Source organism: Microtus oregoni, unplaced genomic scaffold, assembly GCF_018167655.1.
Source record: "Microtus oregoni isolate MIOR12 unplaced genomic scaffold, Mior012 000003F_ref0000135, whole genome shotgun sequence".
NCBI classification, from domain to species: domain Eukaryota; kingdom Metazoa; phylum Chordata; class Mammalia; order Rodentia; family Cricetidae; genus Microtus; species Microtus oregoni.
Genome location: NW_024543062.1, coordinates 33,468,417 through 33,701,502, shown reverse-complemented (window position 1 = coordinate 33,701,502; position 233,086 = coordinate 33,468,417). Strand labels below are relative to the sequence as shown.

The following is a 233,086-nucleotide window of genomic DNA, read 5'->3' as shown; positions in this document are numbered from 1 at the left end:
TCCCAGAACCCCTTGGCCCTTCACCCAGGCTTGCACTGTTGGTGGCTGAGAACCCACTTACTTCACCCAGACCTCCTGCTTCCTGGCTCAGAACCCACTCCTTCATTTCCTGGAGTCCCCACCTCTGTCACTTAAGCCCCCGTCACAACTCCAGAAGTAGACGAACATTTTTTTCCGCTTTTTATTTTGATACAATAACCCAAAGTACATTCATTAATTTACTAGGTTCTTTCACATGGCTGCTACCAAAACATCTGACAGAAAATGCTTGAGGAGGAAAGGCTTATCTGGGTTTTAGTCCGTCATGGCAGAAAAGGCATGGAGGAATGGTGGACATGGAAGTGTGAGATAGAAGCTCAGGAAACTGGGGCAGAACAGTCTATTGTCAGTCAAAGCCCTGCTTCCTGCCTGCCACTACCTGCTTCCTGCAGCCAGACCCACCTCCTGTCAGCTCCAGGATCTCCCCAAACGGTGAGGTAGACTGAGGAACAATGGGTCAAACCACCGAGTATGATTTCAATTGGAATACTCACAATTGAGAGTTTGTAAAATGCACTTAGGGTGGGTGCTGATACAAGCGTGTGACAGAGAGCTGCACACCCAGCCCTCCTGCTCCCGCTAGTAACTGGACCGAGTGGCCAGAGAAAGAACAGGGCTGTGCCCTGCTTCACGTTTAGAAAGTTGCCCAAATTTAGCCATATCCAAGGCACTTACGCATAAAGAACGCTATTTTTCATGTGGATGTCCGTATGTGCTCCATTCCTGGACTACACCATCTGCAGGGCATTAGGAATTAATATTGTCTATGAATCTTGTAATTATCTGTGACCAGAGTGATTATAGGGCTCCGTGCTTGTTTAGAGTGTTTACTTGTTCGGTGACCAGATTCCAGACACGGTTTCTGCTAACCTTTCTGGCCATTTAATTTTTTTAATTTGCTGAGAGTTTCAGAAAATGAAAACGACTCCAATCTCGGTCAAGCTCCAATGGCCTTAGTAGGTGAGTTCTGCCAGAAAAGGGTACCCAGGATTTGTCAAGGGGCCTCTGGGGGTGAGAACTGTGGCCACACCACCACTGTGCTGGCGGAAGGGCTGAGAGCAGGACTAAATGGGTCTAAATTGCCTGCCTTCAGCACTGCCGCATGGCGTTCTCCTCCCTCCTGTCTTGTTGAGGGAAGTCATTGCAGCCCACTCTAGAATCCACAGCCCATCATTACACCACCAGCGCAGCTTGGGGCCACCCATCTCCCTGCTCCTGCAGAGGGAGTGTGTGTGTGTGTGTGTGTGTGTGTGTGTGTGTGTTGTGCTGGGGTGGGGGGTTGGGAGGACACAGCTCAATCAAGGTCACAGTAAAACAACAAAACAACAGGAAGTGTTAAGAGATGGGTGTGGCTACTCTGGAATGGGATCCTGAGTGTCTGTTAAAATGACAGATGTTCATAGGTTAAGAACCAATAGCTTTAGCTGGGCGGTGGTGGTGCATTTGGGAGGCAGAGGAAGGTGAGTTTGAAGCCAGCCTGGTCTACAAAGTGAGTTTCAGGACAGCTAGGGCTGTTACACAGAAAACCCTGTTTTTTAAAAAAAACAAACAACCACAAACAAGAACCAACAGCTTACTTGCCTGAATCCTAAAACTGAAAGGGCCAAGGCAGGAGGATGGGAGTTCTACACCAGCCTGGGCTCTATTGCTAGGCCCTGTCTTAAACACCGTACAAAAGAAACCCAACAGCCATTAACTGACTTCACTGTACGACACACAGCCATTAACTGACTTCACTGTAGGACACACAGCCATTAACTGACTTCACTGTAGGACACACAGCCATTAACTGACTTCACTGTAGGACACACAGCCATTACCTGACTTCACTGTAGGACACACAGCCATTAACTGACTTCACTGTACGACACTTGCCCTTTCACGATGTAATACAATAACATTTTTGAGAAGGAAAGGATGGATTCATGGGTGATCTCAAAGTTTAAGTTTCTAGGTAAATTATACAGCAAAGAAAATGCAATTACATTATGGTATCATTTTACTCTCTGGGGAGTTTGTACAAGAATGCCCCTCTACCCTCACTCATCTGTTTGAATGCTAGTTCCTGTTTAAGAAGGAACCTGGAACTGTTGCTGGAACTGTTTAGGAAGGATTGGGAGGCGTGGCCTTGTTGGAGGAGGTGTGTCACTGGGAGCAGGCTTTAAGGTTTCAGAAACCCAGGCCCAGTTAGCTCTCTCTCTCTCTCTTTCTCTCTTTCTCCTACTTACAGAAAAGGGTGTAGGTGCCCAGTTATCATTCCAGTGTGATGCCTGCCTCCCTGCTCCCAGCCATGACTCACCCTCTGGAACTATAAGTTACCTTGGTTGTGGTGTCTTTACAGAAACAAGGAAGCAACTAAGACACCTGCTTAATGTGCATGTGCAGGTCTGTGTGTATATTCCTGTGGCAGCAGAAGAGGAACACATGTGTGCTCTCTTACATAATGCTCTGTGTTCATACATGCAAAAGATATCCCTTGGAGGAGGAATGCCGAAATCATAGGATTTTTAGGGTCGTGGAAAGCTAAGGGGAAAAGGACTTGGAATGGAGGGCAGGAGGAAACCCCGAATGTTCTATGGTGTCTACCTCCTTTTCACACACACTTTTTCTATGCAGCCCAGGCTACCACTCAGGCTATTAGGCATGGTGACACACACCCTTACCCACTGAGTCCTACTGACACTTGGTGACACACACCCTTACCCACTGAGTCACCTCACTGTCCTACTGACGGAATTATTTTTATTGATTTTATTGAGCTATATATTTTTCTCTGCTCCCCTCCCTTCCTCTCCCCTCCACTTCTACCCTCTTCCATGGTCCCTATGCTCCCATTTACTCAGGAGATCTTGCCTACTGACAGAATTTTAAAACTTGTCTGTAAACATACAGAGAACAATTTTGGCAAAATTCATAAACTAAAAACTCAGAGCAAAGTAGGAGCAGAAGGGAATGGCAGAGAGCACGAGACTACCTGCAGTGTAGTAAGTGCTTTGTGTGTGTGTGTGTGTGTGTGTGTGTGTGTGTGCGCGCAGAGAGAGCCCAGCATAAGGCACTTTTCTAATAGTGGTTGGAAGTTAGAAAGCTTTAATACTCTTTGTTCTGGGTAAATTTTCAGAGTAGGATGTGTGTGTGTGTGTGTGTGTGTGTGTGTGTGTGTGTGGTGTGTTCAGGAATGTTCTTTGCATTTTTAATGAGAACATATGAGCCCAGTGAACATTCATGGAGAGAAAAATGAGGCACAAATCAGGAACAAAATTCAGCGTTCTGGAAAGATCTTTAATGCATGTCTGTAATCCCAGAACTCAGGAGGCTGAGGCAGCAGGATTGCCACAGGTTTGAGGCCAACCTGTAATACAATAGTTGAGTTAGAACAAATTCTGTGTTGGTGTGTAGTATAAAGTGTAAAAACATATACTAATATTTATTAACAGCAAAAACATTGTGTGAGACTGAGCAACACAAATGCAGGTTAGCAGCTACTGCTAAGGGATAAGAGGGGCAGAAGTAATACATATGGGATGCAATGGCCGAGGAGATGGCTCAGGAGTAAGTGTGCTTGCTCTACAAGCTTGGCCTGAGCTTAGATCCCCAGGACCCACATAAGTGCCTAGGCATGGCTGTATGTGAACCTGTAACCTCAGTATTTTAGGGGGCAGAGACAAGAGGAGCACTGGGGTCTCTGGCTGCCAGCCAAGCTCCGGTGAGAGATCCTGTCTCAAGGGACTAAGACAGAAGGCGATAGAGCAAGGCACTCCTCTGGCCTTCATGATTGTGCACACACACACACATACACACTTGTGAATGCATATTCCACACACATATACACATACACATAATGACCAGAACTGAGGCTGGAGAGATGGCTCCCAGGTTAAGGGTACCCACTGGCAGAGGACCTGGGTCTGAGTCTCAACACACACATGGTGGCTCAGAACTGCATGTGACTTCAGTTCCAGGGGATGTGATATCCTCTTTTGGCTTTAGCAGGTACCAGGCATGCATGTGGTGTGCAAGCAAACATGTATACACATAAATAAATAAAATTAAATTTAAAAACTATCAAAGTTGTGAAGCAAAATGTTAAGATTTGATAAAGTTGAGCACGACATGTAGTTTGTTCGATTTGTCTCTCTGAATGTTGAAATGTCACAAGTGATAACGGGGCGACCTGACTAGGGAAGGCCAGTTTTTGAAAGTTTGGGTTGTGGGTTTCTAATGTGGTGTGAGTTGTTTGAAGCACGAGAGTGGTCACTGTAGTGTGGTTCAACTTGGGGTGCTGGTGCCACCTTTGGGGTTGCTGGTGATTCCCTCTGAGTGCTGGCTTTCCGTCAGTTTTTCACTCACTGTCTCTCTCTCTCTCTCTCTCTCTCTCTCTCTGTGTGTGTGTGTGTGTGTGTGTGTGTGTGTGTGTGTGTGAGAGAGAGAGAGAGAGAGAGAGAGAGAGAGAGAGAGGGAGATATGGGTGTTAGTATTCAGGCATCTCTACTGGCCTGATCTTGGGTGTATATCCTCAGGTGTAGCCACTAAGAGATGTAGCCACCTATGTACATTCACTATGTTCCCTTTTAAAAGGGCCCTGCCCACCTCCTATCACCCTCCCTCCCTCCCTCCCTCCCTCCTTCCCTCCCTCTCTCCTCTCTTCTCTTTTGCTACTCCTGTCCCCAGTGGCTGGTCTCCCCTCTCACCTCCTTTTCCCGTTCACTTTCCCCCAATAAAAACCTGAGCTCGGTCGCAAGGCATCTTTCTCTTGTGAGCAGATTTTTCAAATTCAACAATGGGTAATGTCACCATTGAGTTGACAGGATTTGGAATCTCCTAGGAGACACATCTGGGCCAGTCTATGAGGGTTTTGGATATATTTAACTGAGGTAGGAAGAACCACCTTGAGTGTGGGAAGCACCATTCTCTGGCCTGTGGATCCAGGCTGAATAAAAAGGGAAAACTGAGCTGAGCACCATAGCTCCTGATCGCAGGTGGCACCTGACCAGCCTTGGACTCCTGGTGGATTGCAGTCACGGAGCTAGATATTTGGTCCTAAGAATGAGGGAAGTAACTAACAGGAGATAAAAATAAGTTGAGACCACTTCTCTCAAAAGTCCCCAAATGAATGGGCACCTGCACTTTGGGAACCACCAAAAGAAGTCAGAACCCAGCATTCTAGATGATATTGCACTTTCCAAATGGGTCTCACCCTGAACGGTAGCGTTTGTCTGGTTGGCATGGACACCAGGGGCATTCAGTCCAGAAAACAGAGCCACAGGCAGGTGCTCCAAAATGAACACGTTCCAAGAATGGTCAAGATCACCCCCGCTAATCCAATAATGCACTGCTGACATCCATTTAGCATTTGAACTTCCTGCTTATGGCGTAAATTGTGGGGCCAGACACGTGGGCGGTGAGGACCTGCTTCCAGATGCTGGAGTAAGTGAATTACTCAGAAGCTCTCGGCAAAGCCTGTCACTGGGTCAGCCTGCTTCACATCCGCGTGACTCTTACTGGGTCACTGTGCTACGGGCTGATAGTGGAAAGCCCAGACTTGGTTCCAAGCAGATGGAACTGTCTCGGAACCTCGTGGAATCTTTAAGAGGACGGCCTTCCTGGAGTCGGCCTTGAGGTTTGCAACCCAGACCCTCTTTCCGTCTGCTGTTTTCTACTTCACTGAGTCGGGATGAGGTGAGCCCAGCCACACACCCCCAGAACCGTGGGCCACTTGCCACCAGACCTTTTCTGGTATGGCGTGTGCCGTGTTGGTATTCTGACATGATGATGACACAAAGAACTGACGTGGTCTGGTGGTTCTGTGTCCCTTATATGTGTTGGGCTAGCTTTGGGCAAGTGGCATATGCTGCCGGCTAGGTCCCTGAGGTGATAGTGTTAAAGGGGGACGGGAACTGTGGTGGGTGAAGTAGAAGGTGACCTCAGAAAGGTTTAATGGAAGTCTCCAGGGACTTCTGTTAGTTCCTGTGAGAGCTGTGTGTTATAAAAAGAGCATTCCTGCCCCCCACATCTTTCTGGCTTTCAATGTTGTCCTGTAATATTGTACTGACCTCTTGTTCATGTTCCTGCAGTGATACACACTTTGGTGAAGTCCAGGATCCCTCAGCAGAAGTCAGACACGAAGGGCTGCCTGATCATGGACTGTCAACCTCCCAAACAGAACCAAACACCGTCTATTATTTACACAGCGTCCAACTTTGGGCATTTTGCTACAGCAACATCAAACTGGTTGGCGTGTTAGGATCAGGGTGGGTGCCCCAAGGTCTCCCATAGAGGAAACCAAATGAGCGGGGGTTAGGTCCCAGTCTCGAAAGAGTCATCCCAGAGCCAAACCTGAAATAAGAGTTAGCTCTTGTATGCTGCAGATCTTGTCTTGATGACACACCATTCCCGTGAGACCTTCTTATGGAAACAGACTGCTCCAAGCACAGCTTCCATTTCTGAATCCTGTTTGGGTGAAGTTGACGCCACTGAACTTGGACTGGGGAGTTTGCTCAGTAGGCAGAGTGTTGGCTTTGATCCTAGAACCCATCTCCCAGGGATAGTGGCATGCAGCTATCCCAGCCAGGGGGAAATGGAGACAGACACCCTGGGGTGTGACCGACAGTCTAACCTAATCAGAAAACTCCAGTCCAATGAGAGACACTGTCTCAAAAAACCAAACAAAACAACAAAAAACCAAGAAAGACAGCTCCTAAAGAAAGACAGTCAAGGTTAATTCCTGGCTTCCAGGAACACCTCTCCTCAACGGGCACTACACATCTGTAAATTATTGAACAGCTGGTGCCTGGTTGTTCCATGCTGGCTGTACAGATGAGGCACAGTTACGTCAATGCAGATTGATCTGTATTGGCTCTAGAAGGAGCAATAAGAAAATAATGCCGGCATTTAGTCTTTTTATTTATTAATGTTTGAGCCAAGGTCTTCCTGTGGAACTTGAACTGGCCTGAAGTTCCTGGATATCTCCCTGAACAGCCTCAGGGCTGAGCTGAAGTGTGAGTGCTGCCACTTCTAGTTTAGGAGTCTTGTCTTTCTGAACAATCTGAGTCCAGAGCTGAGCAGACAGGGAGAGCACCACAGGCTTCCCAATGGGGACAGACTCTCCCGTCCTCAGCCTCTTCCACACCCCAGCAGAAGAGGTCTCACTTTCCAGATACTTCTAAACTCTGAAACGCTTCCAGGGGAGGCCTGCAGAGTTCCACCCCTCACTCAGCACACGGGATGCAGGACATCTGTGGGAAAAGGGCAGGCACTGTGAGAACTCGGCACCAGGGGCTTGTATGCAGTCTTCAGGGAAAGTTTCAAGCATTCAACATTTACAAATTGCAAGACACCTCTTGTCCTAGCCTCTCTCTGTTTCTGTGATCTAACAGCTGACAAAGTGACTTCTTAGAGAAAGGGTTGGTCCTGGCTCATGGTTCTAGGGTGTGGTCCATACGGGAGGGGGCCATGGCAGCAGGACTGTGAAACGGATGCTCACATCACATCCACACTCAAGAAAGAGCAAGGAAGGCTTGTGTTCAGTACACTTTCTCCTTTGTATTCAGTCCAGGATGCCACACAAGGGAATGGCGCTGCCCACAGTGGGCAGGTTTGCCCATCTCAACCTAATGAAGGCTCATCTCCCAGGTGATTCAAGGTCTATCAAGTTGACAATTGAGGTTAACAATCATGCAAATTTAACAAACAGACAAAAAATTAGCAAGATGGCTTAGCAGGAAAAGGGGGTTGCTGCACACTTCTGAAGACCTGGGTCTGGAACTCACATGGGTAAGGGGAGAAATGGCTATACAAAGTTGTCCTCTGACCTCCACATTCAGGCACCCCCACATGGTGTCACCCCACAATAAACATTTAAAAATCTTTTAAGAAGAAAAGTTTCCAGGTTCTCTTGCAAAGAGGCAACATTCAGCCACGGTGGGACATGTTTATGAGATTACATACTGGCCAATGGATCAGGCTTGCTGTCGCCCCCGACACCAGCGAAGACTGTCATTTCTCACAGTCTTTACTCTGTACATGTATGTGAGTGCTGATAGTGAGGTGTGTTGGAGAATATTATTTTCATGTGTGTGACTTTTTTTTACACTGCATTTGTTTAACTCTGTCGAGCTGTGTAACTGCCTGTCTAAAACATCTGATGGTCCTAATAAAGAGCTGAATGGCCAATAGCAAGGTAGGAGCGAGGATAGGTGGGGCTAGCAGGCAGAGAATATAAATAGGAGGAGAACCAAGAGAAGAAGGAGCAAGAGAACAAGGAGAGGAGGACATCAGGGGCCAGCCACCCAGCTCCACACAGCAAGCCATAAAAAAAGAAGTAAAGAAAGATATTCAGAAATAGAGAAAGATGAAAGCCCAGAGGCAAAAGGTAGACAGGATAATTTAAGAAAAGCTGGCAACCTCATGGAACCTTCTCAAAAATTGACCACAGCCGGGCGGTGGTGGCGCACGCCTTTAATCCCAGCACTTGGGAGGCAGAGGCAGGCGGATCTCTGTGAGTTAGAGACCAGCCTGGTCTACAAGAGCTAGTTCCAGGACAGGCTCCAAAACCACATAGAAACCCTGCCTCAAAAAACCAAAAAAAAAAAAATTGACCACATACTAGGTAACAAAGCAAACCTCAACAGATACAAAAAATTGGAATAACCATGTATCTTATCATATAACCATGGCTTAAAATTAGAATTCAACAGCAACACTAATTCCAGAAAGCCCACAAACACATGGAAATTAAACAATGCTCATCTAAATTATCAATGGGTTAAGGAAGAAATAAATAAAGAAATTAAAGACTTCCTAAAATTCAACAAAAATGACCACACAAAATACCCAAATTTATGGGCACAATCAAAGCAGCGTTAAGAGGAAAGTTCATAGCACAAAATGCCAGCATAAAGAAGCTGGAAAAATTCCATACTAGTGAGTTAACAGAATATTTGAAAACTCTAGAACAAAAAGAAGCAAACTGACCCAGGAGGACTAGATGGCAAGAAATAATCAAACTAAGAGCTGAAATCAACAAAATTGAAACAAAGAAAACAATACAAAGACTCAATGAGACAAAGAGTTGGTTCTTCGAGAAAATAAACAGAATAGACAAACCTTTATTCAAACTAATCAAAAGACAGAGAGAGAATATTCAAATTAACAAAATCAGAAATGAAAAGTGGAACATAATAACAGACACAGAAGAAATCCAGAAAATCATTAGGTCATCTTTTGAAAACTTATACTCCACAAAATTGGAAAACTTAAAAGAAATGGACAATATTCTGGGTAAATATCATTTACCAAAATTAAATCAAGATCAGATAAGCAAATTAAATAGATCAATAACTGCTAAAGTAATAGAAACAGTCATCAAAAGTCTCCCAACCCCAAAAAGTCTGTGGTTTCAGTACAGAATTCTACAAGATTTTCAAAGAGGAACTAATACCAATACTCCTCAAATTGTTCCACACAATAGAAACAGAAGGAACATTGCCAAACTCTTTTTATGAGGCTACAATTACCCTGATACCCAAAACCACATAAAGACATTACTAAAAAGGAGAATTACAGACTAATCTCACTCATGAACATTGATGCAAAAATACTCAATTAAATACTGGCAAACCGAATCCAAGAACACATCAGAACCATCATCCACCATGATGAAGTCAGCTTCATCCTAAAGTTGCAGGGATGGTTCAACGTACGAAAATCTGTCAACGTAATCCACCATATAAACAAGCTGAAAAATAAAAACCACATGATCATCTCATTAGATGCCGGAAAAGCTTTTGACAAAATACAACATCCCTTCATGATAAAGGTCTTGTGAGAGAACAGGGATACAAGGAACATACCTAAACATAATAAAGGCAAAAATACAAGCCAACACCCGACATCAAACTAAATGGAGAGAAACTCCCAGCGATTCCACAGAAATCAGAAACAAGACAAAGTTGTCCACTCTCTCCATATCTATTCAATATAGTTCCTTTAAAAAAATGTTTATTTATTATGTATACAATATTCTGTCTGTGTGTATGACTGCAGGCCAGAAGAGGGCACCAGACTTCATTACAGATGGTTGTGAGCCACCATGTGGTTGCTGGGAATTGAACTCAGGACCCCCCGGAAGAGCAGGCAATACTCTTATCTTAACCTCTGAGCCATCTCTCCAGCCCTCAATATAGTTCTTGAGGTTCTAGCTAGAGCAATAAGACACCAAAAGGAGATCAAGGGGATACAAATCGGAAAAGAAGTCAAACTCTCAGTATTTGCTGATGATATGATAGTTTACATAAGTGACACCAAAAATTCTACCAAGGAACTTCTACAACTCATAAACACTTTCAGTAATGTAACAGGATAGAAAATCAACTCAAAAAAAAATCAGTAGCCCTCTTTTACACAGATGATAAATGGGCTGGGAAAGAAATCAGAGAAACTCACCTTTCACAATAGGCACAAATAACATAAAATATCTCGGAGTAACTCTAACCAAACAAGTGGAAGACCTGTATGACAAGAACTTTAAATCTTTGAAGAAAGAAATTGAAGAAGACACCAGAAAATGGAAAGATCTCCCATGCTCTTGGGTAGGTAGAATTAACATAGTAAAAATGGCAATCTTGCCTAAAACAATCTACAGATTCAATGCAATGCCCAACAAAATTCTTCACAGACCTCAAAAGAACAACACTTAACTTCATATGGAAAAGCAAAAACCCAGGATAGTTAAAACAATCCTGTACAATAAAGGAACTTTTGGAGGCATCACAATCCCTGACTTCAAACTCTACTACAGAGTTATAGTACTGAAAACAGCCTGATATTGACATAAAAACAGACAGGAGGATCAATGGAACTGAATCAAAGACCCAGATATCAATCCACACACCTACAAACACCTGGTTTTTGACAAGGAAGCAAAAATAAATGAAAAAAAGGAAAGCATCTTCAACAAATAGTGCTGGCATAACTGGATATCAATATGAAAAGAATGAAAATAGATCCATATCTATTGGCATTCACAAAACTCAAGCCCAAATGGATCAAAGACCTCAACATAAAACCAACCACACTGAACCTCACAGAGGAGAAAGTGGGAAGTAGCCCTCAATGCATGGGAACAGGACACCACTTCTAAATATAACCCTAATAGCACAGATACTGAGAGAAACAGATAATAAATGGGACCTCCGGAAACTGAGAAGCTTCTGTAAAGCAAAGGACACGGTTAATAAGACAAAATGACAGCCTACAGAATAGGAAAAGATCTTCACCAACCCCAATTAGAGAGGTCTGATCTCCAAAATATACAAAGAACTCAAGATATTGGTCACCAAAAGAACAAATAATCCAAAAAAATGGGGTACAGACTTGAACAGAGAATGCTCAACAAAGGAATCTAAAATGTTTGAAAGATACTTAAATAAATGCTCACCATCCTTAGCCATAAGAAAAACGCAAATCAAAACACTCCAAGATTCCATCTTTCACCTGTAAGAATGGCCAAGATCAAAAACACTGATGACAACTTATGCTGGAGAGGCTGTGGGGTAAAAGGAACACTCCTGCATTGCTGGTCGGAGTGCAAATTGGTACAGCCTCTTTGGATATCAGTATGGCGATTTCTCAGAAAATTAGGACCCAGCAATATCTCTTTTAGGTATATACCCATGTTCAATCATACCACAAGGATGTGTGCTCAACTATGTGCATAGCAGAATTGTTTGTCATAGCCAGAACCTGGAAACAACCTAAATGCCCCTCGACCGAAGAATGGATAAGAAAAATGTGGTACACTTACACTATGGAGTACTACACAGCAGAAAAAAATAATGACATCATGAAATTTGTGGGCAAATGAATGGATCTAGAAAACATCATACCGAGTCAGGTAACACAGACCTAGGAAAGACAAATATCATATGTACTCACTCGTAAGTGGCTTTTAGACATAAATTTATGCAAAGAAAACCAGCCTACAAATCACAATCCCAGAGAACTTAGACAACAATGAGGATCCTGAGGACATACATAGATCTAATCTACATGGGAAGTAGAAAAAGACAAGATCTCCTGAGTAAATTGGGGGCATGGGGACCATGGAGAGGGCAGGAGGGGAGGGGAAAGGAAGGTGGCAGAGTAGAGAAAAATATATAACTCAATAAAAACAATAAAATTGATAATAATTAAAAAAGAAAAGCTGGCAAAAAACAAGGCAAGCTAAGGTCAGGCATTCATAACTAAGAATAAGTCTCCATGTGATTTATTTGGTAGCTGAGAAGCAGGATCCCCAAAAGCCAAAAGAGTAAAATATCCTACAACAGAGGTGATGTCCTTTGTTTCCCTCTATCCATCAAAAGTGGAGCAGCAAAAGCCAGATGAAGAAGGTGCTGGGTTCTATGTCACCTTCTATGTCCCATAGACCCTTGGGTTTGGAGATCCCAGACTCATATGGCACACACACACACACACACACACACACCCCTATTAAAAGTGTCCTGCTGCAGGAGTTCCCAAGAGTGAGGACTAGGCTTGGCAATGTCTAACAATTCCCCATCGGGAACCTGACCACAAGCAGAAATGGAAAGGGACAGGAATGTGAAGGCTGTAACTTACACATGCTTTTTTTGGGGATGGCACAGAGCTCACGTGACTGGGAAGGGGTGAAGAAGAGTGTGGGGAAACATGAACTCGACAACAGCTCAGGGGTGTGTTTGGAGGCTGTATGTGTATGCAGTGTATGTGTATGTAGTCTATGTATGTGTATGCATGTGCCATATGTGTGTGTGTGTGTGGTGTGTGTGTGTGATGTATGTATGTGCTATGTGTGTATACAGTGTGTGTGTACGGTGGGTGTGTGTGTGATATTTGTGGTATGTGTGTGTGGTATGTGTGTGTGGTATGTGTGTGTGTATGGTCTATGTGTGTGTGTTATTTGGTGTGTGTGTGTATAGTGTGTGTGTGGTATATATATGTGTGTGTGGTGTGTGTGCGTGTGGTTTGTGTGTAGTGTGTGTGTGTGTGTGGTATGTGTGTGTGGTGTGTGTGCATGTGGTTTGTGTGTAGTGTGTGTGCGTGTGGTTTGTGTGTGGTGTGTGTATGATATATGTGTGTGTGGTATGTGTGTGTGGCATATGTGTGTGGTATGTATGTGTCTTGTGTGTGTGGTATGTGTGTGTGTGGTGTGTGTGTGGTCTATGTGTGTGTATAGTGTGGTTAGAGGCTGATTTTGGGTGTCCTTTCTTTACTACTCTCTCCACTTTATTTTCCTTTATTTTTGAGAATTTCATACATGTATACTTGAAATATAATCATATCTAACCCTATTTTTCCCTCCAACTTCCCCCAAAACACCCTTATCATAATTTTGAGTATTTTAATTTTTTTTATTTATGATCCACTAAGTCCAGTTAGTGCTGCTCATGGGTGTGGGGCATCCACTGGATTGTGGGAAATCCACTAGTGGCCACAGCTTCAAAGACTGGTTCTCCCCGCCGCCCATTCCACCCCCGATGCCAATAGCTCAGAAAGAGGTGGGGCCTGGAGGTCACTACCACATTAAGCTGGGATGCTGGCGGACTTGACCAGTGTGGACAAGCACAGCAGCTGTGAGTCTGTCCAGAAGGCAGTGCCTTCTCCTCACCCCGGCCCTGCATCCTTTCTGTCTCCTTTTTCATGATGTTTCCCAAGCCTCAGTAATGGTGGCTGTGGGGTTGACGTGGATGTCCCACTGGGGATGAGCACCAGTGTTTCCCGTGGGGTTGACGTGGATGTCCCACTGGGGCTGAGCACCAGTGTTTCCCGTGGGGTTGACGTGGATGTCCCACTGGGGCTGAGCACCAGTGTTTCCCGTGGGGTTGACGTGGATGTCCCACTGGGGCTGAGCACCAGTGTTTCCCGTGGGGTTGACGTGGATGTCCCACTGGGGATGAGCACCAGTGTTTGGTGGCCGTGGGGTTGACATGGATGTCCCACTGGGGCTGAGCACCTTTACTTTCAGCACGCGAGTCATTCTGCATCTCAGCATCAGTTGCTGCTCACTGCACAAAAACACTTCTCTGATCAAGGCTGAAGACAGCCCAGGTCATGGTTGTAGACCCAAATATTTACAGGGTGTCTTAGTTTGGTTTCTGTTATTATTATGAGCATCATGGCCATAACTTGAAGAGAAGAAGTTCAACTTCAGTTTACAGGTCAGAATCCATCATCAAGGGAAGTCAGAGCAGGACCAAGGCAGGAGGAGCATGGAGTAGAAACCAAGGAGGAATGCTGCTTACTGACTGGCTCAGTTTGCTTTCTTATCCACTCCAGGACCACCTGCCCAGGGGCAGCATCCTTCCAGTGTCCCCAGCTGGGTGCCAAAGAGGAGAGCTCTCACTGTCGGAGGACTCACAGTGAGCTTCCTGGGGCATCACAATGAGGAGGACTGTGAAGAGGACCGAGACACAAGAGGAAGGTGCCAGCTCGCTATCTGGGACACGGATCAAGAACATAGGATCCCTTCTTGGAACACTAGAGGCTGGCTTTGGTGTCTTGTGGGTCTACTCAACTATTGCCTTTGACTTCTGGTCAGCAAGATGTCTGGGTTTCAGGAAACCTGGGACCCAGAGCAAGGGCAAACTTCCGCATCATTTCAGAAGCAAAACTGTCAGCCTGGATGGAGCAAGAGACACCTTCAGTTGGATGGCCATCCCTGGAGATGCATCCCTGATCTGTTGTCACTGGAATCTGCAGCTCCTGTAAAAAGTTGCCTGGGGCATGACTCAGCGCACACCCACACCAAGACTTCTGCAGTGTAGGGCCAGGCCTGGAGCACCTCCCTCTGCTGCAGCTGACATTCAAGAGGCAGGTGTTGCTCTAAGGGAGGAGCCTGGGCCCTATAGCCACCTTGCCCGGCCGAGTGGTTTGGCATGCTGCAGGTGTGCAGAATTTCCTGGTATCTAGAGATAAAGAAGCAATGAAATCCGAGTAGAAGAGATAGTAAGTCCCCTGGTCACCAGCCACATTACTAGAGAGGTGAGTGCCTTCGGGTCGTGCAGGGAGTCACCAAGGTCAATGTTCTAAGCTGAGCCCCTGGAAATGAATGCAGGATAGGTCTTCTTGCATTTCTCATTGATTAATTTGCTTTGCCACTCCTGGGAGTTTGTTGAGCCCTAGCGAATGGTGGTTGCCTGAGGGCCATCTCCTTCCCTTTGGTGCGTCTTCTTGCGACCTCTTGGCCGCATCTTCACTTTGTTAGGTAGGAATTTATCAGCTGTCAGTCACTGTCTCACTGATTTGTGGTAGAGTCAGGGTGGTCAGGTCATGACATGACTGTTACAGACTCACTGGCTGTTGAGTCTGAAGGATCATGGAATCCAGACTCTGTCCCCTGAGTGGACAGCAGGTGAAGGGACCTTGCTTCCCGTCTCCTCTGTGAGCTGTGCTGTTCAATGCTTTCCCCCTTTGTGAATACTTCACGAGGCAGAAGAACACAAGGAGCTGTAGACCAGAGTGAGCGAATGAATCCCATCTCCACCACCACTGCCTGTGGGGCCCCAGACATGACGCTGGGCCTTAGTGTTCCGTCCGTAACAGTGAGCCCATTGCTGCCTAGGAGCATTGTCCTGTTCCGGCGGGATGACCTGCAAATCTCTAACACATATCCCGGCTTAGGGAGAACAAGCTGGTGCGTCCTCAGCCTCCTTCACCACAGGACTCTCCTGTTAGCGTTTCCCTGAGCCATTCTCTTCCATGCAGAATCGCGCTTGACCACTAGTTTGCAGACGGGAAGAACTTCACCATTGCCACAGATCTCAGTCCACCCCATCCCTCCGGGTGCAGCCGTCACCGTGCCAGGCCGCCTGCCAGGCATCACAGACAGTTCACATTTCTCACTAGTCAGCTGAATCTCTGAGCTCCAGATCCTCTCTGACGAGATGGCTCACTGGGTGAAGGCGCTTGCTGTACAATCCCAATGACTAAATCCCAGATCCCACGGTAGAAGAGAACCGACTCCTGAAAGTAGTTCTCTGCCCTCCACCCGTGCTGTGGTGTGCTCACTCACACACATACACACCCCAACCTATGATTAATTATTACTATGATTAATAATAATAGTAAAAATACAGACTGTAAAAAAGAAGTAGAGAAGTGGTTGAGGGAGGCATCTGGCCTGCACAGCATGAGCACACACACATGTATGTAGCCACACATACACATACCCCACATAGGCACACACACATCATGCATGTACACACATACACACACCAGCCATGAAAGGTGTTGGAGTTGAGTAGCGTGTTTGTTTGGAAAGCTGTAACAGTACAGTGATGGACTGAAAGGGCACGGGGGTGATTATGGAATGAGGAGCATAGAAGGGACTTGTAGGATCAGGAAAGGACTGTGAGAAACCATGGGACTGCTGAGAAGCACAGAAAGCGCAAACGGGAGCTGGGCAGGGAGTATAGTAGACAGCTGCTGGCAGAAAGTCCAAAATCAGTATCAGTGGATGAGTGACTCCAGAAGGCTGGGGAGGAATGGGTCAACGGACGAACCAGTGGTGGTCTTAGAGGACTTAGAATCATTGCCCCCCCCTTAAATGGCACTTGTCAGAGGGGACCTTCTCAACCTTGGATACACCCTACTGTTCCATGATGCTATGGGACCCCACTGTGCCCCTTGTCACTATGACAATGACATTGGAGACAGACAACCTGAAAGAGGGGAGTTTACTTTGGCTAATGGTTTCAGGAGTTTCTGTCCAAGACGGTTAGATCCACTGTGTGGGAAGTAGAAGAGTGTGTCTGAGGGGCCTGTGGAACTCGTGTGCTCCCCTCTTGGGAGCCAGGAAGGAGGGAGGGAAGAGGAGAGGGGGAAAGAGAAAGAAGGTGGGAAGGACCAAAGGAAAAAGAGGGAAGAGGAGAGGCGGAAGGGGCCAGGGCAACAGTCACTCTTCAAAGGCACAGCCCCAGCCACCCATACCCTCCAACCTTGTCCCACCTCCTGATTTCCATCCCTTCCAATAATGTTATCAGATAACCAACCCATCACTGAGGAAGGATGAACCCGCAAATTCAGTCACCTCTGAGGCCAAGCACATGAGCCTTTGATGGGACACTTGGCATCCGAGCTGCTCAGTTGTGCCAGCTGTGCAGTTAGCAACTTAGCCCAGTGACCAACACCAGCCACAGCTGGGCTCTAAGCAAGTGCTTGGAATGTGAACATGGCCACCAGGGCAGTCCTGACAGCAGCTTGTCAGAGACATGGCTCCCATCCTCCCCTTCCCAGAAGATAGGCGTAGGAAGGAGGAATTTTCCTATTATTTCATAACTGTCTCCTTTTGATCCTCTACTCTTGCCTCCCCCCACCATCAGCTGTCCCTAAACGCACTTGTTCAGTTGGCCTCAGGAAGTGTGTGCCCACAGTCAGTGTTTCCATGGGCACGGAGGGGTGGGTTTGGCAGGGAGAGTGACAGGAGGGCCACATTCTTGCCTCTGATGACTTCCTGAAATGTAAAACACATGCCGACAGGACAGATGGCCCCGACTCCCCAGTTCTGTGGAGAGGCTTTAGGCTCAAGGTCTGCCTCTTATGACAAATCCCTGGTGGAAGAGTGGACATGGGACCCAAGCATGCCTAGAGCTGCTTGCAGGACTGGGACCCTGCCAAGGGTGGAGACGTAGGAGGTGACAGAAATATGATGGCGGTGGTGGTGGCAGTGATGGTGTTATTGATGGTGGTGGTAGTGATGGTGGTGGTGGTGGTAGTGATGGTGTTATTAATTATGGTGGTGGTGGTAATGATGGTGTTATTGATGGTGGTGGTGGTGGTGGTGGTGGTAATGATGGTGTTATTGATAGTGGTGGTGGTGGTAGTGATGATGTTATTGATGGTGGTGGTGGTAGTGATGGTGTTAGTGATGATGGTGGTGGTGGTAATGATGGTGTTATTGATGGTGGTGGTGGTGGTGGTAATGATGGTGTTATTGATAGTGGTGGTGGTGGTAGTGATGATGTTATTGATGGTGGTGGTGGTGGTGGTGGTAATGATGGTGTTATTGATGGTGGTGGTGGTAGTGATGGCGTTAGTGATGATGGTGGTAGTGGTGGTAGTGATGGTGTTATTGAGGGTGGTGGTGGTAGTGATGGTGTTAGTGATGGCAGTGGTGGTGATGTGAACATGCTCATGCAAATGTGTTGCAGCAGCTAATTCTACATATTATTAAAATGATTTTTAACAATGTTCCAGTATTTCTGCACATGCCCAAACCAAATAGTGCTCCTGTTTTTCCTTCCTCTCTTGCTGGACCACATTCCTCCAGAATATTTGCTTGGAATATGAGATGCCAAGTCCAGCCATGTTCCCTCATTTGCTCTGCCCAGATTTAGCTCCATTGTCTCCCTAGTGATCTCTCTCTCACACACACTCCTTGTGGCCATAGTGACTGTATTCATGAGGACTTCCAGCTGGCACCCTCCCACCCATCCCACATGTTGAGCCGTTGGAACTTCCTAGGCCACTGGATTTCAACAGCCAACTTACCACTTGAAGCCCTTGTGCTACGTACAGTTTGGATTTTTGTCCCTGAGTCCTGTGTCAATGACAAGGTTGCCAGACCACATTCCCATTGTGGGAGAGCCTTTAATGTACTCTTGAACAGGCTAAATACACCGAGGAAGACAAGGTCACTGAAGAGTGTCAACGAGGAGACTACTGCAAGAGGTAATAGCATCCACACAGGACAGTGATCACTATCCTGGGGGAAGAAAAGAAACAACTTGAGAAATGCTCAGAATATAAGGTGAACAAGATGCAGTGGTCAGAGGAGGCTGTGGCTTGGCCTTTGAGCTCACGGTGAAGTCTGGTCCTCATTGTTGGGCATTGAGTAATAAAAAGGAATCGTACTATGGCATTCAGGAGGTGATTATGATGGGGCAAGGTCACTAGGGTGAGCCTGTGTGATTGATTTCTGGTGGCGCTGGAGGAAGAGGGTGAGAGATCAGACATGCACGGAACCGCTGTTTCTTGCCACACAATATTCTGTGCCATCTTGGTACCCTGCCAGCGTGAAGGCCATTAGCAGGTCAGGCCCTCAGACTCTGCGCCTCCTGGCCTGTGTCCCAGATAAAAGCAAAATGCTTGACAAAGGGCTTCACTCTGTAGCCCAGGCTAGGCTGGATCTTACTTTGTTTCCCAGGCTGGCCCCAAGCTCACACCAAGCACCCCACCTCACCCTCCCGATTCCGCACTTGATACTCAGCCTTTGTAAAGTTGTCCCCTTGTAGCTTTTCATAACAGCCACTAGAAGTGGATGAACACAGTGACTGGAAGGGCTGAGGATGGAACCAGTTAATCCCAGTTCCTCTCTTGGGCAGCTGCAGGAGGAATGGGACGGTAGTGCTGGAAACAGACATGTCATTGACCATTTACATCTTGGGAAAAGTAAAAGGACAAAGGCCCCAGGTATTGTTGAGGTGTGTGTGTGTGCGTGTATGCGCGTGCGTGTGTGTAGGGGCACTTGTGAGCATGTGGAGTCAGGAAACAACTTTGGTGTCTTTCCTCAGACACCGGCCACCTGTCTCTCACAGATGACTGACCAGTTATTCCCAGCTGTCCTCCCGTCTTCCACTCCAGCTAGGATTATAAGTGGATGTCACCAGCCTGGGTTACATGGGTGCTGGGGGTTGAAGTCAGGTCCTCACGCATGTGTACATGGTAAGCACTTTACCTACAAAGCCGTCCTTTGACCAAGACCAAGAAAATCCACCAGCTGTTAAGCTTGGACTTCCTAACAGGAAAACAATTGGAAACTCCACTTTGTTTTAAGCCAGGGTCTCATGGAGTCTGAGCTAGCCTCATCTGCTCCACCCACCTCTGCCTCTCAAGTGCTGGGGTTACAGGCATGTTTGTCATGCCTAGCTTTGGTCTATAGATTTGCTCTAAGTATTTTTTCAATGGACTTTTAAAAAACCAGAGTCTTGAGTTGTCTTTAAAATCCCTTCTTGGGATGCGCCAGCCTGGCAGCTGTTAGAAGTCCTTCCCTTTCTCTTTACATTCCTGTCTCACAGTGGATTCTGAGAACAGGGATATAATGACCTCTGAGCTGGCAGCCCTCTGGCAGCCTGGAGAGGAGGGGGGTTAGCAGCAGAGGCCTCTGGGGCAGTGTGGTGCCCACAGGCACATTGTTACCTGTGTTGCCTTGTCAGAACACAAGCCCTGTAATCAGCAAGTCAGACCCTAACACCAGGAGCGCGTGCATCCCAGATTCACCTTCTCTACATCTCCTAGGAGATCATTTTGAAAAGGAGGCAGCCTAGCCAGGTTGCTGGGATGGAGAAAGTGTGGTGGGGTCAGACAGGATGCCAGGGTCGGGGAAACAAAGGGTCTCAAGTCTCCACCCCCATTCCCACTTCCGTACCTCCCCTCCACCCCCACCCCATCGCCAGTGCATATCTGAGCTACTGTTTCCCCTTCAGATCAGACATATGCTGCAGGGGTAGTTTGGGGCATCTTGATTTGCAATTCCCAGCAGCTTTTCCAGTGAGAGTGCTTTTGGTTTCCGTGGAAACCAGCAGTTTTGAAGAGGCGGTGGCAGGTTCAGCGCATAGGAACTGCCACCCGGGAATGCATGTCAGTTTGTTGGCGAGAGTGAATGGCGAAGGGATGTGTTCTGGGGCTGCCTCTGACACTGTCAACTTGACCTTCTCAAGAAAGAGAAGTGGGATGAAGACAAAGCCCCAACCCCAGCGTTTGGGGCCTGGGAGCCATCACACACCATAGGTCACTGTTCCAAATGTCTTCAGCTTTGGAGCGAGCGGTAGATAAGGTGTGGTGACTGACACCTGTGCTGTTCCTGCGATCATGGAGCTGGGTGCGGAGCTGGCTAGCTCAGGTGTTTTTTTCACTGGCTGGCATTTCCTAGCCTGGAAGATTTGTTCCTGGTGGGATACATTCTTAGCAGCTCTAGGTATTGTTTTAAAGCAAATTCCAGGCTGGACTAGTTGCTTCAGGAGTTTGTGGCTTTTACATATTGGCATGTGTGTGAGAGCACGCATGTTCTTCTCAGCTCTGGAACGCTGCTGGAGATTCCTGGTCAGTCGACAGGCATGTGATCTGCCTATAAAAGTGTGCAGGGACCATAACCAGACAACACCTACAGCTGCACAGGCTGACCTCCATCTCCACCCAATTCCCACCCTAAAACCCACAGTGGCTGCTGGGCAGATGATGCCACGGCATTCCTCCCTTAACAAAATCTACATTTGCTCTGTTTGCCTCGTTTCCTCATTCTTCTTGGGTGTGGGATAGTGACAGGGCAAGCCACTGGCTTGAGGTGGCTCTGGTGGCTATTGGTTACACAAAAGCATTGTGCCCCAAGTTAAGCCCACCGAGAGCTAAGACTCCATCACACTGAGCTCCCATCAGCTGCAGCTATCAGTACAAATGTATCAAGAAGACAAAGTGAGATGCATCTCTGTTTCTTTCCAGTTTCATGGGATCTCTGGTGCTTCAAAACATGAACAAAAGGCATGGTGGGGGAGGGCAGAAATCAGACAGCACACAACAATGTTTCTCAGACACAGAGTGAAAAGCTCTGATCTGGGCGTTAAGAAAGGGTACTTCCTGCATTTTGAATTGGTTCTGCATGATTAAATCATTACAGCCATCATGAGACTCTTCCACACTATGTAGTTCACGTTGGCTTAGAGTTTGCAATTCTCCTGCCTCAGCTTCCTAGATGCTGGTATTCCACTTAAGCTGGCCAGAATGCAGCAACATTTAAGACATCTATGTATTTCACACAGTAAAGCCAAACAGAAAGCCGGTGGGACTCACATACAGGACTGTGCTTGGACATGGATAGATGACACTCTAATTTTCTTTGGGATTAAACTCTCTGTTGTGGTAAGAATACAGCAGGGCTTTATCCTCTCAAGAGTCACCCACATGTACCAGGCAGGGTTGCAGGTCTACAGGCTACAGTGCTGAGTGGATCTCAGGAAGGGCACAGGGCCTGCTGCTAGACAAAGTGTAGTGTGGGGTAGCGCGTCAGCTGGCTCAGTGAGCAAAGGTGCCTGCTGTCCAGACTCACAGCCAGAGTGATCTCTGCAACCCATCAAGTGTGAGGCAAAAACAGACTGTTGTAAACAGGCAAATACACACGCATACAACTAACCGCACAGCCAGCTCAAGTTGAAGTTCATATTTAGAATATTTTTAAAAATTCATTTTAAACTTTAACTATAAAATCGGGGGAGGGGGAGGGAAATGGGAAGCGGTTGCGAGGAGGAGGCAGAAATCCTTAATAAATAAATAAATTAAAAAAAAACACTAACCCAAAAAAAATTGTGAATCAAAACAAACACACACTGAATTAATCTTATCTAAATATTATGCAACTCCATGAACCCCTCTACAGTTAGAGATGGCATTCAGGATGAAGCTCTTGGACATCCCACTGCCTTTAATACTCTCACTATAGAATATATCCTTATATACTTACCCACTACCAAAAGTGAAAAATCCACAACAGAGTTAGAGCTGGACAATTAGCTCTGCATCCGCTTTCATGACTCATGTGCATTGCCTGTATTCAGTCCATCCTCAATCCTGTAGTCAGCCTTTCTCTGTATACTCTACTGCAGCCTGCATGCTCTACTGCAGCCTGCATGCTCTACTGCAGCCTGTATGCTCTACTGCAGCCTGCATGCTCTACTGCAGCCTGTATGCTCTACTGCAGCCTGCATGCTCTACTGCAGTCTGCATGCTCTACTGCAGTCTGTATGCTCTACTGCAGCCTGCATGCTCCACTGCAGTCTGCATGCTCTACTGCAGCCTGCATGCTCCACTGCAGCCTGCATGCTCTACTGCAACCTGCATGCTCCACTGCAGTCTGCATGCTCTACTGCAGCCTGTATGCTCTACTGCAGTCTGCATGCTTTACTGCAGCCTGCATGCTCTACTGCAGTCTGCATGCTCTACTGCACCCACATATACATTTGTTTACAAGCGTACTTATATTCTTGTCTAGATCCCACATATGAAAGAGAACAGGTGGCTTATTTCTGACATTGTGTGACCTCACTTAATTTTATACATGATAAGCCAATCCATTTTCCTGCAAATTTTGTTATTTCATTTTTCTTTAGGGCTGAATACTATTTTGTTCTATGCATTTACACCAAATTTTCATTATTCATTTATTTGTTGACAACTTGGTTGATTCAAATTCTGTTCCAGTGAATAGAGCAGCAATAAACAAGGGTGCAAATATCTCTATGAGGGTGTGGGGTGCTCTGGGTGCACCCCAGGAGTGAAATAGCTAGGCCATATCATAGTTCTATTTTTATTTTTTTTTGATTAACCTCTAAATTGATTTCCACAATCCCTTTTGTAATTGACCCCCACCATCAGTGAATAAGGATTCCTCTCTCTCCATATCCTTCCTGGTGTGTTCTGGGTTTATTGGTGACAGCCACACTGACTAGGTGGCAAGTTTTCCAGTAGTAACATTGTTTTTAGTACTAGTATGTTTCAAGTTCCATCTTTCCCACTGGCTCAGCTTAAGCCATGGCACACATCTGAGCAATAGTGAAATTTCTGTCTACACAGTGGCCAGGGACTCCAGAGCCATGGCCAGGCACCACAGAGTCATGGCCATGTGCTCTCAAACCATGGCCAGATACCCTAGAACCATGGCCAGGTATCCCTGAATCGTGAGCAGGTGCTTCAGAACCATGGCTTGGCACCCCAGAGTTAAAGGTACATGGAAGATTTGCATGGTTTTTGATTAATTTTTTAAAAATCATTGTGTATCTTGTCTTTTCATTGTTTTGTTCTGGGAAGAGGAAAGACAAGTCTTAGGAAAATGTGACTGGGAGGATCTGAAAGGAAGTTTCCCCGTGTGGCAGGCCTAGTGCTTTGCTTCCCACTCTGCCCCCCTTAGGAAATCTCAGAGTTGGGTTTTCCCATGGATTGAACACAGGCACACAGCTCTAGACTGAGCCAATCCCCAACTCCCTTTCTGCCCCCCCCTTTTTGAGAGAGGTCTAGCAGTGAGGTTAAACATTTGTGGACTAGAAGTTGATTCTCTGAGTAAAACATTATAGGATCCAGGAGTCCATGGCAACCGTGCAAGTTTCAGTCTGCCATCTCTAACTACATATGTCTCTATCTTTCCATGGCTATCTTTACCTCTGTCTCTCTGTCTCTTCTCATCTCTGTCGCTCTTTATCTACCTCTCTATATATATTCAGTCTATATCCTGGGCCTGCTTCTTGAGCAAGGGAGAGATAACAATGACCTTGGTTTCTTTTTTTCTGCCAAGAGTGAAAGGCAGCCTGCCACTTCTCCAGACAGAATTCTGCTTCAGTTGGATAGAATCCATTTCATCAGATGTCATTATCCACAGAAAACAGCCAGCACCCCGCAGGGAAAGTGGAAAGACGGATGGTGTATAAGTCAGGGTTCTCTAGAGGAACAGAACTGATAGTGCGCGCGCGCACACACACTGTAGGGGTTGAGGGTGGGGATTTATTAGAATGGCTTACAGGCTGTGGCCCCAGCTAGTCCAACAATGCCTGTCAATCTATCAATGGACAGTCTAAGACTCTAATAGCTGAGCAGCCCACGAGGATGGATGTCTCAGCCGACTTTAGTATATGTTAGAATCCTGAAGAAGTGGGCTCTAACGCCGTTAGCAGCAGGACAGATGAACTTGTTGAGAGTGAGGTGAGCAGGAAAGGGCAGACGCTCCCTTCTTCCGTCCTTTGATGTGGGCTGCCACAAGACGGTGTGGCCCTGATTAAGGGTGGCTCTCCCAACCTCAGATTATCTATGTTTAGGGTGGATCTTCCCACTTCAAATGATCCAATCAAGACAACCCCCCACAGCTGTGCCCAGGTACTTGGGTTTTAGTTAATTCCAGAAGTAGTCACATTGTGACCTATCTCCAAGTGTGGAGGGTGGGATGAGGATTAGTGTGAAAACCCTCTCTGGGATCCAGGCCCCTGCTGGCATTGCCTGGGGCATCACAGGGATGGTCTTAGGCTTTGGTTCTTGCAGACCCAAGCTAGGCTCCTAGCTTGTCACCTCCCTTCTGTAGATGAGTCTTAATGTCACCGAAACAGAGGTGGTACACCCTAGGGTGCCATGCAACACCCTCTACTGGCTCTGTTCCTGGAGCCCCCTAGTCACAGTGTCACAGGGTGGAGTTTGCATGAAGCCACCTGGGGCAGACAAACAGGCTCTGCACCTCTGATATATTGGAGTGGGAGCTGGCTTCCCCAGCAGGAGCAGGACCCAGGGAGCTCCAGAGGGCCAGACAGGGCAGGCCCATATGGGTGACTTAAGACCACGCTGGGTGCAGATCCCATTTCTCTGCCCACATTCCCTCTGTGACACCTTGAGTCTCTGTCTAGGTCCAGTCTAGGTTCTTGACTGCTGAGTCAGGAAACTAAGTTGTATCCATTTCCAGAGGCGCAGGGGCATCTTGGATACTGGGACTATGGCTGTGACCACAGGGGTCTCCTGAGGAGCCTCTTCCTTAACCTAAGAGGAATAAAACAGGTGGGATGGGAGGAGGCAGGTCCACCCTGCCAGACCCAAGACAGCACCAGCACCAGCCTGGCTGATTCTGCGTGCTCAGTCCCTTGCCACCCAACACACGTCACCTTGTTCCACAACCATTAACTGCACTTACTGAGCACATCCAGTCCAGATCTCACTGTGACACTCTCTAGTGACATGGAAGTGTGAACATGGAGTCTTGTGAGTGGGCTGCTTGTCCCTGCCTTGGCTGGGTGGCTTTTGTGAGCAGTGAGGATGTAGGAGCCAAAAGGTGAGATGTAGTAGTGGCAGCCGCCATTCTCTCGACCCATACCACCCCTTTCCTAGAGCCTGCCCCTCACCTGCAGCACCTCGCACCTGCAGCAGCCACGTGACCACCCTGGCTGACTCCTCAGTTTCTCATGGACACCTGTGCACTCGTTTAGAGTCTCTCTGTATTCCCCCATATTCTCTCCCCTCTTTCACACTCATCTGGCAGGGTCTTGCTGTTGAGCCCATGCTACGCTCCAGTTTCCCACAATCCTCCTGTTTCCACTTCCCACATCCAGGGGTTCATTTTCTTTCCTCTTCCCAGTCACACATAGCCCAGGTTGGACTCAGCAATAACACATTCATATCAACTACAACCATTACTCCCTGTGCCTGTGGCCTTAGGAACATGCGGGGAGTCCTGTGAGAAGAGGGACCCATTGCAGGTCATTGGGTACCTGCCAGCACAGCTGGGCACTGAGTCTGGGCTCTGCCTTAGCCTGGCCATGTCCCTCCCTGCAATTGGTTCTTCTGCAATCTCCTCTGCACGCCGAAGCTCCTTGACCTCAGCTGGTGAGAGCCTGCAGCCGCCAGCAGTGGCTGGTATTGTTAAGCCATACCTGCTGTAATTTAGAAAAAGTGGCACAAGAGAGAAAGATGCCATTCGACAGAGCTCAGGTGGAGGGTTTGTCTCCTTGAGGAAAAGTGAATGGGAAAGTGGGGAGGGGAAAGGGAGGACTAGCCTTTGGTGATAAGAGAAGAGACAGACAGATGGAGACAGAAATAGGGAGGGATGGGAGGTGGGCAGGCCCATTTTAAAAGGGAACATAGTGAGTGTGCAGAGGAGGTGCTCTTAGCGGCTGCAGCTGAGGACGTATCTTGTCAGGACCCCACGGCTAGGCCAGTACAGATGCCTGAATGCTAACATTCCTCCATTTTTTATCACAAAGAGGTGAGGAGTTAGAAAGGGGTAGCAGGTGAGGCAGAGATGAGGACGCCATGTTCTCAAGACTACTTCCTCCTGACCTGGGGGCATCGTTCATCTTTGGGGGGACCTGGGAAAGCTGGGGTGCTGGCCACATCCTGGAGTATCTGGCTGTTTCACTTCACTGTCTAGGCTCTGTGGAACCATCAGGTGCTGCTTGGACCTGGTAAAATGCTGTTTGAAGTGGAGCCAAGTCGACTCCCTAGGGCTTAAAGCACCTGATCCTTTCCTGGATGTGTCTGATGGTCTTGCGCCTCCAGCTCTATGGCCAACAGCTGGTAGTCCTGCAACAATAGCTGGTTAGGAATAGCCAATGGGTCTCCAAAAACATCCCAGTGGGAGCAAGGAGGTATAAACAATGATCCAATTCCCAGGAATGAGGCAGAGAAGATCCAAGGGTCTGCAATTCCTGGCATCCCAGGAATTCAGAGAGGGTCAGTGTCAAGACAGCACAGGCTGGCCAGTGGGTTGCCAGGCAGAGGGCAGGGACCAAGGGCTCTGAGCTCTGAGACACAGTCACCTGGTACCAGGACTTTGAGAAAAGCCAGAAGGTGAGGGAGAGGACTGTGCTCAAGAAAGGAAGCCTCACTTTCAGGGGAATGGTCAGAGGCGGTAGTCCCGCCAGAGACCCAATTGCCAGTATTGAATAGAAGGAAAAGCCCCCTGTAACAAGAAAGCAGATTTGTTGCAGGTGGAAAGAGCAGATCTGTTGAAGGTGGAGCAGGAGGTGGGGTCACAGCATGAAGTGATTGCCTTTCGGTGAGCTCTGCCACTGAGCAAACATGCCATGTGCGCCAGGCGGTGGTGGCGCACACCTTTAATCCCAGCACTCGGGAGGCAGAGGCAGGCGGATCTCTGTGGGTTCGAGGCCAGCCTGGTCTACAGAGCTAGTTCCAGGACAGGAACCAAAAAGCTACGGAGAAACCCTGTCTCGAAAAATCCAAAAAAAAAAAAAAACAAAAAAAAACATGCCATGTGCAACAGAGATCAGGATCGCTGGCAGAATGTTGCAAAGGTCTTGTGAAATATCAGGATATAGAGTGCCAGGAAGCAGTTATTTGGCAGGCTTGTTCCCACGAGTGAGACAGAATGAGATCCAATGGCTTTTTATCAAACGAGGGTCTCGAAAAGGCACTAGTTGCCTGGTAATCCATCAATCAAAGGGCAGGGGCTGAAGGACCTGAGGATTCAAGAAATAAGACTGGCATAGGCCTCCCAGTGGGTCGTTATGCAAAGGGCAGGGGTCAAGGGCTCTGAGACCAAAGAGCCATGATTGCCTGGTACCAGGGCTTATTGAAACCAAAAGGCTAGAAATCACATTCGAGAGACTAGATGGATCCTCATTCGTGTGAACTAGCCAAAGGTGGGGAAGGGCTCACCAATCAGGTCATGTTGGATGAAGGAACCCAGCCATCCAGAGAAGTGAGGGTGTTGTATGTAGATCAGGTTCTAGGATTATGGTGTGCCTTAAACTGCCTGCAGGCAGGAGGAAGTACCAGAAGGGCCTGTCCCAGTCAGAGAGCCAATGTTGTAATGTGAGAAAAAGACACCTTGTAACAGAGTTCAGGTGGAGGTTTTTTTTTTTTTAAATTGGGGGGTTTCCAAAAGCAATGGATGGAAAAAGGGGAAGAGGAGAGGGGAGACCTGTTTCTGGGGGCAGGAGAAAAGAGAGGAGGAAGGAAAGGGGGAGAAGGGAAGAGGGAGAATGGGGAGAGGGAGGGATGAGAGGTGGGCAGGGCCCTTTTAAAAGGGAACGAAGGGAATGTGCACAGGAGGTGCTCTCAGTGGCTACAGCTGAGGACACACACCCCAAGGTCAGGCCAGTACAGATGCTTGAATATGAACAACACCCACGGCTTGGCCTGGCACCATGCCAGCTCCAGACACTCCATGGAGTGAGACTTCCTGACATGCCTGCTTGGACATTGTGCTGGCTCGTCATATGTCAACCTGACACATGAACGAGAGTTATCTGAAAGGAAGGAAACTTAATTGAGACAATGCCTTCATAAGATCCAGCTATAGGGCATTTTCTTAGTGATTTATGGGGAGGGCCCAGCCCACTGTGGGTAGGACCATCCCTGGGATGGTGATCCTGGATTCTATATAAGAAAGTAGGCTGGCCGGGCGGTGGTGGCGCACGCCTTTAATCCCAGCGCTTGGGAGGCAGAGGCAGGCGGATCTCTGTGAGTTCGAGACCAGCCTGGTCTACAAGAGCTAGTTCCAGGACAGGCTCCAAAACCACAGAGAAACCCTGTCTCAAAAAACAAAAACAAGGGGCTGGAGAGATGGCTCAGAAGTTAAGAGCACTGACTGTTCTTCCAAAGGTCCTGAGTTCAATTCCTAGCAACCATATGGTGACTCACAACCATCTGTCTGGCCTGCAGGCATACATGGAAGGAATGTTGTATAAATAAATAAATAAATAAATAAATATTTAAAAAAGAAGAAAAACAAAAACAAAAACAAGAAAGTAGGCTGAGCAAGCCATGAGGAACAAGCCCAAGTAGCACCCTCCATGGCTTCTGCATCAGCTCTTGCCTTCAGGTTCCTGCTCTGCTTGAGTTTCTGTCCTGACTTCCTTTGTTGACGAACAGCAATGTGGAAGTGTAAGCCAGATAAATCCTTTCCTCCCCAACTTGCTCTTGGTCATGGTGTTTTCACTGCAGCAATAGTAACCGTGCCTAAGACACACACACACACACACACGTGTGTGTGTAGGGCAGGTAGGTCTGTGACTCCTGGTTTAAATATCTGGATAGTGAGGCTGCCCATGTACTCCTTCCTCCTGGAGCAAAAAAAAAAAAAATCTCTTTATAGGCATGTGAGTGACTCACCTGTCACTCCAGCACTTAGGATGAGGAGGCAGGAGAATTGCTGTAAGTTTTAGGCAAGTCTGGGATAATCAGGAGATACTTAGCACTGGGAAGGCAGAAAGAGGAGGATTCGTGGGGCTTGGTGAACTCCAGACCAAGAAGAGACCCTGTCTCAAATGAATGTATGGTGTTCGGAGGATGACAACTGGGTTTGCCCTCTGGCCTCTGCGTGCACAAGTGCTCACACGAACATGCACACATACACATGTGTATCAAAGAAATGTGAGAAACTCTGGATGAAAGTTAATAGGGGAAAAAATCTGAAAATCTGGTGGGCTCTGTGAACAGTGCTCCTGTCCTCCCCATGTCCAGGATCCCCTAGGGCCCCCTCTGTCCTCTGTCTGCAGAAAGCTCCTGCAATGCTGGCTCATGCTTGCAATGCTGGCTCATGCAGTTACCCTCAGATCTGTGCTCGGGTGGAGGAGCGCAGCCTCTCCCCTGCCCACTGTGTTCTCACTTCTGCCGCTGCCCTGCAGTTGCTTCCACACAGGGCCTGCTGTGCTCCAAGGCACCTGACTGGGTTAGAGTAGAGAGAAAGGTGATTGGACCTGGAGCCGCCGTCCATCTGCCTCCTCCTCAGGAAACCGGGTGCTCACTCTTCTAGACTGCTGTCTGCCCCATCCTTTCAGCTCTAGAGAGCCTTGCTGTGTAGAGTGTAGGGGAGCAAGCCCAGCACTAAGGCAGACTGGGAAACTGCTGCAAAACTGATGTGAATGGAACCAACCACAACTCAGTCTGAGGGCAGCGTTCCCTGTGACTCATGGCTGAGACCCTGTCTCAAGGGAACAGACAACACACAACACACACAGACATTGCTGATAGAGGAACAAACACATCTCTTTATTCATGTTTACTGAGGAAGTCTACTAGTTCAGATACATGAACTGAAAACTTTGTAATCTTTGGAAACTTTTGTTTGGTTTGTTTTCTTGAGATACAGTCTTACTATGTAGCCCAGGACAGACTTGAGTTAATAATCTGTCTCCCCCTGCTGGAATCCAGGAACATGTCTCCCCCCCACTCCATTTTTCCACCTTAGAAATGATCTGGTAACAAATTTGAAAATTATCTAGTATTCAAATACATTATTACAGGAAAAGAAAACGTGTATCTTCATGGATGGCTTTGACTCTTTTGGTCTACTGAATAAAAAATATTAAATTACACTTATTTTGGTGTGCTTGTTTGCTATGTGTGTGAGACACACACCATGCACGAGGACGTCAGAGGAGAGCTAGAGTTAGCTTTCTCCAACCTTGTGGGGCCCAGGATCACACTCAAGTCATCAGGCTTGGTGGCAAACACCTTTACCACTGAACCACATCACCGGCCCTGGTCCATTAACTCTGCTTTCTCCTTTGGTACCCAGAGACAGAGAGTGTGGGAATAGGGTAGCCTGTTGCAGAGCCATGGGGGTGATGCTGTCCTACCCTGGGGGCCTCTAGGCCTGAAGGAAGCAGATCATGCCTGGGATGGATTTTCTTGGGACCAGCTCCCTCCCCCCTCCCTCCTTTCCTCTTTCTACTCCCCTCAGCTATGAAAAGACTGCATAAAAAGGGCCACTTCAAGCCAGAAAAAGACTCCCCACAGAACAGGAGATGAACAAGCACACTGATGTTGAACCTGCAGTCTCCACAGCTTTTGTCGAGACTGCCTGAGACTGAAGTCCTGGCTGTGTTGGTAGCAATTCCCTCAGATAGGTCTTGCTCTAAACATCCCTTAAACATGGCCTATAGGCACTGTAGAGAGGGTAAGTCTTACCTCAGCATCTGAAGTACCTCACCCCAATCCTCAGAAGCTGGAAACATGGCCCTTGGTGTCACCCTGGAGCCTTGGGAACAAAATCCACATCCACCATTCTTTTATATCTGTTTTATTAGCAGCAATATATACAAAGTGGAAAATGACTTCATTTCAGTTTTCTAGCTTAGAAAGTTTGCTTTTTTATTATTTTGTTTGATGATAAATGAAAAAGCAAGCATCCAAGAAGACGCCCACCTCTGCGGGTGCTGAGTGCCGCACAGGACCGGATGTGGAGTGCCATCTCACTGGGCCTCTGCAAAGACGCAGAAAGGTCATGCCCAAAGGAGAGGTCGTTTTGCCTATGGTCTCTGAAGCTATCCATGGTTCGTCGGAGTCCCCGTGGTGCCACCATTCTGGCTGTAACCTTTCTCTTTCTCCGGGGCTGTGTGTGGGTCTCCAGAGTTGTCTCCTGAGGTTTGTGAACTCTCTAAAGAGCTGGTTTCAAAGGCTCGGGGTGGGATCACTTGGAAAGATGGCCCCCAGACAGAGTTCAGAATACTTATGCTGGCAAAGTGAGTTTACCACAAAGGAAGCTGAGGGGGGAAGATGAGCTCCTGGCAGAAGAGGGAGGGGCTCTGCAAGTGAAAGCACAGGTAATGCTGACAGGTGCAGCCTGCGTCATCAGCATGAAAGATGCCCACATTCGGGAAGCCTGCGCCTTGTAAACGTGTTTCCCCACTGACGTCAGAACAGGTTACTGCTTGTGGGAGGGCTCACGAGTGTATCCAGTTCAAAAATATTTAATCCCCATGGTTTCAAATTTCCTTCTTGTAAAAACAGACAGGGATGGGCCGTGATGAGATGCCTTGTATATATTTGGCACTGGTAGAACTGTTTTTTTTTTGTTTGTTTTTGTTTTGTTTTTGCTTCAAGCCTTTACATGTTACAAATACATAGTCAGGTATTTAAAAATAAAGACACCAACATGTCCTTTCAATCGCTGCACATTGTGAGCGTGCATGATTCACCGCTAGGCTAGAACACATTTCAAACCATGATCACAGAGACTGTACCACCAAGACAGAACTAAGACATTGGTATTCTGCAAAAAAAGAAAGCAACATTTTTTTTTTTTTATCCAACCCAGTAGTCAAGAAATGTCCCAGTCATGACCTGGTCAGCTTTGAGGAGCAGGTTAGAAGGGCCTCACACATGGTCAGACCTTACAGAAGTCGAGTGCTTAGTTTTCCCAGGGCCATAGAGCAGACAGAAATGAAACAGCAAGGACAGAGTTCCCGGGTGACCAGGGCTGGGGATGGAAGCATCTCAAATAGGTTCTGCCTCTGGGAGAAAGGTCACATTATTCACAGGTGGGGTCTTTCCCAAAGAATCCCTGCTCCCTAGAGCCTGCATGGTTTCTCCTCTGGTTCCACTGTGGCCAGAAACCCCCAGCCACAGCAGTCAGGCATACACATGCAGGGGGCTTTCCTGAAGGAAGATGAGCCCCTCCTGGTCACCACATGGTCCGCACATGATCACTGCCCCTCATACCTCCTGTTCCCCCCAGCACCTAACCCCTACACCTTTCTTCATCACTGTACTTAGAAAACCAACTTCTGGAGAGCCATGGCCTCTGGCTGCCCTGGATTGGGGTTCTGAGGACCCTGAAAGCTAAGGAGGGCCTGCCATTGGAAACACTGTCTTTACTGAGGTTCAATCTGGGTCTTGGGCCTTGTTCTCCTGTGGTTTCCACCCCACTCTGTACACACGGCCTCTACTGGGGCCCTGATGCCATTCCCCGACTCAGAGCCGCAGAGGCCAGGGAGGACTCTCTAACTCAGCACCTTCCCTGCCAAGGGGCACATGAGAACAAGGGAAGCTGGAGGTAACATCTTATGTATGTAAGTCCTACCTAGGGTAAAGGTCCAGACAGTCTAAAACTCCAGGTGAGAGTCAGAGCTGATCCCTGGCTTTGAGGTCAGGATACCCCACAGCAGATCCTGTGACTCTGGAGTCCAAGCTGCCAGTGGATTCATGACCCTAGCCTCAGGGAGACCCTGCCAGCAGAGGTGGGTTCCAGTCACAGCTCACCTGGCATCCATCCCTCTTTGGAGTCCCCTTCCCCAAGATCCTTGTGCCTCTTCCCTGACAGTCCTCCTTGGGGCTTATCCCTTTTTAAGAAAGAGGCCATTTTCTCACCTGTCCAGTGTTGCTTGAGCCCAGAGAATGCTTAGCAAATCTTTGCTGCCTTTGGAGGCTGTGGGATGGAGAGGGTGGGCCCAAACTTTCAAACACTTTTAAAATGGGAAAAGAGGACAAGGATTTTGTTTTGGAGGAGAAATAACTGGGCTTAAGTACTCAGGCTTAAATTCCTCCAAGGCAGCCCTGCAAGAGACATTCCGACAACCCTGGGGCTCCTGTTTGTACCAAGTACGCCATGGCCTGCTGCTGAAGACCATACAGGGTGATGCAGCCCAAGTGAGGCACTGCTGACCCAACCGGACCTGCTCGCCGCTGTGGTTACCTGCTGATGTTTGCCTTGGGAATGGAGGCTGTTGTGTGACCTTGGCTGCAGCCCCAGTGTACCAAATTCACCGATTTCAATTCCTTCAATTTTAAATATAGTAAATAGTGCGAAGAAACAGTGAATCTTTGAATCAAAAGTGTAGAGGAAAAGATGGCTGCTACGATGGCTGCAGCCCAGTGCCACGAGGTCTCTGATGGATGTCGGAGGAGGTCCCGACGGTCCGTGTCTGCATGTCCATCTCTCACGTCCCCCTTTCCAGGGAAACTCTTGTTAGATGGAAACTTCATACTCTCTCGTTTCCTGTGGGACAGAGTGGCACAGATGGGTCAGATCCTCAGTGGCAGAGGAACAGCCCATGTCGTCCAGGGAATCCCTCCTGTGACCCTGGCCTTGGCCTGGTGGCCCTGCAATGCAGTCTGTTCTGCTCTGTCCATTCACTATTACAAGTGTGTGTGTGCATGTATGTGTCTGTGTGTGCGTGCGTGTGCGTGTATGTGTGTGCACATGTGTATGTGTTCATGTGTGTGCGTGTCTGTGTGTGTGTGTTTACTGTGGCACTTTCTGGGGTCTGGCTCTCACCAACACTGTGACCAAGGACAAGCACAGAGCCCACAACAGCTGGTCCTCTAGGAGTCCCGCCCCACTGATGCTAGCACCTCCCACTTCACAGGCAGACTAAGGAATGTGGAATCCCTCCCTCTCCCCAAATCAACATGAATCCATCCTTTGAATGTTGTCTCCACCAGTGTGGCTGGTTGCCTTTCTCCACTGCTCCCTGAGCCAGTCCTAGGGGTGAGGGTCAGGAGCCAATGAGATCACAGGTTCCACCTTGGAAATGACACTCACTTTCTGCTAGGCCAACACAGCTATGGCGGTTACATCAACCCTTCCTGGTGGATGGGAAGTATCATGGGCAGAATGTAAGATGGTTCCCACGGCCCAGGCAGGGCTGAATGGGGGATTCCAGAGGCATCAAGACAGACACAAGAGCAGCCAAGACCAGATGACTGGAAGGCCTCCCTAGGCTTCAGGAACAAAACACCCTATACAGAGAACTCCTACAACACCCAAGGGACCAGTCAGAGGTCAGAGGATGGTCAGGACAACTCTGGCTCATTTCCAAGCTCGTTCATGTTTGTTGACAGACTTGCTTTTTCCAGTTACTATCCACAAGCCTCCCTGCCCAACTTGCCGTAAGCAACCATGGAAGCCAGGGTGTGTGCATCATTCCCTGGCCAAGTCTTGGCGAACCTGTGGCTATGGCTTGTGAGACCCAAAGCAGTGTTTATACATGAGATATTACATATAGGAGATCAAAGGGGGAGCCATGGGGCCAGGTCAGTACGGGCAAGGGAGAATTACATGTCATGACACGGTGACCTGAGGGTGGCGCTGTCACAAACCCCAAGCCTGGCGGCTCCCTGTGTGCACCCTTGGACCATTTCACACGTCCCATCTGCATTTTCTGCAGCCACCATCTAACTTATACACGCACCTATATCTCAGCTTTACTTCTTCAAAAAGTGTTTCAGGGGTCCTTTCAAGGGTCCCCATCATGCAGTCACAGAAACTGGCTAGCTTGTCATGGTCCTTCAGAGTGGTAATTAATCATAATCAGACATGTTTGATCGAGGCAGGAGAGCATGAGGGTGCAGGGTGTCAAGTCAAGCTGACCACCTTCCTCCTGGCTGGGTACAGTCTTGTCCAAGTCACTTTGATCTCTCATCCTCATGAGTCACAGGGTAGCGTCTGAGGATCACATGCCTGTCGTGTGATACACCACACACCAGTGTTGATGCAGGCCTGTGTGCTCTGCCAGGCTTTGGAGCTCACTGGAGTGAGAGATCACACCTGTAGCCAGTTTTTCAACCACAGCAGCAATTCCTGGTGATACTAGTAGGTTCTGTACGAGCTGAGGAGTCCATTGCCTAGTGTGGACATAGTCACCCACCATACCAGGTGCACAAGCCCATCACATGCAGGTGTGCCTGCCCAATGCCCAAGATGACAGGGAACTCCTGCCATTGCCTGCCTGAACATCGCTCCCTGGGTTTACACCGCTCACCTTACTCATACAAGTGGACTTAAAATGCAAGTCACGGGCAGTGGTGGCGCACGCCTTTGATCCCAGCACTCGGGAAGCAGAGGCAGGTGGATCTCTGTGACTTCGAGGCCAGTCTGGTCTACAGAGAGAGTTCTAGGACAGGCTCCAAAAAGCTACAGTGAAACCCTGTCTTGAAAAACCAAAAAAGTCCGACTTTCAACTTTTTAAAATACCACCCACACATAAAACAAAACAAAACACAAGTCACGAGAGGCTGCAGCATTCCCTGCATCTCTAGTTTGACTCCTGAGGGAGTGATCTGTGCCACCCAGGTTCACAGGAGAGTGCTCTGTGAGGTTTTCCTGACAGGGAGGTCAGCGAACGCTTTTTAAAAATTGTTTTTATTGAGCTATACATCCCCCCAACCAGGGAACACTTTCTCAGGTCATATGCCTATCTCTAAGGCATCAGCTGTCCCACAGGAGCCTGCACTGCAAGGTGCAGAATGGTCCATTCTGCTTTGAGATGCAGAAACTGTCTCCGATGCCCCAGCTTGGCTCTAACCACTGGTGAACAGAGCTGGCTTCTCCAAGCAACCTGCTGAGTACAGGGATTTGGTAGGGATGAGGCAGGACTCCTCAGTGGTCTCTCTGCTGGCAGTGCTGTGTTCAAGGGGGGGGGGGACTCCAGGAGAGCAGTAAGTAACACCACTTACCCCAGTCTCATAGATGGGGTTGTCGAACTCAGCTTCCACGGTGATCTGGCTGTAGGGGTGGGAGTACATGAGGGGCAGGCGGAGGCTGGAGTACTGTCGGCACCTGCAGGGGAGACAGCGGAGCTTGAGCATCCTTGCCCTGCTGCGCCCAAGGCTCTGCACGAGTCTCTGCGAAGGGCAAGGGGTACGTGGACGTGGCACTGAGCAGGTGGGAGTCCCACTGAGGGCAAGGATCCCAACTCCTCACCACACAGGGCTGGAGCAAGCCAGTCTTTTCACCTTTCTCCCTGGAAGGAGGAGCCCAATTGCTTTGACTTGTGAAGTAATTTCTGTGTCTCTTTACACTCCCCTGCCTCTTTGGACCATGCCTCACCACGCATGTCAGAGTGAGCGGATGGGATCTATAGGGCTCTCACTCACTCTCTGCCTGCTCACCTCCCAGTTCACTTCACTTCATAGTTTGTTGAAAAGCGCTACTCATTGCAGCCGCTCCTACACCACTCTACTCAAACACACAACCTCTGCCTTCGCTCTCCCTTCCAGGCTTTCTTCTGTTTGTCAACGATCTAATAGTTGCTTTCCTTCTGTGCTTTGGAGATCAGTTGCTTTTCCTCACTGGCATCTGTTTTGCTCACTGGGATGTTCTCAGAGCCCAGAGGCTGCTGGCACACAGGGGTAGCTCTGTGATTGTGTGAACAGTGCCTATGACTGTTCTGGGCACGGTTTCTGTCCATCGAGGGCAAGTGCTGTGACCTTCAGCACCCAGGACCAACCCCTGGCACCATTGCCCACGACTGTGCATTTGCTAAGTGACAGAGCTAACGGAGGAACCGAGAGGCACCAAGACGCTTTCTGACTGACGGTAGCATCCCACGTCACATGAGGTCGCTACATCCAAGAGACTGGCAGGGATTCTGAGGCCCTAGAGATGCAGATTCACAGCCGCACACCCCACCTACCTCGTGACGTAGATGTAGGCTCCTCCCAGCAGCAAGGAGATGAGAAGGACCGGAATGAAGATGGCCAGCGCCATGTTCCCGCCCTCCAGCGAGGACTCTGCTGCCGCTTCTGCTACTGAGCACACAAGCCACTGAGGCTCCTTTCCCACCAGCTCCACACCCACGGGGAACCCGACTCTCAAGGGGGTCCCCCACCCCCTGACATCCCACAGCCTCGGACACTGGAGGGGCACGGAGGGACAGAGGCAGTGAGCAGAGGCCAGGCTGCTGACCTTGGCTAGGGAGCCCCTGGTGGCCAGAGGGCAGCTGAGAACCAGCTTGAACCCTGGCCATGCCAGGTCCATTGGAGGGCTGGGAAGAGGGCGGAAGTCTGGTTAAACTTCAACTCAGGGGGCGACTTGGATACAGTTCAGGAACAAGCTTGCCTTCCTCTCTGGTCACCTGTGAGCAGCTGCACCAGGCTGGAGACCCTTCTAAAGCTTGCCAGTGGGATGCCACCCAGAGGTGGCTCGGGGCAGTGGGGACAGTGCAATTGCCCAGCCTCACATTGCCCCCAATGCATGTGGCAACTGCAGGGACCATGGTAGATATCTTGGGGGCTGGGAGCACTTGTTCCTAGAAGCTCGACCCCCTGTGATTCCCAGGCAGAGAGATCCCATGGGGGCACCCTGCTTTCCAGGAACAGCTGACCCATTATCCTCCCAACAATTATCTTTGTCCCGCTCAAAGTGAACATCAGCTAATGACCCGTAACTCCACAGCGTGTTGTCAGCACAATGCGAATGGTGCTAGAGACAGCAGGTCATTGTCATCTGTGTGCACGGTCCTGCACTGCACTCACACGGCGCAGGCATGACTGCTGCATGTGTGTGGGATTCATCTTCACTGTGGCCCTGACTGCATCAGGAGGCACACGCCTGGTGTAAGATATCTGGAGAGGTCTAAGTGAGGTGGGGAGACTCCATCCCATGGGCTGCTGTCCCTCACGGAATCCCAAGGAGAAAGTGAGCCGAGCATCGGTGCTCATCCCTCTTCCCGACTGTGGGTGCCATGCAAGTAGCTGCCTCATTCTCCTGCCTCCGTGCCTCTCCTCTCAGGACAGACAGAAACCGGACTGGTAAGCCAAGCACTTCCTCCCTCAAGCAGCCTTTGTTGGGCGTCATAGCAGGGAGACAAGTGACTAAGACAAGGAAGAAAGGAAAGAACCTAAAAAACAACAGATCCTGGCTTCCTGTTGTCATCTTGTCTGTCACCTGCCCCACAAAGCAAGGTACCAGAAAAGGGAGAGGGGGGTTGCCAGGGAACGCAGTCAGGGCTCTGGATGCTCCAGGCAGCCCTTTCACCAGCGACTGGAGGATGCTCTGCTTGGGGTGTGAAGTGAGGCTGTTTTGATCTCCACAGCACCTTGAGGTGAGAGACTCCACAGCTCTCTCGGGAGCAGACGCCTGAGAGAGAGACACCATGCCCCGCTCCCGGGATGAAGCTCCGACCCAGGATGAACTAGGCTAGAATCTTCCTGGTAAGCGCACCTTGGGGTGCCATACACAGATTATTAGAGATGGGTTGATCGGGATGTGAGAATTAGCCTGTAAGGGCTAGGGCTAAAGGGCCAAGCAGTGATTAAAAGAATACAGTGTCTGTGTAATTATTTCGGGGCATAAGCTAGCCGGGCAGGCGGCTGGGGTGTTGGGGACGCAGCCCCGCCACCACCGCTCTTATTACTTCAGCACCTGTGGGTCAGAAGCTGGCTGGCAGGGCCGGGACTTGTCAGGCTTCTCTGGCTGCATTGCCACCTCAAATCCCTGTGTGTGTATGTGCCAAGTGAGTGCAGTTGCTCATGGAAGCCAGAAGAGGGCGTTGGAGCCCCCCAGAGTTGGAGTTACAGGTGGTTGTTAGCCACCTGCCATGGGTGTTGGGAACAGAACTTAGATCCTTTGGGAGAGCAGCACGCTCTTAACTGCCGAGTCCTAGCAGCTACTTCTGGAGGCCCCAGGGAAAGCTAACTACAGCCATCCATGTACTGGAACTTTCAAGATAAAGTGAAACTCACCTTCCAGTGCGTGTTCGAAACTGCCTTGGTTAACTGAAACAGAAAGCAGGAAGCGGCATCAACACCAAGGGAGTCCGCCGTTTGCATAAGAAGAAGCTGACGTGGTGGTGGTGGTGGGGAACATGGGAAAGCCCAGGGTGCACAGGGTGAGGGTGCTGCTACTGGTGCCAGGCAGGATGGTTCCCTCCACAGCACCCCCGAAGATGGTGAGAGGAGAGACGGGCAAGGACCCCCGGCATCACGGATGGTGATGGCACATGCTGTGTTCTGTTTGTGCCCAGAGCTCTTGCACACTCCCACCCACCCCTGGCCAGCCTACTGCGGCACATGTGAGTGCAGCTTATCACCAACATCTTACAGAGGAGCCGGTGGTGCAGAGAGCTGCAGGGCTCCTCCGTCACACACTCTGAGCATGAGCGTGGATGGCTCCAGGGCGTCAGCTGCTTTCACGTGCGCCCCCCCCCCCCTTTGACACAGCCTCTTGTGCTAGCCTTAAACATTCAGTTGCTGGAAAGATGGTTATATGGTCCCCACCTCTGACTATTGGCCTCTTCATGGGGTCTTTTAATGTTGTTTCTAAGAGGTGTGACTAGAGACTCCGCCACCGGCTCAGCCTGTGCACTGCGTCTGTCCCTGTATTTATTGGCTGGGTTCTGCATTCCTTGTAAAATTATTTTCATAAGCTCATATTTCTTATAAAGTCCTGAGATTCAAGGTACCAGGGTGATATCTGCGCTCTGTCACCAAAGTCACTATGCTGGCCAAGCACTGAATTGCCTGGACCAGGGCACTCTTGGAGGCAGAGCCTGGAAGTGAAGGTTTACATGGGAAGACTGCACAGATAGCAGCCAGGCTACTCTGGCTACTCTGGTAGGTTCCAGGACTCCCGATTACATCTGGATTAACTGAGGTCACCACCGAGCAGTGACACTAACCCTGGCTAAGAAGCTAGCTAGTTGCAGCACTCCAAATGTGCCCCAAGTAGAGAATTAATTCCTAGATTTACAGGTTGATGCTGCTTGAGGGGGTGTGGCTTTGGGTGGTGACTGGGCTTCAGTGACTCTGTAGGAGCTGGCAAGCTCTCTCTGTCCCACCATGAGATGGTCCTGCCACGCCATCGGCAGCACGGACCCACAGGTGCAGTACTGAGCTGGACTCTCCGCCTCCACAAGCCTGAACCACATAGACTTCCACTCTTTGTAAACTCTCTTCACAGATATTTTGTTCTGGTAACAAAAAAGGAACTGAGAGTGGGTGTGGCGGTACACACCCGCAGTCCCAGCACTTGGGAGGTGGAAGCCGGGAGGCTCGTGAGTTCAAGGCCAGCCTTGGCTACAAAGAAAGTCTGAGGCTAGCCTGGGCTACGCAAGACTCTGTCTCAAGAAAAAAATGTATGAACCAAAGGAAGAAAACATACTGGACAGGCACACACTGGATTTGGATCCCACGAGGCCACAAAGGCCACCCTCAGAGCAAGCTCAGCTTCTCCCCGGGCCAGCCAGCCCTGACCCTGGATCCCCAGGTCTCTTTACCTTTACAGATGGGCAGGGGCCCACTCCAATGGGACGGCTGTCCCAGAATGCAGCGGATGGTCACTTCGCCCATGAGCTCGAAGCCCTCGTAGCACATGAAGGTGAGGGACTCTCCGGGCAGGTACAGCCTCTTGTACAGGATCTGGTAGCCGTTCTCAGGCAGCCCTGGATTGTCACATGCCAGGGACTCCTCAGCTGAAATGAAGCCAGACACAGGCTCTGAGAGTTTGTCTCAGACTCAGTACCAGTCTCCGGGTAGCCCATCCGCAGCATCCCCTCTCAGGGCCCTCCCCTGCACCTAGATGGTTTCCATCCCTCTTGCTCTCTCCCATCTCGGGGTACATCTACATGTGAACACCACAGAATGATTAAGGTGGTGGGATCGGGTTAGAAATCTCAGTACTTTCACTGACTAGCTGTGTGACCTCCAGAAAGTATTACACCCTCTCTGAGCTTCCGTTTTCTCCTTAGCAAATGGGAACACGACCGCAGGACTCCAAAGAACAATGGATGTAAGTAAGATGTGAGAAGCATCCTCGCCGTGTGGAGGGCACTCAGTAAGTGACGGAAGTTGGTGGTGATCGATTAAAAAGCCTGTCCACTCCTCCAGAGCCCACCTGGCATGTCCAGGTCTGGTCTCCATCCTTCAACATTCCTCCTCCAGGAATCTTTCCCTAATGCTACCGGCCACCAAGTTTTTAGTGTTCTTCTTCCACCCAGCAGTGCCCACACTGTAAATTATTCAGGACAATTGTCCTGCAGAGACTGGTCTGTGGAATCAAAGGCCTTAAGTGGCCGCAACCAATAGGCTCATACTGCCCCCTGGTGGCTGATTTTGGGTACTGCCGATGCCAGCCAATTCCTGGGAGACCTAGAGTGGAACTTGCTGGGTGAACCATTTGTCCTTGGGAGACAGCCAGCAAATATTGCTCAGCGCCACAAATCCTGAAAACTTTTACAAGAGTTTAAATTATGGCAAAATCCTCACACAGGTTACCGACTTCCTTAGCCGTGAGCAGCTGATCTCCAGCATCAAGACTTCCTCTCATTCCAGCTTCTGGAAGCCAGCTTCCTGTTTTCTGTCTTCGTGAACCCGAGGAAGGCAGGGATTCCCACAGGTGTGACTACTCTGGGAGGAAAGGCTTCTTCTATCTCTTAGCAAAGGTCCTTGAGGCCTCTCTTCGCGTCGGCTGAGTAGTTCTGTCAACACGTAGCCCATGCCGTGTGTCCCCACTTCCCATTGATGGACACATGGCTTACCTCCACGGTAGGCTAATGTGAACAGTGCTGACGTCACCGTGACTGTGTGAATCTGCTGAGTTCCACTTCTGGTTATTTGGAGGTAGATACCCAGAAAGATAATCACTGGGTCCCAGGGTAGCCCCATTTTAATTTTGAGGATCCGTATGCAGTCTTGACATCAGCTACCCCGTGCTATGTTCTCATTGACGATGCACACAGGTTCCAGTGTTTCCACAGAGCCCTACCAGAGGGTCTCACTCTGGCTCGAGAAGAGGGGTGGCTTCAGATGTTGCCTCCTGCACCGGCAGCCCCGCAGTTCAGAAAATGAGAGGGAGTGAGCTTCATCAGCAGGTGAGCAAGCCTCAGGCGAGAAGGGACCCGAGACAAGCCTGCAGCCTAGGCTTCCGTCTTCCAAGTGTAACCCATCTTCTCAAACCCACAGTCCTTAGTCCAGGACTCAGGGGGAACTGGCCTGTCTAGACCCACAGGACCTGGAAGCATTTGACAGCTGCTTTTAACTGTCCCTCAGGGCCACTTCATCCCCTACCTCACACTAAACATGAGCACCTTGCCATGTGAAGGGCCCTCTCCCTCTTTCTTCATGCATGCTCTCTCTCTCCCTCTCTCTCCTCTCCTCTCCCCCCCCCCCCCCCCATGTTTTCTCTCCCTTTGTCACCGGTGAGCTCCGCAGACAGAAGTGGAGATGGCTGTGTGGTCTCCACCTGCTAGTACTGTTCCCTGAGTATGGCCAGGATCCCAAGACTTGCTTTCAGCTGTGAACCTGGGAAGGGCTGGGACACCACGTCTATGATAGCACTGCCTGAGATGGGAACTTCTTTCTTTCTAAAAAATGCAGCCTCGCTGTGGCGGGTGAGACACCTGGCTGTGGTGTGTGCTGCCATCAGGGGTCCACATGGTGTGGACTGAAGGCTCTCCAAGGACCCCAGACTTGTGACCCACAGCGAGGGCCTGAAATGGTGCTGCCTCTTGTTTTGTAAGATGCATCATCTAACGAGCCCTTGCTGGCTCTGTCCCTGGGAATTTCAGTGTCCTTGGAGCTTCTGGAATGTCTCCAGCACTGAGCGTGGCAGTGGGTGCCGGTGGTAGTGTGTGTGTTTTCTCTAGTGCTCCCCCTCCCGGAACTCAGGAATGTCTCCAGCACCCTGTGTAGTGGTGGGTGCCAGTGGTAGTGTGTGTGCTTTCTCCAGTGCTCCCCCTCCCGGAACTCAGCATTATACTGGGTTCATTTAGGACCCCAGTGCCCAGCACCGGCTTTGGGTCACAGGACCCAGGTTTTCAGTCAGCTGCATCCTGCATGGTTACCACAGGCCAGCACATAAGAATGAGGCACGCTGTCGTGTGAATGACACCGCAAAGAGTCACCTGCATACATGCTCGTGTGACTGAGCCCTTGTGGCCAGGCTGGAGCACGGATGGGGAAGGTCACTCTACCTTTAAGTGGTGAAGCCTCGCTGGGGGCGGGCCTTGAGATTGCCTGGCCTGGCACCATTTCCCGGTTCAGTTCTCTCTCTGCTTTCTAAGCACAGATGTGATGGTCTACCTAACTGCTCCCACCCTCCCCTCCCCCACCCCCACCCCGCTGGATCGCAGCCCCTCCACTGTAAGCCAGAATCAACCTCTTCCTTTTGAAATTGCTTCTTGATGGCATTTTGTCCTCACAGTGTTCACTGAGATAAATAAAACAAATTCAAGCTTGGCTCCACAAGGCTGAGGCCGGAGGCACACAGCAGAACACAGGGCCAGGCTAGAACCTTTTCTCTGCCAGAAACTAACAGAGTGACCAATACAACGTGGCTGAGCAGAAAGGGCCCTCACTGGCCACCGTACAATTGGAGGCTTATCTTGGATGGTGTATCTCAGATGGCAGTGATAGTGTGGGCACATCCTGGCAGGCACTCACACCCATTTCCTACAGCCTTGCCTGGCTGTGGAACCTGCAGAGAAACTGGGCAGGTCACTCAGTGTCATGCCCTTGAGACCGTGTGCACTTCACGCTCTCGGGAGTCCACTAGACACACATGTGGAAGGAGACAGATGCAGTCTCACGTGCTGGAGAGCCAGCCCTCCTCCAAGAGAGGAAGGGTGTCACCTGTGCAGAGCCCCCTTCAAATCAGCTCCCGAGAGTGGCTCAGAGGACCAGGCTTGGCCAACGCTGTCGTGCCATGAGACGAAGGTCATCCATAGACTTCAAGTCTGCCTTTGGCTCTGGGCATAGTCTGAGCCTTGCTGTCAACCCACAATCATGTCGCAGCGCCTCCTGGGAAATCCCCAAGACTCCTTGCTTTACAGCTTTCATGGATGGGATCTGAGGCACAGCGAGGGATTGTTAAATCCTGAAGAGTGAGCCTGCACTTGCGGGAGGGAGGACTTTTAAATTTAATTCCGTTTTTAGTTTATTTTCTGAGTCTTAGGTACTCTAAACAAATACTTGACCAGTGAATTACATTCCTAGCCTTTGGTTTTTAATGACAGGGTCTCACACTGTAGCCCAGGTTAGCCTTGAACTCATGAACTTCCTGCTTTAGCTCCACCCAGGGAGGAGAGGACAGAGTGTGCTGTGCTGTCCAGGCTAAACGTCGGTTCTAATCTTTCTGGTTTGCTTATTCAGCTGAAGCGAGAGGCTAGCCTCATGGAGAAAGTTCACTAGGCCCTGTCGGCCTAAGGTCCTGCAGCCACCACCAACTGTGCGTGCCACTCGGTAGAGAGCTGATGGGCACCCTGCCTGTGCCAGGCCTGTTCTGGGAGCCAGCTGGAGTGGAGGCAGTGAGATGGTTCCTGTTCTGTTCTCCCAGGGCTCAGCAGTGCCAAACTCTGAGGGGAATCCGGCCTCCATCTTCCCGGAACAGAGGGACACCTGGAAAGTCCCACGCAATCCCTGTGGTACCCAGAAATGACCGAACAAAAGATGGCAGCAGCACCCCAGGAGATTTCTCTGTAATCCTTCCTGGAATTACAGGACCCCGCATGCTGGGATTGCAGGTGTGGCTGCCGGACGCTGTTCTGAAAGGCCCAGTACAATCTACATCTGTCACTTGTTTCCTGGTTGCTGTGACGACACATCCCTGTGTGGCTCAGGAAGGAAGGGTCTATTCTGTCTCACAGTTGAGGATGCCGTCCATGGGGCGAGGAGCATATGGTGGCAGGAGGGTGAGGCAGCGGGTCACACTGTGCACACAGTTAGGAGACAGAGAGATGAAACCCCCTTTTTATTCAGCCCAAGGGATGGTATCAGTGACGGCGTCTTCTCTCTGGAAATGCAGCATGAATATGTCCAGAAGTGTGTCTCCTAGGTGACTGCAAGTCTAGTTGGGTTCGCAGAGAAGAGGTGACATCACAGTATGGACAATGGGCTAATTTGTCACTGAGTTCATGTCTGAAGTATTTGGATGTTCACTTTGGATAGATGACAGCCATTCTATGTCTCCAAGCAGTCAAGACCAAATTCCTGTGTCTCACCGCCACACCCTCAGCCAGATTTGCTTGTTTGGAGGCAGGGTCTCGCCACTCTGCGCCACTCTGCCGAGCAGGCTGGCCTTGACCTTGCAATCCTCCTGCCTCAGCAGTGCTGGGGATATCGGACCACCAAACACCACACGTGGTTCAGAAATCCTTTGTCAGGTCTTCAGGAGAGCTGGAGACTCGGGTACGACTGTCTTCTTCCTTTCTCAGCTGTGGCAAAGAACCACAGGGTCACCTGTCACAGTCGCTCAGCCAACAGCCGGTGCAGACAGGCTTTGTGGGAAGTTTGTCTCTGTTGTCAACAGCTCGCTGCATTGCCATTTTATAGATGGGTAAACTGAGGCACCTCATTTGTCAGTGTCTGACAAGGAGGACGGGGCCGAGCTACAATCTGAGTCTGGTTCAATTCCGTTTTCAGCTTCCTGCCCAGGCGACCATGAGAAGGAACGTTCCCTCTCCCCTCCCCCAGGTTCTCCCCGAGCTTTCTAGTGTCCCGACACTGCTATGACTTGTGAGCTCATTAGCATGGGTGTCAGGGAAGCCAGTTCCACTCAGCCCTGCACCTGACACGGATATTTCCAGGAACGCTGGTCCCAGGGGAGGGAGGCTCAGGCTTGGGGATCTTTGGGCTTTGGTGGCCACCCCCAGGGTGTCTTTGCAGCCTTGGTTGCAAGAATGGTGTGTCTGAGCATTCAGGAGTCACTGGGCGGGCCCAGAGCTCATGCTGTGGGCTCTGGAGGCTGCCCCCCTTCTTCTGATTTGTGTGTCCCTCAGAGGTCCATGCGTGAGGGCTTGCTCCCCAGGGTGGTGCTGTGGGAGATGGGACCTGGTAGAGGTCCAGGGGCCGTTCGGCTGTTCCATTATGGATGATGGGACCCTAACCTCAGCTCTCAGCCTCAGCACAAACTCTGGTCAAGATGTACACCAGACCAGCTGCTGTTGGACTAATGACTGGGGGTTCAAGGAACCCTTTTTCTTTCTAAATCAATCTGCCTCAAGGGCCCTTTATAGTAACGAAGGCTCCTACACCTTGTGAATCTCGGCTCCATAATTTGCATATGCAGACACAGGTGAATCCGAGGACCAAGGTCCTTCTTGGTCACAAGCAGAGGAGAGGTGAGGTCTCTAGGACTTCATTTTCTCTTTCTTCTCTATCAGAAGCGACACACCTCAGGGCTTTTCCTTCCAGCAACAGAGGAGCTGAGGTATTGATGCGCTGCCTAAGGCCAGGCTCACAGCAGAGCCATGAGCAGCCGCTCCAGGACAGGGCCTCCGTGCTTGTCTGTTTGTGGAGCTTCTTGCTGTTGGAGTCCTTGGAAGCCAGGCCTGGCTGACAGGTCACAGAATGGACTCCCCTTGGAGGAGCAGCCAGGCCACCAGCTGTGCCCTGCCAGGGCTCTGTTTTCCCCTAGGCTCCTGAGGCTCAGGTGTATTATCTGGGGTCTCAACTGCCCACACCTCTCGGTGACCTCCCAGCCTGTACGGCCGACTGTTTGAATTTCTGTGTTTGTCAGTGTGTGGCCATCAGAGCGCAGAAGAGGAAGTCAGACCCCTTGAAGCTAAAGTTACAGGTGTTGTGAGCTACCAGACATGGGCACTGGGAACACAGCTGCTTCAATCCTTAATGTCGTGCCAAGCTCTCTGCTGGTTACACTGTCCTGGTCTATAGTTGCCATGGGCAGGACTCCTGGGGTCACCAGAAGCCTGGCCTTGCAACTGAACTCTGTTAACTAGGTGGTGACCACTTTCTGACCCTTGCATTCCCTTCCTCCATCTCTCCCTGTGGAAGTCGGCCTGGCCAAGTACTCACCAAGACTTAACACCACCTACTTTAGTTCATCGCATTTCTGTGGGAGCTGGGGACCCAAACTCAGCAATGAAGCTAGTGTGGCATCCACAGAGCCATTTCCCCAGCCCCAACACCCTCTTCTTAATGAGAAAACAAGAGAGAGGTGAGGGAAACCTGGCAGAGGGCTGACAGAGTTTCAGGGTTTACCTGAAAGCCTTTGCATAAGTGGCTGCCAGTGCCAACTGTCATGGTGTGTGGTGGTAACACACGCAATGTGGTCCCTCCCCCAGGGCGGTCTCCTCGGTAGCAGGTAGCCGGAGAAGCAAGCCTGAAACAATGACCGCAGTATGAACGCAGGACTCACAGACACAGTGGGGCAGGCGGGATGTCCAAATGGGAGTCCCCGTCTCGCGACTGTAGCAGGTGAGAAGTGAGCTCCCTTCAAGAACGAACCCAGGGCTGCAGGTGTACTGGATGGTGGTGCCCACCAGAAGCACGGGGTCGGAGATGAGGCGGGTGGAGTGCTCCACCTCCCCAGGGTCGGTGCAGTACATAACTGCGGAGAGAGGAACACACGGATGCACAGTGACACCACGGGTCGCCAAGACTTATGGGGAGATCTCAAGAGCATCTCACGTCAGTCCTTTGGGGACATAAGTCAGGTGGGAGGAGAAATAAATTATAATGTATTACTGAAAACTCCCCCAAGGTTTCCACCAGGACCCAAACCTACATCTAAGGTATCAAATCATCACTGAGGAGGATGAGCATGGGCGGGGAGCACTGTGAGGATGGTGAGCATGGGCAGGGAGCACTGTGAGGAGGATGAGCATGGTTGGGGACCACTGTAAGGAGGATGAGCATGGTTGGGGAGCACTTGAGGAGAGTGAGCATGTGTGGGGAGCACTTGAGGAGGGTGAGCATGGGCGGGGAGCACTTGAGGAGGGTGAGCATGTGTGGGGAACACTATGAGGAGAGTGAGCATGGGCAGGGAGCATTAAGAGGAGGATGAGTGGGGAGCATTGTGAGGAGGGTGAGCATGGGCGGGGAGAACTGTGAGGAGGGTGAGCATAAGCGGGGAGCACTGTGAGAAGGGTGAGCATGGGCGGGGAGCACTTGAGGAGGGTGAGCATGGGCGGGGAGCATTAAGAGGAGGATGAGTGGGGAGCATTGTGAGGAGGGTGAGCATGGGCGGGGAGCACTTGAGGAGGGTTAGCATGGTGTGTATGTGGGCTGAGCACGGTGGGGAGGGAAGGACCCAGTCTGAGCACCCATTCTATGAAATCCCTAGCAGTGGCCAGAGTGGGAGGAACAAAGCGAGGGTTGTTCCTGTTCTCTGTAATGCTTGACACTAGAAAACAAGCATCAATTACACTTTTATTAGAAAATCGATACAGATAAAAGGGAAACAGTAAACTAATTAGAAAAGAAGGAAGTGAACACCCGAATGGTGTGGACGATGTCCACCTTCCTCAGCCACTGACAGTTTATGTGTGTGCATCCCTCCACGTGGAATACCTTCTGCAGCTATTCCTACCTGTAAGCCATCTGTCTGTCCACCCATCCCGCAATCCTCTGTCCATCTGTCCCTCTATCCTGTCTGTATGTCTGTCCATCTAGAATCATCTAGATAGAGCTTTATATAGACATAGTCACAGTCATATGCCACATATATAGTTATGCATCAGTTACCTTGTATATATGTATATATAATACACACTGTATATCAAACATATGGTTTATAACTGTCTTATCTGCATAGATATCTATGTCTAGGAAGCCACAAAAATATCTCCCACACATATATCTATCGACAGATATGAGCAGACATCTATACATGGAGAGAGGTAGAGAAATACCTACATAGAAAATGTCAGCATTGACCAATGTACAGACCAGGCCCATCTGTATCTATAAACCCATCCATCCATTCATCCATCCATCCATCCATCCATCCACCTACCCTTCTGCCTCCCTGGGTCCTTCTGAGTGTGCCAGGTGCCACAGCTGTCACACATATATATGTGGCTGACCGTGGCTCCTCAGTAGGTCTCCCTGTGTTGCTGTCTTTTTCCTTCCCTACTCTGTCGCTGCCCACCACCCTTGCCCTCTGCCAACACTTGTTATTCTTGAGTTATTCTGAGTCTAATCTTGTGGAACAGGAGCATTAAAATGTCACCTGGAGGTCCCCACAACAGGGTTGGGGATTTGATGCAGGAAGTGGGGAGAAATTGGCCAGGAGAAGAGGCCGTGTCAAGGCCCAGCTCCTTCCGTGGCAGTAGAGCGTCAGCAAGGAACTAGCAGCCCCTGCTTTTCTTACCCCCCTTTCATGGCGGGGCACAGGCAGCCAGGCTCCTTCCTTCTGAGCGCCCCGGGAATGCCTGTGGAGGAAGCCTAGAACTGGACGGATGGCTTTGGCTTGCCTTGCTTGGCTCTCCAGACGCTTTAAAGACTCAGCATCATGTCCACACTGGTTGGACTCTCATTCTCCACAGTCCCTACCGCTCCAACCTTAAACAGGTAGGGTTGATTACGTGTGACGTGTGTCCTTGGGAGGGACTTAGGGAGAGAAAAAAATGACTCTTACTTTTTTCACAAAATGGGGGGTCGCTGCTCCAACTCAGGTCCCATTGGCAGGTGAGAGTGTCGCTCCCCACGATGTCATAGCCGGGGTCGCACTGGTAGGTGATCCGGGCTCCCCTGACCAGCTCAGTGTGGGAAGTGGTTTTCCAGCCATTTTGGATCTCCGGCAAATCTGAGCAGGAGTCGTTCCGTGACACCTCTTTAAAACAAAACATCTTCCTTAGGTTTGGGGCAGAGTCCGGTGCAGTTAGCTGCTACCTGAACTGTGGAAGATCAGTTCACAGCAAGACAACGGCTTACCACGAGTGACAGCAACCACTCGCAAATTCTTCAGCTCAAGCTGCACGGTGCTGAAGAACATTTGCCACAACCCAGGACACCCAGAGGTGCCACTGAGCTGGGACCTGTTCTTCCTCCTACAGAGCTGTCACTCTTCCTGTGCTTGCATCAGACTGCACGGCGCAGACCTGAGGCAATTCTATAGCTCTTGGGGACAGCAGTGGCCTCGGCTGCCTGAGGAAAGCTACCCTGAGCAGTCGGCAGGGGTTTCCTCCAGGATTTCAGTACAGTTTTAGTTGGAGAAAGGACCTCTCCCGGCTGCCTGAAGGAAGGGGACAGGGAGATAGCTTCTAGAGTTGCCTGGAGGGAAGCAGGGGCCCCTATTTTTAGGTCTTTGAAAAAAATCCGCCAAGTGCTGGATTTGGGGCTCATCTGCACCTGCTGGAACATGGACGGAAAGGAAGAAAGGGAGTGAGTGTAATGGTAAAAATAAAACAGCTCTGTTCCCTGAGGGGCAGCAGGTGGCAGGGATTCCTGCGGCAGGTGAGAGACCTCAGTGGGTCAGTTGGTCCCATGAAGAGCCATGGCGGGTGAGAGACAGAGATGATAGGTATGTGCACCATGCAGAGTGAGGTTGGATATTTATTTAGTGGGTTGTGAGGGGAAGGGGAAAGGGGAGAGGGAGGGGGAAGGGAGATGAGGAGAGAGAGAGGAGAGGAGAGGAGAGAGATGGAAGAGAGAGAGAGAGAGAGAGAGAGAGAGAGAGAGAGAGAGAGCACGAGCTCAGGCTGGAAGCAGAAATGAGTACTGCAAGCTTTCTCTGTCAAATGCCTTCAGACAAAAAGGTTTGCTCTGCTGACCCTCAGTGAGAGCTGCCATGCCACACCTTGTGGAGGACTCTGTCCCCTCTGTGGCAGGAGTCACAGTCAGAATTTACTTAGTTGTCACCATGTCTACCTGGGTGGCCATGGCCAAGTGGCCTACACTGGTCAGTCTTCGGTTTTCAGAGGCCACTACGAGGACAATGGAGGTTTTGCTTTCCTCCAGCAGGCAGCATGGAGGCACAAAACATCCGTCCCTTGTTAACTCTAGTTTACTCTGTGAGCAAGGAGACCCAGACAACAACTCTTCCTCTCCTCCCTCTCTCTCTGTCTCTCTCTCTCTCTCTCTCTCTCTCTCTCTCTCTCCCTCTCTCTCCCTCTCTCCCTCTCAGTGGTATGGTGATGGTGAAGATGGTGATGGTAGCAGTGATGAATGTGGTCATAGAACTGGTGGTGTGCCTGTATATGTTGTATATGTTGTGGTAGTTGTAGATGAGGGGCGGCTGGTTTTGGTGATTGTAGTTGTTTAAGTGGTTGTGTTTACTGTAGTTGTGGTGTTGGTGGTGATGGGGATGGGGAAGGGGTTATTGATGTTAGTGGGGGATGGGGATGGTGGTGGTAGTGGTGGGGATGGGGTTGTTGTTGTTAGTGGCAGTGGTGATGGTGGTGGTGGGGATGAAATGTGGGATGTGAACTGGCCTTGAATTTGATCAGATGCTGCTTTTTGGCTTTGTTTTATGAAGAATTCATCAGTCACACTGAGAACCCAGGAAGATGTACCCTGCTTGCATGCCCAAGCCCTGAGGCATATGGAGAAGGGTAGGCAGAGCTGCCCTGTTCAGTGACTTGGAAGAAGGGGTGTCCGTAGGGAGAGCAGGCTCAGAAGGTGGAGCAGATGAGAGCTGCGAACTTGCAAAGAGAGGGAAGTGGGTGTGCGCCCTGGAGTCACAGCTGGCGGCCACTGAAACCCAAGCCTTGGCATCACAAGGCCTTGTTTAATAGATACTTACACCCACTTCCTTAGTGTTCCCACCTACGAGAGGAGCGTGCTCGGAGTGGCTGGCTGACTCACACAGGGCCACAGAGCGCTCCATAACAGTGCTAGGATATAAACCGTGGTCCTCATGACTAGAGAGCCCGTGCTCTAAGGCTGCATGTGAGAGCTACACCAGTCACTGACAGATCCACCAGCCATGAAGCATCCACACAGACGTGCCTACAGGAAATCACCAAGCACAACCACCCTCCAACACAAACAAGACTCATGGGTTGAAATACCTACCTATATAGTTCATGATAAATCCCTGGCCCTTGCCAAAGATGAGGCCGGCGGGGTCTGAGTGGAACTGGATGGTGAGGTCCGGCGTGGAGGAGTACAGCTTCTGAGGGCTGCTGTTGCCGAAGTACTGGCCCAGGACATGGGGCACAACCTCATCACCATCATAGATGGTCAGGATGTCACTGTTGCTCAGGTTCAGGCTTGATGGTGAGAGAGAAGAGGAGGGAGTCACTGCGGGCCCCCGTCTGTCTGCATAACCACCAAGTCACCTCTTCAGGGACACAGAATTCCCTCAGACATGCAGTGTTTTAGGGCCCAGGCTACAAAGCAGAGCTGAGGTGTCCCAGACGGCAAATGGGAGCAGGACACACTGCTCCCTCCCATAAACACAACAAGATGATCTGCAGACGAGCGGTAGAGATCTTTACTATGAAATGGCTCTCCCAGTCTGGGTCTCACTATGAAGTCAAATCATGCAGTTACAGCCGGCTTCCCTGCTCCATTAACAACATTGTTTGTGGTGCAGTGGTGAGCTGGGCATGTGACGTGGGTCTTTCCCTCTTCTTTGATGCAGAAGATGCTGAGCAAAGGTAGTGAGGTCACCTGAAGCTAGTGTTGTTCTCCAAGCCCTGCTGACCACAGTCTGCCTGCTCGTGGGAGAAAATGACCTGCTTCTTGTTATTCCCCAGATCAGCAGAGTTCTTCACTGTGTGTGGCAACAGTGAGGTGGGGGTCTTAGGCAGGAACTGTGCTCAAGTCTGTTACCATGACCCCTAGCAAGGGGTGAGGCAAAGATCTGAATGCAGGACAAGGCCTCGCACTGACACCTAGGATGGAGGTGATGGTTGATGACAGAAAGGGCCCAACCTGTTGTGGCTGCCTGACCCTTGCTTATACTGTGGAGGCCTGAAAACGGGAGCCTATTTCCACGTTGACCGAAGGTCAGAGAGTTGGAACTTACCTCTAGGCCTTCAAGGTCCCACCTAGATTTTGACCAGAGAGTTTTGCTCTCTCAAGGTTATTGTCACTAGGGGTGGCTAAAAGCCAGATCTTGTATTTCAAGTATAGAGAAGTAGATATGTTCATAAAACATCCTTAGTCACCAGAGAAATGCAAATCAAAACAACTCTGAGATTCCATCTTACACCTGTAAGAATGGCCAAGATCAAAAACACTGAAAACAACTTATACTGGAAAGGATGTGGGGGAAAGGGAACACTTCTGCATTGCTGGTGGGAATGCAAGCTGGTAGTGACCCTTTGGATGTCAGTGTAGTGATTTCTCAGAAAATTAGGAAACAACCTTCCTTAAGACCCAACAATACCACTTTTGGGTGTATATCCAAAGGATGCTCAATCTTGCCACAAGGACATGTGCTCAACTATGTTCATAGTAGCATTGTTTGTCATTGCCAGAACCTGGAAACAACCTAAATGCCCCTCGACCGAAGAATGGATAAAGAAGATGTGGTATTTACATAATGGAGTACTACACAGCAGAAAAAAATATCAATATCTTGAATTTTGTAGGCAAATGGATAGAGCTAGAAAACATCGTTTTGAGTGAGGTAACCCAGACCCATAAAGGCAATTATCATATGTACTCACTCATAAGTGTTTTTTAAACATAAAACAAAGAAAACCAGCCTACAAATCACAATCCCAGAGAACCTAGACAACAATGAGGACCCGAAGAGAGACATACATAGATCTAATCTACATGAGAAGTAAAAAAGGACAAGATCTCCTGAGTAAATTGGGAGCATGGGGACCTTGGGAGAGGGTTGAAGGGAAGGGGAGAGACAGGGAGGGGAGCAGAGAAAAATGTAGAGTTCAATAAAAATCAATAAAAAAGAAAAAAAGTCTATGAATCCAACTAAGTTTCAGTTCCCTTAAGGAGATAGCTTTGGATTCCACCAAGGGAGTGGTTTGCCTACAGGATGTTTTAGTCTAGGGTGTGAGCGTGATTTGTTTTGTTCTAGCAACAGAATGTTTAACTGTGTATTGTAGCCCGCGACCTTCAATTGGTATGTTCATTTCCTTGTATCATGTTAGTGCAGTTTTTTGTCTTGCTCCTGCCTTTTAGGGTTCAGGGGTATTTTAAGCAATTGGACATTAAATGAGGGTGAATTCCAGTACTCACTGGAATTCCCTCCTGATATTCTATGTTTCTCTGTTTTATTATTTTCATTCATGTCTTCATATTTCTTACTAATATTTTCTAAATCCACACACCTCTACCCTGGCAAGAGGTATTTTTGTCGAGGCTGTCCCCGACATCGTACCATGTCTAACCTCCAGGCCTAGCCTGGGTCACACATCCTGTGATCTTTTCCAGCCTGCCGAGTCTGCCTGACCCTAGCCCACCTGGACTCTTTCTCAGGCACCAGACCTAACCAGACTCTCACATCTTGAGCACCAGGCCAGTCTGCGGACCTCTCCTGTGCCCTTCCCAGCCTCCAGGCTTGGGCCTGGTAGAGCATCCTGGGCACCAGCCTAGCCTGTTGAGACCCTAGTGCTCCCAAATTCCCTAGCACCATATCCAACCTCCAGACCTTCCTGTGGTCCAGTTCTGTCTGACAAGTCACTAAGATGCTAGCCTGATGTGGGATGTCTTTTTGTACATGTGCTGCTTTTACTGGTTGATGAATAAAGTTGCTTTGGCCAATGGCCTAGCAAAGTAAAACCAGATGGGAAATCTGAACAGAGATATAGAGAGAGTAGGCGGAGTCAAGGAGACACCATGTAGCTGCTGAAGGAGGAGGATGCTAGAACCTTACTGGTAGGCCACAGACTTGTGGCAATACATAGATTAATAGAAATGGGTTAATTTAAGATGTAAGAGCTAGCTAGAAATATGCCTGAGCCATTGACCAAACAGTGCTGTAATTAATATAGTTTCTGTGTGATTATTTGGGTCCGGGCGGCTGGGAACGAAAGAGCAGTCTCCATTTATACTAGCTCACACATGCCATATCCAGCCTTCAAACTCAGCCTAGGGGGCACATACCATGAGCTGTTGAGTCTCCAGACCCTGGGCAGCTTGCACCACACCCAACCTCCAGATCTAGACCGGGACTTCTGTGCTCCAGTGCAGCCTGGTGAGTTCCTGGCACCTTGCCTGTGCACGTCACCCCAAACCTTGAGCCTGTCACACAGCTTGTATGCCGGCTCTGCTGGGTGTGTGCCCAAGACCCCACCTGTGCCACCCTCACACTCCCTGGCCGAACTCAGGTAGCAAAGCCTAAACAGATCCAACCATTTGTCCATTCTATGCTTTTTTGGTTACCCCTGAATTGGAATTATCCCCATTCCTTTGATCAAAATTACTGCTGAGCAACCAAAGGCATTGCTACCAACTCCTCATGTCTGATTGAGTGAAATCAACCAAGCTTGGGAAACAATAGAAAAAAAAATACACAAACAGACCAAAAATCAAGCTTGCCCTCCATAGAAGTTGCCTAAAATCTCATATCAGACACATAACCAATGGAAGTCTGTGTGTCCAGGTCTTAGCCAAAACCACAAATATGAAGGGCTGGTACAGTATGTCACAGTCCCCCCATCCACCATTGCCTGCTCTTCCAAAGGTCCTGAGTTCAATTCCCAGCAACCACATGGTGGCTCACAACCATCTGTAATGGGGTCTGGTGTCTGCTTCTGGCCTCCAGGCATACACACAGACAGAATATTGTATACATAATAAATTAAAACAAGGAATCAATGACTAACAGCTGGTGCTTTGAGAAGATAAACCAAGTCGGCAGACCCATGACCCTACCAACCAAAGGAAAGAAAGAGAGGCCATGAATTAGCAGAAGCAGAAATGAACAGGGAAACATTACAACAGTCACCAAAGAAATACAATTTTTTATGAAAAACCCATACTCCATTGAGGTAGAAAATACATGAGAAGTGGATGAATTTCTGTGTTCATTCAAACTACCAAAGTCAAGCCAAGAAGAGATCAACAACCTAAACAGAGCTGTAACAGAAGAGGAGGTAGATACAGTGATGAAATGCCTTCTGGCTAAAAACGTCCAGGCCCAGATGAATTCACAGTGGATTTTACCAGATGTTCAGAGAGGGTCTGTAAGCAATACTTCTTAAGTAAAAACAACAACAACATAAACAAACAACCAAACCAAAAAAAGGCATACACCCTCAAACTCCCTTTATGAAGCCAGTATCATTCTAATTATAAAAACAGGCACAGAAAAATAGAGAAAACTACAGGCCAATATTCCTGAAGAACATAGATATAAAAGTCCTCAATAAAATATATTCAAACGGAATACAGGCATATATAAAAAAGATCACCCACCATGATCAAGTTGGCTTAGTCCTAGAGATATAGGAACTGCTCAAGAGACATAGATCAATAAATGTAATAAATCAATCAAATGGGCTAAATACAGAGCCCATACATATAAATAGATGTAGAATAGAACTTTGACAAAACCTAACATGCCTTCATGATACAGTCCTGGAGAGAGTAGATAAATCTATGTATGCCAAACCACCACTAACACTATCCTAGACAGAGAAAAAACTCTAAGTAATTCCACTAAAACAGGAATGAGACAGGGTTGTCCACTGTGTCCAATCTTTTCAATATAGGGCTTAAACTACCAACCAGAGCAATAAGACAGAGAAGGAAATTAAAGGGATACAAAGAGGAAAAGTCAAATTAGCCGTGTTTCTGGATGTTATGATATTATACATAAAAGAACCCAAACATTGCACCAGAAAGCTTCTAGAAGCTGAAAGAAATGAACACTCACTTTCACCAAGTAGGCCTTCCTATATGCTGATAACAAAGATTTTGAGGAAGAAAACATGGAAAGAGTCCCATTTGCAAACAGCCTCAAAAATATCTAGAGATAAACCTAGTCAAGAAGTTGAAGAAGTTCTACAATGAACTTTATATCGCCGGTAGAAGAGATCAAAGAAAATACTAGATAAAGACAACCCATTTGTATTTTGTGGAAAAATGACCACGCTACTGAAAGAAATTTACAGATTCCATGCAATCTCAGCCAAAATTCCCTTGACAGTCATCACAGAAATAGAAACAAAAATTTTAAAATTTATATGGAATCCCAAAAGACCCCAGATAGCCAAAGCGGCCCTGAGCAAAGAGAACCATACTGGAAGGGCCACTCTTCCAGATCTAAAGTGACAATGAGGTAATGGTTAATGCCACTGTGGGTGAAAGACCCAGGTAAATCCAGAACCCTCTAGCAGAAAGAATAGAGCCAAAAATCTAGCAGGAGAATAGAGCCAAAAATCTAGGTTAGCCGGTTCAGTGACTCTGTTCCAGGAACTAGCTGACCATAAAGTTAGATTATAATCTTGAGAATAATCTTGAGAAACGGGGAGTTACCCCCTTGTGACTATCACTGGTGTTTTCGGAATTTTCCAATGACACCTTCTCTACCCCTTTGGGTTGTGGTTTCTTCCCCTAAATACCCCCTCTCCCAGCTACTTGGGGTGGAACTCCTCTACCCCTGCGTGGGAAATGAGTTTCGGCCTCAGCGCTGGTTCATGTCCTGTCAATAAGCCTGATTGCAGCAAGGATGCATCTCTCGTGAGTTCCTGGGGGGGTCGTGTTATCCCAAGACTTGAGTGAGAGTCTCCCCACTCCGGGGATCTTTCATGGGGAGGTTAGCTTCCTTCCTCCCTCCCTCCCTCCCTTCCACCCTCCCTCCCTCCCTTCCACCCTCCCTCCCTTCCTTTCTCTGGGACCAGATCTTACTGTGTCGCCCTGGAACTAGCTCTATAGATCAGGCTGACAGCAAACTCCCACAGGGATCTGCCCGCCTCTGCCACCACCATTCCAATGCTGGAATTAAAGGTGCGGGTAGTGTCCTTACTGTCCTTGAGGCTTCTCCTCCTTGTCAGTCACTCTCCTTTCTCCTTTTCACGACCGTTTCCCAGGCACCTGGTCTGTGTCTGCACACTGAGCAGTACACAGCAGCGCTGAACTGAGACCCAAAAGCCCGGGAGCAGGGAGGCGATGAGGCCAGTGGTAGCACAGAGAAGAGCATCAACCACACATGGCCTATCCCAGAAGCCTCCTCCCAAGGCTCTAAGAGAGAGTGGTGCTTCCTGATGCTTCCAGCTTCCCCCACAGGCCTCCTTGCCAGGAGGCAGGAAACCTGTGTCACAGCTGTCCTTCAAAGCAGGGAGAGCCAATCAGCGCAGTGGCCTTGCTGGGGCCTCTGCTCTGGCAGCTGCTCCGCTGGTGGGAAGTCTTCCTCCAAGTCCTTCTCTAGAGCGCTCCACACTCTGGGTCTTCACTACTTTACTTCACTGTAACCGCGGTGCAGAGGTGGATGCACAGGGCGCAATCTTGGGAATTCCCAGTTCCTGGGAAACTGAGGTAGCTTGCCCTGTAAGCCCCACCCTTCCACAGCCATGGCATCAGGACGCTCATGCCACTGGGAACTCAGCCAGCGTGGAGGGAGTCCGAGGCCGGCAGAACGGACCCAGACTGCACCATACTGCAAAGCAAAGTCAGAAGCCTGGGGGCCTCTGGGTCCTTGGCACCTTTCCCTCCCTCCCAGGACTCCTGTCCAACCGGCACAGGATAGGTCACAGGTGCAAAGGGTCTTCCTGGCGCCTAGCGACACAACAGACGTGCACGACCGAGAAAGCCCAGGTGCCTCCTGCCTCGGGCGCGGAACCGCTGACGTTTTTCTTCCATTAGCCTATACACTAGCCTGTAGCTCCAAGCCCAGGGTCTATCCAGGCCCCACCTTCACCTACTCTGCAGTCCCTATCCGCCCTCTGGCAGGTCTTACCTTTTCTACCTCAGGTCCCTTCCATCTCTCCTGGGAGGTCCTGCCTTCCATCCACAGGCCCCGCCCTTCCAATAAGGCCAAACCCAATAAACCCCACCCACCATCATAAGGACCGCCCACAGGCCACGCCCTCTCCCAGCAGGTACTTTCCCTCTTTCCCTAAAACTCACCTAGGCCATAGCAAACATGAGGACCAAAAGACTCCCAGGGCATTCCACATTCTGAGCCCTCATTGTGCAGAGAACCCATCTGGTTCCAAGGCTTGGACAAAGGCTGTGCCAGAGGTGGGGCAATGTAGGGAAGGTGGTAATTGAGGGACCCAGAGAATGGATGACTGGGATCATTAAAGGAGTACGCCTAGACCCCAGGAGGTGAAGGGACTATGGAGTCCCAAGGTCAAGGTTACCCCAGCTGGAACACTAGAGGCAGGCGTGCCACCATCTTTCCCCAGAGAGCAGGGACCAGGCTTTTGGGGGCCTCTGCACTCCCCACTGAGGGTGATACTGATTTCTTGACACCCCGTGAAAAACGGCACAGGCCTCCCTTGACCAGGAAGAGGGCTGTGGCAGACTTCAGGGTGAGATGGCCAGATATAATCTCCAGGGAACAGGAGGCAAAGAGAGAGGACCTGCCCCAATCTGGGATGCATTCCCTTGACGAAAAGGACCATGACGTAAGCTCCTGTTCCTCAGGAGTCAGCATCAGCCTCAAACAGCAGTATAGCAGTCACAGTGATTTCCAGGATTCCCAAGGATCCACCGCCTGCTTCCTAGAACCCCTTTCAGAGTCTCCACATCTGACCATTCTCAACAAGTATCTGAAGCCAGAGTCAATGACACGGCTGGAGAAGAGGGTGAGGAGGAAGACCTTGGAGGCCATGAACCAGCTGGAGCAGGATATGGAAGCTGCTAAGTTCCGGAGGGCAGTGCTGCTGAGGGACACGAGAGAACTGCAGGATGAGAGGGCGTTTGAGGAAGTGGAAAACAAGCCCTTCTTGGAGTACCTGAAGAAGAGAAAGCAGAGAACCCAGGAGAAGTATGACTTCCTGTGGAAAGATTACATCCAGCAGTGTCAGGAGATCGAGGTCAGGAGGCGAGAGCTGGTCTGCACCTTCACCTCCCGCACTGTAGACCTCCAGAAGCAGCTGACGCAGGGCAAGAGGCTGGAGGCCGGCTTGAGGAAGAGGCTTAAGGCCCTGAAGCCCATTGCACAGATAAAGGAGAACCAGGACAGGGAGAAAGAGGCCTTAGAGCAGGAGAAAGCCAGCATAGTAGCTGACATCCCCTTGATGGACAGAGAGGCACACTTCCAGTTCCTGAAGGAAAGGGCTGCCCTAAAGAAGCAGGTGGAGAAGCTGAACCTGCTGGAGTCAGGAGAGAACACCACCAGAGAGCTGAGGAAGAAGGCCAAGGCCTTGGAGGCTCTGGCCAAAAAGGCTCACAAGGACTTCTGCCAGGGTGTCAGTGCTGAGAACAGGGAACTGCGAGCACAGCTCCGGCAGCTGGATAAGGAATTCTGTGAGCTGGAAGCCAGGAGGGAGAAGCTGGAGCAGCGAAAGCAGCGGTGGAAGGAGCAGCAGTGGTACCTGGAGGCCCTGGCCCGGGGGAGGGAGCGCCTACAGCAGCAGGAGTACCGACCCCCCAAACCACAGGCTCCACACCCAGCCCAGGGCCGTCTACTGGGTGCCAGGCCAGGAACCAATCCTAAGTAATGGCTGCGTGTCCCAGGAAGCAGACTGGAGCTGATGTTGAGGGTAGCACACAAGGAATGAAGATGCTATCAGGCTAATACAGAGGACAGAAGCAGCAAGGGGGATGGAGGACTGAGCTTCTCAGAGGGGCAGGGGGTCCTGGCCTGGCCTGTCTCTCAGGCTTGGCCCCCTCACTCTAACCCGAAGGGCTGTCCTAACCAAAAGCTTCCCCACATTCAGGAAGCTTGGTTCTTTAGCCCCCATACCTTCCACGCACGACAAGTTCCCTGTTGTAGTACAGATTTGGGTGCTCACTGCCTGCTCTGGTGTGGACGTCATGACGACAGGGTGCATTTGTAATCGGCACCTTCCCCAGCCACCCCATTTCACAGGAGTAGGTTTGTGTCTTAGGGGGGTGGTTGCAGGGTGTTATCCGGGGAATTGGGTTCTTTGTATCTGTGTGTCGCAGAGCTGTGGGTCGTGATGTGGCATGCGGTCCCAGGTTTGGGCCTGTGATCCTGTGTGACAAATATAGCCAGCTCTCTGAATCCCGGGCACTGCTGCAGGCAAAAAGCCTCAGTATTTCAGTGCAGAATTTTAACTTTTACTGAAACTCATTTAAAGTTCTGAAAATGAATTGCTGAGTGGACCTTTGGGTTACAGATTTAACTTGCATGTGAAATGCTTTGCTCCTAAACAATGTTATTGAAAAAGTAAAAGCCTGCCTGTGATTCGTTCAAAATAAAAGTCTGTTCATCATTACCCAAGCACACAGTTCCTTCCTTTCATGTAGAGCAAATAACTGTGGGGGACTTGAAATGAGAGCTGCTTGCACCCTTGAAGACGTGGCTGCTCTGTGGGGATTGCTAAAGGGTCACGGAGTGAAGCCAGCCTGCACCCTGCTGCTCACTCTCTGCACCTCTGACTCGAGGTCCACTTCAGGCAGGACTGTCCAGTGCCCATATGCTCACTTCAGGAACTCTTGATGTGTTTGGGGCTCGCCCAAGATACTTTGCCCGGCTCTTCTTGTTACTGAGCACCTACTGTGTACAGGGGAAAGTGGTAACTCCACAAATCCAGGACAGTGGGATGCAGTGGGCCCCTGGCTCCATGGAAACAGGAATCAAGGATCCAGGAATCTATCCTGAGACATACGCAAGGCAGACAGAGAGCCGCTGTTAGGACAGACTGACATGGGGCGGTGCTGAGGAAACTGATGACCGAAATCTCCAAAGTGCTAGGGCAGGTACTGGGGTCAGTATCACATGACCAGCCATCCTGCAGCAAGCATCCTCCTGCCGTCTCCATCCAATTCCCTGTGTGCTGTGTCCACCCTCATCTGGGTGCTTTCAGAAGTCAGAACAGAGCAGCAAAGAACCCAAACCAGTGTGCAGCTCCCCTCCACAGTCTCTGCATCAGCTCCTGCCTTCAGGTTCCTGCCCTGCTTGAGTTCCTGTCATGACTTCCTTCTGTGAGAGGCTGTGGATGTAGAGGCATAAGCCAAATAAACCCTCTCTTCCCCAACTTGCTTTTGGTCACAGTGCTTCACCACAGCAATAGAAACCCAAACTAGGGCAGGACCCCAAATCTGAGTAGATCGTTCCTCTTACAGCACTGGAATGGGCCCCATCACCTGGTTCCTGGAAGCCTATGGGAAGCATGAATGCTCCAATATTTCTCTGGGGCTCCTGTTGCTGCGTCCCCATTTTTCCTGGACCTGAACGTTACCTGACTGGCACTTCAGCACCCTGCATCTGGGGTGAACCACAGCATCAAGACTTGTCCGGTCTGATGCTTCCCTGGTACACTCACAGTTCCATCCCCCCAGGGGCTCTCCTCATGTCCTCCCAGTCCTCCTCAGGACCTTCACCACAGCAGCCCCACCGGATGGCTGCAAACAACAGCTTCAGAGTAACAAGGCTTCTTGTGACAGGACAAGCGTTCAAACTACCTCATGCTTTAGTTGATTGTTTCTACTTTGCAGACAGAGAAACTGAGGCTCAATTACAAGTTCCATATGCCCAGGTCACAAGAGATCAGATCTAAGGTGCAGAGAAAGCCTGTCTGTGCTGAGCCTGGGCTTGTCACTAGCAGGTCACAACATTCTCTGAGAAAGTCCCAGGTCCTTGTCTCCAAGAAGTGAGTCTGGCTCCGTTCTATATCAGAAAATGGGATCAAACATTTACAAGTGACATCATGGGGTTAAGTCTCATGGCTCTCAATGGTGGCACTGTGAATTCTCACATCATCTCAAACATGGCACAGACTGATCCTTCCTTCTTAAGAAGACACTGTCTGTTCTCTGTGGGAAACCCTGCATTACTTTACCTCGTATATTAGATATTCCTTGGTAGCAATTATCTTTGTTTCATGTATTAAGTGTCTAACAAAACCAATGTGAAACGTGTTGGTCTAGGGGCCTTTATTTTGGTAAATGAACCGCCTGTGTTGTGGTTCTGGAGGTTTTAGAAACACTCTGGAAACTAAGGAAGAGAGTAATATGGCAATGCCTTTGGGAGGGAGGGTGTGGAGCATCTGTCTTGATATGGCAGGGCGGGGTTGGGTGATCCTGACAGAAGTCTGTTTGGGCCTTTGAACTCTGGATCTTGTGGCTGCATTGCCTCTTCAACAAGGATGCAAACAACTCGGAGAAGGTCGTGATGAGTCATGTGGTCCAGAGTGAGGTGAGGTCTGGACGCTGAAACTTTCCATCTGTCAGGGCTGCTCGGCGGAATAGAATTCTCCCATTGCCAGCAGAGGGCAGTGTTTGGGCTTCTTACCCCAGCCAGTTGTGGAGCCTGGGAGTAGGGAAACTGCCTTTGATGAGGTTTGTCACTGTGCAGCTGGAGTTTGCCTTCCCCAGTGTTCACAGGAAGAAATGATGATCCAGCCATCCTGTTTTCCTTTATCCCTTCCAGACAAGTGTTGGACCCTTATGTAGATATCGTGCCCTTGAAAGGTGGTCCAAGGGACACTTGCAAGGCAGGCAAACATATGGAAACCGCCAAAGCGTATGCACTTATTTAAATGTAAATTATATACATGCATACACATGATTCATCCATCAGTCTGCTGATTGCAGACTGGTAATAGTGCCAGGCTGTGAAAATAACAAAACACAAAACAGCCACAGAACAGCCCTGCTTCTTAAGTCTGTTCTCCAGCGAGGTCCAGAGTTGGGTCTTGACCACTTCCTGTTTGTCAAACACCCGCAGCAGTGGACCCTTCGAGGTCCCAGGTCTGCCTCTGCTTTTTGTTGCTGTGTTCACATCCTGACAGGAAGATGCTTAAGCCAGGGTGCCCTTCTGTCTCATAGGTTAAGAAGGGACACAGTCCATCACGACTCGGAAGCATGGCAGCAGAAGCATGCATCATCTGGTCACACAGAGTTTGCACTCAGGAAGCACAGTGTGGACAGGAAATGGGGCTGACCATAAAAATCTCCAAACTCACACTCAGTGACTAACTTCCTCCCGGGAGGTTCCTCTTCCTAAAGGCTCCACAACCTTCCAAAATAGCAGTTGGGGAGCAGGTAGTCAAACACATGAATCTGTGGGGGACATCTCACAATCACACCATAACATTACATCCCTGGTGCTCATATACAGACCCGTAGCCATCTCATGCATCCACCCCACATGCACACACATGTACACACCTGAGGAATAGATAGAAGATCCAGAAATGAACCCACACAGTGACAGTCACATGGTCTTTGACAAAAGTGTCCAAATCTGACACACTGGAAAAATAGAATCTTCAACAAACAGCACTGGTGGCAAAGCAGAGTGCGGGGACGGATATAGTCACAAGGTATCATAGACACCGTGACAAAACCCATCTCTCACCTGATGAATACACACTACAAAGATAGCTACTAGGTTACGTGAGACCCGCCTGCTGCTCACAGAGCCAGAGGCCCATGGACTCCTGCTTCTGGTTTCTTCCCAGCCACCTGGGTCTGCCAGAAAGACTTTTACTCCAGACACCACCATCTGTCCCTGTCCCCATCTCACAGAGGACAGTGGGAGGAGGTGGTTGAGAGGCCAACAGAGGCTACTTCTCTTTCGCCTCTGGCAGGACCATGACCTCAGATACAAGCCCCCAGAGCTAGCGGCTTCACTCTGGGTTCAGTGCTGCTCTCCTGGGGACCTGGTGGCCGTGTGCTGGATGGACACATTGCCCAGGGAGAGTGGGAAGCGGCCTAGGGCAACTGTCCCCATTCACTAAACACTTCCAGCCATTTGTCACTATATGTAGTCCAAGGTCTGGCAAAATAAGACCAGATGTTGGCTGACAGGGACATCTAGCTCAGACGGCAGACAGGGAAGGACTATAGTGGGCTGGGGTACATGGCGCAACTTCCTTTATTCCTGCCCACATTGGCCATTTGGCTTTTCAAAAATTGTGGCTGACAAGATGGCTCAGTGTGTAAAGTCACCTGATACTGTCCCTGGGTCCTGCTGTTAGAAGGTAGAATCGACCCCCACAAGCTGTCCTCTGACCGCCTCTCCCCCCACTGTGACATGCACTCTCTAACATTCACTCACAATGGATACATGAAAGTAATAGAAATAAGAAAGGGACCTTTGCACCTCTTCTCCACTCATCTTTAGCCTGAGCTTTGCGCGGAAGCCTTCTTCCCCTCCTTTAGGTCGATTCCCCCGTGGCCATGACCCTCCCTTATGCTGTGAACTGAAGCCACGCGTATTCTTATCTGTGTACACCCTCCCGAGCATCTGCCTCCTTAGCAGAACGAGTCCATGAGAAGAGGGACCGCTCTCTTCATATGCTGTTGGTTGCGTTACTGTGACAACCCCAGGGCTCTGCCGCTCCCTGGCACGTAGTAGGTGCTTAGTTAATCCTGGCTGAACCAATAAAGCAGAAACCAGCTCCTCCCCATCTGTCTGCCATAGTGGGCCGTGGTGAAGGGTGCCTCAGACACTCACAACTGAATGTCCAAGAAGATCCGCTTCTCCTCCCCCACGTGAATCTTCCACACACAGTCTTCGCCTTCTGCATAGGGCTCTGGCCAGTTTGGAGACAGCACCACTCCAGCCACGGCAGAGAGCTCCCCACCGCACATGGCTGCAACAGACAGACAGACGGACAGACACAAGAAAGACACCATTGTGAGGAAGCCAAGTGACCATAGTGGTTGGGAGATGGAGGATGAAGCCATCAGCTGTGGCTATGTGCGCATGTGGGGTGGAATTGGGGGCAGCATGTGTGTGTATGTGCATGGTGCACCTATGTGTGTGTGCATTTTATATGAGTGTACTTGTGTGTGTGGAGACCCAGTCTCTGGTCTCATCGGAAGCTCTGAGGGGAGAGGTTGGCAGTGTCTTCTCCACTGAGGACAGCTCACACTCTTCTGCCAGCTTTAAATGAGGTATCGACTTACTGCATCAGCTTCCCTCCTTGTGTGGCCAGAAATGCCCTTGCTGGCCACTGGTTTATTATGATCGAATGTGACTGAGCTTGCCACACCCGCTTGCAGCGCCTCCCCTGGCCCCAGTGAATGCCCAGATGGCAACCAGGTTCAAGGTTCTAAAGATCCGGCCTGTACCGGAAGCAGAGATGAGGTCCTCAGTATGGCAAAGGCTGAAACCTCAGTAAATTCTGCTCTGTTAATGTAGCATGTTTAATTCAGGGACCAGTTCCTCACCAGAGCAAGGCTGTGTCTTCATGCCAACTGCCAGCTGGTTGCCAGGAGCGAGGGCACCCTTTATTCCACCGTATGCCAGAGCTCAGTGGCTTTGAATACAGTAAGTGGGAAGCCAGTGTGGGTGAGAGTTGTCACAGCCAGCATTGTCTAGGCTCTGAGCACAGGGAGGCGAAGCCCACTCCAGCTCTTCCAGTGACCCTAGGATGCTCTGTATCAGATCCATCGTCATAAATGGGGCTTGTGTCTTCTGTGTGTGGCTGTAGAGAGGATATTGCCATGAGGGACATGCAGCTCTCAGCAGGTGCCTGGTTGTGGTCTACAGTGATGGGCATTCAGGGCCCTAGGGCTGCTGTGTGCTGTTGACTCAGCTGTCACTGTAGCAGCATATGAGGTGGGGGAGGGCATAGGATCTGACAGCCATACAGGGCTCTCCTGCCATAGCGGCTGTGCACTGCGGGTCTTGGGTCTGCAAAAAGGAGAAGCTCCTTTTTGCAGACCCAAGACCCGCAGTGCACAGCCGTTTTGTGACTCCCTGCAAGTACCAGCAGCAACCAGATCCAGAGGATCATTGGTCTGGAAAGGATCTCATCCTAAAACCAGTGTGTAATTCAGCCAGATCTTGTAGGCTGGAACCTTGTTCTTTTCAGGAAGGGGGAGGCCCTGGTGTTCTGGTACTGTGGGAGGCTGTGACTCACCTCTGCAGAGAGGTTCCGTGTCGTTCCAGTATGGGTCACGCACATTGACACATTCAATGACGGCTGGGCCCTGCTCCAGAGAGTGGCCGGGGTCGCAGGTGAACTCCACAATGGTGCCAATGTTATAGGTTGGGTCTGAAGTGGTGAAGTTCCCGTTTTGGATGTAGGGTTCATAGCAGTGACCTTTCTCAAAGGCTGGGGTGGGGACACAGAGGAGGGCAGTGGCCAGATGAGATAAAGAACATCCTATACTGTTTAAAAATAGCTCAAAGACAAGGTACCCCAGAGCTGTAATCCTAGCTCTAGAAAGACCAAGACAGGTATAGGTTATTGTGTGCTCAAGGACAGCCTGGGCTACACAGCAACTTCCAGGATAGCTTGGGCTGCTGAGTGAGACCCTGTCAGAACAGAAGGGTGCCTCTGACCAGGGCCAGGCATCTGGACTTTTGGGGCCTCATTTTTCTCATGTGCGATATAGCTAAGACCTGCCTCCTGCCCCAGAGATATGCAGTTTTTATTTCTGTGCCCCAGCGCTATGAGTCCTGCCATTGGATATACATCGTCTGGCCCTCACTAACCGCCCCCCCCGCCACTCCAAGAAGTCTGAATTGCAGCCCCTAGGGAACACAGAACACCACGGTTTAAGCAGGAGAGACCCAGATTGTTCTTAGAAGGAGGCTAGACCCCACAGGGACATCACTCCACCATGTCCTAAGAGAGGCTCAGGCTGGCTCTCTTCCTCTTTGGCTTTCTCATGTGAGAGGAGACTGTAGTTCCCTCTCTCTGTGTGGTGAGGGTCACATGGGGAGCACACACACAAGTCCGGTGTGATGGCACACACCTGTGATCCCCTCACCAGGAAAGTTGAGGCAGGGGGATTGTGAATTCAAGGTCAGCCTGGATTATTAGAGACATTCTGCCTCAAAAAGCCCAAACTGAAGCAAAAAGGGATGTAACTGTGGCTACATTGGCAGAATACTGGCCTAGTATGAAGGAGGCCTTAGGATTGCTTTTCAGTGTTGTGTGAACTAGGCTTGGTGATTCATGTTTGTAATCCTGGTACTTGGAAGGTAGAGGCAGGAGGATCAGAAGTTCATTGAGTTTGAGGCTAGCCTGAGCTACATGAGTTTCCTATATAACCCCGACTCAAAAGAAAGAAAGAAGGAAGGAAGGGAAGGATGAAGGGAGGGAAGGAGGAAGAAAGAAAAGAAAGGAGAGAGGGAGGGAAGAAGGAAGGAAGGAAGGAAAGGAGAGGAGGGAGGGAAGGAGGGAGTGGGGGAAGGGCTATACCAGTCACCAGCACAAGAGATGACTATCCCCCATCCCAGGCCCAGATTCAGGGGGCTCCTCACCCTCAAAGCGGATGTTGAAGGCAGAGGCTGCCTGGCCTTGGTCAGCCGTGAACTCAATGCGGATGCTGCTGCCCTCACTCAGCAGGCCCTCAAAGGGCACACTTTCCGTTCGCAGCGAGTCGTACAGGAGGGCCGATGTGTTTGTCTGTCCACTGTAGACAATCATCCTGGCCAGAGAAAGGACAGTGACCCTGTGGCCAGAGGGGAGGGGGGCATGGGAGTGCAGATCTGGGCCCCTGTCTAAACTCAGATCCTGCCTTTTCAGTCTTCCCTGTCCCTCACAGAAATGCAGGCTGCTCGAATATTACAGGGCCTGGTGTCACTTGGGGAACTCCTATGAAAACACTTCTCCTCTGCTCCTCCCATAGCTCTGTCCTGGCCATAGAAGAAGCTGCCACTCTTGAGGACACCTTGAGACAGACTGGCTTCTCTTCCCAGTGTCTTTCCCTCTTCCTCTGAGAGCCTCTTCCTCAGCCCTAATGGGGTGCATGGATTCCTTCCTTGACCTCTGTCTCTGTCCTTCCCATATCCCCAATACAGACACCCCCAGTTCTGTCACCCAGGAGCTCCCGTGCTTTTGAGTTCTTTTAGTGTGACTCTCTGAGAAGTCCATGCCCTCCTTGTTTCTGGGTAGAATCTTGTCAGGGCTCTTAGATGTTTAAGCCATTTTTCTTCAACAATTGCCATAGGGTGCATAAAAAAGTCCACCCCACTAACTTCAACCACTACCAACACTGGAGTGCTAGGATCCCTAAGGCCAACTCAGCTTCTCTGTAGGTGTCATGGACACCAACAGAGTGGAGTGTCTCTGGGTCATTTGTCACAGTCTGCACAGCTTTTGGAAAGGCTTGTTTGGTCTCTTGCTGTATCTCCCCCTCCCCCACCCTGGCTCCAGCGCTGGAGAGAGAACACAGGCCTTGCACACGCAGTCAATGGCTCTTACCCTGAGCTACATTAACAGTGCTTGGTTGTTTTTGATAGAACCTCACTCTAGCTCACGCTGGCCCCGAATTGACAGCCTCTTGAGTTCCAGGATTACAGATGTATGACACCATGGCTTCCTCATTCTTTTCCTTTTCTCCTCCTCCCCTCTTCATTTCTTCTCTGACAGGGTCACTGAATGCAGTCTTTTTGTTTTGAGACAGCATCTCACTATGCAGCCCTAGCTAGTCTGGAACGTACAGAGATATGGCTGCTGGGATTTAAAGGTTTTTTTTCTTTTTAAGGATTAGTGTGTGGGTATGTGTGTTTGTGCCTGCTTGTGTGTCTGTGCACTGTGTGAAGTTAGTGAACCCAGGTAGATCCTCTGCAAGAGCAGTTAATAACCACAGTCACCGAATGTCAACGTAACCTGGCTTTCTCATTCTTGACTGTAATAAATGCCAGTTCTGTTTACCTCCAGCGTTACACAGGAGAGGTAGACAAGATGACTGCTTTGAAAGATGTCCATTAGCAAGGTGTGCATGCCTAGCTATGGGCCAGTCTTCCTGGGAAAGACTGCAATTTGACACCAAAACACCCCAGTGACGACACTGGAGCACCTCATTTCCTCTGCTGAAAAGCTGGGGGAGAGTACCCCTTTCACACATCACACTGGTTGGTGACTTTTTGGTGCCCTGGATGCAGCACAGCTGCCAAGGTCCTATCCCTCTTCACTCTTGCAACCTGGGTTGTCCCTGAAGACTCTGCTGGTTCCTCTCCACACAAGCCCCAAGGTCTGTAGCCCACCCAGCTACATCTCAAGGCTGCCGAGAGTGTGACCATGAACACAGTGACTGACAGATGCTTTGGATAAATTCACCACTCCCTCATCCTTCCGATATGGCCACTGTGACTTCCTGCGGGCTGGAATCCCTGCTGTCCCAGGATCTGTCTGCTGATCCCACGTACTGCATTTCCTTCCTGCAGTTGCCACGCCATCTACTGCTCACCAGGGTGTGGTGGTTTGACTGCAATTGGCTCCCACAAGCTCACAGGGAGTGGCAACATTAGGAGGTGTGACTTTGCTGGAGTGGGCGTGGCCTTGCTGGAGGAAGTGTGTCACTGTGGAGGCGGGCTCTGAGGGCTCCTTTGTTCAAGCTTCCCTCAGTGTGACACTGAGATCACTTCCTGTGGCCTGCAAGATGTAGGACTCTCGGCTGCTTCTCCAGCACTGTGTCTGCCCGCACACTGCCATGTCTCACTATGATGATAATGAACTGAACCTCTGAAGTGTAAGTGAGCCACCCCAATTAAATGTTTTCCTTTATAAGAGTTGCTGTGGTCATGGTGCCTCTTCACAGCAATAGAAATCCTAACAGGTAAACTCCCCGCCCACACATTCCCATCCCTCACCTGCTTTCAGAGCACAACCTAAGACAGGCTCTTGTTTTCTAGAATGTTCTAGAATAAGGCCCTAGAATGCTGGTATTGAATCTGGATTCCTTATATTTATATATGGTCTGCACACACAGGCTTGGCAGAGTTGCTGCCGGCTTCCGGTTTCTCCATTCCTGTTTTCTGTCTTCTCAGGGGCCAATGCTGTCTGTGCTGTGCCTGTCCTCCATGGAGATCTTGTCTTTGTACAGAGGAGGTGCAACTCCTTATTCCACTAAGAAAAGAGATGCCTAAAAGGAAGCCCTAGGCTGTGTTGTGTGTGTGTGCATGCTTGATTCCCACTATCCTCCCCTAGCTTCCTAGGTGGCTCAGGCAAGTTTCTTCTCTCCCCCAGTATCTCAGATTCCTGGTTGGAAGCAGGAGTCATAAGCTCTCTAACATCCTCCCCCAGAGCTGTCTTTCTGGGGTCCAGTCCACACCACAGCATGCCCTCTCTAAGGTGGGGAGGGGCGGTGGTGTGGACAGCTCACCTGTCCTTCTCCTGAAGCAGAAGCCTTTCCAGATGCAGGTGCAGCTTCTGACCCGCTGGAGCCTCGATGGTCCACACGCAGCGCTGGCTGCTGTTGGCGTTTCCAGGGTAACTGGGGGAGAGGACTCGGCCGATGGTGGCGTTGTGCACGGCTCCTCCACACGGGGCTGGATGCAGAAAGTGAGGCGGTGAGGGAAGAGCAGAGAGGAGGTGGTGGGTTTGGTCTGCCGGCACTGCACCCAAGCCCTTTAGCTAGGGTGGAGCTGGGAACACAGGAGGGAGGCTGCTGACTTGACCCCATGCATGGAGTCACCAACATCTGGATGCTGCGACAGGGAGGACCTGAATGTTCAGACTGAGCATAGATGTTCTTTAGGAAATCCAAATTCATTCACTCATTCATTAATTCATTCACTCACTCACTCATTTACTCATGCACTCACTCATTCATTTACTCAGTCACCCAGTCACTCACTCATTCACTCACTCACTCAGTCACTCACTCAGTCACTCATCCACTCACTCGTTCATTCACTCAGTCACTCACTCATTCACTCACTCACCCAGTCACTCACTCATTCACTCACCCAGTCACTCACTCACTCATTCACTCACCCAGTCACTCACTAATTCACTCACTCACTCACTAACTCATTTACACATGCACTCACTCATTCATTTACTCACTCACCCAGTCACTCACTCATTCACTCACCCAGTCACTCATTCATTCACTCACTCACTCACTCACTCAGTCACTTGCTCACTCACTCACTCAGTCACTCACTCATTCATTCACTCAGTCACTCACTCACTCACTCATTCACTCACTCACTCAGTCAATCATCCATCTCTGTGTGTGCTACATTGCCCCCGAGAAGGTCAGAGGACAACCCACAGGAGTTGACTCTTTCCTTCCACCGTGTGGGTTTTGGGGATTGAACTCATACTTTAGACTTGGCAGCAAGAGAGTTAACTCATTGAGCCACCTCCCTGGCCTGATGCCTCGACTCTCAGTTATGAAATGATTCTCAGAGGCAGATGGGAGCAGTTCACAGAAGGAGAAGCATGTACCTAGGACTTAGTGCACAGAAGCGGAAGAGTCGAAGAAACTCCAGCTGAGTTCTGCTTTTACCCACCCATTGGCAGGCTGAAAAATATCAATAAAGTCAGAGCAGAATTGGCAGGAGTCATGGTTTTACTTATGCACAGTGGGCAACTCACCAGGTGTGCTGCGACCATTTCCTGAAGGGCAATTCAGCAAAAACTCGTTTTAAAACTATGTCGGAACGCCCTGACCTAGAAATGAGCCCTGCAAGTTTATTCTGCAGGGAGCTTTGGATTTGATCTGACTTGTGAATGAGGCTGCCCAGCTCTGCCTTCATCCTCAAAACCAAAACTAGAACCGGGATGAATCTCCAAGCACACACTGGGCTTCCACGGAGCCATCAAACACCGTATTCTCAGACACTGCTTACGAATCCCGGAGCTTGAAGAAGCAGCAAATAGACCGGCTGGTCCGTTCCTGTGACTGAGCTACAAAGGTAGCTTGAGACCACCGAATATAAAAGTGATTTGTTTCTGTCTTCTGTGCATTTGTGTTTCTGGAATTTTCTTTTAACCAAAGCCATATAACACTTTTATGTTAAAATAAAATGGCGAAGTGACACTACAAAGAGATTTGTGACCTGCAGGAGCTGCACAGCTGTCAGAGCACAGAGGAGAGGACGTGCTGGGACTCACTCTCAGGGGGTCGCAGTGGGGGCGATGTTTGGGACAGTTGGTCCAAAGCCTCTTCGTCCAGGGTGATCCCTGTCCTTGAGGAGGGTTGAGGACATGTAGGAATCTTTCTTGTCTAAGCAAAAGGCCCCCGTTCCTCCTCCAGGGCCAGAGAAGCAGAACACACAAGCGTAATTGGGGTCTCCATCCGGAGCCAGATCAAACCAGTCATGTTGTGGAACTGCCTCTTCCTTTGAGGACAAACATGGCTCCTGGCTCTTTCCCAAGTCCTGGAAGTCCCTACTCAAGTGTCACCTTTCCTCAGCTTCTTTCTTGGATTTTTCAATTTTTTTCTTTTAGAGACAAGGTCTCATGTAGTCCAGACTGGTCTCAAATTCACTTTGTAGGTGAAGATGACCTTAACTCCTGCTCCTCCTGCCTCTGCATCCCAAGTGCTGAGATTTCATGTGTGCTGGGGATGGAAGCCCAGGCTGTGTTCAGCTAGGTGAGCACTCAGTGTGCTCAGTCACTCATTGCCAGCCTCCGTGTTCCTTACACCTCTCCAAGACCAGGCTGCCCTTCTCGGAGACCCACCCGCCTCTGCCTTCTAAGTGCTGGCTTAGAATTTCTCTGCAAAGCACCTTTTACAGCTGCTTGGGCTCTCGGCTGTGATGACAGTGGGGTCGTAGTGGACCCCAGCTCCCGATGATATGGCTTATAGTGTGAGCTCAGTGATATTAGTTTCTATTTAGTTACTTCTTAAAAGTTTGCGAGAGGATCTCCATTTGTAGCCCAGCCTGGATTGAACTGTGAATCTCCTGCCTCAGTCTCCCCAGTGCCAGGACTGCAGGCTTGGCTTCATGAAACATTTACTGAGCAAATAACAACTGTGCCCCTCACAAATGGGTCAAAGGAGCTGAGAGGCATTAAGCCACTCGCTCGAGGACATACGACTGACAAGCAGAGCCACTGGGATGTAGGCCGGGGCTATTTCAAGCCATGTCTCCTTCATAGTGGAATCCGATGATTCGGAAAGAAGCCAGTGTTGGGGGTTGAGGGTGGAGTGGGCACTTTCCACGTGGTGGGTGAAGAAAGACCCCTCGTTGCTTTGGTTCTCTTAGCTCCACAGCTCAGTTTGTGACACCCAGTAGATACTCACAGCATGTCTGCTGACTGACAGAATGATGGGACTGGGTTGACAGTGGGAAAAAAGGTTTGATAGCTCTCCCTGCCCTGGACTCAGCTGTGTGTCAGGTGAAGCGAGCACCAGGAAACCACCCCACCTCTGAGAGCAGGATTCCCTTTCTGTTCCATTCCAGGGACACTGTCCTCCTGTCTGTCAGTCAGAGACTCAAATCATTGTGCTACATATCTGTGATGGAATTGGCACAGCCAACCTGAACCTGAGGTTTGCCCACGGTGGGTGGGGGTGGGGACATGATCTCACCCCATCCTGCCTGTCCTCATGTCTTCTGACACGTCAGTGTAGTTTCCTCTTCCTCCTCCTCCTTCTTCTTCTCCTTCCCCTTTCTTCTCCTTCTCCTCCTTCTTTTCCTCCTCCCCCCTCTTCTTCTTCTTTATAATCTTTTAGACAGGATCTCTCTCTATGACTCCTGGAACTCACTGTGCGGACCAGGCTGGCTTCAGACTCACAGAGATCCTCCTGCTTCTGCTTCCCGAGTGATGCTGATATGTTCTGACTTCCTCAAATCTGCTGAGTCCTTTCACCTCTGGGACTTTGCACAGGCTAGCTCACTGGTCGGGACAATCCCCACCCTCTGCCTTCACTTAGCCTCCACAGCCTGGCCCCTTGGGGACTCCTTCCCCGGTCTCTGGCTTACCATTACTTCTTATCCCTGAGCCTTTTCTCTAGGGTGACAGGGTTTCTCCTGTCCCCACCTGCGATGTGACACTATGCCTATGATACCCTTTCTGGCACTTACTACTCCCCCCGCCATGTTAGCTCAAATGTTTGTCACATATTGTGGTGGTTTGAGAATGGTCCCTATAGGCCCATATATTTGAATATTTAGTCACCAGGTAGTAGAACTGCTTGGGGAGGACTGGGAAGTGTGGCCCTGTTGAAGGAATTTTGTCACGGGGGGAGGGGGGTGGACTTTGCAGTTTCAAAAGCCCATGGCAGGCCCAGTCTCTCTCTGCCTCCTGCCCGTGGACTGCGATATAAAGCTCTTGGTTACTGCTCAGCACCGTGCCTGGCTGTTTTCCACCAACTGATCATGGACTAACCCTCTGAAACTGTAAGCAAGCCCCAATTAAATTTTTTTTTTTTTTTTTTTTAGGGAAGGGTTGTCTCAGTCTTGGTGTTTCTTCACAGCCATAGAACAATAATTAAGACACACGTCCTGCACCAAGCTGCAGACTCCAAGGGAGCTCACAGCTCCAGCAGTGGGTGCAGAGCCCAGTCACCGGTGGATACTTGTGGGTGTTGGTAGGACGACTGATAGACCCTCGTGGCCAAGGATCTTGGCTGTCACCTGCAGGCCCGCACCACCCACTTCTCTCCACCAGGGGGCATCAGGCCACCTTAGTTGGTGGCTGGCATCAACTTTTGGTTCACGTTGACTGAGTTCAAAAAAAACAAAACCAAACAGCACCAGCCACCTGCAAAGTCCAAACAACAGAAGAAACAAGGGCTAAGTGAGACCTTGTCCTCAGAGAAAAGGTAGTGCCACAGGCCACATGAAGAGGTCAAAAGAAAGCCACAGAACAGGCAGAGAGGCCTATACATCGTATCTCATAGAGGTCTGGATTCAGCATATGTAAAGAGTGTTTGCAGAACAAACAACAACCCAGTAGCCTCTTGATGGCAAAAGGTTTGAAGAGTCTTTCTTTGGAGATGGCGGCACACTGACAGCTGCCAAGCATATAAAAGTGTTTGAAAAGAGGTGAGGTACTTATCAGGAAACAAGAACGTGGTGAGATGCCTATAGACCCACTGTGCTGGTTATAGAGCACAGGAAACAGTGAATTGATAAGTGTTGGCAGGACAGAACCACTGTACCACCGGGGGTGGGGAGCGGAGGTGAAATGGTGCAGCTGCTGTGGGAAGTGTGGGCCTGTCGGGGTTAACGCCTCAGGATCATATTGAAGAGAAACAAAAACTTATTTCCATGTTCATAGCAAAGCAGTTACTTAGATAAAAGGTAGAACTGATTCTAACGTCTCATGATCGACAGGTAAACAAAGCAGAACATGACACACGACGGAACATTACTCAGCCACAAAAAGGAACGGCATGCTTATCCATGCTAAGGATCTTGAAAACCCTGACTAGTGGAAGCAGACAGACACAAAAGCCACGTGTGCTACCTCACAACAGAAACAAAAGTGACTGCAGGGCGTGGGCAGGGCGTTGTAGGTCTGACGAAGGCTTAGCGTCTAGAATACACAAAGAAGACAACAGCAGCCATTACGCAGACTGCTGCTTGATTGCTGGCCAGCAAGGTTCCTGCTGGACAGAGCGGCGGTGGACAGACCGCTACAATGTGATCAATGCCCGCAGGAGCCAGTGCCATGCTTTTTGTTACAACACAGTTTGGAAAATAAGAACCTTGACCAAGGTTACTTCAGAGGACCTAGAGCAGTGGTTCTCAACCTGTGGGTCTTGACCCCTTTGGGGTTCGCATATTGGATATCCTGCAAATCAGATACTTGCATTATTATTCATGATGGTAGCAAACTACAGTTATGAAGGAACAATGAAATAATTTTATGGTTGGAGGTCACCATGCCACCCAGTCACAGTACTAGTGGCCTCCCACCTCCTGGCTTGTGGACACTGGTGGTACCTGAGCAGACAGGCTCCCGGCTGCTCCAGTGGGGTTTGGAGGCATTGATACAGGTCAGAGTCTTGGCTCCCTGCAGTTCGTAGCCCAGGTGGCAGTGGAAGTGGGCCACCCCACCAGAGTGCAGATCCATCACCGTGACATCTCCGGCCTCGGGCCGGCGGGGGAAGCTGCAGCTCAGCATGAAAGCTGGGAAGGAAGGAGAAACGCAAGTGCATGAGCTGCCGACAGGGAAGCCGGCGACCCACATTCAGGCTGCAGCCTGGTGCAGAGGACAGAGGGGACCCTGGGGAGGCTGGGTGCTGGAGTTGCCAGCTTCATGGTTTCTCCACGTCAGTTTTCAAGGAGGCTTGGAACTTGCTGATTTGGCTAAGTCAGTAGGCCAGCAAATCCCAGAATCCACTAGAGTTACAGGTGTGCCCCGCCTTGCCTTTTATGTGGGTTCTGAGCATGGAGGCCCAGTTCTCACATATGCATGGCAAGCTCTTTACCTGAGCCCTCTCTCCAGTTCCAAAATTATCTATGTTTTGTTCTTGGCTTTAAAAACCATTGCTCACCGGGTGGTGGTGGTGCATGTCTTTAATCCCAGCACTCAGGAGGCAGAGGCAGGTGGATCTCTGGGAGTTCGAGGCCAGCCTGGTCTGCAAGAGCTAGTTCCGGGACGGGCACCAAAGCTACAGAGAAACCCTGTCTCGAAAAACCAAAATAAATAAATAAATAAATAAATAAATAAATAAATAAATAAATACCATTGCTCCCAGGCAGGGAGGAGGATTATTTTGATTTAATCAAAATGCAACTGGGGTCCCTGGCACAAAAGCCCAAGAGTGTGGTTAGGTGTTAAGGGAAAGTGAGGCCAGTGTCTCCACCCGACTGGCCTCAGAGGACCCTACCCTGGTAGTGCAGCTGGAAGGTCCCGAGCCCATCATCCTGGAAGGTCCGGAAGTAGACAGAGATGGCGTTGGTGGGGCTACGGATCACCTGGCCCTCCACCAGGAGAGTCTGGTTGGCTAGGACTGTCAGGGTGGGGCCGTCCACCCCACGGATGGAAAGCAGTTCCCCCTCTGATAGGTTCACACTCTTCACCTGGAACACACAGGGTAGATAGAGAGCTGGGGCAGCAGGGGTGCGGCTGGAGAGGGCACCCAGAGGCCCCTGTGCAGGCAACTGCACTGGTTACTGAGTGGCGGCTTGGACTCAGCACACACCTTCCTGTCTGTATGAACTGGTGAGCTCGCAAGGGAGGGCACTCTCTTTCTAGGTCCCTCCTGTCTGTGTGAACTGGTGAGCTGGCAAGCGAGGGTGCTCTCTTTGTGGGTCTCTCTCAGCTTCCTCCCTCCTCACTTTGTCTGCACTCCAGGGCACCCCACCTTCCCCAGGCACTTGTTGCTGTTTACTTCTGTGCACTATGTTGTAAGGGGTGAATGGTGGTACTGTGTACCCATGTGCTTTGTATGTGGTGCCTGCTTGTGTTTAATACGCAGGGTGTTAGGGTAACGCATCCCATGCTTTGCCAACATGTCATCTCCGTGTTCTCGGGCTTCAGTGGGACATGCACTTGTGGGAGGTCCCACTCTATAAAACCAACCAAAATAACACTGATCTGAGAAAAGATGTGACAGTAAGGCCACCAAGACTGGGCTACCTGCAGTTCCACTCCGTAGCCCGTGTAGACCGTCACATTGTATGTGCACTCCAGGAAGCTGCCGAGGGGCTGAGGTGGGAAATCATTTGAGTCGATGTATCCCTCGGGCTCAGAGAAGCTCACGCTGCAGAGAGCTGTGGAAGGAACAAATGCTGCGGTCAGGACACGGGGCTGCGGCCCATAGGTGTGCTGTGGAGTGGACGTCGACCTATGGGCTTAACTGTATGTCCACCAGACCCCATGTGCCCCTGGAGTCAACACAGAGACAAAACCAGGAATGACTCTGCTGCTGGGCAACAGGGAGGAGAAGAGAAGCTGAGAAGGGTGTCCGCAGAGGTGCAAGAGAGCCAAGAGTTCCACAAACTTGAGTAGGGATTGCTGTCTTGTTTTCATTGATGCCTGCTGACCTCTGTCCTCTCCTGATGGAAGCTATAGGTCATCAGAGGGCAGCCCTATTCAGCCTTAGACAGAATGGCATTCCACTCCCATCTTTTAAAAATAATTTATTAAGACATATATTTTATGGATATGGTTCTCTATCTCCATGTACACCTGCAGGCCAGAAGAGTGCATCAGATCCCATTATAGATGGCTGTGAGCTGCCCTGTGGGTGCTGGGAATCGAACCCAGGCCCTCCTGAACACTACCAATGAGCCATCTCTCCAGCCTCCTTTCACTCTCATCTTAAAGGCAGGTAGATCAAAACACTGGGAGGGTCGGTCGGGCCTGCTCACACAACACACATTCAGACCCGGCGGACAGCCTTAGTTGTGAGGTACCGAGCACAGTGACCCTTAAACAATGGTGCTGGTGACAATGTTCTAAGCAGAGGACTTGTCTGGGAGAAAAACAGAGGCCTGAAGGTGGCATTACCAGGAGCCTCCAACAATCTGACCCAAAGCTTACCTACTTTGGGCAAGTACACCTGGCTCCTGGTGTCAATCTCCACAGCCTGCATCAGCTCAAAGACCCCTGCTCTGTCATACAAAATCCGGTGATTTTGCACATTCTTGCTCTTCTCTCTGCTCCCTACTCCAAGAGGGTGGAGATGGTCTTGGCAGTTTGTTCCCCATAAACCTTTCTTGCTATCCATGGAGAGGCCCAGTTCTGCAGTTTCAGGGCACCCTCGCTTGCACAGAGAGCGGCTGCGATGCATGATAGGCAGCTGTGGCCTCTCTCGATAGGAGAAGGATGCAAAGAGAGGTACCAAGTGCAGGCCTGGAGAGCAGGCTCAGCAGTCTGCTCCCTGCTCCAGCTTTTCTATAGGAAGGTGTAGAAACTGAACATCCTGCCCCCTTACGATGTCAATCATCTATAGCGACACCGCCTCTCCATGACGACAGAAGGCTGTGGGAGCAGTTCTCCTATGGTTTAGGGAATACGATGAGGAAGAAGTCTGGGGCTCATAGAATGGATACAACTAACTTTTCTGACATCTTTGTATCCGTGGTTGGCTGACTCTACAGAGAAACCAGAAGATAGGAAGGGCCGCTAGCCTGGAAAATCCAGGGCACTTCCGGTGAGGGCGTGGTTCCGTAGTGTGGCCCTTGCCTAGCATGTGCTGGACCCAGAGTTCTATTCCCAGGACACCCATGGCCACACACACACACCCTCTCCAAACAAAGTAAAAGGACGGCTGGAGTGGTAGCTTGCTCTCCCTCCAGGAGCAAGGCCTTGATTCCACGCCCTCTGTGGAAAGCACAACAAGGGTAGGAGGTGAGTGTGGCCTACCTGGGGCCTGCTCCGTGGTGATGATGGTAGTGGTGATAATGGTGGATGTGGTGGTCTCCTGGCTCTCCTCGGAAGCAGACCCGGTCAGCTCATTGTCACCCTTGTCCTGCAGGCTCCCCGGGCTGCTGTCGTCGGGGGCCTGTGCAGGCTCCGGGCTGTTCGGGAGCGAGGTCACCAGTGTGGTGAAGGGCACGATCTGCAATGGAGTAGGCGCTGTGGGCTGTTCAGGGTCCCCAGGCACACGTGGCTTTATGGTGGCTGAGGCAGGGGACCCTAGTCTCTGCAGAGTTGTCGGGGTGGCCAGGGGCCTCAGCTGCCTCCGGGCGGAGTTGAGTTTCTTCAGGGACAGCAGGCCCTTCCTGAGGGCTGGGGTGTGTGGGACACTGCCCTCATCAGGGAGTGCAGGGGGCAATGACCCCTCCAGCATTTCCAGTGCTTTCTGGGATGGCAGGGGTCCAGGAACTACTGATGTCACCCCCTCTTCCATGTTGCTCTCCAGCGAGGCAGAGGGCAGGAGGTAGGCTGTGGAAGGGTGTGTGTCTCCCTCTGGACCACCATCTGGGAAGAGGAGGAGAAAACATAGGCATTAGGTTGGGTCAGCCTCACCTGTGAGGGTGGCATCTAAAGGTGACACCCCAGACCAAATAGGAACAATTAATTCACTGACCTCCCTTCCCTTCTTTCCTTTCCTCACTTCCTCTGTTTCTCTTTCCAGAAGAGTTGGGGGTCCATCACCCTGGGACCCACTAAAGGTTAGGCCTACAGAAGTCAAGAACACCAGCTTCATGGTGGTGGGATGGAGGTGCCTCATGGTGGCAGTGAGGGTACTTCACGGGACATCGCAGCAGACACGCGTATTTGCTGATTGGTTCAGAGGCAGATTCATGAGGGATATGTGACTACTGGCAGAGAGGCCTAGTGCTGGGAATGAGCTTGCCCTACAGCGAGGAGCGTGGAAGAGGAGGTCTAGGGCCAGAGCTGGCAAGGGTGGGAGGGTTGGCGGGGCCTGTGGATCTTGCCATTCTGTGATTTATTTCTATATTGAAAGTAAAGCATGGCCCTCGAGTTCCAGTGGAAATATGTCACAGTAAACCGATGGCAAGCTGCAGGCTCATGCCCCACCCAGCTTCATAGCTTAGCAACCTCGCGCCCTGGAGTGAGTGCTCTTTGATCGCTTTGCTGACCCACACACGGCAGTATTAGGCTGCCTGCGGCTCCCAGTGCCACTAGAGAAGACAGTGCCACTCACTGCCAGCCCAGAAAAGGTCTGAACTCCATTGAAGGCTCTGACTGAAGGGGTATCGCTTTGGCAGCATCACTGGTTTTCCTTCCAATGGTTTAAAAATTAGCGCTTTATCTTTTTGTTGACAGAGGATTAAAATGTTCTCACCATTGATAATGAACAAACAATGGCACAGCGAGAAAAGACAGCAGGTTTGAGTGTTTGTGGGGCAAGTTTGGACTTCAGCATGCCGCTCTAAGAATACAAACTTTAGGCCGGTGGTGGTGGCACAGCTTTAATCCCAGGACTTGGGAGGCTGAGTCAGGTGTGAGTTCAAGGCCAGCCTGGTCTACAGAGTTCCAGAATAGGCACCAAAGATACATAGAGAAACCCTGTCTTGAAAAACAAGAAAGCAAGCACACAAACAAATAATATAAACTTTAGAGTCAAACTGCTTGGTTTCTTTCTCTGTCTTTTTTTCCTTTTAGAGACGATGTCTTCTGTAGCTGCTGTGTGCCTGAAGCTCGCTATGGAGCTGAAGATTCCAGGTCTCGCGATCCTCCCTCCTCCACTTCTGTAGTGCTAGGATTCCAGGTGTGCTACCATGCCCAGGTTTAGGTGGCGTCAAAGCCCAAACCCAAAGCCTCATGCTAGGTAAACACTCAACCCACTGAGCCACTGAAAAAAAGGGAGCAGGAAAAGAGAGAGAGAGATGCTGCCCTCAGTTTGCTTCCTTCTTTCCCTATTCAGCCCGGGACCCCAGCCATCCACTCAAGCTGTCTGTATTTAGGATGGGTCTTCTCAGCCCATTCTCTTTGAGAATGTTCATGGCATCCATCTTAGGGTCATTATGGCTGTGATAAACACCAAGACCAAAGCGACATAGGGGAGAAGAGGGTTATTTGTCTTATGCGTCCACAACATAGTCCGTCACTGAAGGAAGTCAGGACAGGAACTCAAGCAGGACGGGAACCTGGAGGCAGGAGCTAATGCAAAGGCCATGGAGGGTGCTGCTTACTGGCTTGCTCCTCTTGGCTTACTCAGGCTGCTTTCTTATAGAACCCAGGACCACCAGCCCAGAGGTGCCACCACCCACAGTGGTCTGAGCCCTCCTCCAACAATACTGATTAAGAAAATACCCTACAGGGCTGGAGAGATGGCTCAGAGGTTAAGAGCATTGCCTGCTCTTCCAAAGGTCCTGAGTTCAATTCCCAGCAACCACATGGTGGCTCACAACCATCTGTAATGGGGTCTGGTGCCCTCTTCTGGCCTGCAGGCATACACACAGAATATTGTATACATAATAAATAAATAAATTTATATAAAAAAAGAAAATACCCTACAGCTGGATCTTATGGAAGAAGTTTCTTTTTATTGTTAGTCCCAGGATTTTTCTACACAAACAGTGTCATTTTTAAATTGTTTTTATTGAGCTATATATTTTTTCTACTTCCATCCTGCCCTCTCCCATGAAACATATGCTCCCAATTTACTCAGAAGATCTTGTCTTTTTCTACTTCCCATGTAAATTAGATCCATGTATGTCTCTCTTAAGGTCCTCTTTGTTGTCTAGGTTCTCTGGGGTTGTGATTTGTAGGCTGGTTTTCTTTGCTTTATGTCTAAAAGCCACTTATGAGTGAGTACATACGATATTTGTTTTCCTAGGTCTGAGTTACCTCACTCAATATGATGTTTTCTAGATCCATCCATTTCCTGCAAATTTCAAGATGTTGATATTTTCTCTGCCACGGAGTGCTCCTAATTGTGTAAATGTACCACATTTTCCATATCCATTCATAGGTGGAGGGGCATTTATGTTTATTTTAGGTTCTGGCTATGAAAAACAATTCTGCTATGCACATAGTTGAGCACATGTCCTTGTGGTATGACTGAGCATCCTTTGGGTATATACGGAAAAGTGGTATTGCTGGATCTTGAGGAAGGTTGTTTCCTAATTTTCTGAGAAATCACCATACTGATATCCAAAGTGGCTGGACTAGCTTGCATTCCCACCAGCAATGCAGAAGTGTTCCCTTTCCCCACAACCTCTCCAGCATGCGTTGTCATCATTTGATCTTGGCCATTCTTACAGGTGTAAGATGGAATCTCAGAGTTGTTTTGATTTGCATTTCTCTGATGGCTAAGGATGTTGACCATTTCCTTAAGTGTCTTTCAGCCATTTTAGATTCCTCTGTTGAGAGTTCTCTGTTTAGGTCTGTACCCCATTTTTATTGGATTATTTGTTCTTTTGATGATCAATTTTTTGAGTTCTTCGTATATTTTGGAGATCAGCTCTCTGTCTGATGTGGGGTTGGTGAAGATCTTTCCCCATTCTGTAGCCTGCCATTTTGTTTTGTTGACTGTGTCCTTTGTTTTACAGAAGCTTCTCCATTTCAGGAGGTTCTATTTATTAATTGTTTCTCTCCATGTCTGTGCTACTGGAGTTATATTTGGGAAGTGGTCTCCTGTGCCAATGCATTCAAGTGTACTTCCCACTTTCTCTTCTGTGAGGTTCAGTGTGGTTGGTTTTATGTTGAGGTCTTTGATCCATTTGGGCTTGACTTTTGTGCCTGGTGATAGATATGGATCCATTTTCATTCTTCTACATGTTGATATCCATTTATGCCAGCACCATTTGTTGAATATGCTTTCTTTTCTTTCCATTTTATATTTTTTGCTTCTTTGTAAAAAAAATCAGGTATGTGGATTGATATCTAGGTCTTTGATTTGGCTCCATTGTTCCTCCTGTCTTTTTTTTTTATGCCAATACCAGGCTGTTTTCAGTACTGTAACTTTGTGGTAGAGTTTGAAGTCAGGGATTGTGATGCCTCCAGAAGTTCCTTTATTGTACAGGATTGTTTTGGCTATCCTGGCTTTTTTGTTTTTCCAGATGAAGTTGAGTATTGTTCTTTCGAGGTCTGTGAAGAATTTTGCTGGGCATTGCTTTTGATAAGATTGCCATTTTTACTATGTTAATTCTACCTATCCAAGGGCATGGGAGATCTTTCCATTTTCTTGTGTCTTCTTCAGTTTCTTTCTTCAAAGATTTAAAGTTCTTGTCATACGGGTCTTCCATTTGTTTGGTTAGAGTTACTCCATGATATTTTATGTTATTTGTGGCTACTGGAAGGGGTGCTGTTTCTCTGATTTTTTTCACCCCATTTATAATTTGTATAAAAGAGGGCTACTGATATTTTTGAGTTAATCTTGTATCCTGTTACATTGCTGAAATTATTTGAGTTGTAGAAGTTCCTTGGTAGAATTTTTGGGGTTGCTTATGTAAAGTATCATATCATCAGCAAACAGTGAGAGTTTGACTTCTTTTCCCATTTGTATCTCCTTGATCTCCTTTTGTTGTCTTATTGCTCTAGCTAGAACCTCAAGAACTATATTGAATAGATATGGAAAGAGTGGACAACCTTGTTTTGTTCCTGATTTCAGTGGGATTGGGAAGCAGTTTCTTGATTGAGGTTCCTTCCTTTCAGATGACTCTAGCTTGTGTTGAGTTGGCCTAGAACTAGCCAGAACAGCACATCTTAAGTTGGAAAACGCTAAGCTGAGCCGTGGCACATACACAGTTTCTTCAACGATGGGTTGGCCTTGCAGCTGCTCAGAAGAGCCATGGAAGAGCTCTGTTCTGCTCTTCTGTCTAGTGGGGCTACTCTCTGCTGCTCATTGGAGCTGCTACCCCTTAGCAAGCCAATGTGCAGGGCTTTTAGGAGAAGATTTGTGTCCCGCTAGCACTTAGCAGGTGCCAGCTCCAGCCGCCACCTCTCCTCGTGAAAATCATAGCATGTCCCTCTGCAGGAATCCAGAGCAGCATGAGTGACCCCAGGAGACAACTTGAGAAATTCCCTGTGTGGACAGAGGTCCTTGTCAGTTTCCTGCAGACAGACACTGCCTAAGTCAGTCTCTGGCCTCTCAAGTGCTGCCATCTAAATTGGTTTGAGTGGCAACTGGAATGTCTGGTTTACTTTCATGGTGCTGGTGCACAGGTGTGATCACCATGAACCCCAACAGTTGCAGATGGCAGCAACCAATGCACCTATTGGATGAAGCTGACCATTGGTCAGCATTCCTTCCAGAACATTGGGGTTGGGAATCGAGGAGGAGGGGGTTGGTGATGACAGAGTAGACTACGTTCATCTAAGAGCTAAACATGGATTCCCAGTCCAGCACCGAGACTTCAGTGATGTGGGTTCAATGCCTGCCAGAGGCAGTTGCCTCCCCTGGGGGACCCGGCTCATTCAGCTTTCTACAATTCAGCTCCCTCTGTGAAGAACGAACTCTTCTGATGAGGGATGTGCCAAAAATCAGCGGTCCAGCAGTCACCAGGGCTCTTATCTCGTGGCTGATGGTGGCTGTCTTTGTAGATGGTGGACCGAGAAAGAGGTCATGGGACTTTTTCGGTGGAGGTGACAGGCCAGGGTACCCAGCCCAGGAGGCCCACTGGGCTTGGATGTACAGAGTTTGGCTGCAGTTGGGGTGGGGACTCTGAGCAGAGTTCCTTTGTGGGCTGTGCCCTCTGGTGTAGAGGCTTTGTCTCCTTGTCTCTCTCCACAGGTCGAGTGTGCAGTCCGGCAGGATGAGGTCAGGGCTGCCAGCTCCTATACTGTGGGAATGGAAGCAGCTAGTCGCCGACAGCCTGTCTTGATGACTCTGCAGAGTCAGGCAATGTGACTGATGAGCTGTTGGGAGCTGCGGCCAGCTCAGCTAGCCCTTCATAAATACATCTTGTCCTTCTAGTCACAGGGAGGCTGGGAAGGGTGAGGAGGGATGAAAGGAAGAGGGTGTGTGGAGGAGGGCGTGCTGAGGGGAGCACCTGTAAGTACGATTGGGAGGATAAGTGGTACCAGAGCAGGAACAGGAACTAGGGTTTCACCCCTTGACCACAGTGGCAGTGACAGGCCAGGTCTTTTTCTTTGATGGCTATTGGATTGTGGCTGGTGGCAAGATGGGCGTGTGTGGTGTGCTGTTATCTGTTGCTCCATTTCCCTCTTTGTTGGCCTCATTAGGAAGGAAGTTATGTTCCTGTCCCTTAGAGAAACAAAGATCGGGGACACAAGGTGCTTTTTAAGGCCACACAGCAAAGCCAGAGTCTGCTCTAGAGTTACCGGGACTCAGAGTGAGCTGTTTGCCATTTCTGCCCCCTCCCCACCCCAAATGTACTGCTCTATCCTTCCACATGGCTTCAAACCCCAGGCAGGTCTCCCACCTCTGTCTTTCTGAAGGAACCAGGGTGCCATGTTAACTTGGCATCTTTCCCCACCACGCATTCAAAGCGGTCTTCTGGGAGTCCTATCTTTCTAAACCTCCGATTAATCTTACCCTCTTCCCAAGTTCTGAGGTTGTGGGAGTGCATCTTGGGAAACTGAGGATTAAAAACAAAACAAAACCATGCTTGTGCATAAAAAAAAGACAATCTTCATGTATTGCTTGTGGGTATTTACAGCTGTGACTTCAATGGCCAATTTGAAACAGTTGGAATCCCTGGGACACAGTCCCCAGGAGGGATTGTCTGCACTGGGCTAGCCTGTGGGCCTGATGGGGAGGGCAGTCTTCATTACTGTAACTGCTGTGGGAATACCCAGCACCACCACCGCCTAGGCAGGAGGACCTGGCCTGTGTAATAGAGGGGAGAGCAATTTGAGAACAATCAAGCAAGCAGGCAGCGTGCTCTCATTGACTGTGATGTCACCGCCACCATGACTTCCTGCAGCGATGGACTGTGGAACCCTTAATAATCCCTTTCTCCCCTAAGTTGCTGTTTTTATCAGGCTATTTTAATCACTGCAACAGAAAGGAAATTAGAAAAACCGGGGACAGTGTGATCATTTGCTACAGCGCACAGTGATGAAACCATGGCAACTAGCAGTCTGTCTTCTCAGGTAGCTGGGGTGACCCTGCATTCCTGCTCCTCTTGCCTCCACCGCCCAAGTGCTGCCACACCTGGTATATACAGTCCTAGGGATTGAACCTGGAACTGTGCATACCAGTGGAGGATGTTACTGATGGAGCTAAAACCCCAGCCCAAACCTGATGACCATTCCTATATATTGGGAATCTTTGGATTCTCTCGCTATCTCAAAAAAAAAAAAAAAAAAAGGTAGTTTATTCCCAATTATGGGTGTCTCTCTGTGTATGTGCATGTTAGTGCAATACCAGAGGAGGCCAGAAGAGGGCACTGTGCCCTTTGGTGTTACAGCTACTCAACATGGGTGTGGGGTCATAACTTAGGTCCTCTGAAAGAGCAGTGAACACTCTTGACACTGAATGTCTCCAGCCCCTGGCCTCTCTTTTCAGCCATTTTGAAATGTGTCGTAGATTGTTGCAGGTTTGCAGACCCCAAACACCGTCATCGAGATCTCCAACTACCCACATTTCTCTCTATCTTCATCTTGACAGCTCACCTTTTTATTGCTATCTCATAGGGATCCATGACACCAGCGCCACAAATGAACAGTGCATGTGGAGTCTGCCTCCAATGTTGAGCTAATTTTACATACTACCTCACCCTCTTGTCCCACCCATGCCCCTTCAAGTGTCAGAGTCTGCCTTCTAAGGTGGCACAGTCCATTGTGAACTCAGAGCACAGTGGCTTTGTCCTTCTGCCTGACAGCAGCCATCTTCACTAGTCCAGTGTCTTGCCTGTGCCATGTTGGTATTAGCCATCAGCCTGCAAGTACCTCAGAGATACAGTGCTTGCATTTCCTTTAAGTACTGCCCAGGACATGAGGGTAGATCTACCTTCACATTTTGAGGAATCTCCAAACCCTCTCTATAATGGCCTTGCTTATCTGTGTTCCCACAACAGGATGTGAGTGCTCCCTCGTCATGACAATGCTTATCTGTGTTCCTGCAGCAGAGTGTGAGTGCTACCTCTCCATAGTGGCCAAACTTACTCATGTTCCGACAGCAGGATGTGAGTGCTCCCTCTTTATAATGACAATACTTATCTGTGTTCCTGCAGCAGGGTGTGAGTGCTCCCTCTCCATAATGGCCACACTTATCTATGTTCCCACAGCAGGGTGTGAGTGCTCCCTCTCCATAATGGCCACACTTATCTGTGTTCCCGCAGCAGGGTGTGAGTGCTCCCTCTCCATAATGGCCACACTTATCTGTGTTCCCGCAGCAGGGTGTGAGTGCTCCCTTTTCACACTCACTCCAGCATTTGTTGTTATTAACCCATCTGTTTTGATAGCCCCTCTTCTAACTGGGTGGGTGACACCCTGGAGGAGGGTCCTTGGCATCAAGGAGGATCAGAGAATTGCCACCTTCTCTTTGGCTCCATGGTTTCCTCAGTTTTGCCTCCTAGGTGCAGGTGGCATGGGGAAGGGGGTGACACCACGCTGCTCCAAAACCTCCTTACCCTTGACAGGAGCAGAAGGGGACATTCCTGTGAAGGACTCCATGACTTCTCCACCAGCACCCCCACCTTCCAGGGCCCCAGGCTGGCCAGGTACTATCTCCACAGCTAGAGCCCCACAGGAAGCAGTTCTGGCCGCTATCCTGAAACTCTGCCCATCCACAGAGGCCTCCTTCTCCTGTCCTGAAGTGTTCTCTCCCAACACACAAACCAGATCTTCCTGGTTGACTCCAAACTTTGGGCCAACATCAAGCCTGATGAGTTGTGCCTGTAGCCTGCACTCCTGCGGCCTGAGGACTCCGCTTTGCCAGCCGGCTGAGTGCCACACAAAGCCAAGTCCCACTGCACTCATTCTAAATTGGATCCCGGGCTTCAGAAATGCAGCGAGTTAATAATTCGCTCTAAAGGGCTTTCCTCCAACCCCCAGGGGCCACTGAGCTAAACGCATCTCTCTGTTTCCGAGCACTTAGAAATCTCAGCTACACATGACAGATTCTTCCCTTATCATGTGCGCTCAGCACTCTGCTTGGGTGCTGTCAATCAACCCATCCATCCATCGCCCTTCTGTGAAGAGTGGCTACCAACTTTCTCCTCCAGCCGACCCTCACCACTCAGATATCGTCCCTGCTCTTAGGAAGACACATGTGGAAAACCAAATACAACACTCACACAGGAATGTGAGTGTGAGTGTGTGTGTGTGTGTGTGTGTGTGTGTGTGTCTGTGTAGCCATTAATGACATGTTCCCGATGCAACTGCTCTTTCCAGGGACAAGCTGAGCACCTGCCTTGCTTTCTCTCTCTTCCCCTCTCTCCCTCTTTCAGGGAAACTGATTAAATGGAAGAGGCCCCAAAGTTCATCAGCCTGGGTCCTGGGAAGGCTAGGAATTCCTGCCCCAACTGTGATAACCCCTGTAGCAGACAGCAGCAGGTGAGGACGGGCCATGGTAGGAGGGAGTAAGGGACGCTGGTAGGAGACACTCTTATGTTTGGATTCCTGTGGTACTGACATGCTCCAGACACCCCATGAACACTGACGGAGTGAGGAGGGGGTGGGTTAATGACATTCCTGCGAGTCCGTAAATTTCTCAATATTCTGGATGTGTCAGGGCCAGGGCAAGGTGTAGATGTCACTATACATGACCAGCTCCTCATGCTACATTCCAGCGAGTCCCTCTGCAGCCTGGTCCTCAGGATTCTCCCTTCCATCAGATCCAGGCATTAGTTATCTTTTTTTATTGTACCAAATGCACACACAGAGCAACGGAAGGGAGGGATATTATTTCCCTCATGGTTTAGAGTATGGTCCCTCACTCCATGAAGACATGGCAGTGGGAGGGTGTGGCTGCCTGCTTACACCCCCACGGACAGAGAGAGGGGATGCAAGAGGTCAGCTCAGCTTACCCCATTTCTTCTTTTTGTTCAGCATGTGATATTGGGCCATGCTCACATTTGTGATGATGCCTCCTCCCTTAGATAACCCTCTAAAAAGGCTCCCTTAGAGAGCTATGCCTACAGGTTGTGCCTCACCAGCGCCCTAGGGATCTCTAATTTTTAAAAGTTTGTTAGCACAGTATTAGTTACACACAGTAGGCTTCCTTATGCTATTGCCATTCACAGATATAATGCATTTTGATCATATTTGCTCCTTTGCTCTCACATGTCTCCAATTCTGCTAACCCCGCCCTCCCACTTTCCAGCCAGCCCCTACTTCAACTGCCAGGCCGTGTGTGTGTGTGTGTGTGTGTGTGTGTGTGTGTGTGTGTGTGATTGACCATTGTGCTTAACCAGAGTTACTGGCAGGAGTGTGGGGGTGACTAATCCTTCAGGAGCACAGTGGCTTTCCTGTGTCTATGCCACTAGGAGAATGTGTCTCCCCCTCCCTAGGCACTTCCTACTCCAGCAGAGAATTAACAACCACAAACTAATTTGCCTGGGGACAAAATGAGTAGACAGATTCGCTTCCGTGCTCTCTTTCTCTTTGGAGTGGAGCTGATTGTCAGTAAGAGGTGGGGGTAATGGAAGGGTGGGTAGCTGGGGTCACTGGTGGACTATCTTTGATTTGCTGTAGGGGTACAGGGAAAACCCGAGAGCCCCAGCCTTCCTTTTGTGTATAGAGTTGGTGTGATCTCTATTAGACTGACACGCACACAGGAAACTGACTGGCTAAGTGTGTCTCCAGGTATGTCTTTGGGGGCCTGACTGAGAGGGGGAGATCTGCCAGAATGTGTGCCCATCCCATGGCTGGGGGCCTGGAAGGAGCCATGAGAACAGATGCTCTTCCTGCTTCCTGATGGGCAAGCACACTGTCCTGCCCCACCCCCTTCACAGTACTCATCACAGACAGAAACCTGTGAGTCTGAGCCTAGCTGGATCTCCCTCCTCAGCATCAGTGAGGCTAACACAGCCAGTGCTGGGGCAGGAAGACCCTGGAGCATCCTCCTTGGTCACGGGAAGATTCCCTCCGCGCAGTGATGGCCAGCAGGGCTTTTCGCATCTCTGAACTGACCACAAGAGCTGAGCTTTTGTGGTGACATGCTCACTGGTGGAGTGTAGAAGATGCCTGAGGTAGATCAGTGAGGTGCCAGGGTCACATCCACCTGGCTGGCATGTGGGCTTAGATGAAGTTGGGTTTTTGTTTGTACACAGACCTCAGCTTTGCCGAGGGAGGCGCAGACAGCAGGCTTGTGGGACAGCTCATTACTGTCAGTAGCTGTTTGAGACCCACCTTAGGCCTGGGCCTCATAACCCAGTGAGGGTTACACTTCCAACACAACCATTGTGTATTTATGAGCTACACCCCTTCAGCTCACTGTCTACTCAACTTCAGTTTCATGGAAGAAATTCTATAGAAGGTTCTGGAGACCTGTCCTGGTGTCTTCAGTGACATGTGGCGTCTCTGCGCCTTCAGTTGTCCTGGTTCCCACCCATCAATGTATCTCTCCCCTGCCTCTCTAATATAGCCAACCCCTGTTCCAGCCCCTGACTTATGAGCTCGGCTACTATTGCAAGTTTTCAACTTTCTACTGATGCGAAATCTCCCAGTATTTAGAAGGAGTTGCCCTTGGAATCTCTTGCTGTTTTCTGGCCAATCTCACAGGCTCACAGTGCAGCTCCTGAGGAGCCTTACCATCCTTCGTGCAGCCAGAAGAGTAGGCCAGGCCAACAAGGGCATTTGGACTTATAATCTCTGTGCTTTATTTTCCCCATCTTAAATGGAGGAGCATCGGCATCCCACCCCTTGCGTAGGTTTCTCCCTTAATTCTCAACCCCACTGCACTGGAGGGGGGCTCTCCTCCACCACGCTGGCTTCTTTTCCATGCCTCATTCCCCGCTGAGATAACCCTCTTAAAAATAGTGCTTCTGTGTCCTCTACTTGCCAACGCCTCTCTAGAACCTATTCTGTGACCATGGACCTGACCCACAGAAACCCCATAAACATTTCTTCATGAGCATGCTTACTGCACAGACAGTGAAACTTGGTGATTTAGACAAGGCCCACTTTTGTCTACATAGCATCTTGTGGACAGTTTACGCTGCAGGCTGAGCATCCCATATCTGAAAGTTCAAAATGCCCCACATCACGCCACAGATGGAAAATTTTATACCACAGAACTTGGTTTCGTGAATAGCGTTATTGAACACATTGTATGAAAACAGCTTCAGGCTGTGTGTGTAAGGTGGCTATGAAATGGTACAAACTCTGTTTTCAGCCCCAGCTCCATACCGTGCTTGTGTGTAAGCAGTCCTGAATTTGAACAAACTGAAGCCGGAGCTGGATGTGGCCCCAGAGCTGCTAACATTGGTCAAGTCAGTTCTCAGTAATCACGCTTCAGCTGCCATGCCCAGAGCAGGAGGCAGCCGAGTCACACAGAGCAGATAGCTCCTGGTTGTGTCAGCAGGACAGATGGACACTCAGCTGGTGTACTTCTCGCTTGACTGTTATGGTTTGGGGCCCTGACTAGCATGCTGTGCTCGTGGGGGTGGGCGTGGATGGGGAACTTTGGTGCCAGCACATGCCACTCTCAACCAGCAGAGGACATGTGCAAACGGAACCCCAGACTGCCCCCATGGCTGTGCAGGAGTCCAGGGAATGCAGGGGACTTTGGCAAGTGCCAAATGGGTAAGCTTGATAGGGAATGTCACAAAGAGAGGAGTGACATTTGACTATTGTCCTCCCTGCCCTGGCTTCTTCCCAAGCCATGGGTGTCCTTTGTAATTCCTGCTGGGTTCAGAGAACCTGGAACATTCTTTACGTCATTTACATTTCATCAGCATGCTGGCTGGCCACTGTGTCGTCCCTCCCTGTGTGTAAGCCCAGAGAACTGTTGGCGCCCTGCTGTGGTTGTGCCTGCATCTTTAACCCTGATTAACAGGGCTGACTCACTATGCGTTGAAGCGTCTCCTTTCTGCCCACCTGCTCTCTCTCCAGCCCCTGTCACCCACCCTCCTCCACTCATGCTTCACGGTGGACTCTGTGGCTTCTTATAGCGTGGCCTCAAGGGGAGGACACAGTGTGGTTTATTTGAGTAGATGAGCATCCAAGTCACGGAGGGGAGGAGGAAGCCTGCGTGGGAATTCAGTCAACATTAGATTGCCCATATTCCCATGAACAGAGCAACGTGGTCCACGGGTGAGCTTCAAAGACCTGAGTTAAGTTAGTGATTTGTCCCCTTCGGCTGTGAGCCTGGCCTCAGAGGCAGAGAGAAAGGGCCTCCAGCATGTGTATAAAGATGCGTTCAGAGGTGCAGTGAGTACCATCCAGATCCCATCCCCCAAAGCCTGTTCCCCACGTTGTAAGATATTAATCCTTGCATTCTCATCCTTAAAGAAACAAACGCAGCGGGTTGGGACTATGTTCTGAGTTCTACAGAGGATCGCCTTGTGAGGGATCAGAAGCCAGTTCACCTGGCTGCAGAGATGGGGTGTCATCTTTGCTGATGTAGCCAGGATAGCGGTGGCTCTCTTTGCTCGGGTTGAGAGGGACAAAGCTACTGCTGACTTTCCTTTTAGAGATGAAGAAGTGGAGGAGCAGAGAGGATTGGTCAGCTGACTCTGCAGCCTCAAAACTCTGGATGAGGTGAGGGACTGGGCTGTGTCTGCCATATGATTCCCCTGGCCCATCTGGGAATTCTGGTGAGGGTGTTTCCAGGGAGGGCACAACTTTAAAGGTTAGCTCAAAGGTCCCCAGGGACCGTCCAGGGAGTCCTGGGCAATGGGGATGCACACTGGCCCCTCATCTCAGGGTGTCCCAGGCAATGGGGATGCACACTGACCCCTCATCCCAGGGTATCCTGGGCAATGGGTTTGCACACTGCCCCCCCCCCCCAGGGAGTCCTGGGCATTGGGAATGCACACTGGCCCCTCATCCCAGGATGTCCCGGGCAATGGGGATGCACACTGGCCCCTCATCTCAGGGTGTCCCAGGCATTGGGGATGTACACTGCCCCCCCCCCCCAGAAAGTCCTGGGCATTGGGGATGCACACTGGTACCTCATCCCAGGGAGTCCTGGGCAATGGAGATGCACATTGGTGCCTCATCCCAGGGAGTCCAGGGCAATGGGGATGCACACTGGTGCCTCATCCCAGGGAGTCCTGGGCATTGGGGATGCGCACTGGGCCCCTCAGTGGCAGAGGGCAAAACGCTTTAGCTGAGAAGTGAATGAGTGGAGGTTCCTGGGGGTCAAGGGGCCACCCCAGAGGCCCCATCCCACAAATGAGCCTGTTGTCATTTATTCGTTTAAGTGCTTCTGCAGTGACTTCTGTGACTGGTGACTTGTAGCTGGTGTGGTTTGTCATGGTCGTGGTGGGAGACATTTTTACCTGTCCAGCTAGGATTGGAGGCTCTTGAAATCAGGTAGGCCAGGGTACTGTTCTATCTTACCATGGAAGAAATGAGTCCTTCCCTGTGAAGAAGGGATCAGCCCAATGTGCACTGTAGCTGAGGGAGGGGTCCGGACGGTGTGCACCCTGCTCCTGTCCTTGTGCGCTGTGACCACAGAGGGGTCCGGACTGTGTGCACCCTGCTCCTGTCCTTGTGCGCTGTGACCCCGGGGCAGGGGTCCGGACGGTGTGCACCCTGCTCCTGTCCTTGTGCGCTGTGACCACAGAGGGGTCCGGACGGTGTGCACCCTGCTCCTGTCCTTGTGCGCTGTGGCCAGGGAGGGGTCTGGACAGTGTGCACCCTGCTACCATCCATGCAGGTACTAGGCTAACTTCATTAACTGTCTGCATTTACATACACATAGCCTGTGGCCAGCTGAAGGTTTCAGAGCCTTATGGGTACTAAAGGAAGCTTCTTGGACTGAAATGGAGAAAGAAAAGCTGGGCTGAGGGGATAGATAACCGTGAAAGGACTGGGAAATGAATGAACGAGGACTGAATTTGATTCCAGAACCCATCTGAGAAAGCTGGGCATGGTGGTAGACACTTGTGATCTCAGCACTGGGAGGCGGAGAGAGGGGATCCCTGGGTTCACTGGCCAGTCAGTCTAGCCTATTACCAAGCTCCAGGCTAGTGGCAGATCCTGCTTCAAGCAAACAAACAATTTCTCTCCCCCAAAAGAACAACATCCCTCAAATAAGACAAGGTAGATGACACCTGAGAAGGAGCTCCTTAGATTAGGATTTGGCGAGAGAGGGAGGGAAAGAGAGAGACAGGGACCACCAGTTAAGAAGCACTGACCTTGCCTGACCTCTGCTGAACAACCCCTTTTGCTGAGCCTGTTTTCTCTCAGGTAATGCAGGAGGTGAAGTGGGATGCATTTGTGGGGTGGGAAATGGGATGTGGGGATGGTGGACTGGGATAGAGGGGTGGTTAGGCCGTTCTGAGTTTCCATTGCTTTTACTGGCTGTGCCATCGGCTCAGCCTGCTGCTGCCGGGAGTTGCCTCCTTTGGAAGGGAGATAGGGGCCGGCTCCAGCATAAGACAAAGCTGTCGAAAGGTTCTGCCCAGTCCCTTTTCCTGCCTCTGCAGCAAGATCCACTCCCAAGGTGGTGGAAAGCTTCGGAAGGAAATTGGATTGCAATTTAATTGATGGCCTGGAGGATGTGCTGTGGTCATTAAGTTGCCCTGAAAAGCCAGCCATTGTTCTGTAGGAGACAGAGCCCTGCTTGGATGACACAACACAGGCGTGCGTGTGTGTACATGTGCGTTTGTGCGTGCGTGTGTGTGTGTGTGTGTGTGTGTGTGTGTGTGCGCGCGCGTGCCCACTCTCTTCCTTACTGGGCCCACTGTGAGCAAGAGCATGTCTCAGATGCCAGGGGGACCCCAGCGGTCACCATCATATGCTTCCTCGGAGGACCTTGAGTCCTGCAGTCCCCCAGCTCTGTCTCCTTTCTCTCATCCTCTCCACCCCGCCAAACCTGCAGTCTGGGAACGTCCTCTCTTCTGACCTTGCCATAGTCACCTTCAGTCCCTCCATGGCTTCTGTGCACCACCAGGCTCCTCATTCCCTTGGCCTCTGGGAAGCCACTGTGAGCTTCCAAATGCTTCCTCTGAGTCTTAGAAAGCTCCGTGGTCAGGGCTCTGAAAGTCTCACAGCCAAAAACAAACACCCCAGCTTGACTGAAATCTCCATTTTCCAAGCCACTTGTGTGCAGACGTTCCTTCTGCTCTCTCTGTTCATGTCTGTCTTTAAACATAGTGGAAAATAGCATTTCCCAAAATTCCAGTTTTACCCAAATTTGGCTGAAACCTTTAGTCTGGATTTCAACATTCTAAAGGGAAGGTCTCACAGTCAGTAGTCACCGGAGAAGAGGGTGAGGCTCAATTTCCGCATCTGTGAAATGGCTGTGTGGGAGACACCTCCCAGAGAATTAAACTGGTGGAGCCCTGTCCAGAACAGGAGCACAGGACTATAGTGACAGAGATTCCCACATGACATGTTCCCTGCTATCAGGACCCCTTTTCTCTCTGCCAGCCCATGAACTCCCAGGTTGATCTAGAGTCAAATCCCTTTGGCAGAGAGATTCTCTTCCTAGTGCTTCTCCAGAACCTCAAGTTCATTCATTCATTCATTGCTTTCTTCTTTTGATTAGTTACCAGTCCAGCCTCTGCACCTGCCACTGAGCTTAGAAGAAGCCAGACAAGGACCAAAACTCAGAAATGGTGACCTACCTGCCCCATGATAGTCATGGGAATGTCTGTGATTGCTGCAGGCTCTCTGTCTCTGTCTCACTTGCTTAATGTTTATTTCTCCCAGTACCCCAGCCTCTCTTTCTCTCTTTACAAGTTTATTTCCTCCTTGACTGGGAGTCCCTTTCAGGTCTCAGACCATGAGGAGGGTGCCTGCTTGCTGAGAACGGAGGGGCCTTGTGAAGCCTGGTGTGTCCCCCCATCCTCGGCCTCTGTAATCAGACTTTTCTGTCAGCTCCTGGGACATAAAAGGCACCCTGACCACATGCAGCCAACTCTAGCTCAGCTTCCAAGGTGACACAAAGACCTGGCTCAGATACGTACAGAACTCGAGTTTCTAGTGCCCCCGGGGCATGCTTAGAAAGCTGCTTCACTTCTGGAAGAAAAACGGTGAGCCCGGCTGCAGGCTAGCCCTCTAAGGTGAGCCCGGCTGCAGGCCAGCCCTCTAAGGTGAGCCCGGCTGCAGGCCAGCCCCCTAAGGTGAGCCCAGCTGCAGGCCAGCCCTCTAAGGTGAGCCCGGCTGCAGGCCAGCCCTCTAAGGTGAGCCCGGCTGCAGGCCAGCCCTCTAAGGTGAGCCCAGCTGCAGGCCAGCCCTCTAAGGTGAGCCCAGCTGCAGGCCAGCCCTCTAAGGTGAGCCCGGCTCCAGGCCAGCCCTCTAAGGTGAGCCCAGCTGCAGGCCAGCCCTCTAAGGTGAGCCCAGCTGCAGGCCAGCCCTCTAAGGTGAGCCCGGCTGCAGGCTGCTGGGTGGCTGCTCTTCCAGGTTCTCCCCTTGTGGAATCCAGCAAGAGGAGGCGACACCACGCTTCAAACAGCTAGTCTGTTTTTAGGGAAGACGCCATTGTCTCAATTAAAACGCAGACCAGAATATTTAATGGCATGGAAATTGATTTAGAAGCTATTTAAATAATTCCTCCCTGGAGAAGAGGGGAATTACTTGGCCTAATTTTCTGGAAGCATCCATTTCCTTCCTGCTCAGAATTTCACTGGGGTGAACTGCTGTGAGCATGAGCCTCCTAGGACTCGGCTCCCTCAGGAGGACAGAGCTAAAGGGAGACAACTGGAGTCAACCAGGGAGGACAGGGTGACTCGAGGAAGGCTCTGGGTATCTCATCCTCACAGGGAGGAGCTTGGGGGCGGGGCTGCTGAGGCATGGTCCACAATGTCATCAAGAGTGATGGGGGGGCAAGTGGAGGCAGAGACAGCAGAGGGTATAGCTAGCTCTCACCACCCTTCAAACAGAGCACGGTAAACTGCAGGATACTGGGGTGTCTTTGAGCTGAAAGAGGGTGCAAAGAGAGTTGGAAATGGATCTGGATTTGTGCCTTGCCCTTTGGGTCACAGCAAATCTATAAAGAATCCAAACTTAGCCTCATATTACTTTCCATTCCCCTATCACAGTGGAAAACACAAAGGCTCAAAGTGGGTGAGCTATACAGACTATAGCTCATGGGCTGAATCTGGCCCTCTGCCTGCTTGCACAAATAAAACTTTATTAGGACATAGTGTGCTTTTCCTTTTAGTTGCTGTCTATGGCTGCCTTCCTGTTTCTTCAGCAGTAACAGGCAGCCTAAACTATTTAGAACTTTACCATTTAAAGGAACATCTTGCCAACCTCTGTTTAAAGTTATGGGTATGGAAATAGTAGTTTTAGAGGTGTGTTTTATTTAGTTAGTTGAAATTTAGAAAAGGGAAAAGTCCATCCATTTCATGTGGCTGGATCTAATGCCCCACTTTGGTGTTAAAGCCTGGAAGGCACACCCATTGACTTTGTTGTTGTCTTCATGTGAGTTTGTATAGTAAATAGAATGGGAGCCCAGAAAGGTCAAATGACTGGCCCGAGGCTGCACAGCTGGAAAACAAAAGATGAGAACAGCACTGACACTGAGGTGTTGCTGAAGCCAAGTAAGGTCCCTGCTTGTTCTCTGTGCCTCTCAGGTTGAGCTCTGTGGTCATGTGACTGTCCCTGCAACCACCAGATGCTGACTTGTCCCTGAAGCTCTGCACTGTCTGGTCGAGAAACACACCCCTAGAGCATGCTGGGACTCCAGAATGGGAAGGATCTGGCTGACGCTGCCTTGACTCTGTGCTGTGACTGGAACCCTCAATCTTAGTGCAGACAGCCACCCATGCTGGAAGCTTCAGTTCTTAACAATGGGAGTTAGAGCACGGTTGGAACGGAGGAAGCCATGATTAGAGTTGCAAGGGTCCCTCCACCAGCTGCTTTCTGCCTACGACATGAGAGGGTAAGAGGTGCAGCAAAAGGCCTGGTGCAGATGGGAGACACTCAAGCCATGGAGACTCAAAGGGCCGTGGACATCTGAACAGGTTGGTTTAAAACCAAGGGTCTTAGGGTTCAGTTGGATGACGAATGGGGGTGAATCTCAGAGAGAAGGGAGCAGCCAGTAGGAGGATACTTAGGCTTCACTGGTGGGGGTGAACACTCTCCTGAGATGGTACTTGCTGAGCGAGGCACAGTGGGGGGGGGGGGGGCGGGATGGCTGAGCGTGCCTCTTGAGTCACTACAGAAAGTGGAGACTGTTTCAGCTTCTGGGAATGTCAAGTGGAGGCGTGTACAGTGCTGAACACAGCCTGCAGGGCCCAAGAACACAGCTAAGAAGGACACTAGCAAAAGCATTAAGGCAGGGAGGAGATGACACTGGCACCAGAGTCACAGCAACAATCCTCAGATCTGCCACTCACTAAGTGACCGTGGACACCTCATTTCAATGTGGTGTCTTGTGTCTGAGTGTTGGGTTCCCAGGACAGAGACTAGAGTCTGGAGACTCCATGTTCCCTTCAGTGTTCATGTGTATACTGACTGGTAGCCTTGTTCTACACACAAGGACAATAAAGGTCAGAGAGGCACATACACCTGCCCCACATCACACAAGAGACAGTGGGTCCTGACGTTAGTCCAAGCCCGAGTTTCTGCACTCACTGTCATGATGATAGCATCTCTGTGTGCCTATGGGACAAAGGCTGGACTGGTTGTTGTGCTCCAGCATTGGGGAAACCATGGAGTCAGGTACAGCAGAGGCCAGACATAGTGGGGGAGAGAAATGAGGGAGCTTTGTCTGGTTCCTAGTCACATCTGGGTCAATGACTAGCTCCATCTTCCCTGGTGAGCTCTGCAGATTGGCAGGATGGTCTGGTCTGGTTACATGTCCAATTCTGTGCCCCTCCTCAAGTGGCGTCACCCTCTTCGTCTTCATGTGATATCCCCAAACTACCCAGGGACCCCCTTCTTTTTCTCATTTTCTCTCTCCATTTCTCTATTGTGTTAGACAGCCCGTCAGAAGCCAGAAGGCTCATTCTCATCTCTTCCCGCCACCACAGCCAACCACAGAGCTTGCTTTTCTCGTTCTCATCTCTTCCTATTCCAACGGTCAATCACGGAACTTGCTTTTCTCATTCTCGAAATGTTTTTCTCATTCTCGAAATTTGCCTCACCACTTAGATGTAGCCCAGGCCAACTTTCAACTTGTGATTTCCTGCCTCAGTTTCTCTCGTAGTTGAGATTACAGACAGGCCCCTCCTGCCTGCTCTTATTGACTACCATCTCTTGCCTTGAAATTCACAACAGCCTCCTACAGTTTTCCCAGACTCAACCTCTGTCTTCAAAGACTGTTTCTGTGGTGGTGACTTTTCTATGATGCCCGCCTGATACCCCTATGATCAAAACCCTCAGGCTTGGGGCTGGAGAGATGGCTCAGTGATTAAGAGCATTTGCTAGTCTTGCAGAGGATCTGAGTTCAGATCCCAGCTTCTATGTTGGCTAGTTAATTGCTCCAGAGGATCTGATGCCCTCTTCTGGCCTCCTTAGGCACAAACATATGTGGCATATACATACTTACACATACACTCTTTCATACACTTACACACACGTGCTTATATATTTACATACATGCATACACACACAAACTCATACAACTTATACATATACACGAACAGAAATAAAATGAAATTCTCAAGATTTTCCTTTCAGAATGAGATTTGACACTTTCAAACAATGTGTACAGGGCTTTCCATGGAGGTCCTTATAGCTTCAGCTTTCCTCCCTAGCCCAGACTCTTCATTACACAACCACCATTGGTAGAGTAATCTATTACTTTCTAGACAGGCAAATTCTACAACATAGTGGTTAGAAACAAAAGTTCAGGATTCCAGACAGACGAGTAGCGTAGCACGAACACAAGAGGCAAAAGAATGCAAGGAAGTGTGTGACCGTGACATGGATGCTTAGTGAGAGAACACAGGGAAAGATAGATCAAAGCTGGAGAGGAGAGAAACCAAGGTTCCAGTGTGCAGCAGCGGGGACAGGCGACCCATAGCTGAGTCCTCTGATCACTTCCATGGAAGCCAAACTGGACTTAGTGCTGTTGACGACGGGCCGTCTACACTGACTGCAGCTAGTGCAACCAACTGTGCAACGGAGGAGACTGAGAAACCGCAGCAAGATCTGCGATGGCAAGGCCATCAAGGGTCTATGGTTTGGCCATGCACATACCAAGGGACCCATACAGCTGATGTAACTCAGCACAGTGTCTTGCTATGGCCATAGCTGACCTTAAAAGAAGAGCCCAGAATCTCCCCGAGCTCCTGTCACATACTGCTCTAGACACAGAGGCATCATGCGGGCTCCAGGTGTTCATGCACCCTCAGTTCTGAGTCTTTGTCAACAAAATCCCCCTGCCTGCCTTTGGCCAGCTTTCTCCATTATTGGTTCATTGAACTCACTGTTTGATGCTTTTTGAAACTGAAAAACAAAAAGAGAACCAAACCAAACCAAACCAAAATAAAAAACCCAGCAACAATGATTCAAAAAAAAAAAAAAAAGAAAAAAAAAAAGGCCCAGCAGTCAGGACTCTGAGTTTAGATCCATGCTCTCTAAGCTCTGTCTTACACATATTTTCTTACATAGACACAGGGTGGAAAACACTTCTCCAGCAGAAGGCCACTGTGGGGCCGGTGAGTGATTTCCCTTGGACTTGCACACTGTGCCTGAGTCTATTCCGATGCTAGCACACCGTGTCATTCTACACCCACCTTGCTAATGCCTCCTTTTGACTCTCACTTTGGCACGACTCTTCCAGGAAGCCCTTGGGATTCTTTAGCTATGCCTGGGGTTCTTTCTATGTTTCATGGCAAGGTATCACTGTGTAGCCTGACTGGTCTGGAACTCTCCATGTAGACCAGGCTGGCCCGAAAGTTGCAGAGATCTGCCTACCAGTGCCTTCTGGAAATAAAGATGTGTGCCATCACAGCTAAGTTGGCTTCTTTTTTAAATGTGTCTGTGTGTGCGCATATGTGTGTACATGTGGAACCCAGAAGTCAATGCTGGTGTCTTCCTCAACCCATCTCGGTTTTTGAGGCAGGGTCTCTTCGTCAGTAAGGCTCCAGGAGCTGCCTGTCTCTGCCTTCCTGGTGCTGAAATTACAGGCAGGAACCGCGGTCCTGGCTTTCGTGTGGGTGCTGGGGATGGAATGCAGGTCCCCACAATCACATGACAGTCACTTTGCTGACTGAGCCAGATCTGGAGTTGTTTTTTGTTTTTTTGTTTTTTGAGACAGGGTTTCTCTGTGGTTTTGGAGCCTGTCCTGGAACTAGCTCTTGTAGACCAGGCTGGTTTCGAACTCACAGAGATCCGCCTGCCTCTACCTCCTGAGTGCTGGGATTAAAGACGTGTGCCACCACCACCCGGCCCAGAGCTGGAGTTTTTAATCGTGGGGCTCATGGCTGCCTGTTTGCTCTTCACGGTGCTCATAAGATGCCACCCATCAGGAGGCAAGCGCTGTTGTTTTGTTTCCTCCATGCCTGGCATGTGTGGTACCTTCAGGTTACATCTGTCTGATGAATGGAGAGTGGTACACCCTTCTCTGCAGGGCCTGGACAGGCTTCAAAGGTAGGGGTTGTGCCTTCTCCCGGCCCTGCACCCTGCAGCTCTCCACTCCACAGGGCTTGGGCTGATGCTCACAATAGACATTTTAGTTTGAACCAAGTGGAAATGACAGGCTCGTTCCAGGAGTCCTTCCATGGCCATCTCAATGAAAGGAGGGAGTGGCTGGCTGGCAGAGCACATAGATAAAGCGGTGTGGAGTTGGCAGAGCCATTTATCTTCCAGAAAGAACTAAGGATAATCTTGAGTGGGCAGTCTGGGTGGCTTCTTCTTCCTAACACAGATGGTATCAGGGTGATAATCTCCTGAGGTTTCCATAGACACTGGATGCTGGCTAGAGCTAAACATTTGGTTTCCTCCTGGATCTGTAACTCCCTGTCCCATACAGTGTCAGACACTGGACTGCAGGGACCAAACAGGTGCTCTGCACAGGCAGGAGGATAACACCTGCATCCTTTCTCCCAGGGCTTCCTGCTTCAGTTCAAAACCTCAGCACAAACACCCTCTCAGCCATCTTACATTAAGGACTCTATCTGTCTGTCTGTCTTCCTTTCCACCTTCTCTCTCTCTCTCTCTCTCTCTCTCTCTCATCTGTCTGTCTCCCTTCCCACCTACCTATCTTATCTATCTATCTATCTATCTATCTCTCCATCTATCATCTGTCTGTCTGTCTGTCTGTCTGTCGCAGGTGAGCAGTCCTGAGCCTATGCCTAGGGAATGAATCCATTCTCACCTTTGTGGACCAGATATTTCATCACAGTTAACATGGATTACTTGCTTGCTTGAATGCGCACCCTTATTCTCCTGCCTTCTATTATGGGGTGATGCAGCAAGCAGGCTCCCCTGCTGTGGCCCCTTCAACCTTGCATTTATCACCCTCCGGAATCAAGCCAAGAGAACTCCTGTTCCTAATAACCAACCAGTTTCAGGATTTTTGTTACAGTATCACACAGTGAATGGAAGTCCCAGGTCTGGGAGAGGTCTTACACGTTACATTTTCAAACAGCCGAGGCCACGGCACTGCTGCTGTGGGGCCAGGGGTCCCACTGTGAAGAGAGCACCCATGGAAGCAGTTAGCAGCCTTGTAAGCATGGCAGAGCAAGCTGGAGGCCTTCAACAGCTGTGTTGTTTGGATGTTTTCACAGTCTCACGTGTTTGAACATTGGTCTCCATTAGTAGGTGTGGTAGTTTGAATGTAATTGGCTTTTATAAGCTCATAAGAAGTGGCACTAATAGGAGGTGTGGCTTTGTTGGAGGAGGTATGGCCTTGTTGGAGGAATTGTGCCATTGTGGAGGTGGGCTTTGAGGTCTTATATATGCTCAAGCCATACCCAGTGTCTCAGACCACTTCCTGTTGCCTGCAGGATCAAGATGTAGCTCCTTCTCCACTCTCAGCTTCTTCCCCAGCACCATGTCTGCCTTCATGCCACCATGACCTGTCATGACAGAACCTCTGAAACTGCAAGCCACCCAATTAAATATTTTACTTTGTAAGAATTGCTGTGGTCATGGCATGTCTTCATAGCAATAGAAACACTTAACTAAGACAGTAGGTGTGTTTGGGAAATCTGTGAAGCCTGTAGGGGAGGAATCTCAATAGAGGAAGCAGGTCATTGGGGGTGGGAGTTGAGGTTTTATAGCCACAACCAACTTCCTGTCTGCTTTCTGCTTTCCCCACTGGGGACATGGCAGACTATCACTCTCTGGATGCCCTGCCTTGCCTGGCCATGAAAAACTGGCCCTTCTTACTCTGAAGCCAGCATCAGTTCATCTCTTATTGCTTGTGTGCTTGGTCACAGTCTGAGGAAGAGACCAGAACAAACTCTGAGGCCTGGGTCTCCCAAGCTGGACCAGGCAGATTCTGGAGGAGGCATGAAAGCAAGGAGGGATTGTCAAGGTGATGACCTCCATGTGGCTCCACCTTGCAGACAGAGGTGTGCTGGCCAGAGGTCTGAACAGCTGCACTCCCCTGTGTTCAGTTGCCGTGACACCTTCGGGCCATTTAGATTTAGGACTCAGGGAATGCAAGACTGCTTTGCATTCAGGGCTGCCTCTGCCTCTCTAACCTCTGTGCCTTTGCCCGCTTGTCTGCTTATCTCCGACCCAGTCCCTTTTGTGCCTTGTCCTGGCACAGCACTGCCTCCCCTCCCGTGTGCAGCTCTCTCTTATCTGCTCACACTCTGATTTGGTTCTTGCTTCTCTGCTTCCCCAGTTTTATCTTTGTTCATTCCCTTCCCTGGCTCCTTTTGTGCGCAGAGAGTGCAGGACCCAAGGTAACTAAGTCAACAGGTTGTTCTCTGCAATAGAAGTTCCCTCTTCCTGCCCCTCCCTTCCCACCTGATCTTCCTGAGGACTGCAGCTTAACCATCTCTCCCTGGATCCACAGCGACCAGCTACTCCACAGGGGCCAGCTACTCCACTACCATGCAGCACTGTAAAATCTAGAATTGTGAAATAGATTGCCTCTTGTCTGTCCAGCAGGACCATGGACTGTGCGAAGGCAAGACTCTGTTTGTCTCATGTATTCTGTTTCCTAAGGCCTGGTTAGCGTTTGTTCTGTTCAAGCACTTCCCACACCTGCTCTCAACATCCTTTGAGGATGCTCGCACCCGCTGCAGCCTGCTCTAGCCTGTTTGCCCCTGGCAAGGTCCTGCCTGCTGCGGACAAGAGGTGTGGGTCTCTCTAGCATCCCAGCAAGTAGCTAGGGCCAGAGGCATACCCCAGCAGCCTGCAGAGCTTCAAAGATGCCCTGTGCCAGTAGCTAGCTACTCTCTCAACTTGCTGCTTCCTGGGGTTGTATTCTAGACTTTTCTCATCATGACTCTTGTCCTAGTTAGTATTATCAACTTGAAACAGACTAGAATCACCTAAAAAAAAAAAGAGTTTCAAATGAGTACTTGTCTTTATCAGATTTCCTTATAAGTGTGTCAGTGAGGGATTTTCCTGATTGTTAGTTGATGTAGGTGGCTCAGTCCACTGTGGGCAGCACCATGCTCTAGGCAGGTGGGCTTGGGCTGTATAAGAAAGCCAGCTAGCCATGAACCTGAGACAGTCAGCAGGTAGCATCCTCCACGGTTTCTGCTTCAGTGCCTGCTCGAGTTCCTGCCCTGACTTCCCTTAGTGGTGGGCTGTGATCTGGAAGAGTCCTTCCCACCCCTTTTATTACAATGGCAGAATGAAGCCAGAACAACCCCGGACACTCACCCTTCTCCAGGAAGTCCCCGTGGAATGAATGCTCAGGTCTCTGACCTTGCTGCTGGTGGAAGGGGCATTAATAGGGCCCCTCACCCCATGCCAGTGTTTCCCTGGGCTCCCCCTGTCCTGTCCCCACTGCAGCTATGTGGCTGAGGAGCATCTTCACTCACAGTTGTTGCTCCTGTCCACCCGTTTCCAAGCACATGCAGACTCCTCGGAAGAACAGAAGCCCTTGGGTGAGGGTGAGAAGCTCTTACAGCTCCTCCTGACCAGAGCTGCCCATCAGTACCCAAGGGGCCTTTCAGATTCAACTCAGCCTTGCCCCTCTTGCCCCTGGGCCAGCTCCTCTGCTGTTGGTGCAAGTATCTTAATCTAATTTAGTCACAGGAGTGTGGCCTCGCTGGGGCATTTTTGGCGCCCTCTATGAAGGACATTTCCCATGAGCTCACTTGTGTCGCACCCTTGAGAAATTATCTAGTATCACCTCTGGTGTGGATATTATCTGTATTTAAAAACTATAACTTTGAATTACATCACCAGACTGTTAACTATTTTTTTCATTATCACTCACCCCTCAGTCCCTTTTTAAACATAAATTTTCATGAAAACTAGCACAGCTGGTACATTCTGCATCCATCTCCACGCTGAGCTACAACGCTGTGCCCTATGCACACAGGGACCCAGGGGCCAGGCTGCTCTCCTGAGGGACGGTGCTGTCATTCGGAGAATGTACGTGCTGTATTGAAGGGACAAGTTTATTATTTATGTGTAAACGGTGACCAGGAAATACTCGATGAATTCTGTTTATCATTGAGTGTGTTGGCTTTGGAAATGAGGAGTCCAAGGTCCTGATCCCTTTTCTCCTGGCATTTTAAATGCAAATAAACAAGAAGGTAGGAGGACCAGGATAAAGCAAGGTCTTGACAGGAGAATAATGAGCAGAAGCAAAACAACAAAAGGCAGGCTGAAGACAGGGTGGGTGGATGGGTTTCCCAGTTAGAGCAGGCTGGAGGCAAAGCCTGGAAGATAAAGCCCCGTGTCCGCAGCGGGGCCCATTAGCAGAGACCTGGTGGGTTACAAGCCTGGCCTCAAAATCACAGATCCTGGGATCTACGGCATGGAGGGGACAATTCACAATTCCTGTGCTTCAGGAAGGAGTGAGGGTTGAACCAGCTCAAGCCCCAAGGCAGCCAGTTTGAAATCCGGCTCAAACTCCAGGTCCAGTCTGCTGCCTGTCAGGATCAGAAGGGTCCTGATTTGGGGAGAGCAGGGAGAGCAGCCCATGTGTGACTGTGTGTCTGAGGGAGAGAGACCATGCTGGTACACCATCCTGTAATGAGCTGACTAGGGTAATTCATTCCCTTTGTTTTAATTGTTTGTGTTGGCATTCATGCGTTATGGCTTGTCCATAACATGCGTTATGACATGTCCATGCCTGCCTTGTTTTTATCTGTCCCTCTCTTCATGACTTGCCCTTGTCCCCTTCCATTTGCAGATCTGCTGTCCCTTCACAGGTGTGCACCACCCAGCCTTCCCCTCCTCTGGACATAGACATACACAGAATCACAGACACACAGACACAGAAACACAGAGACACACACAGCACACAGGTAAACACAGGTACACACAGATACATAGACACACACACACAGAATCACAGACAAAGAGTCACACAGACATACAGATACCCAGACACACAGACACACAGACATATAGACACACAGACATGTGGACACATGAGCATACAGACACACAGATACACACACAAGTACATACAAACAAATGCACACACACAGATACATAAACACAAAGACACACAGATACATAGTCGCACATAGGCTCACTGGCACACACAGGAACACTGGCACACATGGGCACACTGACACACATGTGTCATGTCACAGAACATAATAATGTCAAACTCATCCATATTTCTGCAAATGTAATTATTTCATTTTTCTTTAAGTGGCTGAGGCCAGGGTTCCACCGTCTCTTCTCCCTAGTCCTGAGGTTACAAGTGTATTATACCATGCCAGGCTTTTCCCCAGGGCACAGGGGACTGAGTTCAGGTCCATGCGTTTGCACCAGGCATCTTACTGGGCTGTCTGTTTTCTTATGCAGTGTTGCACTTCCCAGAGGACCCTCTAATTGGACAATAGTTGTGAGTTCTATTATGTGGCCTTTAATGCCAGCAAGAGGCAGGTGGATTTCTGTGAGTTCGAGGCCAGCCTGGTCTACAAAGGGAGTTTCACAGGGCGGTTACACAGAGAAACTCTGTCTTGAAAAACAAAACCAAACAAAAAGTTAGTGCATTTCAAGTGGGAGGTGCAGGCTTGCAATCAGCTCTGTTCAGGTCCCAGTGCAGTTAGACCCTGTTGGGACGACCTTTCCAGAGAAAGTCTTCTGAAGAGGGACTTTTTTTTTTTTTTTTTGGATTTTCGAGACAGGGTTTCTCCGTAGCTTTTGGTTCCTGTCCTGGCACTAGCTCTTGTAGACCAGGCTGGCCTTGAACTCACAGAGATCCTCCTGCCTCTGCCTCCCAAGTGCTGGGATTAAAGGTGTGCGCCACCACCGCCCGGCCTGAAGAGGGACTTTTGGTTCAGATTAGAGAGTCCCACCACAGAGCCAGGCAGGGCTCTATTGCATCTCTCTGCAATTATACATTCAGTCTTGCCTTTGAGTCAGAGCCAGGCCTGTGTGCAGTAAGGCATCCCACAGCTTGAGAGGGAGCTGCTGTCTGCACTATCCCCCTCCCTGGCAGCCTGTATCCCCATCCTTCCTACACTTCCTACACCAAGAGAGCTCAGCTCAAGGCCACCAACCACTGGCAGGACAGATTCCAGGTCTCTCCTTAAGCAGTCAGTGTCCTGGAGCCCACCCCAGACCCACTGAACCTAAGCCCCATTGCAGCCAGTTCCCAGGGTGCACACTCAAGTTTAAGAAGCCCCGCATTGGAAGGGAGGAATCCTGGGAAGGGGGTCACTGCCCTTTTCTTCGGTGACCCTTCCTTTCACTCCTCCTGATTCTTTGTAATTTTTTTTACTAGAATGTTGCTGCCGCTGAAAGCTGGCGTCCACCCAGTCTCCTGTTAAAGGTCTGGCCCTGAGGTGAGGTGGCACTGTTGAGAGGAGATAGAGCCTGTAAGAGTCATTGTCCGTGGAGGTCTTCAGTTCACTCAGGACATGGGGTAGTGAGATCCCAGGCCAGTCTTTCCTGCAGTCATTTAAAGTGAGCAGGTTTTATTTTACTTTTGTTTCAGGCCCAGACACCCAAGATTTGAGCTTGGGCTGGAACTTTGAGATGCTGAACCAAAGCAAAGTCAGTTGGCCCAGTCCACCACGTGCTTGGAGGACCTCTGTCCCACCATGGACACCCACGCGTTGCCTGTATACAGTTTTCTTCACAGGAGCCGGGAGTCGGAATCAGCCCAGATGGCCACTGACAGAAACTGCAGCCCCAATCCACTCGGATGACAGAGTGACAGTCATTGCAGCTGGAGTGGTGTCTCTACGGGAAAGGACAAGAGGTGTGGATGGCAGGAAGGCAGGGGTGGGCTGGCCTCGCCATCTCCCCTCCCTCCTTTCCTTCCAACCAAACTGGGGTCAGGATGGGGACAAAGTCAGGGTTAAGGTTAAGATTAGAGTCAGGATTCAGGGTTAAGAATTAGTGTGTAGGGTTTAAGGTTAGGTTTAGAGAGATTGGGGATTAGGTTTTAAGATTAAGGTTCTGGTTCTGGTTAGGGGTACTGGTTCTGGTTTGGGTTTAGGGTTTAGGGGTTAGTTAGGTTTACGGTTAGGGTTAAGTTTGGGTTTTTAGATAAGAGTGCAGAGTCTACCAAACCTACTTCAGAGGCACAGACATCATCTCTAACTGGGGCTGGCTTGTGTAATGGTCTAAACTGGGTCATTCCCATCTAATTTATTGTTTGTGGTTCAGAACTGAACCTTACTGTCCACACACGGTGGAGACGCTCAGGGAGAGGAGGTTGGGAAATCAGAGTAAGTCAGAGGCCGCTCCGTGTCTACCTGCCCAGCCCAGCTCTGGCAGAAACAGGCTTGTCCTCTTCAGTGTATGATGTGGATCTTATTCCGGCTAATCTGCTCCTGCCGCCGCGTCTCACACAGTGAAGTCAAAGGACTGGTTTCATCCTCTCTGGTATACAGTCGTTTCTGAACTGTGTGACTGTGTATACCTGCAGTTACAGCCCTCAGGAAGCTGAGGCAGGGATATCAGTTCCTGGGATATGAGTTTTAGGTCAACCTGGGTTACATAGGAAGACTTGTTCTCAAAAAGAAATGAAAATGGGCTCTTTACATGACTCAACTCTCATTGATCCTCGGAGCAGGGATCAGTGGTCAGGAGCAGGAAGACAGGCTCTAAATAATTGCCTGAGGGTTTGGGAAGGGAGCCAATGTGTCATAGGATGTGTGAGGACAGGATAAGAGCAGAAGCTAACTGGATCCTGTGAAGGTCATTTGCTAGCATGTCATTGGTCGAGAGGAGAACAGGGTGTCCCGATAATGAGGCTGGGATTCGTGTATGGTGACAACAGAGAGACAATGGCCCTGGTATCTTTCCTCACCTGCCTGGGCCTAGAGTTACAGAGGAACCTGGAAAAAGGGCACAAGTCACCTAAGTAGCCTTTAAAGTGACTTTAGTAGCCTTAAATTAGCCCATTTTCCAGATGACTCAAGTCCAGATGGCGTGGACATCTGCCAGTGGGGGAGGGAAGGCCTGGAAGCCTTCTTACTTGGAGGAGAGAGCCACATGGGGAGCAGGGCCAGGGACACTTTGAATGCTGCCTTGGTGCCCACATCCCAGTTGTGGAGAGAAGCCAACTTTGTCTGGCCTCTCTCCCCCTCTCTCCGCCAGCACCAAGTCTCTAAAATCAGGTTCTTGGCTGGCTTCCTGGGATGTGGGCTTCAGGGTCCACTGGAACAGTGCTTGGGGAATTTGAATAGTTACATTGGCTACAGGCAAGCAAAGGTTGCCATGGAAACCCTTCATCCCTTCCCAGACCTGCAGTCTCTTCTCCCTCCCTGGATGCTCCATTCCCAGCTTCTCCTCCACATGAGGGCAGGGAGACCACACAGAGCCTGATGAAGGCAGAGCTGTGGCAGCATCTCCTCTCAGTGTCTCTGGCTTCCCTCACATCCAGTCTGGACAGGGTGCCTGAATTATTATCTCCTGTCAAGTTCAAGTCCCTGCTTAGGGCCTTCTGGCTCTGCAGAGTCCAAAGAAGCAAGCATACACTTCCTGTCTTGCTATTTAGCCGCTCTTTCCTTCCTTAACACAGAAACCCATGGGGCAGCCAAGTCCTTGTTCAAGGCTGCTTCCTCAGTGCTGGGCACGATTCTGAGCCTAGAATAGGTGCATGGAATAAAACTAGGAAAGGTGGAGGAAAATAGAATCCCTGCCAAGTCTACTAGCAACAAAGCACCAGTTTTGGCTGCCTGGAGACCAACTGGAGAAAACTGCACCCAGAGACAGGCAAGATCATCACTCTGTCACTGCCAGAGGCCACCACGCCTTAGCTCTGATCCCACTTTCTTCCTAGAAATGATGCCTCCAGGGGTCGGAGTACAGCAATTAAGAGAATTTACTGCTGTTGCAGAACACCTGGGTTCAGTTCCTAGCACTCATGTATGTGGCTCAAAACCACCTGTCACTCCAGTTCCAGGAGTTCTGGTGCCCTCTGCTGGCCTCTCAGGTTTCTGCACACACATGGTGCAATACATCACATAGACAAACTCATATACACAGAATAAAAACTAAACACTAATGCCCCTGTCTTCTAGAACTCACAGGGTTCTGCCTGTGAAGAACATCCTTCCTCACTACTGCAGACATTGCTAAGCAGAACTTGTTTCTCCCTTCCCACCACAGGAACTCAGAAGATGACTAAGGCTCACCCTTGCTCGCCAAGGGTTTCTGGAATTTTCTTTCAGAATATCTAAGACTTATCCACCTGACTCAACATATATATAGCAAAGTTCACAGCATCAACACACGTGCAAATGCACACTCGCGCATGCTCACACACACATGCATACCTCAAATCATCCTCACATGCTGGATTTTCTTCTCTTGCCAGACTTGCCAGACCAAGAGTTGTCATGTCCACCCCCCCCCCCCACTTCAACGTTCTCTTCCTTTTAGCCGCCCATCTTCTTCACGGCCCATTCTCCATGCATGGATTGGAAAGACCCTCAGACAGAGCTCAAAATCCAAGTGTGGTTGTGCTTCAGGGCCTTTGAGCCTGCTCACCTTACAGAGTAAATGTTTTTATCCCCAGCTGCCTGCATGGGCTTTGTCTTCCTTCATCCAGCTGTTTCTCAAATGTCACTTCCTCAGAGAAGGCTTGTCTGCCTGTTCACCACCTGAAATCCTCCTCAGCCCCACCTGACCCTCTGACGTAGTGTAATATTTACTTTATTTCCCCCTCCTCACAGCAGCTCACACCGTTGCCCCTAAAGTGATATGTTCAAGTCCCATCCCCACACCGGTGCATGTGACTGTTTCAGAAATAGAAACTCAGAAGATGGTTAGACCCCAACCCTGCTGTGGCAGTATTCAGTGTTCGGGACACAGCTGTACTGAGAGGGAAGTTGGGGTATCAGGCACCATGATCCTAGCATCCAGCCTGACACAAGCTTGAGACGTGAGCTGTGTGGTTTGGCCAAGTGACTGTCTGTCTCTGAGCTTTGGGGGTTCCCCTGGGACATCTGTACCCCACCAGGTCCCTAAGGAAGTCAGCTGTCCATGAGCCTCTTGGAGACTGTAATTCCATCAATACTACCACACCCCTCACCCCATAGGCAGTTGTGACATCTCCTCTGTAACTGTCCAGGAATGCCATGTCATCTCTGTGTCTTCCTTGCTCCTCGTGTCACTGAAGGCAGTCCAGTGACCCGCAGCACAAGGCAGAGTGGTTCTTCTGGAAAGCTGATGGAAGCCCTAGAGCCCAGAGGAATTCTTGAGGGAATGCTAGAAGAGTTTGTTTGTCTTTAAAATATCTGGAAATGGTGATGGTGGATTTTATTTTTCCCTCTGCCTCCTTTCCAAACAGGTGCAGTGAGTGTGGTGGTGATTTACAAAGCAGGATGGCGTCCATGTCAATTTGCTGCTAATGAGCAAAACACACTGTGTAATTGCCATGTATCGAAGGCAGCAACAATGAGCTTCACTGGGTGGTTTAATGTTGGAGCTCGGTTCAGCAGGTGTGTGCAGACTTTCCAACAGAGGCACTCTGCGCCGAAGCTGACTCTCTTTAATGTCTGCTCTGTAATGCCGTGTCCCTCGGAGGACAAAAGGCAAGGTCTGTGGGGTTCCTGGAGGGACATATGGAACCTGGCTGTGTAGCACCCCTCTCCCGCATGCCTTATCTCAGGAGCTTACGTTGTGCCTGGGATTCTGATGGCCAGGGTGTCTCAAGCACCATCAACTGAGTGGGACATTACCCAGTGCATGTCACGAACTTTCCCGGCCTGGATGCTGTATGTAATATATCCACGGAGCTTACTCTGTCATGGATGTGTGTGGACAGTTGCCACAGGTGCCTCTCTTCTCTCTGCCTCCAGAGAAGACCTTCACACTGCAGGTTGGTGGGTCTGGAGGTCAAACGCCTTCCTCAGGAACCTTTGAAGATGCTCTGCACATTCCCTTGCATAACAAGTGCCACCCTTCCCCAAAGCCCCTGCCACCTGCTGTGCACGTATGTGTGTGCACGTCTGTGTTTGCATATGTTCATGCTTGTGTGCATGTGGTGTGTGTATGCTCATAAATGTGTGTGCTTGTGTGTGTTTGCATATATTCATGCTTGTGTGTGTATAATCACATGTGCATGTGCTCCATGGTGTGTGTGCAGAGGACAGAGGTCAACCTTCAGGATCATCTATCCTCTATCACCCCTCACCTTGTTTTTTGAGACAGTTTCTCACTGAGCCTGGAACTCACAGTTTTGGTCAGACTGACTGTCATTGTGTACCTGAATCCTTGTCTCCATGTCTGGTCATGGATGCTGGCCTTACAGACGTGTGCTACATGTTTGGCTTTTATGTGGGGGCTGGGATCTGAACTCAGATCCTCAAGCTTGTAAAACAAGCACTTTGCCTACTGAGCCATCCCTCAGTGCCCTCCAGCCTCTGCCTCATAATTCCTGATGATCAGCTATCCCATTTGCTCACCCTCATCAGAATGCAAGCCACACAAGGGCACAGATCTCTAATTTTCTTTCAGTGAACTTCAAGTGCCTAAAACAGTGTCTAGTACACAGCAAAGGCCTGATTAATGCTGCACAGTCACCCGAAGCCTACAGCGCAGTAGGAGCTCCACAAAGCCAGGGGCTGCTCCAACAACCCCAGTCAACACACCTTTTCCTTGAATTAAATGTCTACTGTCTGTTAGGCATAAATGAAGAGGCCACCTTAAAGTAGCCACCATCCGGGTCCCTGAAACAGTAAGGCGGACGCTGTCGCCTTGTCCATTTGGAGAGGACGCGAAGTGCCACATCCATACCACATCTGCACACATCACAGGCAGCGGGCTGACTCAGTGTCACCTCCCCCAGGATTCTGTGGGACCAGCTAATCCATCTGTCCTCCTGTCACATGGATGAGGGAGGCACCTGGGCAATGGGACATCTCTTGCAGCAAGGGTGTGTGTGCAAAAAGGAGACGAAAATAGGAAAGGGGGACAGAGTGTATAAAGCAGGAGATCCATGAGCAGGAGGAGGGGGTCTGTAGAGCACCTTTCGTGCTTGCAAGACACCACGGCGGGTCCCAGCCTTCCTGCCTTGCTCTCTAGCACCCACAAACACCAGGGACATAAAGAAGACCAAACTGCGATACCAAGAGCAGTTTCATCCCAAATGGCTCCAGTTCCTGACTGTTTGGGGGGCCAGGACCTTGGGGCTCCCAAAGGTTGGGGAAAAAGGAGAATGTGAACTAGCCTGCCCTCAGTCACAGCCCCTGGTTCAGGATGGCCCTGGCAGGGTGGGAAGTGGAGAGAGGAGGTTTCACCTCTCAGTTCTCCTGTCCTCCCTTACCCTGGGCACGTCGCTCAGCCTCTGGGGGGACCAGCGGCCCCTTGGATGAGAGGAGGAAGCAGCAGAGGGGTTGGAAGAGTGAAGATCAGGGTCAGGGTGAGGTTGCTGAACAGTCTTGAGTTAGTCCTTGAGGAGGTTCCGATGTCAGGGGAAAAGGCTTGACTTCTAAAGTCTTTGGGATTGAATTTGGATTTAAATCTCACTCTTTACCAGCCTCAGTCCTCACCCCACTCCCTGCACCTTGAGAATTGTTTTTTTATTTTTTGGATCCCTCTGCATGCAATTAACTGAAGAAAAGATCTTCACAAATGACACCACCAAAGGGGAAGAAACTTGTCCTTCCAAGGCTTCCAGAGAGCCTGCTGGTCCACCAGTAAGTGCTTGCTGACAGACTGTGCAAACCCAGAGGCCTGATCTTGGAGTGAGGAATTTAAAGTCGCTGTTGAGCACTCTCCAACCCCGACCTGGGGGTGGGGCTCTTCTTTGTAGAATCCCTGCCTAGGAAAATTCGCTGCAGTTCTTTGGAGGGAGGGGTACAGCAGCACAGTGGTCACTAGTGGGGGTTCTGGTCAGAGGGATCTGGTTTGATGTGACCCTCAACAAAACATCCCACCCTCCCTGTGCCTCTTACCATCTGCAAACTGAAGAGAAAAGCAGGACCAGTCTCACCAAGCTACTGTAAAAACTCAGAGGACTCTCATTGGGAAGGCTGGCTCTCGGTCACAGCCTGGCAATGGTGCTGGTGGGGGCATGGCTGTGCTGGGACTCTGGAGGCAGCTCTGTGGTGGCTGGCGCAATCTTTACCTCCTTTTCTTACGCGGCACACTGCTGTGTCGTAGGAAGCAGGAGCGGAGCCTTGCTCCAAGTCTGCATCTTAGAAGGATGGGTTCCAGCTCATCCTAATGCTAACAGTTTAGACACGACTGAAAGAAAAGCTGAGTGGATGCTGCCTCGTCACACGGACACCTTCATGGATGCCTCTCCAAATCTTTGTGTCTTCCAGATGGAATGCTTATTTTAGCTCCTTCCATGCCCAGTGTGTGTCCCCTCCTGAGCTCTCTGCCCAGTGTGCTCACAGCAGAAGCATATGCAATATCAGTCTGGGGCTGAGAGACAGATGTTGTGATAGTACCTGCCATGGAAGCACGAAGACATGAGATTCTCAGCATCCACATAAACACCACCACAACAGCATGTGTCTATGCAGGGGAGGAAGAGACTCAGGTCCCTGGAGCTCGTGGGTTAGCCAGCTTAGTCTCAGTGATGAACTCAAGGTTCAGTGATGGACCTTGTCTCAAAATGCGTAGAGGGGCCAGAAAGAAAGCTCAGCCAGCGAAGGTGCTTCACCAAGCCTGAGTTTGATCACTGGAACCCCCATGGTGGAAGGCAAAGGAGAAAACTAACTCCTGCAAGCTGTCCTCTGATCGCTACATACATGTACTGTAGCATGCATCATACACACGTCAATCTTTGACATCTACATTCACAGGCACACATGTGCACACACATACATGCACACATAATGCACACATTCACACACACACACCCACACAACACACACACACCCACATGCTAAAACCATCAGAAGCTGTGTTTTGTACTATAAGAAGCAAGACCTTGACATCAAAGCACAAGGTACATGCCACAACCTTCTATTTCCTCCAGCCAGCTCCTGTTCTAGCCCCTGTATCTGGGACCTCCTTTCCAGGGTCTCAGGCAGGGGTATGGCTTTCCTGCCTCCTCCCTAAAGATATGGGCCTATACAAAAGTATCGCTAGGTTTTTGGCTCCTTAGCAGAGTCCTGTGGGGATTCCATTCCACACAGTGGGCCTTAAGTGCAAGCAGAGTACTTGGTTACTCCCATAAGATCTGTGCCACTATTGCACCAGTGGGCGTATCGGGCAGGTGGCTGGATGAGACTGGTGATTGCCTTTGTCCGTCAGAGTGTGTGTAGTTCATTCAGCTCTATGAACACTAGTCAGGAGGGGTGAAGCTTCTAGCTGGGCGCCTGCTTAGCTCCCCACACTTCATGACATAAGTATGTGGTATGTTCAGCAATAGGGTCTTTCTGTCATCTTGTGGAGGTTTACCAGTAACATTGGCAACAACTGGAAATGTCTGGGGACAGTCCATGGATCTCTTTGGTCAGTGATACTCATTCCCAGCACCGAGGTTTTACTTGGTGGCAGAAGATGTTTAACTGCGGCAGGTCTCCCCGATTATATGGTGTCTCTATTTACGTTCCTTTCACATACATATGCCTTTAAAGGAGTTTTTACAGAAGCAGGTTCCTATACGGCTTTTCAAGAGGCCTTGAGTGTTAGCTGTTCCTCCTCAGAGTCTCTCCGTTATGCTTTTCCCCTACCCCGCTCTGTATTCAATCTTCCTGTTCTAGTTTCCCCTCTATCCTCTTCATAACACTGTGTTCTATTTCCTCTTCCTTGGGATACTCTCTTCTTTTCCTCCTCAATTACTAGCTACCTAACCTCTGTGGAAACGGAACACACATATACAAAGCTTAAAGCTAACACCCACATATAAGAGAAAACATACAATCTCTGCCTTTTTAGGTCTTGGTTACCTCACTCAGGATGATTTTTCCCATTTACCTGTGAATTTCAAAATTTCATTTTTTCTTAACTGAATTATATTCTATTGTGTAAATGTACCACATTTTCCTTATCCGTTCATCAAGTGATGGACACCTGGGCTGTTTCCGATTTCTGGCTGCTATGACTAGAGCAGTGATGAACACGGATGAACACATATCAGACCTGAGACTGGGTATGTCATAAGCCTATGGGAAAACCGACTGCCGTAATTCTGCTAAAGGAGCAAAGCAATAAAATGGCTCCAACGGATATTGCAATACTACATCAGTGCTTCGTGAAGCCTCACCAGAGAAGCTCCTAGGGATGGATGGTAATTCAGACAGAGGCCCACAGACAGACAGTGTGCAGAGGCTGAGAGACTTTGGAGTGCTCAGTCCTAAACGAGATGCCTTCATCAGACCCCCTCCCCCGTCCCCACAACTCAGGGATCCATGCAATAAGGAGGCACAAGCTCGTGAGAGACAGAGGTGGCGAATGACTCCAAGGGAACGGTACTTTCCAGACACAAGGCTGATGCATGTACAAACTCACAGAGACTGGACAGCATGCGTGAGACCTGTGTTAAGTTCAGGCCAGACAGAATCCTAGCACAGACGCCCCACCATGAGACACTGGCTGTGAGGCCCCAGATAGCATACTCCCAACGGCAGGACCTCATCTGGGGAAGTGAGTTTACATCAAAGACGGCGTTGGCATCACACCTTCTGCTCCCCACCTATACCCTGTACCTGCCTAGGATGGAGAACCTGGCTTCAGGCTTATGCTGTGAAACCTCCCTATCCTTAGAAAGGTCTAAGAGACCTTACCTCGGTCACATGGGCTGTGATTTCTCTCCCCAGAGACCCTGCCATGCTGTTGTCTATCTGTCTATACTTGGCATTAAATAAACCTCGTGGCCTCAAGGACAGCTTTTGTTTCAGCGCCCTCTATCTTATCTGAGGCCTTCCAGGACCCAGCAGCTCCCCCACCAGGAGCCCTCCTCTAGGCTTTGGGTCTAGTGCTTGGAAATGAATATTCTAGACACTTTTCAGCTTGCAGATGGATTGGGGACAAACGGAAACTTGCCCCTCAACCAATCATCGGAGGCAGCCAGCTGTAACTAGGTGCACATTCAAGCAGTCAGTTTGTGAAATGGCAAGCCTACACTCTGATGATCAGGAAAAAAACCAAACCTGAAGATGCTCTTTTCTATGGTTGTGAGCCCTCGGAGGTCTAGGCCAGGTGGAGTGGGGCAAGGCCACCATGGAGGGTCCTTTATGGTGGTCCCCATCCTCCCTGTACTTCCTCAGCCCGGATGGTATAATAATAAGCAGCCACTCCTGTGCTTTCCCTAACTATTAAGAGTGATTTCTGCAGTGTTGGTTTTGCGTACCCACTGCACAGTTGCGCCTGCCTCATCTTCCCCAGCCCTGCCTGGAGGTACTGTCACTATTCTAGGATGCAGAGAGCGCTAGAGGCTCATCCCGGTTTCCCCACCTCCACAGTGGCTCTGTGTCCTCTGACTTTGCACTCTTTTCTGCAAACATTTTAAATTATTTATTTAGTTTCTTTGTAGCATTAGCTATGCAAACCCAGGGTCTTGCTCACACTAGACAGCCACTCTGCCACTGAACAAAGGCCCTGACCCTCCTTCATGCAAACACACAGGAGTTTTGCATTTGTTAGAGTGTGAGGCCCACCCCTGTCCTCTGTGAGAGATGTGGAAACACGTGGGAAAGGAGATGAGGGGGCCGAGACAGCCCAGGGGTAAGGTGCTTGCTAAGCAAACGTGAGGACTGAGCTCGGATCCCCCGTACTTACGTAGTAGCTGCATGGCTACATGGATCTATAGCCCCAGCCCTGGGCTGGAGGGAGAATCCTTGGGGCTTGTTGGCTAATCTGGAGAAATAGTGAGTTCCTGCTCCAGTGAAAGACTCTACCTCCAAGTTAGGTAGAGAAGCAATTGAAGAAGACACCCAACTCCTCAATAGGCACAAAAACACATGTGTGTGCATGCGCACACAGGCACACACACATATACACATATGCATATATTCACACGTGTGCATGCATAGGCACACACATGCATGCATGCACAGAGAGGAAACCACACCTGGAGAGGAAGTCACAGCTAAGTTTCCTGGTTCTTTCAGCTGCCAGTCATGGCTGACAGCCTTTGCAGGATGATTCTAAACCCTGGCCTTTCTCAGCCCCTTAGGGTGGATGTGATGGTTACCACCACCAACTTGACAAGATCTAAAATCACCATGGGAACGAATCTCTGGGCATATCTTTGAGGGAGTTTCTAAACTGGGTTAATCAAGGTGGGAAGATCCATCCTAAATGTGGGCAGCATCTTCCCTTGGGGGCCCTGGACTGAATAAAAAGGAGAAAATGAGCAGAGCCCCCCCCCCCCCAGTGTTCATTGCTCTTTCCAACAGGGAATGGTGCTAAGCCCTTCTGGGAGTGTTTGAATGTGATTTTCCCCAACCAGTGGCGCTGCTGGGTGAGATTGTGGAGGCTTGCTGGGGGAAGTGCATCATGGCTGGTCTTAGGGAGTTTGCATCCTTGTCCCACTTCCTGCTTGTTGGCTCTTCTTCCCATGCAGATACAGTGGGACCAGCCAGCCTTGTGCTCCTGCTGCTGTTCCATCCCTGCCGTGGTGGCCTCTAACCCTCTGGAGTCATAGCCAAAATAAACTTTCTTCTCGCAGTTGCTCTTGTCATGGTGTCTTATCACAGTGACAGAAAATGACTGAGGTTTCAATGTAGCCGTGAGCCCAAATAAACCTTCCTTCTTGAAGTTTTTCTTGTCAGGCATTTTGCTACAGTGACTACAGATTGGTGGGGGTCAAGGTCACCACTGATGTTTTGCTCTTCAACTGCTGCTTTTGAGGAACCTTTGAAAATAAATGTACAATCCATACTAATTGTGTTAGCTTGACCTACAAACTAGAGTTATCTGAAAGGAGGGAACCTCAATTGAGAAAATGCCTCTCTAAGGCTGGCCTGTAGGGAAGCCTGTAGGGCTTTTTCTTGATCAGTGATTGATGGTTGAGGGCCCAGCCCATTGTGGGTGGTACCATTCCTGAGCTAGTAATCCTGAATTTTATAAGAAAGCAGGCCGAACAAGCCATGAGGAGCAAGCCAGTAAGCAGTTCCCCTCCATGACCTCTGCATTAGCGCCTGCCTCTTGGATCCTTCCCTACTTGGGTTCCTGCCCTGACTTCCTTTGATGATGAACTGTGATGTGGAAGTGTAAGCTGAATAAACCCTTTCCTCCCCAAGTTTCTTTGGTCATGGTGTTTCATCACAGCAACAGCAACCCTAACAAAGACACTAATTAAGTTCATCGACTTTAACAATGTATCCTTCCTGAACTCTTCACATCAACTGCACTTACCTCCCCTGGCCAGTCTTCCAGACTCCTGCACAAGGGAACTAAAAAGTTATGTGGGAAAATCTGTTTAGGAAAGGGCAGCTTCGTGAGCCATTCCCACAGTCACAGGTCATCCAAGTACATGGACAGATGAGCACCCAAGTCCTCCACTGTCCACGGGCTCCATTTGGGAGACCGAAAAGATTGGCAGGTCCGGATCCTCCGAGAGGTGCCATATACTCTGCCCCAGCCTGATTTACACTTGAATGCCAGGCGTGTTTAGTGATTGGAGAATGAAGATGATAGCTTTCCTACTCCAGCTGCAGGGACCTCTGGGAGTAGGAAGGTCATAGACAGATGGAGACTTTTGTGGATGCGGCATAGAAGAGTTGAGGACCTATTGGTCCAAGGTGGAGAGCAGATCCTCCTGGAGGGGAGAGCTGAGCCCCCCCCCCCCACGTGAAGAGGGCCACTGATGACCTGGGTCTTCTTCCCTGGATGTGAACATGATGACTTTTGGAGCTTCTCAGACACTCTGTGTCCACAGCTGTGCTCTCAGTTAGCCTGCTCCTGTTTCTGTCTCTTGTTGAGGCTCTCCTGTGGTCCTGGGAACAGTATGCTGACTCTTCTCAGTGGCATTTATGTCCTGTGTTCCTGTCTTTGTGTTCCAGGGACAGACAGGGCTGTGGTGCTGTGGCCAGGTTAGCTGTCCCAGTCTCTATTCTGTTGCTGTGATAAAACATGACCCAAAGAGACTTGGGGAGGAAATGGTTTATTTGGGTCACAAGTCACAGTCCATCATCTGGGGAAGCCAGGGCAGGAACCTAGGGGTAGGAACTGAAGCAGAGACCATGGAGGGGTGCTACACACTGGCTTGCTCCTCTCGGCTTGTTCAGGTACCTTTTTTATATACCCCAGGCCCACCTGCCCAGGGGCGACACCATCCCATGAGGTGACACATGGGTATTGCCACTTTCTGCAGTACCCTACTTTTGAGAACTTTCCCTCATCCAGTGGTCTCCCATGGAGGAAGAACACTGTCTTGGGCTGCCAGGGCCTCACCAGTGTCTTTGCTGCCAAGTTAGAGAACAAGACACCCTCCCAAGGACCACGTCAACTGAGCAGGTCACAAATCAGAAAGGAGAAGACCCCCCTAGACACACACACACACACACACACACACACTGATTCCAGCACTCTCTATTCTCCTCCTCTGCCGCTCAGAGGGAAGGCGCAGGCGCAGTGTCTTTGAGAGGGAACATTTCTTTGGCTTGAGTCCCTGTGTGCAATCCCTGTTATTTTCCCTCTTCCAGAGTCCAGCTTGGTGGAGGGTGGGCTTTGGCTTGACATCACATGGACCTGGGTTCTAAACCTAGCCCAGAGGCTTTTCAAAATCCTTGCTTCTGAACCCTAGCCTGTACCCACAGAAGCCCAGGGAACATGGGGCTTTAAGATGAGGGACTGCACAATCCTTACAGGCCTCCTCCAAAGGCCAACAAGAAAATCTCAATGGTCACTCCCGCTCCAAAGGTCCTTATAGGGGTGTGTTGGGGGAAGTGAAGGTGGGAGGGTGTCCTGCTTCTGAGGTGCCGAGCTTCATGCACTTAGATGTCTTCCCACATGTTTGCTTTCGACCTCTGAAGGTGTTAACACTTGTCCATGCAAGGGAAGGGCCTCAGGGACAAAGCAACTGAGGAGACTCACCTCACAAGAGGAAACTGAGGACTTAGGGCTCCATAGAGAGGGCCAAGGCACTGGATGCCATGCTGTGCTTTCTGCCCCATCCTCTCCTTCATAGGACCCTGGTGACATCTGTCACCTGGTGAATACTATGTACAGGACATTCCCAGGGAGCAGAAAAACCCCCAGCGAAGGAACAAGACTAAACATCAAAGCAGAAATAGTTGCATGAAGACAAAAAGCCAAGCCTGGCCTGAGAGAAGCCAAGAACACCAGCCACCTCCCAGAGGGATACAGTGTTCAAGAGAGATGGTGTACCCAAAAGACGGTATGGCAAGAAGATCACAGACTGGGACCCACAGCCCTAGTCACTGGGGGTACGCAAGGTAGTGGCAGGGTAAGGCTGGGGTGTCTCTGGGTGACAGAGCACTTGCCTGGCCTGCTCAAGAGCCACGGCCCACCCATTTCTGAAGAGGAGAAAGGGGGGGTCAGAATATCCTAAGGGCCATCAGGACACCTCCAGTTGGGGCTCTTCTACAGACCGGAGAACCATGTCAAATGTCACAACTGCTTCAGAAAACAGTTATAACACAAACTTACAGCTACCAGAAATTCCACTTTCCTAAGAGGAACGACAGCATTTGCTCATGTGTGGAGGCTTGTGTAGGGAGCTGGGACAGCTTCCTCATGAGTGACAGCTGAACAGAGCAGGAGGGACATGCCTCTCCACGGAAGAGTATGCGTGTCATCACTGCGTGTGGGGTGTGCAGGAAGCCAGAGCAGAGGGAGGCCTTCTTGAAGATGCAGACTGGTATATATAGTGCCAGGAAGTAGGTGAGCTGTGGCCCCTGGATTAGAGAGGGGTAGAGAGAGCAACATCCAAAGGCCGGGAACCATCAATGTACTCATGCGATGGCAAAGATAGATCTATAGAGCTGTCTTGGAATGAGTCCAGGCCACGTTGTAACCACGTGCGTTTGGTTGGGTGGCACGAAGGAGACACTGTCGGGATCCCCACATGGCAATCACTGTAGGGTTCCAACTCCAATCTGCAGAATGACAAATGAAGTCTCAGAGGGGGCAGATCACTCCCCTAGTAAGTGGTGCAACTGGATTAGGACCTAAAAGGTGGGAACTGAGAACTCCACTTTGCCAATGTAAGGCTACTTCAGCCTGAGATGCACAAGGGTGCAGTTACATGTCAAGGTGCCAGTGAGGGTAGGGAGAAAGGAGAGAGAGAGAGAGAGGCTGAGGACCAGGTGGAGGTCACAGAGGGAGAAACAGAAGTGAGTAGATAGAGGGAGGGATACTTAGTGGTGACCCACAGAGAACAGGGTGTTCGGTTTTCTTTCTATGCCCCTTACAGCAGCCCTGATCCTGAGCTTGGTGCCCAGAACATCCTGGCATCCCACATTGCCCAGTGAGGTGAACGGCTGTCCAGGGTTCACATCAACTTATGAAAAGTTGGTTTCTCCCAAGGAATAGTTGGTCTCTTCTCATCAGGAACAGTTTGAAGGCCTCATGGTGCCTGGCCCCACCTCTGCCCTGGACAGCCACCTCTATATCTGGCCCCACCCCTGCAAGGGACAGCCACCTCTATATCTGGCCCCACCTCTGCCCTGGACAGCCACCTCTATATCTGGCCCCTTCTCCTTCCCAAGGAGCCATGAGTCCCCAGAGTGTCTTCCAGTCACACCAGTCCTGTAGCTGAGGTCCTCCCTGTGGTTTAAGTCTTTGCATCATTGACTTGTATGCACTAAGGGCTTGATAAACATTTATGGGCCTCATGACGTCATCTTCAAAAAGGCAAACCACAGCGACAATGTTGGTTCCTTGAGATTCTACTGCTGAATGATGTCATAGGGATCTTAGTTCTTCTGAGTGTGCACTATGGTAATACCCCCTCTAGATGTCTTTCTCAGAGTGTCCCTGATTTCTGACTGTGGATGTGAATGAAGGAAAAATTGCATCATAGACGCATTATCTCCAAACCTGGGAAGTCATGGGCTGTGTGGCCTCAGTCCGGGTGCTTGACTTCTCTGACCTCCAAGTTCTTGTATATAAAGTTATATTACAGTGATGGCAATCACAAGGCCTGGCTTCATTGGCTGCTATTGCTTCTTCCTTGTGGGTGAGGAACGGGAATGGAGAGGAGCCCCTGAGGAGCTCTGTCAGGAGCCCCTGAGACCCTGGTTCATCATAAGCACTCCTTTTACCACTCATCTGCATGACCAGGCTGGGCCACCAGAGAGCCCCAGACAGTGTCTTCTTGGCATTCTCGCAACATGCCGAGAGACACTACACCTCTAAAGTGACATTGGGGCTGATTCAGTGAGAGGAAGCCTTGCTAAAGTCTATTAAGGAACAAAACAGTCTGCAAGCCTGAATGGAGTATTTGTGTTTGCATTCTGATGTGAGATTAACTCCTGGTGGAGCAAGGTGGGGGCACTTGGTGTGAGTGTGGGCTGTGCTGGCTGACATGTTGGGAAGAGTCTGAGACCCTCATGTGCAAGGGTACAATGTAGTGGTCAATGGCTTGTCTGGCATGAACAAGACCCTGGCTTCCATCCCCACCAAGGAACAAAGAACAAACAAAAGAGCTAATCCCTTCGAATCTTCATCAGAATCCCTCTGCCATGGATGTGATCCTAGCGCTTAGCCCTGTGACCGGAACTTAGTGCTCAGGAAATACTTTCTGGTTGACTGACCCACTTGCAGGGCACATGGGAAACTGTAAAATCAGCAGACTGCGGAGGGGAGAATACTTTCTTGTCTTCCTCCCTCACCCAGGACTCAAGTGGCTACCTTCCTCTAGGCTCAGTTTCCCCATTGTAAAGATGAGCTCGCCAAGTTCACGGAGCAATCGGCTCTGATGCTGGCCTTTATAGGCCACCAAGATCTGCTTGTCTCTCTCACCTTTGACTTTGTGCTGGATGACAGCTTGCTCAAGGGTCCTGGTGCCATGAGTTCACCATGACAGGGGTCCTCACAGCAGTGGAGGCGTTTGTGCCTGTGCCCTGTGTCATGCTGTGGACATTGATGTGTTCTAAGACACAGAGGGTGTGAACAAGCTTTGAGACCTCATATGCCTTCTGGAAGTCTTGCCTTCGTGAGCAGAATGGGATCCTGCTTAACACCTGCACTTGGCTCTTTAGAACTCCAGTGGGCAAGGATTAGCACCTCTGGCTCAACACACACACACACACACACACACACACACACACACACACACGCACACGCACACATGGGCGCACATGAACACACACACCATATGTCTGCAGCTCCTGAGAGGCATCAAAAAGTAACCTTCCACACTGAGACTGATTGCCAGAGAGATGTCTTCACAGATGTGGGACGAGGCCTAGGATTTAAGTTTTTTAAATCTTCCACGTGATACTGAGGTTCAGCTGTGGCTAAGGACCATACAACGGGGTAGAGGATAAAGGCGGCTAGGAGCCGCTCCTCAAACTCTACACTGTGGATCTCACCCTGGCTGAAGTCACAGCTCTATGCAAGCTACTGTGGTATTTTGGTTGCTTTAGCTATAACTTTGTTTTTCCATCAACACATAATTACAGAATCATTGATGTATATACACGTATGTTGTCCACAACATTTGTTCATGATCAACACACAAGTAAAGAGCATGAGATGGTAAGGTCTGACATGCACACACGAAACTATCACCAGAATCAAGATACTAGGCATGAAGCAGGTCTCGATTTGCAGAATCATAATCCCAACTACTGGGAATGCTGAGGCAGGAGGGTCATAAGTTCAAGGCCTGACTGGGGGCAGCTTAATGAGACACTGTCTTAAAAAGACTAAGAGGGCCAGGGACCCAGGAGCAAAGTGCTCACCTAGAATTTGTGGGGCCCTAGATTTGATTCTCAGTACCCAAAGACACAGCAGAGTTAGTGGATATAGCTTCTGTAGTCACCAACACCCCCAAATATCTTAAACATTTAAGACACTTAAACATGTGGCTTCATTGGCCTGGAATGGAGACTCTATCAGAGAAGCAGATCATGGCCTCGGGTTCCTCCGCTAATTCTGCTATTTGGTGGCTGTGAGACCCAGGGAGTTTGCTTCATGCCTCTGCTCTCAGGATGGTCCCCCACTCCCTGGGCTCTGGGGGTCACTGTCAGAGACAATGGGAGATCACTTGGCTCAAATGACATGGCGTCATTTTTGCTATCCTACAGGAAAGCTGAGGTGGTGAAAGCTGACCTGGGAAGGTGTACTGGAATGTTCTCTCTTGCCAATGACACCATTTCCCAAACTGGGCAAGCTGTAAGGAAAAGAAGCCTGGTTTGCTTCAGTTCCTGTGAAGGCCCCATGACTGGTGATGGCCTCTTGGCCCACAGTCCAGAGAGAGGAGAGCAGAGTGTTCACATTAGGAGGTGTGGTGCACACAAGGCCCCTCTGGTCAGTATCTCTGTTCTTGTAATGTCACCCTGGTTGTCAAAGAGCCCTATCCTGATGACCTTATTGGACTCTAATGACCCTCAAAACCCAGCCGTAGCTTCATGGATAGAGACCCTTTGGTCTGGTCCCCTCAAAGCAGGGACTGGATGAATAAGTCACACCTGTGAGCCAGGTGTGTGTCACCTCCCTGGGTGCCCTCTGCCCAGCTCTGTGCTGATACTCACTTACCTCCCAGTTTGACTGGGAGAAGCAATGGCAGTCTGTCACATCTGGGATCTCGGGGACAGGGGCTGCAGCACACTTCCTCATCCTGGCTATCGCCAGCATCCACTGCCTTTGACCCCTCCTCCCCACCTCACAATACACCGCCGAATGGGGTCCTTGGCCTGCAGCCTGGTTTGTTGGAAGCCAACTTGATAAGGTCTGGTCTGGGACTGGGGTCAGAGCCTTGAAAGAATTAAGGTTTCAGTTCCTGGGAACCTGTCTTCCACCTGAAGAGACTGGAGTTATCAGTCCCAAGGCCGCTATCTGCTCTGTCTGTGGCACTCTGGAGATGTCCCATGTTTCCTTTGTGCAACGTTGTTTGATTAATTTCCTGCTGGCTTCGTTCCATTTATGATACTTTTCTGCTGAGTCTGGCCCGTTTCCCCCTGAAACCTATATATAAGATGCTGTACTCTTATATACACTAGCTTGCATGCACCTTCAGCTTATGCAGGATCTGCTAGCCCCACTTTTCCCTTCTTTTTTATTTTCTCATCTTTGGTCCTACCCTTAGGAAGCTGGCTATACTCCAGGCCATCCCAGAAACACAACTTTGTCCCATTCCTTCTGCAGAATCAGCCCACGTCTCTCGAGGTCCTGCAATTTCTTCCTACATTTGAACAAACCTCGTTTTGTGGACTGAGCTGGAAGATGCAGCCTGCTACCCAGGCCTTGGCCAAACCCGGCTCCAGTGTTCAACACCCATCTTTGTGCCTCTTGGCGCTCAGGGTAGGGGTGGCAGGCAGGAGAGCTGTCACTCATGCCCCAGTGACTATCACAGAGCTTCTCTAAGGTGGAACGTTTCTAGCTACTGGGCACATTTTTAGACTCTCAAGAGTGTGGTGATTTTAGCTGGTTTTGTGTTTAAGGGAACACAGCTCAGAGAGGTTCACGCAGCAGGAAGTGTGCTCAGAGCTATAGGAGCACTGCTCTCCCTGCAGACACTCCTCCCACAGGGAGTACTTCTCTCCCTGCAGACACTCCTCCCACAGGGAGTACTTCTCTCCCTGCAGACACTCCTCCCACAGGGAGCACTGCTCTCCCTGCAGACACTCCTCCCACAGGGAGCACAGCACACCCTGCAGACACTCCTCCCACAGGGAGCACTTCTCTCCCTGCAGACCCTCCTCCCACAGGGAGCACTGCTCTCCCTGCAGACACTTTTCCCACAGGGAGCACTTCTTTCCCTGCAGACACTCCTCCCACAGGGAGCAGCTCCCCCTGCAGACACTCCCACAGGGAGCACAGCTCTCCCTGCAGACACTCCTCCCACAGGGAGCACTGCTCTCCCTGCAGACACTCCTCCCACAGGGAGCACTTCTCTCCCTGCAGACACTCCTCCCACAGGGAGCAGCTCTCCCTGCAGACACTCCCACAGGGAGCACAGCACACCCTGCAGACACTCCCACAGGGAGCACAGCTCTCCTTGCAAATACTCCTCCCACAGGGAGCACAGCTCTCCCTGCAGACACTCCTCCCACAGGGAGCACAGCTCTCCCTGCAGACACTCCTCCCACAGGGAGCACTGCTCTCCCTGCAGACACTCCTCCCACAGGGAGCACAGCTCTCCCTGCAGACACTACCCACTCCTCCCACAGGGAGCACTGCTCTCCCTGCAGACATTTGCACAGCAAGTGTTTGTTCAGGCAAACAACCATAGGTCAGATGTTGTCCTGGGATGCTCAGGGATAAACACCAAACCAAACCAAAACAACAGACCCGGGCTGTCCCCTGAAGGAGTTTGCATGGCTAAGGATTGAGTTCTGCCTCCAGAAATGGGACAATAACCCAGTGGCAAGGAGAGGTGCGTGATGCCTGTCCAGAAGCCGACGGGGTTCTCACCTGGTCTTGTTCTTCTGTTTGCATTTGTTGGAAAGTGATCACAGGCTTGTCTACACTGTCTTTAGATTTCAGAGGACCTTTGATAGAAAAGAGCCTCAAAGGGGAGTCTGTGCTCTGAAAATCTGCACCCACAGTGTTGATCAGAGTTTAGGTCTCATTGGACAGACCACATCACATTCTTCCCCCACAGTGGAGGCTGGGACTTCAGCTGTGGTAGAGAAAGGCTAGCGAGGACATGAGTGGGTGTCCAGTGAACTCACCCACAGAGTTCAGAGACATATGAATGAAGGGACCACAACCCACTGAAGGTCGCTGATAGGGCAGCTCAGGCCTCGTGGTCTGGCCACAGAGGTGTGGTTGGGGATGCAGGCAGCCACACTGCAGAAGTGTTATTCGAGTTAGAATGTGGGCACAATGAAGTGAGCTTGGAGAAGCTGCAGGGACATTAGCTCCATGCCATGGAACAGCTCTTGTAGCAGTGAGAGGCAGGCAGGCCACCAGATCGTGCTGGGAATAGCAAAAAGGATAGAATACTCTGGTCTTTGTTCACAGAGCAATGAGGAGATAAAGCTAGGAGGAGCAGAATCAAGGAGGGGCTCTGAAAGTGGCCAGGTGAGAGATGGGGGTGCACACCTGTGTGTGAGGAACCCACGGGAAGAGGATCAGACCTGGGGGAGTGGGGGCTGTGAGGGGACAGAGTCTCAGATGACCTCCAAGTTTACTTCTTGCCGAACCAACAACACATATGGTGCTACCGTCCTCTGGGCCAGCCAGCCCTGTAGGGGACAGGTCTCTGACACAGGGACAGCGGGACAAGCGAGCTGAGGAATAAGAAGCTTGGCTGTCTGTGAAGCAAGATGCCGTTTCTCTGCAGAGCACTTTGCCTCAGCTGCCATGCAGTCTCACACTTCCCCGATGAATTTCATCCATGTTGCACACAGCCACCGCCATGGTGGGAGTGTATCCCTCTTTCTGCTCAGGGCCCATGGCGTGTCACTACAGCACGTCTGGGGACTGCTTGTCGGATGTCACTCTTCTCTGATCGTCCAATGCCCCGTGCTCATCAAGTGTGGCTGTCAACACCCCTTTCTATGTGTGCAGCTTGTCCTTGGAAGGACCTCCGCCCTCTGCCTCCCCATGAGCAGCCGGGGCTTCTAATGGTTTCTGACAGATGGAGTGATCCCACAGTTCAAAGCCAGTGATGGAGGAGCAGGGGCCAACTTGGTGGCAGTTAAAATTTGCAGCATCGTGGGGTTGGCATCGATTAGGGGAGGCAAGCCAATCTCTCCCACCAAGTTGGCTCCCTGACCAGTGACAAGCTCATCCTGTGTTTAATGTGACAAGCTATCTGCCCGATAAAGTCCCTGCTGGCTACACAAAGCTAATCAGAAAGCTGAAATTGCCTGGGCCTGGGATAAATGGGCACAGACGCCTCTCTCTCTGTGCCTCTAGCTATAGGGCGGTGGGAACGAAGCTTTCCAAATTGCTTCAGAACTGTGTCTCCACAGCTTCTTCGACTATTGATTTCTCTCCCTTTGTCCAGAGTGCCTTATCCATTTTACTAACTTCTCCTCCACATGTCAAAGGGAAACACATTCATTGGAGAACTTTTGAAATAGTCTGGTGTCTAAACCAGGTCTTTTCCTTTGAAGTCAGCCAACTTCTAGATGGCTTCAGACTCCTAAGTTCTAAGTTCCTGAATTGGGGTTGTTTGTTATGCAGCATTATTACTGTGTAGCTGACTAATGCAGGGATCCTCATCCACTTGCCTACCTCAGCTCTAATGTGGGAACCTTCTCCCTGAACCCCTAGATCTAGTTCACTGGCACTAACAAGTGCCACCTGGCACTAACAAGTGGTACCACCTGGCTTGTTTCCAGGGATTTTGGATTGGAAGTTTGGTCCTTTGTATGGTGATGGTGAGAGATGGTGAAACCTTACACTGGAAGGTGATTACATCACTGGGAGTACCACTCTTGGAAGGGATTAATGTGGGTCTCATGGGACTCTGGGTAGTTCCATGGGAGTGAGTTATAAACTGGCTAGCTTGACCCTGTCCTCTGCCTTCCTAAATTGACACATGACCACATGGGCCAATTTACTAACACATGTGTATGTGTGTGTGCACACTTGTGTGTGTATGTGTGTGCACACTTGTGTGTGTATGTGTGTGTGCACACTTGTGTGTGTATGTGTGTGCACACTTGTGTGTGTGTGCGCACACACTTGTGTGTGTGTATGTGTGTGTGCACACTTGTGTTTCCTCTATTGGGCTTGTGTCTCTGGGGAGCCCTTGCAGAACTTCTTGCCAACTTGACTTACCAGATATGTTCTGTGCTGTGTTGTGTTTAAATATGTCCTCCAAATGTTTTGTGTAGGAAAGCTGACCCTTACATTCATGTGCTGAGCAGCCTTGCACACACACACACACACACACACTGAGAGAGAGAGAGAGAGAGAGAGAGAGAGAGAGAGAGAGAGAGGGAGAAACGAACTAGGTTTCTTTGCTTCTTCTCTCTGCTGCTGTCATGGGCCCTGTCCTGTCCTGTGGTAGCCTCCTGATGGCTGCATTCCTCCCAACTGCTCCCTTGCTGTGCCCTTTGCACTCTGACCTCTGACTGGTGCTTTGTGTCAGACACTGATCTGGTGTCAACCCAGCAGGGGCTCCACATCCCAGCCAGGATTAGCACAAACTCTCTGTGGCCCTGATGCTCTGTGTCTCCCTGACATCTCCTGGACACCCTTTACACCACAGCCGCCCTTGGACAGCCAGGCCTGGCCTGAGCCTGCCACTCTGCCCCAGGTCGGCTCCTGTCTTTAGAGGAACAGGTACCCAGAAGCCTCCGTGTCCTCCTTGGGTTCAGCACCCCATCCTTTTAGGAACTCCTGAGAGATATAACTGTATTAATCACCTCAGCTCTTGGCTTCACTGCCAACAGCAGTCAGCGTTACCAAGGACTTCTCAGTTGGATCTGGGAGGGTGCATGAACTCAGCACCCACCACCCAGACATTTTATACGGTGACTTTGGGATGCTCAGATCCACCACAGATCCTTCAATGCTTCATAACGGGGACACTTTCAGAGTAATTAATTCCAGTGGCAGGTAGATTTTGATTAAAAGCAGAATTGACAGATTTTGTGAGCTATAAATCTCGGAGCTGCCTGGCCCTGCTCCGACTTCTAAACTCTGAGGGTCCTCCCTGCACAGAAACCTTAACTGCCACAGTAGTGATGATAATGTTGTCCACAGTCACTGAGAGTGCCCCATGGATCAAATGTCACTCCAAAGTCCTTTCAGCCAGATTGTGTCACCCCCCCCCCCCCCCCCGTTACAGATGAGGAAACTTTCCCGAGGCCACTCCCTAAAGATGTCCAACAGAAAGAGCCATGCGTGGAGAGACCTCAGGCACACGACAGCTGTGCTGTCTGCCTCCATGGGATGAGCACAGGCTGGAGCTCAGCATTCAGGGCCTTGCAGTTATTGCTGCCGACTGTTGACACTCAGATCCCCAGACACAGCTCTGTGGCCCAGCCTTGTCTCTCCCTCTGCCTTTTACCTCCAGAGCCTGGGTGCAGGCCTGGCCATAGCTTCTGTGAGCAGTACTCAACAGTGAACACGTGTTGAGTGGTTCTAGGTTTGCATTTGCAGGCGCAGCAGCTGCGGGCCAGAGTTGTAGATCCACTTGCCCCCAGTCTCACAGCCCCACAGTGGGGTTGGGTAGACCCGGGGCCTCATCTATGGTCACCAGACTTCAGTGTTAGTGCCTGCCTGTCTCCAACTATCCCCTGGTCTCAGCCAGTCTCTGCCGTATCCATCTTTTAGCCACTGCGAAGGCTCATCTGTACTGTCGTTTTGGCTGGATTTGGAGATACCTGGGAGACTCATCTCTGAGGGATGTTTCCAGAGATGTTTATTGAGGAAGGAGACTCACCCTGGATGTGGGCTGGAGTCCCAGACTGAATAGAAAGGAGGAAGTGAGCTGAGCATCAACGCCCATCCCTCTGCTTCCTGCCGCCTTGTGACCAGCCGCCTCACACTCCTGCTCCCACCATGATGAACTGTGTCCTGGAACCGTGAACCACAACGAGGAAGGTTCCTCCTTCCTTCTGTCCCTCCCTCTGTCCCTCTGTCCGTCAGTCCGTCCCTCCCTCCCTTCCTTCCTCCCCCAGCTTCTTCTGCCAGCACTTTTTCATAAGAGAAATCTGGTACCTAGCACACTGTTCTGTGAGCACTGCCACCACCAGGCACCAGGTGTCCTTCTTGATCACATGGCTGTATCTGCTGCTGGAAACTACTGGGAATTTCCAGAGTCCACTGTTAAAGCCTGTCCTCTCAGGAGGCTGTGAAACTCTGGGAACTGGGGCCTGGCTGGAGGATGCAGGTCACCATAGGTGGGTTCTTTGGAATATGCTTCCCCCACCCACTTCCTGCCTGTCTTCTGCTTCCTGGGACAGTGTGATGTGTTTGCCACCATGTTCTGCACAACTGATGAGACCAGTGGGCATGGACTGAACCCTCTGAAACACTGAGCCCAAATCAAACTCGCCTTTGGTGTTTTGGACACAGCAACGCAGTCTGCCAGCCACAGCTCTGCTTTTATGACTTCCCAGACATGGCACCTGGAGAAGGGAAGTGGCCAAGTACTGGCACCACAGAGCATGGGGCTTCCCATCTTCGGGGAACACCTCTCCCCAGCTTTCCCAGCATTCTACTGTGTCCAGACTCAAAGACAACAATTGGTGCTCTCAGCCTTGGTTTCCCCTACTGACAAAGTAGAAACGAATTCCTTCTTCATAAGACACTGCTCATGAGAACATCACGGTTCTCCTCCACAGAAAGGAGAATCTCAGCATGAGAGTCTCAACACCCAGGAAAAACAGGGAGGACCATGAAACCCCCACATGGTGGCAATAAAAGTGGGGTTGGCTTAGACCAGTTTGTAGAGGGACAAAAAGAGTCAGGGACTGAAACTCACCGCATCCCAAATGACCCGGGGTTTGTTTCTCATGGGGACTTTACAACTTTCTGGAACCTTCCTGATGGGAAACCATCCCCAAGCCCAGGGAGCCAGCGAATCCACCCCTTTCTAAAGAATTTTTTCTTGATTGTGGTTCAGGAGGAAACACAATGCAAACAGACCCTGAGGCTGCTGGGTAGAGTGAATGGGAGGGCTCTGGGCAGATGAGCACCCAGTGTTCTACAGAGTAAGGATCCTGGGTTCAGGTCCTCCCACCCTGCGAGTTCCCACCTTGGCAGCAGACACGGCTCCATCAGGACCTGCTTCTGGCTCGCTCATATACCCTAGACAGCCAGCCTTTCCCTTTCTGTGCTTCAGCCTCACACACAACTGGGGACAAGAGTGGAAGCTTTCTAATGCGGATGTGGTAAGGGGACGGAAAGCAAATAGCAGTGCAGTCTGGGGTAAATCACAGGTGTGGCCGTTATCTTTGAGACTAAATTGATTCTCATCACCTAAGGACAATAAAGGAAATATTTACCTGGTTGAGGCTGGTCAGCTGACCTCCTATGAGGTTCGGAAAGTTCTAAACCAGCTCCGTGGAAAGGCGGCATTTGCTCAACTCTCCCTGCTGACCACGTGGGCCTCCCAGGCCCCAGCCCACCCCACTCCTCCTCCCTTCTCAGCCCCTGCGTGGCTTTAAGCCCTTTAAGCTTGTAGCATGCAGGAAGCGCTCTAGGCTAAGGACCTGGACAGGGAAGAAGGACTCAGTCCAACCTTGTCTCCTTGGCTTCACAGGGTGAGGAACTGCAGGGGCTTCAGCTAGGGTCAAGCGGGCAGTTCAGGGGTTGCGAGGCTGGATCCAGGCTCAGGCCACTCTCTAAGTTCTGTCTGTGTGTCCCTGCTCAGCAGACAACAAGCCTTCCACCTTCCCTTGACTCCTCACCTTTGCCAGGGAGCCCTTCTTCCTCCCTAGAGGGAGGCAATGGAAGGATCCCTGGGGTTGAAAGCCTGGCTTTAAAGTACAGAGAGGGTGTGCATGCATGTGTGTGTGTGTGTGTGTGTGTAGGGTGAGTGTGTGTGTGTGTGTGTATGTAGGGTGAGTGTGTGTGTGTGTATGTGGGGTGAGTGTGTGTGTGTATGTGGGGTGAGTGTGTGTGGGTGAGGGTGTATGTGGGGGAAGGGTGTGGGGGGAGGGTGTCACAATAAGGCTGACACTTCCCGGTTCTAGGGCCATGCCTATGTGGATAAGCCCTCAGGCAGAAGTGCCTAATGGCCCCAGGGATGTTAAAGGACCCCGCATGACCCACATATGACTCAGCTAAGCCCTTGAGTGCATGTGTGAGCCCCGTCATCTGTATATGATGTAGTCACATCAACCTCCTGTGCGCATGCTCTAAGCAGCTTTTAAAAGCTGGATCTCTCTCTCTCTCTCTCTCTCTCTCTCTCTCTCTCTCCCCCTCCCTCCCTCCCTCCCTCCCTCCCTCTGTCCCTCTCTGTCTCTCTGTCTCTCTGTCTCTCTCTCTCTCTCTCTCTCTCTGCACACTGACTTCCCCAGGCCTGTGCATGCCCCCTCTAATAAACTCCTAAGTGGGTTTGTTGGGCGTTCCATGTTTCCTTCTCACTCGCGCCAGGTAATTTCAGAGGGGGTGTGTGTATGAGGGTGTATGTGTGTGGGGGTGTGAAGGCATGTGGGGGGAAGGGTGGGCTTGGGGGAGGGTGTGTGAGTGAGGGGAGGGTGGTGTGGATGTGTCTTCTCTACAGTTGGCACTGTCCCCCTTCTTCCCTCCTCTTGGAGGGAACTGGACTTCTAATTTCTCCACAGATGAGGTCTCTCTTCCACCCCTCACTTGAGCCCCTCAAAGTTTCAGTGTTCTCTTGAAGACAAGGGGCGTGGCCTCTGCGCTTCCGCTCAGTCACTCCTAGCTAGTTGGGAAGAGTCTACCAGAAAGATCTCTTGGTGAGGAAAGAGAAGACCAGGCCCTGCCACGATGTCACTCGGCATGACAATTATAAGTTTAAAACTGGGTGTTGTGGTCCACACCTGTAATCCAAGTACTCGGGAGGTTGGGGCAGGAGGGTCAGGAGTTCAAGGCCAGTCTGGGTTATATAAACCCTGTCTCCAAAACAAAAAAAAACCCCACCCAAATATACATATACAGGTTAATCAATTTAAGTAAATTCAACATTTACACAGGTGCATCTCAGTCCTTTCAAACAGTTAATGCTCATCAAAACTCTGCGGGACACTTCCTGAAGCCACCCTTCTCCTTTGGGAAGGATGTGTCACCTTCTAGACATTTCTTTAGTTCAACTCTTGACAAGTGACTACCTAGCTGCTCGCACCAGATGTTTCTGAATCTATTGTTATTATTTTATCTTACGTGTGTGAGTTTTTAGTCTGCTTTTATGTATGTGCACCATGTGCCTGCAGTGCCCATGGAGGCCAGAAGAGGGCACCAGATCCCCTGGAGCTGAAGTTACAGATGGTTGTGCACTGCCATGTGGGTGCTGGGGATTGTTTCTGAGTCTTCCTAAAGAACAGCCAGTGCTCTTGACCACTGAGCCACCTCTCTATCCCTGCACCAGGCACTTCTAACAGTGTATGGCTGGTGTGTGCCCATCTTGTTGAGATGTTTCCTTATGCCTTGTCATCAGCACAGGAAGTCCTAAGAATTCCATGTCCTTGGTGAAGGCACCCCCACATCAGGCTTGTTCTTAGGACCCCATATCCTGCTCTGCCTGCATCGTCTGCTCTTAGACTGGTTCTCCCCACGGGTTGCCTATGTACCCCTCCCTCCTTTCCAGACCGGGACTGGATGGGCAAGGAGCCCTTTGTAGGGGCTTCTGAAGCAGACAGGACAGCTGTCTTTCTTCTGGACCAGCTACTTCCTTCCTGGAGCTGCCTGAGCTTGAGCCAGGGTTGCATAGGGACTACTGCGTGCAGAGTTCTGACCCCTGAAGGACTGTGCAGTTTTCTCTGTTCTTACCAGGGAAGTCATGCCTGTCATCTGGGGTCCTGCCTCATGTCCTCCTTGGGAAAGTGGATCTAGAACAGGAATAACTAAGAATAGCTGACATTTATAACTTCTCTCTATCCTTCTCTGGATGCTTCTCACGGCTCAGTTCTGGGAATCCTAAGAATAGCTTGGCAAGGTAGGTGTCGCATCACTTCCCTTTTTCGGATGAAGAAACTTGGCTCAGAGAGGTAAAGTGACCTAGCCAAAGACACACAGCAGGGTGTAGGGCAAAGCTGAGCTTCACTGGGAGCATCAGGCTTCTCTGGGGAGCATCAGGCTTCTCTGGGGAAGACCAGGCTTCTCTGGGGAGGACCAGGCTTCTCTGGGGGGAGCACCAGGCTTCACTGGGGAGCACCAGACTTCTCTGGGGAGGACCAGACTTCACTAGGGAGCACCAGGTTTCACAGATCCTTCCCCTCCAAGCTGGAACCGGTGTCGGTTTCTCCGGGACTGTGAGACACCAGGTACCTCCCTGGAATAAAGCGGCAACTCCACGCTGGGACTGGAGGGAGGGCCCTGTGGACCAGTGGAGGCTCCTCTCAGGCATCACAGGCAGGGAATCGTGACCACTTTGGGGAAGGGAGGATGGAGCTATCTCAGCCAAGTCTTACTCTGGGTTCCAGGATTTAGCTCTCCTGGAGACTCTGATGCCTACAGTAGGGCTGGGGTCAGGTGACCGGATTTCCCGCTGCACATGGAGTCTCAGCTATGTCTTGTTCTTTCCAGCCCTCTCCTCAGGGCCGGACTGCAGAGACCCAGACTCCAATGCAACTTCTCAGTCACTGCCACCCAGACACCTGACACCCTTCACCCTGTAGACCCTGCTGCCCCCCTCCAGATGCTAGCTCCTTCCCTACCCATGGCCTTCAGGGTCTACTCCTTGGGCTTCTGGCTTGAAAGAAACCTCATCACCATGCTTTTTCCAGTTCTTTCTGGTTATAGGCTTCGTAATCTAATAAGAATACATCAGTACCCCCATGGGGCTGGAGCAATGCTACGGGGGTTTAAGAGCACTTACTGCTCTTACAGAGGACCAGAGTTCCAATCCCAGCACTGTGTCTGGTGGCTCACAACTGCCCATAACTGTAGCCCCAGGGCACACCACACTCTCTTTTGGCCTCTTCAGGCACTGCACTCAAATGCACCTACACACACAGTAATATGCAGACACATATTTTTGAAAAAAGACTTACTATATAATGTAGATAAATAAAAGCAGAGTTTTCTGGCTGACTCCAGAGGGCTGTAAAGCCAGTAGGTTCTTTCCAAGAAAAGCCAGGCTCTGTACCAGACTCTGAAGTGCTGTGCAATAACCCTTCTATATGTTGTGAATATGTATTACTCTCGTTGGTTAATAAAAAGCTGACAGGTTGGTTGCCAGGCAGGAAGTATAGACACAGGAGATTCTGGGAAGAAGAAAGGCAGAGTCAGAGGAGATGCCAGCCAGCCGCTGAGGAAGTAAGACATAGGGTAATGAGGTAATAAGCCATGAGCCATGTGGTAAAGCATAAATAGAAATATGGGTTAATTTAAGAGTAAGAGTTAGTTAGTAACAAGCCTGAGCTATTGGCTGAGCACTTATAAATATTAAGCCTCTGTGTTGGTTACTTGGGAGCTAGCAGTCGGGACAGGAAACATCCACCTACACTGAAGTGCCCTGGGTAGCCTAAGCTCTCTCTATCCTCACCCCCTCTCCTCTCAATACATAGCCTTGTGTCTAATTCCTTAAAGGATTCGTGTTGCCTTCTCCTCTTGGAGGGGCTTTTGCACTTTCCACCTTCTTACTTTGGAACACTTTCTGCCTGCTTCCTTTCACCATCACCTGTGTTCCCTTCATGCTTTATCCCTTCCTGGGAGGACTTTCCAAGCCTGCACACCTAGGCTGGAGTCCGTTATAGAAACACAAACCCTGTGGAGACCTGTCCTTCCTCCTGAATTCTCTTGTCGTGTGACGGAGTGTGTTTCTTCGGTTCATCACCCCCTGCCTGTTGTATAACAGGCTTCCCATGACAAACTTTTGTTGAAAGCCTCAGTGGTTGACAAGTTTGAAAGGTCTCTGGCATGGCCATCCATTTCCCTAGGCTGACTGGATTGTGTAATGGTGAGGGGGGCTGTGGGCCTTATGCTCTACAGCAACCGTGCACGTGAGATGAAGCTTCTGTCACGGGAAGACTTGAGTCCACCTCCTTTGGTGGCTCAGAGAGGGGCCATTAGCTTGTGGCACTACCGGTAGCCCGCTTCCAAGATGGCCATGACTCTCAGGAAAATGGCCAGTGTCATTAGCAACCCAAGCTCATTCCCTCAGATTCTGTCAACTGAACGGCTGGGCAAGACTCAAGAGTGACAGGAGCAGAAGCTTCCAGAGTGAAACACAGCCGAGAGCCTGCATCTTCCTTTCTGCACCATAACAATTTCCGTGCGTGAGAGCAGGGCCTGCTCCCATCCATTTAGAACTCTGAGAACTCTATGGATAAGATCAGGGTTACGGGGACCTGAGGCTCAGAGGCAGGATAGGCAGGGCCAGATGCGCACAAAAGGAAGAAGGAATCAATTTCCCCACATGGAGCCTGCCTATGAGGGAAGCTTGGCACATTGGAGGCATCCCTACAACTCTATCCTGGCCAGCTTTCTATCTCTGAAGATGCTGGGTTCCATATTGGTCCCTCTTTGTGTATCTTCCAGGGATTTCTGCAGCCATGATCGACATGAGAGACCCTCACATATTGAATGTTGGATAAACACCCTTCAAGAAACTGTGAGAAACTTTCCAGGCCAAACCACAACATGAACGTCGATAGGTTTAGGCTTACAGACTTTGGATCGGGAATGTGGACAATTTCCCTTATTTCAAAGCCCCGAAGTTCTTTGGAATGGAATCAGATGTTGCTCTGAGAGAGGAGATGGGAAAAAGGAAGCCTCCGCAAGGGTAGCAGGCAGCCTGGGAGTGCGCCCACTCTCTACAGGATAAGCACAAAAGCGTCCGCCTCCGGGGAGGCTGCTGGGGCCAGGCAGGGTGTCGCTGACATGGAATTATGATAAATTATCACCAGAGAGTGCCTTCCGCTGTTGTTGTTTGTGTTCGAAATGTCCCAATGAATTCGGAGAGAAGCAGCGTGTTCCCTCAAAGAGGGGGGAAACACTCCAATGTTCTGGCCTCGATCAGAACCCACTCAGGGAAATGAGTGTTCTGGGAGTACCGCCCCTGCCTCCGGGGGCGGAGAAGGGATGGATTTAAGCTTCCTGGCCGCTCAGGGAAAGCTGTTTCACCTTTCCTGTTGTGTTGTCTTTTTTAACAATAGAAATCGACTGCGGGGAGTGGGGGGGGGGGAATGAACGCACACTGTGCTTGCAGGTGGGGGCAGTGATGCTGCTCACTAGAGAGACAGCTAAAGTCAGCCTTCCCTCTCTCTCCTTGCCTTACAGATACGCAGTCTTTTGCTCATAGATATGTGGTGTTTATAGATGCCGGGAGGTGGCTTTTTTTTTTTGACCCCCTTCCTTCTACCCTACTTCCTTTCCTTTCTCCCTCCTCTCCTCCCTCCTCCTTCCTTTCTTCCCTTTCTCCTTTCTACCCTTCAGTGGGTTTACCAGAAACTAAGTCCATCTTGTATCAAACACATTCGGTAGTGCTGAGTGTCAGAATGTAGGCCAGCATACCTTAAACACACACAGAACACCTAAAAGCAGACTACAGTCCAACATAATCACCTCACCCAAGGCCTGTGCTGCCGCCTGGCATTGAACACCATGCACGGACTTCTCACACACTGAAAGCATAAAACAGAAGGTTGTGCGGTACGGTCGACGTCACCAAGTTGAAAGACTGTGGGCAGAGCTTCCGTGTGTGGGCTAGACATAGATTAATCCAGTTCTGGAGAATAGTTAGGTAGCATGGATGCCCTGGCTCATTCTACAGAACGAGTGCCAGCCAGGAGCCCAAAATGAAGGGCATCGTGTCTGCTGTGGGCATTAGACACTGAAGAGTGTGGCTATGCTGATTACCTCTAGGCGATAACAGACCTGTGATGAGGGCTTCTGGGATCCACTAAAACCCACTTCCTCTTCCTCCAGGGCACCAGGCTTTGCTCCATATTCCAGCCTCCCTTGTAACTCTGTACCTGACCGAGTTCTATGGCACAAGGACACACATCACTGGACACTGTCTGGGCCTGGCCCCTAACAGCCCTGTGTGATTCCATCGCTTTTCTCTATCCTTCTAGCTGGATGCGGAGGGATCACCAGGGAGACCCAGAACCCGCAGATATCACTATTGGGGTCATGTGGGATCGATAGCAGTGTGGTCTCTAGAAGATTCCTTCCCATGTGACATCTTTGGAACCTCATCTGTGTGGTTAAGACATCTATGTGTCTAAGATGACCTCCCTTTGTGACGGGGCAATGCTATGCAAATGAAGAAGTGTTTTCCTTCCTGGCACACAGGACCCACACCAATTCAGCACACAGCTACCTCTGAACAGCTGGGATATGTACTTGACCTTTGGACCAGGGGATCAGAGTGAGCATGACCAGGTCATTCAGAATCCACTCAGTCATGTGTGGGTCAGGCTGTAATGGTGTTTGCCAATGTTATAGATGGTGGCTTCACTCTTCTCAAAATAGAGACAAGATAATGACCCAAAGGTTGTGTTATACACTAGACAGTTTCTCTCTCTCTCTCTCTCTCTCTCTCTCTCTCTCTCTCTCTCTCTCACACACACACACACACACACACACACACACACACCTGCTAGCAGGCACACTGAGAAGCTCCTAGTAGCACAGACTGGGACCCCAGTAATGCTTCCTGGTGCTTTTGGTTTTGAAAATGTAGAAAGGGAAGGACAAAGGTCACCAGAGTGAAAAGCAGGGCACTGACCTTGGGGGGCTAGGCAGGATGGGAGCACATGTGGAGATGCAGGTAAACATCAGCTCCCCAACCCTCACCACACCCCACAGCTTAACATTGCCACTGTGCAGGTGCACTCTTCTAAGCTGGAGGCCAACTCACTTAGACCACCCCAAAGCCACAGCTGCGGCTGTTAACTCTGAAGGTTCTAGAAGATGAGCAGAAGTGGGCAGGCTTTGTAATGCGGTGAAGCAGAAGAAGCAGGCGGTGTGAGCAGGGCCGTTTGTAAGACTTGGCTGCTTCTGCTCTGGTTTTCTTTTCCTTTCTTTCACTTGTTTAGTTTTCTTTAGCAAAACCTCTCATGTTTCTGGTGTGAAGGACGGAGAGCAGGCGGAAAGCAAGGGGAGAATTCCTGAAAGGAGACAGGGAGGGGAAGGTGCCACGTTCTGTGCTTAAGTCTTAGGCTCATTTCAAAGCCTCGTGCATCTGACGGAGAGTCGATGGTAGGCAGTTGAGCTAAAGATAGAACTGAATTGGGAGCTGGGCTGCCGAGGAAAAGGCAGAGCTTGGGTAGAGTCCAACCGGGCGATTGCCAACGAAAACAAAAATTAACACTCTTCAAAGGAATATAACAAAATCTTAAGTTTGTGCAATATACTTTGAGCTGTGCCCAGGACACTGCGAACATCCCCCACAGTGTCAGGAAGGCCGGGGAGCACCAACTGCCCAAGTACAGGACCCGTTGGGGTTCCAGGAAGAGCTGGGTGCAGAGACAAGTACGTGTGAGCTTAGTGCTGGGGAGGTGGGGCCAGGACGATCTTGGGGCTTGCTAGACAGGTAATCTAGCCAATCAGTGGTGAGTCCAGGGGCAGTGAGAAACTCTATCTCAAAAAATGACGTTGCCTTCACACTCACCTGGGTACACATACATGTTCATCCCTCCAAGTGACTCTCTCTCTCTCTCTCTCTCTCTCACACACACACACACACACACACACACACACACACAGCACATAAAATGACATTGGACCAACAGGCAGCCCATGGCAGCCCAGATGTTAAAAGTAGCTTAAGGAAGCTGCTTCAACTATGGTTAATAAATACCATCAAAAGTCAGTGGGGAGACATACATCACTATTGAACAAGAAAGCATAAAATTGGGTGCAAAGTCTATACTAGAAAACAGGATCTAAATCCACGGTATGAGCTAAAAGCAACAGGGAGATGGCAGGAAAGGAGGCAAAAAGAAGGCAGATCCACAGGGGTTTTCCAACCTGAACCCTGAGAGATGGAACACATGTGGATCTGGAGCCAAGAAATAGAAGAACCCACAGGGGAAAGAGGAAAATCTAAATGTATGACGGCCGAAACTGTCCCGTTTGGTGAAGTAAACACATTTATAGTCCCAGGTTAGTCAAATTCTAGTCATGGTAAATATGAAGTCTTCCAGAGCATAGTGTGGTCAAAGTTCTAAGAGCAGAGACAAAAATCTGGAGGCATCAAAGGAAGTCAGCCATACAGTAGGTGCGGAATGAGTCACGCATACCGACCATGTGTGTGCTGCGGTGTGTGTGTCCTTGCGTTTGTCCCGTAGACTATAGAGCTTGAGGTGCTAAAAGAAAAAGTCAAAACTAAATTTATATCCAGCTAAAATATCTTCCAAGAGTAAAAGTGAAATAAGGACAATTCTGGAAAAGTCACAGATAGATTTATCCCCCAGCACTGAAGGAAGTCTTTAAGTTGAAGGGGAAGTGTGAACACATTGGAAGGAATCAATATTTACATTCAAGTAAGCAATTCTCATTTTTCTAGCTATCTTTAAGGTATACAGAATCATTTTCATTTTACCTACCTACCTACCTATCTGCGTGCCTGTCTGTCTGTCTGTCTGTCTCTCTCTCTCTACCTACCTACCTATCTAATCTATCTATTATCTATCTATCTATCTATCTATCTATCTATCTATCTATCTAATCATCTATCTATATCTATCTAATCATCTATCTATATCTGTCTATCTATCATCTATCTATATATTTATCATCTATCTATCTATCATCTATCTATCTATCTATCTATCTATCTATCTATCTATCTATCTATCTAGAGAACACGGCCTTATGGCCTTGTGGGGTGGTGATGAGGGTGGATGGAGCATAGGTGAGGACTGTGCCCTTAAGGATGAGGGCTGAAGGGCCCAAGGTTAAGGCCAAGGCTTGGTATTTTTCCAACACTTTCACAAAGTAGTTCAGTATTAACTCTAAGTAGGGTTTGAGACGTTAAGGATGCATTCTATAATCTTATCATGGTCACCAAAATCTGCAAAGATCTAGTAAAACCATCAATGACTAAAGTGCAATTCCCAGCTTATTTTATTCTATTGTGTGTGTGTGTGTGTGTTATTGTGTGTGTGTGTGTGTGCGCACACGCATGCGTGTTGGGGAGGGGCGCATATGCGCTGTGGGGGCTCATGTGGAAGCCAGAGGACAACTTTGTGTTGTGATTTCTCTTCTCCCACCTTTTTGGGTTCCCCAACTCAGGTTGCCGATCTTGTATGGGCTGAGCTATGTCATTGGTACACATATAATGTAATTCTAAAAATTCTAATCATTTTGAGGAAAAAAAACAGAAAAGAAAGGAAGAAAGGACTGAAGAAAGAAAGAGAAACAATGTGTTACTAATGAGGAATCTTAAATCCACCTGCAGCAGGAGATGTTACCTTGGGTGCCTTTCCCCAGTCACTCCTAGGATTCTGCCAGCAAATGTGGGAAAGAAATTGCAATTTTGCTGAAGAAAGGACTGGGAGTTGGGGAGATTAAAGGCCTGAGGTGCCCTGAAATGCTAAAAGCTGAGGTCTCCTGTTGACGTCATTTCCTTTGACCGTGTCCGGCCTCTGAGGTGTTTACACAGTACTGTGGTGCCATGGTCCTCCAGTCACACAACAGCCACAATGTGTCCAAGAGGCATGAGAAACAACAGGAGCAAAAACCCAGGCGAAAGCACCGCCCGGAGGTTTGCCGGGGCAGAGTGACTGCAGCAGCGTGTGTAACGTTAACATTGACGCTCACGCTCTCTGCCCTAAGCGGAATGGTAGACACATTGAGTGGGAAATAAGGGTTGTCAGGGTTCAAAACAATACTGGCTTATTCCAGCGGTTCCCTTAGGAACAGATTGTCCTTGGAGCGTTCAAAATAAATGACTGTGGCTTCATCAGGCACAGATTGGCTTGGAGCTCGATGCCTCAGTTGCATTCTAAATTGCTTGTTCAGACACGATGACTCGGGCTCTCTGGGTTTATCCACCCTTCTTTGCTTAAAACACGTTTTTCCTGGAGTTCTACCTCAGTGCCTTGGGTTTTTTTTCTATAATGCTTATGTTTCTTATTTACCTGATGACAGAGCCGGAGAAGGCCAGATAGGTTGTATTTGCAACCAGAGTCATTCAGCTTTTGGAGTCTTGAGAGGGAGCGTTGAACATGGAGAGAAGAACATGGCTGTGGTTTTGGATCGTCACTGCTCACCTCACCATGGACCCTGTATCATGATTTTAGCTTCCTCGGTTAGCTTCCTCATTCTCAGAGGGAGGGTGATAGCAAGAGTCCTTACTGTATAAAGGTCAGGTTTGATATGGGAAGCTGAGACATAACAAAGAGGCAGCTTACTCAGTGAGCCCTTAATTAAATGCTGAAATCCCATTTATATGCTCCGCAGAGCCTCAAAATCAGAGAAGAGCATATTTTTATCTGTGTCCTGGGGAGGAGATGGGGGATGGGACACAAGTCACACTAAATGACACTTAGGCCTGGTCCTGCGGGCAGAGTGGTATTTTCTTCTTTTTTTTTTTAATTAAAAAGAATTTTATTATTTTATGCGTATGGGTGTTTGCCTGCCTGTATGTCTGTGCACCGTGTGCAAGCTGTGGAGGCCAGAAAAGGGCATCAAATCCTCTGGAACTGGAGTTACAGACAGTTGTGAGACATAATGTGGGTGCTGGGAATCAAACCTGGGTTTTCTGAAAGATCAGCTAGTGTTGCTAACTGCCGAGCCACCTCTCCAGCTTTCTAAGGGGTGGTCCTCAGAAGATTTTGTGGGCACTTTCTGCAGCCCGGGGTGGAGCCCTGGCAGTTTCTCATGTATGTAGTTGTGAGGGCTGTTGCAGAGGGATGGGTTTGAGTCTACAGGAGAACGTATCTGTGTGGATGCAAAAGAGAAACCTCACTCAGGTGCTGCTTTTCAGGAGCCCAGCCCACCTTGGTTTTTGGGGCTATCTTCACTGGTCTTGAGTTTGCTGCATAGGCTGGATTGGTCTGGGAGACCCAAGGATCTACCTGAACCACCTCTCAGCTTTTAATCAGTCATGTTTTGTGTGTTACTATGTTTGGCTTCAGTTCTGGGGAACTGAACTCAGGTTCCTGTGCTTGCAAGGCAAGCATTGTATCGACCGAGTCATCTCCCCAACCCTGCTAGAGGATCCAGAAAGTGCACTGCACTTGGCTCCCGTGCCCACCGCTGCCTCTGTTGCCAGTAGACTTGATGCTCTCAGCTTGCCTGAGGTTTTCCTCTGCCTCTCCTATCTGCTCTGCATTTTCTTCTCTCAGTGAGAAGATATTTCCTGGGGAAGTTTTTCCCTACCCGCGAACCTAACTAAACACACACTACCCTGAAGAAACAAACCCTGACAGACAGTGACTCTCAGGACGCAGGCCTGGAGACAGCCTGTCTGGGTTTAGGTTTTGCAGGTTAACAGTCTATGTGACCTTGGGGGAAATGTCAGCCTCTCTGAACCTCAACTGTAAAATAGGGTGATGATTGCTAGATGCACATTCTAACAGCGTGATGGGTACTCTAGCGAACACATGTACCGTGTTTGTGACAGTGACCAACAAATGGCTGCCCTTCTGTGTGCGCCCAGCTTCTTGTTCTGCAACATGCCCTACTGTTTTCCCAAGAACCCCTCCCACTGGGAGTCCATGATTTTGTGTGAAATCGTGAGCACCCTGGCTGACACCAAACATGGATCAGACATACCAAATGATTGCTTATAAAGAGAAGGAGAACTCCTTCTCCTTCCTCTCATCTTCCTCTACTTCCTCCTACTCCTTCTCATGATCTTCTCCTCCCCTTCCCCTCTTTCTCTTTCCTTCCCCCCTCCTCCTGCTCCTCTCTTTCTCCTCATCTTACTTCTACTGCCCTTCCCTTTTCCCAATCAGACTTAGGGCTTTAGGCATTCTAGGCTAGTGTACAATCACTGAGCCATATCCCCATCAGGAAAATGCAAATCAAAACTGCATTGGAATGCATGGTGCCTCAATCAGAGCTGTAATCACTAAGAAAAGACACGACAGTCAATGTTGGTGAGGATGTAGGGCAAGGAGAGCCATGACGCTGAGCCATGACGCTGCTGGCAGATGTGTGTGAACTGGCGAAGCTACTATGGAAATTCATATGAAGTTTCCTCAGAACAAACAACACAACAACACCCCCTGCCCCTGCAAACAGATCTACCACTGGATCCCGCCAACTGCTCCTGGGTATACACCTGAAGGACCCTGAGTCAGCCTGCTGCAGAGACACCTGCACAGAGCTGGGGAGTGGAACAAGCCTAGACGCCCATCATCTGACGAAGGGACAAAGAAGAGGTGGTGCGTACACACAGGGGACTTGTGTTCAGCCATAAAGAAAACTGAAATTATGGCATCGTCAGGGAAACAGATGGATCATCACATTAAGCAAAACAAGCCACGCTCAAAGAGACAAGCTGGAATGTTTCTCTCATTGTGAACTGTAACCAAAAAGACAAGGACACATCGGGAGACTGTGTGGGGAGAGACAGGCCCTGGAGGAGGCTGGATAAATGCTGGTACCGGGGTTACGCGCAATCAAACGGCATTATAAACATGTCTGCAAACACCACAATAAGACCAACAATAGTTTACGACTAGCAAACACTAAACAAGGGAGAGTGAGGACTGGGGTGGCTTCTAGACTGAGGTCACCCCTGGGCTGCGGTGCCGGGACGCTCTGTCCCCAGAGAACAGCTCAGGTGCAGACAGAAGCCTGGCACACTCCACATCAAATGGAGCTGCTTAAGTACCGCAATTAAGGAAAATGACTGCAGCCTAGTGAAAATTATTTTTACTATTTCTATTAAATGTTAGTTAATGATGACAAAGGCCCACGAGCTCACTGACACAGCTGATGGGGATGTTGTGGGTCACACTGGGCCCAGCTCTGTTTGCTGAGGGGAATGGGTAGGATCGTTGGGCTGCCCTTTAGCCTACACCATTGTTAAACCCTCCTTCTCCTCCATCACTAACCTTATCAGAGAAAAGGGAGACGAGCTATAAAATGTTTACCAAGAAGAGAATGTTGGTATTGGCCAGTGACACCTTCCTATCCCCCTGCCTCGGGGTTCCTTGTGACCGTGATCTCTAGAAGAGGTGTGGAGGAGAAGGCTAGAAGGGCTCCTAGTCCATCTACCTCAGAAGTTAGGAACAACTCTGCACACAGCCCCCACACACCTTATCCTCATCTCCCGGGTGTGCACCATCACTGGTTTGAGGACCCGTGTGTCTCTTTGGCTCTGCCCGGCTATGACTGCAGGGCCTGGGATCTGCTGTCATGCAGGATCCTCTGGCGGCAGATTCTGCTCCACTCAAATGGGAACCCTTGGCACCTGTTTAATTGGAAGCATCTGTTGGTGTTGGGGCAGACCCAGGAGTGAGGAAGGAGAGACAATGACTCCTCAGCTGTCCCTCCCGGACCCCGTCGTATGTGGGGGTCAGAGGACAACCCTGGGTGTCTGGCTGTGCTCTCTACCTTGTTGAGAGAGAGGGTCTCCTCTTCTCTGAGACCTTGTTCCTTGTTGCATTGTGCTCCAGGCTAGCTGAGCAGCAAGCATCGGGGAGGGGGCTACCTCTGCCTCCCATCTCCCTGTAGAAGTGCAAGGGTTAGATTTATGTAGGTCCTGGGATCTGAACTCGGGTTCTTGCACCTATGGCAAAAGCACTTTTGCCTGCACTCCCTTCTCTCCAGTCTCATGCTTACGTCTCAAAATCAATAAAGCACTGTTTCATGAAGTCCTTTTCTGTGTCAGGAGTGAGCGTGAAGACACTTTAGATGTGTTAAATCATTTAACTAACGTCAGCCACTCAGAAAAGCAAATGTTGCTCATTTTAAAGATGGGCAAACTGAGGTTCACAGGGACAAAGTGGCCATGTGAACCTTACATGTGGCCATTGCAGAGACTGCTTTTAAACCTGATGTCCAGAATGTGTTTCTCACTGCCTCCTCCAAATGAAACAGTCTCATCAGTGTTGGCTTAGCATCCGCCAGGCTCTGCCTAGGGATTGGGTTCACAGTGAAATAGAGTGTGTGTTGCTGGAAGAGCCGGGAGAGAGAGGAGCATGTTGGGAATGAGACCTGGCTGAGGCGTGAGCAGGGCTCTGGGAGGGAGGGCTGTGGTGTGACTGGGACTACAGGTGACATGGAAGCTTGGAGTTTAGCTGGGATTTTGGGTGTGCTGCCATGGCAGCTGTGGCCAGATAATCCATGAGGAGTCTCTGGGCTTGAGGAAAGGCTTGGAGGTGGGGAAAGTTTCTGGGGACACTGATGCACCCTGTTATATACTAGCAAAGAGGTCACAGGACCCATGTGGGAAAGTTGTATGCCCTGTGGAGGGAAACACAAAATCTGCTTATCAAAACATAAATATAATTGCCAAAGTCCTTTCAAATATAAACCCGATTCTACTTAGGAGAGAAAAAAATATGAGATGTTCATCTTTCTGAGTCTGGACTCTGTGTGTGTGTGTGTGTGTGTGTGTGTGTGTGTGTGCACATGTGTGTGTGCATGTGCATATGTATGTTTGTGCACTGCGTGACCCGAAAGTAGAAAGGGAATTGTGAGACTGAAGAAGGGGAGAGGAGGTGGGAAGGTAACGGAGCACTGGAGACATTAAAGGGTGGTGGAGGTGGGGAGCCACCTGGTGAGAGGAGGCCAGGGCCAGAGGAGGGCAGTGGAGAATGTCTGCAAATGCCGAGGTCAAGTCCAAGGTTTATAACTTTAAGATGTTTAACCTTCAGGAATCATTTTTAAAAACTCTACTTAAAACAAGAAACTCTAGCAGCTCCCTGCAAGCAGGAAGGCGTGGGCTCCAGGAAGCAGTGGCCAAGCTGTCCTCTCAAGGGAAGAGGCTGGCTTGCACACAGCTACCACCCAGCTCCCTTGGCATCCACCACCGTTCTCCACCGGCCAAGCATGCGGATGCTTTCCTCAGAGGGACCCTGACCCGGGAAGGGAGCTGCTCGCAGGTGTTCTACAAACCTGAACACAGACCTGCTGTGGGACTGAAGGAGAGACACTTGCTGCAAAAGTGACAGAGGCTGCCCCAGTCAGGTCTGGGATGGGTGGTGCACAACATAAACACACACATGCATGTATAGGAACACACAAACACAGACAGGTGCACACATCCCAGCCATGCTCTGCATATCTGTCTCCCCTCAAGCTCACATGCTGAAATGCCAACCGCTAAGGTGTTGGCACCCAAATCTGGCACTCAGAACACAAGGAACATGTTTCTGTTGTCGCGGAGTTGTTTCTACTGTTTGCAGAGTTTATTTTATGACTGGTGAGACATACCACACATAGACGCCTGCACATGCACCAAACATACATGTGCACACACCCACATCATACACTCACATGCACACACACACAAACACACACACCACATACATACCACACACATACCTACACATGCACTACCAACACCCTCATTCACACCTGCATACACACAACATACACGCAGTACACACACACAGTCACACCACACATATGTAAGACATACACATTCCCATAGTGTTCAACAGAATCATGGAGAGGAGTTAAAGGCAAACACTCGTAGTAAGGAGGAACTGGTTTGAGGCAGGGGCAGGATGAAGAAGGAGATTGGGGGAGCAGGACAGCAGCTGTGCCCCCCTTCCTACTTCCTGTGGGTATGATCTTTACTGATGACTACCGAATCTCCTTGCCTCGTGGACACACCTCACTGTGGTCCTTGAATGCATACAATTATTTGTAAGTTTAACGTAAAATGTAATGAACAGGACCAGCTGCCAGGGCTGTCATGAGATCTGAAGGGTGGTTTTATGGCATGATTGGCTCAACCCTGGGTTCTTGATGCACGTGAGGTCTGAACTCAACTGGCTGTAAAAGGAGCCCTATGCCTGCAGCCTCCTTTGCAGTCTATCTGTGTGGCTAAGTCTGATGGCTGGGGAAGGGGTGTGAGACCACAGGGATCCTCTTCTTGGTGTGTTCAACAGAGCTGTCCTCATGTGCTGAGAACACAGACACCAAGTGAAGTTCCGCCGAGTGGGCTGAATCTCCTGTCTGTCTCAAGGGATCCCTCTTCTCTTCAGTTTTGACACATCAATATGTTTGGAAAACAGTCGGAGGTAATGGGACTTCATATATGAGAGGCTCAATTAAATTAACCTCTCTCCCAGGGCATCAGGCAGATACAGGAAACTAATGTCATTAAAAAGATTGTGTCTCCTCTCTCCCAAGTTATCGCTGGGTAGAAAGCGCTTCCAATGCCATCAAATTGCAGGATCTACTCGCATGAACGAAAGCAAGGTAAGTAAATCTGTCTCAAACGTCTTCTCCTCTGCAGACAGGACTGGAGCCCAGAGCAGAAACAGCAGCTAGAGCCAAGGCCATGAGCCAAGAGATAGCGTTCTCCCCGGGTCTGGAGCTCACCACTTTTGCTACACTAACTACCCAGCGAGTCCAGGAATCATCCTGTCTCTGTCCTCACAGCACTGGGTTACATGGGTTTTGCAGATCAAGCCTTCATCCCATTCCTGGACCAAAGTCTCAGCCACAGTAATTGATTGGAGTTGACAGTGGGTTGGTTTTCTCCAAGGCTAAGCTGTAGGTAGCCAGAACCAGGGTTTGCTGTGTCCTTTCCATGACAGAAGAACCTTCTCTCATAGATCTGTCCAGAACTGGTTATTCCCGACATTCCCGAGGGGCTGTCATCTCCTATAAGTACTTGAGAAAACTCCAAGGAACGGAGAAGCTGAGGCTGTTAAAGGCCCCCCCCCAGTGGGTTGCTAGCTCCCTCCCCTTAGAAGAAGTCTCCACTTTTTGACTTAAGACACAGTCACTGATTCCAGCAATGTTCCAGTCAGCACCAGAGCTGTGCCAGGCTACTTCCATGGGTGAACATGCATGCTGATGACACACACGTCTCTGTACAGGTCTCCACCGGTGGAGTGACATGATGTGTTGTAGAATTCTGTGATGCTCTCAAAGTTGGTTATGGCCAAGTGTCTGTGTTCAATGGGAAGCAAGAGGAAGTAGAAGTTTTCACTTTTATTGGATGTCCTCAGGAGAGGAAGTGTCCACTGCTTCCTCTTTTCCTCTTTTCAAGCACTAGAAGATGCATACGAGTACAAGATCTAGAGCACCCATCTTAGATGATGAAAGGAAGGAGCTGGGGAGGTCGGAGCCTTGAGTTGGAAGGAGCCTGGGTCCTGATGGCTTGGAGCTGCCTTGTTGGCCAGAACTGTCTACGCGGGCAAGGCGGAGCAGTACACCGCCAGCTTGGCCACCTTGCTGATGCTACAGTTCTAGTTCTCCTTCCTAGCGGGGCAGTCACTGTGACACCGACACATGACCTGTAAAGGGGGTCTTTGCTGTAATTGCATGGGGAAAGAGAATCAGGTTGCCCCAGCTCACACTTGTAATGTGCCCGGAGAAACAGAATCCTGGAACACTTGAGAGTGGGATTCTGGAGTTAGAACCGAGTCTCCTGCACTGCTGCCATGGGGCTTTGGGCAAGTCACTTTACTGAAGATCACGATGAGGAGGGCACAACCCTTCCTATAGGACCAGCATGTGGTGACACGCTTGATGGAGTCACCGGGGAAATTAAAGCCTGAGAATTCACTATGGGGGTTCTAGCTTCCCTGGTTAGCGCTATCTGGCCACCTGTACATTCAAAAGCCTCTCCAGCTCTTTGTGGACTCAAAAATGACTAAATTAAAGGACTCCGGTGGGAGGGCTTTCTATAAATCAATTCCCATTTACCTAGTATGCAAATCAAATGTGTCTGTCATGAATATTCATAGTCACATCTCTGTGACAAGTTGCTCTGACCCTATAGTTGCTTTTCACTATGATTTAAACATTTGCTCAAAAGTCAAACTCAAGGCCCAGTGGAATAGGTAGTATGTATGAAGTGGTGGCGTACGCCAGGGTAATTAAAATGGGACTGTGACCCTCTCTGTCCTCCTGACTTCTGTCATGTCAGAGAGCTTGTCCCCGCCAGAGGACACAGCAGTAACATGACACCTCAGAAGGAGAAAGCAGCCCTCAGCAGAGAGCAAATTTGTCCAGTGCCCTGCCAGCCCAGCTGTGAGAAATATATTTCTATTGTTTACAAATTACCCAGTCTCTGATACTCTGTTACAGCAGCAAAACAGTCCAGCCAAATCTTGTTTCCATTTTACATTCTTCCTAGTATCTCTCTCCACCACAAGCTTCTGCTTGTCCTCCCCATCTCAGAGATCCACAGGAATTGTCTGCTCAGTTGCCAGCCTTGGTCCCATCTCCACAACCTTGGACATCCACAGGATTTCTGGAGCATTTTCAATTTCTGGTCCACTAGATTTTGACTTCAGCCTTGCAAAACTCTTTAGGCTGCTTTGCTCAGAAAGGGTACCACTACCACCAACACAGATCATTTCACAGAGGAGAACAGGGAGGTTCAGAGTGAACTGGGCCCTGTGTGGTTCATTCCCTCTTCTCAAACACTATGCCTTGGAGGCTAAGCAGCCTCATCTCTGCTCAGGACATATCTTGGAGCCAGGAGTTAGGACACAATCAGTGGCAGGAGCTACTCAAGCCTGGCCACACACCCAGTTCTAGGCTGGATCAAAGTGGTGTCATCCGAGTCCTCTTGGGAATCCACAAAAGGAGACGGAGCCAGGAGTTGCATGGGAATTCTGCGTGCATGAGGGAGAAGCCCAGTGGTCTCATTTGTTCCTTTCTTTGAACTAGCTCATTTTTAAATGGGGTCAGAGCAGCTTCAAGACTACCCCAAGGCCGTGGTCACATCTAAGTTACCAGGTTCACCGGAGATGGAAAACATCAAGGTGGAACTGCCTCTATTACTGAGGAAACCCTGTTCCATTTAGAAAAAAAAATAGTATTTCTCTTTCATATTATATAACTCTGGGAGGCAGTTGCTTAGCAACAGAGCCCAGTTGGTTCGGCCGGGAGTGACTATTAACTCTTCCCCCAAGTCAGTTGACATTGGGTCTCCCAAGAAGGTTACCTACCTTCCCATTTCCATAATACTCATGCCTTTCATTTGTCATTATACCAGGGAACAGTCCTGGTCCCTTTGCCCTCAAGCGCTCTGCTCCCAGGGAGGAGGGACATGCAGCTCTCTGGGAAGACTCACCGCAGGCGTCTCTAATCCCTAGAGAAGCATCAAGAAGCCACTGGGCCATATTATATGAGTGGAATAGAACACTGGGCAAGCAGCTGAAGCCACGTGTGTAGGTGACTGTGGGCTAAACACCAGCAGGAACGATGAACATCCAGTATGTGCCAAGACCAAGGTTACACAGTGAGAATCAGCAGGGACCTGGGTTGCCCATAGCCTTCCCCATGCACAGACCTTATGTCCCCATAGATGAGATGAAATGAAAAGAGACGGATAGCACCAGGTATGGTGGTGCACTATAGGCTGAGGCAGGAGGATGGTGAACTTGAGTTCAGCCAGGGTTACAGAGTTAGACCCTTTCTCGACAAAAACAAAACAAAGTGCATGAGTGACGTGAAGAAAACTACGTAAGCTAGATGGTTCAGGTTGCTGTCGCTGCTTTGAAGGGAATGAGTGTGCTGAGAAAGGGCCGTGGTGGGGGAGGGGCACGCACAAGCCTAAAGCCGGACATGGGAATTTGATTTGTCGTCTTGAGGCAGGTTCTCACTGTGAAGCTCAGGCTGGCCTGGAGCTCACAATCCTCCTGCTTTCCAAGAGTTGGGATGACACTATGAACGCCATGACATGCACACGTACTGCATCCCGGCATAGCCGCAGATGGATGATCTCCTCTTGGGGCTGAGCTGCTGGAGTCCTAGAGATAAACCCCTTCAGTCTCTCAAGTCTCCCTCACCATGCCCAATGTGCCTGCTGCCCTCACTCAGAAGTGCCCACAGTGCTTGTCCTGGTTCGCACACCACCAGGCCCAGCCCACCGATCCCTCAGGGCCTTTGCACACCACCAGGCCCAGCCCACAGTTCCCTCAGGGCCTTTGCACTCATTCTCATGGCTTTCACTGCTCCATGTACCCCCTCATCCCAGAGATCGCAGTTTAAGATAATTTCCTCCAACTCCCAGAGACCCCATCCCCAAACCCGTCAGTATCTGGAAAGACATATACACACACGCATACACACACATACACCATACATACCACACACACCACACACACCACGTCATACACCACACACACACTTCATACCACACACATGTACACACACAAAAACACACACCATATACACCACACATACATAATTGAAAATAAAAGAAATCTTAAAAAAATTAAAAAACATAACTATAATAGCAAAGAATGACTGGAAGCTCTTGATGCTTCTGTACCCTGAACACAAGACCAAACACTGCTAAGCTTAGATATAATTAAATCTCCATGACAAGCCAATAAGGCAGGCGTTGCTTCTTCCTTGGACAAAACTGGCATCCAGAGATAGAGGAGCTAAGAAAACCCAGGTCCCACAGTTAGGCCGTGGCAAGATTGAAATTCTGACTCGGCCACATCTGACTCTCCCAGATGGAGCTGCTGGTGCTCCACAGAGTTGGGCAACATCCTTCCTCCACCCCACCCTGCGTGGCCGCATGGGTAGCATCTCTGTCATGGCTAGCAGAGAGCCCGAGGGGACGCGGCTCAGCTCATCACAGGTAAGAACCAGGCAGTGTCTCCCCATCTGAAGAGCAGCATGGAGAAGACAAAGGATGAACAGAAATAACTCGTCACACTGAGTCACTCCTGACCATGCCTGCAGGCTTGGGGACATGTGGGGACATTCTGTAGCATTGCCTCCCCAGTCTCTTCATGTCCAGCACCAACTGCTTTTTAAATGTGTTAGTGGAGGGAGCGGCCGCCAAATCGTTTGGAGGCTGAGGGGCTTATGCTGGGTTAAAATAAAACACTGCCCGCCACTCCCGCTTCTCAGGAGCTTAGGATGTGTTGAACACTAAAGGAAGGTCTTCCATGTGTCTGTGTCTCGTGCAAAATCCCTCCATATGGGAACCATTTGGGAGGCAGATTATATCTTTTTTAAGTACAAGGTCGTCTTATGTAGTCGAGGCTGGTTCTAGGCTGGTCATGAACTCGAAATCTTCCTTTCTCAGTCTCCTGAAGAGGGGTCGCAGACAGGCACGCATCACCATGACTCCTGGGACCCTCTTGTCATCTAAGGGAGGCCTGAGAGGTGGCTGCCCAAGGCACACAGCTTGTGACTGATTGCTGGGGCTAGGATGCAGACTGGGGAAGGTCCAGGTTGAGAGGGTTTGAAGTCCTTGCCCCCAGCATCCTTGCCAGAGTCCCCAGGCCCCACTCCCTCAGAGCCTATGGCACACTAGGCTAGTGGTGGTCAGCCCAGATCCAGCTTGGCAGGATGTGCGGCTACACAGATCACAGATGGCTGCCCTGCCAGTGCATGGGGTTCCTACTTTCTGAATTCAGGGAAGGGGCAGCACCAGTCCCCTTAGCCCTTATGTTAAGATGCAGTCATTCTCATAGATGCCCAAAGAGCAGTGACCCGAGACAATGCCATTAGCTTTTGTCAAGGCCCCAGAGGACAACAGAACAAACCAGGCTCACAGCAGAACACAGGCCTCCAGGGACCCCGGTTTGTGTGTCTGTACAGCAGGGCTGTGAGTTCAACCCTGCTGTCTCAAGGCATTGTTCAGTCCTTGTACCATTCTGTCTTAAGCTTCTTCACTGAATTGAGATCTACAGCTCCCAGTTATCCAGCTTTCAAAACCCCTAGACATTCTTTGGGGTTTGGCGTAGGAATTACCTTCTCCAGGAAGCCTTCCTTGCCCTGTGTGTCCCTGGGCTTCTGTGACTTAACTTGGTCACAGGACACAGAGATTTCTGCCAAAAATTTCTGCATATCATCCAACCTTCCCATGCCAGCTTCTGGGTTGGGGGCCAGAGGTTCTGCCCTTGTTGATTTCTTTACCCTGAGAATCATGATCCTTCTACAACACTGGAAAAACCCAACACTTCTCACTGGACATAAAACACTGATGTAATCATATTGGGAGAATTTGGTCCAAACAGCTACAGGGAACTGCATAGCTGAAAACCTGGGGTGCCCAACTGCATGGCATCAAGAAACAAGGAAACAGACATAACATGCAGGACAGGTCTGTATAGGACTTGGGAGAGTATGGGGGGATAGGACAACTACGGTTTTCTACACATCCCCAACGCCTGAGAAGATATATACACACAAAGCAAGGGGCAAGGGGAGTCCTTGCTTTGTCCTTTGCGAGCTCGCGTACACCAGCTGTTTTGGACAACATGGTAGACACATGAAGAACTCACCAGGCCAGGTGCAGCTCAGGAGACACACCTGGGGCATGACTGGGGTGGGTTACTGTCCCTCTCCGAGCCATGACCATCACTTCCCCAGGTACTACACACCTATATTTTTGAGACAGGGCCTCTTACTGGTCTGGAATTCCCCACGTGGGCTGGACTGACTGCCTAGCGGGTCCTGGGGATCCATCTTGCTCCCAGCTTTGGACTTTTTCAAGCGGGTTCTGGGGATCAAGCTTATGTCTTCGTGCTTGTGAGGCAAGCACTTTACCAGCTAAGCCCTGCTTTTGTTTCTTGATACAGAGTCTGTATGTAGCCCAGGCTGGCCTCAAACTCCCCGTGTAGCCAAGGATGACCTTAGATTCTTCATTCTCCTATTTACCAAGAGGAGGGCCCACAGGAGGGCCCCCACCTCACCCTCTGTCTTTAAGTAAGGGATCAGCCCGTGCACTTGCCAGCTCAGGCGCGTTCCGCAGGGCCGAGTTTGTGACACATGAGTTTTTGTGTTGACAGACTAGCTGCATAGTCCTGGAGCATTCTCCCATCTTTCCATGGTCAGACAGACAGACAGACACACACACACCCCTCTTCTCCCGCTGCCACAAGAACAATTTGCCTTCATCATCTTCAACCCTTTCAGCATTTCTTCGAAGCTCTTTTTATATGGGAGGAAACAAATTCTCTGTTCTCAATGTGATCACGGAAACTAAATCTGCAGTTTCATGTTCCAACAAGTCATTAACACAACTCTTATGGGAGGGGGGGCTGGGATTTGCAGTGACGGAGTAAGGAGGTTAAAGCCCTTTGGTTGTTTCCATCCTACTGGCTGGGTGGGGGGGGGGCGCATTCTGCTGTTCTGCCTCACCTTCCCCCTCTGCTCAGTGAGAACCTGGGAATTACAGGCTGAAGAGCTTGGAAAACCGGCCCATTTTACCCTCTAGGCCCTGACACCCACAAGCATTTTAAGAACCCATGAAAATATCTGAGAGCTGCTAACAATATATTGGTTCAAAAAAAAAAGCAAAAATACAAACTGCAAAACAAAATTAATAAAGGCTTAAATGAAATGTTTCTAGAACACTCCATTATGTCAACCTTACTATTTTTTTAATTTCGTGTTCATAAAAGTTTCATTATATTTGGAAAGGGTTGATGGGTTATAATCCCATTTTATAAGGATTCCTGAGGATGCATGTTGACTTTGAGGAATTACGGAAAAATATAAAATGAGACCATGCCTACTAATGAAACAATTTCAAAGGCATCGTCGCAAGTTTCTTTTCTAGTGTCACAATAAAGAGGATTTAAATCTGTGTGTTCTGAGGCAGTAGATGTCAACATGAGCCTGTTTGGGGCCAGCAGCATCTTTAAGTGGTTTTGCATGAGATGGACTGGTGTGCAAAAGGAGATGCATAGACAGAATATGTATTCGTTAACACACGGAGGAGTGGAGAGGTCATGGTGAACAGACAGATGCATGGGAGGCTGGGCAAGCCTGTGAGTATGATGATGAGCCAATAAATGCATGATGGATAGAGAGATAGGTGGACTCTAGCAAGATGGATGTCTGGGTAAAGGGGTGGTGCTGCCTAGGCCGGACCGCCTGAGTTTGTTCCTTGAGATCCATATGGGGGGAAGGAGAGAGGTGACTCTACACAGTTATCCTCTGACCTCCACATGCACCCACACAAATCAAAAAACGCAACAGAAGACTTGCAAGGGTTAATGAATCAATGACAGAATGGACGGATGGATAGATGGATGGATGGGTAGATGGTTAGATAGATGAGTGGATACAAGGAGAAACAAATGGAAGGAAGGAAGGAAAAGATGGATAAGGATATAGATGGACTAATTAATGAGTAGACTGATGGACAGGTGTTGATGGACAGGTGATGGGTGGAAAGAGGAATAGATTCAGGATGCATGCATGGATGGAAGAAAGATGGATGATGTCTAAAAGTAGAACGGAAAGGAAGAAAGATGGATGATGTAAGGGTGGTGTCTAAAAGTAGAATGGACATTGAATGGGTAGGGAGAGAGTGATGAGCAGACAAGTGGAGAGACAGATCTCTGGACAGACCTTTGATGGGATGGTGAGTTTACTTACTCAGTGTCATGCAGTGACCTTGTGGTTGTCCCCTGTACACTTTGCCCTTCAGGAAAAGCATTAACACTCCCATGCTTCCTCAGGCTCAAGGGTGGGAGTGTCCTAGAGATAATGTGATCCAATCTCGTCATTTACAGGTGAAGAAACTGAGGTCCAGGGATGGAAGGGGCTCAGCCAATGGCAGGCTGTCTTTACTCTGAGTCAAGGCTTCACAGTTGTTTCTCAGCAAGACCCAGTTTGAGCCAATTGCTCAGACACTTGGCCTTGCAATGGGAGCATGCTTCATAACCAAGAGTGGTTCCTGCTATGAGCTCCAGCATCTTCTTGCACCCCTAACTGTCCAGAAGGCAGGGTGGTCTCAGGCTGGGCTCATATCACCTTTTCTCTGTCAGTGAGGTGCTTCTCCTGAGCTCATGTGCATCCCTCTATTCTCGAGTGCATGGGGTGTTGGTGATTGGCAGCAGCAGAAGAAAAGCGAGGTCCTTAATGTCCTGACATCCCTGGGTGTTCCTGTGGCTTTCCCCTGGTGATGGCTTTCCCATTCCCTGTCTTTCTCCATCAATTCACATACTGGGAACTCAGGGATATATATTTCTGCACACCACAGTGGCTTGTTCAAGAATGAACCCACAAGCCTCGTCACCATATGGAGCACACCTAAGCACCTCCCCTTCTTTGTGAAAGACACACTATTATAAATCCCCATTAATTATGAAGTAACTGAGACACCAGAGGTTAAACAGTGTCTGTGATTCTGCTGGACAAGAATGGATTTGAACTCAGGAAGCCCAAGCATGTATAACCCTGAACTAAGTTGCATTTAGTACTTAAACTTGAGTTACATAGAAAATCCTCTTAAAACATAGGCTTTTGGAAAATAGATTTGCTTCCATCAGGTGCTTAAGCCCAGATTCCCAGGAGCTGTCCAAGGAGCACCTGACCTGTGGACCTGTAGTTCCACGCACTGGCCAGCCTGCTTTCTGGGAACATACCTCCTTGTAAACTGGACTTCACTGAAAGGATGCTGTCCTGAGAGCTCGTCCCATGTGGGGTCGTTGGAATCTACAGGCAAACAGCAATGCTCATGTCGGGATGGAGACTATGTAGAGAATACATGTTTTCATGTGCCCTAAAAGGTTGTGATGAATGGCTGAAAAACTGGAGGGTTTGTATGGAAAGAGCCCTCAATCACATGTTGTGTGGTTTTCCTAAATTAATTTGATGTGTGTTGTGTGTGGGAGTGTTTGTGTGTAAGCACACATGATTGTGGTCTTCTGCAGACATATCTCTTTTGGTTTGGAGGCAGCGTCTCTCATTGGAGACCTGGGCTTGCTGGGATTAAGAGCAGATGCCCCCACGCCCACTTTCACTGGGGTTCTGGGTATAAAGCCGAGACCCTCAGGTCTGTGCAGCAAGCACTTCTCCTAGTGAGCATTTCCTCAGCCATTCACATGCTATCTTTATATAGACATTATCTATGTTATTTAATGTTATTTAAAGTTCTCAAAGGAACTTTCAAAGTGGAGACTTAGGTTTGTGATTCACACCTGTAAACCCAGTGTTTGGAGCCTGAGACAGGGATGCATTGAGTTTGAGGCTAGCCTAGGCTACATACTGACTGCTCTGGACTATAGGGTGAGAACCTGTCACTTTCCCTCCCCAGCCAATTCTCTGGGAGAAAGTAGTGGAGCATTCTGGAAACATCCATGGAGTTCTAGTTAGAACAACACAGAGCTGAGCCCAGCTGTAGAATTGTGTCCAGGACATCACTGTTCCATGCTGCTTCCTCATCTGTGACAGAGCCACGTGGCTCACTGCACTGCTCCAAGAAGGACATTTGATTTCTTCTGGGAGGGGCATGTAGCAGGCACTTTATAAATGAGCTTCAAGTAAGTCAATGGATTCTATCCCTGCCTCAGTTTCCATATCTGTACTTGGTGGGTTCTCACAAAATTCCCTTTGGGGCTTACAAGGTTTCTGGGTAGACTAACAAGGTAATAAATGGGAATAGAAGCCTATTCTAAAAGCCAAACGCAGCTTCACTGTAGGCAGGATCCCATCTGCTGGTGCTAAGGCAATCGGAGTTATTCGGTTATTAATACTTAAAGCTGGTATTAATCCTTGTTATGAGGACCTGTCACGATTATAGCTGCTGACTCTATAAATGAATACTAATATGCTTGCTTAGATCCCGCAATGTTTCACATTGCCCTCTTGGGTTAAGAGGAGCTGCGCTTGGAATAAGCACAGGGGACTGTGACATTTCTGTCGAATCCACTGCCTTTCAAAAACAAACAAGGAAAGGACGCTCTGTGTAAACAGACACAGATAAACCTAAACCCAGCCCGGGGTGGGGTGAGCTTGGCAGGGCACAGCACCTGCCAGACCACAGCCCACAGGGACTGCGCTTATCATCACCAGGGAGGCCGTGGGGTCTCTGACACGCCCTAAAGATGACCACGCCCCCTTCAAGACTCAGAGTCTTGACCTCAGGGACTTGATTTGGTTTCAGGAGTGCAGTATGTACCTCTCCCGAGAAAACTTTTGGATTTTAATTTTCTAGACAATCAGTTCCCTTTTGGAATGGGGCCACACTGGCAGCCACAGAGCCAGGGCAGCATACTTTGGAAGGGAGCCCGTGCTTGCAGCCCCAAGTGATCAGTGTGATCAATGGTGACCCCTAAGGACCTTCCAGCCCACAAAAGCCTCTGGATGTTTGTGCCTCTGCTCAGTACCCCATGTAGCAGAACAGCTTCTCAGCTGAGCCCTGGCAGATCCCAGATACCCGAGACTCCTGTTATTTCTTTCGAGCCCCAAGACTCTGGGATGGTGTCACAGCCATTACCTCAAAGCATGAGGCAATGCAGGATCAGCCTAAAGTACTGGGAGGCTCCCTGGAAGAGGAGACATTTGGGCACCAGGGAGATGTGTGTCATGTGTATAGGAACAAAGGTCGCCCCTCTTCTCCTGGTGCTATCAAGTCCAGGGGTTCAGGGCAGAGCTCAGTGGATGACTGGCTTTCCAAGCCTTCTCTCATGCGGATAATCGTGTATTCTCCATAGGGATCAGCCTGGCGTCATTGCTTTAAATCAAAATGACAGGCCCTCCGAATTGGTTCAGGTTGTCCGTGCATTTATAAAAATGTCTTTTGCCAGAACAAGCTCACTACGTCTAATTTCTGCCCCAAGCACATTTTTATAGTTAAGCTGTACTGTAAATGTCATTTAATTTACCCAGTATCGTTGGGCGGATGGTAGCATACACTGGGTTCTTTTTTGTCTGATCTAATCAGGATCCAGGAGGCGGGACTGTGAATTAATCATTGTAGGCCCCAACTGATAGTCTTTTAGTCCCTTTATTTCCTGTGTTCTTGATGCTAATGGAGGAACAAAGAAAGGCTTTGAGGTGCCTGGTAGGTTGGGGGTGGGGATAGCGGCACAGGTGAGCTGAAGGTGTCAGCCCAGTGGGAGCCCTAGGCTTCTAGCATTCTCTGCCCAACCAACACCCCTTCAATCTTCCCTGTGCTGGAGAGAGTCTGCACCCAGAGAGGGCCTTAGGGACAACATACAATGTCCCCGACTTTAGCTGGGTCAGGAAGCAGCCAGTGGGCTGCTTTACGGGGAGCAGGGCACAATGGGAACTGTCAAGCCTGAGCTCCCGAGGGACTCAGCCCCTTCTCTTTAATTCTTCTTCATAAACAGCGTTTTCCAGCTCAAACAGGCCCCATCCTGCTTGTAAATGTAGTCCAAAAGGCCCTCTCCTCATCTCCTGTCCTCCATGGTCCTGTGGGATCCTGTCTCTTCTGCTTCAAAGATTCTGTCTGGCCAAACGTCATGTGTCAAGTACAGTGTGGAGAGAGACCTCCACACAGCTGCGCAGTCAGCATGTGGGGGGGCTGACTTGAAGGAACTTAAAAGGGAGACGGGTTTATTCTGGCTCATGGTTTAGGGTACAATCTGTGGTGACAGAGAAGGCACGGGGGCAGGAGCCTGAGGTGGCGGCTCAGTCAGGAAGCAGAGAGCAGACAGGATGAGGGCGGGACTGTGATGCCTCAGGTCTGGCCCTACTACATCTGCTTCCCCTGTCAACGACGTCCCACTTCCTAAAGGTCCCACAGTCTCCCAGACAGTTTCAGCAACTGGGGAGAAAGCCTTCAAACATGCACACCATAGGGGCCACTTTGCTTTCAAATCACAACCCGTTAGCAAGCACCCCATTCCCCTGCAAACCGCCATAGTCACTCAGAGTCTGCACCCTCCATGGAGCTCCACGGATGTCTGAGTTTCCTGATGCGCATGTGCTCCTGAGTGCATGTGCGCACCCTTGTGCGCATAAGCCTGGGGTTGATATTGAGGTCTTCCTTGCTATCGACCATACTCACCGAGGCAGGGTCTCATAACGGAACCCAGAGCTCCAAATTCCAGTAGTCTACCTAGCCAGCTTGCTCCAGGGCCCCATCTCTGCCTTTTGAGCTCTGGATTTATGTGGGTTCTGGGGATCTAAACTTGTCCTCATTCTGGTGAGGCATCTCCCATCCTAAACAACTTTCTCTTTAATGTCAACCCTGACCGCTGCCCTTCTCTTGGGGACCCAGCCATGCTGGTTCATTCCAATGCTTTACACTCTGGCCAGCCCCCCAGGAGAGCAGAGGAGTGAGGCTAGAGAGTCCACCTACCCCAGCTGCAGTCGCTCCCTGCAAGCGAAGGAGCAGAAAGGCAGGCTGGTGGCAGCAATAACTCACGCCCACCATGCCGCCCCGGAGCACCACAGACCTGCTCCCGGCACACAGGAGGCCAGGGTGGGATCCATCACACCCTTCACGGGCTACATTGCCCTGGCTCATTAGAAGAGTGAACTGACTTTTCCAGGAAGATGAGCCACGAGAGTATGACTGCCACCGAGGGGGAACGCGGTGGGCTGAGACGAGTCCCCACCCCCATCCGTGTCATTGGGATGAAGCACAACCTTTTAGAGTCACAGAGAGAGACTCACACCCTGCCGTGTGAGCTGCAGCCGATCACTCCATCTCTTTAGGTCTCAGAGATAGTCTAGTGGGGATACAGGAGCTGGCTCAAAGGACAAGTGTGTGGCTTCACTGAGAGAGTAAATATAACTACAGTGACTTCAAGGAAAGACTCCCGGGGGATCTGGCTAGTGTCCAGGCAATAGTGACCAGGGAGATGGCTCAGTCGGGGATGAGTTTGCCACCAAACAAACAGGAGAACCTGAGCTTGGGTCCCCCACACCCACATAAAAAGCTGGGAACAGGGACACATATCTGAAATCCCAGAACCAAGGAGGCAGAGAGAGACAGGGGTACCCTGGAGCTAAGTGGCCAGCTGAACTAGTGAGCTCCAGAGTCAGCAAGAAACTGCCTCCAACCATAGGGTAGAGAGCAAGAACAGATAACACCAATGTAAACCTCTGGCCTCCACACACATGCACATATGAACATACACACATAGACACAAATACACACACATGAACACACATACATATAAACAACACACATACACACGTGTGCATACATATATAGCACATACATATACACACAGACACACATACATAGACACACAGACATACATACATAGACACACACGCACAAATGAACACATACATACACACATGCACACACATAGACACACAGAAGCAGAGATACACACAGATACACACATACATATATGCATGTATACACATAGAACACGTATATACACATGACACAATACACAAAACACACATATGCACACACAGAGACATATGCACACATACACACAGGCAAGGTTGATCGATGTGTGAGAAATACCCAGAAGTCAGTGTAAGAAGCTCAGTTGTGGGTTCCAGGCACTGGGCATGCAGTCACGTGGGCTTCTGGGTCTTGCCAAATATCCTATGTGATTTCTACTGATCTAACACAGCCTCTATAGAAGGGGATATGAAGGCCCAGAGGATAGTATAGTAAGTCCCAAGGTCACCCAGCTGACATTGACATTTCTATATTGTCTGTTAGCAGGTCCACACATGCCTGTCCCCTCCTCTGACACTCCAGGAACACACTGGTATCTCCACTCACCCCATTATACAGATGCTGGGTGATCTGAATGCTGGGAGGATCCAATCCAGTTCGTGAACTATTAACAAATGCTGATTGACTGAGTGAATGGGTGGACTCAGTGAATGAATGTGGGTGGATCCGACAAAGTCACAGTTCATGGAGGGTGGGCACTGACTGCTCTCTCTTGCTCCAGTGGCCAGAGCAGAGCCCACGGACAGTGTGATGTTTAAGGGTGAGTCAGTGTGCCTGCTCCTGCCTTTTCCATGGCCTCTTGACAAAGAGACACTCAAACACTGTGAGCAGAACAGGCCCATCAGCTTACCATAGTAGAGATAGCTTCTAGGTGTAGTGGAAACATGGCAGCCAGTGGGAGCAGGAAGGCAAATGAGATGGGATTCAAGAGGTTTGTGCTGGGTGTACTCAGGGGAATTCTGAATCTTATTCCCATCACATAAAAGAAACCGGTAAAAAAGAAAACCAGTAAGAATCAAAAACACATGTGCTTCGCTTGAGCTCATCCTCTGAGACACCACACCTGTTCCCCTCAAAGGACCGAGAGACTGTCACATCATGGAGCCTCTCTGTTTCCTTATCTGAACAATAGGCTTCATCTCCCACAGCACTGGCTCTGCAGTTTGTCTGTGAAGGGGTGCAATGGTGTAGCTCTCCAACACGCACCAGAAATGGCTCCTCTATTGCTACTTATCATAAAACCCTCCCCAGGACCTGGAGTAATTAATTTGTTTGGGAACAAATCTCATTAACCAGTTGTCTAAGTCAATACTTTACGGGACACGCTTGGCTGCATCTCCGGACCCCTCAGCAGAGCACCAGGTCGTGTCTACACAGGCACAGCGCAGAATAAAATGCCAGCAAATTACCGTGACCACCAAAGTCAGGTGCGTCCTGAGCAGGCCCCTCTTCTGCCCCTGTGAATTCTGGGGTGGGTATTGAAGGCTCTCTGGGAGTGGCACATTTATTTGTCTCATTAAAGAGTATCACTACTGGGGTTGGAGAGATGGCTCAGTGGTTAAGAGCACTGCCTGCTCTTCCAGAGGTCCTGAGTTCAATTCCCAGCAACCACATGGTGGTTCACAACCATCCGTACTGAGATCTGGTCCCCTCTTCTGGCCTGCAGGCAGAGCACTGAGAACACTGTATACATAATAAATAAATAAATCTTAAAAAAAGAGCCCCACTACATAGTTGCTTTTTTAGGGAGGAGGGCAAGCCTGGGCTAGCCTGTTTGGCTATAGACAGTGGTCTTGGAGTTCATGAAGCCCCAGTGCTGGCTCCCTGCTTCTTACCTTGCAGTCTGGCCCACAAGGGACAGCAAGGGATGAGAGGCCCTGGAGTTTCGCCTGAAGTCAGAGAGCAGCTGTAGCCATACCCCTCGTTTGTGTGTGTGGCTGTGCCCCTCACGTCTTCTAACCTTTCAGCACAGGTAGAATGTGCTGAGGCAGACAGTAAGCAGGTCTTCAAGAGTGGATGCACCCTGAGCTCACGACAAATTACCATTGCCACAAGTCCTAATAATTAAACCCAAGTTCGTTGCGTGATTCTAGCACATTCCACGAGTTTCTCCTGTGTAGCATTCTGGATCTACTGATTTAGAACTCACGGAGAGCAGGGGTGAGAGAAGACCCTATCCTCTTGCCCCCTTGCACTGAGGCTACCCCACAGTATCCTCATGCACACAGGTGCCCGGGCTCAGGAAGGTCCCAGGGCCCCTACTTTATCTCCAGGGTTCTGTGGTTGGCCTGAGTTGATCCTTGCTGATAAGCCACCAGGCAAAGAGTGGGGGATGCGCCCACCTTGTCTGTGCCTTTTGCTCAGAGCCTCCATTTAATAAAGAAGATAGTAAAATACTTTAAATTGGGAAGTAGAGAGCATAGATGTGGGGTCGTAAAATCACACCGCTCTTCAGGACTTCACAAAATGCTTTATCTACTGGGAATCATAAAAGAGCAAGTTCTGTCCTGGGCGATACTGCTGTCACCCCAAGATTCCAGGAAAGGCAGCGCTTCATTCACGCCCAGTCGCAGCCAGCTGCAGAGCCGTGGGTGGGAAGGGCTGTTTGTAGGAATGTGGGACGTCTGTCTGCTGCACCCAGAGCTTGTGTGGAAAACGGCGCATCTCTCTATGTAAGAACCACTTATGCAGGGAGGTGGCTCAGTGGGGGAAGTGCGTGCTGAGTTTGGATGCCCAGCACCCCAGCAACCTGTGTCAAAACTAGGCAAAGCTGTGAGTGCTGGTCTTCTTGGCTCTGGGGGATGAGAGGGGCGTGGCTATTAGCCAGCTAAGACAGTCAAATGGTGAGTTTGAGGATCAGTGAGAGACCCTTAAATAGGGTGAAAAGCTACAGAAAAAGATATGCACATCCAAAGTCAACCTCTGACGATCGTATGGACGCACACAGGTGAGTGCACACACTCACATGAGCGCGCACATGCCCTCTTCAACACAAACACTCCCCGCATACTGAAGCAGGTGACACACACCCATATGTTCGGCCACATCCCACCTTACCTGAGCTTTCACCATCAGGAAATGAAGTAGTGGGAGGTGGGGATGGAGAGAAATAAGACTCTGCCACTGCCCTGCAGGCTTAAAGAACCCAGGAAGGAAGCGGCTGCCCTGTGCGTCCATCACAGGGTCCTGCTGTGTACGAGTACACGCTGAGGACCTGAGTTCTTCAGCTTAGGTCCTCCTTGTGACTACACACTGGGGGCCATGGCCATTTCCACATCATAGCTGAGGAGGCCGAGGCCGAGACGATCCTGCTTACGTGTTCGCTTCTGTGACATTTGGGTCAGTAGGCGATTGGAGGCAAGAGGAGGGGTGAAAACAAAACAAAAACTTCTTTGTCTTTAACCCCAATCGAAGCAAAAGTATGCAAATTAGCCTCAGCACATCATTTTTATTTATGCCATAAATTAGGCAAATTTCCCCTCCTGAAGCCCTGGAAAATGAGGCTTGATTCCACATATTTTACATTAATTTCCAAGGCAGTTGGCCCCAAATTAGCTTTACAACTTGCTAAACCTGCTTTCAAAGGGTGCAGAAAGTAGAGGGGCTGTTCTGAAATCCTCAGGGAATGAGATGCTGTGGGGCTGGGGGACTCTGCGCCCTCCCTTTGAAGGTTAATGTAGGGGTGTGGTATACTTCCTCACCCGGGGCTGCCACATACAGCTGCGTAGGTTGTGCAGGCTACTGTCTGCATGGAGTGGAGCAGGAAAGGCTGCTGGTGGGGCTGTGCAGGGAGGGAGGGGATCCGTGCATGCCCCCTCCCCCGGACCGTGCTGAGGGAGGGAGGTAGCATTTAGAATCTTCTTTTACAGGACACTGAGGCTGGAGGAGAGTGAGGGACTGTCCCAGGGTCTCCTTCTCCACATTCACTCCCTTGCACCAGCAGAGCCAGGTCTCTATGTCTTTTCTCTTTATAATCAGCTTGATTTATAGAACGGGTCATCATTAAATAAGTTCACCTTCAGCTTTCTTATATCCTGTGCCCTATCAACTCAAACTGCAAATTTCCATATCAAGTCAAGAATGGGGAGAATATATATTTTCTACAAATATATTATCTACCTTTTGGCTGAAGACTAGACACCATCCATACATCATCCATCTATCCACCTTCCATCAATCAACCCATCTGTCCATCCATCCATCTATCTACTCATCTATCTATCTATCTATCTATCTATCTATCTATCTATCATCCATCTATTCACCCATATATCCATCTATCTATCTATCTATCTATCTATCTATCTATCTATCAGTTTATCTATCCATCCATCCACCCATCCACCCATTCATTCTACTTACTCATAGAAATGATAAGAATCAACTTTGACCTTCAAGGATCACATCCAGAGTTGAGGAAGACAAGCCAGTCACCATGACTGTGAGGCCTCCTAGCTTGTTGGCCATATGTGCTTGCTGGAACCACATCTTAGCACCATAAAGGTCTCAAGGAGGCAGCAGAGCCCATGAGCCTTGTCTCAAGTGGCCATTGTTCTATTTGGCTTACAGATCTGGGTGACCTCCCTTCCTGTCTGGGTTAAGCAAGCCAGTCCATTTCGTGACACAAAGGGCAGCGAAGGACCAGTCGCATTCATCTTTAAAACTTGAGCTGGGGATTAAGGAAAAACGGAACGTTCTTAGCCTGGTTAGGGCAGAGATGGCCTAGAACAGTCCTGTGCAATGACTTTCTGGGAAAATGGAGACTGGTGCTCGCTCCACGCTGTCCAGCATGGTAGCCACCAACTGTGGCAGAGCTTGAGATGCAGCTGGGCTGGCAAAGGAAACTAATCCTACTGAGCAGTGGTCACATGTGCTGATTGGCTACCACGTAGGCAGGGCACATTCTCCAGCAGAAGCTAGAGATGTCATAACCGCCTAGGATGAGTTTAGGTTGGGAAATCGGTGGATGTGGGAAATGGGAGTCAGGTGGCTAAGAGGGAGCCAGGGCCAGCAGATGCACAGGAAGTCGAGAGATGGGAGGGTGATGCTCCCGGCAGCATCCCTGGCTCCATGCTTGCACCACAGTTGCCTGTAACCCAAACACTTCAGGAGGCCCAGGAGTTCAGGCTTGCCTGAGCGACACAACAAAACCTCATTACAACAAAACAAGGCAAAAACTTGGGCAAGCCGACCATTCTTGAGCTGTCCTGAGTGTCTTTGCTTCAAGTTCCCTTTGGGTTTTAACCACAGGGTCCCACCAACTGGGAGATGTGAGGCTCTTAGAAATTTGTTTCTCCTAACTGTGGAGATGAGAAAATCCAGTGCCTGTGACGACCTGCAGCTCACAACCCAGCCTTCTCAGCGTGGAGTCCGGGGTTGTCTTCTGGCCTCTTTTCAGCCACATTTGTGCCTGTTTGTGTGGATGTGAAGGCCCAAGGCTGACGTCGCAGTCTTCCTCCATACGCTGAGGCACTTCTCTCCCTGAGCCCAGAGCTCACAGACACAGCTTATCTAGCCAGTCAGCATGCTCCGCGGAACCTTCCTCTGCTTCTGAGTACTGGAATAGTGGACAGGGTGCCATGCTGCCACACTCACCTGGCACTTCCATGGGTCTGGGGATTCAGACTCCCATCCTGATGCTCGTAAAGCCAGTGCTTTGACAGCCAACGCCTTTCCCCATCCTGGCCTCTTTTGTAAGGGCACCAGTCTTGTTCTCAGAGCCCTGCCCTCTTGCTGATTGCTACCTACAAAGCCCCAGTCCCGCTACCCAGGAGTGGTGTTGAATTTAAACATAAGAAATGTGGGTGGGGCACAAATATTCCAGGGCAGAACCTTAATAGAAGATGGGGTTTTCTGTCTGGGAAGTGAACTCAGACCTGAGAGTTAAGACGACCTCAGAGCGGCAGGAATGAGAGCTTAGGCTAGCCCAGAGCAGCAGGAATGAGAGCTTAGGCTAGCCCAGAGCAGCAGGAATGAAAGCTTAGGCTAACCCTGAGAAGCAGGAATGAGAGTTTAGGTTAGCCCAGAGCAGCAGGAATGAGAGTTTAGGCTAGCCCAGAGCAGCAGGAATGAGAGTTTAGGCTAGCCCAGAGCAGTGGGAATGAGAGCTTAGGCTAGCCCAGAGCAGAGGGAACCAATGCTTGCTGCTGTCCTCACTTCCAGCTCCATCAGATCAAGACTGAGCGACTTGTGCAAGGTCACACAGTAAGGTCTGAGATACCTCTGGGGATTTGAACCCATGCCCTTGGTCACGACACACCACATTGCCCAGCCTGGCTCTTGTCCTGGCTATTCTTTTTGAAGGTCCTATACACACTCATTTACAATGCTCAGTGTTGGATGTGCCTCCAAACTGGGGATGGGTAAGGCTAGACCAGGAAGCTGCCACCCAGAGACCCATGCTCAGCACCCATCTCCTCTATGGTTTCTCCAAAGCTCACGATCAACCCTGGACACTGGACTGAATCCGCCAGCCTGGTTTTGATCACATTGCTGATGCCTTCCTCAGTCAACCTTCGAGCTCTTCACAGCCCAGGCCACCTCTGCGTTTCTCCATCAGCCGCTCTCCAAGATTCACAGAGAGAGAGTAAGGAAGCCCCACAGGGTACCCTGGCTGTGGCTGGATCTCCCAGGGCCCCTGGGTTTCCGCCTACTTGACTCAAGCCATCTGTGTAGATGGTCCTATTCCCAGGAGCAAGGCACTCTAAGGGTGCCTCAAAGACACAGGTGCCAGCTCAGCACAGAGGCTCATGACTTGTTGTTGGCTTTCTGTCTAGTTTCCCCATGTTGCTCTGCTACTGATGCCCTTGGCTTTGTGGACTCTGATGTCATAGAGTTCCCATTGCTATGTCTTCTCAGAAGACAAATATACATTTGAGAGAAGCGAGGATTCCACACTTTCCCTTCCTCCCCCATTCTCATTCTACCCTTCCCCCTCTCTCTTTTCTCCACAGGGTCTAGATATGCATCTGAGGCTGGCATGGAAGTCACTATGTTTGCCCCATGCTAGGGATCCTCCTGCCTCAGCCTCCCAAGTGCTGGGGTTATGAGAACACATCGCTGAACCTAGCCTGTTTCCTGGAGTTCCTTTTGGATGGAAGTCAGAGCCAGGGAGAAAGCATGGGTCCTAGCTCTGCAGCCAAGAGCTGGCACCTGTGTCTTTGAGGCACCCTTTAGAGTGCCTTGCTCCTGGGAATAGGGCCATCTACACAGATGGCTTGAGTCAAGTAGGCGGAAACCCAGGGGCCCTGGGAGATCCAGCCACAGCCAGGGTACCCTGTGGGGCTTCCTTACTCTCTCTGTGGATCTTGGAGAGCGGACTTGGAGGCATATCTTTCTTGTGAAGGCAGATCAGGACTAGAGAGCTGCCTCAAGAGGGGGACACTGCAGACCCTGAGAAGGCTGACAGAACCCCACCCACCCAGTTACCTTGTCACTAGGGTGGAGCAAGACAGGGACTGCCCTCATAGGCAAGGTCCGTGCCAGCTCGGGTGTATGCACATCCACCAAGCAACAGATTTAAAAGTCAGCCTGCTCGCCCTGAAGCCTGATGTTTATTAATGTCTTTGTGTTTTCCCTGGATTCAGTGGGGCATAAGCTGACTTTGGAGCTGCCTGGGATCAAAGAGAAGACAAATCCCAAGGCCAGATGTAGGGCATCCACAGTTTCTATCTGGCAATGAGCTCAGCTGCAAGAACACGGTCCCCAGATCTTCTCCTAGAAAGAAAACAATGGCTCTGGAGGACGCGGTGGCACTGTACAGCATTTGCATCAAGTGGGGTCTTCTCTTCTGACCATGTCTCTTTCTCCTCCCTGATGTTTTGATTTCCCTCTGTTCCTCCTCTCGCTGTATGTCTTCAACAATTTCACATCTGTTGCCTCATTGATTTTCCTCTCAGTCACCCTACGAGGGAGGACCCCATTATTGTCTTTGTTTAAGATGAAGCTGCCTGAGATCACACAGACCTGGGAGGTTCAACTCTGTGTCACTGAAAAGATGAGGACAGCTTAGCATCTTTGACAAATGATCTGTGTGCTCACACTGGGGCATATCTAGGTTGAGGGGTGCTTGGGTGCTTAGCGTTTAGTCAAGTATATCAGCTAGGAAAGGGAGGCTTGCAAAGAAATAATGAGTGAATTACCCATAATTGAGGAATGGGGAGCAGAGAGCCACATGGCTGGCATGGAGGGATAGAAGCAACAGGTAACTTTTGGATTTGAGGCTAGCCTGGGCTACAGAGCAAGTTCCAGGCCAGCCTGGGCTATACAGAAACCCTGTCAGGAAAAAAAAGAATCTTCAAGGTTAGAGAATGGTGTTAATCTTGTGTGGGGACCGCGTAGGCCCAGGGAGCTAGAAAAACAGCAGGCTGCACTCTGAAACCAGCCGCTGGGAATTTTATCTCATGACCTCAGTTGAGTCAGCAGCGGCTGTCCTAGCGGGGTGGTTGGGGCTGAGGGGACAGCCTGAGCAAGAACAGAACACTGCCTCACATAGGAGCCACCTCACAGGTCTGAGCAAAGTTGAAGTGCGATGTTTTTGCAGAGCCCCACCATCTAGGACAAGGCTGGGCTTTGGGATCCAAAGACCCTGGGTTTGAATCCTGCCTCAGTCATGCTTTGCCCGTAAGACCCTGCCTTAGGGTTTCTGTTGCTGCGACAAAACATCACGACCAAAGCTGCTTGGGGAGCAAAGGGTTTATTTTGGCTGACAGTTCCACACTACAATCCATCATTGAGGGCAGTCAAGCAGGGCAGGAACCTGAATGCTGGAGCTGATGCAGAAGCCATAGGGGGTGCTGCTTACTGGCTTGCTCCTCATGGCTTGCTCAGCCTGCTTTCTTATAGAACCCAGGACCAGCAGCACCAGGGATAGCACCAATCCTAAATCAATTGCCACTCAAGAAAATGTATCATAGGTTTGACCACATGCCAATCTGGTGGGGACATTTTCTCAATGGGATGTTTCCTCCTTTCAAATAACTCTAGCTTGTGTCAAATTGACACAAAACTAGCCAGCACAGACCCTGAGACAAGTGCCTGGGCATCCCGAGATTCAGTTTCCACTTCTGTAGAACCCAGATAGCAGTATCATCTGATAGAATTGGGCAGGCTCGGGTGGGAGACTGTCAAGTAGGCACACAGTATATTTACATTGGTCTCATAGCCACCTCCTATCACGAGAAGGCCAGGAAGTGGGAGTGTTCGGGGTCTTCAGCTTCCAGCACAGCCCCATCTCTCCAAGGCTCAACTACCTGGAGAGAGCCAAGTTCATGACTGTTCTGGCTTTTCACAGCCCTGTGACTTCAGCCTCACAGTAATGATCATGACAACCCACCAGATATAGTGATATATTATTTGTGTTTTAATAAATAAAGCTTGCCTGGAGATCAGAGAGTAAAACAGCTTCACTGGACAGCCATAGAGACCAGGCAGTGGTGGCGCACACCTTTGATCCCAATAGCTACACTAGTTAGCCACAGAGGCCAGGTGGTGGTGGTGCATACCTTTAATCCCAGCACTAGAGAGGAATATAAAATGGGAGGAGATAGCTCTCAGAGATACAGTCTCCTTCTGAGATTCCTGAAGGCAGGATTACCATTTCTGAACTGAGGTCGAGGTAAGAACCAGTAGCTGGCTCTTTTGTTTTTCGGATCTTCAGGTTGATACCCAGTATCTGTCCCTGGGCTTTTATTAATCATGCTAGAACTGGCAGATGGAAAGACTTTGGCTGGTGGCTAAGAAGTGCCGGAACTCTTGAATTCTGACTCAGTCAGTTTCAGTGTGAGCCAAGGTTTCTGGGGCTATTGAGCAGCCTTGCTTTGTGATTCGTCTTGGCTGCCAGAATAAGCCCTGAGCTCCCTCTTTTGAAGTCAATGCTTTAGGAAAATTCTAGCTTTCCCACATCTCCATTCCAGTGGCCTTTGGAGTTCAGTGAGCAAAATCAGTGGCTGTGTCTAGGTGGAGGTTTGTTCTACCATGTTATTATTCCATAACAGGGTAGAACTCAGTGTGGACAACCCAGCCCCACAGATTCTGTCTGGGTTCAAGGCTTCCCTAGCCATCTCTGGATGACAACTGGAGGTGAAATTTCAGCTACTCTAAGCCTCAGTTTCCTCATCTGTGAGGATCAGAACCTGAAACCATGACCACACACTCACCAGTCATCACCGCAGTCTCACTACACCTTCACCTCTGACTCAGTTTACCCTCCGTATCCTCAACCTGAGTACCAGGCACTGTGCCAGTCATCACCCACCTTGCTAATGTTGACTGGACCCTGCTGTGCGGGGCCTTTGAAATATGGAGGCATCATGGGACTTTGTGTCAAGAGGTGTATTTTGAAGATTGATTTGGGGGGGGGGGCTGTGGAAGTGGTTCAGTGGGTAAAACACTCCCTTGAAGACTTGGGTTCAGGCCCCAGCACCAATGCAAAAGCAAGTATGTCCATCTGTGACTCCACTACTGGGGAGGTAGAGGCAGGTGGACTTCTGGGGTTCACTGGTCAGCCAGTAAGTTTGAGAGCTACTGAGGAAGACCACCATCAGCATCCACCTCTGGTCTCCACACCTGCACACACACCCCTGCACACACACCCCTGCACACACACCCCTGCACACACACACCTGCACACACACACCTGCACACACACACCTGCACACACACACCTGCACACACACACATGTGCATGCAGGCACACATACACACGTACACATGATCGGGACTCATTTTGTAGCCCAAGCCGGTCTGGAACTCACAATCCTCACTCAGCTCAGCCTCCCAAGAGCTGGGGTGTTAGGTGTGTGCCACCACAACTAGCCAAAAGGCTGGTTTTCATACAAGAACAACAGGCTTTGCTGCATCCATTTCAAAGTGTACAGCATGATGTCACAGGGCACGAGTGAGCCTTATGTGGTGTCACCTGTCACCAAGCACTTGGGAGATGGATGTAGGAGGATTAAGCATTTAAGGCCAGCCTGGGATACATGTAACCCTTTATCAGTGCCTCCCCCCAGATACATGCACACACATATGAAGTAAAATGGGCAATACAGCAGAATTCATTGACATACTAATGTCGTAAGTTGCTCATTTCTTACCTCCCAAAATGAGATTCCTAAAAGTAACACCTGTCCTCCACATTAAGAGTAGCATACAGGCCTGGGATTGACATAGCTGCAAGCCACTTGTGAGCCCCTTCTTTCTGTGCCTCAGTTTCCCTTATCTGCACAGCAGGAATAACAAGCATTTCTGTCCAGTGGGTTGTGTGGTGAGGATTCTCCACATGATTGTCACAAATCACCCAGCACAAGGCTTGGAACAGAGTCAATGCCCCGCAATGGATTCTTTCATTACTGACACGCTCTGCTGTGGTCTGCAGAGGTACCCCGTCCCACTGCTCCAAGACCCTCACAAAGCCAGCAGGTTTACTCTGTGCTATTCTCAGGGCCACCTCAGGGTTGCTTCCTCAAACATAGCAGTGGGACACTGAATGGGGACTAGCATGTTCTTACAGGTGGACTGCACTCCATTTGCAGTGAAGGACAATGAACAAACACCATGGCTCACCATCTTTTGTTCCCTTTCATCTAGGGGCCTCCTGAAATCTGGGGGAACAGGGAGGACAGCAAGTGTATGTGTCTCCATCCTCCTCCTGTGGGTTTCTGTCTGCTACAGGGTTTCTTTTCCTGGTGTAGAACTCTCTTCTTGGCCCCTGCTGCATCCCTTTAGGGCCAGCCCCAGTGCTTTCTGCTCATCAGCCCCAGCGAGAACAATATATGGCCGCCTGTCAGACTCCACAGTGGTCTATCCCTCCACCAAAGCACTAGACTGACAGTCCAGAACCCTCAGGTCTCTTGCTGGGGTGCAGGTCTGCACAGGAAGTAGGGCCTTGCACAGTGCCATGAGTGTCACCCATATCCCCCCTTCCATACATCAAACTCCCATTCCTAACTAGATGAAGCTCAGGACAGGCTTTGGAAAGTGTCTGAGGGGTTGAACCCCAAGATGAGCTGATGGCCCCAGACCTCACTGTCTTGGTCAGCACACGAGAGTGAGAATTCAGCCATCAAGTGGACAGTCCTTAACAGACACCAACTCTGTGAGCTTGGACTTCCAGACACCAGAACTATGATTAGTGAACTAATGTGTTTCCAGTCATATAATCCAAGGGATTTTTGTTACAGTGGCTTCAACAGAGCCATGTCAGAACTCAGCACGTAGACTTGAACTTTTTCTAGAAGGTTCTCTCACACCTTCATTGCCATTGACTGTGAACTCCGATTCCTGGTTGTAGGTTCAAAGCCTGGCAGTATGAGGGTCTATATCATGTGGTACTAAGTTCTCCCTTGCTAAAAAAAGGCTGTGGACAGGCAACTAGGGCTGCTTGCTGGCCCTTCCCGCTCACTTTGGCCTCACCTCAGTGTTTATGTAAGCATCTGCTTCACCTAACTTTAGGAGACTGACTTCTTGGTGCCTGTTCATAGAGGAAGTTTGCCAGAAAAACATTGCCTGCCTGTCGGATGTGTGCCAGCTACACCAATTACAGAAAGAATCCTGTAACCGCCCTTCCAGGTTGGTTTCTTCACCCCCGCTTCTGTTTATGTCCTCCCAGTGGCAGAATGGAATCCCAGACAAGATGGTCTTCTTGAAGGTCTAACACACCCAAGCAATGGAGTGAGCTTTGGGGTGGGGGCAGTTCCGATTTCAACGCCGCTTTTCCTGAACCCTGCTAACCTGCTCCCCAGATTCAGCCCAGTCACTCTCCAGAAGAGCCCTGCCTCTCTAATGGAGTCCAAACACTGGCAGAAAAGGATGAGCCAGGGTCTGAGTTTGAAGATACCTTTCTGAGAACAGCCTCCTTCTGCCGGCTTCTCATCTCTACTTCCCCGCTGTTCACTGTGTATCAAAAGCTGGCAGTGATTTCTGCCTGAGGAACAAAGATCAAGTACAACAAGAAGGGAGAGGAGTCACACGGCCAGGCCATCACCTGGCTGAGAAACCATCCTGGCTTTTAACAAGACTCACACTTGGGCTTCTTTCCAGCTAACCAAATCTGCCTCTTTCCTGCTACCAGTTGCGGCTTTGAGCTCCCCTAGTGGAAGTACGCAGTACTGGCCTGCACCAGCAAACCATCCTGAGCGCCCCTAGTGGAGGTACGCAATACTGGCTTGCAGCAGCAAACCATCCCGAAGCTAGAGAGCTGGAGAGCGGGTAGACTGCATTCCTTGCAAGGACGAACTCCTGATCAAAAGTCATGGACCAAACAGCTCTGTTCAGCAAACATGCTCTTTGCCTTGGAGGGGAAAAGAAAGTAGGCGGGTATTGTTTCCCTACGTACAGCAGAGCGATGTGAACACAAGAAGAATCCCTCAAGTGTGGATCAGGTAGCCACTGGTGGAGGCAGCCCAAACTCATTGAAAAAGGACAGCAATTCATAGGAAAAGAGAGTTATGGGGACTGTAACAGCGACATATGTCAGAGATCGCAGGAGGTAGCAAGTTAGAGTCTTTCTGAGCAATATTGAATTTGCTTTGTTAACCCAAGGGGAAAAGAAAGCTCAGTCTTAGCATGTACGTATGATTACTCTCCATATGTGTGTTTTAGACAATAAGGGCCCCCTTCAAAAACATACATTTCATACTTATTCCTGCTTCCCAGCAAAGCATCCCAGAGAACGCTAGCCCTGCACGGGCAGGCACACCGCAACAAGTCCCCACCCCTCACAGGGCAAGCAGAAGGTCTAGTCTGCAACACTGGCCTCCTCTGACACCTCTCCTGTCTGGTCTGCGTGGATTTGAGCTGCAGGTTAAAAATAGAATTCATTGTGGAAGATCGGTTGTTTCCAAATGGACCATTTAGAACTGGCAGTGCCCATGGGCCATTCTGGTTCTCTTCTTATGACTCAGTCAGAACCCCATGGTTAGTAATAAGCCTTTGGAAGAAGTATATCAGTAGACTTTGACTTGGTGGTGCCATGAAGTTAATTTTAAAAAACATATATGTTCAGTAGACATGGTGTGAAGCAATTGGAAAACACAAAGTGTCTTAAAAAAATTCAAAACACAAATGTACACATCCTGCTCTTCCTTCTACACACTGGCACACACTGGGGAATTAGGTTGCAGAATATTGATCCTGGGTGACATTTAATACATGCCATTAGGACCTCACCCACCATGCCGGAGTCACTGTGTTTTAGAGAATACAGAACTGTAAAGGAGAATTGCTTTAGAAAAGATGGCAAGCTCCAGGACATCTCTGAGCTGCTTGTGGTGTGTGTGTGTGTGTGTGTGTGTGTGTGTGTGTACAGATTTAACAGCTGGGGCAGGGCAATCTGGACCCCATTCAAGGCCACCACGCTATTGTTGGAAAGAGACAGCTAATTAAGAAAGGTCATGCTGGGTAGAAAGCATTGATTTAAACCAAACCTCTTTTCCATCTTTCCCAGGGAAACAGCCCAGACCTGGTGTAAATTGGAAATACCACAGCCTCACAAAGAGGGGAGGTGTCTTAGTAATATGTTTTGTTAAATAAAGAAGGGCAAAGCATGTCGGTGATCTCACTTCTGGGCACTCCAGGTCATAAGGAAAAGAGCAAGACTCTGGAGCTGAGAGCTGTCCGGGGCCTCTGGTGCTGAACCCAGGGGTACAGAATTCCCTGGAGAGATGTCGCAATGCATGCCTGTCCCCTGAACTCCAGATCAATAAGACCCAAAAGAAACGGAACTCCACATGGGCAGGGGAGCACCCCATGCGGTGGTCAACTCAGGTAGACATCCCAACTATGCGTTTTAAGTTACCACGGGGAAAATAAGGGTCACACCTTGCCAAGAGGAGCGGCTAAGTGGTCCAATCCCCCAAACCCGGCACACTAGGCTCTCCCAGTATGTCAATCCCCATAGCTCTGGGGGCCAGCTTTAGATGAGTTAGATTTCCCATTCCTGTCTCTACCTCAGCATCTCATTATAACTTCCTGGGACCCCAGCAGGGTGGAGCAAAGGTGTAGCTCCAGGTAGTGAAGGGATTGCCAACCTCCACAAACTCAAACCCTTTTCTAACCAGCAAGCACTTGGATTGCACTAGCATTACACTTCCTTCCAAATATCGATGAGGGAGGCTAGGCTGTATGGCGGAGAAGGGGCCCAGCCACTGACGCTCTGACACCTCTTTTCTCATCAAGTTCTGGGAGCCCTGAGTGCTCTCCATCTAAGAAAGCCACACCCAAGTCCAATTTCTTGACACTTTACTGGGACCCATCCAGGGGACAGCCCCTCCAGGTAGCCCGAGCCAGTGTAGAATGGTGGGATGGGAGGGAATTTGGTGACAAGCAGTCAGCTGTCCCCTTCCCATACCTATCCTCTTTCACAGAGAGCGACAAAATAACCTGGCAGTCAGCCCTGGGTGCAGTTACAGAGAGCTTGCAGAATCTGTAGGTTTGAAGAGGTCTCCACTCCAAGGAGCTCCTCTGGACTACAAAAGAAGAGTCTGCCCCAGCCCGAAAGATCGACGGAGGACCGAAGTCCAAGGCAAGAGTCCTTCAGACGCATCCCCACCTCCGCGCTCCGGCAGGGATGAGGTGCTCATCCCTGAATCCCGGCAGCCCGGAGGCGTGTGTGTCTTCGGACTAGCCGCGACCCCCGACCGCTCAGGTTAGCCGCTACAACTTTGCCCCCTCCGGGCCGGGGCCCTCAGGGTACTTACCTTCCTCCTGAGCTCCAACCGGGTTCCCTAGTAGCAGAGCGACCAGAAGCAGAGTGATCCTGCCGGGTCCCTCGGTGTGTGGCCGTGCCACGGGCATCGTGGCTGCGGAGCCGGGCTCCTCACCGGGAGATCCGTTTGGCGGGGTTCAAACAGAAGGACCCGAGCAGCGGGGTCCAGGTAGAAGGATCCAGGCAGCCGGAACCAGTCAGAGGGATCCAGGCAGCGGGGTCCAGACAGAAGGATCCAGACAGCAGGATTCTGGCAGCGTGGTTCAGGCAGAGGGATGTGAGCAGAAGGCTCCAAGCATCCGAGTTCCAGAACGAGGTCCAAGCAGAGGAATCGGTGCAGCGGGGTACAAGCAGAGGGATCCGGACAGAAGAATCCGGGCAGAGCGAAACGGGCAGTAGGGTCGAGGCAGCGGCTCCTGGCGGACGCGCAGCCCGCGGTGGTTCTGGTCGAACTGCACCAAGAACGGCGACGGGCGAGTGAGGAGGAGCCGCAGGCGGCGAGCTAGCGGAGGGCGGGGGCTGGGGCCCGAGCGAGCCAGCGAGAGAGCGAGCAGGAGAAAGAGCGAGAGAGCGAGCGAGGAGCGAGGGGAGTGAGTGCGAGGAGGCGGCCGAGGGCCGCTCCGGGGCAGCCTGATCCTCAGGCCCTGAGAAGTTGGAGATCCCACCGTGTCCCGGGTGGGCCCAGGGCCCCCTCTCTTTCCACGGATGCTGGGGCAGCCAGACAAGGCGGAAGAGTGCCCGATGTGTCCTTGCAAACCCAGTCAGTAGGCCAGCTCTCTCTCCACCGCGGAGCCCTCTTTTCGGTCCCTGAGGGCCCCACCCGCCAATGCCCTGGTGCTTCCACACACAGTCCCAGTAACCTAGGAAGTCACACTGACTGCATCCAGGGACCTCTGGACCAATACACAGGACTATGGAATCCTGTCTGATACCAAGAGGCTCTCCACCCTGGAGACACCCAGCCACAAACTCCTAGGTGTAGCCCCACCGCCCATGTTAGGATCCCAGCTCTACTGGCTACGGTCTTGCTCTCAATGGGGCTCTGAAGAACCTCCAGGATTCCAGAGCCTGAGCCCCATTTTCCCCTCCCCCTGCGAGAGCTCTGGGTCCAAGCCCTGGTTGCTGCTGTCCAGTTCAGATTTTCTAGCAACGTGTCTTTCTTCCACAGAGGAGACAAGCAGCCACTTGTAGCCAGGCATTGGCCAAGGGCCAGGTGGAGATGCCTCATACCAAGGGAGACCGACCTCCTTGTTCTGCAGAGTTTCACAGGCCCAGCTGGCTTCCCAGGCCCCTCACTCCCAGTTCAAAGCCCTCCCCTCCCCTACCCCACCTTGCCACTGCACAGGCAGGGAGCAGATGGAGAGAAGGTTGTAGCAACTGGGAAAAATGTCTTTAGCGCAGTGGAGGAGCTGAGAATCTCTAAAAAACGAGTGGGGGAGGGGAGAACTGGAAGCGGAGGGGTGGGGGCTGTGAGGAGGAAGGAATGGTCCAGGCTCCAGAGGCCCCTCCACACTTGCTCTTCAGGTGTTCTGGCCATCCACTGGACGTCCAGACTCTGTCAGGTGATGGAGAACACCCTAGTTCCTCCATGCTCACGTAGGCTCTCCAGCTACTAAAGCCAGACATGTTTCAGAAGTAGAAGGCCCTGTTCCTCTTCTGGGGGAACCCGAGATCCTGTCCTGCCTTCCTGCAGAAGGGACAGGAGCTGTAGAGAGCGGCCCAGCCCACCCCCTCGTTCTCAGGGCTTGCACAGGTCTAGCATCAGACACTGGGGCAGTAACTCCTGAGGAACACAGCATAAATCAGAACCCAGGAAAGTGGAGTGGAAGGAAGAATAAAGGAGACACAAGTGCCATCTTCCCCTCGGAGGCCACTGCTTGCCAGACCCTGGCCTGGTGCGGCCTGTCCGTCTGTTTCAGTTTCACAGTGCTCTTGGGAAGTGTTATGATCAGCATCTCCGCTCCCCTTACAGAGGGTCAGCCTCACCAAAGGCACTCAGCCGGAAGTAGTGGGATGTGACAAATTCAAGGCCAGGCCTGAGTTGAAATCAGACCCTTGTCCCCACACATTATCTTTCCCAAGGTGACTGACTGTGGGCTGTGACTTGGTGGCTCCTCCTGGCTCTTCACCCCCTCCCCACATACACTGCAAGCCACCATTTAGGAAGTGTGGCGAGTGTCTAGCATGAACCTGCATGTGCCATAGACTATCAACCCATGGTGGCTCTGAACTAGTTCAGTTTGTGTTGAAACTCTGAGAAGGGGGACTCTCTATAATCTGAAGATGTGGTGTTGAGAGCGGCAGGAGGGTGAACGCCATCAGCAACAAGTGCCAGCCAGGGACAGAGCTAGAACAAAGGCAGTGTGTGTGTGGGGAGATCTTCCCCCATCTCCAGACCCATTTAACAGAAGAGTAAACTGAGGTATGAGGAGGCAAGATGACAGGTGTAACACCATGCCTGGTCCAGGTTTGTGCTCTGTCTACTGGCAGATTATGCCTGGATTTGGCTTTGGGGTCAGCGTGACTTCCTGTGGCCACTGTCAGCTGGGTAGAGAACCTCAGTTTCTGTTCCTGAAGTTGGCATGAACCTGCAGTTCTGTCCTCATTGCATGCTGCTATGGAGTTAAAATGGGTCTGTGAGGTGAAGGCTGGACCCTAGCCTCACCTCTGTCTGTCTTTGCAGAAGGCCAAGAGCAAGTGACAAGTGGCTTGTGCTCTCTGGTTTCCTCTTTTAGGAGGAAAGAATGTCTGCCATGTGCAGTGACTGACAGCGTGCAAGAGTCTCCCCCGGGCATGGCAGAATGCTACATGCAGACTCACAGGGAGGGAGAGGACCTCAGGACTAGGTCAACTCAAAGCTTAATCTGGGTTTGGCCTCAGTCTGAGTAACTGTTATCTACAGATCCCTGGCCCATGAGGAAACTGTGGTGTCCATCTCAGGTGTTTGTGGTCCCAACAATGAGTAGAAAGGAAGATGGAGCTTCTCATCCTGGTTTTGCCTTTCTGAGAGTCTTTCTAGGAGTTGCTTGCCTTTCTGGACTCGGTCTCTCAATCTACCTACATTTTGATTCACCCATTGGCTCACCCACCCACCCCCACTCACCCATCCATCCATCCATCCATCCATCCATCCATCCATCCATAAATCCATCCATCCACTCAACCATCCATCCATCCATGTATCCATCCATCCATCCATCCATCCATCCATCCATGTATCCATCCATCCATCCATCCATCCATCCATCCATCCATGTATCCATCCATCCATCCATCCATCCATCCATCCATCCACCATTCTCCCATGTATCCATCCCATCCATCCATGTACCCAACAACTTATCTACCCATCTTTCTCTTCTACCCCTCCATTTACCATGCATTACCTTCCCATCTAGCCATCTACCTAATCAATCACCCATTAGCCCCTCCCTTCTCCTTTTCAATTCTTCTATCCCATCATTTCCTCTTTCTGCTCCCCCATTTGTCCATCTATTCTGTGTCCATATGCCAATCTACCCATCTTCCCACCATCCCATCTTCTTTGTGCTCTATGAATGGTACACACATGTCCAACTCAGGGGTACCTACATGAGCAATTCAGTGCAAGTTTATGTCATTTCTTGCTTTCTAGGCCTGTCTAATGAGGTCTGCCAACTCAAAGGTTCAAGTCCTTTTTACTTAACCAATGCTCTGGGCCAGGGAAGCAGTTTCACAGAGTGGCTAAAAGTCTGGGCTTCGAAACTTTACAGCCTTCACTTTGATTCCTAATGATTACTGTGTGACCTTCCATAAGGACTGAAAGATACTGAGGTCCATGTTTCTCCACTCACTGCCCAGCCCAAGCATCATATGCCTTTGTTAGGAACACCATTGAACTCAAAGACTTTTATTGCTGGGTACCAAAGGAGAAGAAACTGATCTGTTGTTCTGAAGATGGGGAGAACCATAAACCAACAAGAGGGATATAATCAAAGGAGTTGGACCCCCACCGTGTCTTTGAAGTGAAGATGGAGCCTCCAGAAGATTCTCATATGGTCTTCATCACAGAGCACAGCTTCTGCAGCACCCAGTGGGAAGCCTGGTACTCGCTACTCTGACTAGAAGCTGATAAGGACACAGTCAAGTGTGAGGCACTTGCCCCACCTTGCCACCCACACCACCTCCGGAGGACAATCTACCCTTTTGGCTCCCTTGGAGATGTGTCATTTCTTAAACGTCTGTGCAAGAGGACAGTGCCTTCATTTTCCAACTGAGAGCTGACAGAGCACAGTGCCAGCTCACAGAGTGATCTGCATCCTCCAGAGGCCAGAGAGGACAGGAAGCTGCTGCACAGCCAAAAGCATTGAGAAAGCTCAAAGATGGGGACAGGAGCATCCATGCAAGAGGGCCCCATAGTGGAGACCTGTAAGCCCAGTGGGAAGAATCTCCTCATGAAGGGTTATGTGCCCTGGGCTTCAAAAGGGAGAAAAAAAAATAAATAAAGACTGGGTGTATTTATATAGTCTGGTGTTGCAAACCATGATGCACATTTTCTAGGCCATTAAGAACAGCTTTTGTATGCATAGGTGCACTGGTGGTTTAGCCTAAGCTTTGTGAGGCTGGGAACTCATGCATAACTGTGTCCTTGGAGTTAGACATGCCTGGATGTGAGCCAGAACTTCCTGCTAGTATGCAGCCTCTGAGCCTCAGTTTCCTCATCCTCAGGCATCATCAGTGACCTCAGTGTCACTGCTGGGGGAGGATGGGTCATTCCAGGAAGCTGAGCCTGCAGCCTGACTTAGCAGGGTGATGAGCAAATGTGGATGCGTCACTGACGAGCACTGGGCGGAGAGGCACACAGGCTGCAGAAAGTCACTCGTGTGGGGTTCACTGAGTGAATTCATCAGCATCTAGACCCAGAAACAAGTCTGGCTGAGGCTAAGGGCACAGAGAAACTAATGCTCCCAAGACTTCCAGACTTGTGGCCAGTCAGATCCGTTTTCTGGGTGACTGGCTTCCTGCAGAATTAACACAGACAACCTGTTCTGTTCAATTCCAGGAACATACTATAGCCCTCTGCCTTACTCTCAAGCCTCACCAGGCTCCTCGGTGTGGGATATGGAAGGGGCCAGGCTGGGTCAGCCTCCTGCTACTCAATATTCCATCCTGGTTTCCAGTCAAAGCCCAGCGTTGGCACCCAGGAGGACAAAAGGAGTGCAGAGGGCCGGGACATCCGAAGAACCTCCAAGACTTGCAGGGAGAAGCTGCAATACAAATCTAAGCCAGTCCATTTCCCAACACTGTCCCAGAGGAATGCCACCTTGGTATAGGCTGAAGCCCCAAGGCATTGTGGGCTTTCCGTGCCTCCATAGCTGACTCCTGGGCTCAGTCTAGATGTCCTGTACCATTTCTGATCTAAATTGTAGCCATGTGAAAAAAATAGAATTAGAAACAACAACAAAAATAATCGCCTCACAGTTCTGAAGATGAGTGATTCTACGTTGTCAGCTTCTTAATCAATGACTGCCAAATTCTACTGGACCCACCCTGGTGAAAGAGAAAGCCAACCTTTGTGAGCATGCGCTTGGAGTTCAACATCTGAGGCCCACTGAGCCCTCAAAATAGCTCATACTATTATATACCAAGCTGAGTGCCTACTCAGTCCATAGAACCCTCTCCAAGTGACCCCTTCACACTGTTTAAGATAGAGTTTCACTTTCTGTTCTAGACTGGCCTTGAACTGAAAGTCTTGCCCCTCATTTGTGACTACTGGACTGAGAGGCATGTTCAAACCTGCCTGTGTCCCTTTCCAGAGACCTCAGACCTGCCCGATCTTTTCCTCCTAGCTGGCTCTGCTCCAGAGAGGCTTTCCTTCTGTTTGAAATGTTTCTGCGCTTAGGAAACTGTCCACACACCTCCTGTATTTATTTAGGTGCTTACACGAGCGTTATTGGTGTTCTGCTAGACTGAGCTCTGCGGATACAAGGACCTTTTGCAAACACAAAGTCCAGCAGGTTTCCAACAAAAGCCTCGTTAAATTTTGAACAACTTCCTGAGTAAATCTTCACTTTGTATTCCAGTAAACCAAGGTTCCTTCTCCCTTCTCCAGCCTGGAAGGGGCAGAGCTCAGATTTGCACTCAGGGCTGCTGAACCTGGGCCTCTAACCACTTGGTCATCTGACTTTCCAAGCCCAGGAACTGGTGGCCATTGCTGGCAGCAAGCCCCTACCCCAGCGGGAACCTTCCGTTGGTGACATGATCTTCAAGGCGGGAAATGTTGGCAGTGCCATGACAGACTGCTGTTCTCAGCCCTGTGTGGCCATCACCGATTATTAAAATAATGGTATGGAAACCACATAGGTTTTGTGTACAGCCGTTCGATGTGAGCTTTGTTTGTTTCTCCCGCTGTTGCCATGGCAGTGAGGCTGTCTGGATAACTTCAGGTTTCTGCCTGATGGAAGGGAATGGAATCAAAATTGCTCAGGACAGGGAGGGGGGGCGTTGATTGTCAAACAGGCTTTTCCTTGTGTGTGTGCCTCCAGCTCTGCACTTCAATAGCAGCCTTGCTCTGAAGTCTTCTGTGTAGACTCCTAGCCCACAGCCTCCATGGCTCCCCAGTACTCCACATTCTTGGGCTGAAGATCTTAGAATGGCTGTCAGTGTTTCTGGCTTCCTTCCCTGCTCACAGACCTGGCCACAGGAAGCCCCTCTCTCCCTCCCGCCCTCGCCAGGGGCTTCCCTTCTCACAGGTCACTCAGTGATGGCTGCCTGCTTGTTAGCCTTCCTGGTTCCCTGCCAGGCCATCTAAGGTGTGACCTCCCACCTCCACGCCCCTCTTTTTGGTCCATCCTCTTATTTGGTAGCTTCCTTTTCTCCCACATCTATAGATCCTTCTAATAAACTTTAGTCCTCATGGGAGCCTGAACCTCAAGGTTCTCCATGGTGGGAAGGGTTGGAGTCTTGGGTGGCATCTAACATGGTCTAACACAGTTGGGGTGAGTTCCAGATCCCTGCTGGGAACCCAGTTATTCAAATGACACAGTGCCCATCTCTAACCGCTGCCCATCCTTAGACTTGCCTCCAGTGAAGGAACCGCCTCATGGAATCAGCGTTAATATCGCATTGTTGCTGTGTGCTGGCAAGGGATGGCTATCTGTGCTCGAGGTGTGTGTGGCTAATGGTTTCCAGCCATAATGGGTGAATCTGGAGACATAAAACTCAGGACATGGACCATATAGACAAACAACAAACACTGGCTGAACCAAATTAGAAAAGCAAAGATAAGAAGTTCTGGGGGCTGCCTCAGGGTGTCTGGATGTCTCTTACCCTCCCAGGATGTAAACCAGCCCTGGAAGTCCTTCTCCCATGCCTGAGTCCCAGCCAAGTTCACCAACTCATGCTTTGGGAAATTCAATATGCAATTTGGCCTCTGAGACACTGGCTCGAGGTTTTCATCCCAAGCTACAGCGACAAATGAATGCCCGAGGGCCTCCTTGGGGACCAAGTCCATCTCAGAGAATGTGGGCCTCAACAACAGTGTGCCAAGTTCTCCATTGTTACAGACACAGGACACTTAATGTCCACTGAGTTCCTGCTCTTTTACCAGACTAAACTGGTACTTACCATCAACTTGACTGGGCCATGTGCTCACTCTATGGACAAAGGAAGAGGAATTCACCAGCACACGCAGGACACTAGCTGGATACAAGCAGCCCCAGAAAAAGGGCAAGACTGCCAGACAGCTGGAATGCTGCAAGCCACGGGCTACTGAGGTGACCAGGAACCTAAGGCACGCCATCTCCATCTCTCAGGGCACAGGACAGCGTATTTGTGAAGAGAAGTCAATGGCAGACCTCACTCCATCCTGAGCACAGTTCCCATCTCTTCTCTCTCAGTGCCCGAAGGTCATGCTTGCTTTAGAAATATGGGCAGTTATAGGAGGACCCATGTTCCTGAGTAGCTGAGGCTGCAGGCACCTGGGTCCCAAACCCTGGTGTTTCCATGGCGCTGTGGAGTTCCTCAGAGCCCCAGCAGACATCACAGGAGTCAGTTTTTCCTGGGTGAAATTAAAGATGTAGGGGGCTGTGAGGATGATGAAGATCACAGCAACTTAATCAGGAGAGAGCTGGAGGCACAAACGACAGGTTGAGTTCCCTCCACCGACATCCAAACTCTGCTGAGTACCAACACTCAGCCCGAATGGAAAATTCCACCTCTGACCTCAATGGGTCACAGTCAAAATGCCAAGAATATTTGCCAAAGTGATCTTCATCTGTATGTGGAAGGTGAAAATGAAAAAAGAAGCAAATGTCAGGTTTAGTCTTGGGTTCAGGATAATTTATTAAGAATATGTGAATCTCCTCAAACCTGAGGCACTGTGCTCCAAGCCTTTCAGGCTAGGGGCCTACACCCCACTACATGTGAACCCTTCAGTAGGGGACAGGTTTCTGCTGGGCCTCTTCCCACAGCTGTAAAAGCCAAGGTTTTGTTATGTAAAATCAAAATTATTATTATAATTATTGTATGTGTGCATGTATGCAGGAACATGTTCATGTGTGTGTGCATGTGTGCAGAAACATGTTCGCATATGTGTGTGCATGTATGCAGGAACATGTTCATGTGTGTGGGTGCCTGTGGAGCCTGACAGCAACCAGACCAGGCTGCTGTCCCCTGGGCACCACCCACTCTAATTTTGAGACAGAGACTGGTCTCAAATTCACCAACTAGGCCCAATCCATCTCTATAGTCCCAAATGAAACTCTTCAGATGACGGAGCTGGTGAACAGCAGTGAGGCCTTGAACGTGAGGCTCTCGGGGTTCACAGTTTCGCTGACACACAGAGAAGAGAAGGGCTCATTTCCATGTCCGCGTGTTGCCAGTCACCAGCAGAGTGATTCTCTTTGTCTCCTTGGGCGTTTCTTTGATATCTTCATGGCATACATATATACATCTGTTTTCAAAACGGTAATCAGAGGGGGTTGGCACAGCCTGGCCATGTAGATCCAGGAAGGAAATGTCCTATTGCTATGACTGGCCCTGACAAGGGACAGATGCTAATGAGAGTTTATTGGCTTGGGTTTGTTTTAATTGAACCAGTTCTAACTAACTTTACTATGGCCTTCTGATTAACAGGGGAACAAAATCAATAAACATACCGAAAAATTTGGGTGTGTTCTACGGCTAATTCAAATTTATGTTACAATCATGCTTTAATGTGGCTAATTAGGGTAATTAAGCTGCCTGTGACGGTGCTGATGGGACAGAAGCTGCTGCTGTGCCAAGATGGTTTGCTGAAGGCTCTTTGTCAGAATCCGGATGCTTTTTGTCGTTCAGTTGGGGTGTTTCGAGGGCGGAAGTGCTGTGGTGTGGAGGCAGGTTCTAGAACTCTGCGTTTTCCTGGACAAGCTTCAGGTCTAATGTAAGGGCTAATCAGGAGACCCTCCATGCCCCTGAGACCCTGTTGGATGTTTAGACTCTGCTGGGATGGGCACTGGGAGTCGGAGTTAGCCATTGGGTATGGGACTTTTGTCTGTGAGAGATTCCAGGCATTGTGAGGAACATGTGCTTGACACATCTCTAGAGTTTGGGTGGGCTTCCCTGAGGAGGCAAATCCTTGGAGAAGCTCAGACCACTGCCTAATTCAGAGGAGGCTCATGGCAGCAGCTGTGTGGTTCTGGCGAACATAGCATTGCTTCTTGTTGGAGATGAAAGGACACGGATGCCGAGGACTGACACACAGAGGGACAATGTGGCCTGGATGGGAGGTGGGCCTGATAGGGCCCTGACCACGGCTGTCTTAAAAGATCTTCGTGATGTTCGACATCTGCATTTAGGCTTAGAGTTTCTAAGACTCATTTTCCCTCCTCCCTTACCTCCTCCTTCAACCCCTCGCCACCCCTTCCTTTTCCCTGCTTTCCTCCCTTCCTCTCTCCTTCCCTCCTTTCTCCCCTGCTTTTCTCCTTCCCTCTCTCCTTCCCTACCTTCTCCCCTGTATTCCTTCCTCCCCTCGCCTTCCCTCCCTTCCTACTGGTTTAAAATGATGTATTGGGTATTCATTCTGTGCAGATCTCAGGTGTCTCACCCTAGACTCTGCCCTGGTCATTCTGTTACGGACTTTTCCAAAACACATTCTGGCACTCTAGGTCGAGTCCCAGGTTATGAGTACCCCTTAGAACTCTGGCTGCCCGTGGGGTGCCACCACTTCCACGGTGCCTTACTGTGTTCTGGGAATGCAGTGTTGCTGTCTCTGGATCTGTGTGTTAAATACTCAGTTACCATCCATACCATAGTCATCCTCTCATGGGACCCTGAACAGCTGACCTTGAAGCAAAGATTGGGGTACAAGGGTGAAATAGAGAAGCGAGCCTGGGAAGAAAAGAACAGTCAGTCCTAAAGAACATGACCCTCATACTGTCTGGGGCTCTACACCCCTGGGTGGAGGAAGCAGAGCCCTGACTTACTGTGGCCTCAAGGTCATTCTCAGCAGGCAAGAGATCTGGGGGTCTTGGTGCGCAGTACCAGCTTCTACCAGTTCCCAGGCCCTTAACAGCTGGGTGTCATGAGGTGACTTCCCAGACACCTGGGCTGCCAGGTTGTCATGGATGCAGATATAAATAGCTAGGGGCCACTCACAGAGGCACAAAGGCTTTAAGAGACATGAGGCAGGGTGTGGACTGCAGTGTTCATGTTGTGTTCCACATGTCCATGTACCTGAAGTCCACCTTCTGACCTGTGCCTGCCAAATAAGTGACCACTCCTGTCCTACCCTGTGACCCCCCTACCCTCTTCTCACCACCTCCGTTTGTGTCCCTTCATCACACCCATGTTCCCTCATCACACACATGTTCCCTTAATCACACACATGTTCCCTTAATCACACCCATGTTCCCTCATCACACCCATGTTCCCTTAATGACACCCATGTTCCCTTCATCACACCCATGTTCCCTCATCACACCCATGTTCCCTTCATCACACACATGTTCTCTCATCACACCCATGTTCCCTTCATCACACCCATGTTCCCTCATCACACACGTTCCCTTAATCACACCCATGTTCCCTCATCACACCCATGTTCCCTTCATCACACACATGTTCCCTTCATCACACCCATGTTCCCTCATCACACACATGTTCCCTTCATCACACACATGTTCTCTCATCACACCCATGTTCCCTTCATCACACCCATGTTCCCTCATCACACACATGTTCCCTTCATCACACCCATGTTCCCTCATCACACACATGTTCCCTTAATCACACACATGTTCCCTTCATCACACCCATGTTCCCTCAGAACACACATGTTCCCTTAATCACACACATGTTCCCTTAATCACACCGATGTTCCCTCATCACACCCATGTTCCCTTCATCACACCCATGTTCCCTCATCACACCCATGTTCCCTCATCACACACATGTTCCCTTCATCACACCCATGTTCCCTCATCACACACATGTTCCCTTAATCACACACATGTTCCCTTAATCACACCGATGTTCCCTCATCACACCCATGTTCCCTTCATCACACCCATGTTCCCTCATCACACCCATGTTCCCTTAATCACACCCATGTTCCCTTAATCACACCCATGTTCCCTTCATCACACCCATGTTCCCTTCATCACACCCATGATCCCTCATCACACCAATGTTCCCTTCATCACACCCATGTTCCCTCATCACACACATGTTCCCTCATCACACACATGTTCCCTTAATCACACCCATGTTCCCTCATCACACCCATGTTCCCTTCATCACACCCATGTTCCCTTCATCACACCATGTTCCCTTCATGACACCCATGTTCCCTTCATCACACCCATGTTCCCTCATCACACCCATGTTCCCTCATCACACACATGTTCGCTTCATCACACCCATGTTCCCTCATCACACACATGTTCCCTTAATCACACACATGTTCCCTTCATCACACCCATGTTAACTCATCACACACGTGTTCCCTTCATCACACCCGTGTTCCCTCATCACACAAATGTTCCCTTAATCACACACATGTTCCCTTAATCACACCCATGTTCCCTCATCACACCCATGTTCCCTTCATCACACCCATGTTCCCTCATCACACCCATGTTCCCTCATCACACACATGTTCCCTTAATCACACCCATGTTCCCTTAATCACACCCATGTTCCCTTCATCACACCCATGTTCCATTCATCACACCCATGTTCCCTCATCACACACATGTTCCCTTCATCACACACATGTTCCCTTAATCACACCCATGTTCCCTTCATCACACACATGTTCCCTTCATCACACCCATGTTCCCTCATCACACACATGTTCCCTTAATCACACCCATGTTCCCTTAATTACACCCATGTTCCCTTCATCACACACATGTTCCCTCATCCCACCCATGTTCCCTCATCACACACATGTTCCCTTCATCACACACATGTTCTCTCATCACACCCATGTTCCCTTCATCACACCCATGTTCCCTTCGTCACACACATATTCCCTTCACCACACACATGTTCCCTTCATCACACACATGTTCCCTTCATCACACCCATGTTCCCTCACCACACCCATGTTCCCTCATCACACACATGTTCCCTTAATCACACCCATGTTCCCTCATCACACCCATGTTCCCTTCATCACACCCATGTTCCCTTCATCACACCATGTTCCCTTCATCACACCCATGTTCCCTCATCACACACATGTTCCCTTAATCACACCCATGTTCCCTTCATCACACCCATGTTCCCTCATCACACACATGTTCCCTTCATCACACCCGTGTTCCCTCATCACACACATGTTCCCTTAATCACACACATGTTCTCTTAATCACACCCATGTTCCCTCATCACACCCATGTTCCCTTCATCACACCCATGTTCCCTCATCACACACATGTTCCCTCATCACACACATGTTCCCTTAATCACACCCATGTTCCCTTCATCACACCCATGTTCCCTTCATCACACCCATGTTCCCTCATCACACACATGTTCCCTTAATCACACACATGTTCCCTTAATCACACCCATGTTCCCTCATCACACCCATGTTCCCTTAATGACACCCATGTTCCCTTCATCACACCCATGTTCCCTCATCACACCCATGTTCCCTTCATCACACACATGTTCTCTCATCACACCCATGTTCCCTTCATCACACCCATGTTCCCTCATCACACACGTTCCCTTAATCACACCCATGTTCCCTCATCACACCCATGTTCCCTTCATCACACACATGTTCCCTTCATCACACCCATGTTCCCTCATCACACACATGTTCCCTTCATCACACACATGTTCTCTCATCACACCCATGTTCCCTTCATCACACCCATGTTCCCTCATCACACACATGTTCCCTTCATCACACCCATGTTCCCTCATCACACACATGTTCCCTTAATCACACACATGTTCCCTTCATCACACCCATGTTCCCTCAGAACACACATGTTCCCTTAATCACACACATGTTCCCTTAATCACACCGATGTTCCCTCATCACACCCATGTTCCCTTCATCACACCCATGTTCCCTCATCACACCCATGTTCCCTCATCACACACATGTTCCCTTCATCACACCCATGTTCCCTCATCACACACATGTTCCCTTAATCACACACATGTTCCCTTAATCACACCGATGTTCCCTCATCACACCCATGTTCCCTTCATCACACCCATGTTCCCTCATCACACACATGTTCCCTTAATCACACCCATGTTCCCTTAATCACACCCATGTTCCCTTCATCACACCCATGTTCCCTTCATCACACCCATGATCCCTCATCACACCAATGTTCCCTTCATCACACCCATGTTCCCTCATCACACACATGTTCCCTCATCACACACATGTTCCCTTAATCACACCCATGTTCCCTCATCACACCCATGTTCCCTTCATCACACCCATGTTCCCTTCATCACACCATGTTCCCTTCATGACACCCATGTTCCCTTCATCACACCCATGTTCCCTCATCACACCCATGTTCCCTCATCACACACATGTTCGCTTCATCACACCCATGTTCCCTCATCACACACATGTTCCCTTAATCACACACATGTTCCCTTCATCACACCCATGTTAACTCATCACACACGTGTTCCCTTCATCACACCCGTGTTCCCTCATCACACAAATGTTCCCTTAATCACACACATGTTCCCTTAATCACACCCATGTTCCCTCATCACACCCATGTTCCCTTCATCACACCCATGTTCCCTCATCACACCCATGTTCCCTCATCACACACATGTTCCCTTAATCACACCCATGTTCCCTTAATCACACCCATGTTCCCTTCATCACACCCATGTTCCATTCATCACACCCATGTTCCCTCATCACACACATGTTCCCTTCATCACACACATGTTCCCTTAATCACACCCATGTTCCCTTCATCACACACATGTTCCCTTCATCACACCCATGTTCCCTCATCACACACATGTTCCCTTAATCACACCCATGTTCCCTTAATTACACCCATGTTCCCTTCATCACACACATGTTCCCTCATCCCACCCATGTTCCCTCATCACACACATGTTCCCTTCATCACACACATGTTCTCTCATCACACCCATGTTCCCTTCATCACACCCATGTTCCCTTCGTCACACACATATTCCCTTCACCACACACATGTTCCCTTCATCACACACATGTTCCCTTCATCACACCCATGTTCCCTCACCACACCCATGTTCCCTCATCACACACATGTTCCCTTAATCACACCCATGTTCCCTCATCACACCCATGTTCCCTTCATCACACCCATGTTCCCTTCATCACACCATGTTCCCTTCATCACACCCATGTTCCCTCATCACACACATGTTCCCTTAATCACACCCATGTTCCCTTCATCACACCCATGTTCCCTCATCACACACATGTTCCCTTCATCACACCCGTGTTCCCTCATCACACACATGTTCCCTTAATCACACACATGTTCTCTTAATCACACCCATGTTCCCTCATCACACCCATGTTCCCTTCATCACACCCATGTTCCCTCATCACACACATGTTCCCTCATCACACACATGTTCCCTTAATCACACCCATGTTCCCTTCATCACACCCATGTTCCCTTCATCACACCAATGTTCCCTTCATCACACCCATGTTCCCTCATCACACACATATTCCCTTCATCACACACATGTTCCCTTAATCACACCCATGTTCCCTTCATCACACCCATGTTCCCTTCATCACACCCATGGTCCCTCATCACACACATGTTCCCTCAATCACACCCATGTTCCCTTCATCACACCCATGTTCCCTTCATCACACACATGTTCCCTCATCACACCCATGTTCCCTCATCACACACATGTTCCCTTCATCACACACATGTTCTCTCATCACACCATGTTCCCTTCATCACACACATGTTCCCTTCGTCACACACATATTCCCTTCACCACACACATGTTCCCTTCATCACACATATGTTCCCTCATCACACACATGTTCCCTTCACCACACACATGTTCCCTTCATCACACCCATGGTCCCTCATCACACACATGTTCCCTTAATCACACCCATGTTCCCTTCATCACACCCATGTTCCCTTCATCACACACATGTTCCCTCATCACACCCATGTTCCCTCATCACACACATGTTCCCTTCATCACACACATGTTCTCTCATCACACCATGTTCCCTTCATCACACACATGTTCCCTTCGTCACACACATATTCCCTTCACCACACACATGTTCCCTTCATCACACATATGTTCCCTCATCACACACATGTTCCCTTCACCACACACATGTTCCCTTCATCACACCCATGTTCCCTCATCACACACATGTTCCCTTCACCACACACATGTTCCCTTCATCACACCCATGTTCCCTCATCACACACATGTTCCCTTCACCACACACATGTTCCCTTCATCACACACATGTGCCCTCATCACACACATGTTCCCTTCACCACACACATATTCACTTCATCACACCCATGTTCCCTTCATCACACCCATGTTCCCTTCGTCACACACATGTTCTCTCATCACACCCATGTTCCCTTCATCACACCCATGTTCCCTCATCACACACATGTTCCCTTAATCACACCCATGTTCCCTTCATCACACCCATGTTCCCTTCATCACACCCATGTTCCCTCATCACACACATGTTCCCTTAATCACACCCATGTTCCCTTAATCACACCCATGTTCCCTTAATTACACCCATGTTCCCTCATCACACACATGTTCCCTCATCCCACCCATGTTCCCTCATCACACACATGTTCCCTTCATCACACACATGTTCTCTCATCACACCCATGTTCCCTTCATCACACCCATGTTCCCTTCATCACACCCATGTTCCCTCATCACACACGTGTTCCCTTCATCACACCCGTGTTCCCTCATCACACACATGTTCCCTTAATCACACACATGTTCCCTTAATCACACCCATGTTCCCTCATCACACCCATGTTCCCTTCATCACACCCATGTTCCCTCATCACACCCATGTTCCCTCATCACACACATGTTCCCTTAATCACACCCATGTTCCCTTCATCACACCCATGTTCCCTTCATCACACCCATGTTCCCTTCATCACACCCATGTTCCCTCATCACACACATGTTCCCTTCATCACACACATGTTCCCTTAATCACACCCATGTTCCCTTAATCACACCCATGTTCCCTTCATCACACCCATGGTCCCTCATCACACACATGTTCCCTTAATCACACCCATGTTCCCTTAATTACACCCATGTTCCCTTCATCACACACATGTTCCCTTCATCACACCCATGTTCCCTTCGTCACACACATGTTCTCTCATCACACCCATGTTCCCTTCATCACACACATGTTCCGTTCGTCACGCACATGTTCCCTTCACCACACACATGTTCCCTTCATCACACACATGTTCTCTCATCACACCCATGTTCCCTTCATCACACACATGTTCCCTTCGTCACACACATGTTCCCTTCACCACACACATGTTCCCTTCATCACACACATGTTCCCTCCTCACACACATGTTCCCTTCACCACACACATGTTCCCTTCATCACACACATGTTCCCTCATCACACACATGTTCCCTTCACCACACACATGTTCCCTTCATCACACACATGTTCCCTTCATCACACCCATGTTCCCTCACCACACCCATGTTCCCTCATCACACACATGTTCCCTTAATCACACCCATGTTCCCTCATCACACCCATGTTCCCTTCATCACACCCATGTTCCCTGCATCACACCATGTTCCCTTCATCACACCCATGTTCCCTCATCACACACATGTTCCCTTAATCACACCCATGTTCCCTTCATCACACCCATGTTCCCTCATCACACACGTGTTCCCTTCATCACACCCGTGTTCCCTCATCACACACATGTTCCCTTAATCACACACATGTTCCCTTAATCACACCCATGTTCCCTCATCACACCCATGTTCCCTTCATCACACCCATGTTCCCTCATCACACCCATGTTCCCTCATCACACACATGTTCCCTTAATCACACCCATGTTCCCTTCATCACACCCATGTTCCCTTCATCACACCCATGTTCCCTTCATCACACCCATGTTCCCTCATCACACACATGTTCCCTTCATCACACACATGTTCCCTTAATCACACCCATGTTCCCTTAATCACACCCATGTTCCCTTCATCACACCCATGGTCCCTCATCACACACATGTTCCCTTAATCACACCCATGTTCCCTTAATTACACCCATGTTCCCTTCATCACACACATGTTCCCTTCATCACACCCATGTTCCCTTCGTCACACACATGTTCTCTCATCACACCCATGTTCCCTTCATCACACACATGTTCCGTTCGTCACACACATGTTCCCTTCACCACACACATGTTCCCTTCATCACACACATGTTCTCTCATCACACCCATGTTCCCTTCATCACACACATGTTCCCTTCGTCACACACATGTTCCCTTCACCACACACATGTTCCCTTCATCACACACATGTTCCCTCCTCACACACATGTTCCCTTCACCACACACATGTTCCCTTCATCACACACATGTTCCCTCATCACACACATGTTCCCTTCACCACACACATGTTCCCTTCATCACACCCATGTTCCCTCATCACACACATGTTCCCTTAATCACACCCATGTTCCCTTCATCACACCCATGTTCCCTTCATCACACCCATGTTCCCTTCATCACACCCATGTTCCCTCATCACACACATGTTCCCTTCATCACACACATGTTCCCTTAATCACACCCATGTTCCCTTAATCACACCCATGTTCCCTTCATCACACCCATGGTCCCTCATCACACACATGTTCCCTTAATCACACCCATGTTCCCTTAATTACACCCATGTTCCCTTCATCACACACATGTTCCCTTCATCACACCCATGTTCCCTTCGTCACACACATGTTCTCTCATCACACCCATGTTCCCTTCATCACACACATGTTCCGTTCGTCACGCACATGTTCCCTTCACCACACACATGTTCCCTTCATCACACACATGTTCTCTCCTCACACCCATGTTCCCTTCATCACACACATGTTCCCTTCGTCACACACATGTTCCCTTCACCACACACATGTTCCCTTCATCACACACATGTTCCCTCCTCACACACATGTTCCCTTCACCACACACATGTTCCCTTCATCACACACATGTTCCCTCATCACACACATGTTCCCTTCACCACACACATGTTCCCTTCATCACACACATGTTCCCTTCATCACACCCATGTTCCCTCACCACACCCATGTTCCCTCATCACACACATGTTCCCTTAATCACACCCATGTTCCCTCATCACACCCATGTTCCCTTCATCACACCCATGTTCCCTGCATCACACCATGTTCCCTTCATCACACCCATGTTCCCTCATCACACACATGTTCCCTTAATCACACCCATGTTCCCTTCATCACACCCATGTTCCCTCATCACACACGTGTTCCCTTCATCACACCCGTGTTCCCTCATCACACACATGTTCCCTTAATCACACACATGTTCCCTTAATCACACCCATGTTCCCTCATCACACCCATGTTCCCTTCATCACACCCATGTTCCCTCATCACACCCATGTTCCCTCATCACACACATGTTCCCTTAATCACACCCATGTTCCCTTCATCACACCCATGTTCCCTTCATCACACCCATGTTCCCTTCATCACACCCATGTTCCCTCATCACACACATGTTCCCTTCATCACACACATGTTCCCTTAATCACACCCATGTTCCCTTAATCACACCCATGTTCCCTTCATCACACCCATGGTCCCTCATCACACACATGTTCCCTTAATCACACCCATGTTCCCTTAATTACACCCATGTTCCCTTCATCACACACATGTTCCCTTCATCACACCCATGTTCCCTTCGTCACACACATGTTCTCTCATCACACCCATGTTCCCTTCATCACACACATGTTCCGTTCGTCACACACATGTTCCCTTCACCACACACATGTTCCCTTCATCACACACATGTTCTCTCATCACACCCATGTTCCCTTCATCACACACATGTTCCCTTCGTCACACACATGTTCCCTTCACCACACACATGTTCCCTTCATCACACACATGTTCCCTCCTCACACACATGTTCCCTTCACCACACACATGTTCCCTTCATCACACACATGTTCCCTCATCACACACATGTTCCCTTCACCACACACATGTTCCCTTCATCACACACATGTTCCCTCATCACACACATGTTCCCTTCACCACACACATGTTCCCTTCATCACACACATGTTCCCTTCATCACACACATGTTGGTGTGTGTGGACTTCAAGGCTTCAGGCCTTTTGTTTGACTCTCGCAGACAGGTTCCCCAGGGACAGCAAGCAAGCTTGGCAGTGCATCCCCACACTGGAGACTGACAAGGGCTGAACTGTTCCTCAGACCTGAACTCTTACAGGCCAGGCTGCCCAGAAGCCCATGGCTGTGGGGAGTTCATGCAGAAGCTACGCAGGGAGCCAGGAGGCACGACTCTGACAGGTGCACAGGAGAGCCCAGCGGCTGACCCCAGATATGTCCCTCCTTCCTGGAGAAAGATGATGCAGGTGTCTCCAAGCTGACCCCATGAAATGCCCAGCCATGTATGACTCTCCACATTTTATGGCCCACAGGTACAAACTGGGAGGTGTGTTGATCCTGTAGATCCTGGGGCTAGCCCTGATGGTGAGCTGGTGTCCCTACCATTTGACTGGCATGCAGGGTATGCTGTAGTATTAGAGCTCTGGGCACGGACATGGAGTGCAGGGTATGCCATAGTATTAGAGCTCTGGGCACAGACATGGAGTGCAAGGTATGCTGTAGTATTAGAGCTCTGGGCACGGACATGGAGTGCAGGGTATGCCATAGTATTAGAGCTCTGGGCACGGACATGGAGTGCAGGGTATGCTGTAGTAGATAGAGCTCTGGGCACGGACATGGAGTGCAGGGTATGCCATAGTATTAGAGCTCTGGGCACGGACATGCTGCCTTAGCATACTCACCATTTTTTTTCCAAGACATGGTTTCTCTGTGTAGCCCTGGCTCTCCTGGAACTCACTCTGTGGACCAGGCTGGCCTTGAACTCAGAGATCTACCTGCCTCTGCCTCCTGAGTGCTGGAATCACAGGCATGTACCACTATGCTTGATTTCACCATCTTTTAGAGGTGGTGAAACTGAGGCACAAAGGAAGAGTCCCAAGTGGGAGTACCCAGAAGGGCCAGGATCTGAGGCCTCCTCTTGGCAAGTACAGCTGCTTTGGCCTGGAATAGAAACAAGACTTCTAGAGATCGGGGGCTGGGGCACTACACGCAGCTGCTGTTATTGATGGATCCTAATGGGTAATGAACTTCAGGGACCCAAGTGATTACAGGTGAGGTTCAAAGTGTAAGGATCCTCATTAAGACAAAACAAAGTTCTCTGCTATGTGAATGACCAGAAAAGGCATTGACTAAGCATATCTCTTAAATTTTTATTTATTTAATCATTTAACTTTTAGGAAAACAAACATTTCAGAGTGTTTAGAAAATACACACAGCAAGAGGAAGCAAAGGCAGACCCAGCTCTCCAAATGCGTACGTGCACAGCTGCTGTGGTGCACCTGAACAGCACCACACACAGGTCTCACCGAGTAGGAGAGTGTGTGGACCCAGGACCTGTAGGAAGCAAGAACAGATGAAGGCGCAGCAAGGTACTTCTGTTGATCAGATACAGGCAAGACACAAGCTCTATATGTCACCGCAGAGGGGCAAAGATCTAAAACTCCACCTGGGGACCCTTAAAACGAGCAAACGAGAAGGAGAAACCACTTATGAGTAACCATGTGCTTTTCTTTTGCAAACTACCCACCCTCAACATGCACAAATATAAAGGGAATACACTGGAAAGACCAGAAGAATATGATGGGAAGGCTTAGTGAGGAAGGGAACTCATAGTCTGAAATGCTTGCCACAGACCAGGATTCTGAAAGCCAACTCTCTCCCCTCCCCTCCCTTCTTCTCCCTTTCCCCTTCCCCTGCTCATCTTCTCTCTCCTCTTCCTCTTCCTATTGTGCTGGGAATGGATGTAGGGTCTCCCACAAGCTAGGCTAGCATCTCACCACTGCTCTGGGAGTTTCTTGAACTGAGGATTTCCTGTAGTGTTTGGTACAGTGTAGACCTCAGGCAGCCCTCAGCTGCACTGACTGGAGGGGGGCTCATACTATCTGATGCCCAGAGTGAGGACATGCGCAGATGGTCACGGGGCTCCTGGTCCTTCTTCTACCCCACCCCCTTTGAAATCTTAGTTAGAATTTATTCCCTGTCACATAGCCACTGTCTACAGAGACCGCTCATCAAGGCAACTAGGGACAATATGAATCAGACCTTAGGACGGTTCTTGAAACAGGTTTGTGTTCTAAGAGTAGCAGATACTTCTTGATTACGGTGTGTGCACCTTATGTGTGGTTGTCCCATCATTTCAGGACCATTTAACAGAAGATTGTCCCTTCTCCATTGATCTGTCCTGGTGACTTTGCTGCAGATCAATGGGCTGTAAACTGCTGTTGTATTTCACTATTCCTCAACCCTGTCCAGTTCCGTCAATGCACACGTGTTTCGGCCAGTCTCACATAGGGTCTTTCCTGGGACCCGCTCTTACAGGCCAGCACACTAAGCCCTTTCGTTTTGTTCTTTTGTCAAATGGGTTCAGGTGAAGTTCCAACTCAAGCTTCACCAGAAAAATATTTTTTAACCCTCCAGGTCCTTTGTCTTCCATATAGATTATACAATTTCAATGGGCAAAGGACCGGGGGGGGGGGTCTCTACTGGAGATTTAACGAACTTCAGGCTTGATGTTCAGAGCCCTGGATAGCTTTTCTAAACTAGCATATTAGTGTCTACAGTCCCACCCTCCCTCTGCCTTCATGGCTGTCTCACCTTCTCTGGCTTGTTTGTGCTCAGAACCGAGCTCTATTCCTTTTGGGATTTCTCACTAAGAACTGGTATTGTTTCCATGGGTTCTGTTTCTCTCCCTCCCTCCGTCCCTTCCTCCCTCCCTCCCTCCCCTCCCTCCCTCCCTCCCTCCCTTCCCTCCGTCCCTCCCTCTCTCCGTCCCTCCCTCCATCCCTTCCTCCCTCCCTCCCTCTCTCCATCCCTTCCTCCCTCCCTCCCTCTCTCCCTCCCTCCCTTCCCCTCTCTCTTTCTTTCTCTCATTTCGTTTTTTTAAAATGTATTTCCTTCTCTGATTGACCTTGGGTTTAATTTGATCTCCATGTTCTCAGTCTGTAAAGGTGCCAGCTGGGCTTACTGCCTTGAGGACTTCTTCCCTTTCGAATGCACCACAACACGGAACACTGCTAAGTTCTGGTCCAGCCTTGGTATCTAGACATGTGAATTTTCTAGATGTCTGTTCTTGCTTTTTGATTTCTCTCCACTGTGGTTAGAGACTATGCTTTGTGGTATTAAATCATTTTATATTTACTGAGACTTGTTTGATGGCCCTGAAAATGATCTCTATTGGTAAAATATTCCATGTATACTTGAAAAATAAGTATTCTGCTGGCGTTTGGTCTGCCATTCCATAAATGTCAATTAGAACCATTTGGTTGATTGTGTTTTTCGGCTCTCAATACCCGTATTGATTTTATGTCTGCTGGTCTGTTAATGATTGGGCTAGGGGGACTGAAATCTCGGGCTGTAATTGTGGGCTTGTCTGTGTTTGATTTAGTGTTCTATCAGTTGAAATAGTTTGTTCACATATTTTGAAGATTTGTGATAGATAAATACATATTTACAATTGTTACATTCTTTCGATGAATTTACCACTTTATCACCATGGAATGACTCTCATTATCTCGAGGAGGGTTCTCCAGCCTGAAATCAGCAATGTTAGGGTACCATGTATTCCCCCAAACCACAGGGATAAAGTTATCAAAAGCATTTAGATTGGTAAAGGAAGTAGGTGGTAGGTACCTTTTGGTTAAGGTTGGTAATGCTGGCAATGATGGTGATGATGAAGGTTACAGTGATGGTGATAATGGTGATGATGACATGATAATGGTTGTAGTGATGGTGATGATGATAATTGTGATGTGGTGGTGATAGTGGTAATGATGGTAATAGTAATGGTGATGGTAAAGATTGTGATGGTGATGACTATAATTGTGGTGTTGTTGGTGATGACGGTGATGATGTGATGATGATGATTGTGATGGTTGTTTTTGTAGTGGTGATGGTGATTACGGCGATGGTGGTGGTGCTCGTGAGAATGTAACTGACATTGGTTCCTGTCTTCCAGGAGCCTCTCTGTCTATTTTAGCTACTGACATAGAAATGCAGACACTAGACTTGAATGGGAAATGTCCCACAAGTCTTGCATTTTGAGCCCCAGGTCCCCAGATAGTGTTGCTATTTGGGGAGACTACAGCACCATTGAGGGGCTGGCTTACAGCTATGGAATCCCAGAGTTGCCTTTGACACACCTGTGTAGAGGCACTGTACCCTCCTGGGTTCTGGACTAGCTCTACACTTCCTGGTACCTGAGATGCTAGAGCCGCCTTCTCATTCTTCCATTGCTGTGGCAGAAGCACCACAGTTGAAAGGCTTCACAACCCTCTGCCCTTTGAGCAAGCTTGCTAGCTTCCTCATATTTAAAGCTATTCTCTAGTGATGTGGGATGTCCTTCTGCATATGTGTTGTTTAAAGCTATTCTCTAGTGATGTGGGATGTCCTTCTGCATATGTGTTGCTCCTATTGGTTAATGAATAAAGCTATTTTGGCCAATGGCTTAGCAGAGTTAAGCTAACTGGGGAAATCTGAACAGAGATAGAGAGTGTAGGCAGAGTCAAAGAGACACCATTTAGCTGCCAAAGGAGACAGATGCCAGAACCTTACTGGTAGGTCACAGTCTCATGGTGATACACAGACCAATAGAAATGGGTTAATTCAAGATATAAGAGCTAGCTAGAAGTATGCCTGAGTCATTGGCCAAGCAATGTTGTAATTAATAGTTTCTGTGTTATTATTTGGGTCTGGACAGCCAGGAAAATAAGGTACAGTCTCTGTTTACACCCTGGCTTTTAGAAGGGGAAGGCACCATCCTTGTCCACTAATCCCACCTCCATACTGTTTTTTGCCTCCAATAGTGTGAGGCCTCAGGTTTTGCAAGCCCACTGATTGACAGCTGTGGTTAACTTAAAGAAAGTTGCTGGAGGGGGGATTTCCATTCCATATCTACTGATATGGGCCTGAAACAGGGAGGGGAGGGGCTACAGAAGTGTCTTCTAGTCCACACAATTTGAGCAAGCTCTGTGAGCTGTGTGACTATGTCGCATTCTTCCCAGGAGTTAGGTTTATCTCTGGTCTTCTCTCCCAAGGCCAGTGAGGTGTCCAGATTTCAGACCCACTTCTTTCTCTCTGTCCTGGTGTGGGAATGACCAGGCCTCCCTAGTGTCTGCTTATACTTGGCTGTGGAGAAAGGGCCTCTGCACAGCCCTGCCTCTGCAGAAGTGGTGAAGAGGACAGCTTGGCTTCTCAGCTGAGTCAGAGCCCTGAATGTTTATTCCCGGATTGGTGTTCAGACTCATGGCCCTGGCTTCTGCTTAACACAACCCTGTAAATTGCAAGTTAGTCTTGTCTGAGTCTGTGGCTCTATCACTGCTACAATGTTGTGGCATAGTCTGTGGCTCTGTTATTGTTGCACAGAATCTGATTGCTGAAGAAGAAAGGGCAGAAAAGCTCATGACTGTGTATTTCTGTTCATCAAGTGCCACTTTTCTTCAGCAACACATCCTGACACCCCAAACCCCTGAGCCAGCCCTCACAAAGCCCCCTGCAGAGCGCTCTGCTTTCCTAACTGCTGCCTGCATTCCCAGGCTGGGCTCTTGATGGGCTCTCTCCAGTCCTTGGGAGACACGAGAAGAATAATGCTGCGAGAGTGCTGGGAAAGGTGCATTGTCTGCTGCAAGGGCTCTCCTGGACCCTCGCATCCCAGTTCCCGGCTGCCTTTACGTGCTCAGGGGCCCTTTATTAAGTGCTGCTCAGCAGAAGTGGTCACCCCTTTAAATAAATATCTTATTTGGCAAAAGAGAAACTAGAACATGCTCCATCAATCAATCAGTCAGTTGGTCAGTCAGTCAATTTCTCTCTCTTTCTCTCTCCCCTCCCCTTCCTCCCTCTCTCCTTACACATATACCATATATATATATATATATATATATATATATATATATGTATATACACACACACACATAACACATACATACACACATACATGCATACGTTTTTAACTTACAAGTGATAATTGAGACAGCCAAGAGTCACTGAGCTGGTGTCAAGGTCATGGAGAAGAGGGAGCATCATACAGTTGCTCTCAATTGCTACAGGGCCTCTTTGTCAGTATCAGTTAGCTCTTTCGGTTCCATTTGTTCTTGGAAAACAGTGATAATGACAGGGACTTCTGCAACACAGATACACACATGGGGATGTCTGTGCCAACCATGCTCAGTTTCTCCTGCTCCAACTGAATTTGACCTCTGCAATCCCATGGGTACTATGGCGATCGCCACATACAGTGCCCAGGACTGAGCACAAAGAGGCGGCTTACTTGCCATCAGTGACAGGGCTGGGGCTTGGAGACAGAGAGAAGCCGAGATGAGAACCCAGGCTCTACAGTAGTGTCACACTGGCCTCACCTTTGAGCCCCTAGATTTCTTCATCAGGCAAATGAGATGAAAACTAGCTAATGAACGCTGGAGAGATGGCTCTGTAAGAATGCCTGATGTGCCTGCAGAGGACCTGGATTTGGTTCCCAGCAACCATGTGGCCACTCACAACTGTCTGTAACTCCAGTTCCAGGGGATCCCACACTCCCTTCTGACCGCCATGGGCAGCAGGCACACCCATGGTGCACAGACACACATGTAGGCAAAACATCCATATCATTTTTTATTATTTGAAAATAAGAAAAGACTAGCTGGTGGAATTTTCCTGGAGCCCAGTACTTAAAAGATAGAGACCGGGGATCAGGAGTTGAGGCCAACCTGGGTGACTTGGCAAGGGTCTATCCTGAGCAAGCAAACAAACAGAATTTGGGCTGTGGGCAAAAAAGCCATGCGAAAAACTGTGATGTGTGGTTCCGTCACAGTTCGTGCCCAATGGGCACGAGTTTGAATTTTGTTTTACTTTTCCAGACAATGTTTTCTCTAGACTTCTCAGAGGAAGCAGGCTAGCTGAGGAGTCTGAAGTGTCTGGATTTAATTCTGGCTGCCTCTCTTTGCTCTGAAGTCCTAGGTAAGCTGTCCTTTCAGTGCTCGCTCACTGCTGAATCAAGGGCCTCAGGGGCTACGGAGCTCTTCCTTTGCTGGCGCTTCTCTTCTGACCACCGTGTCTGGATTCATTGTCTCTGGTTCTCCCCGCCTGGACAGGATCCATTGCTCACTGCAGAGATGTTTAACTCGGAGTCTTTGCCCTAGGCCTGGTAGAGTTGTTTCCCTCCAGCCCTGAACTACCAGCCAAGATGCTGTGCCAACCCCAATGAAGGGAGGCCTGGCCAGCCAGAGAGAAGTGCTCATGAGCACCGAGTTAAACTCCATTTCCTTTAGCAGAGGGAGCCTTGCCTGCCTGGGCCCGGTGCCAGGCCAGAGTGCAGTTGGCAGAAGAGCTGCCATTGCCACACCTGCTCCCAATGCCTACAGTGTGCATCCATGCGTGCAGCCAGACTTCTGCTGCCAGCAGCCCAGGGGTACCCACTCTGAAGGCCATTGTGCAACCGGGCAGACTGAAACTTGGGTTGAAAAGACTGCCTATGAACCATGCCAACATCTGAGGCTGATCTCTTGGGTCTCTTCTTAAATCTCTCCTTTGATGCCTTTTTGTTTCTTCTCCCTTCCTCTTGGGAACCAAACATTCACTAAGAAAACCTAAAATGTGGGCTTGGGAGACTGCTTGGTCAGAATAGTACTTGTGCAAGCACAAGGACCTGAGTTCAATCCCCATAACTGGTGTCAGGAAGATGGGTGTGGTAGCATGCACTGGTGACCCTGGGGTTGGGCGGTGGGGACAGGAGGATGGCTGCTTAGTCAGACTCACCTAATTGTCTGGACAAGCAAAGTCCCTGTCTCAACCAAATAAAGTGGACAGAAGCATGGTGTGTACATCTTAAATCTCAGCACTCAAAAAGCAGAAATGAGAGAATCTTTGCGGGTTTGTGTCCAGCCTGGGTTAGAAAGTAAGATTTGGTCTCAACAAACAAACACCATCTGTTGACAACGGTTTCTGTCCCGCCTGGTCCCACAGCCGTTCAGTCTCAAAGAAACACACAGAGGCCTACATTAATTATAAACTCGTTGGCCTATTAGCTCAGGATTTCTTATTAACTAACCTTACATCTTAAATTAACCCATAATTCTTGTCTGTGTTAGACATGTGACTTGGTACATTTTGGCACCCACCCAATCAAACAAGTATGCAAAACCCTGTAAGACACCTGGAGAATAAATGATGTCATACCCGAGAAGTAAATAATGATGTCATGCCTGAGGAATAAATTATATGGTAACTGCCTATCCCCCCCACATATATACTCACACTCATACAAGCATACATGAGATACACACTCATATACACACACTCACACATACACACAGATACACACTCACACACATACACACACATATACACTCACACTCATACAGGCATATACACACAGATACACACTCACACACACATACCTGCACACACATACACTCACACTCATATAGACATACTCACACAATACTCACACAGACATACTCACACAATACTCACACATACATACATACACAAATACAGACATATACATACACATAGTCACACATATACATACATACACATATACACACACATAGTCACATAGACTTACACATAATCATATACATGCATACACACACAGTCATTCACACTTTCACACATGTGCACACACACAGACAAAGGAACAGAGAGAGAACCTCACCTATGCACAGCTCAAAGCTCCAGTTGCTTCACCTGGAGCACTAGGTGTGTGGGTCCAGGAGGTCAGGTTTTCAGATGTACAATGCAGGACTGTCTTGGTGGTGTCTGAATCCACCCTATGGGATCTGCTGATGGAAGGATGCCAAGACCATTCCTCTGGTGACCCCAGTGGACTCAAGCTTCAGCCTTGGCCCATAGCCCAGTTACCCTGCTCCAGACTTCAGGATCCATTTTGTCTCTTTGAAATAAGCTCAACGTGATTGAGGGATTCTTTACCGCCCACTGTGGCCGGAGGGATTGATCTTGCTGAGCCAACATAATGGGTGCCTCTTGGGTTTTGAGTGGCACAGACATACATTACTCAATGACAGAGATACAAAGTGTGTCACCAAGCATCCTCATCTGTTGGGCCTCATGAGGCCTGGGCATGAAGCCCAGTGTAACTTCCTATGCCTAACTTGAGTTTGGTGAGGCTTAGTGTAACTTCTTGAGCCTGGTTCGAGTTTGAAGACCTGTCTCTTGCTACCAGAACTAGGTCTGCCTCTGCCCAGCCACCCCTGGCATGGCGGAATATTATTGGCCCTTGTTCCTTACTCTGCCTTAACCCATCCCAAGCTTCTCCACCCCCATCACAGCCGTATAATATAAGTCTCTGCTTGATACCATTGAACGAGATCCTGCTTTGACAGACTCCTGACTCAGTGGGGAGGGCTGAGTCACGACATTCACCATCCCATTCAGTCCCAGGGAGAATCTGGCGGGTCAGGCTGTGCCCCGGCTTTGGCTCTTTCTGCCAGAGAACCCGGCACTCAGCATTGCATGAGTGTCACAGAGAGGACTTACACAAAATAAGTCAGCGGTGAGGTCGTGGGGTGGTCACATCCAGATCCCCACAGCTTGAACAATCTGTGGTTGACTGAAATATTGGAAGCACAGGACATGGGCATTTCAGGTCTGCCTTTCTTGTGCTCTTCCTTTACCTACTGTGACATCGGAGCTCTAGGAGGGTGTCTGGGCTTGTGGCCTCTGTGGGCTTCCTGCTAGGTCTCAGGACTTGGCTACCTGGCTGCTTTCCAAAGCACACTGGACACCTGCAGAGGTTCTGCTGTGACTGAGAGGCCTCATGGGAAGTGCCTTACAATCATTGATGTCCTCAGGAATCCACGCTCCTTGAGATACAGGGTACCACACAACCTGCGAGTCTTCTGGGGTGTCAACCTTACAAACATGCCTGTGGCCTGGCACAGGGGCCCTGGCATCCTGTCTTCCTGTTGCAGGCTGGAGCTGGCGTCCTTCCAGGGCCCCTGCAGACTCCATCAGCTTGCCAGCTTAGGAACCTGGACCCGGGCTCCCTCCTCCCCTCTGCACTCTTGCTTATGCTCCAGTTCTTGGTATTTGAAGCCAAAAATAAAATTTTTTTCCTTTGTTGTTCAAACATTTGACATTTTCTGTTGAAGCACAAGGTTTTCAGTGCCATAGATTCAGTTGCAAACACACAAAAGCCTCCCAAAGAATTCAATGGTGATGCTTTGATTCTGGAGTCCTTTTCTTCCTCCTTCCCCAGGGTGATCAGGTAGCACTCTTCCCACTGCTGAGGTGAGCCACGCAGGGCCCTGGGGCTGTGCACAGGCATGGTGTTTAAGATAAATATATTATGACACAATGGGTGCCTTCAAGACAAGGTAGAAGACACAATCCAAAATGTTTATAACCATGAGGACAGGAAAACACAGGCTAGTAATCTCAGAGTTGCTGAGGTCTGGAGTCTGGGAGCCCCTTTCAAGGGGCTTTCTGCCCGTAGGCTGCCACAGCACCCTCCACTGCCACATTGTGAGAGCACTCCACACTCTTCCAGACTCCTAGTGCCAATTCCCTGTTCATTCCCTTGAGGGTGGATTCCTCTGTCTGCTCATGTCTCCTTCCCTCCCTCTCTCCCTCCCACTCCATTCCCTCTTCCCTAGTTCTCCCTCTTCTTTTCTTTTCAGTTTTCTTTCTCTCTTTTTGTCCCCCTCTTTCCCTCTTCTCTCTTTCCCTCCTCCTCTCCTTCCTTTTTATCCTCCCTCCCCCTCCTTCCCTCCCTTCCTTCCTTCCTTCCTTCCTTCCTTCTTTTCTTTCTTGCTTTTCACAGAAACTGTAGGTTGATGGATGTCATCCAAGCACACCGAAATGATATGTCAGGACAGATGACTGGGCTGCCAGTGTCCCCAGCCCGATCCTTTCTTTATGTTGGAAACTCTTATAGTCCTTTGTATTGGGAGTATTCAATGAGTGGTTGCCAACCACAGTTTCCCTACTGTGTGCAGAGAATCAGAAGTGAGCCCTCGTATCCAGCTGCACCCATTCCCCACCCCCTTTTCCACCCCCACTCTGTGCATGTCAGAGTGGGTGGTAGGGTGTGGGGACACAGGTGTATGCCAGTATGGAGTTCATTACACTTGGCTCCTCACAGAGACAAGGCAGAGGACAGTGACCCTGGTGTCCATAGCTTCCTGCCTCCACAGCTCCTGATGACTTGGCCAACAGCTATGTACCTGAACTTCACTTCTGGGAATGAAGCAAGGCATCTAGGTGGATAGGACAGGAAGGGGCCCCCAGTCCTGCTCAAACGACTGCCCTCAAATGCCTGGATCAAATTAAAAGAGTAAAAAAAAAAAATCTCTCATCTTGAACATTTAGCATCAACATTTAATTATTTTGTGAGCTTCTCATACCCTAGTTTGGAGGTTGATGAAAGAATGTGTGCTTTTTTTTGTATGTGTACATGTATGTGTGCATAATGGATGTTCATATGTTTGTGTTCACATGTGTGCATGTGTATGCTGGTGTATATGCACATATGTGCGGGTACATATGGATGTGTGTGCTGGTGCATGTGTGTGGTGGGTATGCATGTGTGTGCATATTTGTATGGAATTGAGAGGGTGACTTCTGGTGCTGGTCCCTAGTACCACGGCCCCCTTTTCTTACTTAGCTGAGACTTACTGACTTGTTGAGCTGGTAGGCCAGTGAACCTCAGGGATTCTCCTATATCTACCTTTTCAGATCTGGGATAACAAACATGTCACTATGCCTGGATGTTCAAAGGCAGGTTCTGGGAATCCAACTCAGGCAAGCATTTTACCCACTGAGCCATCTCTCCAGACTGCCCCTCATATGCAGCCTGCAGAATCTCTGCATCAAAATGTTGTTTACCAAATGTCCATTTCCCCCTCCACCAGGCCCTGGGATAGTCATGACTCAATGGTGAATAGAAGAGAGAGGTTTCTTCATCTGTGCATTCCAGGGTAGTCATTCATTCATTCATTCATTAGGTTTCAGCCCCTGCCCTGTGTTTATAACAGACCCAGAAGCTACCATCGCACATGACACTGGCTGTTCATCTATACTTGGCAGGTGGCCCCTGAGCACTCACAGTGTGCTGGACAGTCCAGCTCACTTTTCCCTCCTCCCATGCCAACCGGTAGCTCACATGTTTCAGGCCAGACTCAGACTGGGGGCACAGTGTTTTAAGACAGACACAGCCTCTGCTCTTGGGCATCTTACAAAGTCCTGTGTTGGGGCCTTTGGAGAATGGAGATATCTAAGAGAACGAGGCCACTGCCAAGTGGTCAGACAGACAGACAGAAGGACAGATAGGTTCTGCCCCTCCTCCCCTGAGCTGCCAGGATGGGAGTCATGAGAAGCAAGCTGCACCCCCAGCTACCTGGGGCTGGGCCTCAGGGCTTTCCTCACAGGTAGCTTCCTTCCTCCTTGGCCACCGGCATTGGCCATGGCTAGGGTTGCCATGAACCTCTCGCCTGCAGGAGGACAGCCAGGATTGCTCTCTCATTGTCCTCTCTGTCTCAGGACAGCTCTTCTCTCTCTGGGCAGTTCTGTCACAGCAGATGCAAGGCAGTCTCCACTTGGAAGGACCATCAGAACAGATTCCCCTCATCGCTCCTCAGCATCATGGAGCTGACATCTGGCCTAGGGGCCTGTGTGTCTCAGTCAGGCTTGTCACCACTGTCTCCCTCTGGACTGCAGCACATACCCAGCCAGGCAGTGCCTCCCTGGTAGCAGCAGCTTTGTAGCCTGCTCTCCTGCAGGGCTCTGGCTCTGGGCCATCTCTTGAGGATTCCACAGTTCACTACTTTTGCTGAAGATGGAACCAGCTTGTAGGAGAAGGGGGAAGGAGAGGGGGAAAGAAAAAAGAGGGAAAGGGGGATAGAGGGAGGGAAGGGAGAAGGGAGAGGGGGGAGGGAGAGAAAGAGAGAGAGAGAGAATGTGTGTGTGTAAAGACTGCAGCTTTCCACAAAACATAAAATAGGACAGGACTTTAGCCTTTAAGCCCAGGGGGTGAGATGCAGCAATCAGTGTAACTCTTAAGGAGAGCCCACCAGAGAAGACCACTCAGACACAGTATATAACCAATTCTAAGTCTTTATTCCAGCCAGCTAGGACTACACTCAGGTATTCGGGGACCACGTGTAGCCTAGATCACATAGACCAAGGGGTTTCTAAAGTGAAAACCACTTCCTGGTATCTCTTTCTGCAGCTGCAGGGGAGGCTTGCACAAGCAGACCGTTTAACAGAAGCTTAGTTAGCCTGGGCATCTGGCCCTGAGTCCTAGAATAGAACTGGGTAATTTTCCATGGGATTCTCCATCAAGGAGATCAAATTAAGCCAGAAATGGCTATAGCAAGAATATAAAATGAACACAAAACTAACCCTGTGGCGGTGTTTCTGCCACTTGGGTAGCAGCCCTGCAGGAGAAACTCTGGAACAGAGGCCAACAAGGGCACCAAGCTGAGGCACAGCTAGGGTCAGTCAGAATGATTCCAAATAGCAGCCAAACCCACTCACCCCTCCTTTCTCCCCCTCTCTGTCCCTCTGTCTATCACTGTTTGCTGAGTATCTCTGTCCTCCTGGGACCTGTACCTCATTAGCAATCAGAGCCAGAGGCTCCCACCCTTGTGAATCCTACAGTCTTGGAGAGAGAGGGGAAATTGTAAGCTGCCCAGCTGAAGGAGGTGGTGACATGTGCCTGTCACCCCAGTATGCAGGAGGCTGAGGCAGGAGGATCTGGGTGTGGTGACATGTGCCTGTCACCCCAGTATGCAGGAGTCTGAGGTAGGAGGATCTGGGTGTGGTGACATGTACCTGTTACCCCAGTATGCAGGAGGCTGAGGCAGGAATATATAAAGCTAGCCCGGGATACAGAGTGATTTCAAAGTCAGCCCAAGCAACCTAATAAAACCCTGTCTCAAATTAAAATATATATATATAGAAAAGAAGGAAAGGGGTGAGGAGATTGTAGGATTTGAAAGGTCAGTGGGTTCCATCTCCAGCACCACAGAAGAAAAGAGAAGAGCAGAAAATAGCAAGTATTGGGCTCAAAAGGGAGAGACTGTAAGCTGTGTGGCCTGTGGGGTTTAAAGCAAGTAAAACTGGCCAGCCGAAGAAAGACAGATGGTACAGGTGGACACGTATCCCTCTGGGACCGAGTCACAGGGACACAGGACACATGATCAGGCCAAGGGACAGCAGGACAGGAAGGATCTATTTAGTTGTTATGGAGCATTAATTAGCAAAACAAAAGCACTGGAAACAGGGAAGCAAGGAAGGAGATGGGGATGAGCACCCCCAGCTCTGCAGATGTGCCTGTGGGGTACGGTGCATACCGGCTACCTGGGAGCTTTGTACTGCTCCACATATGCCCTGTAGCCGCTATGGTCAATTCTGCAAGGCAGCAGAATGTCCTAAAGGGAACTCCACACTGAAGATCATTGCTGGAAAAATTCTAAAGCTGAGCTGTGTGGAGGAGGAAGGTGCCTGAAGCAACCTATTCTCGCTTTAGAATACAGAGCTGCTGGAGCTGGTTTTCCTGGGCTGCTATAGTAACCGGCCTGGATGGAGATTGGAGGCAAGAGCCCGCAAGAACTGAGTGGACACCATTGTCCCGTTGTCAGGAGCCAGGGAGATGGATGGCGTGACCCTGAGGAAGGAGCCTCTGCTCGGGTTTATTAAAACCCTGTGCTGTTGCTTCATGACGCACGAGGCTGACTTGTGTAAGGAAACAAAATCAAGGGAGAAATACATTACTGGGCTGCTCGCTGCTGCTGCCGCTGCCGGAGGCTACATGTCTGGATACAAATGCCTGTTAAGCGGCAAGGGCGGAGAGACACCAATGTTCTGAAAATTGTTTACGACTTTAGAGGCAATAACTGTACTTCTGAGAGTCCTCCTTCACAAAATAATCCTAAGTAGGAAATAAGAACTTTATGGATAGAAACAGTTTGCCAGCCTGTCATCTGTAAGAGGTTAAGAATGAAGGGTGTTCTAACTGTCTGGGTCCAGTTAATGGAATATTACGTTACCATCAAAAGTGAGATTACAAAGTGTGCGTGTCAACCTGGACACACTTACACCACCTGGGTGCCTGAGAGGTTGCGCTCATGTGGGGGAGGGACGTCCCATAGACTGGAGGAAACTTAGCCAAACATCCATCCCACAGAGCTGTGGGTGAGCTCTTCTCTGGTGTGTACAACTGTTTCTGGTGCGAACCACATTGCCCCGTTTCCTTTTGTCTTTACGAATCTTTGCAGTGTGAAGCAATGTGTATGCGTTTCCAACAGAAATTCACTTATAAGTGTGCATATGCATGTGTGCATCGTATGTGTGTGTGCATATGTGTATCTCTGTGTAGTAGTATGGGGCGGCAGGGCTGCGTCCCCCACACCCGGCCGCCCACATGGCTAGCTTATGCTCCGAAATAACAACACACAAACTGTATTCTTTTAATCACTGCTTGGCCCATTCTCTTCTAGGCTAATTCTCACATATTAATTTAACCCATTTCTAATCATCTGTGTATGGCACCCCAAGGTGCGCTTACCGGGGAGATTCTAGTCTAGTCCATCCTGGGTCGGAGCTTCATCCCGGGAGCGGGGCATGGCATCTCTCTCTGGCGTCTGCTCCTGAGAGGAAAGCTGTCGAGTCTCTGAGCTCACTTCCTCTTCCTCCCAGAGTTCTGTTCTGTTTACTCCTCCCACCTATCCTCTAACCAATAAAATGGGCCAGGGCAGTGCCTTTATTAGGCAATGACCTTCCTCCATCATTTCCCCTTTTTCGGTTTAAACAAAAAAAAAGGCTTTAACATAGCAAAATTACATATAACAAAACAGTTATCAAGTAAAAGTTACAATAATCTTTATCATAACTAAGGAAAACTATAACTATAACTAACTATTCTTAACTCCATCAAAGACTCCAGAAAGATATAATATTACCTAAGTAAACAAGAACTAAGAAACTTCAAACTCTAGAAATGACAAAGACATCTCGCTGCCTGGACAGTCACCCAAAGTTCTTTTGTACCGTTGGGGCATCCATCTTCAGCCTTCAGGCCCATGGTATCCAGCAGACATTTCCATAAAGCAGGAAAATTCAAAATCAGTTCAGTCACTATCTGTTGTGTCCTGCAGAATGTCTCGCAGACTCTTTCAAAATGAATCAGGAACCCCGAAAGATCATCTCACCTTAGGCAAGTTCAGTAGTCCTCTCTCTGCGGGTTCTCTGTGTCCAGTTTATGCAATAGTCCAGGCAAGAGCAGTTTCTTGCCCAAATGGCTATCAAAACTCCATAACGAGCCTCTTCGATGCCCATCTTCCTCTTGAAGTAGATTGGTGCTGCCAGGAGCAGAGTGTCTCATTGTCATGAAAAGTCCTCAGTTATTAAAACATTAAATGTCCTATTCTGTAATCTTTGAAAGATATGAAGAACGTCTATCTAAAATATATCTCTATATATCTAGAAAATCTAACTAACATGACTACAAGCTTTACTATTATCGATGATTATCCATTAACAACCTATATTTCTTAATTATACAGTACGTATTTAAATGAACTACACAATCACAATACCTTAATCAAAATCAGAAACACTTATACATATAACAAAATTGACCTTAAATCTCTATCAATAAAGCAAAATCTATACTAATGCAAATTATTCATATCTATATCATATCCCCCTTTAAATGTAAAAGAACATTTATAAACATTTTTTGGGAATATGGGCGCAGTTATTTCTCTCCAAACTGCTTCCTGCTGAATGGGGGCGTCGTTAATTAGGTCTTTCATGGTATAACCTGTGTGCTAGTTTCATCTCAGTTGGCAGTTGAGCGAAGCAATTTTCTGAAGATGTTCACTGCAACCCTTCAGGAGGGCGTGGTCGATCATACCAAATCAGAATAGAAGAAATGAACAGCATCTCATCCTCTGTGAAAACAAAATAAGAAACTCCTTTCCAAAGCATCATGTCCTTAGATCCAAATTTCAAAGTTAAGGCATTTTCAAAGTATCTATGTTGGATTAGTTCAGCAGCATTTATAAACAAATATCTTTTAGCAGTTGTTTGTCCTTCCTCAGCGTTTAAATAATTTAAAGAGAGCATAATAGCATACAGTATCAAGATTCTCTGTGTATTTTCCATCTTTGTGCAGCTTTGTTTTAACCTCTATTTTGTTTATTTTTACTTTTAACTCTTTGCTTTTTGAGACAGGTTCTCTGTATCTTTGACCTGAAGTAACTCTGTAGACCAGGCTGTCTTTGAACTCTCAGAGATCCGCCTGTCTCTGCCTCCCAGGCATTCAGGATTAAAGGTGTTTGCTACTACACCTTGAACTCACAGAGATCTGTTAGTCTCTGCCTTCTAGGCACTGGGATTAAAGGCGTGTGCTATCACACACAACAACTCTCTTTCTTTTTTGTTTTTTACTTTAAGAACTTCAACTTTTAGTCAGCATATATTTTTAACACACTTTAAACCATTCAGAAATTTTCTTTGTCTTTGAATCTCTCTTTACTGTATATCTCTCTTTTTCTGACCACACGAGCCTTTAAATTACTGAGCAATATGGGAAGGATTAAAGGCGTGGCTTTGCCAGCTAGATCCAGTCCATTCCTTAGCTTTCCAGCCTCATGGCGGATATACAGGCTGTAGCCATGTTTACTGCAACAACTGTATGGCATTTCAAGGTCCCTGCCAGCAAGTGAGCTACAACAGACAATACTCACGTCCTCTCTTGGTAGCCGGCCCTCCTGCCTTAAACAGTCAGAGTTTGCCCTGGCAGGATGGCCCAGAAAGCCAGCATTTTTAAACGGCGCAGCTTTTTTCCTGCTACGGCTGAAAACCGAAAAGCATGCATTCAGCTTTTCGTCAACACCATTTAAGTGTTTCGTGGCAGGACCTCTTAATGAGCTGCAGGCTTTGCAGCTAAAGCTGAGTCAGGAAGCCTCTCTTAGATGAGGCGCTTGCTTGCCTCTAGCAAGCAGAGTAGAACCGAGAAATTGCTGCTACCAAGAAACCAGGCACAATGCTTTCATTTTGTTCTAGAATTACTTCCCAAGCTGTCTCAGGCTTTATGTGGAAGCAGTTGTCCACGTGGGCGCCATATGTGGTAATAAGGGCGGCGGGGCCGCTTCCCCAGCACCCCAGCCGCCCGCTCAGCTAGCTTATGCCCCAAAATAACAACACACAAACTGTATTCTTTTAATCACTGCTTGGCCCATTCTCTTCTAGGCTAATTCTCACATATTAATTTAACCCATTTCTAATCATCTGTGTATGGCACCCCAAGGTGCGCTTACCGGGGAGATTCTAGTCTAGTCCATCCTGGGTCGGAGCTTCATCCCGGGAGCGGGGCATGGCATCTCTCTCTGGCGTCTGCTCCTGAGAGGAAAGCTGTCGAGTCTCTGAGCTCACTTCCTCTTCCTCCCAGAGTTCTGTTCTGTTTACTCCTCCCACCTATCCTCTAACCAATAAAATGGGCCAGGGCAGTGCCTTTATTAGGCAATGACCTTCCTCCATCATCTCTGTGAGTGTTTCTGTGTGTGTGTGTGTTTGTCTGTGTGTTTATGTGTGTCTGCATAAATGTACATCTATGTGTATGTGTCTCTATGTATCTATGTGTGTGTGCATGTCTATATCTGGGTTTATGTCTATGTGTATCTCTGTGTATGTGTACATATTTGTGTATCTGTCTATGTGTGTTTATGTATTTGCATATATCTGTGTATGTGTATGTATGCGTGTGTATGTGCATGTTTATGTGTGTCTGTATATATGTATGTATCTCTCTGTATGGTGTGTCTCTGTATGTGCATATTTATGTGTATCTATGTGTATGTGTCTCTGTGTATCTGTGTGTGCGCCTATGTATATCTATGTGTGTCTATGTATGTGTGCATACCTGTGAATGTGTGTGTTTCTGTTGTGTCTGTGTTGATGTATCTGTGTGAACATGTTTGGGGGTGGGGGGTGGGCCATGACAGAAAGGCCTCTAGAAGTCAGAAGGCAGCTTTGGTTTTGGGCCTTCTCCTTCCCACCTGTGTGAGACAGGGTCTTTTCAATGCTACATGAGCCTGGAAGATTCTTCTGTTTCCACTGTCATCTCCCCCGTGTGGCATGCTGGGATCGGTGTGGATCCAGGGATGGATCCACACTTGGGTCTTCAGGCTGGTGTGGCAGGGGCTGTGTAAGTGTAAGCTTCTGAACTTAGTCTTCCGGAGTCCAGCACACACGGCAGCCACCCTCTTATGGTGCTGGACCAGGCCAGCAGAGCAGGCTCGGTTCCCAGCCCCCCAAGGTCTTGAGGGGCTATCAGCATTCCAGGCACCTGCTGAGCTCTGTCCCCCCTGACGGCTGATTGGTGTTCTTCCCCCCATATATGCATCTTCTTGAAGGTATGAGGGGATTCAAAGCCACAGCCAGGGAGCTTTTTTACAATGGAGAAAGTTCTTCCTAGTGAGAAAAAGTGTTTCCAGTCAGCTTCATGAAGGAGAAATGGCCGAGCCCTAAGACGCTGACAATGGTAGGATGCAGGCCCTACAAGGTGCTTCTGAGATGACTTTGTGCTTGCTATGGGCAGGGTTCGAGTCCTGGCCTGGCAGTTTTCTGTGTGTGGCCTTAGGTAAATGTGCCACCCTCTCTGAGGCTGGGGCCTCTCCTTGCTTGTGGCAGAGATATTAACAGCAGTCTTTCTCAGGGCCGGTGAGGACTTATTTGAAGCTGAACTCTCTGTGGAGGCAGCATTATTTTTTATGTTCTGGAAGCCATCCATGACTCTTGGAACAAAGGTGCACATATATTCTCACCTTGCTGGACACTCACACTACATGGTCCACAGACTGGACCAAAGCCCTGTGAGTCTTGTCTCCAGCCTTCGATGGGTGTGGACACATACAGGAAAGTGGTGGAAAGACCTGGAATGCCAGCCCTGCAGGGATGGCTCAGCTTAGAGAGCCACTTTCTGCAAGCTCTTGCCTCTCCCTGGTGGCCAATGCATAGTGATTAGTTAGGGTCAAAGGTCAAAGCCTGGTTGTTGTGGCCAGATAGGGAACAAAGACAAAGGACCATCTTTTTGTTTGTTTGTTTTTTGAGACAGGGTTTCTCTGAGCTTTGGAGCCTGTCCTGGAACTAACTCTTGTAGACTAGGCTGGCCTTGAAATCACAGAGATCTGCCTGCCTCTGCCTCTCGAGTGCTGGGATTAAAGGCGTGCGCCACCACTGCCTGGCTGAAGGGCCATCTTAGTGCTAGGCTGAGAGGGTCTCGGGGACTGGCTTGGAACCACATCAGTCTCCCTTCCTCACTGCCATTGTCGTCCTCTCTGTCCCCGAGAACATGACCTGCCACAGCTTCAGTCCTGGGGTTGGGGACTCTGGGTGAGGGACTGAGTGAAGAAGAGGAGGACAATCGCACCTCTGGCCCTCTGCAGCTCTCTGTCTCACTGCCACCGTGCCTCACACTCTAAACGGGGATCCCCGTGGGATGGCTCACATCTTCGCAGCTGTCACCTTGAGCTTGGCACCCTTCCTGACATGCGGCAGATGCTGGAGGGGTGCTGGGTACCCGGATCCTTCCGAGGAGAGACTGAGAGACAGGTGAGCTTCCCACACCCCCATGTCAGACCCTACGCACAAACTCTTGATCAGCCATGGCTCTGCTTGCTGTGGAGGGAAGAGACAAGGCTTCCAAAAGAACCTAGCTTGACTAGGAAGTTTCTCCTGTTTCTTCTCTGTGCTGCTTGCTGAAAGATAAATGAGAACCCTGAAGATGTCTAAGACTGATATCAATAAAGATCTGCACAGAAATGCTTGCAGGCCGGGTGACAGGTCTCGGCAGGCACAGGGTTGTGCAGGGTAAGCACAAATTGGTCTGGCAATTACTAGGACTGGAAGTCTCCCTGGCCGGGGCTCAGCCTCCCCTCTCAGCCTGCGGAGACTGCTCCAGCTTTGGCAAGGGTGCCAGAAGACATTTAGACCTCGGGATAACCTGCACGCTGGTTCCCGGCTAGATCATCTTAGGCAAATGACTTCCCTGGGAAAAGGGGCTTCTCCAGGCTCAAGACTGTCATGAGGTACGGGGACAGTCTCTGTCCACTGAAACTTCAGCTGCAGCTTTAGCTCTCCTCCACCCACAGGAACCTGATGAGACTTTCACTCTGGGAAAAGATCCCTTGGTTCACAGGCAAAGGGCCTGAGTTCCAAATCCTGCCCCTGGCCGGCTGTGTGACCTTGTGGAAGCCACTCATTGTATCTGAGCTCAGTTATTTACCCTGTGAAACGAGGCTCATAAAGCTTATTCTTAGGAGGACGGACGTCAGCCTCTGGCCTCCACATGCGCACAGCAGCTCCCAGTATGGCTGAGGAGGTCTCCCCACCCTTATTCCCCGCTGGCTCAGCTATTTCACACTGACCTTCATTTTTGGCTGAGTGCCACACTCCACTGCCCAGCACTCACATTTTCCTTGAGGCTTACCTGAAAAGCACAGAAGAGCCTGAGAAACAAACACATGCAAACAAATGTCACCCAAGACAAACACCGCTGCCGCCGGCTGCAGCCTGATCTTCACTGTCCCCATGCTGGTGGCACTGGCACAAGTATTGGTGCTCCCTCCCTCGTCAGGTTGTGTGGTGTGTCATGGGACTCCTGCTGTGTGGTGGGATATTCGATTTTTATTTCATTTTATAGCTGTATATTACTTTTTAGTCATCTTTCCAATAAAAGTTCTCTGCCCAAGTTTCATTGTTATAAATGAAACCCTGGTGATTGTCTTTGTGCCTAAATTTTGTGGTCTGTGTGTGTATGTGTGTGTGGTATGGTGTGTGGTATATGTGTGTATATGTGTGTATTGTGGTATGTGTGGTGTATGTGCATGTGGTATGTGTGTGTGTGTGTATGGTGTATGTCTGTGTATGTGTGGGTGGTGTAGTGTGTGTGTAGGTGTGTGTGTAAGTGTGATGTGGTATGCATGTAAGTGTGTGTGTGATGTGGTGTGTGGTGTATGTGTGCGGTATGTGTGTATATGTGTGTATTGTGGTATGTGTGATTTATGTGTGGTATGGCGTGTGTGGTGTATGTGTACATGTGTGTGTGCTGTATGTCTGTGTATGTGTGTGTGCTGTGTTGTGTTGTGTGTGTGTGTGATGTATGTGGTGTGTATGGTGTGCCTGTTTTTGTGTGTGTGCACACGTGGAGCCCCAGTGTTGGCATTGGTGTCTTCTCAATCTCCTTTTGTCTTTTGTATGGAAGAAGCAGGTCTCTCATTGAGCCCGGTTCAGCCAGTCTAGTTAAGTGCCTACCAGAAGAATTTACTTGTTCAGAGGAATCCACTATTTCAGTCTTGGCTGTGTTGTGTTACAAGTGGTCTTCCACACCCTTCTGGCATTTATGTGGGTTCTGGGGATCCATTGAGCTGTTGACATCTCTCCAGTCCTGGATACAAAGGCTTTGATGGTCAGCTCCTGCCTGGGCTCCTCTGGTGTATGTGTGTGGTGTGGTATTTGTGTGTGTGTGTGTGTAGTGTGTGTGTGGTTTGTGTGGAGTGTGTGATGTGGTGTATGTGTGAGTATGATGTGGTATGTGTGTGTGGTTTGTGTGTAGTGTGTGTGAGATGTGGAGTATGTGTGAGAGTGTGTATGTGGTGTGCATGTGTGGTGTGATCTGCCTGCTTGGACACAACAGGGTATTGTGTTTCTTCTACCTTGTGGTTTTCACTTGTGGGTGGGCTGCAGTTTCCCCGTGCTGTGTCAGCATCACCTACCAGCCCTTTACAGAGACCTATCTAGGGGATCTTACTAAAATATAGACATCAAAGCGGACTCAAGCAGGGTGTGGTAGCATACTCCCTTAATCTCAGTACTTGGGAGGCAGAGGCAGGTAGATCTCTGCCAGTTCAAGGCTGGCTTGGTCTACATGGTGGCAAATTTAAGGCTAGCCAGGCTGACATAGTGAGACCCTGTCTCAAAATAAAAGCAAAACAGCAGAACAAGCAACCAAACCAAACCAACAAACAAAAAGGTCCAAATGAACTCGAGCCCCCTGCTTCCCTGTTTCCCACCACACATTTGCTGGGAGACCTGGAAGGATCATGCAGCTTTAGGAAAAAGTGAATAAGATATTTTTTGGCTTCAAGTCACTCGAAAATTCTGGCTTACGGCCAGAATTGAGGATGCATTGTTTTGCATGTGTGGGAATTCCGCCTGCATGTGTGTCTCATAACATGCATTCCTGGTATCCTCGGAGGCCAGAAGAAGGCATCAGCTACCCTAGATCTGTAGTTTCAGACAGCTGTGAGATGCCGTGTGGATGCTGGCAATCAAATCTGGGTCCTCTGCAAAAGCAGACGGTGCTCAGAATTGCTGAGCTGTCTCTGCAGGGCTGTGTGTGAATTTTTTAACTTTGAGCTAATTTGAACCCGTGAGAATTGTAAGGAAGATGCAGCCACACCCTGTATCCCACCTCATTGTGTCCTGACAAAATACAAGCTAGATCTCAGTGGTAACAGTGGCTTGGGTTGCTCAGATATGAGGAACCTCCCCATTTGCCTTACAATGCCTGCATCCTCCCACCACACCCCCTTCAAGACCTCCACTCCCCTTCCCTTCATTCCTAACATCATTACAATAAAGTTCTACAGTCTGTGATCTGCAGCTGCCTGTCCTTCCTGGACAGGATTTCTCTGCAGACTCATCTATATTCTTATGGGACCAATATTTCATTCATTTTCCTAGATGAGCAATATTCCTGGTGGGTCGGCCATTCACCTGTTTAAAGACACGATGCTTGTTTCAATATCTGTCCGGTCTGAGAGATCTGTGAACAGGCTTGTGTGAGTACGAGGTTTCCAGCCCCCAGACAAATGCCCAAGTGTTCAGCAGGGGTAGTGTTGTTACATATTTATTTAAAAATGTTTTTCATTTCTGTCTGTGTGGTGTGTGTATGTGTTTGTGCGTCCATGTGCATGCAGAGGCCAGCGTACTAGGTTTGATGTCTTCTTTTAGTTGCTCTCCAACTTCTTTTTGAGGCAGAGTCTCCCACTGAACTTTCACTCAGTAGTTGGGCTAGTTTGGCTGGCCAGGGAGCCACCTTCCCCATGCTGGGTCACAGATGCACACTCCTTTGAGCAGCATTTACGTGAGACCTGGGATCCGAGCTCTGTTCCTCAGGGTTTTCCCACTGAGCCATCTCTCCAACCCCATGTTTATTTGTTTGTTTATTTGAGACTTGGTCTCTCTATGTAACCTTGACTATTCTGGAGCTTTCTATATAGATCAGGCTGGCCTTGAATTTGCAGAGATTCTCTGGCCTCTGCCTTCAGAGATCTGGGATTAAGAGCCTGTACTACCACACATGATCAATAGTTTGGTTTTTGTGAGGACCAGAAGACTTTCCTCCTGGTGTGCCTGTCCCAGGTGCCTCCCCCCAATGCACAGCATTCTACTTTCCCACAATTCACAGCGCCTGCCTTCCCCCAATGCAGAGCAGCCTTCCTCCCCATGCACAGTAACCACCTTCCCCCAATACACAGTAGCCCACCTTCCCCCACTGCATAGCAGCTGCCTTCCTCCAGTGCAGAGTGGCCCATCTTCCCCTCAATGTACAGCATCCCACATTCCCCACATCCTTAGATGTCCACGCGGTGTGCTGCTATGATGCCTTGTCTTGGGCATTCTAATGGAAGGGTAAGGATATCTCACTGACTTTAATTAACATCTCCCTGGTGCCCGCCACCTTGACATCACTGCACACACTTACTTTCCATCTTTGATCCTCTTAGATAACCTGCTTTGACTGACAGCCCCTCCTGTAATAGTCTGAGAGCTCCCGGGAGATGTGTTCATATCCAGGGGAATCATCAAAACCGGGGCTTGGCACGTCCAGGGCCTGTGTGTCCAGTGTTGCATACACAGGGCATGCATAGGATGGTAAATGCCATCTAGAGAGGCCCCGCGCCTGGAGACCCACACTGGCTGTGTAATTATGTCTAGTGCTGCTATGACTGCAGCCCCAGATCATAATCGTTTTTTAATTATGTTTACCTTGTCGGCAGAGAGCAGAGGTGCATTATTGGCTCTGGGAGGTAACAATCCAAATCTTCCAAATCCAGAGAAGTGGGGCCTTCGGGAGGAGACACGGGCAGACAAACCAACTCAGGAGAAAAACAGAAATGGGCAGAGGTCCGGAGACGGAGAGCAGCCGCTGGCTGTGGCTGGATGCTGGGAGTCTGATGGTTTTTGTCTTCAGTAGCAGAGGAGGCAGGAAGGGTGTGATGCTGACAACACAATGGACTGACTGGATTTAGAGTCACCTAGGAGACACACCTCTGGTTGTGTCTGTGATGGCTTCCGGAGAGGTTTAACTGAAGAACAAAGGTCTGTCCACCCTGAATGTGAGTGGCACCATTCTGTGGGCTGTAGTCCTAGGATGATCAACCATCATTCCTCTTTCTCTGCTTCTTGTCCCTGTCACAATGACACCCTACCTGCTGAAAGCCAGAGCAAATTCTCCACCGTAAGCTCCTTCGTGTTGGGCATTTGGTTACAAGTAACCAAACCCAGAGATGAATCACAGAGCTTGTTTCCTGGGTTCTGACTCTGCAGGGAACACTGGGAAGCACTTTCTGTGGTTGTCTGCAGGAACTATGCTTATGTCTGCAACTTCAGTGCTGGGAGGTAGCCAAGGTTCTAACCACTCCCTGTTCATAGAGGAAATAGAAGCATAGAAAGGGCAAGTGGTTTTCCAAAGGCCACACAGCCAGGAAGAATCCAACTATTGAATTTAGCTCTCCTAGATGTCAAAGCCCTTTCAGTGAACCCTATCAATGTATAAGGCCCTGGCCTCACTTTTCTATTTGTGAATCTCCCAAGTTATATTTGTGCACTGTCTTAGTTTTTTGTTTTTGTTTTATTGGTTTTTGTCAGCTTTATATAAATTAGAATTATTTGGGAAGAGGAAACCATAATTAAGAGAATACCCTCACCAGATTGGCTTGTAGGCAAGTCTGTGGAAGGTTTTCTTGATTAGTAATTGATGGGGAGGGCCCAGGCCATTGGGGGTGGGGCCACCCCTGGGTTGGTAGTCCTGGGTTCTATAAGAAAGCAGGCTGAACAAGCCATGAGGAGCAAACCAGTAAGCAGCACCCCCATGACCTCTGCATCAGCTCCTGCCTCCAGGTTCCTGCCCTGCAAGAGCTCCTGTCCTGACTTCCTCCAATGATGGGCTTGGAACTGTAAGATGAGGTTAACTCTTTCATTCCTATGTTGCTTTTGATCATGGCATTTAACACAAATATAAAAACCCTAAGTACATTCCTGGTCCCTTCTGTTCACCCATTGGTTTCAGAAGTACCACTGTACTTCTAAAATAGGTCTTTTAGTATCATCTTCTGGAGCCTTCCATAGCCTTCCTGTCTTCTGTCACCTTTGTGGGTAGCAACAGGCAGACTTCCTCAGTAGCAAGGTCTCAGCCCAAAGTGTCTTGCAGTGGTGATGTTGATGATGGTAAGGAAGGAGCTGGGCATTTATTGAGCTCTTACTGTATGCTGAACACTGTCCCTACCTTCACAGGAATTCATTCATTGGTTTTGGGAGCATGGTCTTTGTGTTAGCCCTATCACCTGGTTGAGATGCAAATTAAACATGAAAATTCTCAGGTCCTACCCACCCATCTACAAAATCTGGTGCTGATGGTGGGGCCTGGCGACCTGTGCTGTAATATGCCCTTTATGTGATATGGATGCTTGCTTAGTCCTGAGCATCGCTATGGCAACCCAGCTAAGCTCACTCTTAGCTTTTAATGGATGGGACACCAATGTCTCCAATTTATAGAGAAGAATCTGGAGCCCAAACAGGGGAGTCCCAGTGACCAAGGTCACACAGCTGATAGGGGCAGAGAGAATCCATCATTTTCTGACCTCAAACCCAGCCTGCAGCTCTGCTTGCTGTGATTGAAATTCAAAACCATGCCTGGTTCACTTGCAGAAGACCCTAGTGTGGTTGGCAGCTTGGCCGCCATCATTTTTCTGTTTTGGACTGGCATGTGCACAGACAGGAATGTAACCTCGTTCTTAGATTCTCGCCAGTAGATTCCATTGGGTCCATTCTGCTTAAGGTCCCAAACATCTCTGAAATCACTGAATGCCCCTTCAGGGGTAAGACTATCCCCTATTTCAAACATTCACCCATCCTTCCCAGGGAGGAAGGCGACATCTGGGTCTCAGCTCCCACTGACTAAGTTTACTATACAAACTGTTGGGTGGCCTAGGGTAAATGGCCTTCACTCTTGCCTCATGTTGCTTAGCTTCCCCTTCCTTGCTTGTAAAGTAGGAAAGGGCAGGGTAGGTCCCAGCATCTCCCTCATCCCTCCCTGGAGGAATCCATATATCTTCAGAAAATGGGGAATTCCTGCTCATTTTCTGTACCCACCTTGGCTTCCTCTTATTCATGAAGCTCAGCGATCCTCCTTTGCTCATCTGACATATTTTCTATGTGTTATTCAGATGATCTCTGTACTGCAGACTTCATGATGACAGCCCTGCCACTCCTGGTTTGGATGTTTCCCTTCCAATCACTTGTTCCTTTAGAATGTTATTTACAAACTTGAATCCTCCCATCCATACATCATCCACCCATTATCCGTCCATCCACCTGTCCATCCACCCACCCATCCACCCATCTAACCATCCACCCATCGATACAACTGTCTGTCCGTCCATCCATCCATCCTTCATCCATCCACCCATCAATACAACTGTCTGTCCATCCATCCATCCATCCATCCATCCATCCACACATCCATCCATCCATCCATCCACCCATCCACCCATCCACCATCCATCCATCCATCCATCCATCCACACACCCAACCATCTATTTTCCCATTCATTCAGCCCCTTCAGCCACCTACCCACTCTTTTGTCCTATGATTATTAATTTTCTTCTTCCATAGTGTGGCTCTGGTGAGCTTATGCTTAAATACTGCTGTGAATGCATTATTTCCAAATTAACACCAGAATAAAGCAGGTCACCCCATAGCATGGGTGGTGGCCTTATCTAATTAATTAGCAGCGCTAAGGGGGAAAAAGAGACTGACCCATGTGAAGGAGGAAACTCGGCCTCCAAACTGCCTCTGACCCCAGAGCAGGTTAACTATTCCCCATCTCCAGCTTTGGGACTCTTCAGTTTCCTCATCATAGGTCAGTTCCTGTCTACTGTGTTCTCTTCTTGTGGCTTGGCTTTCCTCCATTTTTGTTGCTTGTGGTCTACTATAAGCAGGTGATAATAGCAAATGGAAAATTCTAGAAATAAATAATTCGTATATTTTAAACTGTAAGCCGTTTGGCTGGTGAGGTGAGCTGTGCTCTGCCTGGCTGGATGTGCATCCTCCCTTTTGTTTGGCATAGTTGCACCATGCCCATGCCCACTGGTAGTGTGGCCACCATCTTGGTTGTCCTCTGCTTCTGTGTGTGGAGGGAGGTCAGGTCACCTCTGGTTGACTCTATATTCCTTTTAAATCTCTGTACTGTTGCTGACTCATCTCTGCAGTTAATTTGTGATTTCAACTTTATCATCAAAGATATGCAGATAAAGGGAGAGGGTGTTCTGAGAATATGCCCCCACAGGTGTTGCGGTTTGAGCTGGAAGACACAATCCACAGATTCTCCTCACCTGACTCACAGTAATACATTTGCAAGTAGCTCAGAAATCTTCACTTTTCTGACACTTTCTCTGCCTACTGGAGAAAACTGGCAAATAAATTAAAAAAAATCAATAATACTAGGTTGGCACAGAAGGCATACAGAGTCCTATAAACCCCAAAACCACTTAGAGCCCCCGAATATTTGGTGGGTGAATTAACCACCAGCCCAAATGCCTCCATCCATTTCCCTATTGAAATAGGCTTGGGGAGCTTGAGTGATGTCTGAGGTAGGGAGACAGTTCACTGGGTCTGTGAGAACTTGAACTCCCAATCCCTTGTCGACACCACCCAAGTGCAGGGATCCCGGGTGTACACATCATATCTTGTCTCATATGGTACTGCGGCATGAAGCCCAGGGCTTCCGTGTGCTAGACAGACACTAGCAGCTGAGCCGCACTCCCAGCCTCGTGGCAGCAGTTTAGAAACCAGATCAGCAGAATCACCTTGATCGTTGTATTCTCTGTTCTTCAGTAGCATTGTCTAGAGATGGTGTTTGATCAAGTGTGAATATTTGGACAATGCCAATGGTCTAGGAGGAGCCTGGACAAGAGATGCTCAGCTACAGCAATGGTTTCTCTTCCCTGCCACTGTAGTAGGCGCAGCGATAAATGACCCCAACTGTAGAGAACCAGTGCCCTTAGCACATGCAAATCTCACTTGTTTCGCAGTGGAACCAGAGTGTGTGTGAGGGAGAGGCAGTGTGGGTGTGCTGGTTGCTCTTTGTTGTAGGGGTCTGGGCTGTGATGGAGGAGTCTTCCCTAGTGAAGACCTCACAGTGACTGTCACATGCCACCTGTGAAAGAGCTCACAATGAACTCCCACAGTGGCGATCCTGCCACCGTGCCCTTGGCACACACTCCAGTCTGCAGCTGACAAGAGGTGACAGCTCCACCACTCAGCCTTTTATTCCAACAACGCATTTCCAGAAAACGGGGTGTGTATATAATTATAAGAGATGCCGGTCTTGACATTAAAACAAACCATCTCCAACCCCAGTCATCTCCATGGGGTGGCAGCTGAGGAGGGGGCCGGGGGCTGTGCTGACATGTCATAGATGATTAGGGGAGGCAGGCAACTCCATGCACAGGGGAGTGTGTGGCATACAAAAAAAATGGAGGTGGAATTTAATAGTGCAGGTTATGTTTTTAATAGTGCAGGTTATGTTTTTAATCACCTTGGCAAACAACTGTTCTTGAACTTGAATGGAGTTACTGGAGAAACCACTCCCAGAATTCTCAGGCTGCCTGTGTGTCACCAGAGTGTCCTCCTGCCAGGAAATGCCCACCCATCCATCTCTTGGACAGTCAGGTTATTAATGGCGGGTTCACGGGCACAAAGGCTACAGGTGAACTGATTGTATTTGAGTCTGGTATCACCAGTTATTAGCCGTGTGATCCTGGACAAGATGACTGTCACGGGTCCACTTGAGTCTATATTTGCGCTGGAGCTTCAGAGCTGGTGTCTCAGAATGCAGGCGTATTTGGGGGCTGTGACTAGTCAAGAGGCAGCCTTGGGCAGTGTGATAATGTGGTACACTGGGGTCCTTATCAAAAGGGGAGAGCTTCTATAAATGCACACAGGAATTCTATGCTTTATGTTCATCCAGAAGGTATTGTAGTTGGGTAAGACAGTGCACACCTGCAACCTCCAGCACATAGGAGACAGATGTAGGAGGATTGCCACAAGTTCAAAGCTAATGGGTTTTTTATGGTGAGTCACAGGTTAACTGGGGATATGGGAAGACCAGGCATTTAGTCCCATTTTACTGACAAGAACACAGCAGCTTGAGAGGTTACCTAGAGATGAAGTAAGGCTTCTATAGGTCACATGTGGCACAGGGTTGGATGGCAGACAGTTTCATGTCTCCACACACTCTGATGGGTTCCTGTAGTGACACTCTTCATGGGACAAGAAAGCTGGAATGATGATGAGGCCCAAGGGGGAGGGGTGCAGCGAGCTGCTTGTGGCTGTGCTGGGAAGGAGTTAGTCACCACCATCCTCTGGCTGTTGTCACTGTTCATGACACTTCCTTTTATCACCTGTGAAGTAGGAACAGGACCAGCTCCTTTCAGATGATGGTTGATCTTTTGTAAACTTGATGACAATTAGAATCACCATGGAAACAAGTCCCTGAGTGTTCCCACAAAAGGTTATCTAGACTAGGTTAATTGAGAGAGGACTCCCCTAAATGTGGACAGCACTAGTCCTCAGAGTGGGTCCTGGGCTGAATAAAAAGGAGTCAGTGGAGCATCAGGTCTCTCCCTCTAGTTCCTCTCCTGCAGCCGGTCTCTCCCTGTGCTGCACCCTCCTGCAGCTGGTCTCTCCCAGATCTTCACCCTCCTGCAGCTGGTCTCCCCTGCACCTCCTGCAGCGGTCTCTCCCTGCGCTGTACCCTATTGCAGCCGATCTTTCCCTGGGTTGCACCCTCCTGCAGCCGGTCTTTCCCTGGGTTGCACCCTCCTGCAGCTGGTCTCTCCTGGGTTGCACCCTCCTGTAGCCGGTCTCTCCTGGGCTGCACCCTCCTGCAGCTGGTCTCTCCTGGGCTGCACCCTCCTGCAGCTGGTCTCTCCTGGGCTGCACCCTCCTGCAGCTGGTCTCTCCTGGGCTGCACCCTCCTGCAGCTGGTCTCTCCTGGGCTGCACCCTCCTGCAGCTGGTCTCTCCTGGGCTGCACCCTCCTGCAGCTGGTCTCTCCTGGGCTGCACCCTCCTGCAGCTGGTCTCTCCTGGGCTGCACCCTCCTGCAGCTGGTCTCTCCTGGGCTGCACCCTCCTGCAGCTGGTCTCTCCTGGGCTGCACCCTCCTGCAGCTGGTCTCTCCTGGGCTGCACCCTCCTGCAGCTGGTCTCTCCTGGGCTGCACCCTCCTGCAGCTGGTCTCTCCTGGGCTGCACCCTCCTGCAGCTGGTC

At 49.6% G+C, this 233,086-nt stretch overlaps 2 protein-coding genes across 4 annotated transcripts; one reads left to right on the top strand and one right to left on the bottom strand.

Annotated features, from left to right (window-relative positions):
* Window positions 1-31,554: 31,554 nt before the first annotated feature.
* Window positions 31,555-181,991, bottom strand: Sez6l (seizure related 6 homolog like). Of its 3 annotated transcripts, none has more exons than XM_041647492.1 (17): window positions 181,542-181,991; window positions 80,697-81,254; window positions 78,966-79,099; window positions 78,214-78,406; window positions 77,324-77,509; window positions 71,797-71,962; window positions 68,951-69,117; window positions 67,599-67,793; window positions 66,185-66,323; window positions 52,744-52,940; window positions 50,366-50,560; window positions 48,143-48,334; window positions 41,268-41,462; window positions 39,736-39,768; window positions 37,686-37,800; window positions 36,727-36,829; window positions 31,555-34,267 (listed from the first exon to the last, which is right to left on the bottom strand). In XM_041647492.1, exons 1-17 carry the CDS (start codon window positions 181,636-181,638, stop codon window positions 34,238-34,240), a joined length of 2,895 nt encoding a protein of 964 aa, XP_041503426.1. In that variant the 5' UTR covers window positions 181,639-181,991; the 3' UTR covers window positions 31,555-34,237. The 3 variants fall into 3 exon arrangements, with proteins under 3 accessions (XP_041503426.1, XP_041503435.1, XP_041503444.1); XM_041647501.1 differs by having other exon boundaries at window positions 37,686-37,797; XM_041647510.1 differs by having other exon boundaries at window positions 37,686-37,794.
* On the top strand, window positions 59,928-61,316 carry LOC121445864 (coiled-coil domain-containing protein 121-like). The gene is given in 1 exon segment (XM_041648018.1): window positions 59,928-61,316. A coding segment is annotated over 1 exon segment (1,389 nt).
* Window positions 181,992-233,086: the final 51,095 nt, after the last annotated feature.

Bases quoted from the DNA above. Each gene is read 5' to 3' on its own strand.
- Sez6l (XM_041647492.1), bottom strand. From the start codon at position 181,638: ATGCCCGTGGCACGGCCACACACCGAGGGACCCGGCAGGATCACTCTG. The intron at 67,794-68,950 runs GTGAGGAGCCCC...TCCCCACCCCAG, and splicing joins CTTCAACATCCGCTTTGAGG to CCTTTGAGAAAGGTCACTGC. The intron at 41,463-48,142 runs GTGAGTCCTGCG...GCTTCATTTCAG, and splicing joins CCGCCTGCCCCACTGTGTCT to CTGAGGAGTCCCTGGCATGT.